General features: G+C 44.2%; 1 protein-coding gene and 1 long non-coding RNA gene across 4 annotated transcripts; one reads left to right on the forward strand and one right to left on the reverse strand.

Moving 5' to 3' along the window:
* Window positions 1-34,799: 34,799 nt before the first annotated feature.
* On the reverse strand, window positions 34,800-38,374 carry LOC109616638. The gene is made up of 3 exons (XR_002197870.3): window positions 37,937-38,374; window positions 37,505-37,612; window positions 34,800-37,145 (listed from the first exon to the last, which is right to left on the reverse strand). It is a non-coding gene; the product is annotated as an uncharacterized LOC109616638 (long non-coding RNA).
* A 133-nt stretch (window positions 38,375-38,507) lies between these two features.
* On the forward strand, window positions 38,508-212,423 carry pacrg (PARK2 co-regulated). 3 transcript variants are annotated; one of them, XM_013137609.3, is made up of 5 exons: window positions 38,508-38,707; window positions 68,453-68,587; window positions 125,718-125,889; window positions 131,234-131,383; window positions 212,051-212,423. In XM_013137609.3, exons 1-5 carry the CDS (start codon window positions 38,612-38,614, stop codon window positions 212,209-212,211), a joined length of 714 nt encoding a protein of 237 aa, XP_012993063.1. In that variant the 5' UTR covers window positions 38,508-38,611; the 3' UTR covers window positions 212,212-212,423. The 3 variants fall into 3 exon arrangements, with proteins under 3 accessions (XP_012993063.1, XP_012993065.1, XP_012993064.1); XM_013137610.4 differs by lacking the exon at window positions 38,508-38,707 and adding an exon at window positions 39,139-39,235; XM_013137611.3 differs by lacking the exon at window positions 68,453-68,587.
* The last annotated feature ends 14,416 nt before the right edge of the window (window positions 212,424-226,839 follow it).

The following is a 226,839-nucleotide window of genomic DNA, read 5'->3' on the forward strand; positions in this document are numbered from 1 at the left end:
CACTAGTATCTCCTCAGCGAGGGAACAATTACATGTGGCTCGTATTCCCAGAAGTGGGCATTGTTTGCGCATCCCTGAGCGGGACATAGAAAGTGGAGCGGGATGTGCCTGTAATATCTGTATGTGTGTGTGTGTGTGTTTGTGTATTTATAATGTGCTGATACATTTTTGTGTTTTCACAAGTGTATATGTAGATTTATTGTATACGTTTACAGTTTGGTTATATGTCATTCTCTCCGCTATCGTAATAATGTCATGGTCTATAGGCTCATACACCCCTGCTTTAGGCCAATCAGCATTCAGGCATTGAACCACTCTTTTTATAATTTACTTTATATATTATAGCCCTTGCCATGAATTGAAATAAATGGAACATTTGTTCTTGGTAGTTCACATGAATATTAGAACGTATGCATTCTGAATCTGTGTGTAGAAAAGGGATCGTTCCTCCAGTTGTTGTGGTTTTGTGTGCGCGCGTGTGCTTACCAGTGTGTGCCCTGCGTAGTCTATGCAGTCCCCAGTGGGCTGAGTTTCTCGCATCATGTTGCTGTAATCTGCGTTCCCACATGAGACACTTCAATCTGGCTTCTAATCTGCACTCTAACCAGGCTAACGAAGAACGACGGCGCCACCAAATCACGTGACGTGCCGGGATTCAGCAATCTGCTCGACATTTGCAGCCGACTTGCAGTCTCATATGACAAAGTTACCAACAAGGGCCACAGTCTCTGCCAATGTTTCTGCATGCCATCAACTGAGTCACAATATGACATTTTCTTCAGCAGATTGAGTTTTCACTTCAGAAGCAATAAAAAAATATTTATTGGGCTTCAGTCATCATACAAACATACAAGATATAGTAGCTGTGCAGATCTAATTAGTTTGACATTTGAACAACTTAAACTTTATTGTATGTCTGTATCAATAGCATACCGCAACCTCCACCCCAATACTGCCCCAACACTGCCCCAACCTCCACCCCAACACTGCCCCAAACTCCACTCCAACACTGCCCCAACCTCCACACCGACACTGCCCCAACCTCCACCCCAACACTGCCACAACACTGCCCCAACCTCCACCCCAACACTGCCACAACACTGCCACAACCTCCACCCCAACCTCAACCAATATTCTAGGAACGTTGTATGCTTTTGTTGCATTAAACCTTAACATGCATTATCTGTCAAATTAAAGGGGATTTTATATATATATATGGTGGGGAGAACAAGTATTTGATACACTGCCGATTTTGCAGGTTTTCCTACATATAAAGCATGAAAAGGTCTGTAATTTTTATCATAGGTACACTTCAACTGTGAGAGACGGAATCTAAAACAAAAATCCAGAAAATCACATTGTATGATTTTTAAATAATTAAGTTGCATTTTATTGCATGACATAAGTATTTGATCACCTACCAACCAGTAAGAATTCCGGCTCTCACAGACCTGTATTAACTGCACCGGTTTGAACTCGTTACCTGTCTAAAAGACACCTGTCCACACACTCAATCAAACAGACTCCAATCTCTCCACAATGGCCAAGACCAGAGAGCTGTGTAAGGATATCAGGGATAAAATTGTAGACCAGCACAAGGCTGGGATGGGCTACAGGACAATAGGCAAGCAGCTTGGTGAGAAGGCAACAACTGTTGGCGCAATTATTAGAAAATGGAAGAAGTTCAAGATGACGGTCAATCTCCCTCGGTCTGGGGCTCCATGCAAGATCTCACCTCGTGGAGGATCAATGATCATGAGGACGGTGAGGGATCAGTCCAGAACTACATGACAGGATCTGGTCAATGACCTGAAGAGAGCTGGGAACACAGTCTCAAAGAAAACCATTAGAAACACACTACGCCGTCATGGATTAAAATCCTGCAGTGCACGCAAGGTCCCTCTGCTCTAGCCAGCGCATGTGCAGGGCCGTCTTTAGTTTGCCAATGACCATCTGGATGATCCAGAGGAGGAATGGGAGAAGGTCATGTAGTCTGATGAGACAAAAATAGAGCTTTTTGGTCTAAACTCCACTCGCCGTGTTTGGAGGAAGAAGAAGGATGAGTACAACCCCAAGAACACCATCCCAACCTTGAAGCATGGTGGTGGAAACATCATTCTTTGGGGATGCTTTTCTGCAAAGGCGACAGGACGACTGCACCGTATTGAGGGGAGGATGGATGGGGCCATGTATCGTGAGATCTTGGCCAACAACCTCCCTCAGTAAGAGCATTGAAGATGGGTCGTGGCTGGGTCTTCCAGCATGACAACGACCCGAAACACACAGGCAGGGCTACTAAGGAGTGGCTCCGTAAGAAGCATCTCAAGGTCCTGGAGTGGCCTAGCCAGTCTCCAGACCTGAACCCAATAGAAAATCTTTGGATGGAGCTGAAAGTCTGTATTGCCCAGCGACAGCCCCGAAACCTGAAGGATCTGGAGAAGTTCTGTATGGAGGAGTGGACCAAAATCCCTGCTGCAGTGTGTGCAAACCTAGTCAAGAACTACAGGAAACGTATGATCTCTGTAATTGCAAACAAAGTTTTCTGTACCAAATATTAATTTCTGCTTTTCCGATGTATCAAATACTTATGTCATGCAATAAAATGCAAATCCACATTGTGGATCATTGTTTCTGTTGTTGTGTTTGACGGCGTTATGTGTTGCTGTGTATGTACATTCATTTTGCTGCCTAAATCAGCCCTTTCTTTTGTTGTTTGGTCGCGCTTAATATTTTGTTTATTAAAGCTGAAACGACTGCATTCCGCCTGCGCCTGGTTCTTTACCCCTGCACCCCATGACGGAATACCTACTGACACAAAAATCGGCAGTGTATCAAATACTTGTTCTCCCCACTGTATATTGTACAATAATAAAAATAACATCAGAACAATGAAATAACACATGGAATCATGTACTGTAGCAACCAAAACATTTAAACAGTTAATCAGATCAAAATACATTTCGTATTGTAGATTCTTCAAAACAGCAACCCCTTTGCCTTGATTAAGGTTTTGCACTCTTTTCGCACCAGTGTTCGGTGGGTTACTTGCAAACAAAAATCTGGATACAATCAAACACATTACGTGGGTTTCTTTTGACAGATTTGCAGACAGATTTCATGCCTACGCAATATGAGTAACTGCATAAACATGGCAGCCATTTTGGAACAGCAGAAGCTAATATCCGAGCGGTAAAGAGGTTGACGGTATATGTAATTGAAGAGATACAACCAGTGTCTCCCTTTTTTGCTGTTAAACATAAATCAGACTTTCTCTTCCTCCGATGCCACCTAGAGATGTCCCTGATACCAGGCAATAAAACCCCATTTTCATAGGTCTTGGAGAAAACACAGGCTACGATATCGTAAATTGCGACCTGAAAAGGTAATAAAGGAGTAAATAAGTGCGGAGTCCTGTGGAGGATTGACTTACAGTATAATCCTGATTTAAGGGACCTTCCTCTACTATGGTAAAGGCTACTGCTGTCTGCAGCCACAGGCAGACATACAGTTTTATTTTTTGGTGGGATGCATCACAATAATATGAAATGGATGGCCGAGCACTGGTTGGATGACAAAGTACATACGAAATGAGTGTGAGCACTTCCTTCCAAGCCTCTGGAGTTTTGACACACTACTTATTGGACTTCAATGGCAAAGCAACGGCTAGTAATGCTAACATTTCCTTGGCTAAGCAGCAGCTAGTAATGCTAACATTTCCTTGGCTAAGCAGCAGCTAAGGGCTGATCCACAGTCAACATGCTAATGCCAATGATAACATCTCAAAGGCTTAGGTCAGCAAATGCTAATGTTAGCATTTCAAAGGTTTGGCTGCAGCTAATGCTAGCACTAACATTTCCACTGCAAAGTTTTTGATAAGGTTAAATATTGGCTATTGGCAATTAGGTCCTGTCATTCTATTTCCCTTGGTTCCCTTTGTGCTACCCGCACAGTTTTCTTTTTACTGTGTGTAGCCAAATCTGGAGAATCAGACACTACAAGACATTATGGAAAATGCGTTACCAGAATGCAGACTTGTGTGTTTGTTGGTAAAAGGTCACAGGAAGACACGGACGTAGCAAAGATGTCTGTAAATATTAAAACTTTGCTACAAACTGATGGAAGGGGGAGAGCCAAGGGAACCCACAGGTAGTTGCCAGTTTTTGCTCTAAAGATGAATGCTCTAGGACACCCACAATCAGCTACAAAGGTAAAGGTAGGCACAGTATGCTGTTGCAAAATGCAGTTTATTGTTATACAAAATAAGCAATTAATAAAATACTACATAGCTTTTTTCCCACATTCAGTGGATATAAAAGTCTACACCCCCCTGATACCATACCAGGTTATTGAGATGTAAAAGAATGAGACAAAGATTAATCATGTCAGAACTGTTTCCACCTTTAATGTGACCTATAACGTGAACAATTCAATTGAAAAACAAACAAATCTTTGAGAGAAAATAAAAAATACAAATCGAAATAACCTGGTTGCATAAGTGTGCACACCCTTAAACTAATACTTTGTTGAAGCACCTTTTGATTTTGTTACAGTACTCAGACTTTTTGGGAAGGAGTTTATTAGCATGGCACATCTTGACATGGCAATATTTGCCCAATCTTCTTTGCAAAAGCGCTCCAAATCTGTCAGATTACGAGGACATCTCCTGTGCACAGCCCTCTGGCAGGGGCCATTCTAAACGTTAATATTCTTCTGGTGAAGCCATGCTTTTGTGGATTTGGATGTGTGTTTAGGGTCGTTGTCATGCTGAAAGGTGAACTTCCTCTGCATCTTCAGCTTTCTAATGGACGCCTGAAGGTTTTGTGCCAAAATTGCCTGGTATTTGGAACTGTTCATAATTCCCTCCACCCTGACTAAGGCTGAAGAAAAACAGCCCGAAAGAATGATGCTGCCACCACCATGCTTCACTGGTGGTATGGTGTTCTTTGGGTGATGTACAGTGTTGTTTTTGCGCTAAACATACCTTTTGGAATTATGGCCAAAAAGTTCAACCAAAGTTCATCAGACCATAACACATTTTCCAGTGTGCTTTTGGGGGACTTGATGTTTGTTTTTGCAAACTTCAGCCAGGCTTGGATGTTTTTCTTAGTAAGAAAAAGCTTCCGTCTTGCCACCCTACCCCATAGCCCATTCATATGAAGAATACGGGAGATTGTTGTCACATGTAACACACAGCCAGTGTCAGAAAATCCTGCAGTTTCTTTAATGTTGCTGTAGGCTTCTTAGAAGCCTCCCTGACCAGTTTTCTTCTTTTGGGGGGATGGCCTGTTCTTGGTAATATCTCTGTTATGACATATTTTCTCCACTTGATGTTGATTGTCTTCATTGTGTTCCATGGTATATCCTTTGGAACTTCTTTTGTACTCTTTTCCTGACTGATATCTTTCAACAATGAGATCCCTCTGATCCTTTGGAAGCTCTCTGCGGACCATGGCTTTTGCTCTGAGATGCAACTAAGAAAATGTCAGGAAAATCCTACTAGAACAGCTGAACTTTATTTGTGATTAATCAGAGTCACTTTAAATGATGGCAGGTGTGTAATGACTTCTATTTAACATGAGTTTGAATGTGATTGGTTAATTCTGAACAGAGCCACTTCATCATTTATAAGAGGGTGTGCACACTTATGCAACCAGGTTATTGTGAGGTTTTTATTTTTAATTCCCCCCCCCCCTATAAGATTTCAGTTTGTTTTTCAATTGAATTGTTCACATTATAGGACACATTAAAAGTGGAAAAAGGCCTGACATGATTTATCTCATTCTTTTACATCACAAAAACCTGGCATTTTAACAGAGGTGTTAAGACTTTTGTATATCTACTGTATTTTAGAAATATCTTAGTAGAAAATGCTTTTTACGCACACTAAAGACATTTTTATTGTAATCTCAAATAATTTTCCAGTATGGGGAAAACTATATCCCACAACTTCATATCGAAGTGCTACAATAATCTATGAAAAATGACACTTAAAACAATTGTTGTTTACTTTGCACTAACTGGAATTTAATAGAAAATGAATGCCTTGAACCTCAGAGGATGAGTGGAAATTAGAGAGAAATGTAGAAGTCATTGCATAACACATTGCCACAGAAGGCAGAGTATATTACATCATCATATAAAGGCAGAGAATATTACATCACAATATGAAGATCAAGGTAAAACTACCCTCACTCTCCCTCTCTCCCTCCATCCCTCCCTCCCTCCATCCCTCCCTCTCTTCTAGCTAAATTAGCCTGTCAGGTTGTGTTGACACCACACACGGCTCTACAAACTGACACAGTTGTCATGACTGGTAGACACCAGGTTTTGAGCCAGTATGACTGACAAGTCTAGCCTAGGGAAATCACGTACACACACTTTCACACAGGCCCAGACACACACACACACACACCCGTACAAACTTACACCCGTTACTATACATGCAAGTACACATGACAGACGTCTGTCTTGTACGTAATGATCTAGACATCAAAGGACCCCCCACATCCAAGACTGCAGATCAATCCTGTTCTATTCCACATCCCTCTACACACTCTCCGACTTCACCCTTTCATCTCAATGTCATTCTTTCTTTCTTTCTCTCTCTGTCCTTCCTGTCTCTCTCCTCCCTCCTACCTGTCTCTCTCCTCCCTCCTACCTGTCTCTCTCCTCCCTCCTACCTGTCTCTCTCCTCCCTCCTACCTGTCTCTCTCCTCCCTCCTACCTGTCTCTCTCCTTTCCTCTCTCCTACCTGTCTCTCTCCTCTCTCCTACCTGTCTCTCTCCTACCTGTCTCTCTCCTACCTGTCTCTCTCCTTTCCTCTCTCCTACCTGTCTCTCTCCTCCCTCCTACCTGTCTCTCTCCTCCCTCCTACCTGTCTCTCTCCTTTCCTCTCTCCTACCTGTCTCTCTCCTCTCTCCTACCTGTCTCTCTCCTTTCCTCTCTTCTACCTGTCTCTCTCCTACCTGTCTCTCTCCTTTCCTCTCTCCTACCTGTCTCTCTCCTACCTGTCTCTCTCCTTTCCTCTCTTCTACCTGTCTCTCTCCTCTCTCCTACCTGTCTCTCTCCTACCTGTCTCTCTCCTTTCCTCTCTCCTACCTGTCTCTCTCCTTTCCTCTCTCATACTTTTCTCTCTCCTACCTGTCTCTCTCCTCTCTCGTACCTGTCTCTCCTACCTGTCTCTCTCCTACCTTTCTCTCATCTATCTACTATCTGTCTCCACACACACATATACATGTATATACTGTACCTACACAATTATATATTGTGCGCACACACACACAGCTTGACGTCCTCGTAGTGGGGGGGAGGGGGGGGGTGACAGCTATCACTATGACAACCAGATGCAGTCAACAACCTGCAGTCTCAGAAACAGAAACATAATCAAAACACATACACACTTACATACTCAAAACACATACACACTCACATACTCAAAACACATACACACTCAGTTACTCAAAACATATACACGCGCACATACTCAAAACACAAACCCAAAAATATTCTAAACATACTCAAAACACAAATACAAAAACACCCTAATATACTCAAAACACAAGTACAAAGACACCCTAACATACTCAAAACACACACACACACACACACACAAGACAGATTGGCAGAATAGGGGTGAGGTAAACGACGCATTCGTCTGCCGCTCGGTCTTTCCTTCATCTACCCATCCATCACTCCAGTCAGTCATCGAGTGGTTGACGGTTCCCTGTCACTCTCATTCTTCCAGGGGAGATTTCAGAGAATCAACTGTGACAGGAAACAAACATCCAGGGTATTGGGCAAACAACCGGTGGAGATGACGAAATGAGGAGCAATGAGTGTAGTCAAAGTCATTTAGGCCGCGCCAAACCTGTGGGCAGCCTGGATGACTCTGAACCCCGGGTCTGAGGCCTGGGACATCACCACCGCTGCAAATGTGCCTGGCAGATACACCCCACAACCCCTTGTCTTCCACCCCCTTCCCCTTCCTCATCGCCCCTCCTCACCCTCCTCATTTATCCTCCGCCGGGGGGGCTCCGCTGGCACATGCGGCCGCCGTGTTTATTGGACAGTAAATGACATTTAATCAGCGGATCCCGGCGCATGCAGCGTCTCCCCGCTCGGCTGACGGATGGATGCTGACAGCGGTGGCGTGCTCGGGGTCGTTTGCATTTTCATATCTGTCTGTCTGGGGTGGGGGGGGGGGGTGGGGGGGGCTCCTCCTCCCACCCCCCTCCAACACCCCCATTAACCCCCGCAGGCCCCCCCTTCTCAACCGGCAAATTGCAGAGGGTTTGTCGCCATGCTATATCTGAGTGTACCCGCACCGGCCAATCGGTCTCTTTCCTCCATGCTGGTGGTCGGGAAGGCACACTGATTGGACACTTTAGCATCCTAGGGAGAAACGGGAGAGAGGAAAGAATTGTAGGGAAAAATGGAGGGCAAGTGAGGATGAGAATACCCATGTGGAGGGGATGCAATACCTGGACAGATGGAGGGATGGATTAAAAAGAGAGGGAACCTGAGAGACAGACGGGATGGACAGTCAGGCTGACAGAAACACTGACAGACAGACACCACAACAGACAGACAGTTAGGCTGACAGAAACACTGACAGACAGACACCACGACAGACAGACAGTTAGGCTGACAGAAACACTGACAGACAGACACCACGACAGACAGACAGGCTGACAGAAACACTGACAGACAGACACCACGACAGACAAACAGACAGGCTAACAGAAACCCTGACAAACAGACAGGTAGCCCGACAGACAGACATCACGACAGACAGGTAGGCCGACAGAAACCCCGACAGACAGACAGTTAGGCTGACAGAAACACTGACAAACAGACACCACGACAGACAGACAGACAGGCAGGCTGACAGAAACACTGACAAACAGACACCATGACAGACAGACAGACAGGCTAACAGAAACCCTGACAGACAGACATCACGACAGACAGACAGTTAGGCTGACAGAAACCCTGACAGACAGAAATCATATTTTACTTCAGCTAGCGGGAGGTCAGACAAGTCCATATTGACGCCAAAAGGGCAAAAAATAAATAATGTGCAGAAATAACCAGAGCACAATCCCAGCATTGGTTTGTGTAATGACATCATTGAAAAGCAATCTGTATCCCCTGTTCAGCTCTCAAGGTGTTTGAACAGGCAAATGCACTTAAGTGACAATGAAACGGGCGGCAGTGAAACTCCCCGGGTGTTCAATGGATGCATCCTGGGGGAGAAAAGCATCAGCATCCCAGACATCTCATTACAACAATGATCATTGTACGGGAAATAAAGGCTATGGTACTTGCTAGGTATTTCCATTAGATCCCTCATTGTTCTTTGCGAGCTTGTCGCCTTAAGATAATACTCATTTATCCCACTAGATATTTACAGAGGCAATTCGGGCCAAGTGGCTTGCCGAGGTGATGCAACAGTGGCATTATTTAAATGGAATTGGAAAGCTCAATTCACTGGTTAAATTGGTAGTTCCATCCACACTTTGGGCTTTAGCCGTTAGCGTAACTATCGTAGCACATGACATCTCCAGCCCCAGTAAAAACCCATCAGCATTTAGGGAAGTGATTTCCGTTTTACCTACAGTGTTTCCTTTAAATGAACTCTAAACCCATTTTAAAACACATGCCTTATAAACGTTAACGCAGGGTTACGGTAAAAAGCGTTTTGAAATAAGGTAATAAACACAGGGTGGTGTCTGCTCCCGATGTTCACTAGACATGTAATGGAGGGTTATACTGCATGTGCATGCATTCATTCTCTTGACGTGCCTGTTCTTTCGTTCAGCCACTGAGGACATTCACCTCGAAATAACAGCCCATCGAGGGTTAGACAGTGTGTATATATCCCTCTATGAATTATTAGATTCATGGGCATTAATAAAAAGTGTCTGGTAGCTTTGTGATATTTCCCTTTAATTTTTGGAGACCAGTCTTCATTGTTATTGTTTCTATGCCTGTAGTTGATTTCTGGAACAGTTCTTATTTTCTCGTTGAAAGTAAAGGTTCTTTCAACGGGGTGATGGATTCAGTTGAATGGACTTGCTTTCGATTCTAAAACGAATGGTATCAATAATTTTGGAGTTACAGAGACATCATTCAGAATTGAATCCTAATGTCAAATTAGTTGGTTTGAAGTGTTTTGGAGTATTTTGTAACATGCTAAGACTTTTATGTGATGACCCAGCAAAAAGTGGCATATGTAAAAAGGATATATATAAAGAAAAATGCTGTGGGGGGGTGTTTAACTTCAAGCGTAAATAGTGTGAATTTAAGGCCACATAAAAATGGGTTGGATTTTTCTTTAGACTTTCTTCCCAATTATTTCTCAAAGTCCTTCTCTTCATACTCTATCTTAACGCCTTTACCCGTCCTTTCATCTACTTTCTATTGCTCGTGTCATTTCCTCTGCTCCTGTTATTTCCTTCTCAGCTCAGTTATAACTATCTAACCAGCCTGGCGTAGGCTATTGGGGAAATGTTTGTCTAGCCCGGTTCACACTCCAGTTTCAATTACGAGCCGTTCCTCTTCCGAATGGGGCCCTCTCTTTTTTAATTAGTTTCTGGGGGACAACAACAGTGAGAACGTGAGCCTTGTTCCTGATTTATGAAGCATTTATGGGTTGAAAAAAAAGGGAAATGCCTTGCTAAATAAAACAGGCTTCCTCCACAAACGCGTTGTCAGAGAGAGAGAGAGGGGCCTGTGATTAACTTTCATTTCCTATGCCTTATTATTTGTTCCCCAAATGAATTTTTCTGACGCGCAGATAAATCTCGCCCTGCACCACCACCGATCCCACTGCCCTGGAAAAGCTCATGAGCTGTTATCGCTCTAAATTTCCCCCGCGAAGTAGCCATCTGGTTTGCTGCCACTGTGACAATATGAAAGGATGTGTGTGTGTGTGTGTGTGTGTGTGTGATGGGGGGGGGGTAACTGTGTGTACATGCCAATGTGTGTATGTGTGCCACTTACTGTGGGTACTGTATTCATGTGAGTGAGTCAGGAAAGAAGGCTGTCAAGATAACAGAGGTTTTACATACGTATTGTAACATGGAGAGACACTGGGAATTAACACAAAGCAGGTGTTTAGGGTCATGGTGTTCTTAAAACAAAAATGAGTCGTCGAAAACGGAAAATGAACTGATGTGTTGGGGTGGCGGGCGTCGTCTCTGGGACCGCCTCCATGTGGTGGTTCGGTAGGAACGAGCTCAGTTTCCGCCGCTTCCTCCTGTCCAGCTCCTTATGCTTTTACCAGTATCCTTGGCTTCTGTTCCAGAAGGTTCTATTGGGTGTGTTGATTTTCGGGAACCTGACAGGCTCCTCTGTTGGGGGCGTTGGTTCCAGAACCTGTCAGATTTCTCTATTGGGGATGTTGGTTCCAGAACCTGTCAGGTTTCTCTATTGGGGATGTTAGTTCCAGAACCTGTCAGGTTTCTCTATTGGGGATGTTGGTTCCAGAACCTGTCAGGTTTCTCTATTGGGGATGTTAGTTCCAGAACCTGTCAGGTTTCTCTATTGGGGATGTTGGTTCCAGAACCTGTCAGCTTTCTCTATTGGGGGCGTTGGTTCCAGAACCTGTCACGTTTCTCTACTGGGGATGTTGGTTCCAGAACTCAAACAAGCAAGAACCAATTCTCATCTTCAGCAATGACAAGAGGACGCAGTTTGAGCAGTTTGGGTTAGGTGTTTTGCTCAGGGTCAGATTAACATAGCTTTCACCCTGGCGGCTGGGGGTTAGAACCAGGAACATTAGTCAGATGACCCCACCGCTCGGTCATCCTGACACCCCAATATACAGTACTGTATCTAGACAGCTCATCTGAGGGAGGATGAAAGGGACCCAGAAAAGCAGCAGAGAAAGAATGAAAGACCATAACGCCGGACCCGGACCAGCAGTTTGTTTTTATTTTTTACTCTTCCCGCTAATATTTTTGTTAAAGAATTCATATTTGAAATATTAATCTTTCTGCACGGCAATGATCCAAAGCACAAAGCAAGGACAATGCTGGAGTGGCTTTGGGACAAGGCTGTGAATGTCCATGAGTGGTCCACCCAAAGCCTGGATTTGAACCCTAATTCACAACTGAAAATCACAGCTCACCGACGCGACCTATTCAATCTGACAGACCTTATGAGAATCTGCAAGGAAGAATGGGAGAAACAGCCCAAATCCAGGTGTGCAAAGCTGGTAGAGGCGTACCCAAGATGAAGCTCTGATCACTGTAATGGGCACTTACTGAATAAAGTGTCTGAATACTAGTGTACATTAAATATTATAGTTAATCAATAAACTGGGACGCTTTAAAAAAAAAATGTACTCTTTGTTATCATAAGGTGTTATACGTAGATTGATGGTAAAATACTTATTTTATAAATTATACATTTTGTTTATATGTCAAAATCTTTTTTGTATGTGGCTTGACTGCTCACTTTCATTCAAAACCCGTATCATCCGCCATTTGGCCAAAGATCAACCCAGAATTGGTTTCTGCAGCAACCCATCCTGCACCCATTCTGTCAAGGATCCCCTTGTACATATACACCATCCTGCCAGCTGATTACAAGTAAAACCCTATGCTGGTCTCTTTCATCAAACCCTATTCCTTCTAAAAAATGCCCTCATTGTGTTTAGAGTAATTTGCCATTCATTGTCTGATCCCTTGTTAATAGTGTTACATTCATTTATTTTTAATGCTTTAATTTTGTAATGTTACTCTGTGGTCTCTGAAATTGAAAGTCTCTGGCCCGGTCATCATTAAAATGTAGAATTGTCTCTCATTCAGTGGATCTAGTTAAATAAACGCTTAATAAAAATTGCTTCAGCTGCATGAATATTTACTTCCCGTTTATATTGTAATTAAATATGCTGCTTTTGTCTTGTCTTCCTTTATGTCCTTACCTAACTAAATATTTCCATTTCCTTAAATTATTTTACTTCCTAAAAAACTGGGTGTTCAAAGCAGACAGCCAAGTCACCTTAACTGTCAATCAAGGTCCCTCCTGTGGTCCACCATTTTGTTCTCCTCTCCGCATCTGTCATCATCCCATCAACAGACATGAAACATGCAGCCAGGGGGACCCCAGAGAGACAGCTCGAGGAGACCACCGCCGACACCAGAGTGTGCGCCCTGATTACGACGTAAATAAACGAGTCCTCCACTCTTGAGGGAGGTGGGGGGGGCGCTTCTCTTTCGCCCGCCTCATCCTCTCATCCGTCCATCCGTAGGCCGTCACCCTGCTCCTCATTAGAAAGTGCACTGAGGGAGTCACATCCATCTAGAGGATTCTCCTCTGACAGGCGCCATGTTGTGTTTGAATGGGACAACTGTACGTGTTCACGTGTTCCCTGGCAGCGTCTTCCTGGCCCCTCCGAGGGGGAGAGGAGCCAGAGTCTCTGACCTGCTGTTGTCCTCCACATTGTTAATTAGGCCCATTCACCAGGCAGCTGTTTATAATTACATTTATTTGGAGTGGTGAATAGCTTGGACAAAAAGAACAGACACATCAGCAAGCGAGTTGGAGCGTCACAACGAGGCACGAGGTGTTAAATACACAAAAACATAAAGAGCTCATTATTAAGGGAGACAATAAAGAGAGAGAGAGAGAGAGGGAGGGAGGGAGGGAGAGCGAAAGCTTTAAGTGCTTGGCACCATTTTGATCTTATTCCTGAAAGGACCTCACTCCCCCTGTCCTCCCCAACACACTCCCCCGTCCTCCCCACCTAACTCCCCCCTACCTCTGCACTTCACTCCCCTTTTTTTCCTCACCTTACTCCCCCTTACTCCTCACCTCACTCCCAACCTCACTCCCCACTTTCTCCCCACATCACTCCCCCGACCTTCTCAACTCACTCCCCTGTCCTCCCAACCTCACTCTATCCCTCTTTATCACTATCTTGTGCTCTCTTGTGTTTGCTTTAGAAAGATCAATTTGTAGCCTCTCTGAGCTTCTCCTCCCATGGCAGGTAGCTGGCTGCCTGCAGCTGAACCCTTGGAGAGGATTGGGGACAGATGGAACAAGCTTCCCCCAGTAGTGTTCTGGCAATTTGCCCTGACCATTGGAACCAGCTGTGGTGAGGAGACAACAGCCTCACAAACAACACACACACACACAAATGCACGCACACATAGTCACTGAAAAATGCACATAGACACACACAGTCCTGTGAATGTAGAGGATGTAATTACTGCTCAGAGCTATTTAAATACACCTAATTAAGTAAAATGCAAAGCAGATCACAAGTTGAAAGCTGTTTGCTCCCTGATGGGCCAGAAGGGGATACAAAGTCACGCTACGAAGTCATGCTACGAAGGGAAGCTACGAAGTCACGCTACGAAGGGAAGCTACGAAGTCATGCTACGAAGGGATGCTACGAAGTCACGCTACGAAGGGATGCTATGAAGTCACGCTATGAAGCCACGCTATGAAGGGATGCTACAAAGTCACGCTCCAAAGGGATGCTACAAAGTCATGCTACGAAGGGACACTACGAAGTCATGCTACGAAGTCACGCTACAAAGTCGCAGGAACAAAAGGGCACTCTGGACCTAGAAACGGCTGTTGTTGTGTCAAAGGGCAAAAGGTCAGAATCTTTCTGCACACTTTCATGTCAGTTGTGCATCCCAACATGTCCTCACTAAAGGCCAAATAATGATACAATAAGTGAGTTTCAGCAGCATGCAGGCTACAGACAGAACAGGGGAACAGCTTCAAAAGTAAATATCAAAGGGCTGCCAAGAGTCTAATTGCCATCTTTACCCATGAGGTCTATTCCCATTTGGTTCCACTTTTATTTGAAACTCAAAGTCCTATAAGAAATGGGATGTATTTCGTATCGTAAAGTTGACTCTGAAGTTAAAAGGGTTATATTTATATGAAATAAGCTACCATTTTGGTTTATTGACACCACATGGTCTCGCATGGAACATCCTTGTGAATAAACATTGAACATCTCTGCACCAGCTTCCATCGCCAGTCCAGTGGGAATGAATGGACATCACTGGTGAAAAGGTTTAACACCAGAACTGAACTACCATAGAACCAAAAGTACCACAGAAGTGTGCATTGTCTGTAGTTGTTCCCCTCCTGCTTTAGTGAGTTTTCTTTGGTGTAATGAACACAGCCTTGACCGGCAGGTCGTGTCCCCACAAGGACAGGAGGAATTAAGTGACTTAATGCTGTCCACCGCTCAGGTGGGGCAACAGCTCACGGACTCACGGACTCACGGACTGGTGAGGTAATGCTGGCTGAGTTAAATCAGATGGGCCCTTTAAGAGCTTGAAGGCCTCTCTCCTGTCTGCCTTTAATTAGCTATTGAGCGGGTCACTAACAGGAACCAAGGAGCAGGAGATTAAAAACAAAAAGCCTGACTAAAGGCTAATGGCCTCAGAATGTGATACATCCCTTTAAGCCCCGCCTAGTGTCTCCGGCCCGGGCTCGGATTCAAATCCGCCCTGGGACGGGCCAGACCCAGCGGTTGCTATGGCTTAGGTGTTCTCAGTGTACATCGTGCTGCCTGATCCGGCGCTGACAACAACGGTCGCCGCACACACAAGGTGAACACCCGCCTGGTGTGTCTGTAGGGGTTCTGTTTTTGTTGGGTTTAGGCTCTGATTTTGGTTTTGAACGTGACCTGTTCTGTTTGGTTTTGGTCCTTTGATATTGAACACAGCTTGTCGTTTTGTATTATCGTTATTACCTGTGCCTTGTTTGCCCCTGTTTAAGTTTCTCCTGCCCGTGTTTTTGTCAGTCATTGTATGGATGCCACGTGTCGCTTGCGTTGTGTTATGTGGCTGAGTTGTGCAGTAAACAGGAAGGTGTTCCTGAGCCTCTGTGCCTGTCTCCTGTGCCTGTCTCCTGGGCCTGTCTCCTGTGCCTGTCTCCTGTGCCTGTCTCCTGTGCCTTTCTCCTGTGCCTGTCTCCTGGGCCTGTCTCCTGTGCCTTTCTCCTGTGCCTGTCTCCTGGGCCTGTCTCCTGTGCCTGTCTCCTGTGCCTGTCTCCTGGGCCTGTCTCCTGGTACCTCCACTCGTGACAAGTGTTGGTGGTGAAATACATTTTTTTAATGAGAATATTTAGTTGCGTCCGCACAAAGACAACAACAAACTGATTGTATCTTTGATCCTGGTTTTATCTTCTACTTGGGCCAAATGTTCCTGGAAAGACAATAAACCCTGACAGAAAGGTAAAGGCTAGGGGTATGGTGAAAGTTTTGGTAGAACTGGTAATACTTTTACAGGTCCCCGCTATGAAGGAAGACTGAGCGTGTGCGAGTGAGAGAGAGACGGCGGGAAAACAAAGCCACAGGCAGATAATGCCTCATCATCATCATGGGTTGTCCATGAGAGGGATGGAATGTTGGCCTGATTATCAGCAGGGCACGCGGAGCCAGCTCAACCCCTGTATCACTGAGCCCTACAGGAACACCGACGCTGGCCCAGGACTGACAGGGGCCAGCATGTGGAGTACACAATACAGCCTCCAACACACTGAATGGCAGATTTGTAATGGTAGAAAATACACAGATACAGACGCTCAGACAAACAGGTTGACAGTCTGATGGACAGACACAGACAGTAAACTATGGACAAAGCCATCAATCCTGCTGTATTCATGAAAACATATGAGACGATAAAAAAGGTAATCCTTTACTATCCCTATCCCATAAAACATAACTGTAGCCACAAAACCTAACCCTAGTGACTAAATGTAACTGGACTCCAGTGCGAATTAATGGACCTCAATGGTGGACAGATTTGATACCAACGCCTAAAACTAAACCTGAATACCAAAACGCTAAACCTGAAACTAACCCCAATTCTGAGGTTCTACCTTAAACTAAGGTAGCGGACACAATCGGTAGCGGACGATCATACGCAAAATTTTTATAATTGGCATCAGCCGTCATTTTAGACTGACTGCGATTTTGTCTGAATACAGTAGGTGTCCAATGTGCCAGAATTGTTTTTTTATTTACTCAAGTCCTGTGCCATATTGTGCTATTGTTAGAATACTTTCTCTGTTGAAGTTTTGTTGAGGAAGTCTAATGCCTCATTTTCTGCATTTATATCCAAAGTACATAAGTACAGAAAAGATGAAACATTGGCTTCTGTATTCCTGCTCCCTCTCTCCAACTATCTTGCAGCTTTACCATATGTCATTTCCTTCTTGGTAACATCAGCTGTGTGATCGAGCCAAATGCACAACCTGGATTTTGTAGCAAGGGATACTGTGAAAAGGCAAATTAGCATTTTAATGTCATGTTATGACCGCGTGCATGTTCTCTGGGAGGTGATTGATCGGGTAGCATTTTAACATGGACCCGGAAAAACTGTATTACTTTGTTATTCAATAAAACAGATTTTTCAAAGACAAATTGCTTTACTTACATGCTGATGTAAATTTGTCACTTTCCTTGTGCAAACCACGTGGCGAACGGAGAGAAATGCCAACAAAAAAAATGCCAAAAGGAACGAACCACAAAGGAGGAAAAGAGTCCACGTGGGCTTTAATACTTTGTTCCAAGAGAAACATCAGTGGACAAAAAATGAGAGAGAGGGAGAAATAGAAAAGAGAGGAGAGAAGGAGAGAGGGAGAGAGAGGAGAGAGAGAGAGAAGGGAGGGAGAGAGAGAGGAGAGCAAGAGGGAATAAGGGAATAAGAACCAACAGGAAAGGGTCTGGCTGAGCGAGCAAGCTAATTAACTTGAAAAACTATAAAAATTTAAATTGCAATTTGCTACCATGGGCAAATAATTAAAGCCAGTGGAATGGTAAGGACCAAATTGAATTTGCTAAAGGAGAGGAAAAAGTATGATTTCCCACATTCGGGGTGTCAATCGCCCAGAGTGTGCTGATTCATATACATGGAGAGAGTGTGTTACAGCGAAAAGAAAGAGGGAAGTGGACCAAAAAAAAAACAGGTAGACAGAGAGGTAGGGAATGAGAGAGAGAAAAAGATGGAATGAAATGAAGAAAGAGAAGAGGGAGAGAGAGAAAGAAACAGAATGACGGGTGAGAGGGAAACAGAGTTAGAGGTGGGAGAGAAGTCTATTAATCAGGCAGTCAGCCATAATGCCTTCACATTAGATGGAGTGACAGCCAGAGACGGCAGGTTTGGGGGTGTTTTTACTGGAGACAACAGGCCAACTACAGGCAGAGACAGAACAGCCCTGACAAACCAAACACAGCCGTGAGACTAGACTACAGATGGCATTTACCAAGTTGTCAATTAAAGACGAGGTCCGGTCGAAATTAATCCCACCTCTTCCAATCTGACAAGGTACTGGTTTTGTCACACAACAGGGGACTTGGCCAATAGTGAGTCTTATTAGAGTTCAGTTATTAAGTTAACTATAGAATAATTTAGTAGATGTACTAAATGCTATGGTACATCTATTAACTATAAAAGCTACAATTAATCTATTTAGCGTCAAAACTACAGTACATCTATTTACTGTAAATGCTAGAAAATACTATATGTATTTACTATAAAAGCTACAGAACATCTATTTACTGTAAATGCTAAAATACATCTATTTACTGTAAATGCTTGAGTACATACATTTCCTACAAATGATAGAATAAATATGTTTACAGTAAAAGCTAAAGTACATCTATTTACAGTGAATTGTAATTTCTCTCATTAAATAATATTCCATGAGCAAGCAATGTGTTGGAGAGTATGTGTCAGAGAGCAGTCTGTATGTATTTTAAGTGTGTGTAAATATGTATTTGTGTGTGTGTATATTCATGTGTATGCCTGTCTGTGTACGAAGTGCCCTGTGTTTCTGAGTTTGGCCAAAGAGTTTCAGGAGTGATTAAAATGCAGCATCATTCCTCAACCCAGGCAGCCGTGGAGAGACTAAACCTGGGAGGGGTTTCACTCATTCCACTTCTATTTATTCTTTTTTTTATTTCATGTCTGCACAGCCCTGAATATTTAAGCTGTCATTGTCACAGATGGGGACATGGAGGCTGGGGACTGTGGGACTTTTATTGAACTAATAAACAATAATCACCGCCGCCGTGCACAACAGAAGTGAAAGCCTCTTTCTTAACATAATGTTAAATTCATAAACTTGACGCGTGGTGATTCCTCAACGAGGAGGCAGTCAAGGGAGTTTTGCAAGGCAGATGTGGCCTGGCATAAATTCTCATCTGCTGGGTTTATTTCCTTCCATCCTCGTCCCATCCTCCTCCATGGGACCTGGGTCCTCCGCTAACTGTAGAGGGGTTGCATGTGTTTGCCTTTAAGGACCCAAACCGAATGTCACTCAGAGAGAGAAGAAACCTCTGCATGGTCCATAGGGCTGGATTTAGCTCATATGGAGGAGTATGGCTAGACAAATTTACAAGCAACTATTAATCCTCTCCTTTCTTCCCAACAATATGTTGCAGTTTGTTATCTTTGATGAGCCGTTAAAGTTTTACCTGAGCAAAAAAAAAAAAAGAGAAAAGACTCTGTCTGGTGCTGGCATGAGTAACGGCTAGCTGTTAACAAAGCTGGAATGGGTGATAAATAGTGCCAAACTGCGCTAGGCTGACAGACCCAACAACAGATTAACAAGTGCTGGTAGATTTCTGGGGCCGTGTGGGATTCTGAGTGCTACAGTTCAGTGGTAGGGATGGGTGGGATCAGTACCATTATTTTTCACAATATATCGTTTAGATTGGACAATATACAAATACAATTTAGTGGATTTTATTTCTAGCGATTGACTAGCGGTACTTACTCCAAAACACCAGTAATTTCCCCTCATAGCTTGTTGTTCATCTTCTTTTTAATAAGCAAGTCACTTTGTTTCTTGTGACACTCAGTTGTGCCTCAATAGCAGAAACACAATGTATGGTGAGAAATCAAATCTCAGTAAAATTATAGAATCAAACATACAGAATTTTTAAACCCTCAGTAAATATTGGAGAATCGTGCTAAAGTCTAGATTGCATAGTTTATCTCAGGCCTTGTTACCTTATGATATGTTTTCTTAAATGTGGCAAAGAGTACTTGGGCCAAACGTTTTATAAACTTGAGTCCTGAATGCTGATTGGCTGAAATTAGTAGTAAATTAAACTATAAGTATTCCATGGGTATTGTATGACTTTCCACTGCTCAAAATGTGTTGGTAGCTACTTTATGAAAACTATATAACATGGCTAAGTGCCTGTTTGTTAACTTTGGGAGACCATGTTATCGCTGTAACGGTAATGTTATTCAATGCAGCACTTTCTGGACGCGGCCAGGTTTTCTTATGCAGTGTTTAGTCTACAATACTACGGAGCAATGGGCATTCTGAATCTTTATGGTTCGCTGGTTATCATCGCTCCTTTCACCTTAAAGACAGACCATCTTTTTCCCAAAGAGCCACCCGTTAAAATTGTAAAAGAAATCGCCCATGAGCCTTTAAAGACCCCCCACTGTAAAGCCTGATTTTTTTAATAGGAGCAATGCAAATTGGCCAGTGTTGCTTAAGTAGAGGAAAGATAAGGTCATTAGGAGAGTGCCCTAACATGTGTGATCTACATTTCTTTCTGGTTGGAACTGCAGTTTGGAAAAAGCAGCCTTGCTTGGCACTGATACCTAGGGGGCTGGCTTGCTGCAATATTATACTCTCCTGTATCTGTGTAGTTGAATTGGACGGATCCATAGAATAGGATGATAGATATGTAACCTTTTTATGATAATTTAAAAAAAATTCTCTCAATTGTGTAGTGTTTACTGTGGAATGTTTTTGTTTACTACACTGTTTTCTAAATTTAATACAGATTTTTATTTGCTTACACCCCACCCAAAAAGCAAGTATAGACCATAGATACAAGCAGTTTCATTTAACTGTTGAGCTCACTATCCTACAAAACATACAGATCATGGATAATTTGCATTCTTCTGTTCTTTTTGTTTTTCTAGGTTTCTCAAGGGGTGATTTCCAATGTTTGTCAAAGATTTTTAATCAAGAACAATGGAGTTACATCTGCAAAAACACTGTGTTACAATGTTCTAAATACTACAGCATTCTGCAGTGTTTTTGCATGAACGCAGCACAGTGATAACTGTTGTTAGTATACAATGGGAAAAATACAGCAGTAGATATTATTATATATAAAACAGTAACACTACAACAATTTCGTTAAGTACATTAAACAAAAAAATACAATTCTCATAGGATGGAGGTCAAATAAAGGAAGATTTACTTATAAATGTTGAACATGGACTAAAACGCACATCAAGACCATTTTAGCTGATATAAATGCCTCCTATATATGTGGATAAAAGTGATACGTGTTGGGTAATAAATGCGCTGGTTGTTTAATGGCTTGGTGCATCCAGGATAATTTTCCTCTGCATGAGTGTCGTTAACCAACTACGCCATGTGGTGCAAATATTTATGTCTGTTTTCTTTATCTTCTCCACAAACCATCATGCTTTTCTCATCTATTTCCTTTGTTTGTCAAGATTTCCAATTTGTTTCACAGAGGTTTTAAAAAATTCATTAGCATTTGAACAAAACATTGCCTCAAATTGATTTTCTTATTAATAGGTTGTTTGAGGAGATAAATTATTTTTGCACTTTGAGGCAATTAACTCATAGTAGGACAGAGCTCAGGGGAAAAAAACAACCAATGTCATACGCTCATACAGCTGAAGAGTGAAAATGTAATTTCTCTTTTTCTCTTGATATTTTTAATAATTAAGTATTTACACAGTGGAAGGTATTAATTCCTACTTGTTATTTCAGGGTTGCTATGACCATCTCTTCACCTCTCCAGTCTCTGGCATGCATCAGAGCGATGTGATTGATTAGCGTATGATAAGTGCCAAAAGCTCCATAAACGTTTACGATGCTAAATGAAGGGGAGAAATTAGCCATGCGCTAAATTAAGAATATGTGTCCAATGGATATTCTTTCAATGATAGCCAACTTCTTTAGGGTCCACAAGTTATCAGTTTTAAAAAAGGTTGCCGAATTGACTTCGGCTTAGAAATGATGTGCGGTTATACTATCAGCCACACACATTGCAGTATCAAGAGATTATTTGGCAACTGACCTTTTCTCAATTGGATTTGCCCAACACCTGTGCTCTCTCACCTTCCTCGTCTCTCTCCCCTTTTGACACAAGCAGTTAACTGAGCTAAATGAAAGTAAATGAGATTTTGGAAAAAGATATTCCTTCTCTACTTGGACGTCATCGTTCAAAATACCCGTAAGTGTCTGAACCCCAAAAGAACGGTGTGATGTGACGAAAGCAAGTGTTTTGCGCACAGGGGCGGATGACAAAGTATGATAATGGCCTGAGGCACAATTTGCCACTGTGTTTGTGTGATGGGAAAGCAAAGGTCCTCACCAACTAAAAAACAACAGATTACAATAAGACACCCCTAAAAAGACTATAGAAAGGTTTGCTAATCGGTGATTAGAGGTAGGTTTGGTCGGGGTTGGTTTATAGTTCAGCTCAAAATATCTGCTCATATCCTCAACCACGAAATAGCTTCTCATATTGTAGGGAGAATTCAGCTGAGAACTGGGTGCCACCAGATGTGCTGCATGTTTTTTCCATCCCTCGTTCGCAGAGGAATCAGAAGATCTTTTGTTTATGCTGTAGGGCACAAGTCAAGGCTCCAACCATGCAGCTGGAGGAGTGTGGTCATATGTGTGTGCCTCCCGAAACCCGGCCCAGAGGGTACCAGAGGGCACGTGTGGCGGTAGCGTCTCTGCCCTGGTCGGTCAAGTGTAGCGAACACAGGGAAGGGAGCCGTCCCTCGGGCTTGGGGGAGCATCCCAGCCCCGTCTCCTCCCCACCAGGCTGGTGAGGCGGCCCTCCCTCCCTCCCTCTCCCCACCCGGGGAAATCCAGGGAAGCTCCACTGCTCAGGGCCAGGCCCGTGGCCTTCTCCAGTAAAATATACAACACGACTCGGAAAACTAGGGGGCACCCCGCACTGTGAATACTGTGAAGTACAGAGGCGTGTCCTTTAAGTGCGTGGTGGTACAGTGGAGTGGTAAACAAACTGGTGAGTTAACTACTTATAAAACCTCAAGCTCAATAATACAGAGCCACTCTTTCGTAGGAGCACCTCGGGACCTGTCGGTGTGCCCTCTCAGAATGCTAAGAACTATCGTGATCTCCGGAAACATTAAGCCGGTGACACGTTTCTGCAGGTTCATGCTCTTTCTTCGACTTACTTTGCACAGGTATTCAGGCACTTGTCATCTCATGTCTGGAAAATCTGCAACTCACTGTTAGGAAGGCTCCCTGATTGTGCCGTCAAATCCCTACAACTCACCCAGCGCTCCGAAGCTCAACACAGTAGAAAGAAAAGTGAATCTCTCATTCAGCTAATTTTCCCACAAAAGTTGAGTAAACTACTACGAAAGATCTGTCTACTGTAAATGGACAACAGCGGACTCCAAGCAGCTCGATGAAAACTCGACGTCCAATCATGCCTCATTTAATATTGAGGGAAATATTAACAGTGGCATGGATGTGTCGTATGTCTGGCATCCGTTCTGTTAGACAGCAACGGGAGAATCACATGAAAAGCATCATGAGTGGGGGGCAGGTGGCACGTTTTTAGTGTTCCAAAGCCACGAGGGAATAGAACCCTGGGAAGCGCTGTGTCGTTATAGAAGATACTGTGCTTTGTGAGCTTCATCTGAGGAGAGGCCTCAACGATTAAAGTGAACGCCTGTTATCCTCACTCTGACTCCTCTCTCCCTGGGGAGATGTGAAGCTCTGTAAATAATCTTGGTAAAGTCTTGCTCTATTTCATTATGATAATTTATTTAGTCAAACCTTCAGACTCTGCCAGAGAAACAATGAAGTACAAAAAAAAAAAAAAAACAGATTAGAAGCAGACCACACAAAATGTGAGAATCGAATCTGAACTACTCTTTCGGAGGGAATGCTGTACATACTGTGTCAGCTTAAGCAGCACATAAATGCAGTTAAATGTCACCATTTCTTTACATATACTTCTCAGGAGACCATTTTGTTCGTAGATGTGAAGCCAGGCAGAGACATATTCTACTAACCAGATTTTCATTTTAATGCCTGGAACCATGTTGACTTGATCCTGGGGGGGGCTGCTTTCTCCAGAAGGATTGATGGACTCCATATTGGGGGCTAATGATCTCCCTCTGGCTCTGTGGAACGATAAAGCCCACCGTTCTCCGACTCCGTGACAGGCTCTCCATGGATGTCACATGGCCACCTCCATCTCATCCCCCAATAACAAACGCCCTACTCTTGGTTATCTTAGTACTTTTGTGCATTCTGTCTTCCGTTTATACCCAACAGTGTGTGCATATTTTATACACAGAAGAAAGAAATAATAGGCAGTAGTTTGTCTCCATTCCTCACTAAATTATCTTCAATTGATCTGCTCTACTAAGGAATACTGCTGAAACCTTGAGGAATGTTTAAAATTACTCAGTAGATTTGATAAGAGGGGTGACAAGATATGATTATTCGTAGGCTTTAGGAATTGAATAGGAAATATATTTTAACTGCCTGTCAGCGATTGTTCAAAGAGAACACAATGAACGCGTTCGCCCATTGTGTGCTGTTCGAAGAAATTGCAATCAACTCTCTCAATCTTCTTGCCGTTGATGTGCCAAGCTGTCACCTCACATAAAATGTAGGGACAATGGAAATTAGCAGAGTTTTTCCATTTACCAAAAGACAGAAGAATGCATGAACTGCTGTCACTTATTGCTATTGTCAAAGTTAGGCTGTGAAAGTGCGTAGTCCGTACTGAAAGCCATAGGCAGCTGTTGGCAACTGAGAGCTGCACAGTCAACTGGGAACAAAGTCGATTTGTCATACCCATCTATAATCAGGGTGAAAGATAACAGGATCTTTAATATAAATCAGATTTAGATTCTAAATTTAGCGCAAATTTGTCAGTGACGCGGATAATAAGATGACTAAGGCAACTCAATAGGAATGCCTGAAATACAGATTCCTGAATACTTTTTCACACCAGATTGGCTGCAACACATCTCCGGAAAGGGGGAACTGTAAAGGACTGTGAATCATTCCCTGCTCCGTTTGCTCACGAATGAAGCCTGGTTCATTCTGGCTGGGCGGCGACAGCCTGTCCTTGATGTAGGTGCAACAAGATAATGGCATTTTTGAGTGGCCGGAAAACCTGCTTTGTCTCACTTAAGCGTTGCGTTATTGACAAGAGGGGCATTGTCTCCATTTCTCTCGCTGGCAGCGGCATCTGTTAACAGGGGAGGTTTTCAATCCGTTTAGTGTCTAATGAATTTGACCTAGGTGGCTTTATTCTGTACTTAGTTCAGTGTCCGCTGCCTCCACTGGTTTCAAGACCAGTGTTGCTATTTTCATAAATGTATCATGTTGCCATCAGGCATATCAAGTATTGTATTTCCTTTTACCTCCATTATTGTTTTTTTCCATTACTTATATAATTGTCAGTGAAGCACGTGGCCAGCAATGTCAGGCATCTAGCTCTAGAAACAGCTCTAAAATATTTGAAGTCGCATTGTATACAAAGCTCTGATTGGCTGATAGAATGGTGTAGAGACCCACTTACTTAGATGAATAGTCATTTATCTATTTGAATCAGATCAATGTTCAGAAAAATAGTCCAAAAGTTCAATCCCATCACGAAAGGCTAGAAGGCCTTTTAGCTCTTACATAAAAGTGCATTATTGCAATTTAAATAATTTCATAGGCTCATTTCAACGCATTTCTGTCTGTCCTCATTCATTCCAAAAAATATTATCCAAAGATGCTAAAATAACTCCATGTCAACCACTTGTTTATACGTAAGTAAAGTGTATTCTGGTTCTGGTTTTCCTTGTTACATTTGTGGAACATTTCCAGACTGTGTGCTAAACACAAGTATTTTCCACCAACGCAAGGTACACAATCTGTTTTGACAACCATTTTGTCCTTTAGTAATAGTCGTCTGATTCCCTCTATTACGTCCACAAACCTCTTCCACACCTCCACACTCATAATGGAAACTAATCTCGGGCCATTTCCTTCTCTTGTGTGAAAAGCAGTTATGAAGTGTGACTCCATGGCTTACTGTCCCACCATCCTTGTATCCCTGCTGTAGCCATGCAATGGCTAATTCCCCATGTGTCCCTCAGTGTTGAGACCCAGTCTTAGCCCCTTTGTCGACTGTGTGTCAAGTAAAGCGTTGACGGGGCTGCCGGGAAAATGGGGGAATTATATGTAAAGCACTGCATAAATGCATGAATGAATAAACTATAAAGGGAATCTCTTTATGCCACAACCTCTCCCACACCAACAGCATGCCTTTGTTGTAATTTCCTCTCGCTTCCCCTCAATTGACACTAACCTATTCCCACTAGAGCATACCACCTTTGAATGGGGTGAATTTAATTTGGATTCCAGTTCATTCAGGAAGCACACTGGCATTTCATTCCAATTAATTCAATTTGGAAAATTGTGAATTTGAACTGTAATTTGGTTTACGTTTTGAGTTGACTGGATTTTAATTGGAATTCACCCCAACCCTGATTTTTTATTCGCTTGACATTTAGTGGTTCGTTCTCCCGATCCGCCAACAGCAATCTCTTTTCCTCACACACGTTCACTTTCCATTTGTCACAGACGCTCGTCATATCCTCTCTCTGCAGAGCTCTGACTGTGCTCGTTTGTGTTGAAGACGGGCCGCTAATATTGCCCACTTATCCCCACTGGTTGGGGAAATGGCATCAATGCCTCGGAGATGCAGAGGCAAAACTGCACAGACCACCCCACTGTCCCGGCTTCTCTCTCGCCAAATGTCCGATCACATTTCTTCCGATGTCTGTCTTCCCACTGAGCTCTATCTTTGCATTTTCTTGAAATCCTGCCGAGAAACAAGGACTTGTTTGTCTCAGCTAGTTGCTGCTCCCATATGTCATGTGACTCCGAAGGTCAGGATCAGGTTTTGGTGTAAGAAGGAGCTCTCATGACAGACGTTCTAATGTTGATGCATTACCACCATTTTCGTTACACTTGGCTTTACATCCTTTGTGATGTGTGAGTACTAATGGCCATGTAATCACTCTTCAATCAGAGTGCATGCAGGATTAAACATGACTTCTGACCACAGACAAGGACAGAAACACCTCACAAATTATCATTTGCAGTATGTCGAGATTGCTTTTGTGATAACACCCTCTGCAAAAGCCACTTGAAGGATGTGAAGTGTAGGAGACTGGGGTTGATTGGTGATCTTCAACCTTCGCTCTGTTGACAGAGACACTACAGCACAGAAGATGCGCCAAAACTGCTGCCAAAATGGAATCCCCAACCACACTTTTGGTAAATGTAATGGCGACGTTTGCTAGCACAGCACATTATTGGGTCTAATGGTCAAATCGAACCATCCGCATCCAATTTTCAGAGTCAAACTGGCAAAGGAGCTTTGATATAAAGATGTTTGTGACAAAAAGAAAAATGTGTCACTTTAATGTGTTTGTAGAAATGGCCTATTCAACTACTTTGGCTTGAATCCAGCTTTTGCATTTTGATAGAGAAAGTGTTAAAATAAGAGCCACTTTTTTACTTGTCTGGTAAGTGGGATGTGCTTCTCAAGTGTTCCTGGTGTCATGCAATTTGATGCATCTGTGTTTAAATGCTACTATTAGCTCACCTTCTGTCTGCACAATAAAACATGAATGAAATGGGAAAATATAGAGCAAAACTTTTCCTTTTGAAAGAAGTAGACACCAAATCATTGCATCTCCACTCTAAGATACTGCTCCTCTAACCTCTCCCCAGTACTGTACTTCGTCTACTTTTGAGCAATTTAAAGATCATCTAAAGTGTGAGTTAAAGTGTTAAAGAACACACATGTTTTCCCATAACAAAAAGTAGGTTTCTACCGAGGAACTCTGCTTGAAAATGGCAGTAATTGATGTTTGTCTCCTATGAGGCATCACAAATGGGAAAGGAGTTACACTTCCTCAAAATAGAAAAGGATAGAGAAAACTCTTGAGAAAGCTGTCATTTTCATTCCCATGAGGAGGATTTATTCAGACAAATTAGCATCTAAAGGGGATTGGTGTAAACAATTACAAAATGTGCATCTTGTTGTCTTATGTAAGCAAAGTCTGAGCTGCTACCCTGGTCTCTGATGGTCTGTGCCATAAGACAATGAAATTAGCACGGCTAATAAAAATGAATCAACAAACCCACAAATAAATAAATCAGGTAAAGTAGATCAGAACTGCAAAAACCCATTTCAGCGTCTGCAGTTCCCCTGTAAGGGGTCTGACAGCTACTCTTAGAGGACATTATAAACGTCCTTAATAACTGATGACATAATGAATAACAGGTTTAAGTACTCCTGATATTCACGGCCAACGAACAATAACAAACCAGCAAACAAACAGACAACAGACGCTGCTTTTGAGGGAGGCCCGCGGTGATGGGTCTGTTGTGAAGACCCTGCAATATGTTCCCCTCTCAGTTAAAACCGTCTGCACTCTCACACTACGATGAACCCCTGATCCCGTCTGAATAATGTTAAGAATTGGTCTTGACCCACGCAGGCTGAGCTGAGCCAGCACAAAGTAGGCTGTCCAGGTTTCATCGAGTTGAGTAGGACGCTACGCTGGAAAAGAGGGATAGAGAGAGGGAAGGCAGGTGTACACGAAAACACACACACACACACACACACACACACACACACACAGATTAAATACACTTACACCTTACACAGGCCTAACCCTTGAGAAAGGCACCACAGTTTCGTCTTTGTATCTGAACAATCACATTCAGTACCATTATGTGAACGTGTGGTGCAAATATAATGTACTGTTCAAGATGAAACGGAGACACAGAGATGGATGATTTCACATTAGTTGGGGTGAACCTGGAAGCCCCTTACCTTGGGCCTCTGCAAGGCGTCTCCAGGGCAACGCTTCCACTCCTCTACATGGGGTAATCCTCCACAGAGGACACACCACCTGAACCCAAACTGCAATCATTTGCTTTCAGGGATTAACATCTGAGTCCCGTTGGGTTTATTTTTTGCGTGAGCTGTGGGATTCTTCAAGTCATGGCTCTAAGATGAAAACGGTTTGTTTGTGAGATTTGGTCCTATTTATGTCACAAATCACTGAGCTTGGGGAAAATGCAAATTGACGCACAGAACTGTTGTAGTTTTTGAGGAAAGAAAATACTGCAAACCAACAAACTGAGATATACGTCATGCTGTGCAGATAAACAGGTTTGCTGGTTGAAACCCTGCGCTGAAATGGCCTTAAATTGTATTCTTATGCCCTTGAGCAAGGCACTTATCCCGTATTGCGGGTGTTGCTCGGGAAAGGCACTTCTGCTCATTGACTGGAATGTAACGCAGGGATGTGTTAAGTTCACTGTGCAGAGATTCTCCATTTCCGAGGTCCTGATGATTCTCTTTTTTCAGACCCACTGGGGTTGAGTGGGGTCAGGCCCAGAGGAGGCCTGAAAGTGACAAATTAGATGTGACATGAGGTATCTTTTGTACACGCCTGAGTTTCAGAACATGTTACCATTCCTTGCTCACGCACTCTCACGAAGCCATCTTTATTTCCAGCTCTATCATCGAAAGGACCCTCCTCTCATCCACCATGTTCACAGCCCACTTTTTCCCCTCAGGCCCTTCTTTTCCTGCGCCACACACTTCTTTAGTGCCTTCCTGTTGGCTCCTCTCATCCCTCGCTCCTCTCATCCCTTCGCTCTTCTCATCCCTCTCTCAAACACCTCTACCACTCGGCAGCAAAGTGCATTTACAGCTTCCCTTAGATAGGCTGTCATATATATTTCAAAGTGTTTCAAAGCATATTCAAACATCGTTGAGAGTGCCTTCTCTAAAAAGCTGGTCTTGTTTCGAATGCCTTGTTTGGAGTTATTTTTCCCTCCTGTTTTTAATGAAAATGTATTTTTGTCTTTCTTCAAGGATATTACGGAGACTAGCTTCTTGTGATATGTTCCTTTTATTGAGAGGCCTATCATTTTAGGACAAATAAAGGCATCTTTGTGAGACAATTTCGTTAAGGTCTACGCTATTTGTTGCTACTGTAGCTCAACCTGTGGTGTGGTCCACCAGTTGATGTTACAGTTTTTCCCAATTTCTAACCAGCATTGATCAATACTGAAGTCACATTGTCAAAACCCTTCACACAGTCAGTGAAACTGAAGTGTTTGTGGACCAAACTGTGAATCATTTCTCATTGCCTTCACACAAAATGCATTCAATTAACACATTCCCCATGAACTCTTTTCTCATTCAAACTCCACCACCTGCAAAACTATATATTCACAGCACATGTTTTCTAAAATGCTTACACACTGTTCCCAAAACTGTTAAAAACACATTCAAAACAGAATGATGGCAATTGTTGTGCATTTCTGCAGTAACCAGATTGAAATATATAGAAAATGTTAGCAGAAAATGTAATCAATCCAAACACAGCTGATTGCAATTTCAGCTGAAAACCTTCAGTGTTGTACACTGTACACTTTGACAAAAATTGTGAATGTGTGAAAGATCTCAAGTATCAATATATCCAGGTAAGATGTCTGTTCAATAACCAAACAGGGTATTTACACATCTACGCATAATGTAAAGTATTGTAAAACTGTGGATTTACAGTTTTTTAGAGAGTAATGGAGATGGAAGCCAGTCAAACTGCACATAAATTCATATTTGAATATACATATTGGTGTATATGTCACTTGGCAGGTAATTTGCCTATTTAGCAGACGTCACAAACATTCCATGTCATTGATATTCATGGAATATACATGTATTTCTGAGAGATTTTGATAATTGAATGGATCACTTTTCATGTGAAAAGAATGTTTAGAAGTTTTGAAGGGTATGACAGTTTCACTAAGAATCTACTCATCAGTTTTGATCAGCAAGCCATGTGCATGCAGGTATTGTGCAAGTTGTAGACAATTGTAACACGTGCAATTTGCTTGAATTAATAACAAATTCTAATCTGGTGTGAGCAAGAAACTAATTGTTCAGAGATTTGAACTCACAGTTTTTTCTGATTGCTTACAAGCATCAAACAATACAGAAGTTACAGTAACAAAACTCTTCACACAGTCAGCAAAACGGAGATGTTTGTGAACCAAACTGTTAATTATTTCTCATTGCCTTTCACACAAAATGCATTCAATGAACACATTCCGAAAAATCCATGAACTCTTTCCTCATTCAAACTCCACCACCTATAAAACTATATATTCATGTTTTCTCAAATGCTTACACACTGTTCTCAAAATGGTTGAAAACACATTCAAAACAGAATGATGGCAAGTGGTTTGCATTTCTGCAGTAACCAGATTGAAATATCAATAACATTTTTGATATTTGTTAGAAAATGTTAATTATGTTAGAATATTAAAGTCAATCCAAACACAGTTGATTGCAGTTCCAACTGAAAACCGACCCAAGTGTTGTACACTGTACCCTTTGAGAGAAACGGCGAATGTGTGAAAGAACTCAGGTATCAATATATCCAGGTAAGATGCCTGTTCAATAAACAAACAGGGTATATACACATTTACACATAATGTAAAGTACTGTAAAACTATGGATTTACTGTTTTGTTTTAGAGAGTAATGGAGATGGAAGCCAGTCAAACTGCACATAAATTCATCATTGTGGATGAAGCTGGATTCAACCAGGTAAAAACACACCGCAGGGGAAGAAATGTGATTGGACAGAGAGCCACCATGGATGTCCCAGGCCAGAGAGGAGCTAACATCACAATGTGTGCAGCACTTTCCAATGATGGTTTGCTGTTACACAAACCATTCATTGGCCTCTACAATACACAGAGGCTAGTGATTATACTATACTTGTTGATGTTTGTTTTTGTTGCAGCCCTGGAATTTGGGTAAATTAGTTTTTTGTTTGAACTTATTATTTTTCAAAAGTAAGATTTACTATATGTAAAGATGTAGAAAAAATACATAATATTCTTCAAATTGCTGCGTTTACGATTCATTCTTGTTCCATACACTTTAGTAAAGAAATTAAAGTGAGGTGTTTTTCTTATTTTATGATCAAATACTGATTTATGTGAAAAATTATTTTAAAATCCTACAAGATAAAACTTTGTCATTTATGTAATGATCCCTGTTGTTAGTGTTTTTTAGGTCAGTGTGTTATGAGTGACAGTGTGTGTTTCTGAGTGAGAATTGTTGCCAGTGTTTTGGTGGATCAAACTTGTTTTGAAAAGTTTTTTAGTGGTTTTAGTGAGTTTTGGGGATGAGATTAACATTGTTTTACAATGATGCATGTTGGTAATACCCACTGTGTGAAGAGTTGTGTTATTGTGATTTCAGTATTGACCGATGCTTGTAAGCAATTGAGAAAAACGATATTGTTCTGAAAAAAAATTCTCATTCGAGAATTGAGCCAAAATCATTGAGAAAAACTGTATTCTTATTCTATAATCAATTCATGTGAAAAATCTTTCTAAAAACGTACAAGATAAAACGTCATCATTTCTGTAAGGCTCCCCGTTGTTAGTGGGTTTAGGTCAGTGTGTAATTGTCTGATTGTGTAATTATCTGATTGTGTTATTGTCTGATTGTGTTATTGTCTGTGTAATAGTCTGATTGTGCAATTGTCTGATTGTGTAATTGTCTGATTGTGTTATTGTCTGATTGTGTTATTGTCTGTGTAATTGTCTGATTGTGTAATTGTCTGATTGTGCAATTGTCTGATTGTGCAATTGTCTGATTGTGTTATTGTCTGATTGTGTTATTGTCTGATTGTGTAATTGTCTGAGTGACAAATGTTGCCAGTGTTTTGGTTGAACAAGCTTTTTTTGAGACATGTATGAAGTGATTTGGTGGTTTTAGTGAGTTTTTGAGGTGAGATTTACTGTTTTCCCAAGATGCATGTTAGAAATGCGGACTGTGTGAAGAGTTTTGCAAAAGTGGTTTCAGTATTGATCGATGCTTGTTAGCAATTCGGGAAAACTGTAATACAGTGTGGAGGGTGTCTCCAACGATCACTAGCTGTGGACCCCCCATGGAGAGTGTCTCCAACCATCACCAGCTGTGGACCCAGCATGAAGAGTGTCTCCAACCATGACCAGCTGCGACAGACCAGCTATATGGAACATGGCAAAAAACACACGCCATGAATAATAATAGCTGGTGATGAAGATGTGAAAGAGGTTGGTGAAAAAAATACAAAATGGGGGGAGAAAAAAGTCAGGAACTCTGTGACGTTGGTCCCAATTTAGTCAACTCTGATTCCATTATGGAAATCAGTGTTTCACCTGCTTCATCTGGGCCCAGGCAGGGCATCTCAGAACACGGGGAGGTGTTAATAATATTTTACTTAAACACCATCTGTTCCCAACGCCCAAACCGAATACCAATCTGAGCTGGCCTGCTACCGGAGCAATTAACTAAGGCAAGGTGTCAGAAAAGCTGGAGAGGCGGGAACGCAGCCTCCAGCCCTGGGAGAAGAGTCGCAGATGTGATGTGAAACCTTGACTCTTTTTCATAAAAAAATACAAAAAATAAAAAAAGGTTTTCTGCTCCCCTCCTCACCCTCTGTATCCCCCCGCTGCCTTGGCAGGATCAGTGCCCTGTATCATTTTTACTTAGGGAGATTTGCTTTGAAATATATAGGCTTTATAAATGCCTGCCTCTTTTTATTTGAGTGTCGCATGCTCAAACTCGCGGCATCTGTCAGGAGAATGAGAAGCATGCTGTTTTTGCTCAAGTGAGAGCAAATTGCATTTGCCCTGCTGTACTGGCGGCTTTGTCACTATCGGGATCTTGTGCGTGTGAGTGGATGTCTGTGTGGATGTAAAAGAAATAGAGAAGGGAGACAGTGAATGAAAGGTAGTGGGGGAGGCGGGGGAGGCGGGGGAGGCGGGGGTTGAGGGTCCACAGACGTGGAAAGCAGTGAAAGTGATTCCACTACCTAAGAAAAATTCAGCAAATTTTTCTGTCTCAAACAAACAATTTACTGCCAGTTCACAGTTGAAATATGGGATTTTCAACTATGAACTGTAATAAATACAACTTTAATCTGTGTACAATTTAACAAGTGGCTTTCTACATTTCTTTAGGAAAGGGCTCTCAACATGTATTGCACTGACAGAATTCAAAATATTTGTCCTTTTAGCTCACACACACACACACACACACACACACACAGTTACATTGGTATGTCTTCACAGGTCTGTAATCTCTTTATGTAAATCTCAACTGGATGTACAAGGCCTGTAGGATGTCTTTTCAGATTGTTGCAGAGTTTTAATTAGTAAAATATAACGATACATTGTATTAAAAATACAATGCTTTTATATATATCATTGGATATGTCCTAACTCTCTGGTGTCCATTGGAATAGATCTACATTAACCTAGATCTGTCAATATTTTACCATTCTTTACAAAATTGTTCGTGCACTGTAATTCTTTTAGGGATGTGTCAGTGAACAGCAATCTGCGAGTCACGCCACATATTTCCATTGGATATATAGGTTGGGGTTATTCTGACCGGGTCACCCAAGGACATTTATATTTTTATTCCAAAGCCACTCCACTGTGGTGTGAGCTGTGTGCTTTGGGTCCTTGTCATGCTGCATGGTGAACTTCCATCACACTTTCAGCTTTCTTACAGAGGGTAGCAGGTTTTCCTTGAAGACTTTTCCGTACATTGCTCCATTCATTTTAGAATCTGTTGAGTGCTTTTTGGCATGGCATTCTATTGAAAGCTCATCGGTGCTAATAATTGCTATGCAATTCACTAACCAGCAGGAGCCTACAGAAACTGCTGAATTCATCCTGAAACCATTTGAGTCACTAAAATGTTACATAGGGGAAAGCCAATTAACTTGGTGTGTGGTTTGGAAGGTGACTGGTTACACCTGTGCTAATTAAAAGGGTATTGGAGAAATACACAATTATGATATTTTAATGTAGCATTTGTAATATATATTTTAATCTCACAATAATACAATACAACCAAAAATCCTAATTTGAAAGAATGAAACTGAGGCACTGACATGACCAAAGCGAAAATGTCAAAAAGGTCTAGGCTTTCTGTATTCACTACAGCGATTTTCTTTTTTTTTGTAATTAGTTCACGTGTCAGAGCCCAGGAAGAAGAGTTTGCAAAAGAATCCCAATAAAATGTAAATCCTCTCTGCTGCCATACAGGAAGCTGAGCAAAAAAGTGAATTTTCGAGTGTGGCCCTTTGGGTGTGAGTTTTCACAAGTTGAACCCTGTGTGACAATGACCTTATGGTAAAAGGAAGGAGGAAACCTTCAGAGGGCAGTGTGATGCTAACACCAATGACTGGCACCAGCGCAGTCAAGGAGGTCACACGTGTTAACGAATGGAAGAGGAAAAAGACGCCTGCGCTTCAACAGGCTAAAACAGACTAATAATGCGCCTCTCCAAAAAAGCTTGACGTCTAAAAGGAAAACATTTAATCAGATTGATGTTAAACTCTCAAACACCCAGGAGATGAAAGCCCATTAGAATTAACCATTTGGCAAGTCTTTTCTACTGTTTTCACATTTTTTTATGAGGTGGATCTAATTTTTCTCATGTAAATATCTGATCAGGGCTGTCATGGATCAGCAAGGCTGGTTTTTGCTCAGAGAGGAAGTGCTGTCCTCTCCTCATTAACTGGCCACAATGTGTTTCCCTATTCCACTCATGAGAATCAATGTATTGTGGCCTTCAAGGTTGAGCCTCGCAACTTTTTGTCCATATCAAGCATCCATGGTCAACTGACTGCATCAAAAGAGCTATGGACTGGTTTCATAAATGCTCCAGACAGACAGAGGGAGCCTCTAAAGTGTCAATCCAGGATCCGTTTCTCCTTTACAACCTGCCCTAACCTTGATTAATAGCACAGAAACATAACATTAATTCAGGTCTGCAGCATTGCTTGAGGGAACAAGCTAAACGAATTGTACCTCGGAAATAGAGAAACCAACCCCCTATAAAGGGTGTCTACTATTGCTTCAGGGCTAATGTTGTTTCAATTCCAGTCACTTCAGGAAGTATGCCGACATTCCACTTTCAATCCACTTAATGTTGTTTCAATTCCAGTCACTTCAGGAAGTATGCCGACATTCCACTTTTAATCCACTTCAATGCATTTCCACAAATTCTGAATTTTAAATTTGTCTCACTTACTGAAATGGTCAGAATGTAAATGGATTTGATGGCAGCCCTGTTTATAGCTCATCTCCATGACTACAGCCACACCCCCTCTCAGGACTGAGTGCGTGTGCACAGTGTCGTACAGATATTCCCTGCAACATTGATTGGTGCATAGAGATTCTATATCAGCGTCCTCCAAAGTGGCCTGGTGTCTAGACCTCAACCCACTCCCTAAAGCACACAGAGAACAATGTTACCCATACCTGTCAGTGTGTACTGCACTGAAATGACCAATCAGTGTCAATGTTTTGTTGTTCGCATACACATTATAGTAGGCTGGAAATGAATCGAAACACACGTGTCTCAAAAATGGCTCTTGAACTGAATTCTGGGGGGGGGGCATATCATCTGCAGACTGGCCTTCACAACATGCCTACTGGCCCAACACTGTTACTGTCAATCATCCTACCGGTGTCCATAATGTGACACAGCATCAAGTCTTTAGATTAGCAAGGTCCCATTTATTCGCCACATATCACCCCCTGACATTCACAAACCAATGCACCGGCTGGCCCCAGAGACCCCAGCGACAGCCTAATCGCTGACACTAACAGCAGTGTTGTGAGCATGGGTAATTGGGGAACATGTTGCAAGCGTCTTCTTTATATCCTGCTGACTTTCTCATGGGATCCTCTGAGAAGCCGGTCTCCTCCCTGGTCTCCGTTTTGTAGGTATTCAGTGAGCATTAAGCTCTAATGGTGTCATAATTGCAGCTTTTTGCACAGTGAACACTGCTAGGGCATCGAGGTGTCCTGGCAAATGAGCTGGAGATCAAATCACGAGGATGATATGGAGCTGGAGATGCTGGGGACATGCACAACCTCCTTATAAAGCCACACTGCTTGGTGCCATCATTGCTTCCTGGTGCTGGCAGTGGTGGAGGAGTTCTCTTTCACTCATCTCTCTGTGCTGTGGTTTTTCTGAGAGATCAAAACAGAAAGTGTACATGAACACATCATTAGAAAAAACAGGGAAACGATTTAGTAGAGACAGAGGCTCGTCTTTGTGGATGTCCTTGGGGTAAGTGAGGAAAATACACAGACTTGCTTGACCGGCAGACTGGAAGTCTTAAAAGAGGAAATACAAGCCTAGCAAACATCATTTCTCCCAGCTGCTGTTTGTAAGGCTAATACCATTCAATCTGAGCAGCCACCATTTCAGTTCAGCGAAACGCAAGCTTACACTCAGGTATGCTTTTAAAATCTCATCTTCCCATGTTTAATTCTCACAGGGGGAAAGAGGGCCAGCAGGCACTGATATTGACGGGGACATAACTCACCTTTCTTCTCTGCATCTCCTGTTTACAGTCTTCATGCAAGCTGCATCCTGTCCCTCTCAATGGAGGCATAAAAGTAAAATACAGGCTTTTTGAGAATTTACCTGTGAACTGAAGATTAACAGTTTGAGCAAATGGGGAAGAAAGTTCACAGATCTTAAATGGACACTGGAGAATAAAAGTGCCACATAACTAAGTTGGAATTAATCAGTATGCTCTGGTACTTTAAACAGCATTTAGGAGTCAAGAAATCTGTCAACATGCCAGTAAAGCCATCCTCAGACAAGACATTTCAACAGACAGCTCAAATGTAACAGCCGCCCACTGCTGCATTTCTGTGTTCAGTGTCTTTTAGTTCTATTTACTCTGTTTATATGTTCTGTTGCTTCAATCCATCATGTTTATTGCGTTCACCTGTGTTCTTAGTGTTCTCACCTGTGTCTCGCTTTCCCTTGATCATCCCCCTATTTACTGTCGAGTCCCCAGTTCCTGTGTCGTTCATTGATTGTCTCGTGTGATGTTCCTGTGTCCTATCGCCAAAGCATTGTATCAATGAAGTCTTTGATGAAAGAAAATGTGGAATTACCTCTGTACCTGCGTCATGCCGGCAACTCAGATATTTTTCAATTTTTCTTATTTATTTTTTACCAATTTTTTATTGAAAACATCAGAATTAAGCTGCCTTTGTAAATGTTGCCTCAGACGGGTGCCCAGCCACCCAAGGTGACTAATATACTTCAGAGAGTATATTAGTTAATATACCTCAAAGCCACAGGAACACAAGAACAAGAATTAAAGCATTTACTATTCAATACAGCAGCCGGCATTATATTTTATCATAGCTAGTACAGTATATCATGGCTATAACAACGTTAGGTTTTAAGGAGACCACCAGACGTCCATATAACCGCAGCATAAGCGTTGCGTTTCTATGGCAACATGAGTATTCCCTGCATAGAAACCAGAATGCGTCTTCAAAGTGAATCCTTAGCAACTCTAACAGAGGCACAAAGTGCAGCGAATGTCACTTGGTGAATCGATACTGAGTCACTTTCTAGTTTAGCCGTTAAACATTTGGTGTTTTTAGTTTGTGGTATTATTAACTTCCCCATGTGCACGAATATGAGAGCCCTGGACTTCACCAAAGACCGGAGGGAGCTGAAAACCGAAGGTTTTACGGTGAAGTCTACGATGAAGAACTCCGTGGTAAGTTTGTGGCATCATCAATCATGTTATTGCTTCTAGCTTCTACACAACTAAGTTTAGTTTGGTATTTAGACAGTTGGCAAAATACTCCAGCTGGGTTGTGAAATATCCTCAACAGTCAAAATATTAATTATCGTGACTTGCTATTTAGGAGATTCACACTCACAGAAACTTCATGCAGCATATAGTTTCAATACCGTATTTCAATACCTAAATGTCATACGTAATCCCCCAATGTGGGTGCATTAATTCTGCCACAGATTCAGATGGGTCCCGGGTTTGTCAAAGAAACCGAAACAGCTAGGGACCTGCAAAATATTTGTCCAATGGAAACTCTTGTAGACAAAACGTTAAAACGTTTTCTTGGGCGACTTAATACTGCATGGTAACGACAACTTTGTACGTTGTTGTTACGTACGTACACCTGACGTGCTGCGATGGTACCGGGCAGAGAAGGCCTTCCCGTTGTAAGACTGGTCCGGTTCTCGAGCATAAGCCTGCCTGTGTTGCGTGATGCAACAATATATTGTAAGTCTCTTTTCTACTGTAACGTGCGTAACAAATCTGACCTTTTGATGCATTATTCAGTTAATAAAATTAAGGTTTTGTGGCTGGGCATAAGAGACAGTTTTTTTTAGTTAGCTATGCCACAACCTTGGCTGTAACTGCTTTAGTTTTGAACCTGATTAGCTTTCACTTTGGTTTCATGTTATGGTTCAGGCAGAGAGGGGTGTTGTTGGACAAGTTGTTGATGTACATCCGGGGTTTTAGAACATAAGCGTTTTCCCCAGTACTCTTATTAGATCTTGACTAAATTATTAAATCACGTCAGGGGAATAAAAACTTAAATAATTCATATCTTAACATTACTAAAGCCCAGTGCTGTACCGGGCATATGCCTACCGGTTAGAGCATTGACCAAATAACTGAGAAGTTGCTACACCAAATCACAGAGCAGGCAACGTGGACATCTTTAGTTCTGTCATTGAACAAGACATTTAACTGTAATTGCTTCTTTAAATTGTTGTAAACAAGAGCGTCTGCTAAATTACTGAAATGTTTCATTCAAATGTTGCTAGGTAACACTGAAATTCATGAGAAGAAGCTGCCGAGGGAACAACTGATTATATAAAATCTAATTATGACGAATACTTTACAGAAGTAGGTTACTCCAATATAATCATATAGTCACTCCCACTAAGATCATGGTTGATGTAGCCGGTTTATTATATGCACTCGGTTGGATTGCTTGGGAACGAGGTTACCCATTCACATGACTCCCATGCAATTACGTTTTTGTATGTTCGTTTTGATTGGCTGAAGGGAGACGCTCCAGCCCCGACCATAAACCATCCAAATTGCTTTATAAACTAAAACCAACCTGGCTCGTAGTACAGTTTTGAAACGTCTTTTTTTCGGCTCTTTGAGGCTACTACCTACTTACCCGGATGCCATCATAAAACAAATCCTGCCACTAAAGTGGTGCCAAGAGTTTAGCTTTGTGATTGCGTTGTGCTTTGTTCTCCACTGACATGCACAGCTTTATACACAGTAACCACCCCTACGCTCCTAGCCATCAGGTAACAGTTGGTAGGATGAGTGCAGTAATGGAATCGGTGTGCAACCTCTCGCTGGCTTCCTGAAGTGACTCTCTATTCCTGTGCCATTACGTGGGCCTACGTGTGGCAGGAACTGAGGCATCCTACAGTAGCAAAATAAATGCAGATAGAAAGGGGATTATTTAGAAGTCTGGAAATTGGCAAGAGAACAGGTAGAAAAGGTGCTGGCTACATACATTTTGGTGTGTTTGTGTGTGTATGTGTGTGTCTGTGTCTTCTTAATCTTCTACAGCTAAATGTGGATAATACAGGACAGTTAAAGCACTCCAAAGATTTGATGAGATTACACTTTTTAACCAGCAATTTATGTATCTTAGATTAACTGGTCCTTTAGATTTACCTGTCCTTTATGCACCTTATATTGACCTGTCTGTTAGGCTATGTATCTGAGATGAACTACTCCTTTATATATCTCAGCTTAACCAGTCCTATATGTATCTCAGATTAACCCGTCCTTAGTGTATCTTCGATTAACCTGTCTGTTATGTATCTTCGCTCAACCAGTCTTTCATGTATCTTGGATTAACCTGTCTGTTATGTATCATAGATGAACTGGTCCCTTGATGTATTTTAAGATGCAGAAAGGGAGCTGCATCTCATTGACACTCACAGACACCGTTTCAGACTCACATTTATTTATCCAGACGTCTCTATGACTCTAATAAGCTGGCATTACAAGCCATGTCTGTCGGAGTGCTCCTTGTTTTCCATCTCTTTTTAAGCCCCGGAACCAAGGTAGTGAGGCACAGGCATCAGCCCCAATTTCCCAGGAGATGATAAACCTGGTAGAATTTGAGTTAAGGCATGGAGTGAGCCTGAATTCCCAAACCCAGTCTGGCTCCCTGAGACCACCCCTGTCCATTTGGGCCAAATCAAGATTGATTCAGGGAATGTAATAGACATCAGAGCACATCACTCCCAATTGACAGGTCCTATTGATTGGTCAGATAAACCCATCATCCCAGCCAGGAAGTAGGTTATAAAGCCGGACAATTTGACAAACCGCACTGCATGTGTTGTAACAACATTTTCTTTATTGAAAATGCCTAGAATTTTGGCCCAAAATGCCACAGTAGTTGGCCAAGCGGTTGTAGGCCCGGTCACACATGGGCCAAATTGTGAAGATATGTGAGAAATGCTAATGCCACGTGTCATATTAAGTAACCCCCTTTAAAGGCACATGTCTAGCTAATTGGCCAGATTTTTTGCATTACTGTAATGAGGTGTGAAGTTTACATTTTCGGAAATTCGCCTTTTGACACCTTGTGATATTCGTCGTTGGTGATGTCATCAGTACATTTACATTACAGTTGCAGAATACAGCCTGCACAAGCCATGGAAATGGAGTCACCTCTGTAGCCAAATGCATCTATGGTCACAAATAACCGGAAGCTCAATTATTGTCCAAGCCACAACGAACAGGCTGTTTCTTCCACTATACAGCTCAGCAGTCAACTCTACATTGTGCTCACAAGCTTATTATATACGACTACTACTATATTGAAACAATTCCATTCTATTCTGCTGCCCCAGAACATATGCCAGTTTCAGTTTGATCGCGCCAAAGTTGCCCAATCCTTTGTTGTCAGTGTCTCTCTTTTCAATTGGCATGTGGTTGGCGGCTGGTACATTAGAATACACTGAGAGCACAGTTTGTCATGCATAATAAATAAGGCCATTCTCCGATGGCTCACATATTTCTCAATTTTTTTCTTTTACATTTCCCTTAGCAGTTTCTTTTTAATAAAAGAGAGAAATCACATTTTATTGGTTATAACAAAGCATGTCACTGTCTGAAGTCTGCAGATGGAGCTTATTGTCCTGTTGCTACAGAGAATCCTGAGTGGTATTCACCCTTCCTTCTTCTGCCCGGCAATTATTCTCAAACCACTGTTTTAGTGACAGTGACAGCCTTTTCATTAGCACAATGCCTTATAGACTTATTGAATGAAATGTAGGCACGTGCCTCGTAAGAAGGCATTTTTCTGTTTCCTTTCCGGAGCTGATGCTGTATTGATGCTGCTTTTCCCTTTTCCCGGTCCATTTAGACGGTGCAGTATGGGCAATGTGTGCAGTCAAGTAGGCCAGGGTTGTTGTGGTTTGATGAGCATTGTTTTGTCGATGTCAGCAGTCCTCTCACATCGTGCTTTTACAGCCGTTCCTCTGGTCCATCCAACATTCCCATCACACTGGTTCCACACACTTTGTTTGCTTCCCATCAGAGCCAAAAGTTTACTCGCAGTAATTGCCCCAAATGTGTACACAGCACTTAAAGGGATTGTTCAGGATTTTGGCAAGCAAACCCTTTTATCTTCCTTCCCGGAGTAAAACGTCTGGATGATATTTTTATGTCTCCGTGTTTAATTAGAAGGAAGTTACCAAGTAAAGTTTGTGCCATTGCTAAATGGCACAAGATCAATGACGACGAGTGTTATATTTGAACGGCTATTATGCTAGCTGTGCAATGATTGCTCAAACGCTACATTTTGCTTTCTGAAACTGCATTTAGCTTTCTTTCCAATGGACTCAGAGATGCATTCCTCATAAATATAACGTCATATTCTACTTAGAGACATAGGCTACATTGTGAAAATACTTCTTAATTCATCTTCATTGTCAAAATCCCAAATCCTAAAGTTTTACATGAAGTAAACTAGAGGCGAACATCAGATCCTGAAAGTCAAGCAGACACTTGTCTAGTTACCCACACCACTGAAGTGGCAATCATTGCTATCACTGACACTCACCTTCACTGAAGGTCAGAAACAAATCTCCCCTCAGAAACCCTTCACAGGGGGAAAAGGCCTCATTTTAGCCCATTTTAAATTTGCAACATCTCTCAAGAGCAGTGGCAGCTGCCGAGGACCAGAATACCACTTTAGCCTAGCCTAAACCCTGAGCAAAAAACGATTACTGGTACATTTTTGAAGGGGTTGTTGGCTGATGTGTTGCAACTGCTCTTTTTCCTGTTGGTCGCTGACATATCGTTCTGCCGGGGAACCACACTGAGAGAGCAGTGATTTGTATAGCGGCAAGGCCATTTGGAGCCTTAAAACTGAATGGGCTTGAAGCATAGGCTTATTATGCTGTAAAGTATTTGGGGCCATAGAGTCAGAATCAATACCAGGACTGCACAGTCCCTTTTGTCTGTGATTCATGTTTTTGCCAGAAAATGACAAAGAAAATATTATTCTTTTGGAGGTTGTCACCTTTCGTGTGAGAGATTAAAAAGCTGTTGTTCTTTGTGTTAAAGCCTTATTTGTGACAAAAGATACCGTGGATTTGGAGGAAGAACAAAAATATCTGCACTGTATTTTGGTCTTGGCCTGTGTGGTCATGATTACATATCTGATATTCCTTTTTTGCAACTAAACCTGTGGCCTAACTTCCGTGGCTTGTTGAGAACAAAACAAATAGGATTGCTTTATCGCCCAGCTGTTTATCATCCAGCAAAACTGTTTATCATCACACACACGTGCGTACACACACCTACACACACCTCAAGCAGATAAACGCGCTTCGTAATTGCAAGGCCTCTTGTAGCACATTTCTCCTGACACATCAATAGCTGCCCCATGGATTCACTCCTCAGAGCCACACATTTGTTTCTCTGACCTTTGGTGTGGCACAGGCCAGCATATTGCTGTGGTGGGCACTGATAGAGTGCTGCACAGACCTCATTTACCGCCTCACCTCTGGGATGAGCATTTAGTTGCCATCCCCACCAGACACGTCCGCTTTGGTCCCACAGGGGAAAGAGATGTAGACTCTAAAGTTTGGACGTGACCTCCATTTTTTATTCTTCTCCTGTATCACTCCATTTAGCAGATGCCTGTCCAGGACCTAGGTTGCCTCTTGCTCCCTAATACTTCCACTCTGCTTTCACTCCCTCCGTCTGTCTGTCTCTATCTATGTCTCACCTCTCTGTCTCTATCTATGTCTCACCTCTCTGTCTCTATCTATGTCTCATCTCTCTGACTGTCCGTTTCTCACCACCTGTCTGTCTCTCCGTTTCTCACCACCTGTCCGTCCATCTCTGTGTCTCTCCTTTTCTCACCACCTCTCTGTCTCATCCCCCTGTCCTTCTTTCCCTGTCTGTCTATCCATCTCTACCTCTCTTGGCACGGCAAACACATTTCACTGACAAGGGAGCCCATAATGCTCTGCGTGATAGATAAATAGGTCCGTCCCATGAGGGTGTGGGTGATGGTGCCCGACGGATGTGGCACTCCTCACTCTGGGCCCCCGTCCACAACCCGGTCCAATCCATCATCCCCGCTGTGCCACGACGTCGGACGTCTCCTGAGCCGCTGGAGCGACAGTCTAACGCTGCGTCTCTGCGGCAACCCCCCCCCATCGGACAGACTCACCTCAGCTTATTAACGCTTGAAACAGGTGTAATCCATTCTGGTAACCGCCTGTCATGTTTGACGGTGAACTGGGTCATGGTAAGTAACGTGTTATTGGCAGTCTGTGCCGGAGGCCTGCATGCTCTTAATGCATGCTAGGCCTCTGTTGATCAATCACTCGGCCTGAAAGTCCTTGAGTGGACACTGGCTGACTTCAGTTTTTATCGCTTGCACATTTTCATTGACCTTTCTCTTCATGTTTGCCTCTTCAATTTTGAAAATGCCGCATTAAACCAGTAATTACTTGAAGAAATTGACTGGGGTTGATAGTACACACGTTTCTCTTTTCGGCCTTCATTATTTCATGGCTGTATTTTTTTTGTCTCAGGACATTGTAGCGCTAATGGACATAATCCCCAATAGCTCCTTACACATGAAATGGGCATTTCAAGCTTAATATAGCTTAGTTTCTAAAGTGCCGTGTAGATGTAATTGCATCATTGTATTGTGATACTACTTCTTTTTTTTCTCGCATTGTCAACTAAGGTGGGGTTTTGAGAATTTCAAACCTTTACACGGTAATCGTGTGTGACATTCTATCAGCTATGTGCATGTATGCGTTCTCAGAAAACAGCAAAAAAAATTACAGTGGATGAAATTACAATTTGGCACATCTGAGGATTGGCTGGCTGGCTTTGGGGCTGACCTGAATGTTTTATTGTTACCTGATGGAATGTCACATAGTTAATTTATTTTGTCTAAATAACCCAGAGTAAAGCAGGGCATGAGCATCAATTCACTAAAGCTAAATACATGACTGTCTATAGTGTGAGGTAAGCTATATACACACCTGATTCTAAAGTGGGAGTTAAGCTGAATATACACCTGATTCTATAGTGTGAGTTAAGCTAAATACACACCTGATTCTATAGTGTGAGTTAAGCTGAATATACACCTGATTCTATAGTGTGAGTTAAGCTGAATATACACCTGATTCTATAGTGTGAGTTAAGCTGAATATACACCTGATTCTATAGTGTGAGTTAAGCTGAATATACACCTGATTCTATAGTGTGAGTTAAGCTGAATATACACCTGATTCTATAGTGTGAGTTAAGCTGAATATACACCTGATTCTATAGTGTGAGTTAAGCTAAATACACACCTGATTCTATAGTGTGAGTTAAGCTGAATACACACCTGATTCTATAGTGAGTTCAGATTTTCCTTGGATATGACCTGCATAAGGTTTTGTCCCCTATGTTCAGTTAGAAAAGGCTGTAGGAGCACAGTTCTTGACTTTGCTTTAAGGCCTAGAAGCACAACACAGATTTCTAGAATACAATGTGTTTGTGAGCCAGGTCATATGGGTGGAGGAGGGGGAAAAGGCTTTGGCAAGTGATTGCTGACTTCGCTATGACCTTTCTCTCCGTGTGACTTCGATCACCTGGCAAGATGCAGCCGCTGGTAGGGATTTTTTTTTGCCTTAACCAATTCATTGTGACCTTAGTAGGTACTGTAGTCATGGCTGCTGTTGTAGGCATTGGTTTGGAGCTGACAGTCACAATGGACCTGTTAGTTATCCGTTTAACCAACCTGCTTGGATTTTAATTTGATGGCTTTAACAGAGGACATTTATAGCTGCTGGAAAACACCATTTTGTCTTGGAAGTTAATTATCTCATAAGGAAATACAGAGGACATCTACAAGCAATATCTGGCGGACAAAGACGTGGGGAATGTAGGCCTATCATTTTCAAAGGATGTCCCTCCATTCCAAGAACCACTCTCCAATAACAATTAGTGTGCAGTGTAAAAGATTAAGAATGTGAATAGGCTGGTTGTAATTGAGGATTTTCTCTATACCGATAGTAATGTCCTTGAGGCTAAGAAGCTGAGTCAGGTTTTTTTTAATTGAGTGCTCCCTTTTAGCTAAATGCTCTGCTAATAATAGCCTACATTGGAATTAGCCGAGTTTATTCACTAATTAAATCAGGGAGTTGATAAAATATTGTGTGTTCAGTATCTTATTGTACGTCCAATAAAAACATGATGTTAATATGTATTTCAGATATCTTTTTGTTGTTAATAAAAATTATATATTCAGTTAACCATTAATCCTTTAGTTGTAAGTTAAAACCAGATATTGTCTAGCCTGGGAACTTCCATATTGTTTGATTGTTAGTATTCTGAGCAAACTGCTTCAGATTGATTGGTAATGATGACTTCTCTTTGTTGATGATGGTTAGTGAAACAAAATCGATAAACCTTTGCCCACCACTCACAAGGTGACGCTAGTTATTTAAACCTATTGAGCTTAGTATTGGGTGAAATTCAATATTACTCAGGCTATTACTGGAACACTCGATTTTCTTTGTCACTTAACTGTCATTGCAAATGTTCACATTTTTCTGTTTTCCCAAATGAAAAGAAGAGAGGTTGAAATCTAAATAAAATGTGACAGAGGGTAAGGAGGTAAAGCGTCTAAGAAAACTAAATAATTGGAATGCAATTGAATCTGAATGGATATCGGCTCAGCCTTCAGAAGAACACTCGGCACAAATCAGCCATGCCCAGCAACGTCCCAACTCCCATGGGAATCAGTGGCCTTGCCAGAGGAGAAGCAGCCCACCTGAGCAATCTAATCTAAAGGGTTTAGGCATGTGTCCTATGCTGCACTCTCAGCGCTTGCATGACAGATCGCATTACTGAATACATCAACATAATGAAATCCAGGGAAATAAATGTGTCTGACAAACACTGCTGTCCTAATGCCATATGGCCCGTGACGACCTTTCTTCGTCGAGCGTTTGGAAAAGATCTTAAAATCTCAAGGCAATAATGTTGATCTGACCTTTTGAATTTGGCTGAGTTGCATTAGCCTAAAATGAATTGACCCTAATCTCTCAAGGACAAGAACCAAGTCTAAAATATTGAAAAGCAGTCTTTGTTCTACAGCTTTGTTGGTTCCTTTTGTGTTTCATGAGGGCAATGTGGTCCAGCATGTGTCGTTGTATTATTTTGTGGTTTTATTTCGTTTGGTAAGACGAGTAGGGGACATGCTGAAGTCATATAGTCATTTTTTTATTTTTATTTGACTGTTTATTTTTGCTGGTGTTTGAGTGATATATTTGTAATATACTTGAAAGCCCCCAAGAGCTTGCATGAACTCCACTGCAATTCCACAGAGGATTCTGCTCTTGACTGCCTGCCTGACAGCCAGCCGAGTTAAAATGCTCCAAGTCAAAGGTATATGTTTGAGGCAATGAGGGCAGAGGAGGAAGATCCCTGTCACATCCACTCTGTTTCAGCCACCAACTAATAACTCAATGCAGGGCGAAACACCAAACAAGTTTGCCTAACGAGAGTTTGATCAGTGCATGGCAACAGGACAGATGATGCGCTCACTCACCATGATTCCCTACTCTCCAGAACCAAATAAAGAGTTGCAATTGAAGAAGTTAAGCCTTTGGTTTCATCCCCAGACACTTCTGTGTTTGCAGGTTCAATGCTGGATACTCTTTCGTTTTTTAAAGGCTCTGTTCCTTTGATTTCAATTCATAGATTAACAGAGGCTCCTAATCCTATAAGCAAAATGCTGTGACCGAGTCTTGGCCACTTCTCATTCCCTCGTTTGTTGTAATAGTCTGCTGATGTGAATGCTTCGCTGGACTCTCAGAAAGAAAGACCTTGCTGGTTGATATTAGTTGCCTGCAGGCTGCTGAGGTCAGCTATTCAAGCACAGTAAATTGCCCCAGATTCGTCGTAGCATTTGTTTGCCCAAGAACAGCCAGAAAAGTACATCCACAAAACAGTGTGAAACCGACACTGAACTCTTGAGTGACAGAGAAATTGAGGCCACAGGGTAGGCTGACGCTGCTAATTCTTTGAGCGTGATTTATGTCTGTCAGCAGAGATTTGGGATTGAAGAGGTGGTGACAAACGCCTCCTGTTCAGTATAGTAGTAGAGAGACCTTTTATGATTGTTGTATGCACTCAGCATGGTGGTGGCGTATTTTGGGGCAGGGCTTTTCGAACAAACCTCCACCACCCTCCACAAGAAGCAGATGACTTTCCTCAGTGCATGCTTTCTGCCCTCCTCGTGTGAATAAATCAGTGCAGAGCAGGGGGAGGTTGGCCGCAAAGTGCCTGTTCTGCTTCGGCCTGGTTTGTTTGTTGATCATGCGTTTGCCTCCCGCGGCTAGCATTCTGAAACCAGCATCCCTAAAAGACCTGCAGCTCCATTTGAGATATGAGCTGAGGAGAAGTTGCCTGTTTGGAAGGCACTGGGGGGGTGTGGGGTTCTTCTTTTTCCAGAGGCTCAGTTTGGCTAATCCAGAGACTGGACTATCAGTCAGGGCATTATCCCTGTAGGGAGCCTCAGTGGCTGACCTCATTTCCATAGATCTCGCTGCCGGTTTTCTCAGCTCCAGCTGAAAGCCCTCTCGCAGATTTGTTGAGCAAACAACTTTGAAGACATTAAGCAAAATGGTACATTCCGTCTGTTGAGTTTAGCTTAAAGCGGTCTACTGACACTGCTGTGCAAAGGGTATCTCTGGTGGGGGTTACGGTATCATCCTCCTAACTAATTCATGTAAAGGTCATGTTCCTGAGAATGCCGTGCGTCTCTCTCTCTCTGCATACGGTGGGCCTCTAAGTAAATCTCCGGCTTTATCCTTTGATGAATGGCGTACTTCATGACTCAGTTCCTTAGCTAGAATAACAATATGACTGTTGTAGGTTCAGAGTATCGGATGTCCTCTGACAATAATTAGCGTAGTGTGAATTCATTCCTTTACACACGTGTTTGTGTGTGTATGTGTTTTGTGTGGCCTGTGTATTACATTAATTCGATGTGTCCTGTTTATTGTAGCAGCATCATGTCACCAGGTCTAATTCTTGGTAAATTAAGGGGATGATTCTGGTGGTGATGCCAAGGTACGTCTCTAGGCTGTAAGGATGGAGATGTGCTGCTCTCTTGTAGAGGACTCCTTGGTTTTTCTCCCCTGGGACCAGTCGGTATCTGGGTTACCTGTGACACCACGGCAGAAAGTGTGATGGAAGCTGGGGGGTGGCGGGAACACGGTGGAGAATGGATGTTGGAGAACAGATCTGTCCCTTTCTCATCTCCAGCCAAGCCTCTTGCTGAGAAATCGATGCCCTCTCCTGCCCTCCATGTGTCAGCCCCGCTTCCCTGTGAACACTTGCCTATTCCATCACCTCATATCTGTCAGCTGGCTACATCACGTCCAGATCACACTGGATGGATGGTTCCCTCCGGGCCTGACGCGCGGGGTTCATTCACCTGGCTGGCTGGCTGCCTGGCTGGGTGGGTCACAAGTATGTAAGGGAGGTGGTGGTGTGAGTGGGATACATAATGGAGACTATAGTAGTGGGTGGGGAATAAGGACACTGCTTTTTGTGTGTGAGTATAATTGGCTCAGATCTCCCCAGGCCAAGATAAAACAAGGACTGTCCCCAGCTAAAATGTTTGCTTCTGTTGACAGTGGTTACATTCAAAATGTTCCCCCTCATTTATAGACAACCAAGTTGTTTGATACTCTGATGAAATAACCAGAGACAAACAGGTCAAAAGGAGGAGTTGACAACCAGTTTCATACCTGACTCTTCTGGAACCATAACTTCACTCCCGAAGGCGTCCATGCCAAACATGGCATCACGCAACGCATGAGAATGCTGTGTAATGTTTTAGAAAATGATATATGTACTACTTGTAAAAAAATTATTTGGTATGTGGCTCAATTAAGACACAGATGTTCCGCTTCCACTTTAAGGGCTGAAAGTTGCCATGGTAATGGAGCTACAGGACTACTCGCACTGATGTCTGGGAAAAAACGAACTTGTCACTTCACACCTGAAATGTCTTCTCTAGCATGCGTTTCTAAAAATGAATTACGTTCCACGTAAACTGTAGGCTATGCGTGCTTTGTGTAATATCAGTAAAATGAATTTATAAAGCCCTTTTTACATCAGCAGTTGTCACAAAGTGCTTTTACAAAACACCCGGCCTTAAACCCCAAGGAGCAAACAACAGTAGTGCTGAATTTCAGTGGCTAGGAAAAACTCCCTAAGAAGGCAGACGTTTTGGAAGAAACGTAGAGAGGACCCAGGCTCAGAGGGGTGACCAGTCCTCTTCTGGCTGTGCCAGGTGAACATGTTAAGAGTACCTATTGTAATAATTAATAAATGCATGTGGGCTGAGTCCAGAGTCTATTTAAATGTAGTCCAGGTCGGAAGCATGGCCAGATGGACAAGGAAAGGGACAACACGGGGAGGGGGAGGTGTCAGCACAGTGGCAGCTGAAATCATCAGGCATCGTCTTGATCTGCAACGCAACCAGGAGGCCTTTGGACAGGGACAGCAATGAGTCTTTCTAGCCAGGTACTCCTCAGGTGTGGGCCAGGACCTCATGTCCTCCTAAGTTTAAAACGGCAGGAGACAGGGAACATTTAGAAAATGCATTCCTTGTATATACAAGGATTTATAATGGAGAAGGATAACTGCCCTACTCCCCCAGCACAATAATATAGCAGCGTAAGACCTTGGGGCTGAGACAGGGGGGTCCGGTGACACTGTGGCCCTATCTGGGGGAGGCCCCGGACAGGGCCCAACAGGCAGGAAATCTCTCCACCCACATTGCCAACCATCACCCAAAAGGAAAACCACCAACCTCAACCACCCTGAATGAGGTCAGAGTATTGACAGCAGAGTACAGCCTAATTGTATAAGTGCGCAACAGAGAGACGAATGGCATTGTAGGGAGGGCATCTCAGTGGCGATGAGACAGCAAGGGTAGACAGTATCAAGCCTTTCTGGTCACCTTCACGCCCATGGGCCAGACTACACTTTACAATGAATTTGGGTCAAGCTAACTAGGAAACTAACGGTGAATATACATTGAAAACACAAATGTATTAGTCTTATCTGACATCCCAAAAGAATTGTTGCAAAAAATTTGAATAAAATGCTTAAACTGTATTTAGTCATATAACTGTGTGACTGCCAGTTGCTAGAATTGGGATTTGCATCCAGCCCAAGCCAATTGCACAACCTAACACTGATGTCTAGAAGAAACCAGTTTTATGTTAGATTTTGTTGTCTCTTTTTAAAATACAGCAACTAGCTAAAAGCTCAGTTCATTTTTAATGTAATACTTCCCATTGTATTTTCAATTCATTTTTAATGTAATACTTCCCATTGTATTTTCAAAGCTATACGTTATCACTGACAACATTAAAGTAACTGTAGTGTTTACAAATTTCTACGATATGATGAACATACTTACAAAAAAGTACTTACCAGAAAAAGTGTCTAGGCTAACTGTAACATACTAAAACCAAATCTCCGCCATTAAAGGAGGTAGTTATGAAGAGTTCATCAAGGAACTGAGGAACTTGCCAAATTAAATCTTTCAGGTGTTAAAGGCTTTTCCACTGGCGCTGGGTGTTATTTTCCTTGTGTGTGTCATTAATTTGATGGCCTCGCCTGGTGTTTTAATGCCTTCAGATGTCGTCACTGATTAGAGCCGTAAAAATAAAGCGTGGCTCTGGTGCGTGTACAGCACTCTAAGAAGCCCGCTTACAGAGAGGCTCTGAGGAGGTATAGCGACACTGGTGTGCATTAGCAACCATGCGGACCCATTTAACAGGGCCTCAGGGTCATTTATTTTTAAACTGCCACTGAAGTCGTGAGTCACCGATCAATGAACGCACCTGGCTTGCTCGCCTTGTTTCAATAAAAATACTGTTACAAGGTGGACTAACCGAAAAACACAAAGGCATAGTGTGTGTAGTCTACGCATCCGAGTGGCGTTCCCTATGTGGACCGTTTCCTTCGGGTGCGTGTCGTTTGTCCAGGCCTAGTTATTCAACGTGTTTGCCTCCCTTGTTTGTCCGGTGCATTTCTCTTAGCTATGATGCAATGTGATGGATTTTGAGCAATTAAAATCTGCAGTTTTGTGGTATGAATCACCAAATGGCCCCTTTCGCCTGTGAAGCAGCAGGACCAGGCAGCTAGCGTGGCAGATAAGTGGGCCGCCCATTGGGAATGGAACAACCTCTGAGGTGTATTTACCTGCCTGCCTTTTTCCCTGTATCCCACTCTAAATGTCACCATGCTTGCTGAGGTAAACACACGATGAATTACAGGAAAAAGAGCAGAAATCTGATGATGGTACTTTTCCAGAATGTTATCCTCTCTCTGCCATCGATGAAATCTCCTTTAATCTCCTTTTGTCTTTGTGCCGAATGTTGATGCTGTGGAGTTCCTGTCTTCGCCTGTAACTTGTCATTTTTCATTATAGACAACACCTCCCACAAGTGTGTATGCCCTGGTTGGTGTGACACACTGACAATCACAAAGTGCCTTTTGGCTTAGTAGCAGGAATGCAAACTCTGCTAGCCTTCAATTTCTCTGTCGACTGAAGCATTCCACTATCATTTTCTATCTCCTAACCTTTGTCTCAGACAAAGAAGCCATCTACCGGTAATTGTCTTCACCCAATGAAATTGATTTACCGACTGATTGCACTCCAACTGACTGTCGGTTTGGTCAGAAGAAATGAATGCACAATTACTAATGGCTTCAAGTCGTTTTTACTCTGAAACTATCAATGCACGTTGACTTTGTCTCTTTGCACTTTAACAGACAGGTGGTCTAAGTGAGTAAGCAAAACCTGTGACATTATTTTTATTTAAATGACGAAGTGAAAGAAAAGACACATCCAGTTTGCCTTGACACGTCAGTTAGTTTTTGTCAGTGAATTCTTTTAAATATTGTCCGAGGCATATCTCCAGCAGGTTGAGCCGTGATGGTAATTAAAAACCAGTGAGACTGATGGCTACAGATGAAGACACAAATAGTAGAAATGCCAAAAAACGTTTTAAGGATAGAATTTATTCAAACATTTAGATTTTGTTTTTGGAAACTATTATGAAAAGAAATCTATAAATAGCAGGTAATTAGCATTGTTATAAACACTGTTTTGTTAATTTATCCTAGTCTTACAGTGTTACGTTTTCTCTTTCCAACCCTGTGATACTCTAGCAATACAAAGTTGTCATTCTTTGTGACATTAAAATTAGTTCAGGTGTTTTCTGCACCAATTATCAGTATTTAGGAAGTTTGGGTACCTGTGGATTTGCCTATTAGGAAAGTGTCATACATTAGCCTGCCTGGACTATACATTAACCAAACATTATGCTATAATTTAATCAGAAACACTGTATTCTCAGTTGTTCAGCTTACATAAATTATCCTATTATTACTATTTTTAGAACTTATTTGCCAATGACAGAGTTTTTTTTAAAGCATGAATCACTGCAGTACTGATAGGGTGAACGTCCCTATTAAAGTAAGAGAACTAAAGTTTTGTCTCCCATAAACATGTTGTGTAAGCTAATGAGGCCTTCTAATAGTTGTTTAGCAACACAGACAGTTCAGTGCCAGTGGGAAACCAATTTATCATTTTTGGAATGTGCTGCTACTTTCCAGCCAATTCTATTCCAGCAATCCTGTTCCAGCCAATCGCCTTCAGCGAGAGGGGCCTTCCTCTTTGGCTTGTTTTGTGTATGCGCATTTTACCTGGATGATAGGCCTATATATATATAGCATAAGCACGCCATAGGGAGCACAGTTTCCTTACTGTAAGAAACTGTAATGGCAGCTAGCGGCCAGGACAACAAACTGCCAATTCCTCCCTTGTCTACTACTGCATACACTACAAAAACTACAAAGAACCGAAAGACGTAGACTAGCTCTCTATTGCTAGCAACCAGGAACCCTAAGCTAACGTTAGCAAGGCTAGGAATAACATTGAACACTGAGTTAGCGCTTTTTTTGGAGCAGGCAATTTTATTTTTCATATTATTATTCAGAACTTCATTCTCTATCAGGCATTTGTGTGGAACCGCTTTGTGACCGGTGAGTAATTGCAATATGCTGTTTTTTTTGTTTTTTTTACTGAAAACATCCGACCTAGTGCAGCTTTAATCCTACATACCATATAAGCCCACTTGAAACTTCTGAGTCAAATAAAAAAAACAACATCATAGCTTTTTGCTGAGTGATGTTTCTTCCAATGAAGCTGCTTATTACATAAATTACACTTATTATTGTACGCTGTTTTGCAGATCATTAATGAGTTATCGAAGCATATGTGTGACATGTGCTTGCTGATCCCAGATAATGTAGCATAAAAACATTGTCAGAAGATTTTTGTTTTTGTGCATATTTCAACTCCTTTTTTTGGTAATTACTAATTTCTTATTAAAATTTAAGGGATTAGGGTTTAATTAAGCCTTTTGTTAGAATATTATAAATGTTTATACTTTTGGATTAAATATTGGATCAAAAATATTGTTTCTTTTTAAATCAAAATATGTGTTTAAGCATCCTAGCAAACAGACCACATGCTGCCTTAATATACACTCACCTAAAGGATTATTAGGAACACCTGTTCAATTTCTCATTAATGCAAATCATGGTTGTTGGTGCCAGACGGGCCGGTCTGAGTATTTCACAATCTGCTCCGTTACTGGGATTTTCACGCACAACCATTTCTAGGGTTTACAAAGAATGGTGTGAAAAGGGAAAAACATCCAGTATGCGGCAGTCCTGTGGGCGAAAATGCCTTGTTAATGCTAGAGGTCAGAGGAGAATGGGCCGACTGATTCAAGCTGATAGAAGAGCAACTTTGACTGAAATAACCACTGGTTACAACCGAGGTATGCAGCAAAGCATTTGTGAAGCCACAACACGCACAACCTTGAGGCGGATGGGCTACAACAGCAGAAGACCCCACCGGGTACCACTCATCTCCACTACAAATAGGAAAAAGAGGCTACAATTTGCACAAGCTCACCAAAATTGGACAGTTGAAGACTGGAAGAATGTTGCCTGGTCTGATTAATCTCAATTTCTGTTGAGACATTCAGATGGTAGAGTCAGAATTTGGCATAAACAGAATGAGAACATGGATCCATCATGCCTTGTTACCACTGTGCAGGTTAGTGGTGGTGGTGTAATGGTGTGGGTGATGTTTTCTTGGCACACTTTAGGCCCCTTAGTGCCACTTGTGCATCATTTAAATGCCACGGCCTACCTGAGCATAGTTTCTGACCATGTCCATCCCTTTATGACCACCATGTACCCATCCTTTGATGGCTACTTCCAGCAGGATAATGCACCATGTCACAAAGCTCGAATCATTTCAAATTGGTTTCTTGAACATGACAATGAGTTCACAGTACTGAAATGGCCCCCACAGTCACCAGATCTCAACCCAATAGAGCATCTTTGGGATGTGGTGGAACGGGAGCTTCATGCCCTGGATGTGCATACCACAAATCTCCATCAACTGCAAGATGCTATCCTATCAATATGGGCCAACATTTATAAAGAATGCTTCGGCACCTTGTTGAATCAATGCCACATAGAATTAAGGCAGTTCTGAAGGCTAAAACACAGTATTAGTATGGTGTTCCTAATAATCCTTTAGGTGAGTGTAGTAGCTGCATAGTATGGTGCATTGCAATGACAAATATTAGCAGGTATAGTTTACATTTTTGTGTGCAGTTTATATAAACCCGATTCCAAAAAAGTTGGGACACTGTACAAATTGTGAGTAAAAAAGGAGTGGAATAATTTACTAATCTCATAAACTTATATTTAATTCACAATAGAATATAGATAACATATCGAATGTTGAAAGTGAGACATTTTGTAATGTCATGCCAAATATTGGCTTATTTTGGATTTCATGAGAGCTACACATTCCAAAAAAGTTGGGACAGGTAGCAATAAGAGGCCGGAAAAGTTAAATGTACAGATAAGGAACAGCTGGAGGACCAATTTGCAACTTATGTCAATTGGCAGTCAGAGTGGCAGTGTCTCTCAGAAGTCAAGATGGGCAGAGGATCACCAATTCCCCCAATGCTGCGGCGAAAGATAGTGGAGCAATATCAGAAAGGAGTTTCTCAGAGAAAAATTGCCAAGAGTTTGAAGTTATCATCATCTATAGTGCATAATATCATCCAAAGATTCAGAGTATCTGGAACAATCTCTGTGCGTAAGGTTCCAGGCCGGAAAACCATACTGGATGCCCGTGATCTTCGTGCCCTCAGACGGCACTGCATCACATACAGGAATGATACTGTAATGGAAATCACAACATGGGCTCAGGAATACTTCCAGAAAACATTGTCGGTGAACACAATCCACCGTGCCATTCGCCGTTGCCGGCTAAAATTCTATAGGTCAAAAAAGAAGCCATATCTAAACAGGATCCAGAAGTGCAGGCGTTTTCTCTGGGCCAAGGATTATTTAAAATGGACTGTGGCAAAGTGGAAAAGTATTCTGTGGTTCGACTAATCAAAATTGGAAGTTCATTTTGGAAAACTGGGACGCTGTGTCATCTGGACTAAAGAGGACAAGGACAACCCAAGTTGTTATCAGCGCTCAGTTCAGATGCCTGCATCTCTGATGGTAAGGGGTTACATGAGTGCATGTGGCATGGGCAGCCTACACATCTGGAAAGGCACCATCAATGCTGACAGTTATATCCAAGTTCTAGAACAACATATGCTCCCATCCAGACGTCGTCTCTTTCAGGGAAGACCTTACATTTTCCAACATGACAATGCCAGACCACATACTGCATCAATTACAATGTCATGGCTGCATAGAAGAAGGATCCGGGTACTGAAATGGCCAGCCTGCAGTCCAGATCTTTCCCCCATAGAAAACATTTGGCGCATCATAAAGAGGAAGGTGCGACAAAGAAAACCTAAGACAGTTGAGCAACTGTATTAGACAAGAATGGGACAACATTCCTATTCATAAACTTGAGCAACTTGTCTCCTCAGTCCCCAGACGTTTGCAGACTTATAAAAAGAAGAGGGGATGCCACACAGTGGTAAACATGGCCTTGTCCCAACTTTTTTGAGATGTGTTGATGCCATGAAATTTAAAATCAACTTATTTCATCTATGTTGTATTCTGAATAAAATATTGAAATTTGAAACTTCCACATCATTGCATTCTGTTTTATTCCCAATTGTACAGTGTCCCAACTTTTTTGGAATCGGGTTTGTATTATTATACTGTTAGACAGACCATAAATGTGCATGTTATTCTTAATACATTTTTTCAATAACAATTTTACCTGGTGGGCTTAAAGGGGTCAGAAGCAAAAATGTCCTACTGTCTGAGGTAAATGAGTATAGCTAATTATTTCTCTGCATGATGTATTTATACTTTCATGTTATGTTAGTGCAACATCTGTATATTTATTTCATGAGTCGTGAGTAGAATAAAATATTCTGTCTTTTTAACCATACATTCACTGATGTTCCCTTTAAGCCCACCTGCTCCCATGAAGCCCACTCTGTGTTTCAATGGGGATTTTCTTCCTATTCACATTTTAACCATTTTCCTACCTAATTTTGACCTCATCTGGTAAATCAGGTCCATAATTCAGATAATGAATAACCATATTGAAATACCAGTCATATTGCATAGGTCAATTCATTCTGGATAGGCCTATATTCTATCCTAACATTTACAATTGTTTTTATCTTCAGGCCTGTTTTTCAGATTCGTTTTTGTTTGAGATGACTGAAACATGAAAAAATGACAGTTCATGCCCACACATGACAGAGCCATGCTGCATGTACAGGGAGGAAACAATGCAAAATCTCTCATTTCTGGCAAAAAGATATGGAGTATACAGGAAGTTGTTGAAGCAGAGAGTATAGGAGCAGCTAAGCATTGATGCAGAACAAGGACGTGATCTACCTGTCCAGAGTTTCAATTAAAGTTATTGTTTAAATGTAAATCCTGAAATTGACTCATTTAATATCTTTCTAATGTTAGTATTGAACCTGCAAACTGTTTGTTTTAGTCAGTCATTCTTCAGAAATCTTAATAAAACCGTCTTTACATTCAAGCTGTTGGCTGGACCAGAAATGTTGGCCAGATTTGAATGCCAACAGCATACCATTAGAGAGAGAGACATATTGAAGAGTAATTTCCACTATAGTTTTGATTTAGCTGTAGACAAAGAGCTTTTTAGCTACATTCAAAAGAAGACATGTTGTTAGTTAAGATTTTTCTGTGTTGACAACACCGCAAAAAGATTGGTCACACCCATTTCAAATGCAGTTTACATGCCATATGATACAGGAGTGGAGACAAAATGAAAATGGCTATTGAGAGCTAAGATATTACAGATTTGAATAGAACAAGTTTGTATTGTTAAGATTTTTTAAATATATTTGTATTTATGAACAAATCTGACGTGAGCTTATTTGGAACACCCATGGACTTAAAGGTTACATCAGGTACCCATTAAGCCCATGCCTGACTTTCAACATATTTTGACAAAGAAAACATCAGAAATTGGTATATATTAATTATTGACACTTCAAATGAGAGATTAGACTTGAATTTTAACTATAATGTTCTCACTTAAATGCAGTATATATATATATATATATATATATATATATATATATATATATATATATATATATATATATATCTCTGGAAAAACTGATTTGGTGGGCTTAATAGGTATGTTTATCCTAGGTCTTTCACAGAAATATAAGACTTTTTGGGGAAAGTTTGGAACGGAATTGCATCCATGAAAGCTGTTCATTAGTCTCTGATTTGGACTCTGCCTTTTTAGCACAACACAATGGTTAGGATCTAAATTGTAGTTATAAAACAATTTATGTCAGTACAGTTCAGTAGTGTTTGTAAGTAGATGGGCTACATCAATAATGGAATTGATAATGACTTGGTAATGGAATTGATAATGACTTGATAATGGCTTGTTTCAAATGTTTTTTATTAGATACTGCGGTATATGCATATTACCAGGCGTGTCGTCAAGGCCCCCCGCCTCTTTTGTTGCCTGCGGTGGTCTGCTGTGCAGCCTGATCTTATCAAAATAAGCTACGTTTGTCTCTCTCCGTCATCCCCTACTCTCTGACTCACCCACACGCCCCCCTCTGTCACTCACACCCGCTAAAGGAAAATGTTTCCTTTTGCACCACAGTGGATTCCAACAACCCTTCAGCCGATGGGGAGCGAGATACAGGGAAAAGAGAGAGCGGGAAAGAGTGAGAGCAAGCGAGCTGTTCTTTCCATTTCCAGGATCTCACCCAGCCGCCTCAATAAACAGGTGATGCAATGCATCCGAGTGCAGTGTCACCCTCGTTCTCCGGCAAGATGCAGGGAAATGCAATTTTACGAAAAAAAGAGAAGGAGAACGAAGCAGGAGAGATATAAAAATATAAATGAGAGTGTAGGCTCTACCTGAGCAGACAGTGAATTGACGGCCTCTCACCAAACATCCATCAGTGGCTTTCAGAGGCGTTTTGAGGCACCGGCCAGGGAGAACTGGAGGGCCGGGCAGGTTGATGGATCACCTACACGCTGCGCCGCCGTCGCCACGGTGAACTCACCCTCGGAATTGATGAGCCGCAGCTCCTGTCTCTCTCCCCCTCGGTCTCCCCGTCCCCATTCTTCTGCCCCGGTGTCAGCGGCGTGTGGACGCGCCATACTAATGGGGTTAGAGCGGGTGTCTTTGTTCCACGGGGTGACGTCTCATAAATGACAGCAGCTCAGGTCCCGTCCGCCGCCGGCCTGCTTCCGTCACCTCAGCCACGTGACTTCCCAAGCAGAGGCCCTGTGGGCTGGGGGTGGGGGTCGGGGGGGTTGCTGTTTGCCCTTCGCAGGAAAGTAAACCAATAGGCACCGGCGTCAGAGGGGAGGAAGGGATAGCTGCCAAAATGAGGAAGGGAGAGACATTACAACCTGGAGCACATCTGACCCCCGGCACCTTGTTATTTCTCCCCGACGCACCAGTGGCAGAGAACCTGACACTTCCGGTTTAATAGTGCCATCAAGATACCAGGGGCTGACACTAACGCTGGCCCGGGCCCAGTAAAAGCGTTTCGGGGCTTGTCAGTGGGCCAACCTGGCCCGTAACCTCTCAGCATGTTTTTGTGTTGTAGCTGAAAATAAAGGCTTTTCTGGGATCTGCTATTGGAAGCGATTGAAGACAACACCTGTTTATATTTTGTGGTGGCCGAGACATGTGAAACAAAGTCAGATCGGCCTCTAGGTTGAACAGGTCAAGACAAACTGTTTAAGGGTTGATCAATGCTATCTCACATTTTGTTTTAATTGGGCTAACATTTCAATAGTTGATAAACATTTAAGAATGTGTAACAAAGTTGATTTGTCTCTGTAGCTTGAAAGGTTAAAGAGATAAAATAAGATGGTTAATAATGTGAATTATGCAAATAATTGTAATTAGTATAGTATAGCAACATATTGCTTAGTTTTGTTCAAACTATAGATAGATGTATATCATGTCAATAGGCCTTCATTGTTGGAGAAAATGAGCTCCAAACCATTAGTGTGCTAGCAAGAGAAAATGTCAAAAAGTCTCAAAAGCTAGGTGGGTAATAAAAAATATGTTCTGTCAAGTAAAATATTTTTCTGTGTGCTAAAGCACATTTGGCAGTGATTACAGCTTTATGTTTTATTGAGTATACCTCTACTAGCTTTGCACATCTGGATTTTTGCATTTTCTTCAAATTTACCTTATAGATCCTCACAAGCTCTGTCAATTTAGATTATGAGCTACAATCTTCAAGTCTCCCCACAGATGTTCAATAGGGTTTAAGTCCGGGCTCTGGCTGGTGACATTCGCAGACAAAGTCCTTCAGGTGGCATGTCATATCCCTTTTACCGAGGAGTGGTTTTCCATCCAGCCTCTCTACCATGATGCAGAGATGTTTGTCTTTCTGACAGGTTTTCCCATCTCTGCAGAGAAACTCTGAAGCACAGTTAGAGTGGCCATTGGGTTGTTCTTACCTCCATGACGAAGGCCCTTCTTGCTTAGTTTGGCTGGACAGACCACTCTAGGAATAGACTTTGAGGATCCAAGCTTATTCCATTTTACAATGATGGAGCATATTGGGCTCTTTGGAAATACTTTATTACAATTTATTTTAACCTTCCTGAGATCTATGCCTCAACGCAATCTCAAAGGCCTTGGACTTCATGGGTGTTCTGTCTGACATTCATGGGACCTTGTGGGACCTTAAATGTGGGACCTTATATAGACAAATGTGTACCTAAATAAATAATGTCCAACAAATTTCTACAAACATTTCATAAAAGGACACAGGATGCATCTGAGTTCAATTTGGAGTGTCATGGCAGAGTCTGAATGCATACGTGACTTAGTTCAGTTTCACATTTTCAATAAATTGGCCCCCATTTCTGAAAACATGTTTTTGCTTTGCTATTTCAGGGTATTTTGTGCAGATTGATAGCAAAACAATATACTTAAACTATTATTATACAAGTCTGTGAAACAACAAAATCAAAATGTGGAGAAATGTTAGTGGTTTTAATAGGTTATGTAAGCTTAGTTATATCAAGTGATTTGATATTTCATCTCAATTATTTACTGTAGGTAAACAGTTTCCACAGTTCGCAACTCACCTGTGCATTAACTCTTGTTGCTGTTTGGCGTTTCAGGCTGGGATGTCTGTAAAAGCTGCTGAGGTAAAAAGGGTTGGGTGACTGTAAAAGCTCTTTTTGACAACTGCTGAGGTGAAAAGGACTTAATAAAATCCATTTGATTGATTGAATTTTGTACAGCACTTTGTTCAGCATTGGTTGTTTTTAAGTGTACTTTATAAATTAATTTTATAACTTGTGCATTGAGCAGTCAATCAGGAACTTTGTCCATTACACTGGCAGTATTGTCAATGCACTCTTCAGTCTTAAACCAGAAATGTTCTAACCTCCAGGACTTATTCAAATGAACGACTGCTATCAGGATGACATTTCAATTTTAATTTTATTTAATAATTTTATAAATTCACATATTTGTAACGGGAAGGTGTTGTGTCAACATAACTGTCTCTGCAATTTCCTTAGCCATGGAAAAGAATCACAGCAATTTTATATTTAGCTGCTGTTTTGTGCACCAATGGGCAGTTTTTCTGTTATGTTTGACAGTCAGAATAATCAGCATGCCGTGATTTGTCTGACACTGGCTAGCTAGTTGATGTCAGCAGGATTAGCTAACATAGCCGAGCCAGCGAAAGGGAACAGGGAGGCTACCTAGCACAGCTGACGAAGCTGACAATTACACGGACACAGCTGACAATGAGCTATATGTGAATAGTTGCCATTAGCTTAGCTAGCTACCTCCAAGGACGATAGATGGCATTGTCCTCTTGCCCAAACCTAATGACAACTATGTATGACCCTGCCTCAAGTTGCCTTCTCTGCCTCAGAGGCTGGGCTTGATGACTAACCCTGAGGGCAGGGTATTGTGTGTAGGTCTGTGTGTGTGTGTGTGTGTGTGTCTATTGTATGTGTGTGTTTGTGTGTGCACGTCTCTCTGCATTTTCAGCCGGTGAGGGGGTCAGATTGATATTGCAGAGCACCGCGCAGCATGGAGTTAGCATTTCAATTACCACCTCTTCGGCCTCTCACACCGTGAACATTGTGGGTGGAGGGAGAGGCAGAGCAATGGGAGGAAGATGAGTAGTAGCGGTATGAAGGAGACCGCCAAGATGCATCAAATTAAAGGAGATCTGAAGGAAAATGTGCACAGAACATGCTCTGAACATTAACAGAATTAGCAGGTGTTCCCAGAAAACGGCAAGTCAACTCCCTCCCACCTCCCATCCCAGACAGAGAGTTAACACTGAGCTGGAACGCTCACAGCTCCTTCATAATGGCTTCTGATTTCTCATAGCATTTAGATGTTTGGAGCATAGAAAGGACAGCCGCGGTTCCCATGAATCGGTCGCGGGCTCCCGGATCACATCAGGACGTCGGAAGGTAATAATCTGGAAGTGCCACGATTCCCATAACAGTCCAAACCCCCTGAGGTACAGCCCGGCCAAGCAGCGATGGAGGAGGCGGCAGGGGCGGGGGGGCCAAGGCTTTCAGAGGCGCTTTGGCTGCATTTCCGCAGTGGACCAAAAGGGAATAAAAGAGATTAGTTTTAGTTTGGAAGCAGGGGAATGGGGGTTGAGAGGGGAGTTCGCTGGAGGGTACAGTGCCAGAGGTGGAATCGACTGCGGTGTCATCACTTCTGACCATGAAAGCCACCCGGCCTAGTCAATGCAGTCTGGAGTTCATTTTCTCCGTGGCTATTTTTAGCTGATGGCACAGCAGCGCTACCTGGATGTATAGGCTTTTGTTGCTCCAGGCAGCTGGAGCGTCACTTATCTGCAAGGCTTAGGCTTCCCTTTTCCCTGTGTGACTGAGGAAATGCCGGTGGAGGGATGAAGACGGGAGGTTTTACTTTGTCACCTTGAAAAGCTCCAAATGACTGGGTGGTGAATGCATCTAGGACTCAAAGGCTTTGAGTCATACAGGGCAAAACAGTGTTTTAATGATATATTGTATGCCTAGCTGCACTACAGGACAATGTCAAATGAGGTATGCCACAGACCTACCGTTGGTCTTCTTGGGAAGAATGAACCGTAAAACATCCCAGGATATTCAGCCATACTGCATTCTCCTCTGGAAACTATGTGTGATGGGTAGCTGAATGACTTGCAACTGCCTTCATGCAGATTAATTTTGGTTGAGAACTATGCTGCAAGAATCCTCAGTGGTACCAGATAATCTGAACACATTACAGCCGTCCTCATCAATCTACACCACCGTACTGACACTGCTCCTCATCTGCGACGCTGCTCCTCATCTGCGACGCTGCTCCTCATCTGCGACGCTGCTCCTCATCTGCGACGCTGCTCCTCATCTGCGACGCTGCTCCTCATCTGCGACGCTCCTAATCGGCAACGCACCTCCTAATCGGCAACGCTCCTCATCTGCAACGCACCTCCTAATCTGCAACGCTCCTCATGTGCAACACTCCGTATTTGCAATGCCCTTCAAACATGACTTAATCTTTGACAACCTGACAGTCTAAGACCTTTGCTGCTCCCTCCTACTCCTCCTCTGTTGGCCTCCTTTTCACCCCCCAATCTGCCTCTCCTCCATGTGGGCAGAGTCTTTAACTGCTTAGCAGCCAGGCTTTGGGATTCACTTCCATTTAACATGCAGACACAGTTGAATCCTTCAAAAACTCCAAAAAAAACACCTTTTCAGGAAAGATTTTAACCCTAAGTCCACCCCCTACCCTTCTCTGTTTGCTATTATCCTCCATGCCACCCCCTAAACCCTTTACCCTTAACCTTAAACCCTTACCCCTTAACCTTAAACCCTTACCCCTTAACCTTAAACCCTTACCCCTTAACCTTAAACCCTTACCCCTTAACCTTAAACCCTTACCCCTTAACCTTAAACCCTTACCCCTTAACCTTAAACCCTTACCCCTTAACCTTAAACCCTTAACCCTTAACCTTAAATCCTTAACCCTTACCCCTTAACCTTAAACCCTTAACGGGTTCGTGTTCCTCAACCCCACCTTTTATTTGCCCTGGCGTTTTTTGTGAGTTTTGTTGTAGATAGTACTGATACTTGAACAATATGCTGGTATGACTTTGTTATAGTCAATTTCTATGTAGGTCTTTATTTTTAGAATTAACAGTTATTATTATTATTATTATTATCATTATCATCATCATCATTATTATTATTATTATTATTATTATTATTATTATTATTATTATCATCATTTATTATTATTATTATTATTATTGTAAGGTTTGATATGCTTGAGTGTCTGTAAAGGAGTCGGCCCAACCCATTTTCATCATTATTATTATTATTTTTCATTGTGCTCTGAAATGCATTGTTAGTCATGGTTATTTTGTTTGGTTACCCTCTCCTGCAGGTTTGTCAACCACTGCCTGTTACCCCAGAGTAATGTTATTAATGCTGCATTCCTTGGCGTTTTATGCCTCTGCAATCCCATGGTTCAGCACTCGCTGTGGGCCCACGGGGGCACCGTGGGGTGCCTTTTAATAGTCTCAGCTCAGTCATTACTTACTCCGGGGCTTGATAGACTACTGCTTTAACCACCCAGCACGCCACCTCTCAGAATAGGAACATCTCCCTGCAGTCGTCTTCTGTGTTTCATGCGCTGCTCTACATTGGGAAAACCACTGTCACCACCACGGTAGTCATGTCACCACGAGCCCCGCCATGCTCTAGGGTCGTCTAGATCGGAGTTCCTCAGGGGGGACCACGTTTTCGCTGTGAGAGTCTGACCGTGTTGCCATGCGCAATCTTAAACTGACCCTGCATCGCCAGGCAGAAATTAACTCCCGCAGCGACAGGACTTGTGAATTCAAATATTCGCCTGGGTTCTATAAACTTGAATGTGGGCACATTGTTCTAAACAATATTTAGTTGACAATTTCAATTTCACAATTTCAAGCACATATTGATTTTCTGCACAAAAAGTGTGGTCAAATTACTGCAGCCACGTTACATGCAGTCCTGCAACGCTGTGGTCCAGCTCTGTGGGCTTGTTACGGCATGTCTCACCAGTCTATAGTCCAACGCTGGGACATTCTTTCTCTATAGGCGGCAGTCTAAGGACTAATGACAGTGATATGTCTGCCAGTCATGTCATTGAGCCCCACAGATGGCAAGGGACTGAGCACAGGCAGAGACACAGGAACTGATTGGCAGCGCCATTCATTAGCGAAACCCGTTTTGGGCCCGTACCTGCGGACTTCCCACAGAAACGGTTGGACTATGCTGCCTGTCCCTGCTACATTGTCAAATGGTTTGCAGACGTTATCCCAGTCAGGGATGTAATAAGAGGCCAGTTCTTTCATCCGCATTCTTACTTTGTGTCAGATCTCATTGATTTAAAACCGCCACAATAACTAGTAGTAGATTGATGCACCAGATAGAACCCACAGGAATGTAACACGGTAAAACATTGCCGCTGGCAGGCCCTCGGGCTACCAGTCCGACAGGCTGTGTTTAGCCAGCCCTGAGTGGGGGGAGCAACGCAGAAGTGTCTCAGCGAATTATCCGTGTATGAAGGGACCAGCTATAACCTTCCATGCTGGATGTGAGAAACGGAACTGTCACATTTTTGCCGGACCGCGTAAGCGGAGCCGACCAAGCAGAGCGAATGTCACTGACTGATTGACTGAGTGAGTGGCTGACTGACTGAGTGGCTGACTGACTGACTGACTGACTGACTGAGTGGCTGACTGACTGACTGACTGAGTGGCTGACTGACTGAGTGGCTGACTGACTGACTGACTGAGTGGCTGACTGACTGACTGACTGACTGACTGAGTGGCTGACTGACTGACTGACTGACTGACTGAGTGGCTGACTGACTGACTGAGTGAGTGGCTGACTGACTGAGTGGCTGACTGACTGACTGACTGACTGAGTGGCTGACTGACTGACTGACTGAGTGGCTGACTGACTGAGTGGCTGACTGACTGACTGACTGAGTGGCTGACTGACTGACTGACTGAGTGGCTGACTACCCATTGTTAAATAGCGTAGTAGTTCGTGACCCTGTCTTCCCGACAGGACACCGGAGGAGTGTCCGACCAGGGACAAAACAAATTAGGATTAGCTGAGGATCAACTAAAACTTGACTAGTGACAAGCTTCAGTAGCTACATATAGTAAGTAAAACAGCTTATGGTTAAGTTGCAATGGACGAACTGCAACTGACATCTAACATCATAAATCGGTTGAAGTGTTGGACTGTAGGAAGAGCGGTTTAGAGTGAATCTCTCCCAACTAATAGGCTTGATAGAACTTTGTGAAGAAATATGTTAACTAAATGAATAACTAACATCAAAAATATATAATGCTGATGAAAATGTTTAAGTAGTATAGACATGTTTCCCACCACCAATGTTCTTAGAGTTGCACACAGATTATAAGGATGTTCCCCTACTCTGTGCTACCGTGTGGCTTAGCGGCCAGGGCAGTGGTCTCTACACACACTGAGTTCACCAGCCGAGTCAATGCTAATGCTGCAATATTTTTGCCGGACCGAGTGCAGTTTATGTTTATGTTGTAACCGACTTGTCAAACGTCATAAATCGCTTGAAGTGTTGGACTGCGTGTCTTGAAACGCTGCTCTCTCACTCAGGAAGAGCAGGTTAGAGTGGGGGAAACGAAACATATTGCTCTTTCTCAACTAATCCTCTTGATGCTCTTTCTTGTTTTTCCGTTCTGTCTCTGTCACTGTCCCCATCTTTCTCTCTCTCTCTCTCTCTCTCTCTCTCTCTCTCTCTCTCTCTCTCTCTCTCTCTCTCTCTCTCTCTCTCTCTCTCTCTCTCTCTCTCTCTCTCTCTCTCTCTCTCTCTCTCTTTTTTTTATTTCTCTCTCCTCCCGCTCTTTCTTGCTCTTTATCTCTTTCACTCTCTTTCTTTGTCTCTCTCTTTATTTCTCAATTCAGTTTCTATTTAGAAGGCTTTATTGACATGGGAGTCATTTGTTTACACAGTCAAAGCAAGTGGAAAATATGAAATATGTAATAAATAATGAAAGTGAAAAAACAAAAATACAGAAATCTGAAATCAACATTACATACATATTGTGCGAGTAGTCATGAGAGTAGCTGGGTTTTGGAATGTAATTAGATAATTGTTGTGTTTACAACTGTTGTTTGTTTACCTTCCTGGTTGACCTTTCCTCCAGGTCACAGGTCTTGCTGCTGTGATAAGCGAGCTTGTTGATGTATGATTGGGGGGGAAATATATCCCAGCATGCAGTTTGTTGGGATCTGATGGCTCATGGTGTCTCTCACAAGGTGGTGGGACCTCCAGCGGCGGGGGCCTTCCGGGAGAGGCCAGCGAAGCCTACCGCATTCCGCAAGTTCTACGAGAGAGGAGACTTCCCCATTGCTCTGGAGCACGACACCAAGGGCAACCGTATTGCATGGAAGGTAGGATACCACAAAGCGCATTAACGCAGTCAGTTCATGTTCACCATATGGGCACGATTTGGACCTGTGCTGTGGCTTCACTGTAGAGGATCTACAGACCTACAGCGGGACACCGTGTGGTGATACTGCAACCCGCTGTCATGTACAACACGTCACCAGTGAACCCCAGCCGAGGGGTTAGAGACCCCCCCCGTTTAGTGTAGCCTCACAGCCCTGTCAGGCATTCCACCACTTTTTAACCACCACACTTAAAGACATTTTGAAACAAGAGCAAGGCTAAATGAATCAAAGCAAATAGGCCTTTTCTTCCCATGCACTCTATCAAAGAGAGAGGCGACACTCTGCTCTGTCTCCGGGTAAAAACATTGTGAAAGGGTTAGAAACATCTGCATGAATTATTAATGTGCATCGTTCAAATGAGTTATGTGTGGTGGTGGTGTGCTTTTACCCAAATAATGGCTTTCTTTGTGTTGTTTCCAGCCAAAGAGGAATTGGTGTATGAAATTGTTGCTGTAATATCTGATGCATCTGTTATGCTTATTGATTTCATCTGCACATGTCTTACTGAGTTGCTGTAATTCTCCTTGTCGGGCGTTTTCGCTGCTCCCCACTGCGAGTGTTTGTGTGTGGGGTTGATCTCTCATAGGGATGACATGTGTCTAAAGCACACTGCAGTCAAGCTATTCAAGCATGTCTTTGTGTTATAAACAAGCGTGTGATCCGTACCTCCGTTTCGGTAGAATAATTTTTCTTTCCGGGGGCGGGGTTTGCCTCCAGTGTGTCCTCTCCTTTTTAAAACCACTCTGAACAGAGTAGCCTCCCGGCAGTTGGCTCTTGGATGCGGGTGTAGCAGGAGTCTGGTCTCTGATTGGAGAGAGGAGTGTAGGGGCCGCTGTGTGTTTTCACTGAGCAGCCCTCAGGGCAGATGTTCCAGACCAGGACTGGATCAATCTTGGCTGGAGACTTGAAACTAGTATGAAAAAAATTGCGAACGGGGAAGAAAATATACATCTTTTTTTTTTATTTAGTTTTGGTCTAAAGTGTACGAGCTGAGTGTGTTCGCAGCTGTATGCGTATGTGTGTGTGTTCGCCTGAGTTCAAGAGTTCACAGTTGCCACCCCCACAGTGATGGGCTGTGCGTGAGTAAGACGGAGGGAGCAGCTGATTGGCTGGTGTGGTCACAGCGGCCATGCCGTACTCCAGTGGACCATGTAATTGCCATTAACAGTTTAGTTAACAAAAAGAGTCCATCGATTCGACATCAGTGGTTGCACACAGGTGTCCTATTTTGGCTGGTGTTTCTGTCCCAGTCGTCCGCTACAGGAATGCCTCCCTTCTCGTTGCTCTGGTTCTCTGCTCCGGTAACCCCCTCTTCCTGCAGCAGGGAGCAGTAGAACATGGCTCTGCCTCCCCTCAGCTCCTTCCCTCCACCCTATTATCACACTGCCGAACGGTGGGGGAGGGTGGGAAATACCAGCTCTGGCCTGATCCGGTACTCCGTTTGCCAAAAAACAAAGCACAATGGAAGTTCAGAGGATGGAAGTGGGGATTACTGTAATGTCTCAAATGGCCCCAACTCCTTCTGATATACTGTAGTTATCAGCAAGGGATCGGATTTGTGTCATCCTGCCAGGTGGGATGTTTGCTTCTGAGCTGGAGACCGAGAGGGACATAGACTGTGTGTGTGTGTGTGTGTGTGTGTGTTTGTGTTTGTGTGCCACGTGGCATGCAAGCACCCGAGTGTTTGAAAATTTCAACTTGTGTGTGTACGTGTGTGTGTGTGTGTGTGTGTGTGTACGTGTGTGTGTGTGTGTGTGTGTGTGTGTGTGTACGTGTGTGTGTGTGTGTGTGTGTGTGTGTAGGTACTCGAGAGAACACTAGGCATTCTAAATATCAAGGGCACATTCAGAACATCAAGGTTGTTTTCGAGCAGGTAATTTGGCTCTCTGGCTTTCCTCTACAGCGGTAAAAGCCCAGTTCTGTAATGTGGCTTGGGCAGGTAGGAGCTTCTCACGTATGAGGAACATGTGCTGCAGACAGATAAGGGGCGAAGTGGGAGTTTCAATCTCCCTGTGTGTCCAGCCCCCTGTCATGACGGAGGTTGGACGCCAAAGGCCTGGGAGTCCGGTTCCTTTAGGTCCTGCACGGCTGAGAGCCAGAGAGACTGATTCACCGGGGCCCTGCAATGAAGAAACATGGCAGCTGTTTGGCTCTGGGTTATAATGGATGAGATGAGAGGTCTGTTTCCCCAGTCAGCAGATTAGCCTAGCGTTAGCCAACATGACCAACGCCCTACGCTCTTCAGCTGCAGCCAGACGGGCTGGGACTGAGCCTGCAGCCAACACCGCCCCCTACACATTATATATTTTACCTGTCCTGTCTGCTTGGTCTTCGGCCTGCGTCTTTCTGCTGTCTCCATGTTGGGACTCTTGTTTAAGTTGTCCTTTCCCACTTCTGTGGGTTTCTCTTTTCTATCTCCTTTCCAATTTCTACTTCCCCTTCTTCTCCTCTTGCCTCTTGGCTGTATTCACTTTTGTTATGTTATCTAGTCAAGGGGCTGGGGGGGGCATGTTATAAGAATGTCAATACAAACCAGATTCCTGCTCTGAAAATGCCCCAGCGTGGGGAGGCAGGAGAGAAACGGGGGACGAGGACAATCAATTAATCTGGTCAAGCGCTTTAGGAAATGGAGAGCAAGCACTCCTAGGGGACGGAAATCCATCTCCTTGGGATGATTGAATTACGCACAGAGTGAATGAGGAGGAGGGAGAGAGAGTGGGAGGGGGCGGCTGAGCGAGGGAATGAGGAGGAAGGAGAGAGAGTGGGAGGGGGCGGCTGAGCGAGGGAATGAGGAGGAAGGAGAGAGAGTGGGAGGGAGGGGGCGGCTGAGCGAGGGAATGAGGAGGAAGGAGAGAGAGTGGGAGGGAGGGGGCGGCTGAGCGAGAGAATGCGTGTGGAGACTGATTGAATGAGCGTGGGTCTGTGTGTGTGTTCACGTGCACACGTGTGTTTGTGGCATAATTAATAAAGAGGGGTGAGGTAATTCCAGACACCTACGAAATATGTTTTTTGAAAAAAAATTCATTAACTTCAATTGACATTTTTCTGCGTTCTACCTTGTGGCTCATGGCAGTCTCTGTTGACAGCTATATTGCATGGCCACTGTACATCATGTTTGTTTAAGAGTTAATTCAGGGACTGGTGCTGTCCTTTCCTATTTGTCATTTATTACTTGTTCAATACAATATGTTAGGGGATAAACAGAGTGCTGCGATGGAGTGGATTTTCATCGACAGACCCTGTTTCAGTAATGAATTCATTGTTTCTTAACTAAATTGGAGATATTCCATAGTGTAGCTTGAACATAATAGAGATTTTGGCATGGAACCTCAGGTTTTCTATCATTTTTCTAGGGTCTGGGCCAGGATATTTTAAATAGTGGCCAAGGTGAGCCCAAGCCAATTGTGTCACAAAAAGCAATAGAAATTGTCTTGAACTGTGTTTTAGAACTTTGAAAAGCTCAGTTTCAGCGGAGCAGAGTTTCAGAAGCAACATGTTAATCTTAGATACATGTGGCATTGAATATTCATAAAGTATTCATGAGCATTAATTATGACATGGAAATATAGTGCATTTGAGACTTGCTTTTGACATGGTTGGATCCAGGCAACTATCAACAAGTTCACTGTAAAGAAATAGAGGAAGGAAATACATGTGAGAGATTCTAACAAGGGCCATTTTCCATTTACAAATACTAAAACTATTTATTGAAGCTTTTATCTGTTAGTTATAATAATTAGTTGACAGGTTGTGCTTGGTTGGGTGCTTGGCTGGGGCTGCATTTGCATCCCATCACAACCCAAAATATTAGTTAGGTGTTTTGGTGACCATTATTTTATTCTGAAAGCACAGTGCAGTCAAAAACAGATGCATCTGTTTTCTTAACTCATCTGTTTCCATACTCGTTAGCAGTGGCGTCGATAGGCCTGGGCGTCCGGGGCTATAGCTCCTTTATCAATTGTAAGATTTTCTTTTTTAAGTTTCAGAGGGTACCTGCTGTGTGATTGTAACCGGTCTATAGGCTCTAAACCATCAAGCATTTAAGGGCTAAAGCAGTCTGAGGTTAAAAGAAAACATGTGTTGGAGATATTTTTGAATGAAATAAGCACATGCCATTAGGCACATGGCAAATATTTAATAATAATAATGTCAAGAAGGAGGTCACCTGTATGGCAAAATCAAACAGGACATGGTATGCATTGTAACTGTTGCCTGATGTGGCGCTGCCTGCCTTCTCCCTCCCTGGCGCTCCACCCCGACCGTGTACTAACCGCCCGTGTGCTGACCGCCCGTGTGCTGACCGCCCGTGTACTAACCGCCCGTGTACTAACCGCCGACATAATGGCAGCAACACAGCCCAAGGACACACCTGCTTCAAATCATCATGTTGTGTATATGTATGCCTGGTTTTCTCCTGCACCTAACAGATTGTGTCCTCGCGTTGTGCGACCGTGTGGTGAAGTTCATTTCAGAAAATACTACAAAGAGAAAGCGACTCATACTTAGGTGCAGGCAATTTACTTAGTTTTACGTCATGCATGTATCACTCACCTGTGACCCCAGCGATCTCTGACACCTTCCACTTAGAAGGATATCTGTATGAAGCCTGTGCGTATGTACTGATCCGCTGTCAGATGTGTTTCTGGTTTGTAGTATTCAAACGCTGCGTTCGCCTGTGTTGCATTCCATCTTGTTTGAGTATACACTACAATTTGTGATATTTAAAGGGCTGAGAGAATAGCCGTAATGAACCAGTCAATCTGTTTCCGCCAGATTAGAGAACAAGAAACCAGGCAAACCTAGTTCAGCCGGCCCAAAACTTTTGTCATGCATTAACATCACACAAGTTTGAATATTTCTTAGAAGCCATTAAGCGTTGTGTTAAACTGAGTAACGTTTCTTAAGTTGACCTCCACCACATGGCATCAATGAGGTGTATGGCTTTTGCCACTGGTCATTTTAACAGCTTATTAGCCATTCGTGAATGACATAGATACATCTATCAATATAGGTGACGATAACTTACTTTTTTTGTCAAGTAAAAAGATGAGCGAATCGTGTAGCCAGCGACGCGTTTGTCTATCCTGAACAAATTCTAATATCCACCAGAACGGTTTTACTTTAGGCTTCCCATTACGTAGCTACATAGGGTTGTAGCCGGTTAAGTTTTTGTCTGTTCTAAAACCTCAGGCATAATGCGTTTTAGACTTTAACGGGAAACGAATGCAGGACCTGTTGTTCTGGAGCCTGCGTCTCTAACCACTGCTCTATTTAACAAAGGTCAGTCATTTAGTGACATTCGCTCTTCTAGGTCAGATCCGTTTACACGGTCCGGTAAAAATCAGAGGTGCTTTTGGAATGACCTAGACATGACATTTCTTTTCCACCAATAATAACATTGCAACGTTAGAACGAGAAAGGCAATTATGCTAATACCCATGTAAAGTATGCTTTTGATTGAGCAAAACAGAAACCCTTAATAGCTCCCTTTCCAAAATCCTATTATTTCGTCTAGTTTTTGTCAACCAAAATGAAAAATATTTTTCGTTATTGTTTTTTCCGGATGTATTTTACCAGTTATCGTCTCGTCGACTGCAACGGAAAAATATAATTTCAACGAATTTCTTCGTCAACATTTTTTTTAATAAAACTAACTCGGGTGCAGTACAATGACGAAGGTAAGAGTACAGTCTACAAGCACTGCTTTGCCACTTTTGGCTACTGGAGTGGAAACTCTTCAAAAATGATGACGTCATTCGTACCGAAACCAAACCGTTTACCTTGACCCACAAACTGCTGTACGTACCAAACCGTTTACCTTGACCCACAAACTGCTGTACGTACCAAACCGTTTACCTTGACCCACAAACTGCTGTACGTACCAAACCGTGGACCCACTCGACCACTCGATCCCTAGTGCCCTGCGTTCCGTTTCTATGTTCTGTGTGTTTCAGTTCTAGTTTTCCCATTTCTATGTACAGCCTCGTTATTGCTTTCACCTGTGTCTCGTTTACCCCTTGATTAGTCCCTGTTCAAGTTCCTCCTGTCCCAGTGTGTCTTGTCGTTCATTGTTGAATGTTATGGTTGTTGTTTTCAGAGCTTTATGTCAGGTTGAGTTATTGGAATTGAAGACTTGTTTGTTTCTAAACATCTGCTCCTGTGTCCTGCTATCGTGGCAACTGTGGGCTTCTGGCACCAAGACCATTAGTCTCTCTAAAGTGTAATACAGTAGCTTACAATTGTAAGGTTTGTCTTGACAACATACAAAATCATCAGCAGGAACCTGACAACATACAAAATCATCAGCAGGAACCTGACTTTCTCAGCGGAATGTCATTATTAAAACTCTCTCTAACACTGTTCTGAAATGCTTTGTTATCACAGTAAGGTAAAGACAACGTCTGTAGAACCCCAGTCGTTTGATCTACAAATGAGTATGTTTCATAATCGGAAAGTATGGAGTCTAGGAGAAAAGATGGTGTTACTGGGACTCTAGTCTGGGAATGTATTCTTACTGTAATTCACAAGGTTGGAATTGATGGGATTTGGGTGTTTTTCCAAAGTTCTCTTCTTACAAAACCGAGTGAAAAGACTGACAGTTGTAGCTACAAAACAAATAATATCTCATCCCTGATACGAATAATACCACAGTTGGACTCAATGAGCTCTCTTTATCAAAGAAGTGTGGTTTTACTCTGTGTGGCAAACACCTACATCTAAGCCAAGAACATTTACCTTAATATAGACGAAGGGCACTATGGGGCTCCTTTTGTGCCAGAACAATGTAATGTAGGTTAAAGTGGTAATTTGTGTCTGAAACACACTTTAAAATGTACAAAGAAGCTGAGATCAATGTTTTATGTAGACGTATCTCACAAAAGTGAGTACACCCCTCACATTTTTGTAAATATTTGATTATATCTTTTCATGTGACAACACCGAAGAAATGACACTTTGCTACAATGTAAAGTAGTGAGTGTACAGCTTGTATAATAGTGGTTCTATTTACCATGTAAAATCTGCCAGAAATGTGTCAATAAAAAGCCACTATATTACATTTGCTTTTACAAGCATCATCCATCCAACTTGAGCAACCTTGAGCAAAGCTAATATTTGTCTCCAAAAAGGCCCTTTTGGTGAACAACCTGTAGAAAATCTTCAAAGAATCTGTTAAAACCACTTCAACAATGTGTAAGAAGCTGGTACGTACTAATCCCTTAAGATGGTGATGCAGAGAAATACGTACCCCCTAAACACTTTAGAGATGAAGATGCTGATAAATACTTCCCCCCTAAACACTTATAGGTTGTGATGCAGATAAATACTTACCCCCTAAACACTTATAGGTTGTGATGCAGATAAATACTTACCCCCTAAACACTTATAGGTTGTGATGCAGAGAAATACGTACCCCCTAAACACTTTAGAGATGAAGATGCTAATAAATACTTCCCCCCTAAACACTTATAGGTTGTGATGCAGATAAATACTTACCCCCTAAACACTTATAGGTTGTGATGCAGATAAATACTTACCCCCTAAACACTTATAGGTTGTGATGCAGATAAATACTTACCCCCTAAACCCTTTGTAGATGTTGTTGATCCCTAAACACTAATAGTTGGTGATGCAGAGAAATACTTACCCCCTAAACACTTATGGGTTGTGATGCAGATAAATACTTACCCCCTAAACCCTTTGTAGATGTTGTTGATCCCTTAACACTAATAGTTGGTGATGCAGAGAAGTACTTACCCCCTAAACACTTTATAGGTAGTGATTCAGAGAAATACCCCTTAACACTAATAGTTGGTGACGCAGAGAAGTACTTAACCCCTAAACACTTATAAGTGGTGATGAAGAGAACTACTTAACCCCTAATCATTTATAGCTGGTGATGCAGAGAAAAACATACCCCTAAAAACTTTATAGGTGGTGATGCAGAGAAATATTTACCCCCTAAACACAAATACGTGGTGATGCAGAGAAATATTTACCCCCTGATTACTTTATAGGTGGTGATGCAGAGAAATATTTACCCCCTGATCACTTTATAAGTGGTGATGCAGAGAAATATTTACCCCCTGATCACTTTATAGGTGGTGATGCAGAGAAATATTTACCCCCTGATCACTTTATAGGTGGTGATGCAGAGAAATATTTACCCCCTGATCACTTTATAGGTGGTGATGCAGAGAAATACTTACCCCCTAAACACAAATACGTGGTGATGCAGAGAAAGATCTAGCAGATATGTGTGGGTGTTCAATACATACAGTTGTGCTCAAAAGATTGCATACCCTTGGAGAATTGGTAATATATGTACAATATGTAAAGAAAACATGAGTGAGCAGGCAAAACACGTCTTTTATTTCTTATGGGATTCACATAAGAAATAACAGAATGGCACAATCATAAAACAAAATGTCAACATTTTTTTTTTTCACTGACGCCTCTTCAAAAGTCTGCGTACCCTTAGTTCTTAATTGTGTATTGCCCCCTTTAGCATCAATGACAGCATACAGTCTTTTGTAATAGTTGTCTATGAGGCCCCGAATTCTTGCAGGCGGTATAGCTGCCCATTTGTCTTGGCAAACTGCCTCCAGGTCATGCAAAGTATTTGGTTGTCTTGCATGAACTGCACGTTTGAGATCTCCCCAGAGTGGTTCAATGATATTAAGTTCAGGAAACAGTGATGGCCACTCTAGAACCTTTACCTTTTTCTGCTGTAACCACTGGAGGGTCAACTTGGCCTTGTGCTTAGGGTCATTGTCGTGTTGGACAGTCCAAGAGCGTCCCATGCGCAGCTTTAGTGCAGAAGAATGCAAATTGTCTGCCAGTATTTTCTGATAACATGTTGCATTCATCTTACCATACATTTTCTAAAGATTCCCAGTGCTTTTTGAGCTCACACACCCCCGAAACATCAGTGAGCCACCACCATGCTTCACAGTGGGGATGGTATTCTGTTCACTATAGGCCTTGTTGACCCCTCTCCAAACATAGCGCTAATGGTTTTGACCATAAAGCTCTATTTTGGTCTTGTCACTCCAAATTACAGTGTGCCCGAAGCTGTGAGGCATGTCAAGGTGTTGTCGGCCATATTGTAACTGGGCTTTATTGTGGCATTGGCGCAGTAAAGGCTTCCTTCTGGCAACTCCACCATGCAGGTCATTTTTGTTCAAGAATTGTCGTATTGTGCTCCTTGAAACAACCACACCATCTTTTTCCAGAGAAGCCTGTATTTCTCCTGAGGTTACCTGTGGGTTTTTCTTTGTATCTCGAACAATTCTTCTGGCAGTTTTGGCTGAAATCTTTCTTTTTCTACTTGACCTTGGCTTGGTATCAAGAGATCCCAGAATTTTCCACTTTTTAATAAGTGATTGAATAGTACTGACTGGCATTTGCCTGGCTTTTAGTATCTTTTTATATCCTTTTCCATGTTTATGAAGTTGCATTACCTTGTTACGCAGGTCTTTTGACATTTGTGTATCCACATGAGAGCCAACAAACTCATTGACTATTCATACACAGACACTAATTGCAATTTAAAAAGCCACAGGTGTGGGAAATTCACATTTAATTACAATTTTCACCTGTGTGTGTCACCTTGTGTGTCTGTAAACATTCAAGGGTATCTTAACTCTTGATCAGGGCCATTTGGGTGATTTCTGTTATCATTATGATTTAAAAAGGTGCCAAACAATGACCCAGCAACACGCCAGTGGCCCACCAGCGGCCCACTAGATTTTTGGCGCTGCGGCTGTCGAGCGTTTCTGCAAAAAGTCCGGCGGCAGCCGCTTTTTTTCTATAGCGCGTCGTAGTTGGGCCGCTGGTGGGCCGCTTTCATGACAATGTCTTCTAACAATACCCTGATCAGCGGCTAACCAGCGGCCCGACGGCGACTAGCCGTTTTTATGCAATTCGCTATAGCGCCATCTACGGACACGGCGGTGTTTAAACACAGTAAAGAACTGTCCCCCATGAAGCATTAAAGTCGAGGCTATAGACGAGTTGAGCTGGTACAATGCAGTGGAAAATGGCCATTATTTCGGGAAAATATTATGGTAAGCAATGGCGAGATGTGTTTACTGTACATGTCTACACACAAGTCCTTTACACAAGCAATAGTCAAATAGTCAAAGTCTATTTTATTTATAAACTACCAATGATGACCAAATTCTGTACACTAAGATTTAACAATTTATTAAAATAAATCAAATAATCAGTACAAGAAGTGTCTCTGCTGGAAAAAAATGGCAACACAGATACAGCAGACTAAAGCGCACACCCTCTTTTCGGCAGCTAGCCGCCAGCGTAACGCAGTCGGGCCGCTGTTGGAAAGCCGCCTGAGATGCAAATTAGCTTATGCAAATTGAGATCAGGAGATAAGGGGCAAAAGTTGGTGGCCCGCTGGCTGTACGACATTATAGCCGGCAGCGGCGCGCCAGCGATTGCTCACTGGGTATGTGATAAAAAATGGCTTCATGTGATCACGATTCTTAAAATAAAATACATTTATTTGCATGATCAGTCATATTTTCAAAATCAATGTCAAAATGTCACAATTTCTGCCAGTGTATGCAGACTTATGAGCATGACTATATGTAAGCAACATATTTCCATTTTTATTCGCCTTACAAATATTTCCCAAAATAAAGCAAATGTCACCTTTTATTGGTGTATCTGTGTCAAAATAAAATATTAAACTGTACAGAATTTCAATGTACCATTTCTACTTCAGTTGTTTGGGAGAATTGGTCAGGGGTTGGCAAAGCAAAATTATCCATGTTATGACTGCCTTAGTTGCACATTTTTAACCTAGCGATTCTCTTGCTTAGTTTAAGGAACACATTTTATGTAAATTATATCTATTCTTGCAGATAATAGCTCATGATCTATTACAACATAGTATACTCTATTTTACCCAAATGTACATAAATAATTAATCAGAACACTAATGTCTACTGCTCATGAGGAAGACTCACTGTACAGTGAAAGACTCACCATACACTCACGTGAAAGCAACCGTTCAGTGAATGTTAATTTGAAGTTAATTATAATGAGTCCATGTCAATTTTTAAATCAGGTAATGTTTGGTCGTAGATCACCACACAACATCTTTTGTTTTTGTTTTGTAATTTCATGTGAATTTCTCTAGCCCTTTAATTGTGGGTCTGCAGAATTGTGAAAGGAGGTTAGGCTGTTTTTACATTTGAGTCCATACTACGAAGAAGAAGCAGGACCACTACTGGGGAACAATCAAAATATATGCTTTAAAACTGCAAAATCAGCTAGTTTTCTGTTATTCTAGCTGCAGAAGTTGATGTGGTTGTTTTTGCTGTATTTAGCTAGCTGTAAAAGAAGAGAAGTGATCATTTACAACAAACGATTGGGTCCACAGACATGTACCAAAACAATCTGGGTGGCGTGATCTGAAAGTCAAGTTATAAACTGGATATTTTATCAGTAATTAACTGGTTGTTTAAATGCAATTACAATGTAATTACAAAGTAATTTAATGACAGTAAAGCAGACGTCTTTTCGTGGAGTAGTTAACCGAAATTCACTGTGGTTTGTTTCATTTTCTGCTTCTACTATTCATTCCGCATAACTCGGTGAAGACTTATTGGTTATTTGAATCTCTCTTATCTTGATTTTGTAGAACTTAGGTCCAAAGGTGCCGCGGACACACAGGTCTAACGACGCCCTTGCCTAGGTCCAGATAAAACCAATATTCTGTAAGGGCCAGTACTTGCTGTTTGGAAACACTTGAACCATATAATACTTTACCTTCTCAGATTGTGCACGATTTGTGTGTATCAGATAAAACAGGGATAACAGGAGTAACCATGTACATTCGCTGTCTGAGTTCTGTCTACTCCGTGGGGATAGTTTTGGGTTCGTAAAGAAGAAATGAAACACAATAAGAGTGAGAAGAGAGGGAATAATGTACTGCATGAACATGCCCCTTGAGACGAAGGACATGGATAATAACTGGAAAAGCATGAGACGATATACCAAGGAAAGAGAAGTCTTCAAAATAACTGAACAGCAGCATCAAGGCTTGCTGCCTGTGCACCCCCCCCCTCCTTTTCCCTCCCTGCCTGCCTGTCTCTCACCCTGCCTGTCTCTCTCTCTGTCTGTCTCCCTTCCTCCCTGTCTCCTGGCCTTCCCAGGGGGTTTGATGTGTTGGTGACACACTGTGAAGCTGGAATGGCGTCCGCCTAGCTGTCAGGTTATTTGAGAAGCGTCGGTGGGACACACATGGAGATATGAGGCCTGCAGGGGAACAACCACCTGGCACCCCTCAGCGTCTCATAGCCCCCTCAACATGATGCCGACTGGTTGTTATGCTTCCACCATCCTGGCAAAATTAGCCAATTGCAGAAATAGTTTTAGCAGAAATACAGGGGTTGCTGTGGAAGCTTTCTTGTCATAATGAGGACTAAAAGGTGGAGACCCCCTGAAATGAGCAATGAATCTTCTCTGTACCCCTGTATTAGCCCTCGTGTTTGTAGGCATTAGCAGCATCCCCCCCAAACCTCAACTGCCCCTTAAAGAAACATGCCAGGACTAGCATTGACATGCTTCCATGCAGGCTGGGAACGTAGAAGCTGAGACCGGAGTGCTTCTTGGTCTCTGGAATGCCAGTTGGGTGAAGGCAGGGCTGTACCGGGATTCCCATTCTAAACCCTGCATCCCTGAGCCCAGCTTCAACACACACAGCTGCTTGCCCCATGCGGACAGTGACACTCACACCCTCTTCTGCCCTCAGCGGGGATAGAGGGGCTCTATGTTCACATAAAGACACAAACAGAGAGGGAGGGCTTGAGGGGGGGGTGGGGGGGGGTGCTCGGCAGGGGGAGGACGAGAGACGCAGAGGAAGGATAGGGAGGGACCGGCCCTGTCTGCCAAGGCCACAAATCTTGTGCCTGAATGCGGGCCGGGTGCTGTCGCGGCTCCCCTGAATGAGCCAGAGATCTATTGATTGGCGTTTGTGTTGCTCGTGGGCTCCGGATCCAAATGGAGCCTTTAATTAACTAAATGGACCGGTGCAGCTGCGAGCGTGGTGCTCACCGGCATAGGGAATGAGCCGGGTTAAACTCTGCAGACCTCCCCTGCTATCAGTCAGGACGAATGGGACAGGCCTTGGGGGGGGGGAGGGGGTGGGGGGGGTTCTTCAGTCCTCTGCACCGTATGTCCTCCACCGCCCGTCCCATTTTCTTATCGCCGACCGGACCCCTGGCTGTCACTCACGTACTCACCCCCGGGAGGTGGACACGCACTAAGAGCTCTGCTCCGCCGGCGCTATCACTCCCTCCTCGCGTAGCACTCTCATTCCTGTCCACTTATCCCTTCTGTCAAAGGTTAATTGGTTTGGAAATGATTCGATTCTTTCAGGACGTTAATGCTGTTATCGTGCTTTTGTTATAAAAAAAAAAAAAAGCCAGAAAGAAAAACTACCCCACACGCGCACTTAAGCCTAATTTAAAATAAAGAAAAATAGTCAAATGAAATCCAATTTAATCTACTTTGACTGCCTTTTTTTGGCCCAGCCTTGTCTCCACAAGTCTTTTCTTTAAATTATGACAGAATTTCATTACCTTGAAAGCTTTTACTCTGCCGCCCACGACCCCCCCCCCACCCCCATCTTCCCTCCCTCCTTCCAGTACGGTGAATGGATAGACGGGCCTAATGTCTTTCTCGTAACCTCAAGGTCGCCATATTTGGATCTGCAGAAGTGCTCAAGGGTCCCTGTGATTAATGCACTGTACAAAGTGCCTTGGAATTATGCAGTGGCTGATGGCTGCACAGAACGCACGCGCGCACACACACACACACACACACACACACACACACACACACACGTGCACACACAACAAACACACACACACACACACACACACACACTGCAGATAGAGGTGCCCCTGTCAGTGGCCTCGTTGTGGATCATGGGAGAGGCATTCATATTCAAATCGAGTTACCCAGAGGCTGTCTGTCTCTTCCCACTGTCCCCACGCTCCGTCCCCAAGGAGCTTTTACGCTTGGTTATGTTCATTATGTCACATCTTTGCTTACCTTGCCTTTTGTACTTCTACTCTTTCCTTCAATCTAGCTGCTTACATATAGACCTTGAAGCAGACCTCACTCTCTCTCTGGCAACGTGGGTCTCTGAGATGTTCCTGTAGATAGGACTCAGGTCTGCATTTACCCATTTGACTTTTCAGTCAACTGGTAGGATTTTCTTATGTCCCTAGAAAGTTAATTTGGTTTCCTTTGAATGTCAAAGAGGAAAACCTGGGGTGTTAAGTTAATTCACAATCATCGACCAAACAACCACTGTGTCCTAATCGCTGCAGTCTTGATGCTTTCTTGTGCAAACACAGCTGCCCTGACTGATAAAATGGAAATGATTCATATATTCGTGTTGCCAGGCTACCCAAACTCCTTGCTCATGCCAAATGCTATGCCACGCCCACAGACGTTTGTTCCTTCTCCACAAGGGGTCTGTATCTAATCAGAATCCCTGGTTGGCACCAGTGACAGATTGTTCCCAGAACCCAATGAGCTGGGCCAGGGCCAGAATTTAGAAAAATCGGCATTCAGCTTTAACACTAGTTAGCAAAGATCCAATCGTTGCAGGATGAATATTTTCATCAATGTGCGATAGTTCTGTACATCCGTGTCAGTGTAGACATATTGGACCCACTTGATTTGACCTCTATACTGAAAACATCTGTGGAGCCCATGTGGGATTCATGAGCTTTTGTTTTGTTAGTTGATTCTTCAGATTTGATCAGTGCTCCATTGAAACAACAATGATTATTTCGAAATGGCTTGAAGTTACTTTTTATTGTTGTGTTTTTAGTAGACCCCATCACTATTTTACTGTAATGGAATGTCATTAATGCATTTAAATGTATAGGCCTTGGAAAGACCATCTGCTAAATAAATGCATAAAGGCTTTAGACAGTGTATGTAAAGGCTTTAGACAATGTATGTAAAGGCTTTAGACAATGTATGTAAAGGCTTTAGACAATGTATGTAAAGGCTTTAGACAATGTATGTAAAAGCTTTAGACAATGTATGTAAAGGCTTAAGACATGAACCTTCCAGAATGCGTCAGTAGTTTTTTCCTTCCCAGCCCACAGTAATGACAACATTTGTAGTAGACTGATGGACTTGTCATTACTAAAATTGTATTCAACCCAGAGACACCATAAATTAGTTTATCTACTTGTTTTACCCTTTTCTCAGGACAATGAAGTGTACAAGTCTGTGACAAAAGTATTTTGCATAAATTGTTGGGTCAATTGAGTTGAGTACTGACCAGGGTTTTCCAAAACAAGTTACAATCTCATTAGATTTACTTCTGTTACTGTCCTGTTCTAGGTCATCAAGTTGTTGAAATAGCATTTCCAACATTCACTTGACCCCCCACCCCCTTTTTTTCTTTTTTACCTAAACCAGCCCACCTCATTCAATTAATCAGCTAATCATCAAGCCTTTAATTAATTAAATCAGGATAATCATTTCTGGGTTAAAACTGCAATGGGAAAGGTCAGGGGGGGCGGGGGGGTTTGGAAAACGAAATTTCAAACCCCAACCTGATGAACTAGAACAGGACAGTTACAGAAGTAAATCTAATGAGATTACAAGCTTGTTTTTAAGTAATGTTTTTATTTTTAAATTGAATAGCAAAAACTGTATTGCTGTGGTTGTCATTTAAGCCCATGTTAATTTATGCAAATGTTGATTGCTTATAATTCACAATGCTTATAATTTGACAAGCAGTCAGTTGGGCCAGGCTGAACTTATATTATATTTTATAATATTTATTTGGTGTTGACAGCTAAAAAGGTGTAGGAGGAGATTTGTGTACGCATTTCCAAACGTTCCCCGTGTTAGTTTGTGGACCTTTTTTCTCCATTGAAGTCCAGGCTGTCACGATTCATTGAGTAACTAGAAATAATTCCATTACAAAACTCCTCAAGAATTTACTGCCTCAAGGCTTGTATTCATCATGGCAGTGAAGCCTGAGAATTTTCAGGAAGGTTTCTATTCGTCATGGCAGTGAAGCCTGAGAATGTTCAGGAAGGTTTCTATTTATCACGACATTGAAGCCGGAGAAAGTTGAGGAAGGTTCCTGTTAATCAAGACATTGAAGCCAGAGAATGTTCAGGAAGGTTTCTATTTATCACGACATTGAAGCCGGAGAAAGTTGAGGAAGGTTCCTGTTAATCACGATATTGAAGCCTGAGAACTTTGAGGAAGGTTTCTATTTATAATGACATTGAAGCCAGAGAACATTTAAGGCAGGGCACGAAATTGAATCTTCGTGCCCACTGTGGCTGGTGGATGACCAAATTTGACCGGACACTCAATATTTTTACACATTTGACACATTTTCACCTCAAAATAAATCATAAATGACAGAAAACAAACACACAGATGTGTTTCAAAATCTTAAAACAACATGTATTGAACATGCATTTCAAAGAACATGACAATTTTTTTTTATATATGGTATATATATTACTAGTCAGTTCCCATAATACATTAATTCGTCGGCTGTTTGTCCGATGAATGTTGACAAAAGTGTGAAAATTACATTTGCTCCGTTTGTTGTATACTAGCCAATCCCGCAACTTTTCGGTGTCATTCTTTAGCCACTTTTCAGAAAATAAACATTTCTTGCTTTGACAGGGTTAGTTTCCTTTGGCCGATGTTACTTTTACCGCTGCTGGCCTTTTCAACACAGCAATATGCCACCACATTTAGCTGTCAAGCTAGCTAGAAAGAAAGCCAAAGGTTTATCTCTGCCCGTATGTAACTATAATCACTCACTGCAACACCACATGTTTTGCAATGCTTTTGCCTATGCTTTTGTCAACCAACCAAGTGATGCTCTCATGATAGTTAGGTCCGGAAATATTTGCACACTGACACAATTTTCATAATTTTGGCTCTGTACAACACCACAATGGATTTGAAATGAAATAACTGAGATGCAGTTCAAGTGCTGACTTTCAGTTTTAGTTCAAGGGGTTGAGCAAAAATATCGTATGAAACATTTAGGAATTGCACCCATTTTCATATACAGTCCCCTTATTTCAGGGGCTCAAATGTAATTGGACAAATTAACAGAATCATAACTAAAATGTATATATTTAATACTTTGTAGAGAATCCTTTGCAGGCAATGACTACTTGAAGTCTGGAACGCATGGACATCACCAAACGCTACATTTCCTCCTTTATGATGCTTTGCCAGGTCTTTACTGCAACAGTCTTCATTGTTGTTTGTTCATGGATCTTTTTGTCTTAAGTTTTGTCTTCAGCAAGTAAAATGCATGCTCAATCGGGTTGAGATCAGGTGATTGACTCAGCCATTGCAGAATATTCCAGAACCCTTAAATTTGCAGTCTCTTAATTTTAACCCTTCTCTTCCTCACTCAAAACCCTCCTTTAATTTTTTTTTTGGAAAGGAAAGAAAAAGGCACAGTGGTCTCTTAATTTTTTTTGGAGCTGTATATAGCTTGGCCATTCTGTTTCTCTTTGGGATCATTGTCCCGTTACCAGATTCAGTTAAGGTTCATCTTTTTGACATGTTCTCCTCAAGAATTCTCTGGTACAATATGGTACAATATAAACACATGGTGCATGGCATTGTGGCCAAACAACTCCACATTCTACTAATCTCTCCAGATCAAATTGTTCCGTTAGTTTTGGTCTTTATCCAGGTTTTGTCTGGCCAAATTTTAGTCATTTCTCGATATTATCTTTGGAGCGAAGAGGCTTCTTTCTTCCTGACCTCCCATGTTGGCCAAGTTTGTAGAGTGTCTTTCTGACAGTTGAAAGTCCTCTAGATCCTTTGCTGTTACTCCGGTGTTCTTGGAGATGTCTATGAGCATCTTTCAGGCTGATCTTGTGCTGAATTTGGAGAAACAACCTGTTCTATATTGATTGCCAGCTGTCTGGAATTTTCTCCATTTGTAGATGATCCATCTGAGCTGATGTACATCCAATTGCTTGGAAATGCCTTTGTAACCCCTCCCAGAATCATGGGCATCAACAGTCTTTCTTCTGAGGGCCTTGGATAGGTCTTTTCATCTCAGCATGTGTGCTTTTCATACCCATATGGTGAAGACACCAAACCAGACCCAGCTTAAGGCTTTTTAAACAAAGTCTGCAAGTGACTTTCTAATGGTTTTCTCATAATTCGCACCTGTTTTGTTACCTGTTTCAAATGTTAGCCACTTTATGAGATGGTAATGGTAGAGGTATACTAAATATTTTCACATGAGGTAATTGCATTTTCCTTTTTTTAATTTGCATAAATAGTTTTAAAGCTACATAATTTGTCTGCACATAAAACTAAGTATTTACTATTTATCATTGTCTCACAATCTGGTTTTGGGTGATCTTAGAATGACCAAGCTGGACTCGTCCATTATGGAATGTGTTCCCTCTTAGATGGTTATATGACAAGCTGTCATGTAAAATACACTTCTGAAAAGGTTAAGAAGTTAAATGTTAGAATGGGTTTATTTTATAGAAACAAGTCATGCCTGTTATCCCAACATAGAAGTTAAGTTGTGCTAGTCACTTTTATGTTGGTGTTAGGTTCTGGTGCTGTGATATAGTGAGCATGCATGCTTCCAATTCAGTATTGAAACCTCTGGATTTAGTCTATTATGCAGCTCTGCACTTTATTACTGGTGCCAACCTTAGTACACATCACTGTCACTTATACCCTTCGATTGGCTGGGAGTCCCTGTCTTCTAGAAGGACCAGACACTGGTGGATATTTGTGAATAGGGCTGTCTTGCCTATCTCAACACAAAAATTCATTGGAAAAACAGCAGTTATCTGAAGTGCTCACAAGTCTTGCTAGTTCCAGAGATAGTGAGGGCTTACTCAGAGTTTGGAACAACTACTTTCAACTACCAATCCCCATATTATTGGAAAACCTTGCAGAATGAAATGAAGTTAGAAACATCAGTGCTTATAAAGCAGTTCTGAAACCAAACATTTTCACTGTGATTGCCTTTTTTTTTCTGGTGTTTCATTGTTTTCTTTGTTATACGTAACACTGGGCTTAACTGTAAAAGAGACATTGATCTCAGGTTGAATTCCATCTTTAAAGAATGGTTACAAAAGAGGCGTTGAATTGGGATACCTTCAGCAATGAATGTGCTTGAAATGTAGCTAAAATATTTATGTGTCCAAATATGTCAAAAAATAAAGGAAGTGGTTTAGGGATGCTATGCCTGTCGTCACTGCTAGTTGGTTGAGAGGATTGCAGTGATGCAGTGACTAAACTACAGTGGTTCCTTGGGTGATGCCAGTGTTTCTGCTCTAGCCAGTCGGCTTCGCTGTGGATGTTTACTGACAGATGTGTCAATGGGTAATCTGCTTCGGTGTTCGACCAGCACACCTCACATGGCCCCAGCATTTCCTTATCTCTCCCTTGTTTCCAGGCTGTCAGAGATAAGAACATATAAGGGGAGGGGGTGGGAGGAAAGGTATAAGGGGGATGAGTGAGGGAAAGAAAGAGAGAGGGGGAAAATAAATGTTTGAGAAGAAAAAACAATTGACGGATAAACTGGCGATCAACTGAGGCAGATGTGGCAGAGAGGAAGCGCCAGAGAGAGGAAGGCTGCGTGCCGGCTTGGCTGGTAGCAGAGAGGATGAGCCGGAGAGAGGAAGGCTGCAGGCCTGACTTGGCTGGTGCATCTTCCCCTCCCTGAAATGTTTGTGATGGATGGATCATGCGGCTGTCAGGGTGTCACCTTGCCACTGTCTTGTTTCACGTTAGTGACAAAGGAGCTTGGTGGGCCTACAACATGTGAACACTAATCAGGACATGACAGCCCTGCACCAGGAAGACAGCCTATGAGTGGAATATAACAGTGGTTGAAAATGTCTTTCCGTGATCGGATGTGCAAGTAATGCCCTCCATCTCTTCTGATCCATACTACAAATCATCTTGTCTATTACTTGTGACAAAGACTTTTTACAGATTAATATGTTTTTTTTGGTGAAGATATTTACATAGTTTGTGTAGTTCCTTTCTATGGAGCTCCAAGTCCTATAAACCGCTAAGGAGCTAGATACAAGCATGTCTCTGCATTGTGAAGGCGCGACCACAAACCCGAAATCATACTCTGTTTATTTTGTGTATGCTGTAGTGTATGCTTGAAAAGACCTGCTATTCTCACAGGGTAAATATAATGACACCAAATATTTAGTTTGTTCTGTGAGCGCCTCAAGTGATAGAAATACCAATAGCTTGAGCGCTACGGACTTGAAACAGCAATACAGATGTCTTGTCAAGAACCCCTACTTCTCAAACTATCAAGACTGCATCATAACACTGTTTTTGGCAGTGTGGCTGGTAAGACTAATACTGACCTGACCACGCGCCGACTAAATGGATCATCTGAGCGGCACTGTTGCTCCCAATTCACAATTGCATGTGCATTTTAAAGGTCATGTTTCTGAGAGCCTGTCTAGGCACACTTGTTGAGAACCACTGGAGTAGGAGCCCTGGCTGCAGAAGGAGGAAGATAGGAGATAAATTAAAAGGACTTTGTGAAGATGGTAAATCACGGAGGAACGCTGGTTGGGTGCGTCTGTGCCTCTAACCTTGATATCACTCTGGTCTGACCCGACACTATTGGAAAATCTGACATATTACAAGACTTGAGTTTCAGCTCACAGGGATAACCTTTAGAGGTGATGGGGGTGTCTTCGTCAGCGCATAGCAGGCAGGTCAGGAGAAATGCTGAGATGGTAGATTTTCTCTCTTTCTCCTGCTCCTCCCCTCAAATCGGAATATCAGCCTTTTTCTTACTGCTCTCACCCATTGATGCCTCCCCCTCCTCTCACCCATTGATGCCTCCCCCTCCTCTCACCCATTGATGCCTCCCCCTCCTCTCACCCATTGATGCCTCCCCCTCCTCGACGGAGAGACTCCCACAGCACTGGTTGAGCTACTTCAAGCGGAAGCAGAGCAAGACTCCTCCTGTAACCGAGTCAGTGGTTTGTTTGGGGTGTTTGGGGGGGGGGGGGGGGGGATCAAAGGAACAATGAATCTGAGGGAAGTTATTTGGATAATTTTTTTTAAGAATGAGATGATTAGGTGTTCTTTTGAACGCACGAGCGGCTAGTGTTTCTGTGACCCTTTGGTCTCTTGAGGACCTGTCTCAATTATCCTAATGAGGGAGAGCGGCAGGCTGTTTCCTGCCTAGAACACAGCGGGAGTTCTGACCTGCCAGGCACTACAGGAGAGCAGTATATGGGGGAGGGGGTTACGGAGGGCTTACCAGGTTAAATGGAGTAGCTTACGGACCAACACAAAGTGCCTTCCTGTCGCGGAAGACCTCTTCTCATCTGGCCTGTCAGAGAAGCCAGTTAACCCCCGACTGCCCTGGACACTGGTCTCCAAGCTACCATTTAGCCTCAATATAGACCAGGCCATGCTGTGAACGTCAATGTCACCATATCACTCTATTTTTGCCAGATGTGCCTGGGATAAAGACAATTTGAATTGTGCCGTTTTGGATTATTGAGTAAGTCTGTAACAAATGTCTTCTAAACTGTGTGATACAGTCAGACACAGTGAGACCAGCTGGCAATATTGAGAACTCTGATTTTGAGTTTTTATTGTCACTATAGAATTAAAAATGTTAAGTTAAAATGTTTCAGTTCTTTCTGTGGGACACAAGTGAAGACCAGCAAATAGCCAAGCTATTGTTATCATACTGCTGAAAGCAAGAAAGTCAAGGTCAAATAATGGCCACCGATTTAGAGTGGTTGGATTTAGAGTGGTTCCTTGGATTTAGAGTTGTTGGGGTTTTTTTGGGCACAAAGACGCAGTCCACACTTGTCTTCCACAGACACGTGACAAAGCTTTTGTCATTTGCCTCTGTTGGCACGACATTAGCATGGCGGCACAGTCATCTTACCATCCTAGTGTTACCCAGCACAACATTAGCATGAAGGCACTGTCATCTCCCAGTCCTAGTGTTACCCAGCATGACATTAGCATAGGGGCACTGTCATCTCCCCATCCTAGTGTTACCCAGAACGACATTATCATGGGGGCACTGTCATCTCCCAGTCCTAGTGTTACCCAGCATGACATTAGCATAGGGGCACTGTCATCTCCCAGTCCTAGTGTTACCCAGAACGACATTAGCATGGTGGGGCACTGTCATCTCCCAGTCCTAGTGTTACCCAGAACGACATTATTATGGGGGCACTGTCATCTCCCAATCCTAGTTTTACCCAGAATGACATTAGGATGGAGGCACTGTCATCTCCCAGTCCTAGTGTTACCCAGCATGACATTAGCATGGTGGGGCACTGTCATCTCCCAGTCCTAGTGTTACCCAACATGACATTAGGATGGAGGCACTGTCATCTCCCAGTCCTAGTGTTACCCAGCATGACATTAGCATGGAGGCATGGGGCAACTCAATACCTCTGAGCTCAGAGTCCTACTTGTTTCCCCCGGGAGAGGAAAGCCTGTCATTGTGTAAACTGGTTTAGTACCACACATCTGCAGTTAATCCTTTTTATTTGTACAATACTGTATTTGTTCATGTTTGCCGTACAGTTTAGCCTGTGTGTCCTAATGCTATGCCACTGCGTGTGTTATGACGTGTATCCTAATGCTATGCCACTGCTTGTGTTATGACGTGTAACCTATTCTGTGAAGTGGTGTCAGTTGTTATTCTCCAGGCTGGATTCTTTGCTATTGATTTCTTTCAGGATCTGCAGCCAACCATAATTTGTTGTTCAACTTTCATTTTGGTCCCTGTATTTCTTGCTGCTAGACAGGATATGTTTAAGGTTGGGGGAGGGTAACCCTTTACTTACAACCATGTCCCCTTTCATTTTCAATTGCTATACAACATCTGAAATTTGCCATTGGTTTATTCAAAGAGTGAAATCCCCACATGACCCTCAGAACTGTTTGCCCCCCCCCAAGACCCTCCGAACGGTTTGATTGAAAAGCGTCAGTGCCCCCCCCCCCAGCTTCCTCCACCCTTTCCCCTCCACACTCTCCATCATACATGAGGAAGGACTTCCATTTGGACAGCCTTAATGGCCTTTCCTAATGGCTCTTTGTCTTAGATGTTATTTATGACAGAATTCATTTCAATCCGTCAGTCTGGGACCCATCCCGGCCCGGGAAACAGAAGTCTCCAAAGTCCGTGATGGGGCTGTTTGGTTCCTCCTCCTTTTGTGGAAGAAAAAGAAAATAATCGGCAGGGATGATTTTTCTTATTGGCAATAAGTTGAAGTCAAATTGCAATGCAGTGGGCACAGCGGCGCTGCGTGTGGAAATGTCAACAGGCCAGAGTGCAGCATCTCTCCCCGTCAGCTCTGATGGAAGAACAACGGCCAGCTAGCTGCCATTCGTCTTCCTGAGTGAGTTTTCTAATAACCGTAATGGCTGCGGCGATAAATTACCACAGGCCTGTCAGCACAACACGCTGCTGCATTTAAATCTAACAAAAGATTCTCCCTTTTACTGGCTTTTTATTTTTAAACTTCACCCATTTCTCCAAGGACCACTTGAGTTGATGGTGGCAGTGGCGAGCGAGTCACTGACTGCAGGGCTAAGGTATATCACCTCCCTAAGTGGGCGGAAAAGCCTTGGCTACTCCATTCTCTGACACTTAGGCAAAATATTTTACAGCTTCCTGTCAAAGGTCCATACAGAGGCCGTATCATTGCAAGCTGTTGTCGGTATTATGCATTAACATCTAGTGTTTATTACCTGGCCTTAAGAGCTCTCACTTTGGTGAAGTGGGAAGTTGAGGGTGACAGGTGAACAGAAGGCCTTTTTACAACTGATGCTGTCACATGTACCCGTTGGTTTGGGTCTTTGTGGAGGTGACGGTGTTTCCTCTGTGATATGAGCCTGCTCCGTGATTGCCGCGGTGGGGCGTGATCTGTTCTAGCGACCCTGCAGGTGGTCAGTTGTTGGAGTGGTGCCATTCCACCATTTATCAGACCGGGTGTCGTTTCCCAGGCGTCTGTCCCCCTCTGTACCCAGAGGCAGGCAGAAGGGATGAGGGTTTTAACATGGCCTGGGAGCTCAACTCACACCCACCTGGCCAATTCCATTTGGTGTCCATACATTCTTCCAGACGTATTTCCTCACCCAGCTGGGTCCTGGTGTTTATTAGCAGGCTGGTGTCATGGGGTATGCAGGGTAGTGAGCTTCGAGTCGTGGGACTGCGTGTTTAAATGCAGCCTGCCTGAAAGCCTTGCCCCCGAGCAGGCTCATGCCTCATAATCCTTTCATTTGTAAGTTTGGGCCGTGTGGGTCACCATGGCCCTTGGACACAACTCCTTTGACCTCCCTTCTGGTTGTATTATCAGGACAACTTCTTGTTAATTAGCATACCAGGTAATTAAGTTCAAAATAAAATATAATGATGGAATAGCTAAGATCCAGCTACGTATTAGAGAACTTTGACCTAGAGGGCCACATTACAGCAACAGAGATTGCCGTGGCACCGTCTACAAGTTTCAAGCTGTGGATGGAAATGGGTTAGTGGGGCCTCCCCCGGGTAGGGCCACAGTGTCACCAGACCCCCCGTCTCAGTTCCAAGGTGTTACGCTGCTATATTATTGTGCTGGGGGATATGAGGAATGCACTTCTAACTTTTCTCAGTTTCCTCCAGTTTTAAATTTTAGGAGGAGATGAGGTCCTGGTCCACACCTGTGGATTACCTGGTTTGGGGGGCCCGTTGCTGTCCTTGACCACCCGGTCATATTTCTGACCTAGTCTAAAATCAAATAGCCTCTGGATTTAGCCCAGAGAAGTGTATTAATTATTCCAATTGGACTCTTAATATCTCACCCGGCACAGCCAGAAGAGGACTGGTCACCCCTCTGAGCCTGGGTCCTCTCTAGGTTTCTTCCTAAAATTCGGCCTTCTTAGGGAGTTTTTCCTAGCCACTGAAATTCAACACTACTGTTTTTTGCTCCATGGGGTTTAAGGCCGGGTGTCTCTGTAAAGCACTTTTTACAACTGCTGTTGTAAAAAGGGCTTTATAAATAAATTTGATTGATTGATAGTCAGGCTTTCCTGGGCAATAAAGCACACCAAATCCTTTGCCATATTATAAAAGCATACAGAGAGGTAGACCTCCTCTAATGTTTTATTTCAAAGGGATTTTCTTTTATTCCAAGTTAATTTCACACTTCTCCCTAAAAATAACAAAGGTAAACTAGCTAATACTTTTGGAAAAGACAAGCACATTGGCCTATGCCTCAATGTTCTGAATATAAATACCAATTTAATCATTGTTTTTATTTAACCAGGTATTTCACCAGATTTAGACAGATCGGTCTAATTGAGTTGAAGCAAACTGATAATCTAATGGAAGCAACATACATAAATCACTTATTTATTGCAAGCTGACTACAAGCACAACAGTTAATTTCATGATACCATAAAACTGGTTAAATCCTGATTTGTTGATCTCCAATATATTAGCCTATAGCCTAATGCTGAAAACACAGGCCGTTGTAAAACCTTTTCACTGTATAGGTGTATATAAACCTTTGTATACGTGCAACTCAGAGTGTGTGTGTATATGTGCGAGTGAGTGAGTGCGCGCCTGCTTAGCACAGATACATCATGCCATGCCACAGACTCTGTGCAAGCTGTCTGGCCAAGCAAATTATATTTTATTATTATAAAAAAAGATAATGCCTTCATTTTGTGTTGGCTATAATACCCATGCATTTAGTTATTTAGGCTATATAAAGTGGTGGTTGGTTATGATAAATTAATGGGTTCGATGGGTTCGACAAGCACCACTGATGCATCCAAAAATGATTAAACACCCATTTTGACTGTAGAACTGTCCGTCTACTTCAGGACTAGACACACTAAACTGTTTGGATAAGCACAGGCATCCAATCATTCATTCAATTAGCCTAACAGGTACCCTTGATTCGGCAGACCGAGCCCAAACAACTTGATGGACTGGGGTCGAGTGCGGCTGCGGTTCTTACAGGAGCCAGAGAGAATCACACAGAATGCCAAGGAGTGCGGGTGGATGCGCACTGAAGAACCATGGAATGAAGAACTCCTTCGCCTTTGCGGTCCAGTGTGAAAACCCATGAGCCTCAGATGTCTGTCTGAGCCCCGTTCGCTACATGAAACACCGCAGTGAGGGCCTGCTGGGTGGAGACTGACTGGAGTACAACTCTGCTGCTGAGACACAGCTCACCCCGTTTTACGGGAACTAATTATTTCTCAATCGAAAGGGCGCACCTGATACTTGCCCCTTCGAAATGTGAAACGGGAGACACACAGCTGTGAAAGTGGGGCTTTAAGATCGGCGTGGCTTTGAGTCTCCAGCACAGTGGAAGTAGATCACAAATTGCCAGTCTTTTGTAGCTGTGTTTTGGTGCGATGTGAGGGGTTGATGGAGGCGGGCTGCACGTAAAGGAGTGCAGCTGCTTCGCTTTTCTTCCTCACAGGCACAAGGGCCTCCATTCAGAAGAGCCAAAAGGTGTTGCTTTTCACGTTCTCAAACGGAGTCACTTGAGTGTGCCTGGAGCATACAACATGACAGGGCCAGGTGTTGTCGATATCTAATAACACACAACAAGGCATCGTTTTGTCGCGCCACCGCTGAACGAGAATGAAACGAGACCCGAATGAACGTTTTTTTTGTCTTACCTCCTTCTCACTCTGCAGGAACGCATCTTTCACTCACCCCACTTGAAAATGTTGAATAGCAAGTAGAGAGAAGGACATGTAGCTCTGAAAAGAGCTGAAATTATCTGTCTGTGTGCGTCTGGAAAAGGCAGTGTTGCTAGGTGCAAATTGTAGCCTCTTTTTCCTATTTGTAGTGTAGTTATTTTTTAGATTAGTTGCCATGTTCTCTCTGTTTTTTTTTGTTTTGTTCCTCCACCAGATGTTGAAGTCAGAAAACTGTTGTGAAAGAGGTTGTTATTTAATCAAAGCCAAGACTGTAAGCAAACCCAACCTGTTTGATCCCTTATTCTGAATGGTAGTTGGCGCTGGCAGCTAGTGGCCCTGGAACTGTTTAAAGATGCGTCGCAGACGGCGCCTGGATCAATGAGTCACGGCAATGAAGTGGCACATCGATTATCCCGATGAAAGGCCCCCCACAGGTTGGGTCTGTATAATGAGGGTAACCTTCCAAAGCATCTCTTCTGTCTCATTGGCTGGTTCTCCTCAAGGCCCCCAGGGACCACAGTGTTACACATGCCACTTCCCCCTGGAGCCTGGACCTCAGCTTGGACAGTGCCGACTGCAGTCGAGATCTTCACACCTTTTCCCTGTCAATTGACCGATGTCTCTCTGTCCTGGGCATCGTACGTTCGGACATCAAGGTGTCCTTTGGGTTTTCTCTCCACTAAGGATGTCTTCTTAGCTGTAGGAACAGTCCTCTCTTCCTTCTCCACATTGACTGTGAGGTGGCTAGTGATCTTCTGCTGTCTGCTGACCTTGCAGTTTCCTGCGCGGTTCTTTAACTAAACTTCTTCATACGTTAGAACTGATTTCAACTTTATTTCCCATCTGGAATGACACTAATTCAGTTGCATTGGGGTAAACAGCAATTAGCCTAATGCTTATCAATGAAATCCAGACTCCCTTCAGTTCGGCCTCTCGTGGGGCTTTCCAGACGAATTTGCGCATACCAAGCGCAGCCTAGGTTTTTAGTAACTGATTAGACCTCTGAAAGCGGTTTGCTGGAGACGGCATGGCGTTGGCTGAGCTATCTCCCCCTTTGAGGGCTGTGGAAAAGTCTCCGGGGTACAGGGAGCTCTGAGTGCACCTCTGTCAAGGGAATTTCTCTGTGCCGCAATGATTTATTTGTCCTCTCTCAGGCCCCTGAGGGATGGATGGAGCCCTCACCAGTGGCACACACACACACACACACACACACACACACACACACACACACACACACACACTTTAAATACTTTACATGAACCTATAATTCAAAAGGATTTCAGGTATTTTCAAGGTCTCTGTATGCAAGGCCTCCTAGGGGTATAGAAACCACCTCCTTCGCACAGTGAAGCAGTACCTCGCTAGCTGTTTCACTCTTGGCTTATGCAGGCCTGCAATTTGAAGGCCACATGCTGTCAGGCTGTGAACATGGTCCAGACTCTCCACTATCAGTATTTCCTGTTAGCCCTGATAGGTAACCAGTGCTGGGATCATACTTATGCAGCTTGTTGGCAAAGGCCTGTTGCACAAAGCGGTCGGATGAACAGCCTGCTTCCAGAATTAGCACCTCAGCGCTGGTTTTTAATCTCACTTATAATTTCTGACTGCACAGTGCAGGAGTATTCTCGGCAAATATCAACCCAACTGTAACCTCTAGAAAAACCCACTGGCGGCAGTCAACGCAGTGTTAAACGCTGCCACGCCAGTGCATTCAGGAGCGAGTGCCTCTCCTCCTCAGCCTTTCCCCACTGCTTTGCCTCCCAAGGGCAAGGAGGCCCTCGCCCCATGCTGCCATTTATCACCACAGGAGCAATTACAACAGACGTTTCATTGTCAGAGAATGTCAGACAATTCACCTTCTCTTTTATCTCTCCTACCTGCTCTCTCCCTTCATTCCACTCTGTCTCCCACCTCTCTATTTTCTGTCTCCCCCCCATCTACTTCTATCCTGCCTCCTCTCCCCTCTCTCTGCTCCTCTCTGGGATTACGTCAGTTGCTCTCCTCTTCGGCAGTCCTCACAAGGAGCTCGATTACAGGTCAGCCTCCCATTAGCCCTGTCCCATCGCTTAGATTATAGCACACAGGCCGCACACTGTATTATATCTCATTTATTTTTACAATGAAATCCTTTTCCCTGAGAAAAGCCAAGGAAAATTGCCTCTGATATCTAACCCTGTGCTTTAATGAAGCCTTTCAGTGTGGCACTGGAGTGAGGGGGAAGTGAGTGGCCCAGTCTCCAGTGCAGTTTGATCACGCAGACAGCTCGCAGAGCAGGAGGATTTAAATGCCAAATGTGGATGAGATCTCTAATGCTCTGCCCATTGTGTTTGTGTAGTTACTGTTGTTGTGTAGTTACTGTTGTGAGTCAGTGTAGCTGCTGGAAAACCAGTGTATTTCTTAGTGTTGGTTGTTATTTTTCTTCAGTTTTCACTGTGGGAAATTTGAAGTTCACATTTCAGTGAGATGGCTCTAGAAAGGTGAATCATGGCAGACATTTTAATGGGACTGGTCTACACCATCACGCCATGCCAACTGGCCACATGTTTCAAAGCACAGAACGTCAAAAAAAAAAATGCTTTGAAGTGTATATTGTGTATTGGTGTTTATGGTGAGTACTTTGAGTTAGTGAGTGTTGTGAGTTGGTGTGTGTTGTGAGTTGGTGTTTGTTGTGAGTGTTGTGAGTTGGTGTGTTGCCATATGTTTTACCAACTCCATTCATTGCGAATGGGATGAGACATAGGATATACACTCACCTAAAGGATTATTAGGAACACCATACTAATACTGTGTTTGACCCCCTTTCGCCTTCAGAACTGCCTTAATTCTAGGTGGCATTGATTCAACAAGGTGCTGAAAGCATTCTTTAGAATTGTTGGCCCATATTGATAGGATAGCATCTTGCAGTTGATGGAGATTTGTGGGATGCACATCCAGGGCACGAAGCTCCCGTTCCACCACATCCCAAAGATGCTCTATTGGGTTGAGATCTGGTGACTGTGGGGGCCATTTCAGTACAGTGAACTCATTGTCATGTTCAAGAAACCAATTTGAAATGATTCGAGCTTTGTGACATGGTGCATTATCCTGCTAGAAGTAGCCATCAGAGGATGGGTACATGGTGGTCATAAAGGGATGGACATGGTCAGAAACAATCCTCAGGTAGGCCGTGGCATTTAAACGATGCCCAATTGGCACTAAGGGGCCTAAAGTGTGCCAAGAAAACATCCCCCACACCATTACACCACCACCACCAGCCTGCACAGTGGTAACAAGGCATGATGAATCCATGTTCTCATTCTGTTTACGCCAAATTCTGACTCTACCATCTGAATGTCTCAACAGAAATTGAGACTCATCAGACCAGGCAACATTCTTCCAGTCTTCAACTGTCCAATTTTGGTGAGCTCGTGCAAATTGTAGCCTCTTTTTCCTTTTTGTAGTGGAGATGAGTGGTACCCGGTGGGGTCTTCTGCTGTTGTAGCCCATCCGCCTCAAGGTTGTGCGTGTTGTGGCTTCACAAATGCTTTGCTGCATACCTCGGTTGTAACGAGTGGTTATTTCAGTCAAAGTTGCTCTTCTATCAGCTTGAATCAGTCAGCCTATTCTCCTCTGACCTCTAGCATTAACAAGGCATTTTCATCCACAGGACCATTCTTGTAAACCCTAGAAATGGTTGTGCGTGAAAATCCCAGTAACTGAGCAGATTGTGAAATACTCAACTGTCATGTGATTGGTTGATTAGATAATTGCATTAATGAGAAATTGAACAGGTGTTCCTAATAATCCTTTAGGTGAGTGTATGTCAGTGCCCCACTGGCCACCAGGGATCCAAATGATAAGCATGTCAGTGTTGGTTCAGGCCTTGCATTTCCCATTCAAAAAACAAATATAACTAGAAGCCTGACATTGCTAATTATTAATTAAGCCTATTGAATTAACATGTGACACACTGAGTGAGGCGTTCAGCTTTGATCTAACTTTAGGCTACTAAATGAGCACCTTGAAATTGTCCTAACAGCAATTAATGAGAGTTGGCCGTTTTAGTGCAAGCAACTGATCTTAATTATATCTTAATGAGTGCCCTTCTTGGAGCTCAAGTGCCAGAGTAGGTTTCCGTGCTTATAAAACATGGTCGCTACACCTCTACCTGTTCTCACAGTCAGTCATTTTGCTAGTCCATGGCTCAGCTGCTTTTACATGTCTCCAGTGGTCATGACCTTCCAAAACGTTGTTACTAGCTTGTGACAAGATGGCCTAACCAGGGTTAGGGTTTGGGGTTAGTGTCCGAAAGGTTCCTGGTTCTAATGCCCCAACCACCATGGTCAAAGACGTGCTGTTCTGTCTTTTAGCAACACAGATAACCCTAATTGCCCCGCATCTCCCCACTAACATTTCTTCCAGGTTGTACTGTAGCTGTAAATAATAATTTGTTTTTAATTAACTCACCTGGTTAAATTATGGGTGAAAATAAATTGAGAAATATACGGGACCATTCCACCCACTGTGTGTTTTATGAATTAGTGTGTTTTATGAATTAGTGTGTTTTATGAATTAGTGTGTTTTATGAATTAGTGTGTTTTATGAATTAGCGTGTTTTATGAGTTAGCGTGTTTTATGAGTTAGCGTGTTTTATGAGTTAGCGTGTTTTATGAGTTAGCGTGTTTTATGAGTTAGCGTGTTTTATGAGTTTGTGTCTGTTATGAATTTGTGTCTGTTATGAGTTTGTGCGTGTTGTATTTGTGTGTGTTGTTTGTGTGTTATGAGTTAGTCTTCGTTGTGTTTGTGTGTGTTGTATTAGTGTGTTGTGTTCGTGTGTGTTATGACTTAGTCTGTGTTGTGTTTGTGCGTGTCGTGCTAGTGTGTGTTGTGTTCGTGCGTGTCGTGCTAGTGTGTGTTGTGTTTGTGCGTGTCGTGCTAGTGTGTGTTGTGTTTGTGTGTGTTATGAGTTAGTCTGTGTTGTGTTTGTGCGCGTCGTGCTAGTGTGTGTTGTGTTTGTGCGCGTCGTGCTAGTGTGTGTTGTGTTTGTCCGTGTCCTGCTAGTGTGTGTTGTGTTTGTCCGTGTCCTGCTAGTGTGTGTTGTGTTTGTGCGTGTCGTGCTAGTGTGTGCTGTGTTGTGTGTACATTGGTTAGTGTGGATGTGTTTGCATTTGAGGAGTGTGGTGAAGTAAAGGTTGTTGTCATGACTCACTTGACATTCCTAGCTGACTAATGGAGGATGGGTGGGGTCTCAGACACACTGAGCACCAAGGCAAAGCGTACTGCCAGATAGCCCAGACCTTGTTGAAAGGTCATCATCAGCCCTCACTTTCCTCCTAAGCCCAAGAAGCCTGGGAAAATGGAGGTTAGGCTGGGGATTCATCCAAACCGCGGAGAGCTTTGTGAAATACTTTTGACTCGGCTTTAACAGTGTATTTTCCTTTCAGTTGCGAAATGTTATAGCTGTTGCGGAATGGACAGGCTGATCATAAAGAGTTGACCGCTTTGAACCAGAACCTCATTGCTCAGCAGCAGCCTGATCTCCCATGGTGCAATGCTGAGCTCCCCCACATCAAATGAGCTGTGATATCGCTGTCACGCTTTACCATTGTCTAAATTGTAATGACATTTAAAAGTGCACAGCTCCATGCATGCCTCAGAGGTTAATGTGTCCCTCTGTGGACTGACCCAGTGAGAGCCGGGTCCCAGCGGGCCGGACCGCAGAGCACCGCTGGGCTTTACTGGGCTTTGCAACATCTAGAGGCCATGCCTGAGGGCTCCTCAGCCAGCTCTGTTATGTCCCTGACAGCCTCCACTCTACTGGGCTCTGCTCGTATTGGCCTGCAGCAACCAGCAGGAGACTCTCATCTCGGCAGCGCCAGATGAGACAAAGGTTCAGCCAGGCCATCCACACACTCACAGAGAGGAGACAGGTCAAGATTCAACATGTCAAGGGTAAACAAGTTGGCTTCATCGAGCTGTGGTTGTTACAAGTTTCTGTACACCTTTAGGGTTAGGGTTCTGAGGAAATCAGCACCCACCTGTCAATGTGATTGAATGAATTCCTTGGACAGAATGTTGACATGCAGTGGACTGAAGGAACTGCTGAAAAGTCCCTGATTTTGGGCTTGCAGCAATTGATATTCTTTGGTGAATAAGTGTTTTTGTTGTTCTTGGAGATTGCATTTTTTTCTTTTTTCTTACTCCCATCTTCAGATATTGGAACTGAAATACACATTTAACTAAATCAAATAATTCTGAGCATAATTTGATCCCTGAAAGGAATCTTGTAAAAAAAAAAAGAAAAAAATAGCATTACTTTGAATGACTAAACAGATGCTCCTTAAAATGAGACTAGGTTGTTCGTCTTTGATGTATGGTCAACTCTGGGAGGGGGCAGGCTTTCGAATATAAATGTATTCTGCAAAATTTAAATCATTTAGTGTGTTTTTACTTTTAAGTGCATCTCCAATAATAACAAATCACGAGGATTAGTGAATCCCATTAGTTGAATTGGCTCTGCGGGGCCCACTGCTTGGACCCGGAGTCCCGTGCAACTGGAGGAGTGGGGCCATACATCAGGGACACAGCCACGGGGATACCAACAACGGCTCATTTGATTGGCCGTCTGGGGCAGATGGACTGAGGCACAGACTGATGAGTGTCAGGGTTTTCGCTTTCAGCAGCACCTTTCTTCCCCACACGTGACCAGTATGTCTACAGGAGGCCTGTGAAGGGGTCTTACAATGGGTGTTTGTTGTCCTCCTTCACGCTCCATGTGTCTCTGTCTCCACTGTCCGCCGCTATCTCACCTCCTTCCTCCCCGTTAACCCCCTTTCTGTTTTCAATCCAGTGCTCTTATTGCCCGGATGAATGCGGACCGGTCCACCTCCACCTTTGTGAAGCCGTGTAGTCCTAAGACCCATTACATGGAATAGCCAGAGCTTTCATGAGCACAAGAGGGAGACAAGTGGTGAAACGGTGCCAATTATGGGCCAGAAGCCTCGGTCGGCTGACGCCGGCCTGTGTCTGCAGGTGGGATGTTGGCGGGCTCGGCACTGTGATGGGAGAGGCGGAGAGAGGTGGAAGGCTTCCCTCAGTCCACTTTTTCAATTACAGTTGGAAGAATTTATATGGAAATGACTGCGGGGTCTGGTGCTAGCAGATGGGCATAGCTACAGTTCCCTCCACTAATATTGGCACCCTTGGTAAAAATTCGCGAAAAGGGCCATGAAAAAAATGCCTTTGCGGTTTGTCCTCTTGATCTTTCATTCAAAATATTAACAAAAATCTAACCTGTAATTAAAGTTAAAACATTTAATAAAATAAAGATTTTAAGTTTTTCTCCAATGTATTTCCCAAGACAAGGGCGCTCAGTCTTCTCCTATAATAAGTAATGAGGTTGGCGACCACATGACAAGGGATCTGGGACCATCCCTCTATACAGGGTCTCTCCAGATCCTTCAGATTCCCAGATCCACGCTTGTGGACTCTCCTTTTCAGCTCATACCACAGGTTTTCTATGTTGTGGTGCATGTTTTAGAGAAATATTTTTAATTTTACTAATATTTTAGGTTTGAATTGTGTGTGTAATTGTAATGAAAGACCAAAAGGACAAACAGACTTTTTCTTCCAGTTTACTCATATTTACCAAGGGTGCCAATATTAACGGAGGTCAAATATTTCAGTTTGTTTTTCTATTGAATTGCTCACGTTATAGGTCACATTAAAGGTGGAAAAGGATCTGACATGATTTATCTTTGTCTCATTCTTTTCCATCACGAAAACCTGGCATTTTAACAGGGGTGTGTAGACTTTTATATCCACTGCGTTTATATTCATAGATGTCAGTTCAGAGTAATCCAGATCAAAGACCGTGTTAGCAGTAAACTGGCCCACGTTCCTAAAGCATTATTAATGCTAGAATAATCTAGAAACTTGCAATTGATGGTGACACATGTCCTGCTCACAATCTTGTAGCTCTTTGAAATGTTCTTTATTGTTTCTGCGTCTTTATGATGTGTGATCCTTGGTAGACTAAGCAAGGTGGTGATAATGCTAGTTGACAGTACTGGAGGGAAATGCTGTTTTGCAGCCGATTTCTGACTCTACGGACCAACCACTCCTTAAGTAGCTTTAACCACATCCTGGTTAATTATCTCGATAATAAACAAGCCGGGTTTGGCCGTAAAAATATTTCCCAAGATTCTGAGATGGGATGTTAATCAGCAAACGGATTCTCCAACCTTTCTGAGATGGGATGTTAATCAGCAAACGGATTCTCCAACCTTTCTGAGATGGGATGTTAATCAGCAAACGGATTCTCCAACCTTTCTGAGATGGGATGTTAATCAGCAAACGGATTCTCCAACCTTTCTCCTCCATGTCAAGTAGAACCCTTGACCCTGCCCAAGCCGGTCACCATATCCATGTAATCCTGCCTTAATGGACTGTGTTGTGCTACTCTGTCATCTTCACGCCTGATTGCCGGCGTTATGAAGTGGACTCCTCAGGTTCGGCCCTGAGAACACAGCTGCCTGCTCTTGACCTCTGATAGTCTTTGCATTGTTTCAGTCCGAGAGCCATTGGTGAGCACAATTAAGGACAGTCTGGACCTAGATGTGTTTTCCCAGCCAGTTAAGTGGCTGGGCGAACACTTTAGCTGAACTCTCTGGATAAGCCTGTTCAGTGCCAGGGTGGGCACCTCTGGAAACACTCTGAGCTTTATGTAGCGTAGAGTTTCCAAGGAGGGGAGCACTGTAAGCCGATGTGAAGATAACCAGACGTGACAGATAAATCCTCTCAGAGAACTATAGCAATTTGGCTCATATTTGCATCAGGCCTTGCACTGTTTGCTGCTCCTGAGGACTTTTTTCTGTATTTATTTATTTAGTCATAAAATGGTCAATATCTTTGGTTGTCTTCCACCCGCCCTCAACCAACTCTCATAAGCGCGGCCTAGACATCCATGCATCGATAAATACTGCTCCCCTGTGGAGTATCTAAACAAAGAATACCTCTGAGACAGGGTCACGGACATAATCATAGGCAACTGTCACTGGCATCTCCTTGGCATTGTTAAGCAGCAGAAAAGAGCAGCAGAATTTAATCAAGGCCGGACCGAATGTACAAGAGGAAAACAGAAAAGAAGAGCAGTTAACAAAGTAGCGTTGACCCAGTTGAAAATGAAGATTTACCTTTGGGCACGGCGTGGAGCTACCAAGCTGCCACTCTCGGACAACCATGGTTAGTCCCGGCCTGCCAATCTGGTGCCCGTGTGTTGCGCTCCTTCGGGCTCCCTGGCAGGGCCTCTCTCTGGCAGAGATGCTAATTAAAAATGGGAGAACTTAAAGCAGAATCACAGGCCTGAATCCTCCCTCTATTCTTGGCTCCCCCCACCACATGCTCTCAGTGTTCTCCTTCATCCATCCCTGCTCCATCCGCCATCCTGGCTCGCCAAGGCCGCCTGCTACTGGAACATGTGTTAACCCCTGGGGGTTTCAGGACAATTATTTAGCCTGTTCCTTTTGTTTTTCACGTACATGTTTATTTAATTGACATTCTGTGTTGTGTAATTCCATTAGTGTTTGGAAAGGTCAGTGTCATAGGGGAATGGCCTTTGGCAGTCCGAGGTGGGAGGCAGTACTCAACTCTCGCTTGAAACACTCAAATAAAACACACATGGTTGGATAGTCAGGGTTGTGGAATCAGCTGAAAAACGCAAAGAAAGAAACACTCAGAAACAATATATCAGGAACACAACGATGTTAACCCTTTAGAGTGTATCCAGGTCATATTTGTGTTCATAATTAGCCTTTTAAAGAAGGTACTAAACGCTGGATGACTTGCTCTGAACAGTGTCCTATCACTTGATTTCTTGCAATTAGCCAATGTATTGTGCATTTGAATGAGTCATCGAGTCCATTTCTGTTTGAAGAATGGAAGCAATTTGTGGTTGGTTTATTTGTGGCCACAAGCATTTCATTGCTGGATTATGGCAATGCCAATGTGGAAGTGGGAGGCTCCACCGCCTTTCTTCTCTCAGGTCTCTCGACAAAGGACAAAAGGCACATTAGGCCTACTTCTTTTATCCAGAGGGATGTTTTAGTCAGAATTACCAGTCAATTTTCAAGTGTTTAAAATTTAAACTCAAATAAAGTGCAGTACATCAAAGCCGCTGCATTCGATTAAATAATAAATGAAGGCAATCAGATCAGCATGTGTAATGACATTGGCTGGCCGCGAGGCTCCTGGGTTGGGGCTCTTCAGGCCCTCGGCCTGGTTATTAAAGCCTGTCCAGGAGATGGACTAGAAGACAGTACTGCATAGAGTTATGTGGTAAAACCATATGCTTTGTGGCACATTTTCTCCTTTGCTGTAAATGGCCCTTCGACTGTAAGGCAATTTAATAAATCATTATTTTGTAACTAGTTACGCAGTTTTGTTTTGTGTTTACTGAAGTATGTAGCATTTGAAGTTGGCAAAACACTTTCAATTGAATTTCTCAACTTGTCATGTTCATTTAACTAGAAATGACTATGTTGGTATCCTAACCAAGAAAAGCTGTGCAATTAGATACTAAGTAATTATTGACAGCACCTACGCAATTGTTAAATAGACATTTCATATTAAAATGTATTTGTTCATAGCGTTCAATGCTTCACATGTCTCAAAGCAGACAAATGATAACACAGAAAACAAAATAAAAATCTCAGTGATGGAATATCGATTAGCAATTAACGTTGCATACTATACTGTGCTGTATAGAGAAAAAATATTATAATTGTGTAATTTTAAAGATGTGTTACTAGCAATAGTTTCAAGCCGATGGCCCGTGCTAAATGTGAGCCAGCTGGTTAGTCTAGCTAATTTTGATTACACATTTGACCAGAACAGAGATGGCAAAAAGATACTAAAGAAGACCTTCACATCTCGTGAGATAGCGTCAGTTATTTGCAGGCTTATATACAACCTTTGTATGCTGCTTTTAGCTATATCTCTGGTGGTTGACACAAAGCAGACGATTGCTATCAGCTGTATGCAAGCCATCTAGTCAGGAGCTAATTTTAAAACAAATAGCAAGGAATTTCTCTAATCTCAAATAAAATTTGTTAACAAGTGCCAGCCAGAGGCTGCACACTGTTTGTGATTTTAATGATTCAGTGTTTCCCAATTTATAAAAACTAAAAGAAGAAATAAAACACTAAGAATAAGTAGCCTAGACATATAGTATAAACGAACAGGTCAGAAACAAATTATAATTTAGTTGAAATTGTATAGATGAGTAATTGCTATGCCATTAGCCTGGAATTTTGCTATTCACTTGGCCTTGCCTGTTTACTCATGACGCGTTCCATTTCAGACATTATGTTCATGTCATGCCTGTAGCTGAATCGTTTCTACTGACGTCTGAATGAGGCTGTTTACTGTATCAGGGTGGATGCAGGGGAGTACAGGTTTACTGGATCAGGGTGGATGCAGGGGAGTACAGCTTTACAGTTTCAGGGTGGATGCAGGGGAGTACAGGTTTACAGTAGCAGGGTGGATGCAGGGGAGTACAGGTTTACTGTATCAGGGTGGATGCAGGGGAGTACAGGTTTACTGTATCAGGGTGGATGCAGGGGAGTACAGGTTTACAGTAGCAGGGTGGATGCAGGGGAGTACAGGTTTACAGTAGCAGGGTGGATGCAGGGGAGTACAGGTTTACTGTATCAGGGTGGATGCAGGGGAGTACAGGTTTACTGTATCAGGGTGGATGCAGGGGAGTACAGGTTTACAGTAGCAGGGTGGATGCAGGGGAGTACAGGTTTACAGTAGCAGGGTGGATGCAGGGGAGTACAGGTTTACAGTAGCAGGGTGGATGCAGGGGAGTACAGGTTTACTGTATCAGGGTGGATGCAGGGGAGTACAGGTTTACAGTAGCAGGGTGGATGCAGGGGAGTACAGGTTTACTGGATCAGGGTGGATGCAGGGGAGTACAGGTTTACTGTATCAGGGTGGATGCAGGGGAGTACAGGTTTACAGTAGCAGGGTGGATGCAGGGGAGTACAGGTTTACTGTATCAGGGTGGATGCAGGGGAGTACAGGTTTACAGTAGCAGGGTGGATGCAGGGGAGTACAGGTTTACAGTAGCAGGGTGGATGCAGGGGAGTACAGGTTTACTGGATCAGGGTGGATGCAGGGGAGTACAGGTTTACTGGATCAGGGTGGATGCAGGGGAGTACAGGTTTACAGTAGCAGGGTGGATGCAGGGGAGTACAGGTTTACTGTATCAGGGTGGATGCAGGGGAGTACAGGTTTACAGTAGCAGGGTGGATGCAGGGGAGTACAGGTTTACAGTAGCAGGGTGGATGCAGGGGAGTACAGGTTTACTGGATCAGGGTGGATGCAGGGGAGTACAGGTTTACAGTATCAGGGTGGATGCAGGGGAGTACAGGTTTACAGTATCAGGGTGGATGCAGGGGAGTACAGGTTTACAGTATCAGGGTGGATGCAGGGGAGTACAGGTTTACAGTATCAGGGTGGATGCAGGGGAGTACAGGTTTACAGTATCAGGGTGGATGCAGGGGAGTACAGGTTTACTGGATCAGGGTGGATGCAGGGGAGTACAGGTTTACTGTATCAGGGTGGATGCAGGGGAGTACAGGTTTACTGTATCAGGGTGGATGCAGGGGAGTACAGGTTTACAGTAGCAGGGTGGATGCAGGGGAGTACAGGTTTACAGTAGCAGGGTGGATGCAGGGGAGTACAGGTTTACAGTAGCAGGGTGGATGCAGGGGAGTACAGGTTTACAGTTGCAGGGTGGATGCAGGGGAGTACAGGTTTACTGTATCAGGGTGGATGCAGGGGAGTACAGGTTTACAGTATCAGGGTGGATGCAGGGGAGTACAGGTTTACTGTATCAGGGTGAGACTTTTCTTTAACTTTTGTGATTCTATAGTTTTCTAGTTTGGTTATTTTCTGGTCTATCACATGGGGCTTACATACTGTAGCAATTGCTCTCTCCTTATCCTTCCTGATCTAGTTTTGCGTTTTGCTACCTCCATGTGCTAGCCAACGGTACCCTGACTGCTCTTACGTACCTGGATGACATCCTGAGACCCAACGTCAGACCTTACACTGGTGCAGTTAGACCCAAAGTCAGACCTTACACTGGTGCAGTTAGACCCAACATCAGACCTTACACTGGTGCAGTTAGACCCAAAGTCAGACCTTACACTGGTGCAGTTAGACCCAAAGTCAGACCTTACACTGGTGCAGTTAGACCCAAAGTCAGACCTTACACTGGTGCAGTTAGACCCAAAGTCAGACCTTACACTGGTGCAGTTAGACCCAAAGTCAGACCTTACACTGGTGCAGTTAGACCCAAAGTCAGACCTTACACTGGTGCAGTTAGACCCAACATCAGACCTTACACTGGGCCCTGGGTACCTCTTGGTGCAGGACAATGCCCGGCCTCGTGGCCTGAGTATGTAGGCAGTTCCTGGATGACGAAGACCCAATGTGTGATTTTGGTGTTCCCTTAATTTTGAGTAGTGTATAGATGTGCAATGCAGCCATACATGCACAACTCAGAATAAATAAAATCATTAAAATAATGTTACGATTATCAAAAGGGCTGTAGGCATGTCAAAACAATGTAATTATATAGAACTTCTACAGTTTTTCTTTTTGATCAGTCCACCCCCCGATAACAGTCTGTCTTCTCTGGAATTTACCAGAATTGCCGGATGGCCAATGCGCCCAAGGCTTCAAAGCAGGGACAGACCACCACTGACACTGCTCCTATAGGCTCCTATTCAGAGACATACCACCACTGACCCTGCTCCTCTGGTCTCCTATTCAGGGACAGACCGCCACTGTCCCTACTCATCTGGTCTCCTATCCAGGGACAGACCGCCACTGTCCTTACTCATCTGGTCTCCTATCCAGGGACAGACCGCCACTGTCCTTACTCATCTGGTCTCCTATCCAGGGACAGACCGCCACTGTCCTTACTCATCTGGTCTCCTATCCAGGGACAGACCGCCACTGTCCCTACTCATCAGGTCTCCTATCCAGGGACAGACCGCCACTGTCCTTACTCATCTGGTCTCCTATCCAGGGACAGACCGCCACTGTCCCTACTCATCTGGTCTCCTATCCAGGGACAGACCGCCACTGTCCTTACTCATCTGGTCTCCTATCCAGGGACAGACCGCCACTGTCCCTACTCATCTGGTCTCCTATCCAGGGACAGACCGCCACTGTCCTTACTCATCTGGTCTCCTATCCAGGGACAGACCGCCACTGTCCCTACTCATCTGGTCTCCTATCCAGGGACAGACCGCCACTGTCCTTACTCATCTGGTCTCCTATCCAGGGACAGACCGCCACTGTCCCTACTCATCTGGTCTCCTATCCAGGGACAGACCGCCACTGTCCTTACTCATCTGGTCTCCTATCCAGGGACAGACCGCCACTGTCCTTACTCATCTGGTATCCTATCCAGGGACAGACCGCCACTGTCCCTACTCATCTGGTCTCCTATCCAGGGACAGACCGCCACTGTCCTTACTCATCTGGTCTCCTATCCAGGGACAGACAGACCGCCACTGTCCCTACTCATCTGGTATCCTATCCAGGGACAGACCGCCACTGTCCTTACTCATCTGGTCTCCTATCCAGGGACAGACCGCCACTGTCCCTACTCATCTGGTCTCCTATCCAGGGACAGACAGACCGCCACTGTCCCTACTCATCTGGTCTCCTATCCCTACTTAGCTTCCACTGCAAACAAGCAGTGGGATGCAGTGCGCCATGCTTCTGGAAGTGTTTGGAAGAAAAACGTTTTAAAGCAGCATCGCTGCAAGGCCCCACCGGCACATTGATGTAATACGTACACTGCATGTGATTAACAATGCTTTTCAGTATCACACAACACCCCAAAACCTACAAAAAGGTCAGATGAGGTTGCCTTTTGGACGAGCCAACAGAAAGAATGGCTAAAACCCCTGAAGACCTTTAAAGGAGCAGCGGTTGTTCAGACGGTTGTTCAGGCAAAAATAAGATACTGACTGTGCTGTGCTGAGGAACGCGTGCTCTTCTTTACACGTGAGTGTTCTCTGCTAGTACAAATTACACCCGGAGACGTCGTTTGCTTTCTCTATGGTGGTAAGCTGTGTGTTTTTACTCCCTTTTCAGTTTCTGTCTGGCTTTTTGTCTCCCATCTTTCCTCTCTCTGCGGATGCCACTGATTATGGCTAATTATGGTGATAAATGACACTGCTGAGGGTACTCAATCAGGATTTCAGAAGGACTTTTTTCTGTCCTCTTTATTGTGGCAGAGCCATAGCTGCAAGGAGCTCATGGAAACACTCCTCTCAACAGTATGTCCCATATAGAACCAGTGATGGAGCCACTCGAGGCCTTTAGGAGAAGGAAGTGATTCAGAGATTTGTGCATGTATCTGAACGTCAACCATCTTTTTTGTTTGTTCTGAAATCCTTACCCTGAATCAAATGCCTTTTGACTGAATAGGTGCTTCTATGAAACAGAAAAGAAAAAGAAAACTAGCTATAAAATAAACCAAATATATTTAGGTTGTGAAATGAGGGCTTTTCATGACACCAGACTTGTATGTGTACTGTAACATTCAACTTGGGAATAGGTACCTCAGCCCAAACCCCCTCCTTACTTCATTTGTTTCGATTAATATCTGGACTAAAGCTGGGTTTAATAAGCCGTGCAATTAGAAGAGCGGTGTTATTGAATTTATGAGTGTGCCAGGAATACAGAATCCAAAGTTACAAACAACTCATAAATCACATCTATATTCTATATGCTGAATTTGTTGAATATTTTAAATATATATAAACAAAAATGTAAATACAAAGGGAGAGAGAGTGTGAAAGAAAATTGCCTGAGATTCAATATGCTCTCCAATTATCATGTGTAATAGTCTGTAAAATCCTAATATCTATTCAGCCATTTGGAAAGGCACAAGAAATGGCCTGGCCACTTAGCCTAGTTTCTCTGTCCCTTTTCTGCAGATGACAGACTGCCCTGTCTGGCAAACAGAAATAAATAATATAAGTAATATTTCATTCAAAGACCGCCGTGTGCCCTCATTTTTTCTTATTAACGGACTTTTCCCCCCTTCTTCATCTTTCCAATTTCTCCAAAACCATTGGTGATTACCTCCAGGGGACTGCCGGCACCCCCCACTCTGCCTGCCACGGGAGCTTGAGTCATCACCGCGGTTGAACCTTGACGTTCATTATGTTGCCGTTTCCAGAATGGAATTTCCTTTTCACTTCTGTCGTCATTATGCCTTTGTCATTATCGTCATCATCATCATCATCATCATCATCGTCAAGAGAGTGTATCTTTGAATAGGTCTTCAACCCAACAACCTCTGGAGAGCAACACGTCTTGTAGTGTATTCATTATTAATGCACTGTGGATGGATGGATGGATAGCTGTGGATGGGTGGGTGGATGGATGAGTGGGTGGATGGATAGCTGTGGATGGGTGGGTGGATGGATGAGTGGGTGGATGGATAGCTGTGGATGGGTGGGTGGATGGATGAGTAGGTGGATGGATAGCTGTGGGTGGATGGGTGGATGGATGGGTGGGTGAGTGGATGGGTGGATGGGTGGGTGGATGGATAGCTGTGGGTGGGTGGATGGATAGCTGTGGATGGGTGGGTGGGTGAGTGGATGGGTGGGTCGGTGGGTGGATGGATAGCTGTGGGTGGGTGGATGGATAGCTGTGGATGGGTGGGTGGGTGAGTGGATGGGTGGGTCGGTGGGTGGATGGATAGCTGTGGATGGGTTCAAATGGTGTACTTGTTTTGTGCTGGGAAGTACGGCTGACTGATAAACTTTGGACTGCTTTTTGTTTCATGGGATACCACAGCAACCGCCAGCATATCAGACCCAACAGTGTCAGGAGCCGTTGAGCGGACATCTGCTGGCTGCCAATCACGGCCTGGCTCGTCTCATCACGGCCCGACCCAAGATGCACTGAGGGGGAGGTTAAGGAGCCTGGGCCAAGACCTCATACTCCTCTTACATGCCCTGGCTCTCTCCTCCGCTTCCAGCACTGCTGGGAAAAAAGAAGATAGGAGTCAGAGGAGGAGGACTATGAATCAGAAGTGCTGTCTGTAGAAAAGACCATGGTGCACACACACTCTACCAGACAGGGCTGTGTTGTTCTGCCTCTTCGCTTTCTCTTCCTTTCTCCTGAGTGTAGAACAGAAATGTTTCTAGTGTGTGTGTGAGTGCGTGCATGCGTGCATGTGTGTTTGTGTGTGTGAGTGCGTGCATGTGTGTGTGTGTGTGTGTGTGTATGTGTGCGTGTGTGTGTGCGTGCATGTGTGTGTGTGTGTGTGTGCGGGCAAGTGTGTGTGCATGCATGTGTGTGCGTGTGTGTGTGTGTCTGTGCGTGCATGTGTGCGTACGTGCAGGGGGGGGTTACAATAAGAGGAATAATAATAATAGTAGTTTATTTATTAGAAACAAAGTTGAAAAGGAAAATTTAGTCAGAAAGTAAAAGAGGTAGCACGATCAAGTCAGGGAGAAGACAGGAAGAAAGAGGGGGAGAGAGATAGGAGAGAGACAGGGAGGAGCTAGAGACAGGAAACAGAAGGCGGGCTTAGTGAAAGGATTCATGGCGTGTGGCGGAGGTGTTGTAGAGCACAGGGACCTGGCTGTTTGTACCTGCAGCTTTTTCAATAAACCTGTCAGAGGCAGACTCGTCTTCATCACGGCCGCTTGCTGAGTCGACCGACGGTACCTGTCAAACCTCCCCCAACTTGTGCCGGCAACAAAAACTCCCCTTCCCTCAACAGGCTTTAAAAACCAGACGAGGACAGCTTCCCTTCCCCATGCTGGGTGAACATAAGGCCCACAGAGTTTACAACAGCCATCACCTTTGCTTTGCCAGTTGATTGAGCAGACGATGTCCCTGTGGCTCAGATGTCATTTAACCTGTTTGGTTGTTAGTTATTGACGAGTAGAAGTCAGAGATTGGTCAGCAGTGATGAAATTGGTATATATAGAACTACACTATAAACAAGTAAATTATATCCTATTGTAATTTCTGGTTAAATATCTTCACTATGGAAATGGATGCCTACTGTATGTGGAATGGTGTTTTTCCTGCACTCATTTCATCATGACAGCAGTAGTGTTTGTGATAATGTGGGCTGTTCAGCTTCTGGTCATTTTCCTTTGACTTTCTTAAGGCTCCTGGAAGGGTTTACTGTGCATCATTCTCAGTCTGAGCTTTCAATGTCTTCACCAGCTCTGACACAGTCTGGCACTCGCCACTCCTGAATGTCAAATCCACTGTTGTTTATCGCCCTCATCTTCATAAAGAAAATACAAAAATAAACAATTATGATATTTTCCCAGCGATGAAGAAGGGGGAAATTGTTCAGTTGATGTCCGGGGAAAAATGTCCCCAACATCTTGCACAGTGTCACATTTGAAAAGAGCAGCAAGCGCACTGCCAGACTTCCCTGTCCTGCACCAGACTGATAAGCAGTGACATATTTCCTCCATGTGGGTCATAGAGTTGGCGCAGCTCTGTAATTACATCTGGTGAAGTGTTCTTCTTCACACTCGCCTTGGTAGTGTGCGTGTGTGTGCGTGTGCGCGCGCGTGTGTGTGTGTGTGTGTGTGTGCGTGTGTGTGTGTGCGCGTGTGCGTGTATATGTATGTGTACATAAAGTATGTTTTCATTTAGTGAACTCAGTCGACTACCCCAAAACATATTACTGGTTGGTGAAAAAAGGTATATTTTGTATAGTTATTTGAGAAAGCTTTTTCTCAGATGAGGACAATCATGTCGGCAGAACATCCATAGCTGAGATTATATTTTGTTCAGTATTATGGTCTGACATTGACAAGCTCAGACTGATCCAGCTCAGAGCTTTTGTTCACGAGAGCCTTGCTTAAACAACTGTTGGAGAGACCTTGTATTTTCCTGTTGCACTGAGACCTGGCGTTTCATGAATGTCTACGGAATGGCTTGTATAAGCCCAGAGTTCGTAATTGCAGTAGAAAATATTTTAAGAAAACTTTGTTGAAATCCTCCGTGGGCAAGATGCCACCAATCTGTGTCAATCAATCTATTTCATTCATCTAGTACAAGCGTAACTTCTTGGAAGTTTTGCAAGCAACCACACCAACATTCACTGCTTATCAACCTGATTAATGTCTGGGAAGGGATTCCAGTCGAATCAGGTACTAATATAGAACAATCAGAACGGTCCAATTCCTTCTGCTTGAGTGATTCATGATTATTTTGTAATGATGCCTTTTGAGTCATGAGTCTTTGAACAACCATTCAGATCTCTTTTCAATGAAGCGTGGGCAGCGCTTGATCTTCTTTGACATTTCAAAAGGCATATTTCCTTCACAACTTGAACTTCCCTGGTCAGATTTTGCACATTCCATTGGTGTCACATACATAGTAGCTGAGGTTATTACAGGTGTAGTGTACATCTTGTTTCGGTACTGTAACAATGCAGACAATTAAATAAAGCGAGTAACACCAAAAGTAGCTTTGCAGTAGGTCAAAAGTTCATTGTTTAGCACCCGTATTGAAAATGTCCATGGGACAGAGGCATGAATACATGTACTGTATGAATGCCTTTGGGTGAATCTATATTGTGTGTGTGTGTGTGTGTGTGTGTGTGTATGTTAAGTGTGAGTAAATGTGAGCTGTGTGTATCCCTGGAGTGTGTTTGTGACTGTGCCATGAGTGGCGATGTAGCGTTCTGCTATGAGAGTCTGACAGTATGCACATGCTAGCTATGTGATGATTGGGGTGGGGGGATTTGGGATTAATAACTGTCTCCCATGAAAGAGGGTGATGTTTGGCTTCATAATAACGGATATGGTAAGACTAGGCTCGTGACCTACTTCTTTAAAGGCTCTTAAGTAGTGAATACATTTAACCAGTTGAGCTGATGTTGAGGATGACGAGGCCATGTTTGATTGGTTCACCGTAGATCCTCGTCTGAGAGGATCAATATCCAGTGATCACAACAGAGGTACTACCACTGTCTTTGCTGTGGGCTTGAGAAATCAGCCTTGGGAAACTACGCCCTACTTATTTCCAAACTTCTGGTTCTCCAGATGTTCTGTCCCTGTCACTAATTGGTTTGAGAGGAACATAGGATCAATTTCCCACCTCTTATATCTTTTATTCATATTAAAATGGTAACGGTAAATAGATGGTCTCTAAACGCCTTGTTGTTTTGTATTTGTCTTCCCCGCAATCGCTCTTCATTTCTATCCCTCCCGTTTTCCACTTCTTTCCGCCCCTTTACAACTGTATCTGTGGCTCCACCTCTTTCCGCCTCTTTCCAACTGTATCTGTGGCTCCACCTCTTTCCGCCCCTTTCCAACTGTATCTGTGGCTCCACCTCTTTCCGCCCCTTTCCAACTGTATCTGTGGCTCCACCTCTTTCCGCCCCTTTCCAACTGTATCTGTGGCTCCATCTCTTTCCGCCTCTTTCCAACTGTATCTGTGGCTCCACCTCTTTCCGCCCCTTTCCAACTGTATCTGTGGCTCCACCTCTTTCCGCCCCTTTCCAACTGTATCTGTGGCTCCACCTCTTTCCGCCCCTTTCCAACTGTATCTGTGGCTCCATCTCTTTCCGCCCCTTTCCAACTGTATCTGTGGCTCCACCTCTTTCCGCCCCTTTCCAACTGTATCTGTGGCTCCACCTCTTTCCGCCCCTTTCCAACTGTATCTGTGGCTCCATCTCTTTCCGCCCCTTTCCAACTGTATCTGTGGCTCCATCTCTTTCCGCCCCTTTCCAACTGTATCTGTGGCTCCACCTCTTTCCGCCCCTTTCCAAATGTATCTGTTGCTCCACCTCTTTCCGCCCCTTTCCAACTGTATCTCTGTATCCCTCACTCTGTCCCTCTCCGTCTGGCTCCACCTCTCTGGCTCCACCACTCTGTCTCCATCTCTCTGTCTCCACCTCTCTTGCTCCATCTCTCTGGCTCTCCATTTGTCCTCCCTCTGTGTGTCTGCAGGTCTGCTGGGTAGCCTTCTCCATTCGGGCTGGTCTCTTTGATCTGTGGTCCAGGGGATGAGTGGGATCCTCTGGCAGAACAAGAACATCCCATTATGGGCTTGGACACAGTCTGTTTGGCCGGGCCCTACCTCGCTGTCGGTCTCCCACCCAAACCCCCTGAGAAAAGACTGCCTGTTAATAAATGCTTTGAAGGAAAGCGTAGGCTACTTTTGGTCTCATCCATCCACTGTTAGATGAACACACTAATTACGTATCTCTGGATAAAAGTGTCTGCTAACTGACTAACATGTGACGCTGCGAAAGTGTGTGTCCTCTTCCCGAAACCGTCTGACAGAGTTACTCGGACGGCATATTCAACTGGATATTTCAAACTGGCTGAACATCTATCTTTGGTCTGTTGTTCTGGCCCCAACGCCAGATCAATGGGGCTCATCTATCAAGCACAAGTTGAGAATGAGCGTATTTGTTAGAACGTTTTGTGAAATTCTCTACACGGCGTGAGACGGTGAAGACCGATTCATCAACATGGTGTTAGGCAGTAATGCACCAGTTATGGTACGGGCTTGTGGATGAAGAAGCTGGCTGTGTCTCAAAATTAACCTCTTTCCTGATCATTTTACAGTACGCACACACACATCCCACAGATACACAAACATACACACATACACACACGTATGCACGCATTCACACACACACACACACACACACACACTCACAAACAGTAAGTGATGGATGGTCCCTTCCATTTTAAACGGTTCGAATGCCTGCTGCCCTGGGGACTCTTATATGTGGAAGTACTTTGAAGTGTCCACATTTAATTCATCTCTAAGATGAACGAGTGGGAGCCAGAGAGGTTGCCTGCGAGCAGCCCATCTGAGACACAAGTAGAAGCAAATATAGCAGTGGTGTATAACCGTCTCAGTTGGGGTTCTCTTGCAGCACACCAGCTCAGATAGGAATCTGTGGCATCAATCAAGGCCTCGATCCAAATTGATCCACCGATTTTGCTGATTTGTGCAGAAGGCTGACTGGCTCCTCTACTGATTGATTGAAGTTTGCCCTGCTGCCTTAACTGTCTGTCATCCCCTTAACCGTCTGTCATCCTACTTAGAGTCTGTCATCCCCTTTATGGTCATCATTCTAAAGGTCTGTCTCCCTTTTTCCCTCTACCTCTGTCTTCCCCTCTCTCTCTATCTCTCCTCCTCCTCTTCTTCTCTCAATTCAATTCAAAAGGCTTTATTGACAATGGAAACAAACATTTACATTGCCAAAGCAGGTACAAAAACAATGAACACAATCGAATTAACCGATCTCTCGGTCTCTCCTTCTCTCTCTTTCTGTACCTCTCCCTCTCCCTCCCTTTCTCTGTTGGTCAGTTCAGGTGGTTTGTTGCCAGGTATTGTGTTACTATATACGATGCCACAGAGTTTTTCTCTGGACTCCAAGGATGCTCTCACAGAGTTCTGCATGTAGGCTTTCAACTGAGTGTTTGTCCCATTTGTCAAATTCTTGTTTTGTTAACAGCATTTTGGTCAATTCATAGATATAGATGTTTAATAGGCTTGAGCTTCTTTTGTTCCCTTGTTTCACTCCTCATCCACCACCTCTTACACATACTTTTCCTCCTCATCCACCACCTCTTACACATACTCTTCCTCCTCGTCCACCACCTCTGACACATACTCTTCCTCCTCATCCACCACCTCTGACACATACTCTTCCTCCTCGTCCACCACCTCTGACACATACTCTTCCTCCTCGTCCACCACCTCTGACACATACTCTTCCTCCTCGTCCACCACCTCTGACACATACTCTTCCTCCTCATCCACCACCTCTTACACATACTCTTCCTCCTCGTCCACCACCTCTGACACATACTCTTCCTCCTCATCCACCACCTCCGACACATACTCTTCCTCCTCGTCCACCACCTCCGACACATACTCTTCCTCCTCATCCACCACCTCTTACACATACTCTTCCTCCTCGTCCACCACCTCTGACACATACTCTTCCTCCTCATCCACCACCTCCGACACATACTCTTCCTCCTCGTCCACCACCTCCGACACATACTCTTCCTCCTCGTCCACCACCTCCGACACATACTCTTCCTCCTCGTCCACCACCTCCGACACATACTCTTCCTCCTCGTCCACCACCTCCGACACATACTCTTCCTCCTCGTCCACCACCTCCGACACATACTCTTCCTCCTCGTCCACCACCTCCGACACATACTCTTCCTCCTCGTCCACCACCTCCGACACATACTCTTCCTCCTCGTCCACCACCTCCGACACATACTCTTCCTCCTCGTCCACCACCTCGACACATACTCTTCCTCCTCGTCCACCACCTCTGACACATACTCTTCCTCCTCATCCACCACCTCTGACACATACTCTTCCTCCTCATCCACCACCTCTGACACATACTCTTCCTCCTCGTCCACCACCTCTGACGCATACTCTTCCTCTTCGATGGCAGTTGCGTTGTAGTTGTTTAACTTTTGCAGCCCGTCTTTACCATTTTGCAACAAAAGTACATTACAGTGCGAAATTTTATTTAGTAAGTTACAATGTGTTTAGAGTTTTGCAAACAGAGTGAATGCAATTTACAAATGGTGTCTTACTACCTGCATTTGTTTTAGGTTTTGCCAAAAGAGTGACTGATTAGACAAATTGGTTTAGGCAACTGAGAATTTGGTTCAGAGAATGGGGTTTAGTATTTTAGCAATTCAGAAAAACTGTAATAGCATCATATGTTTTTCCACCCACACCACTTTCAATTAATTAGAGTAAAATGTGTTAATGCCGCATTGAATCAAATGCTTTTTGAAAATCTATGAAGCAGGAGACAATCTGTCTGTCCTATTGCTTTCTTCCTCGCATTCTCTGTCTGTCCCTCTATCTCTCATCTTTTTCCTCTCTGTCTCCATCTCTCTTTGTCTCTCCCTCTCTCCCTGTCTCCCTCTCTCCCACTTTCTCCTTATCTGTCTCCGTCTCCTTGTTTTTGTCCCTCTGCTTTATCATGTTTCTCATTTTCTCTTTGTCTGAGTGTTACTCTGGTCTAGTTCTGACTCAGTACCAGGACTTCCTAACACTCACACAACCACCCCACATACTGCTCGATCTGGGCTTTAAATAGCAGCATCACCTTTAAACTGGAACAGGTTCCAGGGAGTGTCCACCCCTCTCATCACACACAAACACACACACACACACACACCGTCCCTGTGGAGATCAGTTAAATAATGGGCTCTTGGTGCATCTCTCTGTGTTCAGTAACAGAGGAGACCCTCAGTGTGTCTCTCTGTGTTCAGTAACAGAGGAGACCCCCAGTGTATCTCTCTGTGTTCAGTAACAGAGGAGACCCTCAGTGTATCTCTCTGTGTTCAGTAACAGAGGAGACCCTCAGTGTGTCTCTGTGTTCAGTAACAGAGGAGACCCCCAGTGTGTCTCTCTGTGTTCAGTAACAGAGGAGACCCCCAGTGTGTCTCTCTGTGTTCAGTAACAGAGGAGACCCTCAGTGTGTCTCTCTGTGTTCAGTAACAGAGGAGACCCTCCGTGTGTCTCTCTGTGTTCAGTAACAGAGGAGTCGTATGAAGACAGGGCTCAAAGGGAGACCTCGTGTATGTAGCTATCCCTCAGGACATGAAACCCTGTCAGCTGTTTGTTATGGTACTGTGCAGGGGCATAACCTGTATGCCTCTACTTCAGAGGACAATAGGGCAGGGAGAGGGAAGGCGGAGGAGGGAGGTGAGGCGGATGGAGAGAGATCGGGAGGTGGAGGGAAGGAGGAAGTTGGATGTAAGAGAGAGGTGTCGATTGTTCTGTGCGTCTGTGCTGTGAAGGAACTTTCTGGTAATTTGAAAGCAAGAGGGAGATGGAGAGGGACACCCACACTCACAGAAAGACGAGAGGGGAGAGAGGATGCACTACACTATGCAAAGTTTCCGCCTCCATAAGCATTCTGTTCAGCAGCTCGTAGCTGTGCTAACGGTCGCACAATTTGTACAGTAATAAGAACACTGTCTAATGGGGTCGGCCTTTCAATTACGATGGCTAATGATTAGTGGGCCAAGCCATAATAGTCAAGTCTGCCTTTAAATCCCCAGCATGCCTTCGGGATCGTGTGTACACATCAACACATAGTGTGCGTGCGTGCGTGCGTGTTATGCCCATCCCAGTTACAGGGTGTATACTGTCCTGTCTTACTCTACTTTCTTGAATGAACCTGCGTGCCAGTCTGAATGCCAATGTAAATACTGTGTGTTCCCGCGGAAGCCATCGGCTGCACCGGACCACAGTGGCCACCAAACGCCATGTCGCTAGCCAGGATCCCACCCCACTGTCTTAATGTCCACGCCCACTGCCTCCCACCACACGCCATGTCGCTCGCCAGAATCCCGCCCCACGGGCTTAATGTCCACGCCCACTGCCTCCCACCAAACGCCATGTCGCTAGCCAGGATCCCACCCCACTGTCTTAATGTCCATGCCCACTGCCTCCCACCAAACGCCATGTCGCTAGCCAGGATCCCACCCCACTGTCTTAATGTCCATGCCCACTGCCTCCCACCAAACGCCATGTCACTCGCCAGGATCCCGCCCCACGGGCTTAATGTCCTGTGTATTGTGGTTGATAGAGCATGGCGTTTGCAAGGGCTGGGTGGCGGGGTCGATTCTCACAAAGGGCCAGTGTGAAAGTGTGTCTCTGGGTGATAGCCTCTGCTAAATGACTACAGTATAAATGTTGAAATTAAAGGGTTGTGGAGGTTGACCCAATCAGTGGCTAGTTTTCTCTCAACTGAGGAGGGGTCTGCCACACCTGAACCAGAGCCAGTCACTGTCTCAAACTGGGCCCCCATACAGGGGGGCAAAGAAGTATTTAGTCAGCCACCAATTGTGCATGTTCTCCCAATTAAAAAGATGAGAGAGGCCTGTAATGTTCATCACAGGTGCACTTGAGGTACACAACAAGAATTTATTTCTCCAGAAAATCACATTGTAGGATTAGAATTTATTGGTAAATTATGGTGGAAAATAAGTATTTGGTCAATAACAAAAGGTAATCTCAATACTTTGTTATATACCCTTTGTTGGCAATGACAGAGGTCAAACGTTTTCTGTATGTCTTCACAAGGTTTTCACACACTGTTGCTGGTATTTTGCCCCACTGTACATCCAGTCTGGTCTCAGATGATTCTGGTGTGGTCAGTCCATCCAGATTCTTACACCTGGGGTTTGACTGTCAAGTTGTCAGTTAGTGAAAGCCAAAGAAGTTGAACTCATTGTTCACGGCCAGGAGAATTTTCTCCAGTTGAGGGTTGACTAGCTATTTCCATCACACAAGGGGAGCGCCCCCCCCCCCCCCCACAAATTTCAGGCAATGCTCCAGACCCACATCCCGACCTAGGCTTCAATCTGCCCCTCTGGGCTGTTAGCTGTCCTGTCCCTACGGGAAGGTAGCTCTCCATCTGCCCCGTCAAAATGACTGTCTGTCCTCGCACCCTGATTTTGGCACCAGCTTCCCCTCAAGGCTGTGGTAGCAGAATCATCTGAAACTCCACCTAAAATAACTCTACAGCCAACCCCTTCTGTTGCCCTTAAAGTAACGCCTACTATCTTTATTAATTTCACTGTCTTCTTTACGGCATTGACCTTTCGGGATAGGTCCTTGAGTGAAATGTATTTACTACTGAGGTGTGTGGTTGTTCCACCAGCTGCCTTTTAACGTATGTCATGTTGGATAAATTACTGAAATGTAAAGTTTGTAGAGCACTGCGCATTTCCTGTCTTTCACTTCCAGTCCAGACCACATCAAAAAGTAATTTGTTAGAGAGTGTGCCTTTGATATCACGCTGGTCTCTGGAGGAGATCTGAAGGTCATGGGCATATCTCTGTTCGGGTTTGGTGGCTCTGTATGGGAGCTGAAGCACACTGGCAAAGCCATTTCAGACACTCGTTGTGAGCCAGGTTGAAGTTAGCAGCTCTCCATGGTCTGCCTGTTTTTCTGCCAACCCTGAGTTGGTTTGGTTTATTCAGCTGTTTCCCACAGATAACTTGGAGAATGGAGGCTTTGAACATTTAAGATATAATGTGTACATCAAATATAAAATAATCTGTACATAAGGTACTTGTATGTTGTGCCTTTCATAGTGCCTACATAGGGCTTTCATAGTGCCTACATAGGGCTTTCATAGTGCCCACATAGGGCTTTCATAGTGCCCACATAGGGCTTTCATAGTGCCCACATAGGGCTTTCATAGTGCCCACATAGGGCTTTCATAGTGCCCACATAGGGCTTTCATAGTGCCCACATAGGGCTTTCATAGTGCCTTCATAGGGCTTTCATAGTGCCTTCATAGGGCTTTCATAGTGCCTACATAAGGCTTTCATAGTGCCTACATGGGGCCTGGTTGAATTGCATAGTGACTATTGCTGTAATTCAGGCATTCTTAGTCAGGTGGTTAATGAGGAAGCTCTCTGATAACTGCTTAGCCTCTGTGTCTCTGCCTCTGTCTCCCTGCTGACCAGAGGAGACGTGCAGGGCTTTCTTTGTCACGGCCCGGTTAATTGCTGCTCTACGATGTCTCTTACGCTCGTGTCTCATCGACTCAAGGCTCCGTGGGGAAACTCTGGAGGCACCCAAAGACAAACAAACCTGAAGGGCCCGATCGATTAAAGAGGATGTGAGCTTTACTGGGGCTAGCCAGAGCCTCCGTTGATTAAGAATCTCACAGGTGTGTGTGTGCGCGAGAGAGTTATTCTCCTGCTCTTACTGTTCTCCAGTGGTGTCTTTAGCTGTCCCTTCTCCTCTAGTTCTCCTGCCTGCCTCTTTGCATGAAACTGCAGAACGGTTTCTTCCCTCAGCAGTGGCCATTTCTCCAACATCGACTACTTGTTGTAGATTTTGTGTATTCTGTCCCTGTATGTCATCTAACACCAGCAGGGCCCCTGAGCCACATACAATTCTGGGTGTTAATGACCTAAGCGAATAAAAGTCTTTCACATTCTGGTGTTTACTGACGTTCATTGTTGATTAGAACAGCATTTCAGGACCCTAAAGCTCCTTGACTTGTGTGGTGTTTTTGTCCATTAATTGGTTTGCCACAGAAAATGCTTCTGGTGGCCAAGTTTATCCGTCTATAGGTTCATTAGCATACTTTAGTGGAAGAAATTGTTGTGTGCGTGGGTTTTCAAAAGTCATCTTTTATCTTATTTATCACACATGCGTAGCACACAGCGCCTGGTGTAGCAGAACATCAATCACCTGTTGGATGGACAGCAGGAGAGCTTAGCTCTTCAAACAGATGGTTGTGGCTGGTAGTGAAACATGTTCTTTCATAAGCACAGTCATTGCGCTGCAATTCGATATGCAATCACGTGCTATAAACAGAGATTTGATGGCCACGATTAAAAAAGGGGATGATTTTATTCAACTTGTGAAATGCCCGTCTGCCATTCACCATTCTAGCCCACAGACAAAGGTAGTCAGGATATCATCATTCTAGCCCACAGACAATGGTAGCCAGGATATCAGTGGGTCTTCCACCGCTCTGCAATGAGCTGAAGGCAGTAGTCTGGGCATTTTATAAAAACTGCTTTTATGAGGCACATCTTTACCTTGCTTTCCATGTAGCCTGACCAGAATCAGACCACAAAACATGACTTCAGTAAGATGTCCTATGTATAATTATTTTACAGATTTATTCATATTGTACAGTATTACAGGTACTAAATCTATGCCGTTATTAATGTAGGTTCAGTAAGTCCAAATGGATAATAGCAGCAACTTGTTTTTCTGCAATTTAAAATGTCTACTGTGTCCTCTATAGGTCTTCTGTATGTCCTCTCTTTGTCCTCTGTATGTCTTGTACATGTCTTCTGTGTGTCCTCTGTATGTCTTCTGTATGTCATGTGTATGTTTTCTGAATATCTTCTTTATGTCTATGTCTTCTGTATCGCCTTTGTTTTCTGTATGTGCTCTGTATGTCTTCTGTATGTCCTGTGTATGTTTTCTGAATATCTTCTTTATGTCTATGTCTTCTGTATGCAACGCGTAGTCTTTGTGCCTGTGTCACATTGGCAGGGTTAGTAATCTGTATGGAGTGTTAGAGTGTAACCCCCCCGCCTCGTCTTCCCTCCGTCTGACTCAGAATGATGATCTTGACCAAGCTGGAAAAGGTCAAGGTTAGCCACCACATTGTCTCAAAGCAATCAGCTCTGTATGCTGTCTGTCTTTCTGTCTGTCTGTCTGTCTGTCACAATATGTGCTCCCTCTCACACCCCCACACCCCCGTTTACCCACAAGAGTTGTATCAGTGGGTTCACCTTCTTTGAAGTCACACTTCCAACAGGGGGCTTTGAGGGCTGGGGACATCAATGCAACCCTGGGCCACATGGCGATGACATTTCGGGGGCAGTGTGCCCCAGCGTGGTGCCTCAGAGAAGGGGTCGGAGGGGTTCAGCTGTCCTTTAAGACCCTTGTCTGCTCCAGGGCCGTGGGTGGTTTGTCTCTGCTCTACACACCATCGGTTTTCATTACATGAAAGAGGATCCTCCGTCCCCTCAGCCAACAATAGAGCCACCACAGACGCTCTACAATCTAATCAAACACCACCTTCTGTGGGCACGCACGCAACTTTGTGAAGGGGGACCCAGGGGTGCCCCTGTCGCCTGGCGTTTCCTGTCAAGTTTACCGTGACCACAACCGCTCTCTTTCCGGTTGATGGTGACACCAGTCGCTGTGACGCTCCGCCCACCCTGAGGCACTGTGACCTAAACCATAATGAACGCATGCAATCCACACAGGCTCAGTGGTGAGCTGACATCCTGTCTTCATGTTGTCCCAGGCTGTGCAGCTGTTTTGTGAGAGTGTAGGGCTAAATGGTGTTAGCAACAGGTGCTAATGTGTCAGCCTACAGGATAGCACATGTCGTGGCGTCATCATCTCCATAACAGCTGTCCCCCTGTCTTCAGCTGTGGCTGCTATTATACAATTCTTCTCAAGCCAGGCCTAGCAGGAAGAGGCTTGCCCCTGGATATTGTGTGAATCCACGGACAACGCAAATGGGCACAAGATTAGGGAGTCTAGGCTAGATGAAGAAAGACAAGGATAGATGAGGAAAGACTAGATGAGGTAAAACTAGGCTAGATGATGAGAAAGATCCCCTGAGATTGCTTCCCTCATTTTCCATTGCTTGTGTGTGTGTGTGCTTGTGTGCGCGCATACGTAAGTGCCTTTGCTTGTTCCTAGAGGGCAATTTATGACTGTGTGTGTGTGTGTTCCTCAGGTGGAAATTGAGAAGATGAACTACCACTACTACCTGCCGCTGTTCTTTGATGGACTGTGTGAGACGGTGCATCCCTACGAGTTCTTCGCCCGTCAGGGTGTCCACGACATGCTGGAGCATGGAAACGCCAAGATCCTGCCCATCGTACCCCAGCTCATTATTCCCATCAAGAGTGAGTGGCCAATCGCCGTGGAAACATCCCAGGAGCCGCGTGGTAACGCAAGTCAACACAAACAGTATTAATCTCCTAAGATCCCGTAGTCTGCGAGCCACATGGCCTGGACAAGTCCCGAATGAACTTACTGACGACCCTTTTTAGTTGCCAGCCACACAGTGAAGACAGCATTCCGTAGCCCCAGATATGCCCTGTCATTGTCTTTCCACCGTATCAGTCCATTAGGTGTCCTGATTTGGCGGTTTTGTGGGTGAGGGCCGTCAAGGGCAAAGTACTGTACTGATGACTGCAAGCCCACGCTACATCTGAATGGTCCTGGATCTTTGAGTCGGGCAGGAATGCACCTCATTGGTTTGCCATTAAATCACAGTCAGTTGGCAGGCCTTGGGCCAGAAGGGTGAGAGGCCCCTGGCAAAAATAGACAACAGCGTGGAGACGGAATTAATGCAGACAGGCTTCTTAGGTGTTGTTTATTGAGAGGGCGCTATAGACTGTGTGTAGACGCACTCACAAAGACAACTTAACACACACACACACACACTAACGTAACACTTTGTTTTACACTGAAGCCAACTGAGTGTACGTTTCAAAGTGGAGCTCTTAAGTGGAGTCCAGTAAGTGAGTTCGAGCAGTTCGCTGTGTGTGTGTGTGTGTGTGTGTGTGTGCTCAGTGTTCCAGCACCTGCTGAGGCAGGAGGGTGGAACGGCCAACATGAGGCAAGGCCGCCGGAGACATGGAGACATGCTGACAGACTGACCCTGGCAATGGAAAACCACACCAACACACACACATGCTGTCTCACACACACACACACACTCACAGACACACACACTCTCACATACAGACACACACACACACACGTCTGTTGCTGTTTCTCTGTGTGTGCCTGTGTTTGTGTTTTTGTTTATCTATAATTGTTTCTTGCTGTTCACTTGGCCATTACATTGTTTTTACTCATATTCCCGTCTATCAATACATTTGCATAGTTTCTTTAATGCCAATTGATTTCATCTTAGAAAGTCTGATTGCAGTCTGGTCATGCGTTCAGCTGTTTCCAAACACTCTGAAACCACATAGCTGTATATCGACATCATTTTCAGACATGATTTGTCAGCCTACATCTATTGACAAATCTTAAATGTTAGGGTGTATTGAATGGAAATAAAAATATGTCGTTGATGATTATAGTTCCAATGTTTCGTCTTCAGGATTTCTCCTTGAAGGTACTGGACTTAATACTTTGTAGGTCTGTATACTCCTATAAACACATGCGCGCACACGTGCACACCCACCCATGTATCCATTAAGTCCTCTCACGCATACTGACTACCTCATATAATAGCTAGCTACTCCTGCTATGAATTCCCAACCCTGAGCTCCGTTCTTCTGCCTTCCAGGGCTGGAACCCAAAGGTGAGCGGCTTGCTCCTTACCAAAACACACCTACTGTAGCTACCGTAATGGAATTTTAAATGGCCCTCTCGTTATTAGCTTCTTGGTTTATTAAAATCAGTCCCGTTTCGGCCGGCCGTGCGCCAAACCCTCTGGCCCCCCGTCTCTGTGGCAGATTAATTACTCTTCAGTGGAACTCCAAGGAAGGAAGGAATAATTTGCAGACTGCGCTCTGAAAGGCAGAAAGTTTCTCCCTGACTGACGTTCATACAGAACGCTCAGTCTGGCTGCCGGGCTGTTATCTGAACGACGTGGTTGGACTCTTTGTGACGATGACTCTGGGCAGCCTGATGGGAATAAGCAATGTGGGTCGCCACTCGACGACTTTCCTTTTGGCCGGGCCGGATGCCAACCCCTGTCGCAGGCTATATTAGGCTAGAACCATTGAGGAACTGTTGCTGCGTTGTGTTTCATTCAGAGGTGGGGGTTTTAGTCCTTCAACCAAGGGCATGGGGGAGGGGATCTGTCTCCCCCAATGTTGGAAGCAGGTTCATTGCCCCCCTTCAATAATGACAAAGAGCAGTTTGTGAAAAATGTGACATTTTTCAGTCCTACACCCCTGCTTTCAAGTCTACTTCAACTACTTTTTGCTAAAAAAAAATTTTAACAAAGAACAAATTCCCAGCCAGGTCTTAACAAATTGTCAACATTTTTGTTCTCTCTTGAAAACCAAAATTAAACTTTCATTACCAAAAGATCCCTGGCTTAGACCAAATGAATCTGAAAAGTATATTTCTGTTAAAACAAACATTATTGACTAAAATCCTCAAAATGTCACCCACCTGTGACATTTGGGGGAGATGAGAATGCAATGTATTTTTTTGGGAGGCAGAATATATAATGGATGATTACTTCATTCGCAACCAATGTTACGAGGATTGTAACATTAATACATCCGACTCAGATTCTCTCAGCTCCCTCTTTGGAGAGGCAAGTCTCAATTATTCAATGAATTATTGAACAGTCGCACGGTCCAAATGTCACAGCTATGGAAAATAGTTTGCGCTCATGGTAATTAGAATTTTATTGTTTGTTATGTGCATTAGAAGTCGCTGTCAGACCAGATTCAACCTTATCGCTGAGATTGGTCGTAAGATAGTGTTCTCCTTGTGCGAGGGAACCTAGTGAGATGCCCTACACTGGATACCCTCATCCAGCGTTGTCTGCCACACACACACACCTTTAACGGCAAGGTACTGTCCAAATCCCCACAAGAACAGACAAGAGGACGTCCTTTCTCTCACGCCTGTCAGTCGGGGCGCCTGAATAACTGACACCACTGACTGCATGGAGGGTGTGTGACGGAATGCTGGCTGCGTGTGTGTTATTGACACAGCCCCTCTCCAGAACGGTGTCTCCCCGGTCATGTCAGCCTGGCTGGGCTCTCGGTGCGCGGTGGTCGGGCCCCAGGAGGAGGGCTGAGGGGAGGTGTGTGTGACAGCCACTCTGCCCACGCACACAAGCTGTTTTAACACTCAGGCCGCAGGTGAAGTCACACGCCGCTCCTTCTGTACTCAAACTGTCACGCCACCCGTTTTATGGCTGCTGCTGCCGTTTCTGCATGACGGTTTAGTCATTTGGCGCAACGTTCTTATTCAGAGTGAGTTACAGTTGGAGCGTTTCCCCTCACTCCCCGTTTCTCCTCCTACCCATGTCTCCCCCCACCCGGGTCTCTTGCTCATGCTCTGCCTCCCTCACTCTCCCCCCTCTTTCTCTCACCCACCAGTCTTTTTTCTCTCCATCTCTCTCCTCAGCTCTTTCCTGCCCCTTCTGTCTTTCGCTCCCCTCCTCTCTTTTTCTCTCTCCGTTGCCCCTCTAATGCCTCTTAACATCGTTTCTTTTTCTGCTAATGTGTGTGCTTTTCCAGCTACACACGTTCATAATTCAAACAGGGTTTTGCACGAATGGTTAAAACTCCTCCTAGTCATGTTAATGGCAGCATCCACTCAAGGGGACTAAGAATGATTGGGGCCATCTTAACCGCTGCAGGGGCTTTGCAGAAAAACCTCATGGTTAGATTGGGATTAGCATGCTTTAAAAAGGCAGTCTGCAGTTGCAACATCAATTAGAACTTTAAATCAGTTGTATATACCCATTAATTATTTTAATTATTGGTATATACCCATTGATTCATTAAATCAGTTGTATATACCCATTGATTCATTAAATCAGTTGTATATACCCATTCATTCTTTAAATTAGTGGTATATACCCATTGATTAATTAAATCAGTTGTATATACCCATTGATTCTTTTAATCAGTTGTTGTATACCCATTGATTCTTTAAATTAGTGGTATATACCCATTGATTAATTAAATCAGTTGTATATACCCATTAATTCTTTAAACTAGTGGTATATACCCATTGATTAATTAAATCAGTTGTTGTATACCCATTGATTCTTTAAGTCAAGTGAATATACCTGTTGATTCTTTAAATCAGTTGTATTTACCCATTGATTCATTAAATCAGTTGTATATACCCATTGATTCTTTAAATCAGTTGTATATACCCATTGATTATTTAAATCAGTTGTTGTATATACCCATTGATTATTTAAATCAATTGAATATACCTGTTGATTCTTTAAATCAGTTGTATATACCCATTGATTCTTTAAATCAGTTGTATATACCCATTGATTATTTAAATCAGTTGTTGTATATACCCATTGATTATTTAAATCAATTGAATATACCTGTTGATTCTTTAAATCAGTTGTATATACCCATTGATTACTTTAAAGCTACACATCGTTACTGTAATTGATAACCAATGAAATAGTACTTTGTCTTTTCCCGATGCCTTGTTCTTTATTTCCAAGCTAATTAACCTCCAGAAGTCCCAGAATGCATGTTTAATTGAGATACATTTATACATTTGAGCTGATGATGGCTGATTTTGTCAGGTTGCCTTTTCAGGACACTGTTTGTTACAATAGAGGAGTGCTTCATGAGTCATAATTAGGTGTCTGTATTTCTGTCCCGGAGACAGCCAGTTATTCCACTAGTGAGGTGCTTTGAGAGCCAGGTGAAGGACAACAGAGACACATCGTTGGGGCTCTGTGGAACTCTGTTATTTGGCAGGTTTCACCTCCCTCCAGGATGGAGGGACCATAGGGAAGGAGGCCAAACAGGTGTAAGGTTCACCTGAGGGGCGGCCTCACGCACCTGTCATCCAACTCACCTGCCCACTAACGCCCACACGCACACTCATACACACAGGCACACACACATACACACACGCATAAACACACGCACACTCATACACAGGACTATTTGAGACACATGTTCAGATATTTTGACTAGAACTGTACACCCACACTACTGGCAATCGTTGGTTGCTAGTCACTATTGTTTCCCTCTCGTTCTCTCGTCTCCGTCTCTGTACTTTTCGGTCTCTCTTTTGTTCCCTACCTCAACGGGAGACGGAGTGCAGCTGTCGGCCAAATTGGTCCGTGATTGGTTCTCACTTCCTGTCATCCTAGAGCCTTTTTCAAATCTCTGATGGCAACCAGCCATTTCGGGTCCCAGCCCACTACCACAAGACTTTCCATAATATTTTCTGTATGTATTTGATTAAAAGAAAATTCACAATCCATGTGTGTTCATGTGCTTGTGTTTAGTACAGGTATCACTCACCAGCAAGATGGTCACTTGGTGTTTAGTTTGTATGATGTAAGGGCTGAATGTCTTCTCCAATCAAATTCTTCCCAAGGAAAGGAAAACCCTTTATCCTGTATCCACTCCATGGCAACAAAATCATTTGAAGAGCCTTCACTGCTCAAAAAAATGTGACAGGGGAAAGGCGGCCATATTGAATGTACCCAGTTACCGCTGCTCATAACTAGATGGTAATTAATGGCACCCTGTCTGTCTCCGCCCACAGATGCTCTGAACACCCGGAGCCGACAGGTGATCTGCACCACCCTGAAGGTGATACAACACCTGGTGGTATCTGGAGACATGGTGGGAGAGGCCCTGGTTCCCTACTACAGACAGATCCTGCCCATCCTCAACATCTTCAAGAACATGAACAGTGAGTCAGCTACTAGATGGATAGATAGATAGATAGATAGATAGATAGATAGATAGATAGATAGATAGTGCAGTATACTGTATGTTTGAGGCCATAGTGTTCATGGTTTTTGTAGTATTGTTGGTTTGTGTCTGAATGACAGCTGGCATTGAGTCGAGGATGTAGGGTGTTCTATTAGACACAGTTGGCTGGCTGGAGGCTGATTGAGAACTGGTCCAGTTGTGGTTGAGGACTAATCCAGGTGTGGTTGAGGACTAATCCAGGTGTGGTTGAGGACTAATCCAGGTGTGGTTGAGGACTAGTCCAGGTGCGGTTGAGGACTAGTCCAGGTGCGGTTGAGGACTAGTCCAGGTGCGGTTGAGGAGTAGTCCATGTGCGGTTGAGGACTAGTCCAGGTGCGGTTGAGGACTAGTCCAGGTGGGTTTTATGATGAATTGCAGGTCCCAGCAAAGCTGCCCCCAGCGCAGTATAAGAATGCTCCTGCCCTTCCGTCTTTAGAAATTGCGGTCTTGACGATAGAAAGCTATCACTAATAACACATCAGTGTGTGTGTATGTGTGCGAGTGTCTGATTCAGTGCATCATTTAACACCATATAAAAGCCTTTTTTTGTCCCCAAAAAAATCCCCAGAATGACCATTTCCCATTTGCGTCAATCCTTTTAACTCAACGACTCCCTTTCCATCAATGAGCCTAAACATGGCGTCTCCAGATTGGCTTCTGATAGGCAGTGCCCTTTGTGTGGCGTTGTCAAGCCTCAAGACGTCGAGACAGCCCTATTCACAGCCAGACAGCCAGAGACAGACAGACAGCCCGGCGCACAACATCACACAAAACAGAATTCATTTACCAATGTCAGTGGAATGTGAAGGTAGTGGCATTGTGAATCAATCACTGAAACACAGGGCTTAAACACCGGTCGGAACACAGAGCTTTAGTCTCCTAATCAATATCCAATTTGAATCTCTTGTCTCTTTCATTTGGTTACATTATCTTGTTGCCATTTCATCATTGAGAGGGCAGGCAAAAAAGGAGAGTTGGTAAGAAAGAAAGACCAACTCCGACTAAGAAATAAATATTGAAAGACTGAAAGAATGACAAGGGAAGAAATAATGAGAGACAGAAGAAAGACGGAAATAATGATAGATGGAGAGACAATGAAAGAATAATTGAAAGACTGACAGCAAGAAAAAATACAAATAAAAAAATTATTAAAATAAATAAATAAATAGAAAGGACAAAAGGGAGAACCGAAAAGCTTGGGTTATTAGTGCCAGAGCCTTATGCAGATCTCCACTGTAAATGAGCTGTCAAATCAATCCGTGAACACTTTTGGATCTGGTGTGTCTCAGTCACAGCAGTTAGGCCAGCGAGACCAAACAGGAATAGTTTATCTCTGCCTGATAGCTGCCCTGCCTAGACTGGTTGTGGCTTCGGTTTGGTCTGACATTCATTATTCGAGCCACGACACAGCCATATCACGAGCCTTGCGGTTTGCTGCACCTCCTGCATGCTTGGTTGGCTGGTCCAGGTTGGGTCCAGGTTGGGTCCGGGTGGGTCTGGCTGGGTTAGGTTGGGTCCGGGTGGGTCCGGCTGGGTCCGGTTGGGTCTGGTTGGGTCCGGGTGGGTCTGGCTGGGTCCGGGTGGGTCTGGCTGGGTCCGGGTGGGTCTGGCTGGGTCTGGTTGGGTCCGGGTGGGTCCGGCTAGGTCTGGTTGGGTCCGGGTGGGTCTGGCTGGGTCAGGTTGGGTCCGGGTGGGTCTGGTTGGGTCAGACAAGGCTAATGTTGTTGGTCACACATGTATACAGCATCAGACAAGGGTAATGTTGTAGGTCACACATTTACACAGCATCAGTCAAGGGTAATGTTGTAGGTCACACATTTACACAGCATCAGTCAAGGGTAATGTTGTAGGTCACACATTTATACAGCATCAGTCAAGGGTAATGTTGTAGGTCACACATTTATACAGCATCAGACAAGGGTAATGTTGTAGGTCACACATTTATACAACATCAGACAAGGGTAATGTTGTAGGTCACACATTTATACAGCATCAGTCAAGGGTAATGTTGTAGGTCACACTAGAAAGTTCAACACCATTTGACTAGGTATCTTTTTTATTTGCTAAATCTGAGTCTATTTGTGTGGGGATTGTTCTTGAGAGGGGGAATTCTCGCTTGCTTATTCAACAAATGAGGAGAAACGGTTCAAACAATAAACAAAGCAATATTACTTTTTGGAATCCAGGCCCAAGGGTTTTTGGTATAAAGGTCCTAATGTGTAGTGATTCCAGGCTATGGGGAAGCACCTTAACGCTTGGGTTTGCTGTGGGGTCACTGTGGGTTTAAATGAGAGGTTCACTTTGGGGTTTTCTGTGGGGTCACTGTGGGGTTCACTGTGGGGTTCATTACAGGGTTCACTGTGGGGTTCATTACAGGGTTCACTGTGGGGGGCCTTAACCGAGAGTCAGGACCAGTGTTGGGGGTAAAGCGTTACAGTAGTCAGACTACTTTTTAAATGTAGTGAGTAACGTAACGCGTTAGTTACTTAAGTAATCCCTTCCAAGTAAATGTTTCTAATAAATAACGAGCTACTCATTTTCCCTCAGTGCAACCAATGTAGCTTTACGTAGAGTTCATTTTGTCCAGGAACAAGTGGCAACACAGGACGCAAAGATGGCAGCACCAGCTCTTCCAGATAAAGCTCCCATTCATTACAAATCGATGTGTAGCGTCGACAAGCGATTCGTGCAGCAGAAGGCTGAGCTGCGGGATTCGGGCTCGGGAAGCAGTTTACTATTTTGACTACATCATTACCCTTGCCTATTACCAATCACTGGGGTGTTATGTTCTGCTGGAATCTCTTGCCTGTTGGACAACCAAAGTTCAATCCCAAATAATCCTCTGTTGTGTATGTGTGTAAAACCAAATTTGATCGCAAATGAACATCTAAATACATTTTCTGTTTCTAAACTCAATCATTCTGAATAATTTAAAAAGTGATTTAGCAGTTATTCACCTCTGAATGAAGTCCTGAAACATTAACGGACTATGCACATTATTGCAAAGAGATTTCAAATTGCAATGTGCCTAACATTTTCTTTTTTGAGAAGGTATGTTTATCAGTGTACAAGACTGCAGCTGTTTTTTTTTTTTGTTCTTCCTTGTTCACTGCAATGGATCTATCTAGTATTGAAATCTGTACATAGAGGCGGTTGAATCAGCTAGGCCTGAAAATGTGGAGGCACAAAATAATTAATTGATTTAAGAGATCCTTGATTAAAGAACTAAATGCAAATATTGTTTCTCATTATGGTATATGATTACTTGAGGTAATGGGTTTGGTCAGTCTAGTTGTATAGTGATTAATGATAGATAATGTAATATCCTGGTGACTGACACTATGCAACACCTGACTACATAATTATACAACATCCCATTAAATCTGTGCCTTCTGGCCAGAAGTGACCAACACATCAATATAGAATCAAAGGACTTATCTTAAAGTAATGGTTGAGTAACTGAACACCTTGGTGTTAAAACATTAGCTACTTTTTAAAAGTTACGTTCCCCAACTCTGGCCGGGACACAAACTGGCCTCCACTTTTAGGAAATACACTCATGTGGTGGTACAGTTCTTTATTCCTTGTCACTGTCTCAGCACTCCAAGCAAAGTCTCAATTGGAAGTAGATTACTCTCCCTCTGTACACTCTAGGATGATTTTGCCCATTGCTTTCACATTACATGTGTGCTGTCATCTTTCCCCTGGTCCCGCTCTGGGGCAGCGGAGCGGTTTTATTTGGGGATTCATCAACGTCTGTTAATTATCCAACGCGTCATATGCCTAATTCAACCGTTCCTAACAAAACTGCAACACTCCTCAAGACAGGGGCCACATCAATCACACACAAAAAACACCAGGCAAAAAGGACAGCTTTTTCCTTCAGTCTGCCGTTTACTGGTGACCTCTCTCCAACACTCCCACACCATAACCCCCCCGTCCCCCCTCTTACCTCACCCCTGCCACAACAGAGCCCAGTGTCTGCAGCTGGAGTCTGGACAGAGCGACCGTGGGGGTTGTGGGACAGGGATGGGGGTGGTGGGTGTGGGCTATGGACGGCTCCATGAAAGGACGTGTTGTGTTCTCTGCGTGCAGCTGGTAGCCGACTATACCACCGCCAGCCACCGACTCCTCCGTCCCTGGCTCCTCTCCGACTCCTCTGTCCCTGGCTCCTCTCCGACTTCTCCGTCCCTGGCTCCTCTCTGTGTCACATCACACTGTCCCCTTTATCTGCGCTGCCAGCCCACCGGGCACATGTCACTGCTCTGTGTGGGCGCCCATTGCCAGCTAACACAGCAGGGTTCTGTGCCCCTCCATCCCTCCCCATCCCCAATCTCACACTTCAAAGGACACATCTTCTATAGGCTTTGTGGGGGAACAGTCAGTCATCTCTAGGCTCTGTGGTGGAACAGTCAGTCATCTCTAGGCTCTGTGGTGGAACAGTCAGTCATCTCTAGGCTCTGAGGGGGAACAGTCAGTCATCTCTAGGCTCTGAGGGGGAACAGTCAGTCATCTCTAGGCTCTGAGGGGGAACAGTCAGTCATCTCTAGGCTCTGATGGGGAACAGTCAGTCATCTCTAGGCTCTGTGGGGGAACAGTCAGTCATCTCTAGGCTCTGTGGGGGAACAGTCAGTCATCTCTAGGCTCTGTGGGGGAACAATCAGTCATCTCTAGGCTCTGTGGGGGAACAGTCAGTCATCTCTAGGCTCTGTGGGGGAACAGTCAGTCATCTCTAGGCTCTGTGGGGGAACAGTCAGTCATCTCTAGGCTCTGTGGGGGAACAGTCAGTCATCTCTAGGCTCTGAGGGGGAACAGTCAGTCATCTCTAGGCTCTGTGGGGGAACAGTCAGTCATCTCTAGGCTCTGTGGTGGAACAGTCATATAATGGTCAGGGGTGGTGATGGGAATAAGGTGTAATTCTATGATCTTGGGAGTGTTCTTACCACTGACCCCAACCTGACCCCAATACCTTCACCTTAGTCGTATCCCTTTCATTACAACATTATGCCTTACTGTCAGTGTTTTGAAGGCCAGGGTGGTATTGGGGTAATAACAGAGATCTCGTTATGACTTTTTGATCATCCAGCTACCAGGTCTCCCTATCGAACTAATAGAAATGTGCATGGTATTGACTTGTGGCTGGGAGAGTGGCCCGGGGGGTGATTGTGGCCCGGGGGGGGTGATTGTGGCCCGGGGGGGGTGATTGTGGCCCGGGGGGGGGTGAGTGTGGCCCGGGGGGGGGTGAGTGTGGCCCGGGGGGTGAGTGTGGCCCGGGGGGTGAGTGTGGCCCGGGGGGGGTGAGTGTGGCCCGGGGGGGGTGAGTGTGGCCCGGGGGGGGTGATTGTGGCCCGGGGGGGGTGATTGTGGCCCGGGGGGGGTGATTGTGGCCCGGGGGGGGGTGAGTGTGGCCCAGTGGGAGAGTGGCCCGGGGGGTGAGTGTGGCCTGGTGGGAGGTGAGTGTGGCCATAGGGGGAATACTCTACACCCATATGAAAGATAAAATGTCTCCTCATTTTTTTTACCAGGGTTTATTGCTTGTAAAATGACAGGAGGGACATTTTAATTCGAATTTCATGGTTGTTTTGTTATTTGAAAGTGGAACATGAATTGCCTCATTCAAGTCCGGAAGTTGATGGGTTTATTTTTCCCCTCACCACTCTGTGGAATCGCCCTCACAGTTTCTTAAGCTGCACATCCGTGGAGGGCCCCCGAGCAGGTTGGCAGGAGCGAAGGGCTGGTTTGGGATTCACTGAGCAATGCTTCAAAGGGAACTTATCAATGATGAGTTATTAAGGCAGAGATGATGCATTATAATACTGCTGGAGTCCTTTGTCTCCTGAATCAGCTATCGCAGTGTTCGCTTTGCTTTGATTAAGTGTGTTTGTGTGTGCGGGTGTGTGTGTATGCACGAGGGTTTAGGATAGTGCAGAAAATCACAGATGCAATTTGCACGGCTCTCTTGTTTGCTTGCTGTGATGAATCTCATCCCTAATGGGTTGCAACAACATTCCTTATGAGGGAGCGACACAGTCTGTCATCCAGCAAATTCATCCTCTGCTCACTGGAAGGAACAGTCTCTTCAGGTACGCCAGCTATTTAGGTTTCTTTCACTTAGTCAGGAGAGAGTTATTTTTTGCAAGTGCACTTTTCTTTTGAAGTGACATGTTTTTTGTTCCTGCCTTTATTCGTTCACCTTGTGTTGTGGACAAAGAGCCATTCACAGGTGAACCCTGATGTAGTTCGTCTGACGCATTCACACAGACTCTCTGGGCCCCTGTGACCTGGCGGATATAGCAGCCCTGACACCTCACGTCCCTGATAAGCCAATGGAATGGAGCCTCGAGCAGTCATCTGTGTTTTAAAGGTTTCTCAACACAGGAGCACTGATTAGGAATCAGGTGACCTCTTTCTATGTGATGTTATTTATTAACACATCCTGAGAGAAGCAGACAGAGGGGTTGTTGTGAACACAGGGTCTTCACCGTTCAATCCAGCAGGTAAGGACTAAGGACACGTTGAATGGGTGGGGTACCTGGCTTCTCCATTCTGGTATTCTTACCCGTGTGTTGTTCAGTAGGACTTTGTGACCCTTTTCAGTAGGGTGTTAGTACCTTGTCTGCCATTCGTCACTGTCACCCCATTTCTGATCCAGTTCATTGGCTCTCCTTTATCTTCCGTTGTGGAATTTGGCCAGCGACGATGATGCCCCGGACAACACTCGACACATTCTTGAATACTTACACACACACACACACACACACACACACACACACACATATATATTTTCAGTGTACAACCCCCAGCCCCTTTTCTTTATCTGGCTTTCTGTCTGACTCTCTGTCTCCTTATGGCCAGGCAGGCTGAGGTGTTTTCTTCTTTGGCCACTCAGTCTTCCTCTGTGGGGTTGGAGGCCTGGACTGGGGGAGGCTCCATTACACCCCCACTCTGAGATGGAGCAGTTAGGAGCCGACCCTATGACCTGTCTGCCTCCTGCCAGGGGACAGATTTGGAATATGGCGGTGTGTGTGTGTACGTGTACGTGTACGTGTGTGTACGTGTGTGTACGTGTGCGAAAACAGTAATAGTTTGAACCTGCTGTGGCAGTGATTTTCTTTTTCTCCTATTTTTTCATTCCAGTATTGCAGCACAGAAAATATGTATTTAGTGTTTTAAGCTATTAAAAAACTGACATTGGGTGTTTTAGTGTTTTTTCAGCTGGCCTAGCCAGTGTTAGGTTTTCATTTAGATAACTCTACACAGTGGTTTTGTTTTTCTCCTCTGTTAATCCAGCGATATGTCTCATATTGGAGTGCTCCTGTGGGTCCCTCCCTGTTTATAAACCCTTTATTTAATGACCATCTCCTACTGCTGCTGTTCTTAATGGAGACACCATGGAGCCTTTGACAGCACTGTGGCGTAGGAAGGGTCCGCCTCTCACACACGCACACGTACGCACACACACCCACCCACACACACACACACACACACACACACACTGTATCCCTGGTCATCCATCATCCTTCACAGACCGAAAGCTTCTTGTCTCCAACAAACACACATCTAACTCATCTAAATGGGGAAATCAAACCCTTAAAAAGCATATTTTTACAAATCCCAACCCTAACCTATCCCTAACTCTCCTCCTAAACCACATTTTAAGGTTGGTTTAACTACAGTTTTTGGGAAATGTTTGTCCTTGTTTATACCGAAACACCTGTTCACACACCCCTGTCTTTCCCAGCAGTACCCCTCAACACTGGGAGATGTCAGGCATTCACAGCCTCTCCCCTCGATGTTAATAAAACACACAGCTTCTGTGAGAGAGAAGCAACCGCCCACAGCATGCTTCACAGCACATAATGACTTTATCCTCTTCTCCCATGTAAGAAAGACAGTGGGATATATAGAAATATATGTATATATATTAATGGGATTTCCCCTCTGGACATGCCTACTGCCTCTGTTCATTTCTATTGTCAGCAGGACGGGGCCGGCCAACCAATCAGAGCACAGATACTGGCCCCTGGGCCTCCAGCCGTGCTGTGACTCCAATTTAAAGGTCACCTGATAAGGAGTGTGACTCCTGCATAATCTGGACTGCTGCCTCCCAGTTCAGTCAGTCACTGCCTCTACGCCATGCTCCCTCCCTCCCACCCTCCCTCCCTCTCTCTCTCTCTCTCTCTCTCTCTCTCAATTCAGTTCAGCTTTATTAGCATGACGGTTATTACAACCGTATTGCCAAAGCTAGGGGTACAATAACAACAGGAGACTACACAGTAGCAGCACCATTCAAGGTGACATCAAGAACAACAATAACCTGCAATTCTCAGAAATATTCAGCAATAACAAAATGCTCAGAGTGAACAACAACCGCTGCAAATAAACAAATGACCGTCGTTACGATCGTATTGCTGAAGCTAGAGGGACACCAACAACAGACAACCCCACGGTAACAACACTGAGAACACAAATGACCGTGGTCATCTGCAAGACGTAGCAACAACACAAACATAGAGGTGAACAGTAACAATAAAAGTGAAACTACATAAATAATAAATAAAATGAAACCGGTTATCCCTTTATGTTGCGGCTCTCCTAGGAAGCGTCCAGGGGGGCTGTGTGTCCCTCCCCCAAGAGCCCCGGCATCTTTTCCTCATCGGACTGCGTGGTGAAGGATGGCACTAGTGGTTCGAATTTAGTAAAGAAATTCTGTCTGGTTTTTGTGTCATATTGGCAGTGTAATAGAAAGTGCATCTCTCTCTCTCTCTCTCTCTTTCTCTCTAGTGCTCTCCATCCTTTGCTCTCTCTCTCTCTCTTTCTCTCTCTAGTGCTCTCTTTCTCTCTCTCTTTCTCTCTAATGCTCTCCATCCCTTGCTCTCTGTCTCTCTTTTTCTGTCTCTCTAGTGCTCTCTTTCACTCTCTCTCTCTCTCTCTTTCTCTCTAATGTTCTCCATCCCTTGCTCTCTCTCTGTTTCCTATTCTTAGTAACATAAGTATTTATTCCTCTCTGTCAATCTGCCCACATCTTGTGTTGTGGATTACTGATCGTCCTTTGGCTTTCGTTTGCCTTTAATCCTTTTCATTTGTGTCCAGTTTGAGCCCTGTGTCTGCTTATGGTCAGTAGCCGTTTGAACTCCTCGAGGTCCTCTCAGTGTCAGCTAATTATCTAACTGGTTTGGGGTCAGAAGGCTAATCACCCTTTAGCACTCCTAAATAACTTTTGGTAACCACAGGCGGTGGTCTCAAAATTATTTCTCCAACTTAGCTAGGATAGTGTTGGGCTTTCAGTTTCTTGCTCCCTTCTAATCCAGAGAAGAAGTCAATTACCTAATTGGATGAGTTATGACAAGACCTCCTCATTCATTCAAATCTCAATGTGATTAGCAAACTCTGTAATTGATGCATTTGAGGGAATTTTCCAACGATTGGTGAGGATTGTAAAGGCTCCGGGGGTCTTCGTGTTTAACACAGTTATTGAGTCCTAGAAATTAGACAGTACCGGAGAGGGCAATGAATAATATACACTGGCAACATTTTTTCTTTCTCCTGAAGGAAAGTGAGTCATTTCTGCTTCTTTTAATAGAATGTTAGAGGCACCATGACCAAGCTTGTTTCAGCCTCCCGGTGATACAGTCTAGCCCTGGGAGAGAAGGAGCTGTGTGTGTCTGTGTGTGTGTGTGTGTGTACACTTTGCTCATGTGTATGCATCCAATTTGTTTGTGTGCTAGCCTGTGATTGTGTGTTCTAGCCTGTGATTGTGTGTGCTAGCCTGTGATTGTGTGTACTAGCCTGTGATTGTGTGTGCTAGCCTGTGAGAGTGTGTTAGCCTGTGAGAGTATGTTAGCCTGTGAGAGTATGTTAGCCTGTGAGAGTGTGTTAGCCTGTGAGAGTGTGTTAGCCTGTGAGAGTGTGTTAGCCTGCGAGAGTGTGTTAGCCTGCGAGAGTATGTTAGCCTGCGAGAGTATGTTAGCCTGCGAGAGTATGTTAGCCTGCGAGAGTGTGTTAGCCTGCGAGAGTGTGTTAGCCTGCGAGAGTGTGTTAGCCTGCGAGAGTGTGTTAGCCTGCGAGAGTGTGTTAGCCTGCGAGAGTGTGTTAGCCTGTGAGAGTGTGTTAGCCTGCGAGAGTATGTTAGCCTGCGAGAGTGTGTTAGCCTGCGAGAGTGTGTTAGCCTGCGAGAGTGTGTTAGCCTGCGAGAGTGTGTTAGCCTGCGATAGTATGTTAGCCTGTGAGAGTGTGTTAGCCTGTGAGAGTGTGTTAGCCTGTGAGAGTGTGTTAGCCTGTGAGAGTGTGTTAGCCTGTGAGAGTGTGTTAGCCTGGCATAGAGCACCAATGTTGCCTATCACAATGTGATCAAATGTGTCCTTTATGTGGTGTCCCATTACACAGTGGTTCAACAAGTAATGGGAATACAGCCGGCTTGCTCCCAGTGCTCCATCGCCTTCCTTTATTTACAACTTAAAACATATTAATAAACCTGTTTACAATCAGACAGTGTGTTTCCATCCTGCAAGGTTCTCCGTCAGAGCAGGGAGCTCCACGACATTGTGACATTCCCACATTCCCTCAGACACACTGGGCTTCTGTGCAGCTGTTTGTCCAGCCTTATTTGTATCAGCATGCTATAGGCATTGCCCACACTCCACGCCCACCACAGTTAGTACACACAAACACATACACACATACACATGGATACACACACACACAGAGATATTCGCAGGCACGGGTTTGTGTTTCTGTCTTTGTGGGGGCTGTGATCCCAGAAAATCCAGAGTCATAATTCCCACACAAACTAGCGGCACAACAGGAAAAGTAACTCTTTATTCCGCCATTTATTTCTCCCATAGGTATTTTTTGGATCCTCTTCAAATAAGGTCTATGTTTCGTGTGGGGTTACGCTACCTCACGTTTTGATAGCTGTGTAAATGTCTGTATAGGTTGTGTTTTTTCTCATTGACTATAACTCTCCCTTGCCATAACCCTAACCTTAACCAGCAATCTATTAACCTAACCTAGCCTTAAATTGCAATCTATTAACCTAACCTAGCCTAACCTTAACCCGCAATCTATTAATCTAACCTAGCCTTAACCTGCAATCTATTAACCTAACCTAGCCTAACCTTAACCAGCAATCTATTAACCTAACCTAGCCTTAACCTGCAATCTATTAATCTAACCTAGCATAACCTTAACCCGCAATCTATTAACCTAACCTAGCCTTAACCTGCAATCTATGAACCTAACCTAGCCTAACCTTAACCCGCAATATATTAACCTAACCTAGCCTAACCTTAACCAGCAATCTATTAACCTAACCTAGCCTAACCTTAACCCGCAATCTATTAACCTAACCTAGCCTTAACCTGCAATCTATTAACCTAACCTAGCCTAACCTTAACCCGCAATATATTAACCTAACCTAGCCTAACCTTAACCAGCAATCTATTAACCTAACCTAGCCTAACCTTAACCAGCAATCTATTAACCTAACCTAGCCTAACCTTAACCCGCAATCTATTAATTCTAACCTAGCCTAACCTTAACCAGCAATCTATTAACCTAACCTAGCCTAACCTTAACCAGCAATCTATTAACCTAACCTAGCCTAACCTTAACCAGCAATCTATTAACCTAACCTAGCCTAACCTTAACCAGCAATATATTAACCTAACCAAGCCTAACTTTAACCAGCAATCTATTAACCTAACCTAGCCTAACTTTAACCAGCAATCTATTTGTGGACACAGTCCTGACCCCACTAGACCCCATCGCCTTCCAGTCCTCTTTCACCCGCTGGCCACTTTCCTGGCCACATTGTCCGGTGTGTCGGACGTTATCACTGCCCTGTCTGTCGTCGTCTTAGTGGGGGGTGTCTATCAGCCTGTGTGTGTGTCGGTCTTCCCTTCCATGTCTGGTCCTTTCCAGAAGACACCTGTCAGCCACAGAAGCAACCTTATCCACAGCCTGTCAGGGGAGAGACCCCAGACACCTCTCACATGGTGGGGGTCACACGGTGGAGGCCACTGGCAGTCTTTTCCGTTCCTTCTGGGATCCGCTAGACCCCACAGAACCACCGGTTCCCTTGCACAGCCCTCTGCATCACTGCCGCACCTTCCTCTTTCTCCCACTGCTCTATGGACACGTTCCAAAACCCCCGTTTACCCCTCCGCTGTCCCCCCGCCCATGGCTGCTTTCTCTCCCCCTACATTCCTCTCTTTTGCCCCCCTCTTCTCTGTGACCAGTGAAAGGGGATCCACTGGAGCAGATGTTGCTATATTGTGTTACTCAGCTAACAAGCAAGCGTAGACTGTAGTTAGTGTGTCTCCAGAGCTTTATTGTGTTAGCTAGTGTAGTGTAGTTTAGCGACGTGTACAAAGGGTCTTGAGCATATTGTTAGCCAGCGTAGTGTAACGTAGCCAGGTTTAGGGTGTTTCGGGGACAGTCCTGTGATGATCTGTGCTCTTCCACCTGCAGCAGCTGAGCAACAGAAGCCCCAGGAGGGCTCAAGTCCAGGCCAGCTGAGAAGCCTGCAGATTTTACACCGGAGTACATCTCCTTGATGCTGCTCAAACACAGAGCAGGGTAGAACTTGACACACATTCACACAAAACACAAAAGCACTCTGTCTGTCCACCATCCACACAGGAACGGCAGGAGGGGAGTAGCGGGAGGACGAGAGGGAGGCAGATGTGAAGAGCGAGAGATATCGTGTCGTGGAAGAGGAGTGAAATAAGTGCAGAAAAAGAAACTGACACAAAAAAAAATAGATACTGAGAGAGATCGAGAGAAAAGAGCGAGGGGAAAGAAGTATAATCTCTAGATGTTTGTGTGTGGGGGGGTGTTTGCATTGCTGAGTCACTTTGTTCTCAGGTTGTGCTGTTTGACAGAGAGTGGCAATGAGCCATGTGTGTAGTTTGGAGTGTCAGTATCTCCTGTGTGTGCTCCTGCTCATTACTTCAACAAAGACAGTGTGTGTGTGTGTGTGCGCATTGAGTGTGTTGTGTGCGCATTGAGTGTGTTGTGTGCGCATTGAGTGTGTTGTGTGTGCATTGAGTGTGTTGTGTGTGCGCGTGTGTTGTGTGTGCACATGTGTTGTGTGTGTGCGTGTGCGTCTGTGTGTGTTGTGTGTGCGTCTGTGTGTGTTGTGTGTGCACATGTGTGTGCGTGTGTTTGTGTGTGTGTGTGTATATGTGTGTGTGTGTGTGTGTGCAGGTTGTGAAGTGGCAGGGACTTTCAGGGATGGTGTCTCAGCAGTGCAGTGTGTCATGTTTTCACTGCACAAACACCATCAGAAATCACAGCGCGGCGTCTCCCGTCCACTTATGTCTGCCGTCAAAGATTGCCGGCACAAGCATGCCCAATCAAACACACGGACACAAACACGCTAAGCCACACAAACACGCTAAGCCACAGAAAAACACTAACACACACGTTGTGTCTCCCTGTCAGGGGCGAGAGGGTTGCCAACAAAAGCACGTCAAAATGTCCTTCATCTTACATGACTGTGTCAATGGGAAGGGTGTCATTTCACAACCGACTGGAATGGATCAGCTTTCTGCTGTGTTCTGGTTCTTACATTATGAGACATTCTAATGTGGTTTGGTTTCGATAGACTCATGATTGATGCTTAATGATTCAGACCCCAAAAAAAAACAGAGGTGTCAACATTGGTGTCAACATTGGTTACATGAAATGGTCCTTGGTGCAAACAAGGTATTGCCTAAGTATGTTTGTGGATATACCTCAGATATACCTCAGTCTGTTTGTGGTTATACCTCAGTATGTTTGTGGATATACCTCAGCATGTTTGTGGATATACCTCAGCATGTTTGTGGATATACCTCAGATATACCTCAGTCTGTTTGTGGTTATACCTCAGTATGTTTGTGGATATACCTCAGCATGTTTGTGGATATACCTCAGCATGTTTGTGGATATACCTCAGATATACCTCAGTATGTTTGTGGATATACCTCAGTATGTTTGTGGATATACCTCAGTCTGTTTGTGGATATACCTCAGTCTGTTTGTGGATATACCTCAGTCTGTTTGTTCTGGGTTATTTTCCCCTGCCTGGTAATGGATGGCAGAAGGGCCTTCATTCTACATGTCTTCTCACATGGTCCCTGTAATTAACTGACAAGTTGACAGTTCATCTCTACCTTGCATCTCTCTGTCTCTGCCTCTCCTTTTATCTCACTCTTTCTGTCCTCCATCGACCTTTCCTCATCTCTTGCTTCCCCTCCCTCTCTCAGTTTATACCCCCTCCCCATCCTGTCCTCTCCCTGCTGTCTCTCCCCCTCCCCTTCCTGTCCTCTCCCCCTTCTCTCTCTCTCTCCATCACCTGTCTTCTGCCATGCGTCTCCAGTCCTTCCCTATTCTCTGTTTCTAGTCTCATTTCTCTCTTGTCATAAAGCATAGCTACTGGCTCCTAGATCCTCTTGTGTGGGCCAGCCTGGCCCCTGCTGCTGAATAATGCAGACCAGTCCACTAGCTAACTCCTCTAAGTCTTGTAACGCTCTGACCTCCGCCTGGCGCGTACGTCAGGGACATTTTACCCAGGCTCCCCGGCTCTCATTGCAGCGTCACCACTCACCACCTATCAAATATTTAACCAGAACCACAGAGATCCCTTTTGTGCGTTCCTGTGGTGGAGGCTGAGGAGCGCTGGAGTGTTCTGCTCTCCTGCTCCACTGACTCCTCATCAGCAGAAGCACGGAGGGAGGAGGTGGAGGGAGCCTGAAACATTTAGGTTCCTGTGTGTCCCTCCGTGGCATTGTCAAACACGCTCCAATCTGGAGACCGGAAGCTGAAGAGAAGGCTGGCTCCTGTCATCTGAGGTGTAGGGGGGTTGCAGTGTGGACATATTTGGAGACGCTGTAGAACGGAAAGCACAAGAAAAAGGGGTTTGAGGATGACTTGAATTATTACTCTGGATCCTGTAAGTGGGTGGGGATTGGCTTCGCTGAACAAAAATGTGCTCCAATTCTCTTATAATTATTCTGTTTCTGGCAACGTCGAAGACTCATGTTCCATCTCCCTTTGACCTTTTAGAAATGCCTGAGAGGATAACGGAGAGATGACACACACACTTGGACAGTATCAGAGTTGTATCAGTGGTCGATAAGCTTGTAATCCAGTGAGTGTCTACGTATGTGTGTGTGTGTGTGTCTGTGTGTGTATGTGTTGTTTTATATAGAGGGATCTCCTGTGTAATAACAGCTCTATTCCTTCCATGCTATTCTGGGACAGCAAAAGGTCATCAGCCAAGCCCACCTCAAAGAGAGAGCGGAAAGAGGTGTGAGCGAATGTGATGTGGGGGTGGATTTGCCTTGCTTTACAGTCTGATGTTGTTTAAGCGATACGTGGCATTTCATAGGTTTTTGTTATCAATGTTTGTATTGCCTGGATGTTATGGGAATGTCTAAAGTAAAATGTAGGTTAGTATGATGCTTGTATTGGATTAGATCCAACTCTTTCTCTTTCCCTCCCCCACTCCCTCATGCTGTCTCTCACTCCCTCATGCTGTCTCTCACTCCCTCATGCTGTCTCTCCCTCCTTCATGCTGTCTCTCCCTCCTTCATGCTGTCTCTCCCTCCTTCATGCTGTCTCTCCCTCCTTCATGCTGTCTCTCCCTCCCTCATGCTGTCTCTCCCTCCCTCATGGTGTCTCTCCCTCCCTCATGCTGTCTCTCCCTCCCTCATGCTGTCTCTCCCTCCCTCATGCTGTCTCTCCCTCCCTCATGCTGTCTCTCACTCCTTCATGCTGTCTCTCACTCCTTCATGCTGTCTCTCCCTCCCTCATGCTGTCTCTCCCTCCCTCATGCTGTCTCTCACTCCTTCATGCTGTCTCTCACTCCTTCATGCTGTCTCTCCCTCCCTCATGCTGTCTCTCACTCCTTCATGTGTCTATTCATTTATGTCTATTCATTTATCTCTCGCTCACTCTCTTCTGTCAAATGAAGGAAACCAGGAGTGTTGCATCAGACTGCAAAGGATGAAATACAGTCTCCCCTCTCTTATCCCACTGGCTCCCATATGTGAAGAGGTTTGTGCTCACGTGGATCTTTGCAGGGACGGGGGGCATTTGACTAGGATGAAACACAGAACCTGACCGAGACAGAACTGCCTGACCTTTCCTCCTGTAGCTGTAGGCTGTAAAAAGGGCCTAAGAAGCAGTGTCTGTCTGGCTGTCTGGCTGTCTGTCTGTGTGTGTGTGTGTGTGTGTGTGTGTGTGTGTGTGTGTGTGTGTGTGTGTGTGTGTGTGTGTGTGTGTGTGTGTGTGTGTGTGTGTGTAGTGTCTCAGCAACAATCGTCATTTTCCTGGTTGACGTGAAAACCATGCTTCTTCGTTTTGGGTGCTAATGCTGCTTTCGAGATGAAGAATCTCAAGTCCTTTTCACCGCGCTGCCGAAGTGGACACATCTCAGACTTCGGTTACTGGACCTCAAGGAATAATGTTGTACGCACAGAGCCGTATTCAAGGAATAATGTTGTACGCACAGAGCCGTAATGAGTGAGACCCATCAGGAGCCAACAGGCTTATTGATTACCTGCAAAGAGCAGTCAATAGAGGCCCGCTGCAATCCATAGCTAATGCTAAGCTCAACCAGGTATTGCAGGTCGCAAGGCTGCAACGTTATTCATTTAGCAGACGCTCTGATCCAGACTCACTTACTGGAGCGGCTGAGGGTTAAGTGCCTTGCCGAACGAGACATTGGCAGCTCGTCAGCTTGTGGGTCGCTGTTTTAACGCCAGGCTATCTGCTATCAACACGCTGAATAAGCAACAGTCAAGGAACTACGTACATGCTTACAAACAGATCAGTCAGCGGAGAGAGCACAGTTCAAAACCAAACGTTGACCACACACACACACGCACACACGCACATACACACGGACATACACATACCACACACGCACACGCACATTCATACACACACACACACGGACATACACGCACGCACGCACGCACGCACACACACACACGGACATACACATATCACACACGCACACGCACATTCATACACACACACGCACGCACATACACAACACTAGTCACTGGGATTGAATGGATGCAAGTACCCCCACTGTCAACAAAGACCAGACAGTGAACAGAGTGCAAATCGTGCTTTGTGCGTCTCTTGTGAATACACACTCACCCACGTGCTAGAGATGGCAACAGACTCCATTGACTGACAACCTAACGCCAAACACTTCTCCCTCACCCCAAGCAGGCATTTTAAAAGTAGGTTGCCAAGAGTACATTTGACCACTTATTGGCCTGTAGGTTGATTTTAATACTTCAGTGCAAGAGGGGGAAAACATTGGGATTCAGACCTTCAGTGGCGGGCAGAAGTTATGAAAACAAATAAAGGCCCCCTCATTAGTTGTACATACTTTCCATGGTGGTAGATTCTTTGCGAGTGGTCTGGAGTGTGCATTATCAGTATTATCATCATATGTGATGAAACCTACCCACCCCTGATTTAGTGGAAAGTATTTCTGTGTGTACGTTACTAATAGTCGTCTAATATCTTTTTATGGGACGGCGTACAGAACATGGTTTCAGCGATATGCCCCCCGGCTGTTGAGAGTTGCCATTTTCAAATGACCGATTCCAGGAGTTGTTGGGGAAGTACAGCCTAGGACCCTTTTCTCTTATCATTTCAGCCAGTGAGCTAGCTGGAGTATAAATGCATTGTCTAACTCGAAACTGTTAATCTGCCACAGAGAAAAAAGGTATGTGCTCTGATGGGTGTTTATCGACTTCGTTGAAAGATTTGGGGGTTCATTTAGCCTGCTGTGTGCTCTCATTCGGACAAACAGACTGGCAAATAACTCAATTGAATCTTGTAAATTATGTCAAGCTGTGGTCATTTGCCTGATCATAAAACCCAGCTCGGTACCAAAACATAGAAAGGAATGTGCACATCCTCTCATAGGAATGAAAATGCATTTTCACAGAATCATTGGTAATATAAGACAATCGAATCTGCAACTTCAGCGTTTTGCATTTGAGTCATTTGGCAGATGCTTTTATCCACAGTGACTTGCAGTAATTGTATTCGTTTTAAAAGAACCAGGTGTAACAGCAACAAAGTTTAGTAGTAAGAGCATTAAAGTCAATTAATTAGTTATCAGTAAAGGTCAGTGCTGAAAAGAAAACCATGCAAATTGTGAACATAAAACAGTTTACAAAAGACAACAGACAGGTAGTGGCAGTGGATCTATTTGATGTTCTCGACGAAGAGCCTGGGTAGGGGAGTAGGGTTTGAGCATTGCCTGAGGTTAGGGGGGAGAAGCTCCTCTTGTTGCTCTGTTAGCGAGAACCACAGCCCTGAAGTGGATTGGAGCCTCAGCTGGAAGCCAGTCTAGAGTGTGAGGAAGCAGGTTGCCATGGGGGAACTTGGGAAGGTTTATCCCCAGCTGGGGAGCTGCATTCTAAATGAGTTGCAGTGGTTGGGTCGAAAGTCCGCCGGGATCCAGCCAGAGCTGAGCAAAGACTTGATAATGGAGGTGAGAAATATGGGAGAAGGTCTCCTGAGATGGTCTGGAAAAGGGAGGAGGGGATTGGGTCGGGAGGGCATGATGTCAGGCCTCAAGAAGGGATTGGAAGTACACTAGGTCATTCTGAAGTTTGGTTATCCTCCATCTTCACTCAGCGGACCAAAGCCCACTGAGCTCACAGTGAGTCACCTAACAATGGAGCAGGAGGGGATGGCCTCTTGGATGGGAGGAAAGGGGACAGTGAGATCATAGGACTTGGATAGCGAGGTGAGTGGGGTGGAAGAGGCAGACTGGAGATAGAAGGGAGAAGGATTTAGGCGATGGGAGAGATGGTAGGATTGAGGAGGAGAGGGCAGTTGGGGGGAGAGACTGAGTGGGTGGGGTTGATTGTGTGGGGGGTGGGGGGAGAACGAAACAAAGAAGGGTTCAGAATACTGGTGCAGTGCAGTGTTGAGATAAGTTGACAGACAGCATCTAGTCAAGATTAGATTGAGTGCAGTGTTTGATTTGTGGGTTGACAAGGAGAGGGTGAGGTCAAAATAAGAAAGGGGTAAAAGAAGAATTTGACTCAGGAAATGACTGAAAGGCAGATGTTGGAAAGTTGAAGTCACCCAGTAATGAATGATGAGCCGTCATCTGGGAATGAACTAATCAGCATATCAAGATCATTAAGGAAGTCACCAAGAGCGCCTGGAGGACGACAGATGACAACAATGTTAAGCTTGAATGTAAAGGTCACACTGACAGCATGGAATTCAAAAGAGGAAACGGGTAGGTGAGCTGGAGGGAAGAGAGAGAGTCTCCAATTTGAAGAAACAAGTGGTCCTGTGCCGGGACTGCGGCAACCAGATGCTCTTGGTCTATGGAGAAAACATATAGTCAGATGAAAAGAGAGCAGTCAGAGTAGCAGTGTAATCTTGGGAAATCCATGTTTCTGTCAGGGCCAGGGATGCCAGAGCCTGGAAGGCAGCTGAGATAAATTCCGCCCTGTTGACTGCAGATGGACAGTTCCAAACACTGACAGACAGACAGCAGGTATTCCACATGGGTTTTCCTGGCTGGAAACACGTTTAGAAAGGTTCCTGCCATGGGATTGGGGGTGACTGTAGAAATGAGGAAGAGACAGGTGGACAGGGATGGGACGGAGACACATTTCACAAAACGGAACAACAGATTAGTATGACTGATTGGGTATCTTCCTCTCTTACCTTCCACATATAACTCCACAGAACAACTCCACAGAACTGTCTTGGTTTCGGTGACAGCCTTTGTTGAAGGCGACAGCACTGCCGCTAGACAAAATGCTGCTTCAAGCTGCAGAATAACCCTAAATACTCACACCAATTGAACACAGCCAAGGGAGAGCCAAACCGCACCCCTACTGGCAGGGAATTAACACAGCAAACACTACCAGAATCAAAGCAAGCAACTGCTACACAACTTTACAGATTAACTGGCCCATTGAGAGCCAACTAAGCTTCAAAGAGGAAAAGACACTTAAATTCGTCTGAGTACAGTAGATCAGCCAAGCTCCAATGAAGCACATATATATTATACTTTAACAAAAAATGATGGCTGTCCTACGTGAATCATAGTTTCTTCATGAAAATGTTGTTCCTTGAGTGCATCTTTTCTGTTGTGAAAATAGGAGGGTTAGTTAGTTGGCTGTCATTTGCATCTTTTGCAAGCAAGAAATAGGTCCATCGCCAACGCTAGCGATAAATACACACATATATACACACACATTACCCGAGGCAGGATGGTTTGCTGCACTGACTCCAGTGTGGCGCAGGAACAGTCATCGGTTACCAGTGACAGTGTGATCCCACTTCACTGACTTGCTCATCTGCTCGGCTGCACCACAACACTGGGGAAGACAATGAGCCCACCATGCCGCCAGCCCACGTAGCCTTCTAACCGAACATCATTAGCACTGAGGGTTATGCCACATGTATCACCGAGCAAACACATGAGTTAACGCGCCTAACAAATCACTTTGGCATTTCATTGTCGCCGTGCAATTTCCCCTCGTACCACGAGGACGCGGCGCTGGACTTGTGTGATTGGTCGACGTGCTGGGCTTGACACATCATCACGTCACGCAACCTGGCTTTCTCCAGGACTTCTAAATGATGTCAACTTTCTGTCAGCATGCCAGACACACACACACACACCGACCCCAGATGGCAGACTGAAGCACACCTTTTTTTTTTCATACCGTGAGCCATATGTTCTGCAGGTGTGTTACTGTCTAGAGTCATAGAGGTCAAACGCTGAAAATGTTGACCACGCCTCCCTACCATCCAGATACACGGTACAGAAAATGTTCCACAGCACTCCTGGGGGTCCCCTGAGCCCCTGGAGGGCCCCTGGAGGTCCCCTGGAGAGCCCCTGGACAGCCCCTGGAGGTCCCCTGGAGAGCCCCTGGAGGCAGCGAGGCCCAGCTCATCTCCAGTGATCCATCCATGTGGGGCGCAGCTAACCAGCCCTGTCACAGGGCTCAGTTCATTTCAATGCAAATACGACCTTCTTTGACGAGTGCCTGCAAACTGCGTCTGTTTGTGCTTCAGGTCTGGAGAAAAGTCACATTCGTGTGTTAATTTTTTTGTTTCTTATTGTGAATGTTAAAAACACATGAACAAACCTAAATGCACTGGGAAGTCTTAGGACACACGCTAATGCTATTGGTTCTAGGGTTCTATTTCCGGAACCAGGAATGAAGAGGTGTGGCGCTGGCGCTGGCTCCATAGGGCTGGGTTGAATAGGTACCTTAAAGGTGTTGAAGCTTGACACCACCACTGCCAGTCAGAGACCGAAAACAAGCGGTTGTTACAGGGATATATATAGTAAACATGAGTGTCACCAGCATTATCTGTGGTTTTGTGATGGACATCCATTATGGACCCATGTAGCACACAGGAAGTTTCCCCAAAACAGGACCTGAGTTCAGGGCTGACTTCATGCAGGTGGCTGGCTTGTATAATTAAATGGACGGAGTTAAATGTCCACCGACTGTTGGTGTTTTATTAAAGCTTCAAAGCCAAACCTTTTATCAACCATCTTGAAAAGGCTACTTGCCGATTGCATTGCATCTCCTCAAGGAAGGATAGTCGCATTTGGGCAGTTTTCATTGCTGAGGTTGCTTGTCTGGACCAAGTGAAGTCTTGAATTCTGAGACTCTCTCCACTTCAGCTCCATCGATGTGTATGGGGCATGACCCCCCCCACCCCCCCCACCCCCCCACCGTTCCCTGAAATCCACGATCATCTCTTTAGTCTTGCAGACGTTGAGAGAGAGGTTGTTGTCCTGGCACCATGTAGCCAGGTTCTTTACCTCCTTTTTGTAAACGGTCTCATCGTTTTCGAAGATGAGACCCAGGATGGTTGTGTCGTCCGCGAATTTGAGGATTATGTTGGAGCTGTGTGTGGCCACGCAGTCATGCATGAACAGGGAGTATGGCTGAATGCCCATGTTCAACTCTAACGTTCCGCAATTATTTTAAATCCGAACAGCCGGACAACTGTTTTGTTCGTTTTTTTCTTGTAGTTTCCTGGTAGAAAGGAAATTCGAGTCAATTACCAAAATTTTTGTTGGCAGCTTGTGAATAGCTAGTTCATGTTGCACAGCATGGATGAATAGCCTAAAGCTGTAGCTAACTGATCTGTTGCTTTTGTCTTCCGTGAAAGTCATAACATTGTCAGACAGATTTAAAAACTATTTCTATTATCTATTGGGCCAGTTATTTTTTTTTCCTCTTGTCAACCCCAGATTAATTTATATGGTTTTGGCTACGTTTAGAATTGTTTATATTGTTTTAATTCTAGAGATTTGGTCAGACATTCATATTGATGATTGTTTAAATATTGTGAAGGGTTGGGGAGCCACCTAACAAAAAAAAAAGTGCGACTGGTGGGACTGAATTCCAAATTCTTAAAGAAATAATAACAAGGACATAAACTTAAGTCCATACTAAAACATCAGCCACTCAGCAGATATGCCCAAAGGCTTAACAGTTATAACTGAGAAAATAGAATGAAAGGAAATAGACCTTAAAACACTGTGGGATCTGGGGTGCAGCCTTGGTGTTGTCTCTCATGTGTATTTCTCTGGGTACAGCAGTCTCCAACAGGTTTAGTTGTCCAACTCAAATGTTCAACCTGGCCTGGTTTTTTGGGTAAAGACAAGCACAATTAGTGGAAAAACAAGCATCGGATTGTGCTCTACTCACCGTGTGGTACAGGGGTAGTCCACAGGGTCCCAAAGCGCCCTGCTGGGGTTGTCCACAGGGTCCCAGGGCCACCAGGCTGGGGTTGTCCGCAGGGTCCCAGGGCCACCAGGCTGGGGTTGTCCACAGGGTCCCAGGGCCACCAAGCTGGGGTTGTCCGCAGGGTCCCAGGGCCACCAGGCTGGGGTTGTCCGCAGGGTCCCAGGGCCACCAGGCTGGGGTTGTCCACAGGGTCCCAGGGCCACCAGGCTGGGGTTGTCCTCAGGGTCCCAGGGCCACCAGGCTGGGGTTGTCCGCAGGGTCCCAGGGCCACCAGGCTGGGGTTGTCCATCTTTATATTTATTATACCATTCTATTATATATTTATTATATATATCTCTCATCTATTATATATTCATATCTAGTACATATTTCTCTATTATATCTTTGTATGGATTATATACTGTTATACGTGTAATATCTTTATTTCCATAATATCTTTATATCTGTTATATGTTTATACCTATACATCTTAATAATGAGACCCTGATCAAGCCTACAATTAAAAATGAGAGATCACTCATTAGGAATACCTGAAGCTTTCACAATATGCGTGTGTGCGAGTGTCTGTGTGCTTTTCAAGAACATTGATGAGAATTATCCTACTTATAACTGGGAACATTAGTGGCTGTATGTTACAGGAATCGAGGTTGTTTTGGAAAACTTTGATGCAGGTTATTTTGCATTATCTTGTATTCCGTCCCTTACAGTCAAATCATAGAATGCCTATAACTCAAGAGGAAAATAACAAAATGCAGACAAACGTTTTGCAAATGCATGTTTGTTTCTCTCATTTCCAAATCTAGTCATGATATAATGCGCTTCATGTGTGGTTTTCTGTGTATTATATATTGCATGTCACAAGGAGATACTAGCGGGAATGTAATAGATTGTTCAACTGCTCTTTGTACTGAAAGGATAAACCCATTGCACCTCAGTCTACCCAATTAAGTCAGTCCGTTATTAACGATTAATTAAAAACGCCACTCTCACTATAAATAGCACTGGACAAGCAATGGTGGACATGAAATTGACCCAAATACATCAATATGAGTTTTACTTTCATCTGCACTTTTCAAAAGAACCCAATCACTGGACCAATTTTTATTTTACATTAATCCACAATTACTTATAATGTATTGTTGACAAAGGCCTGTGTGTGTGTGTCTCTCAGTAGATACAAGTCAGCTGAAGTTGACTGATTGAGAACTAGATGAAACAGAAACAGAATAGGTTGAATGTTGTGACACCATCCTGACAGACCAACATTTGGTAGTCCAGCTGAATGACTGATGATCCATGCCTCAAAAGGCAATTTGAAAAAGCAACAGCAATCAGAATTTTTTCTCCATATGTTTGTCGCGGACAGCATTCTCTCACCTGGAATTGAAACATAACACAGATGTGTGGCATGTAGTATTACGCCGAGTCAACCAACTCCTCTGGGAACTACATTTCACATCCACTGCCTTTTTTTCTCAAACCTGAAACATTTTGGGAGGAGATATGAAGAAAATAAAATCACAGAACATGGCTATGTTATAAATGCCAGGGGTTAATGTCGGAGGTTTATCTTATTTCCTCTCGGCCCTGGCAAACCTTTTTAGGTCTGTAACCAACAAATAAGGATTTAGGACAAAGGCCTGGCAATTAGTTTGCTGCTCCCTCACTGGAATTGGAGCCAGAGAGAGTAATATTATCCTGGGTAGACTCTAGCTCCAAAAGGCTGGAGCACTTGGTGGAGCAGAGGTAGAAAACACAGGCCCAGCGTTCAGTCCAGACCTTCCTGAGAGAGGAGAATGTATGGCCCGCAAAGCACATGTGCTTCCGTTTGACATGATGGAAAATAAAACAGACTTTCACATGCCAAATCTGAATGTGAATGAGAGACGACGAGATTGTTTTGTTACCGTCCTGCAGCTGAAACCGATGGATAAGGAACCCTCTGTAAACCAAAGACTGTTTGGGTTGTCCTGTGGGTTCTGTGGGCCTCTGCCGTGAATTATGGTGGAACCATTCTCGGAGATCAAAGTGCTGACGTTCCTGAGGCACACAGAAGCACCAGCATCCCCTCCAATGTGCACATCCTTTATCCCCCCCCCCCCCGAGAAGGTTCTGGATGAACACGACTCCAGAAAGTCAGCAAATGTGTCCCATCGGCAACAGCAACCAAAACAGGCAAACTAGAGTAAACGGCATCCCACCGTAGCTGCTGTACCTTGATGGCGTGTCGGTGTGACAGACATCATTGAGGGAGGAAGGTGGCACGAGGTTAATTAAGCTCTCCCAACCCCGGCCTGACCTTTTCTGCGTTAGCGAAGATCATTTTAGCTGAGTTTTTTGGACATTTTTAAATGAAAGCCTTTAAATAATTTATCTAACTTATTTCCCAGAAGGCCCTTCATTAGCGATTGGCCGTGACATTCTCCCCGCGCTGCCTCATATCCTTGTAAGAATATCATTGTCGATTTCGCTCCACTACTTTGTCTTTGGACATTGGCTACATTAAAGATTAAGGAAGGCCCTGCTGGTTGGCTACATAGACCTACATGGCTGGGAAATAATGGAGGTCCTCACTTGAGACCAGTCTCGCCTGTACCGAAATGGGAACTGGATCTCATTTAATCTCCTGACATAATGACAAATCCAGGCAGAGGAAAAAAAAACAAGACAGGGGAACAGGGCGAATTGATTAGTCAGCAACTCATTATTTCGGTTGTTATAGAAGGGAACTATGGTTACATCCAAATTGCTAAATGCACAACAGCAACAGAAAACCGGGAAAGAACTGCCATTTGGTTGCAAATGCTGAGCTGATCCATGGGACATTCAAGATCAAATTAAATTGTACTTGTTACATGCTTCATTAGCAACAAGCGTAGGCTAACAGTGATATTCTTGCTTGAGGGGAAAATGTGAAAAGTAAAGCAGAGTAGCACTGTGTATATAAAATGACATTTTGGAAAACAGTAATGTGAGGATCATATAAAGAGTGATACAAATAACAATAGCGAATCCCGGCATAATTCTACAATGATACAATCCAGCATGGCTACACACTCCACTTATGTATGTGGAAGGGAAGCAGCGGATTGGTAATGTCCCAGCGACATATATGATGTGCGGATGTGTGTTTGCGTGTGCGCACACAACACCCTGTTGTGCGGATGTGTGTGTGAGTAATGGTGTTGGCAGGAGCTGGGAGGAGCAACAGGCTGAATCTGTATGCTCCTGTCAACTCAACTTATCTCCGCAGGAGCTGGGACTCATAATATTGACTCCTGTTTCATGGTTGCTTGATTGTGATGAAGAAGGATTTGCCCTGTAAATTATTCAGCAGGGCATTAGTGTGGCGGCCTGTGTGGACGGACTAGATTGCAGGGAAGCCCGATTACCGATTCACCAGCCAGGGGAGATGTTCCTTATCCCCCTGCATTGGGAGGACACATTCTCCTTGAGTCGTCAGACATGACCCACCAGAAATGCTGGACCGATGTTATTCCATCAAGTATTCATAGGCTCCTTTTGCCGACTGTTGTTGACACCTTGTTATCCGATACAGTCGAGCTGTTAGTCAGGCGACGTCGTCTCCATATCCTCTCAGCTCAGTCGGTTAAGTCTGGCCAGTCCTTCGTCATGACTGCTGGAGGAATCTCCATTGATCGCTGATCGTGTTCATTGATCAAGAGGCATTTTTCTATTGTGCCGCGTGATTTGATGGGAAGTCATGGCCGCGTCGCTCCTCATCCTGGTACTGTTCACAGCTCGAGCAGCTTGAATGGTAAATGGAGGAAAATGAGTCGTCTGTTTTTAGTTTTAAGAACTTGACCCATTACTTGTGGAAGTTATGCATGTTTTTCCACACCACCACTGTCATGGAACGGAGTGAATAGGGAATTGACTTTGGTCCATGTGTCCTGTCTAATCTTTCCCATCTACTATTAGATGTTGACTGGGCTTTAAAAGCAGCTGTGGATTCAGATTCCTCCGTGCCAGGACCAGGTGGTAGATATAGACAGGCACACTATGAATATTTCACTAAGATCATTACTCAAGAAGCCTTTTCACACTTGTACCAAATCTATTCCTGCAGTGTAGCTCACTTTTCTCTTCCTCCGTCTTTTCTCTTCTCTCTTCGCTCACACGCTGTGCAAAGTTCTTGGGAACTGGTGTCCGTTCAACATTTTCCTTGTGTGAGGGATGAGTTGAAGAGGAAGCTGGGCCGGCCAGGCACAGTGGAGGTTTCCTGTTGTCCGTCAGCTTGTCAGATGGACGCTGCGAGAGATAATTGTGAGGGACTGCTTCATTCACTCTCAGGATTCAGGCCTGTGTCTTGCCCTGGGCTCCCCTGCCGGTGCGTCTGTTTGGCTGTCTGTGTCTTTCTGCCTGCTTGTGTCTTTCTGTCTGCCTGTGTCTTTCTGCCTGCCTGTGTCTTTCTGCCTGCCTGTGTCTTTCTGTCTGCCTGTGTCTTTCTGTCTGCCTGTGTCTTTCTGTCTGCCTGTGTCTTTCTGTCTGCCTATTTCTTTCTGCCTGCCTGTGTTTTTCTGCCTGCCTGTGTCTTTCTGCCTGCCTGTATCTTTCTGCCTGCCTTTGTCTTTCTGCCTCCCTGTGTCTTTCTGTCTGCCTGGGTCTTTCTGCCTGCCCGGGGGGGATGTGATTGAGTTCCAGAGACATGTCAGCCACAGTCAACAGGGAGATTCATCTAGTGCAAACATTGTGTGTGTGAATGTCTCTGTGTGTGTGTAAGTGAGGTTGTGTGTGTGTGTAAGTGAGGTTGTGTGTGTACGTGCGCATGTAGACTGTTGCACTGACTCCTTTTAGTGTGTGGGGTCAGAGGTCAGGCCAGTAGTATGATAGAGTATAATCAGCCTTAAACTATAACGTGGTAAAGACATGAACTCAGAATGGCTGCTAACAGCAGTACGTTCAAGCAGCTAATGAGCTTTGAAATTAATCCCACTTACTAAACCACGGACAAGAGCTTGTTTAATGCACCCAAGAACACAATGCCAGTTACTGTAAGCTTCTCTATCGGGGCCACATAAACCTCATGGTAGAAAATACAAATCCCAGAATTCTAGTCTTCACTATTTCACTGTGGGTTTTTCTATAAATTCCTATTTTAGCAGGACTCTTTTTTGGGTGTTTTGCTCGTAACATGCGGGCTCTCAAGTGCCGGGTCCTCTGTGCACGTTCCCCACCGGTTTTGGTGAAGATCAGAAGATGCCAGTGGAAGATGTTCCATTTTCGTTCCTGGCAGCAGAGCAGGACACACACACACACACACACACAGACACAGACACAGACACAGACACAGACACAGACACAGGAGTGTATCAGTAACCAATTGGATTTGAATCAGTTTGGATAACAGAGCAAAACAGATGGAGGGATTCTATCCTCCAAGGCAGAATACAGGAAATGGATTTAAACCGTACTGCCCCTCCTCTTTACCCTGTTTTCCCATAACCCATTTCCTCTCTAGTGTTCCATCACATAACTTCCACACACCCAGTGCCATTTGTTTCATTCCTTTTCCATTCTTCACTTATCCCTATTTTATTTTTTATTTCTTTTACCAAACTGTTTTATTCAGATCGGGCCACCGGGTTGAGAGAAAAACACAGAAGAAATTCAGTGCAAAGATGGCCGACAAGAGCCATTACCGTAATGAAGTGGAGTCCTGTTGGAGCAGCTGTCACAATGCATAATCGATGTGTCCCGCTGGCCTCGCTACTTCCCCATAACTAATTGTCCAGATACTGTATTTCACAGCAGATATCGCTTTTCAATATCTACCAATGAACTGAGCGCTTAAACTGAGTTTTGCGCTGGCTCATAACCAAAACACGCCTTGTTGTTCTTGCGGTAAGACATAACTGTATCTTTTCCGTGACTCTACCTCCTTCTTTGTTTGTTTGCATGAATGATCCACTTGTTGATTCCACTCTTTGTCTAATATGCCTGTTCCTCAAGAGACTAGGTCAGTCATATTCCCCCTCAGGCCACTTTTCCGTTTCCACATTACATCTAGTTAGTTACATATCACCACAGCTGCTTTTACTCTGTTCATTAATAATGAATATTTGTCAAGCGACTATGTAAAGCCTCCTAATCCTTTTTCACAAGAAGAGAGAAACGTTTGTTGGGAGTATGTTTGTTTTTAATGAATCTTGCAGTATCATCAAAATGCACAATGTGCTTTTGTAATGTGTGTGTTTGTCTGCAAGACTTTACAGCAAATTTTCACACAAGTAGGATCCTGAAGGAGTAAGCTGCTTTTGACCTGATAAGCTCATTAAAATTCTGCGCTAATTACCAAAGGCCCTGTTTGGCTGTAACGAGACGAGAGGAATAGTATCACAGCCTGGTGGCGAGAGGGGGAGAGAGGGAGAGGAGGAGAGAGTGTGAGGATGTAGGATGAGGAAGAGAGGGAGGACAGAGAATGAGGAGAGGAGGAAGGTGAGGACGGTGGATGAAGGAGAAGGGGGAGAGAGAGAGAAATGGAAAATGAGTGTGCGTGCAAAGGGAGGAGACATGATGGCAAGTAGAAGGAGCGTGGGTGAGGGGGAGAGGAAGAGGGGGAGAAGGATTGTGGGTGAGGGGGAGAGGAAGAGGGGGAGAAGGAGCGTGGGTGAGGGTGAGAGGAAGAGGGGGAGAAGGAGCGTGGGTGAGGGTGAGAGGAAGAGGGGCAGAAGGAGCGTGGGTGAGGGTGAAACCAGTACGGGGGGGAGTAGAGGGGGCGAGATGGTAAATTAGCCTGCCCGCCTGAAAGCCTTTCTCTGCCTTGTCCAGGCTAAACTGAGGGCAACAGGGAGTGTCAGAATCTCCGTGGCAACCAATCCCTCAGCTTCCCGCCTGCAGACACACACACACTCACACACACACACACACACTCTAACTCAAACACACAGAAACTGGGCAACCCATCATATCCACGCTGTCGTTTGCTGAGGTGGCCCCTGAAAATGCATCTCAGGCCGTCTGACAGTCACTCACTGGAAAAACTGGCATTGCTTTTCTCTTCTCTTTCTTTCCAGCTCCTTCACGACTGGGTTGTCATGGCTCAGAGCACATTGAATAGTGTCTCCTTGGTCCATGCCTTTGCAGTCTTTCATTGTTTAAGATGTTTTGGGTCGCGTTGTCTCTTTAGAGTGCTTTCTGCATCGTGTCCTGCAGTCAACAGTCTCCATTTTGGAGCATCTCAGACCAAATATACAGAGGACTGTGGCCAGACACAGACACAGTTAGCGCCATATGTGGCATGGTCAACAGCTCGGCTGTTTGCGCCACACTCTAAAGGTCATGCCAGGCTCTGATGCATCCTTTTAAAGTGGTCTCGATTGTGCAGTTGGCCAACTGTACGAGCATCTAGGAGTCACTTGCAAGTCTTTTCAGCGTGCTGAGGGGCTCTGTTCACCCCTGACTGGGTGTGGGTGGAGCTTGTTAGTCCTGTTGGTCACGTGGACACTGGACTAACCACTCCCCCTCAGCCCTGTCGCTGTGGATGGAGCATTTCTGCTGGTCAGAAGATGAAGACCTGCGCAGCTGTCTCGCTGAATGAAAGACATAGGCCCAGTTCGACATGGGCAGTCAGTTCAGCAACACGTTATGATGCAGCGCAGCAGCCTTCGCCTCTGTGGGAACTCTGTGTCGCGCCAATCTGGCCGGGTCAATATGAACCATCCGCCTGACACTGCCAGAAGTGGAGCGCCTTTATAAACCACAGCAGAACTCCAGGCAGGATGTGAATGCTCCAGGCTGCAATCCTTAAGCAGACTTTGGTTTGGGAGGGAAGCCCCAAAGGCCTTCCTTGTGGAGCCGTTGTCAGGTCTGTGTGTGTGTGTGTGTGTGTGTGTGTGTGTGAGTGTGTGCCTGCGTCTGTTTGATATCTTTGTCCCAGGCTTTGTGTTGCCCCTGGGTAGCAGCTGGTGGGCACGACTGCAGGACAGAGAGGAGGGAGAGATGAGTGGCCTGGCAGGGCTTCCTACCCTGGGACCCACAGCCACGGGTTCACGCCTCCGTTTGGCTCGTGGTTTGGTTCCGGTGCCTGGCACTCTGTGTTGCTGTGTGAACCAGGTCCCATGGTTCCCTATCGGCAGGGCCCTTTAGGACTTCAGGGCCCTGTAGGTGAGAGGGGCCATTGAGTTGTGCGCCTAAGCGTGTGTGTGTGTGTGTGCCTAAGCGTTTTTTTGTGTGTGTGTGTGTGTGTGTGTGTGTGTCTCTCTCTAAGCTTGCGCGTCCTTGGAAGCGGCAGCGAGGTGTCCTGGCAGGCGAAGGACAGCCACATCCTCTGGGATGCCACTTAATTGGGCTCCTGTCAACATTTGGCTGTCTTTCACTTCATCCCTCTCTTTCTCTCCCTCTCTTTGGCTCCACTGTAATCCCTCCCTCACGATCTTCTCTGCAGAGGGCATGGCGCGGGGGATCGATCCACCCGGCCTCTCTTATTTATTCTCTCAAACACGCTTCACACGCTGACATTTCCCCGAGAGGGCCGAGCCATGTGGTCAGGCCTACTGTCTAGTAGTGGATGAACACAGGCTCACACACACATACACACAAACACACATACACACACGTACACACACAAACACACACACACACTGCTGCATGCATGTTGACACACACACACACACACGCACTGGTGCATGCATGTACACACACACACAAACACACACACTGTTGCATGCATGTACACACACATATACACACTGCTGCATGCATGTACACACACATATACACACACACACACACACATGCTCACATTTGCCCAAAGTCACAGGCCCAAATGCTTGCTTGTTGCTTGTTAGTACAGTACATAAAAAACAAAACAAGCACACATTAAACCACACATTCACACATGATGTAATGTAGGAATATATCTGTGCATATGTGTAATAATAGAATGATAATGATTATTATTGTATTTAATATATGTGCATACAATAAACCTACATTTGTGACCCATATATACGTATGTAAATTAATAGACAAAATCTATTGAGTAATGTCTGACTCCAAAGATAAAACTTTATGAGTATCTGCTTCTAATATTAAACAATGTTATTAAGAAAATATTTAAGGCAGTATTATTTCATATCTTTTTAAATACACAGATTACTTTAGGGCATACAATTTTAAAGGCAGTTATTGACCATCTTGACAGTGATTGAAAATAAAGCGTGATTTTGGCATACAATCAAGAATAGGGTAAAGAGAAAAATAGCCTTTAACCAATTAGATAATCTTTAAAAACGTAGGTTTAAGGATGATTTAAGAAGGCTCTGTCTTGTTAATGTTGAGCTTGATGTGGTGGCCGACATCCAATCAGAGATCTTATAAAGCATGTGGTTTGAATCCTAAATGCTGACTGGTGAATAGCTGTGGTATATAAGACTTTATGCCACGGGTTTGACTTTTCCTCACTTTTTATTGCTGAGATTACATTGGTAACCGGCTTATAAGCGAAAACATGGAATCTCTGGGGTTTGAGATGAAGTGCATCCAAACCTCTGACTGGTACTGTGTGTGTGTGTGTGTGTTTATATATATACAGTATATATATATATATATATATATATATATATATTAAGGGACCACTGCACCTTATTCTTTCCTTTCCTAAAAAGTTGAAGAGGAAGTGAGGAACAGAAATGTTCAATTTACAGTGGTCTCTTAATTTTTATATATATATATATACACACACAGACAAGAACAAATAAATGTGTTCTTTTGTGTGTATATACACACAAGAACAAATAAATTACCACCATGTACAAGGGAAATATACATAATCATTAAATTAAACATTGTACAGAAAGACGTAGACAAAGAGATTTGATGATTCAGCAGGAGTAGCAGATGGCAGCTCAGTTTGTTTTTGAAAGAGTGAGTTATGATGCAAGTAAACCCTTAAGGAGCATGTGACCTTGAGGGAGACCTGAATACTCCCAGAACCCACCCACCCAGACCAGAACCCACCCACCCAGACCAGAACCCACCCAGGCTTTATCTCAGCAGTCTGAGACCCTGGGTCTTATTTACGCCACGTAGCTGAGGCGCCTGCTTGATGCGATTGACGAGATATTTATTATGAGTGCATTTCTCATCCATGGGAGAGGGCCCCTGCCATCAATCTGCAGGCCTCTGTCAGCAGGCTGCCATCCTCCCAGGCTGCTATTTATGACTCTCTTTTGACCACCGAGCAGCTTCCAATTTACACGCCGTCGCAAATCACACCCAACTATGGCACACAGGCGTCAGAAGTGTCCGGGCCATGAGAGTGCGAGACACAGGCGATGTTGTAAAGAACCAGGGTGTAGAAGGAGACCTGCAGAGAGGGAGACGTTTTATCTGGAACTTTTATCTTCAGTAAATTCTGCAGGTTCAGGCTCCCTCAAATCACATCCTTCTTAATGGTTTCGTTCATGTGCTGCAGAGAAAACCAGTCTTTGTCCAAGTCTTTGCTTTTGAATTTGGTCCTCTTTTACTTGAAAACAGGGACCTGTACATACATCTCACTGCATGTAGGTCGGGATTTCAGTGTCCCAGATCATCTCTCTCCAAACATTCTCGGCTTGCAACAAGTCTGGAGTGATTGGGATATACATTTTTTCTCTGACAATTGCAAATTGAAAAAATATCAGTAAGGTTTGAGACCTAACTACAGTACTATTGCAGGAACCACATTGGTTGTAAATTATATTCCTAAAGCTTTGGACGTGAAATTCAGTTTTATAGCGCTATGTATTGATGTAGTTTATGATTCTGTTTTTATAACAACAAAATGACCTACCTTTGGTTTCACAATAATCTCTGCGATAAATCCCAGGCTAATATAACAGAACAATGAGTTGCTTTTCACAAAGGAGTTCCACCAGGTTCAATTTTAGGTTCTTTAATGTTCACTCAGTATATGAATAATATGTTTATTATTCAATGCAGATGACACTGTACTCTCCAATCTCTGGCTCAAGCATTTGTACACCTGCATTCTGATTTAACTACTATGAAATTATCTTATAGACCTTAAGCTGGTTCTAAATGCAAGTTGAACTATAGTATATGCTATTCTCATGGCGTTTAATTACTGGTGCAAAGTTCACTTCAGTCTTCTGGGATTCCCTGACATTCAGACTGGTCAAACGTTGGTTAATGTTTGTATACAAGGCTGTACTGCACATAGCCGAGGGAAGGATTAGTTGTACCCCCCCCCCCCCATGCATCTGTGCACAGATAAATTAATGCTACCCATGCATCTGTGTAATTTGTGTAATTTTTCGCGAGACGAAAACGTTGATGTGATACGTCCGTTCGTTAGCGTGACACAGGTCACAAACCGTCCGACTGTTCAGGATCTGTTGTACATCGTCCAGCACTCGGCCATCGTCCATCTATTCCTGATCTGTTGTACATCGTCCAGCACTGAGCCATCGTCCGTCCATTCCAGATCTGTTGTACCTCGTCCAGCACCTGGCCATCGTCCGTCCATTCCAGATCTGTTGTACATCGTCCAGCCCTCGGCCATCGTCCATCCATTCCAGATCTGTTGTACATTGTCCAGCACCTGGCCATCGTCCGTCCATTCCAGATCTGTTGTACATCGTCCAGCCCTCGGCCATCGTCCATCCATTCCAGATCTGTTGTACATTGTCCAGCACTCGGCCATCGTCTGTCCATTCCAGATCTGTTGTACATCCTCCAGTACTCGGCCAGCGTCCGTCCATCCATTCCAGATCTGTTGTACATTGTCCAGCACTCGGCCATCGTCCATCCATTCCAGATCTGTTGTACATCGTCCAGCACTCGGCCATCATCCGTCCATTCCAGATCTGTTGTACATTGTCCGGTCCTCAGCCATCGTCAGCTCCTCCTGATCAAAACATCTTCACGCTGCTACAGTACTGCAGAAACATCCACATTACCTCAAAAATAAACTGGAAAACTGGCACTTATCAAACTCGCTGTCAGGACTGGCTAGTCATTGAGATTCCCAGGTGTACTCAGAGGCTGGATAAAGTGCTTTTGCCTATTACACACACCACTCATGATATACTCAGAAGCTTGAGGTTCTGGTGCCCTTAAGGTAATGAATACATTTCCTTCTAAATTACTTTTTATTGTTCATTGTGATTTTCTATTATATTTTCAATTGTATTTCACTCATTTTAGGAATTCCACATTTGTATGTTTTCATGTTTTTATTTTTCATGATTGCGGCAATACTGGGTGCAACTGCCTAGTTTTCCTTTTTTAAATGAAAGAATGTATATATTTTTTCATAGCTTAACTACTGTGTACACTCTGCTGTAGGGCCACAGAGAAATGACAATCTGAACGTTGACAAAAAAAACCTGTAGTTCTCATTCTTCCCCTGAACACAGTATTTTTACCGCTAAGCATAAATTATCACGTCAGGGTGAGAGTGCAGAATCCTGTCTGCTCGTTGTTTTTCTTTTTCATCCTTTTCTTGACTTTTCTATTTATATAAGCCACGCCTCTGAAAGTGATGAAATCGCTCCCATCCCACCTAACTTTGTTTGGAATTGGCTAGGAGCAAAGTGACAGGGCATTCTCAAGGGTTGCTCCTAGGATCTGGAACTCTCTCCCCAAAACCATCCGTGACTCTGGGACTGTCCCCATTTTCCAGCAACGCCTCAAAACTCATCTGTTCAAAATCACCTACCCCTAGCCATACCCAATTCCATTCTCTCAATCCTCTTTGTTTTCTCACTGAAATGTGGCTGTGTTCAAAATTAACCGATCACATTCAAACTCATGTTAAATAGAAGTCATTACACACCTGCCATCATGATTATTCACAAATAAAGTTCAGCTGTTCTTCTAGGATTTTCCTGACATTTTCTTAGTTGCATCTCAGAGCAAAAGCCATAGTCCACAGAGAGCTTCCAAAGCATCAGAGGGATCTCATTGTTGAAAGATATCAGTCAGGAGAAGGGTACAAAACAATTTCCAAAGCATTAGATATACCATGGAACACCGTGAACACAGTCATCATCAAGTGGAGAAAATATGGCACAACAGAGACACTACTGGACGTCCCTCCAAAATTTATGAAAAGAAAAAAACGACGAGAAGAAAACTGGTCAGGGAGGCTTCCAAGAGGCTTACAGCAACATTAAAGGAACTGCAGGAATTTCTGACACTGGCTGTGTGCTACATGTGACAACAATCTCCCGTATTGTTCATATGAATGGGCTATGGGGTAGGGTGGCAAGACCGAAGCCTTTTCTTACAAAGAAAAACATCCAAGCCCGGCTGAAGTTTGCAAAAACAAACATCAAGTTTACCAAAAGCAGGTGGGACAATGTGTTATGGTCTTGAAATATCAATTTGATTTGCCTTGAGCCCTAAGCTCAACTCTTTCCAATCATAATCAATTATTATATCATACATACCCCCTGTCTTCACTTCATTAAGTCAGTGGAAAGTGACACCATGAGTGAATGCAGAACAATGACAAATACAGCCACAGGAGGCGCCATCCTGAACTGCGCTGGCCATCTTTTCAGGATGGACATGAAAAATGGAGAACTGGTAGTAGGGATGGATCTATAATCCATTCGATAAGTAGTTGCATCCTGTATATTCATCAAAACAAAGTGAACATGTTAAAAAACAAGAACATTCACTAATACCATCAAAGACATCAATGTGCAACAGGGTTGCTTGTGCAAAGGAATTATAAACCATATAACCTATTTACAAATTTGTTCTAACATAGCTAAACAGCTCTCAAATTTGACTTTACCACAGTACCACCACGCTGGGGTTTTTCACTCCTACATTTTAGTTGCGTAGCTTATCCCCTAGGGGGCCAAACAATTTAGTTAGGCATGTGCCAAGAAACTACAGGATGTTATAAATGCATGCTAGCCAATTTCCAAGACCTGTGTTGCAACCACCAGGGCAATTGATTTAGCATAGCTACAGCACACAAATGTTGCATTTTGACAGGACAATGGCCACACTACTTCATGGCATACAAACAGTGTCTTGATGACCCTCCTAAATGTAGGGAATTCACAAACTTGTTCTATCAGCAAAAATGGGGGATGGCTTTAGGTCTCTACCCTTCAGTTGGTTTCAAAATCATACATTTCAACATTAAAGCTATTAAAAGGAAAATATATTTAGCTTTTACTTAATGTTTGTTTATCCCAAAACTGAATATGCTTGTGTTGGTAAAATTAGCACAGATGAGACCAGTCTGAACACTTTAATTTAACCCTTAGGAAAAGGCTACTCTGATGTAATGGGAAGGTTGGTAGGGGCCATCCCAGGTGGGTCTGCCCGACTTCCTGAAGCCCTGAGCTCCACCTATTTATGGTGAGCCATTAAAAAGCCCAACTATTTTGTTTAAAGTTTATGAAATAAAAAAATCTGACATGGTCCTCAGACTATCCTTTCAATTTTGCCGACATTGTTCGTTAACTGAATATTTAGATTTAGTGTCCAACCCATCTAATATTTTTGCTGTTTGTAAAACTGTGCTTAAAAATGTACACAACAACTCAACATTAGGGTGGAAATTAAGAAACTCTTAAGAATGGCAATGTAGACAGAAAACAGATGTATGACGTCACTAAAATCAAGGTACAATAAGTAATCCAAAGGAAACTCAATGTAGGCCTTAAACACTGTTACATCAATACTCTATTCGTTCATTAGTCAATTTACCATTTTAGAATTTAAACTCCATTAAAAAGTATCAGGCGTCTGATTTAAAACAAGTATTATCCCAGTTATCGTTGGTAAATACAAATAAGAGAAACTATATTATTTAACCAAACTCAGTTCAGCATTTAAAATACAACATCTAATATTACTGTGGGGAGTAAACTCGTTTTGGCTGTTTTTCCCTCTTTTATAGGCTATGACTATATTGGATTAAAATTCAGTCCTCATGGAACACAGCGTGTCTCCTTAACGTTAAAGACTATCACCATGTGGATTCTTCTTTCTGCCACTTATACAATATAAAAGGAGAGAGAAACACAATATTTTAACCTTTTGTAAGACAACCATGAGACTATTTTACCAGATTAGAAAATCATTGTACCAATTTCCAACTCATCACTAGGTTTCAGACGTACCCACTTGTGCTAGCGAACAGCTCAGCACGCATCAGACGGTACCACATGGTGGGCCTTGGTTAAGGCCTACCCACATTGTTGTGAGACCCCCTTTGAGGCCTTATGGTTTTAAACATTATCATCAATGCAATAAATACTTTTGATTCAAAATTACATAGTGAACATGACAAAGCACAACAAAAAAGGTTATTTCTTGAATACCTGTTAAAACATTATTATAGTATAATAATAGGCTATTTAGAATGCCTATTATTGCTATATACCATCAAAGTGCTTTTCAAACTACATGTAATATTCAATTAAATAAGCTTGACTATTACCGAGGAAGGTGATCAGGTTTCCTTGATAAGTTCCAGCTTCATTTAATGGTTAGGTACGATACATTTTAGGAAATAAACATTTAAGAACTCAATCAATGATTATGAAAGCTCACGTCAGTTCCTAGTATCGTCCATGATTCCAGGATCCCATAAGAGAGACTCCATCTTGAGACTACTGTCGGTCGGCCAGGTGATCAAACAGAATGAATCTTCGTCCATTATGATTGTCTCCTTTGTCTCCTTTCCCGCCTTTCGACTGTTGTCCTTTCTCTGCCATCTTAACTTTCCTTTGTCTTTCTCTCTTCGTATGTACCACACTGTCCATCTGTCCATATACAACTTCCTCTGAATCCATCTTGTTTAGCCGGAACATTTAGTTTTCTTTCTGTCCATTTTGACTCCAGGCATCGTTGTTAATGATCCTTTTCGTTCTTGATGGTGTCCTATTCGCATCATGCCAGAGGCATTATATTTAACTTGTACAAGTCACTTTAGAATCGCCTAAAGCAATTAGCATTGTCAACGAAATACAGTTCAGCGCTTCTCCAATTAATCCATCCCTGATTTTATTTTTGGCCTAGTCAGGGACTAACCAGGTCTTCTCTAAAAAGTATCCACCCCTAGAGATATTTTACACAATGTAACTCGTGGCCCAGTCAGGGAGTAATATGGTCTTCTCTCCAATTTATCCACCCCTAGAGATATTTTTGCATGATTGCAATTCGTGGCCTAGTCAGGGAATAACTAGGTCTCCTATCACTACCTGTGCTTTTGTATTACTCAATTTGTTCGTTAAATGATGTGGATTTCAGACTCACCAACCATTCAGCTGTTCATGAGAAACAGGAACAAAGATCGACTCCCTTGCGGGTGCAGCCAGCTTCGTCTCAGGATCTCCAGAAAAACTGTAGTTTTTCATAGAATAGAAATCTCCGACCATACGGCTCACAGCACCAAAGTGTTAGAAATCAGTGTTTAGGTAAAGTGGTCAAATAATGTAGAACCCGTATCAAATCGAGGGAGAATTTCGCTCAAGTTTATTGGAAAATTGCAGCACAGATGACATTCGGTGAATGTTCCATTATCTTCTCACTGTAAGGAGAGTTGCCAGCTAGCCTATACATTAAAGGTGTTTCTACCAAGCAAAAATCAGGTTTCCAAGACACCCCCATGCCAAATGGTCAATGTGAACATTCCTGTGGTTATCAGAGCGCAACTTACAGAGAGATAATCTAAACAGAGAGGTTTCTGTTGTTCTCATTATCTAGGCACATTCACTTCCAATGAAACATAACTTCATATTGTAATTGGTAATGCTCAGATTCCATAGTCTGATGAAACCAAGGTTGAACTTTTTGGCCATAATTCCAAAAGGTATGGTTGGCGCAAAAACAACACAGCACATCACCCAAAGAACACCATACCCACAGTGAAGCATGGTGGTGGCAGCATCATGCTTTGGGGCTGAAATCCTGCAGCACTTGCAACGTCCCCCTGCTCAAGAAAGCACATGTACAGGCCCGTCTGAAGTTTGCCAATGAACATCTGAATGATTCAGAGGAGAACTTGGTGAAAGTGTTACGGTCTTGTGAGACCAAAATCGAGCTCTTTGACATCAACTCAACTCGCCGTGTTTGGAGGAGGAGGAATGTTGCCAATGACCCCAAGAACACCATCCCTACCGTCAAACATGGAAGTGGAAACATTATGTGTTGGGGGTGTTTTTCTGCTAAGGGGACAGGACAACTTCACCACATCAAAGGGACGATGGACAGGGCCATGTACTGTCAAATCTTGGGCTAGAACCTCCTTCCCCCAGCCAGGGCATTGAAAATGGGTCGTGGATTGGTATTCCAGCATGACAATGACCCAAAACACACAGCCAAGGCAACAAAGGAGTGGCTCAAGAAGAAGCACATTAAGGTCCTGGAGTGGCCTAGCCAGTCTCCAGACCTTAATCCTAAAGAAAATCTGTAGAAGGAGCTGAAGGTTCGAGTTGCCAAACTGGAGAAGATCTGCAAAGAGGAATGGGACAAAATCCCTCCTGAGATGTGTGCAAACCTGGTGGACAATTACAAGAAACATCTGACCTCTGATTGCCAACAAGCGTTTTGCCACCAAGTACTAAGTCATGTTTTGCAGAGGGGTCGAATACTTATTTCACTCATTAAAATGCAAATACATTTATAAAATGTTTGACATTATTTTTGTTGTTGTTGTTCTGTCTCTCACTGTTCAAATAAACCTACCATTAAAATTATAGACTGATAATTTCTATGTCAGTGGGCAAATGTACAAAATCAGCAGGGGATCAAATACTTTTTCCTATACATACACCGTGAGCTCTAGAATTATTGGCATCCTAAATAAATATCAACAAAAAAAAAGGCAGTGAGAAATTGTCAATCGTTGTTCCTCAGCTTGTTCTTATAATCAAAAACTTCACATGACTCTAACCTTCCATTAAGTGGAAATTGTTCAAAGCAAAAATAAACATTATTTTTTTGTTCAAAAACATGCATTCCACAGTTGGCACCCCTGCACCTTCCTTTTGCCAAGAAAACAAATCTGAGTCATCTCATATAATTTTTTAAGAGATGGGAGAATAAATAGGAGGGGACTTGAGACCATCCCTTGGCCCTGGCTTGTGTACTCTCATCTTCAATTCGCTCCACAGGTTTCTGCTGAGAAACTGGTCACGAGACTGTGATGACCCCTTACCTTTTTTTCTGCATGACCTTGGATGTTTAGCCATTGAAACGTAGAACATGGTTCCAATTGTGTTTTGCAAATTACAGCTGTTTTTGTTTGTACCTACATTGTTCATATTCCCCATCTTACTCTTTTTTTATTTCTGCTAGTTTACATTGTTATGTACACTCACCTAAACTATTATTAGGAACATCATACTAATACTGTGTTTGACCCCCTTTCGCCTTCAGAACTGCCTTAATTCTACGTGGCATTGATTCAACAAGGTGCTGAAAGCATTCTTTAGAAATGTTGGCCCATATTGATAGGATAGCATCTTGCAGTTGATGGAGATTTGTGGGATGCAAATCCAGGGCACGAAGCTCCCGTTCCACCACATCCCAAAGATGCTCTATTGGGTTGAGATCTGGTGACTGTGGGGGCCATTTCAGTACAGTGAACTCATTGTCATGTTCAAGAAACCAATTTGAAATGATTCGAGCTTTGTGACATGGTGCATTATCCTGCTGGAAGTAGCCATCAGAGGATGGGTACATGGTGGTCATAAAGGAATGGACATGGTCAGAAACAATGCTCAGGTAGGCCGTGGCATTTAAACGATGCCCAAGTGGCACTAAGGGGCCTTAAGTGTGCCAAGAAAACATCCCCCACACCATTACACCACCACCACCAGCCTGCACATTGGTAACAAGGCATGATGGATCCATGTTCTCATTCTGTTTACGCCAAATTCTGACTCTACCATCTGAATGTCTCAACAGAAATCGAGACTCATCAGACCAGGCAACATTCTTCCAGTCTTCAGCTGTCCAATTTTGGTGAGCTTTTGCAAATTGTATCCTCTTTTTCCTATTTGTAGTGGAGATGAGTGGTACCCGGTGGGGTCTTCTGCTGTTGTAGCCCATCCGCCTCAAGGTTGTGCGTGTTGTGGCTTCACAAATGCTTTGCTGCATACCTCGGTTGTAACGAGTGGTTATTTCAGTCAAAGTTGCTCTTCTATCAGCTTGAATCAGTCGGCCCATTCTCCTCTTACCTCTAGCATCAACAAGGCATTTTCGCCCACAGGACTGTCGCATACTGGATGTTTTTCCCTTTTGACACCATTCTTTGTAAACCCTAGAAATGGTTGTGCATGAAAATCCCAGTAACTGAGCAGATTGTGAAATATTCAGACCGGCCCGTCTGGCACCAACAACCATGCCACGCTCAAAATTGCTTAAATCACCATTCTTTCCCATTCTGACATTCAGTTTGGAGTTCAGGAGATTGTCTTGACCAGGACCACACCACTAAATGCATTGAAGCAACTGCCATGTGATTGGTTGATTAGATAATTGCATTAATGAGAAATTTAACAGGTGTTCCTAATAATCCTTTAGGTGAGTGTATATGTATGTATACTAGCCCCTAATGACAATGGAGGCAAGTACTGAAGATCAGGGCACACTCCCAAATCACACCCTATTCCATATGTAGGAGCCACAAATGCATTTGTCACTAGTAGTGTAGTAAACGGAGGACCCAGACCCAGTTTCCTGTACCAAGCCTCTTGTATAATGGTAGGGTAATCTATTCTCTTTAGGAGAGGAGCTAGTTTTCCTCCAGGGCTGTTGTGCTTTGATGAAGCACTCACTTACCAGAGGGAAGAGTTTGTCAAGGGAAGAAAAATGTGGTCCAGGTCATCTAAGAAACAGGACCTGAAATGATGGTTGCATCTGACTGTCTTCCTGCAGACACTCTGTGTGTTTGTGGCTGCTGCAGCTCTACAAAGACAAGCCTAATGCATTCACATCCACACGTTCGCTTTCACACAGTTTCACTCAGACACGCATGCACACACACGTACATTTTAAGGCTCCTACTTCCATGTGACACCACATCAACATGCATGCCTGCATACTAACGAAACCATTTCGGCTACATCAAAGTACATGCAAAGGATAAACAGGAATATGAACTCGCGTGCAAGCACTCTTTTCACACACCCACACAGATCCCGACACTTGCTAAGGCTTAGGCAGGTGCAAACCTACATCTCACTTTACTGCAAGCCAGGTCATATCTGCCTGTCCTTCCTGCGTGCAGCCAGGCAGAACTGCAGTGTATGAATGTACTGTGCCATTCACTGACGTCAGTTGGTGTCACTTCTCCTCAAGTCTTACGTCACACCTATTTATTAATTATTATAATTATAATCTTAATATGTTCACCTGGCACAGCCAGAAGAGGACTGGTCACCCCTCTGAGCCTGGATCCTCTAGGTTTCTTCCTAAATTTTGGCATTCTTAGGGAGTTTTTCCTAGCCACTGAAATTCAACACTACTGTTGTTTGCTCCTTGGGGTTTAAGGCCAGGTGTTTTGTAAAAGCACTTTGTGACATCTGCTGATGTAAAAAGGGCTTTATAAATAAATGTGATTGATTGACATCAGTTGGTGTTACTTCTTCCCAAGTATTACGTCTTCTCAACACTTGTGCCTTAACCAACCTCACTTGTAGGATGTGGAACAAGAAATTTGATGTTAGGCAATTTGTATTTTTTTACTTTATCACTACAATCTATTTCATTTGCAAATCACCTGAATATCTAGCTAGTAAAGTAACAGTGATTTTATAATTTGTGTCATAAACAATAAGACAACCGTGGCTACATTCAGCAACATGTGACTGAATTAGCTATTTTGCCATCTAGTGTTAGCTAGCTCACACAGGTATCAACGTTAATACCTACCGTAGTTGGCTCCAGGGCTGTTGCCAAGAAACCTGAGCCCCCTGAAAAGATAAATGTGGGGGCCCCCTCATATATAGACAAACGGTACATTATTATCATCATTGGGCCCTGCCAATCCATGGGCCCCAAGAATCATCGCCACCTTTTCCCATGTTAGCTAAGGCTTTGGCTATCTCAACTGATCAGCTTACTTAGCTTTCCTTAAGTTATAGCCCCAAAATTTCAAAGGGATGTTGCCCTAAATTAGGGCAGCAGAACATTGAAGGTAACCTAAAGTTGTTATTCTTCTTTGTGTAGATTCATATATAGACTATATAATGTAGCTCATGAAAAGATGTTTGGAAAATGAGGCTGGTCAAGTTGCTGTGCCGACACATCCCTCTGTTCAGGCTCACATCCCTTTTTTCAGGCCCACATCCATCTGTTCAGGCCCACATTCCACTGTTCAGGCCCACATCCCTCTGTTCAGGCCCAGATCCTTCTCTTGCTTGTTAACACTCTCTGTCCTGGTGTGAAAGGCCATACGGTTCCAAGCCCTTTCCATCAATTCTATTTCTATAGACAATGGTTTTATTTACTGTACTCTCCTGAACAAAGGGAACAAGTCCTGAATGTGTTCTGAGAGAGATCACAGCCAGATGAAAACAGAAAACCTGTCTGCCCTGAGAAGGAGAATGTGAGGAAGAAAGAGTAATAAAGAAAGCCAGAGGGAAACAAGATTGTGTGTCGCAAGATTAGAGACATATGGATTGTCAGAGTGCAGAGAGCTGAAGCTTGACCTCTTGAAAGACAGCAGCCAGAGACGATTTGGAGGGTTGAGCAAACTCAGTGCGAGCACACACACACACACACACACACACACACACACACACCGAGGGGTGATTGGGAGGATAAGGCTTACTAAGAAACCATACACAAAATGCATGATTATGGGAGAGGTTGTCATTTCTTTAGTCTGTGAAGTAAAAAGAAAACAACATGGGGCAAGTGGTAAACCAGTTAGATCCTATACCAACTTGTACATGAAATCACAAAAAGACCCGGAATCTTTGTGATCCCATACAGTAGACTGCCCAAACCTGTACCTGGAAAGCTAGTGCCCACCTACCCTAGTTTATCACATCTTATTCTAAAAAGTAGCTAAACTAAAAACTATTAGTCACGACTTGGGTTGGAGAAAAAAATTAATCAAACGATTGCAAGTTACTGAATTAAGTTTCAGTTTAAAAATAACAAATTATAAGCTGAAATTAGTGGAACTAATTACCACAAAATGTAATTTACTAAATGAAGGTAATTATTAAAAAAATATATATGTTTGATCATTGTAAAATTGTCCATCTGGTATAACCTATATGTTTGACATACATTATTGTTGATACTGCAAAGTCTTATAGGGTCAGAAGAGATTCAGAGCAAAACACTCAAAGGGAGTTGGTCCTGGTCCCGGTCAGACAAATTAAATTAAACTTAACTACGACCCCATCAATGTACACTCACCAAAAGGATTATTAGGAACACCTGTTCAATTTCTCATTAATGCAATTATCTAATCAACCATTCACATGGCAGTTGCTTCAATGCATTTAGGGGTGTGGTACTGGTCAAGACAATCTCCTGAACTCCAAACTGAATGTCAGAATGGGAAAGAAAGGTGAATTAAGCAATTTTGAGCGTGGTATGGTTGTTGGTGCCAGACGGGCCGGTCTGAGTATTTCACAATCTGCTCAGTTACTGGGATTTTCACGCACAACCATGGGCTACAACAGCAGAAGACCCCACCGGGTACCACTCATCTCCACTACAAATAGGAAAAGAGGCTACAATTTGCACGAGCTCACCAAAATTGGACAGCTGAAGACTGGAAGAATGTTGCCTGGTCTGATTAGTCTCGATTTCTGTTGAGACAATCAGATGGTAGAGTCAGAATTTGGCGTAAACAGAATGAGAACATGGATCCATCATGCCTTGTTACCACTGTGCAGGTGGGTGGTGGTGGTGTAATGGTGTGGGGGATGTTTTCTCGGCACACTTAAGGCCCCTTAGTGCCAATTGGGCATTGTTTAAATGCCACGGCCTACCTGAGTATTGTTTCTGACCATGTCCATTACTTTATGACCACCATGTACCCATCCTCTGATGGCTACTTCCAGCAGGATAATGCACCATGTCACAAAGCTCGAATCATTTCAAATTGGTTTCTTGAACATGACAATGAGTTCACTGTACTGAAAAGTCACCAGATCTTTACCCAATAGAGCATCTTTGGGATATGGTGGAACGGGAGCTTCGTGCCCTGGATGTGCATCCCACAAATCTCCATCAACTGCAAGATGCTATCCTATCAAAATGGGCCAACATTTCTAAAGAATGCTTTCAGAACCTTGTTGAATCAATGCCACATAGAATTAAGGCAGTTCTGAAGGCGAAAGGGGGTCAAACACAGTATTAGTATGGTGTTCCTAATTATCCTTTAGGTGAGTGTAAATCCTTACTCTAACCTTAACCCTAACACTAACGTTAACTCTAACCTTAACTCTAAACCTTAACCCTAGCCCTAATTCTAATCAAGTTATAAGATCTACTGTAAATGTATCACCTTTATACATTATGCAACATTTTCTGAGACACGTCGAAACACACTAGAGAAGCTAGATTATTTTGATGTGGGAACTTTCCACCTTCCACAGTCGCGTGCAACACATTCAAAAGAGCCAAGTCACTGGTGTCTCAACTGTGTCCAGTGTGAGTGTGAACACACATCGCTTGATTTCCCCTCGATTGACACGCTCAGTCCTGCGTAGTATGTCTCTAACGATATGAAAATTATTATGCAAACTAAGACAAGTCTATCAAGTGTTTTATTCTCTCTGACTCATAATGTAAATAAGCCCCTTTGTCCCTGTGCCGAAAATACTATTTTAATCATGAGTCCTCACAATGTAGGACCCGTTTTACAATTTTTGTGGGGATTTATAGGTATTTATAGGTATACAATATAAGTATTGTAAAAAATGGACAAAAACACACAGAGGCATACACAGACACGCATATAGAGGCACACACAGATACACACACACACACACACAGATACACACACACAGATACACACACACACACAGATACACACACACACACAGATACACACACACTTTAATTAGCCACATCACAGTCGCCTGAACCTCCGAGCAATCGATCCCTCTCCTCTGCCTCAGGGCCCGTCAGAAGACACACACCTGTGGGGGTCCGCCCCTCGGCTCCATCCCCTGAAGTCAGTCAGATTCTTTCCACATGAACTGACTTTAGACATGATTGGATAAAAACTGAATTGACTGTCAGAACTACCCATCCTACTTCCATTGAACTGTTGCTGTGCGTGGATTTCTTTTCTAGAGACTTGTTTTATTTTTGTGTTGCGGTACCTGAGGATGAACTGGGCATCTGGTGATTTGATATTTTACCAAGGCCTGCTCTGAGAGGTGTGATGAATAGGCATATCTGGTTGACGATGGTGCGCAGGAAGGGGAGGAAGTATGTGAGACGTGAGAGCCAGTTTATACACAAAACTGGAGCATTTCCTCTGCGGATATCTTTCTGCATTTGAACTTTTCAATGGGCCCAGTCAAAAGCTATTGGCCACTGTTTAAATGTCAGTGGCTTGCAGCAGCCAACATCTGCACAGTCTTCCTCCCACCACTCAAACCCTCCCCGACTCTTTGTTGTTTCTGTTCTCTTTCCTCTCTCCTCCTCTCTAGCTTTTCCCTCTCAATCCTTTTATTATTATTATGTCTGGAAGCCTTGGCCTCTGTCATAGCCTGCAGGATAATAACCAAACAGAGGCTATTATGGCTAAGGCTCTCTTCCTCTCCCTCTCTCTCAGTCCCTCTCTCTCCCTCTGTCCATATCTGTCATCCCTCTACTCCATTCCTCCTTCCCTCCATTCTTCCTTCCCTCCTTCCCTCCATCTCCCCACCAAGGCACTGCCTTTCTCTCCTCTGATTGCCTCTGAAGATTCAGTCCCAAGCACCATAATGATTACCTCCCCCCCTGTGTTGCTAAGCTGCATGTCATTATACCATCTGAGCCTACTAGCCTCACCTTCTGATTGATTGCTAGGAGACGCCCAGGTAATTGGACAATTCTGAAGTTATTTTTATTTCTTCCTGTGAACCGTCTTTTCATTTCCCAAGGAATTATCATCAAGACAAGATGTATTTATTTGTGTTGACATGATCAAATTAATTCAGAAGACCAGAGGGATATGAAAGGAAGAATGAACAAAGAAAAACTAATCCGAGGGATGTTTGTTGGCTAACTTTGATTAGCCCTTTTAGGCAGTCAGACAGTCAGACAGATGGAGCGTAGCAGCCGCTGTGCAGCTGAAGAGACAGGAGCTGGGGAGAGTATTAAACACAAACTGCCCAGAGGTGAGGTCATAAAATGGCCGCTTTATTGGGCCGGGCACAACAGACCAGTTCTTGCTGCAGGGCAGCCCAGCGTTTTGTTCCGTCCAATAAGACACTGGCTTTATCGTTCTTTCTTCTTCCCTGACCTGTTTTTTACTCCACACGCTGGAATGTTGAGATATGGACTCCGCCCCTCCAGTACATACCAACTCTCCCCTCTCCTTCATTCGCTCGTTGAACAAATTGATTTGGCTCTTGATTATTCACAGTTCATAGACTATTTTGCCCAATGTTCCATTGCCCCTTCCGCCCCCCTGTTCTCCATGCCTCTAAACCCCCCTTGATCCACTCTGATCCAGGGACATATTTTAGCTCGATGACTCCCACAGCTCCATCTCTGCAGACTGGAACATGTTTCACGGCCAGAGCTGGGATCTCCCCCAGATCCTATGAAATGTGCAGGGCCTCTGTTGTCCGCTGGGACTGAAACTGCACGGGTGTGGAATAATAAGGAAGAGGAGCGAGGGATGAAGAGAGAGGGAGAGAGATGAAATGAGGAGTGATAGAGAGATATACAGGTGATGTATCTTCATTTAAACCTCTTTAACACAGCAGAGTCATAATTCTGAGGAAACAGGTAGTGTGAATTGTTGTTTGAATTAATAGTCATGAAAACTTGTCAGGGCAAGTCAGGTCTGGTCTTTTGAAACAATACATTTTAAAAGAGTTTTTGAATCTCAAATATGCTTAGCCTTTCCTGCATTAAATCTGTCTACAACAAGATGACGAAATGAAGACACAATGTCTGTAGAGAGAGAGGGACAGAAAGCATTCATTAAAGGGCTCTTTCCTTTGCTCGTCTTCAGGCCATGGGTATAGACAGAGTTCTTCTGCAGCCCTGGCTGCCCCTCCTGGACCTCTCACAGGCACCAGCCATAAAATATAGATTTGGGAGGGAATTCTCATCACTGGGAGTTTCATTCTGCCAACTTTGATTGCTCTGAGACCTGAACAGAAGTGGGACAAATTGTTTTAATGAACACTATTATTGAGTGCATCCCTCGTCACACACACTTCCTCGACAACCCAGAACTCAGCCAAAGAAACTGAAGGGGGATCTCGACTAGCTAGCGTGTGTGTTGTATTCATTGCGCCCTGGCGTGTACATCACACCCAGCACAACATGCATTGGCACCCGTAAAAGCCCTGTGGCTCTGGAAACGGGAGCTAGCTCGACACGCTAATCAGGTTAGTGGTGTGACCGTGGAAACAGTGGCACCGTATGACAGTCACAGGGCATCAGCGCTAGCATCTAGCATCGCCACTCCCAGGCCCTAATCCGGTTTCCCCCTCATGCCTTGGTCCTCCACCAGGGGTCTGCATCCTGCGGAGCCCTTCTGCTGCGGGGGTTGTATGATCGGAGTGAACCCGTGGGGATTGTGTGAACCCGTGGGGATCGGTGTGATCCCGTGGGGATCGGTGTGAACCCGTGGGGATCGGTGTGATCCCGTGGGGATCGGTGTGAACCCGTGGGGATCGGTGTGAACCCGTGGGGATCGGTGTGAACCCGTGGGGATCGGAGTGAACCCGTGGGGATCGGTGTGAACCCGTGGGGATCGGAGTGAACCCGTGGGGATCGGAGTGAACCCGTGGGGATCGGAGTGAACCCGTGGGGATCGGTGTGAACCCGTGGGGATCGGTGTGAACCCGTGGGGATCAGCAGCTGGCTAAACTGAGAGGCAGATTACAATGTTTCGTGTCAGTCACACACACACAGACACTCACACAGACAGGACAGAGATACTCACAGAAACACACACACTTTGGAACACTCTCATGGCTCCCTTCATCCTGCCGTAGCTGGTTGGTATGCACCTGTAGACAAAGGTAAAGGTTGTAGTTCAAATAAACCTTTGTGACACCTGCAGTCCAGCGTTGCTGGCAGAAATGTCCAGGAGTTGATTGAGTGAGCAGGTCTTCTGGGAGCTGGTCCTTCAGTGTGGTCAGAGTGGGGTTGAGTGAAACAGACAGAGGTGAGACTTGCCTGGTAGCTGGATGGAGAGATGGAACTGAACTAGAGGCTGGACAAGTGCTGTGGACACACACACACACACACACACATCAATACACACAAGACATCCGTAAGCGTACCAACGCAACCACATACACACACACTCTGTCTTTCTCTATGACACAATTTCTCTCATTGCCGGCGTGCAGATTGAATGTGTTGCAAGTTAGTGCAGCACAGCGAGAGAGAGAGATCCCAGCATGGTGTGTCAGTGTGCTGTCTGTTGGAGGCCCTGGGGGTAACACAGAGGCCATTCCCGCATCAGGACAACCACCACTGATCTCATTCTTCCCTGACACACTCGCCTGATGAGAACATCTGGGGGAATCAAGCTTCTTTTAACGCTCTTTCTACTGGCGGGTTCTCGAGGTGATTCCCAACATTCCGGGGGCTTGGACATACATCCTATTTTTACGGGGAACTGGGGAACCTTGCCACTGCGGCAGGAAGGTGTAGGATAGATAGACAGAGGGAGAAAGAGATGGACAGAAATGCAACAGGTCACAAATCTTGCTGCTGGCAGGGCAGCTCAGTTCCCACTGAATGTTTTGGGAGGATCACTAGTGACGGCTCTATATCAAGTCCATGCTTATTGGGTCTGTTGAGTCAAGGTTTTTCTTAATCCGCCCGCGTTAGTTAGAATCAGAAGTGTTTACACATACTCAGACTGTGTTGTAATAAGGCTGATGCATCTTCCACTGGGTTCTCTCTGTTAAGGGCAAGGTGGCATTTCAGTTTCCTAGTTGTTTTGGTTGCTTCTTTGCGGTGTGTCAAGTGGGTTTGGGTTGAGTGGTTCTGGGACTCTGTGGGGTCTCTTTGTTCTCATGTACAGAGACCCAAAACCAGCTGGCACTGTTGCTTTTCATCTCTTTCTCTTGCGCTTCCTGTCTCCCAGCCTGTACGCCACCAGTTGGACGACGCCGTGAATTAAATGTGAGAAAGGTAGGAGAAGGAAAACCATTAATTTATTTCCTGCAGAGGACCTAGTGATTTGGCTCAATTAATTTTCTTTAAAAAAAACATCACTAACATAAATGCCCAGTCTGTATTGCACTTATTACTATTAAGCCTGTGCATCATTGCTCATTACTACAGGTTCATCAAAGCAACGAGGTCCTTATCCTGACATGAAAGGTTTATGTTCTCGTCGAAGCTGATCAGTGTTCTTGCGTAGCTGGGTTGGTAGTTTAGTTTGTAGTTAAGGTCAGTGGTATTCATGCTTTCAGAAGGCCTACTAATACCAACACGTCAGGAACGGATTGGAGGGTAATAAATGGACCTCTCGGATTCCCTGTCTACCACGATGTCGGAAGAAAACGTGCATGCTGAAGGCATTGGTGACCACATATCCGGCTATAAACGGTTACCAGGAAAACATTACCAAATTCTTTTCAGAAACAATCCCAGGATTCCTGTCTAGAAGGGATATATTTCTCTCTTTCTCTTTCACTCTCCTTGTGATGGAATCTCCCCATTCCTCCATCTTTCTCTTTCTTGTCTTAACCCCTCTCCCTCTCCTCCATCCTTCTAGGCAGTTAGTGTCAGACCACACAGTACAGCCTCCCTCCATCCTCAATGAATCACCACCAACAGGTGCTTCAGTCTCTGTCCTCTAGCTACGGCCGTATCAGCAGCACTTCTCTAACACCTCTTCCCCCCGTCCCTCCATCCCTCCAGCTCTTGCCCTAGTTTGTCAGCCAAGCAAAACCAACGCTGTCTCCAGTCCCATCACTCATCTTCCTCCATCCCTATCCCCCAGCCCCATCACACTGCGGGCACAGACAAATAGAATCACTGTGGATGATACACAACACCCGCAAAATATTTCCAAATTAATAGCCCTGTCGAGCTCGAGCGAAGGGCTAATAGCCGCAATTTCTTTGGCATCCCACGGGTTGGAGGGAGGGGGGACGTGTCTGGACGAATCCCGTGGGGGCAGCATGTACCACAGGCCACTAATGGGAAGAGCATTTAGGCCATGCCAACAGACGCATTCTCAACAGAGCATTGTGTGTGTGTGTGTGTGTCTGTGTGTGTGTGTGTGTGTCTTGGGCTATTTACTGATACAGCTCCTGTTGTACCAGTTTCCTGTCTGGTGTTGCTGCCTTCATTCCCTGTAGTTTGACGGTGGTCTGTCATCAGGCTCGTTTGATCAAAGCCACCGCTGTGCTGGCTTTTAATTCCAACATGTCATTGGTGGTTCGGTGTCTGCCTGGATTTGGTAGAGAGTGTGTTGATTTACAGGCAGGCGCCTAAGAATGTATTGCTGTCTCCGACACACACTCCATAAATATTATCCCCACCATACCTGGTGTATCAGTATTATCTCTACCATACCTGGTGTATCAGTATTATCTCTACCATACCTGGTGTATCACTATTATCTCTACCATACCTGGTGTATCAGTATTATCTCTACCATACCTGGTGTATCAGTATTATCTCTACCATACCTGGTGTATCAGTATTATCTCTACCATACCTGGTGTATCAGTATTATCTCTACCATACCTGGTGTATCACTATTATCTCTACCATACCTGGTGTATCAGTATTATCTCTACCATACCTGGTGTATCAGTATTATCTCTACCATACCTGGTATATCAGTATTATCTCTACCATACCTGGTGTATCAGTATTATCTCTACCATACCTGGTGTATCAGTATTATCTCTACCATACCTGGTGTATCACTATTATCTCTACCATACCTGGTGTATCAGTATTATCTCTACCATACCTGGTGTATCAGTATTATCTCTACCATACCTGGTGTATCAGTATTATCTCTACCATACCTGGTGTATCAGTATTATCTCTACCATACCTGGTGTATCAGTATTATCTCTACCATACCTGGTGTATCAGTATTATCTCTACCATACCTGGTGTATCACTATTATCTCTACCATACCTGGTGTATCAGTATTATCTCTACCATACCTGGTGTATCAGTATTATCTCTACCATACCTGGTGTATCAGTATTATCTCTACCATACCAGGTGTATCAGTATTATCTCTACCATACCTGGTGTATCAGTATTATCTCTACCATACCTGGTGTATCAGGGCATCTGCTAACCAAATCACAAATCCTTTTTAGACTACAACAACTGTTGTTACAACAATTTATTTTAAATAACATTTACATAGAAAACAACGTTGTATTCACACCAGCAACAAGAAACCAACTGTTCCAGAGGCACACAGTAAGGAACAACACGTGTGGATGATGCTTTGGCCTGACCCCTGACCTGACCCCTTTAATCTGGAAGCTGTGTAAACTCACTGACAATGTTTATCTGGTAACTAACACTGCACTTTCCGTCTGACCTTTGCTGTTGCTGGTGATAGTAGATTTCTTTCGTTGCCAGTGTGAGATGTTTTCAGTTGCTTCCCAATGATAAAATGATTCTGATTTGGTTTATGTAGCTGGAAGGACTTACATAAGCAGACTTATGTACACCTTGATCGAGACATCATCTTTACACCTCAGCATCCACACTGATCAAATGTCCCACGTTAGCTCAGAAGGTGAAGTGAGACATTGACATTTTCAGCCGTTTACACAAGAAATGTCTTTTTATCACTGACACAAATCTGGTCTAGTTAATCTATTGTAGTGTAAAAACGCTCTAAATGTTCTGTATGTGTGAGTGGCACCAGAGTGGACAGAAGACACACTGCATTGGAGCTGGTCTGGTGTTTGTTCTGGCGTGTTCACCCATCCTCAGCCCTTTGTGGAACAGCCAGACAGTAGACAGACAAGACAAGACCAGAGAGGGAATGGAGAGAGAGACTAGGTGCAGGAAAAATTTGACAGCGCCAAAATAGATGGTTGAGAATAGTGTGAATTTCCATGTGTGTGTGTCTGTCTGTGTATATATGAGAGATTGTAGGGTTCATGATAGCCAGGTTGACATGTGCTTCCACATTTCCCTGAGAGGAAAATAGAAACATCAGCCGACAGACACTGTCCTGCCTGTTGTGTGAGGAAGCACGCAAATCCCAAGTAACCACATGACAGATATCTAATCCAACTTCTAGAACAAAACAATCTCACTATAATCATCAACCATAGAAGAGAAAATATGCCTGTGTCTTGTTGCTAATCCGTTATTAGCAGACAACGCTGAGAGCACAATGGGCTCCACGCAAACACACACTCACACGCGCACACACACACGTACACACACACACACATCCACGCAGTCACAGTACCAGATCCAAGGTGCCCCTCTTGGCAAATGACAAGGTTTGGCTAATTATCCCAGGGGAGATATTAAGAAAGATTGTGTCTCCCTCATCTCTGCCTCAGCCTCCACCTCATGACTCTGACTATGTAAATACCACACTTAAACACTTGCCTTGTATAAAGCTCCCATGCTCAATAAACCCTGCTGGAGAGAGAGTCGCTCCCTATTAAACTGGCCTGTTTGTGGAGCTACACTCTGTAGTCCCAAAGACGGCCCTCTGTCCTCGTTAAATAGAGCCCTTCACTGTCTTACTGGGAGCAATTACTGGAAGGTAACAATGTCTGATGTTTCTGGCACATCCAGGCTGTCAGAATAGAAAAGGTGTCACAGTAAGCTCACTAGAGACTATTCTGAGGGCATTTTGGTGTTCTGGCTATGCTAGGCCCACTAGAGACTATTCTGAGGAGAGTTTGGTGTTGTGGCTATGCTAGGCCCACTGGAGACTATTCTGAGGAGAGTTTGGTGTTGTGGCTATGCTAGGCCCACTGGAGACTATTCTGAGGAGAGTTTGGTGTTGTGGCTATGCTAGGCCCACTGGAGACTATTCTGAGGAGAGTTTGGTGTTGTGGCTATGCTAGGCCCACTGGAGACTATTCTGAGGAGAGTTTGGTGTTGTGGCTGTGGACTGCCTGAACAAACTCCATGCACCTTTGGAGAGTGAGACTCGGGTCCTTTTCTCTTGGACCCTGCAGGGGTCTGTCCGTGGTCAGCACCAGCCTACAGCGACAGGGAGCTCTTCGTAATGCACTCTGGCTCTCTGCGGTCCGCTGGTCCAGCTGCCAGTGTCCAGCCACAGTTATTTTAATCACACCAATGACCAGCTGGTGATTTACAAGCCGCTGCCTTGCCGGGTCCACTTCAGCCAATCATATTAAAGAGATAAATAACCAGACCAGTAAAAGTGCTCGGGGGAACGGGCTAGAACCCTAACGACGGGGGGGTGGGGGGGGCAGGGTTGTGGAGCGGGGGGGGGGGGTGGCGGGGTGGCGGCTGTCTGAGTGATGTTATAGCCGGTAGTGATGTCATCTCGTTCATCTCGGAGCACTTCATTACACTAATGGAAAGGCTGGAGCGCGTGCCTCCTCATATGCATGGGAGCCGAGCACCTTTATGAAGGCTAAAGTGGTTCCATTTGGGAATTCATTAGCCAGGCACACCGCCCCCACATCTGTACCACCGCACTGCACCAAAACACCAGGCATAGTGAGAGGTTCAGCCGTCTGGACTCCGTGACCCAGGCCAAAGGCATCAAGAATATCCCAGCACCGTCTGCAAAACTGGCTGGTCGGTCTGGGTCAGAAATGGCCAAAGCAGAACTGACTGCACGTTCTGAAGGGAGGTTTTGTGTTCTGCGAGACCAGCTCAACCTTCTTTAGGCCTTTTGTGATCGTCTTCATGTGATTAAAGGAGTGGTGTGGACTGGCATTGGGTTCCTGTGTTCGCTTCGATGTGAGCTTGGTCTTCTCACATCTGAGTATTTACTTAATCATACCCAGGCCCTTACTATTTGTCTGTATCTCTTATATTTTCTCTCTCTGGGCATTTGTGGCTTTTCCAGAGGGATTTCACTGATTCCATTACTACGTCTGTTGGCTGTCTTCCTCGTTCCGACTGCCTTCCTCGTTCCGACCGCCCTGCCCGGCCCCATCTTTCCTTTCACTTGTCCTATTATTGTCAGTGGGGCTTGACCTGTGCAGCTGCCACCCATGACCAGCCTACCAATGTGCCTAGAAACACATGACCTGGCTGAGTTAGCTCCAGGAGCCTACCTTGGCGTGTTGACTGGAGGAATCCACAGGCGCTAAAGCGCAAATACTTCCTGTTTGCGCAGTTCCAGAGCTCAAAACCTAAACTCCTGATGTATTTTTCATTAGATTCCCGAAGCTCAAGGAAACTGAAATCTCAACTATGCTACAAGCAAACAACGAAAACCACATTTTTATTTTTGAACGTCTTCAACATATGCTCACTATTCCATTAAGAAGTGTAAATGAGGTTTTCTGCTACCCAGGCGCTAGTGTCTTCGCATATGGCACACCTGTTCTGAGTGCAAAGGTACAGTATCCCAAGCTGTTTGCTGTATGCATTTTAATTCCTCTGCTATTAGCTGCGCCTTGTGAAGGTCGCCACCCGCTGTGTGCATAAAAATAGTTTTTATTTATTATTTATGACAGCTGCTAATGTGACGTCTTTGTAGCACAGCTCCCGTTATAGTTTGTCAGACGAATGGTGATTTCTCTCCCGGTGTAGTAGTGAAACACACATGCACGCACCCACACACACACACACACACACTGTGATGTCTTTATGATATGACTAGAGAGGGTGTTAACAAGTGAAGGTGGTGCAGCAGTGAGATATGTGTTTCATCAAACACTGAGTGAAACTGCTGTCACCCCTGGGCTCTTCCATCTGTCTTTAACATGGTCCCAACCATCAGTGGTTGACTGGGGAATGGTTCTGGTGATACCACCCTGGTAGACAGGCTAGTAGATACCACCCTGGTAGACAGGCTAGTAGATACCACCCTGGTAGACACCCTGCATAGGGCAATGTCCCCTTCACTGTCCCATCCAAAGTTATGTCCACCCTACATAGGGCAATGTCCCCTGGACTGATCTTCAGACCATTTCCAGCAGCACTGATGCTCAGGAATCTCACACCATCTTCCCCAGAAACAGTTTTATCTGCTTCTTCTTTCATCTTCAAGGGCTTCCAGCCATGGAACTCCGGCCATTCCATGCTGAAAATACAGTAAATATGTATATACTGTATAATAAAATGTGAAATATAAAGAATTGGCCACATAGTATATGTTCAAACAAATGTATGGATATAAATAGTGTGTGCAAAAGAATGAAGGGAACACTTACAGCACACATCGGGTCTCGACGAAGGAATTATACTAAAGATCTTTACTGTATGCTGTGTAATTCGTTGAGAACAAAATGACATATCAACGGCAGTTGTCCAGAGTGCCTGTATGTGTTTGGGCATGCTCCTGATGAGCCTGCGGATGGTGTCCTGGGGGATCTCCTCCCAGACCTGGATCAGGGCATCAGTGAGCTCCTGGACAGTCTGTGGTGCTACTTAGCGGTGTCGGATGCACCGATACATAACATCCCAGAGGTTCTCAATTGGATTCAGGTCTGGGGAACATGAGGGACAGTCAATGGCATCAATGCTTTCCTGCTCCAGGAACTGCATAACGCTGGGCTGTGAGCACAGGTCCCACAAGAGGATGTCGGGCCCTCGAGCCCCCTCATGGAGTCTGACAGTCTCTGACAGTTTGGGCTGAAACATGTACATCAGTAGCCTGCTGGAGGTCATTTTGTACCAGCTCCTCCAGGATGGCAGGCTACTGGACTGGTGTATAGAACCGGTGTTTAGGACTGGTGTATAGAACCAGTGTTTTTGACCTCCAGCAGGCTACTGTTCTGGCAGTTCTGGCAGTGCTCCTCCTGTTCCTCCTCACACAAAGGTGCAGATACTGGTCCTGCTGCTGTGTTGATGCTCTTCTACGGCCCAGTCCAGATCTCCTCATGTAACGGCTCGTCTCCTGGTATCTCCTCCAGGCTCTTGAGACTGTACTGGGAGACACTGCAAACCTTTTTGCGAAGGTACATATGGATGTGCCATCCTGGAGGAGCTGGACTACCTGTGCAACCTGAATGGGCTGCAGGTACCACCTCATGCTACCAGTAGTGACCAGGACACTAGCAAAACGCAAAACTAGAGAAGAATCAGTCAGGAAAGATTCTGGACAGATTGATATCCCTGAAGTTTAATTGACTTGGTGCTGTACTGTAATGATTACGTGTTACCTGAATTTTTTTGAGCAGTGTATGTTTTTTTGGCTAATGTTTATGTTTAACCTGTGCTAGTAAATAGTAAATAGCATCAACACATTTTGTTGAAGTATTTCTTATATGGTATCCAGCATACATTTCCTTCATCATGTTATTCTGTGTGAGCCTGCAGAATGAATGAGTCATTGTTACGTGGCCTTTTGCCCTGGCAGCAACGATGTGAATGTACATAACAAACGAATGAATATACATAATGAATAAATGAATATAAGCCTACACAAAAGCACATACCCTGTGACAGTCCTGTCCCCAGTCACAACCACTGACACTTTCAGTCTCCCAGATGGTGCTAACAATTGGAGAGTGAATACGAACCTTATCGTTTTTTAAATCTTTCAATAAAACCCCATTGACTGAAATGCTGCCTCCCCCACAGAAGAGATGTGTCTGTGTGACGGGCGGCGTTTCCAATGGAGCCTCACTCCCTCCGCAGGGTGTGTGCTTTTCACACGCATCTGTGCTCCATAAAGGTGATGAGGTGGCGTTTGGGACGCGGCGGTGAAGGTCTCAGTCCATTAGTCACATTGGGCCTCAACAAGGCAATGTGATACACTCCTCTACTGCCATTCACTAACACTTCTGCTCGCTATGAAATTGCAGCTTACCTTTTTGTGTTTTCAAACTCCACCCTTCTTGTCATTTTGACTCTGGTCAGATTTAAGAAAGGCATGTTTTCAATGTTTTTGTACATTGATGCAACTTTTGGCTTTTTCATCTCAGTGAATTGTCGTGGATAATTCTAGAGACAGATCATTTGCATGAGACAGTGCCAAGAGGCTGTTGCATGAGTTCGACAAGGCCCATGCGTGTTGCATGAGTTTGACAATGCCCATGCATGTTGCATGAGTTCGACAAGGCCCATGCGTGTTGCATGAGTTTGACAATGCCCATGCGTGTTGCATGAGTTTGACAATGCCCATGCGTGTTGCATGAGTTCGACAATGCCCATGCGTGTTGCATGAGTTCGACAATGCCCATGCGTGTTGCATGAGTTTGACAATGCCCATGCGTGTTGCATGAGTTTGACAATGCCCATGCGTGTTGCATGAGTTCGACAATGCCCATGCGTGTTGCATGAGTTCGACAATGCCCATGCGTGTTGCATGAGTTCGACAATGCCCATGCGTGTTGCATGAGTTCGACAATGCCCATGCGTGTTGCATGAGTTCGACAATGCCCATGCGTGTTGCATGAGTTCGACAATGCCCATGCGTGTTGCATGAGTTTGACAATGCCCATGCGTGTTGCATGAGTTTGACAATGCCCATGCGTGTTGCATGAGTTCGACAATGCCCATGCGTGTTGCATGAGTTCGACAATGCCCATGCGTGTTGCATGAGTTCGACAATGCCCATGCGTGTTGCATGAGTTCAACAATGCCCATGCGTGTTGCATGAGTTCGACAATGCCCATGCGTGTTGCATGAGTTCAACAATGCCCATGCATGTTGCATTAGCCCTTCTAGTAGAATGTGCCCCTGTTCCTGTCACTCACAACACATTTATGAACACACACACACAGACTAAGTTCTTCTGCAGGGGTTGATAGGCAAAGCTCAGAGGCCGTAACTCTTACTAAGCACACAAAGGGCATCTGTCTTTGCCTCAACATCCCCAGTTCAGTTTCACACCAGACTATTTTCCAGACAAAAGCCCTCTGGCCACTGGCAGCATCTTCACTTCCTCCCTAAGTCTTTCTCTGGTCTCCCCTTCTCCCCTCTCCCCCACTCTCCTTCTCCCCTCTCCCCAACTCTCCTCTCCCCCATTCTCCTCTCCCCCTCTCTCCTTCTCCCCTCTCTCCTTCTCCCCTCTCCCCCTCTCTCCTTCTCCCCTCTCTCCTTCTCCCCTCTCCCCCTCTCTCCTTCTCCCCTCTCTCCTTCTCCCCTCTCCCCCTCACTCCTTCTCCCCTCTCTCCTTCTCCCCTGTCCCCCTCTCTCTTCTCCCCCTTCTCCTCTTCCTCCTGATGGATTCCGGGGACTGCAAAATAATAAAATAAAAGTTAAACATACCAACACGTTAACATTTACTAATTTCCTAGAGGTTTATGAAGAGGTAATGAGCCCCTGTCTGTCTGTCTGTGGGAATACATCTGAATGCCTGTCTGTCTGTCTGTGTGAATGTGTCTTCGCGGCCTCGCTCACTCCCTGCAAAGGTTTAGTTAAGAAAGCTCTACCATTACAACCAAAAATATCCATTCATTCATGCCTCCAGACATAATCTATCATATTCTTAACTTCAATCTCCTGCATTCATTCTATCTGGGGGTCTGCTTCTCTGTTCAATGTTTTGTCTTAATATAAATAGTTTTCTGACACGCTTATGAATAGTTCTGATCAGCTACAGCTAAATGACTTTTAGCCTCAATGACTGTGTCTGTGAGTGAATGAGTGTGTGTGTGAGTGAATGAGTGTGTCTGTGAGTGAATGAGTGTGTGTGTGAGTGAATGAGTGTGTGTGTGAGTGAATGAGTGTGTGTGTGAGTGAATGAGTGTGTGTGTGCCCTCGTTTGTGCTCCTATACAAGTCTGTTTGACTGTGTGCGTTTCAAAGTGCCGCCAGGCTTTGTTTGTTCTTCGTCATCAGCGCTGTGCGAGGTGGTGGTCTGTCTGTCCCTTGTGGGGATCGATCTTCTCCCCCCAGCTCAATGCTAACCTTGAGGTAATGAGACCATATCTGAGGGCGTTGACTCAGACCTGACAGCCCTGACACTCTCCAACTAGCTACTGGAGACAAGGAGAAGGAAGGAGAGAGCGAGAGAGAGAGAGAGAGAGGGAGGGAGGGAGCTTTTCTCAGTAGTAGGCCTAGTCTCTTTAAGTCAGACACTGAGAGTGGAAGAGAGGGAGAGAGACAGAGTGAGAGTGTCGGAGAGGGAAAGAGGCAAGAGATGAGGGAGAGGGGGAGATTGGAGAGGGAGTTGTGAGAGGAAGAGAGTCAGACCACATATATAAAAGTGACTGGTGCAATATTTGAAGTCATAATCCCACTGTATTGTCTTGTTTTCTGTCTTCCATTCTTACTTTTCCCTTTCACTCTTCATTTTTTAAAATTCATTCCTCTTATCACCAGAGACTACAGATGCACTATAGCTATTCATTCATTTCTCTCCCGTTTCCTTTTGGGATCTTCAATTTGTTAGCCAGTGGCGAGGCAGAGTCATATTTAACTTTGCACAAGTGCAGTTTTTCATAGAAAGGATAGCTAAGCCTGGAAGTTTCCTGAGTGTGTGTTTCTAGGGCTTGCTTTCCAAATGTCACCCCTTCCTCTTTGTATTGCACTATAAAGGGAATATGGTGCTAAGGGAATAGAGAGCCATTTGGAACCCCCGCTATATTAAAGCAGGTTTATTTAGGACTCAGCAGCTTTTGGCTCATGGAGGCTCTCGGCTGTAGAACGAGGCGCCGCCGATATGAATGACCTGCTTGGACTGGCTGCAATAAGGCCTCGTCTGCAGTTTCCCCCAGCAGATTGAAGAGCTGGGCGTACATGGAGCCACAACCACATTAGGAGTAGTTGCTCCTCATTCAGGAAGTCTGTCCATCCAGGTCCTATACACCAGTCCTAAACACCGGTTCTATACACAGGTCCTAAACACCGGTTCTATACACCAGTCCAATACACCATTCCTAAACACTGGTTCTATACACCAGTCCTAAACACCGGTTCTATACACCAGTCCTAAACTCTGGTTCTATATACCAGTCCTAAACTCTGGTTCTATACACCAGTCCTAAACTCTGGTTCTATACACCAGTCCTAAACTCTGGTTCTATACACCAGTCCTAAACTCTGGTTCTATACACCAGTCCTAAACTCTGGTTCTATACACTGGTCCTAAACACTGGATCTATAAACAGGTCCTAAACACAGGTTCTATACACCGGCCCTAAACACTGGATCTATAAACAGGTCCTAAACACCGGTTCTATACACTGGTTCCATACACGATTCTATACACCGGTTCTATACACCGGTTCTATACACCGGTCCTGTACACCGGTTCTATACATCGTCTGAGGAACCCCTGAGAGGAGCTGCTTTAAAGCCCTGATTAACGGCTCATTGTGAGCTCCCTCTGTTTCATCTCCCAACCGCCTGTCCTCTAGTTTCCCTCCAGACCCCGGCTGGTCAAGCCATGAATGAACCAACCCGGCTGCCAGGAAAGTCCGGGAATTATTTGCTTTTCTTATGTCTTCCTCTTTTCCTGCTTCACTTGGCACTCTTTGAGACAGTAAAGTGCTATAAAAGATTAATCAATTATTATTAGCTGGGAGTGGGTCTGACAGTGCGGGAAACATTTGCCGCGTGCTTCTGCCTTTTTATTCTTTCTTTCTCCTTACCGCCTGTCTGTCTGATGTTTCACCAGAGACGGACTGGCTCATTAATCACTGCCACACGGCACATCCACGCTATTTCAATGGGCCACACCCCCAGACATGCACATGCTAGACCTGTGTTCGTAGGATGATCAACATGTGTGTGCACGGATGTCGTGCGTATCACGTATGCACAAAGTCACAGGTGTCAGTCACCCACGACTAACCATGTTCACACCAATCCCTGGCTACCCCTTGTTACCCTGGATCTAAGGACGCCGTCGCGGCCGTCTCCCAGGAGTCACCCTGATATCTTGGCAGTGCCCTTCTTTTGACCAGGAAGTGTAGTCCAACCAGGATGCAACTGAGGAAGGTTTGGAACTGTGGAGGAAAGCTGTCATCAGTCGACCCCTAATTGGGACAATAAAGGGGGTGTTATTAGCAGCTTTGAGACTAACCCTCAGATATGTGGGGGAAGATGGGGTTGCTCTCTGTCCAGCAAAGTTGCTTCACTTAAGCCATATTGCTTTTGGTCATGGCAATCGGCTGACATCTAATTGAAAAATAAATGAGCACATGGTTTTGAGAGTCCCTACGGCAACAACATGCCAACTGTTGCTAATAAACACCCTCATGCAGACCACTTTGGTGATCTCTAGCCTAGTTATAGGAGTTTTAATCAATCACAAATAGATCTGGCAACGTATACGTCTGTTTGTGTGTAGTCACCCACCCTACCATGGTTGCCAGACCTGTGGTGATTAATTACTGTCCATGAAGAGGAGTTGGCTAAAGCAGAAACAGAACGTTTGGCCTGTTTTCTTTCCAGCGCATAGCCACATAGCCTGTGTTTTAGGACGGAGCTATTTGATTGCCTGCACCGTTCTTTTCTCAAACTACTCTCTGTGTGTGTTGCAGGTCATGGCTAAATGACTTCACCCCTCCCCAGTGTAATGTCTGTCTGTCTGTCTGTCTGTCTGTCTGTCTGTGTGTGTGTGTGTGTTTGTCCACTGGTGTGCGAGTTCCCATCTGGCCTCCTGTGAGTCTGCCTGGGTGTGTTTGACTGGAATAAAAGTGTACTGTTATTGATTGCAAACAAAGGCTGAGGTGGATAGGCAGTAATGCAGGAGGGGGCTCACACCGGGGGGGGGGGGGGGGACACACAGCTGTGCCATCAGTCTCAGAGGTAAGGGGAAAATGGGGTGCAGTGGGGATGAAATAGAGGGGCGCTTTAGGAATGTCACCCCCCCCCCTCACTCACACACACTTGCAGTATGTTGCTGCTCCTGGTTAATGACTCTACCTCTCCCATGTGTGACCATGTGTGTGTGTGTCTGTGTTTGTGTGTCTGTCTGTGAGTGTGTATGTGTGTGACCGTGTGTGTGTGTATCTGTGTGTGTCTGTCTGTGAGTGTGTATGTGTGTGAGTGTGTATGTGTGTGATTGTGTGTGTGTGTGTGTGAGTGTGTGTGTGTGAGTGTGTATGTGTGTGAGTGTGTATGTGTGTGATTGTGTGTGTGTGTGTGTGTGTGTGTGAGTGTGTGTGTGTGTGTGTGAGTGTGTATGTGTATGCATCGTGTGTGTTTTCGGTGTGGGAGGCAGCATAACACCAGAACTCTAATTAAAAGGGCCTCACAGTTGGGTGCCAGTCAGGACCACATGAGCCTCTCTGTTCCTCTCTGGTGTGAAGAGACCACAGGGAGGGGGGCGACCATTTCTCACAAATTTACCTCAGAATACAACGTTCGCCTCAATGGACAGGGTTTGGACAGGGCCGAAAACATGACATTTGACATGCCTTTTGGATACCTTTCAGTCAGCAAAAAATATTTACACAGCCGCCTTTCAGACAGCCCCTATTCACACCAACAGTTATTTGTGAAAAATTAAAACAAGACAATTAAAAAATGAATGTAGTCACACTTTTCTAGTCACGTTTGCAGTGGGAATGTGCCGCGCCAACATAACTCGGCTATAGACACTACAGATATCTGTGAGGCAGCTTGCCCAAGCCAAGTATAATTATTCTTATACCAAGTTGATGCGTATTGTTCACCAACAAGTTTTTGTGAGGCTAACTATTCATCAGCTTAGCTGGCTAACATCCGCTAAGTTAAAGGAGCTTTTATATTTGCTGCTAACCAGTGAAACACACATAAAATGTAACATGTTCCTTTACTAGCTAGTTACTGTTGCTGAGTAACTTGCTAGGTAGCATGAGTTACAAAGCAACCGCCTCTTGCCAGATTTCGTCAGCTACTGCCAACTGAGTGTGATCAAAAGCTATTGCAGAGGAAAGATTTTGACAGAATCATTTTTGATAACATTCTTATAATTTTACCTGTAAGAAACAAGCTAGCAAGTCAGAAGAAGTAGAGTTAGTTAACTAGCCAATATAGCTTGTTCACTTCTGTCAATAACAACACATATTCTGAATATGTCCACTGACCTCTTACGTCATGTTATGTAGAGTAATATCGGCTCACGCAACTGAAATACACAACAATGCCACAGTATTTACACTTCAGTGTCCTTTTTACCACAAATGGTGACTGCCGACAATTACAATGCAAATATCACAAGTTTTGTTTATTTAAATTTACCAATGGTTGTATGAATAAGAGGTTTACCCTTTTTATACAAATCAGTGGGTAACAGACAGGTTCGTATGCGAGGGGGTGTTAAGCCATGGTGCTGTTTGCAGTTCTAAACAGAGAAATGTAAAAAAATTGAGGTGTTAACAATGCACCTGCAAAACATTCACACAGACCTATTACTTGTACTCAGCTTACAGGGACTGTGAAAATGCAGAAAGTGTGACTGTTTAGGTGGCTTTTATTTTTCAAGGTTATTCTCCCAAAGGTGGAGGATAAAGCTGGTATAGAGATGTGGTTGTGGCTAATTAGTAGGATTATGGTTTGTGTGTGAAGAAAACACACACACGCACAGTTACAACACACACACACACAAACACACACACAGACACAGTTAAAAAACACAGCCACACGCATTTCCCCAGTAAGACATTATTAGGGCAATGATATATTAGCAAGCGGCCGTGCGCTGTGAAGCGCTGCCTCTATTCATTGTCAATGAGAGGAAAGCAGAGAAGGAGTGAGACGGGCAGCGAACTGCTGAGTGGACCCTGTGGGGATGCAGTCAGGAGACACGTCATCGTTTTCCAAATCGCCAAAAATGATCGACCCGTGTCATCCAGTCATGTGGGCTGCTGTCGGTGTCTTTCTGGAATGTTTTCTGTGTTGTAAAACCAAACGTTGAGTCCCAAATACACCACCAACCTATTATTCTGTGTTTAATCCCAAATTCGACTCCTAGCTACCCCTTGAGAGCTGTGTTAGCAACAAATGATAACGGAGGGCACTCCAGGGAAGTGTATTGAGCTGACAGGCTTGTTTGCGATTAGATTAGAATCAACTTTATTGTCAATCAACAGGTATAGTACAACGAAAATGCAGTTAGCATCTAACCAGAAGTGCAAATAGAGGAGGGCATAAAATGTACAAGTACTAAGTATAATGTATGTACAAGTGAGATAAATAGTTGTGCGGGAACAACAATTCTCAATGTCAATGTCATGTCAAAGGAGTCGGGTAGCATGTGCAAATGAAATTCAGGGATAGCAGCAATGAGGTTCTTGAGGTAGATGTGTATGTAAACATTGAAAATGCAAGTACCGTGGCAGTTCTAAATGTGCAATGAAAGCAATTTTGAGGTGCAAGTCGGCATGTGCAAATTAAATAAAGGAATTGCAACAATGATATGTAACTGAAAACTTCCTTATCAAACTTTCAGTCCAGTAGTACAAAGGGTGGATATGGTTAGTGATGGGTCACAGAGTTCAGCAGGGTTACCGCAGATGGAAAGAAAGTGTTCCTGAGCCTGCTGGTGCGAGAACGGGAGAGACCTGTACCTCCTGCCACAGATTGTGGCATGGATGTGAAGGGTCACTGGTGATGCTCCGCGCCCTGCGCAGTCACCCCTTGTGCTGGAGGATGGCTGGGAGCTGGGTACCAGTGATGTGCTGGAGGTCTATGATGGCTGGGAGCTGGGTACCAGTGATGTGCTGGGCAGTTTTCACCACCCGTTGCAGGGCCTTCCAGTCGGCTACGGAGCAACTGCCAAACCATGCTGTGGCGCAGTTAGTCAGAATGCTCTCGATTGTGCAGCGGTAGTTCACAAGGATCTTGGAAGACAGGAGGGCCTTCTTCAGCCTCTTCAAGAAGAATAGGCGCTGCTGTGCCTCTTTGACCAGGGCTGAGGTATTGAGGGACCAGGAGAGGTCCTCTGAGATGTGGACACCCAGGAATTTGAAGCTGGACACGCTCCACCTTGGTGCCATCGTTGAGAACTGGGGTGAGACTGCAGCCTTTAGATTTTATCCACAATGAGCTCCTGGTTTTCTCTGCATTGAGAGCCAGGTTGTTGTCAGCGCACCATGCCGCCAGGCACTCTTCCCTGTAGGACTTGTCATTGTCACTGATCAGGCCTTATCACCATGGTGTCGTCTGCAAACTTAACAATGGTTTTGGAAGCTGTGTACAAGAACTCAGTCGTGAGTGAAGAGGGAGTACAGGAGGGGGCTCAGCACGCAGCCTTGTGGAACACCAGTGTTCAGGATCAAAGGTGGAATAGGTGTCTAACCTGACAGACTGGGGTTCATGGGACAACACTTTATTTCTATAAATCAATGTTCTGTAGTCCGCGTTGAGTTAATTTTTTGGGGAGAAGTGCAAAGATACCCTTATAGGCTGCATAGAATTGGGTGGCAGGAACAGAACCTTTGGGACGCATGTTACCTTTCAGGTTGTGTCGCTCTGCTTTATCCACTCTTTCGTTTGTGGTGCGAATGTGCCTTGCCTCCATCATTAGCATTGATCCAATGTCCCCATTGGAGAAAGCTAGAAGGTTCCAGAACCTTTTGGAGGCAGCCGGCAGAGCCAGCCCCACCCCTGCACAGCTGTTTTTTGGGACCTCCTCTGGGTGGGAGAGCATAGCCATGCCGATGCTGCTCTGCTCCAACAGCATGAGAGTCGGGGAATTAAAACAAACTTCTTCAGTTATGATTTTCCTGTTTCACCTATTGGCCTTAATGAAACACCCACCAAGACCCTAAACATTTCTCCTGTGTCCGTTCCATGCGTCTCTCCCCGTTACACTTTTTACAACCATCCCAATGTGATACTTCTACTCTATGTAAAGCTATTCCTATGTCAATATGTGATTCCTTATGAAAATTAGGTAAATACTCTCCATCCAGAAATGAGTGGGAAGACATTTCCGTTATCTCAAGGTATTTGTAATGTTGCCTTTTGTGAACTTTAGACTATAGCAAATAAAAAACTAATTACATGTTCTGTTTCTAAACGTGATTTTGTAGGAATTATATATCTCTGAGTTGTTAGAGACCTCTGACTGATTTGTAAAACCATAATGGATTGCAATTCGTTAACTTATTTACCGGAGCTTTCATGTGCCAACAGGCCCTGAAGCATGTCATTCAGAGCCGGGGCATCTCATCTCAGTGGTCTGCTCCCTAATGTACCATGGTCCTTAGAGCCGGGTTATACAGGCCCCAATGGCTCCCTCCCACCTGTCTCCTCCCTCCTGTCTCCTCCCTCCTGTCTCCTCCCTCCTGTCTCCTCCCTCCTGTGTCCTCCCTCCTGTCTCCTCCCTCCTGTGTCCTACCTCCTGTCTCCTCCCTCCTGTCTCCTCCCTCCTGCCTTCTCCTTCCTGCCTAACCCCATCGTAGTGGGAATGGAATCCAGATGTGATAAGCAATATTAGGGGGACGTGATGGGGGTCCCTCCCCAGCCACAGAGGGTGTGATGGGAACACCATCCACTGTCCCTCCCAAGCCACGGGGGGTGTGATGGGGAACACCTTCCCCTGTCCCTCCCCAGCCACAGGGGGTGTGATGGGAACACCTTCCCCTGTCCCTCCCCAGCCACAGGGGGTATGATGGGGAACATATGGCCCTGCATGGTTCAGGAGCAGGACTGTATGCCAACATACACTGTTGCTGGTTTTCTGCAGAAGTTATTATGTGGGATGAAACCTGATATGTCCTGATAAACATACCTAAAGCCACCTTTCCCCTGCTCCCAGTAACACTGAGCTCCCCAGGCCTGAGGCACATGAACCCAAACAACCTCAAAGCCCAAACAAGCCCCCCACGTCAACCGCCTTATCTACACACACACACACACACACACACACACACACACACACACACACACACACACACACACACACACTGTGTTAGTTAGTTACTGAGAATGAAATGACATGTTAACAAGCTGCTGTGTTAGTAAGCCCTGTGGCCAGTCAGAGTCCATTTCTAGCATCGTCCCTCCTAACATAATTTGACACAGTGGCCCGGGGATTTGACCCGGGATTTGAAAGTACTTCCGTTTTATTACATCACTGTGATAATCCCTACGGTGTCCTTTATTTTTTACATATACTTAATACCGGGGTCAACTATAAAAGAGACCTCCGTCTCAGCTTGATTTCCCTATTCAAATAAAGGTTAAAGCAGTTAAAACGTGTTTCTCTGAAGGTGCTGACGGACTGTGCCAGGTGTCAGAACCGGGCTAAAGCATGACCGACACCCCAGCTTCAACTGATCTGTGTGTGAGAGAAAACAAAAGTCAGTTGTTCTCGGCACTCATTACAAAACAGCCACTTCCTGTTGCTCCGCGACACCGCAGGAGACCGGATATTTATACAACCGCTGGGCATGCCAGCGCCGGGTCTGTCCTGTGGCATTACGCAGGGTGTGGGAAGACTCCCAGAACCCACCCAGACCAGAACCCCCCCAGAATCCACCCACCCAGACCAGAACCCACCCAGGCTTTATCTCAGCAGTCTGAGACCCTGGGTCTTATTTACGACACGTAGCTGAGGCGCCTGCTTGATGCGATTGACGAGATATTTATTATGAGTGCATTTCTCATCCATGGGAGAGGGCCCCTGCCATCAATCTGCAGGCCTCTGTCAGCAGGCTGCCATCCTCCCAGGCTGCTATTTATGACTCTCTTTTGACCAGCGAGCAGCGGACTTTAACTCTGTAAATTTTTACAACACCGTACATGAATAGTAATATAACACTTCAAATGTCTTTATCCTTTTGAAATAGTTGTGTTTGTAATCTTCTTACCCAGAGACCAGGGTGGCAAACTAGGAAAGAAACTCAGTGTTACTTCCACCATCCCACCACCCCACCATCCCACCATCCCTCCACCCCACCATCCCTCCATCCCTCCACTTCTCCATCCCTCCACCCCACCATCCCTCCACTTCTCCATCCCTCCACCCCACCATCCCTAAATCCCACCATCCACCATCCCTCCACCCCACCATCCACTATCCCTCCATCCCACCATCCCTCCATCCCTAAATCCCTCCATCCCACCATCCCTCCACCCCACCATCCCTCCATCCCTCCACCTCTCCATCCCTCCACCTCTCCATCCCTCCACCTCTCCATCCCTAAATCCCTCCACCTCTCCATCCCTCCACCTCTCCATCCCTCCACCTCTCCATCCCTCCACCTCTGCACCCCACCATCCCTCCATCCATCCCTCCACCCCACCATCCCTCCACCTCTCCATCTCTCCACCCCTCCACCACTCCATCCCTCCACCTCTCCATCCCTCCACTTCTCCATCCCTCCATCCCTCTCTCTGTCCAACCTCACCCCACTCCACGTCTCCACCCCCACACAGACTCTGTTATCTAACAACTAGCCGATTGACATGAAAGACAGAAATAAAAGGACACATTTTCTTTATGCCTCTTTTTCTGTCTGATTTCTTAAAATGTTACTCCTCCTGAAATCCTAACCAGACTGGTGGTGTGTCGCAAATGTCATCCCTGTACCTGTGAAGGGCACTACTTCTGACGGCCTGTTTAGGGTAGGGTCCCATTGTAGACCCAGGCCGTGTGGTCATGGCGATGTGTATCGACCGGCCTCTCCTTCAAAGCGTTACCAAGCCAACTCCCTTCTCTTTTTCCCATTCTTTCATTTTATATTAGTTTTGTTTTTAAATATTTTTTGTCTGTCCAGCGTTATGGATATTGCTACCAGGGGTGGGGGGTTAGCTGAAGGACAAGCACAAAGAGCTTTTAACACCCCTCCCCTCCTGGCCCTCCCTAAACACACTCTCTTTTTACCTCTTTAAATATTGAGAATCGTTGCAAATTCCTTCTTCGGCTTTCTTCTTTGATGCCACATGCCTCAGAAGGCCCTTGTGGCGGCAGTGGCCGCATTCCAAACGCTTCCCTGTTACCTTCATAGGACACTTCTGTTGCAGTGTCGTCTGAGGTAGCATTGGGAACAAAATTGGACCATGGCTGAAATATACATGAACCACAGTCGTCGTGTTGCAATCTTTCCTTTTTTACCCAGAATCCCTTGCGTCTGTGCCAGGGGATGGCCTCCCCTGTTCCCTCACTGTGGTACTCAGCCTGCCCCCCACTCCATGTCAGCTGGAAAATGTCTCCACTAATGGGGGGTCCCTCTCTGAGCCTCAGCCCACCAGTGCGCCCACAAGCCTCCACATACATGCAACACAGACAGACAGAATATGGATGTATATTTTAGGAAAGAATCTTAGCAAAATATGGTTGATTATTTACACAGTTAGATTTTTTGACTGACAACGTTGATAACAAATTCTCAGAAACTGAGATATTATTTCATAAGTTTATAAAATCATACAAGACTCCTTTTTCATAGTTTCCTACAGGTATTTGATCAAACCATTTGGCCCTTTAGCTCCTCGGCTGTCACTGGTCTGTCAAAGGGCAATGCTTTGAGACGTGTAAAGGAGAGTCTGTCTTCTAACTCCAGGTGGATGTCAATGCCAGACATTTCAGATTGGCCTGGACATCAGGTGGACAAGGTCCTACTAGATACGACGCAATACATTGTTGCCACTGTACACTGATGTTCTCTCTCGTTTACAAGGACATTTCTTGCTTCTGTCTTTTAATTGCTCCATTGCCTGCATGTTTTTTTTCTCCACTGCTATGAAAGGCTCAGGCAGTAGCATGTTGTGTGGCTGCATTTAAGAAGAGACATAAATGTTAGTTGAAATGCAGAAGAAGGCCTAGAACGTGAAACATTTTCAATTAGAGTGTTGGTGAAGATTAATGCTGTCATTAACATGGGCCACGTTTCTTTCCCATTTGTAGATTGTAGAGTGTTAATTCTGTTAATTATTTAATATTGTTGACAATATCCTTCCATACAAACATAAACAGACACACACACACAAACACACACACGAGCAGATGTCCATTCCTTTACCACTCTGGTAGCTTTTAGAAGCACATCATTTTCTTCCTGCTTCATTGCTCCCACATTTCTCAAATCCAGTGTTGCATCAAACTGAGCACTTGTTTACATTACGAGAAGGAATAAGACGCTGTACGTACTTGTCTTAGTTTACATAATTCCCTAGCGTTTGAATGTATAACGGCATGTTGGAGACATACTATGCAGGATTGTGAGTGTCAGTCACGTGGAAAATCCAGTTATATGCTTGTATCCTGCACAGAATCTCGACACAGTTTGTGCATCCGGGGTGGAACAATTGAAAATGTTGTGCTTTTTTTTACATCTGTGAAACAGTGAGCGCTATTAACATGAAATAGTTTGGCAGCTTCTGAACTAGAGCTTGGTGATAGCTGACTAATTAAATCAGGTGTGTGGTGATAGCTGACCAATTAAATCAGGTATGTGGTGATAGCTGACCAATTGAATGAAGTGTGTGGTAATAGCTGACCAATTGAATCAGGTGTGTGGTGATAGCTGACCAATTAAATCAGGTGTGTGGTGATAGCTGACCAATTGAATGAAGTGTGTGTTAATAGTTGACCAATTGAATCAGGTGTGTGGTGATAGCTGACCAATTGAATGAAATGTGTGTGGTAATAGTTGACCAATTGAATCAGGTGCGTGGTGATAGCTGACCAATTGAATCAGGTGTGTGGTGATAGCTGACCAATTGAATCAGGTATGTGCTGATGGTTTACCAATTAAATCAGGTGCGTTTGATGGTTCACCAATTGAATCAGGTGTGTGGTGATATATGACCAATTGAATCAGGTGTGGTCATATATGACCAATTGAATCAGGTGCATGGTGATATATGACCAATTGAATCAGGCGTGGTCATATATGACCAATTGAATCAGGTGCATGGTGTGTCCACACATTCTCCAAAACCCTGACTCTAAAGCCTAACCCCGAATACCTAAACCTAATCACAATTCTAACACTAATCTCAGTTGTAAGTTTTACCCTAAACCCAAGCCCTGGCCTGGGTACAGTCTTTCTTCTAGTGAGGACAGGCTGAAACCCCTGTGGGGCTGCTTTGCTGAATCTCACTATTTTTGTGAGGACTTGTGGTTAGGCCAGGATCCTACATGCACACATGACAACACACACACAGACAGGGTTATTTTCACTCTGCTTTTATTCCCAAAGGCGTTTGTACGGTCAATGGAGTTGAACCCTATGGAGCATAGGGGATTTGCAACTTGTTTTTTTGTCAAAATGAAGGGGCGTCCTGTAATACTTACAGCCTAGTCAAATACTATTGGCTGTCCAGTACTATTGGCCGTCCATCAACAGCTCAAGTTTCTGCCGGACTTTGGCAAGAGCCATTTCCTGCATAGCCAGTCTTTTCCATCCTCTTTGGTTAAGTTGAATAGCGTGGATAGAGACAAAAAGGCAGACATTTTTCCGGGTTGGACCGGCAAACGTCCTCTCTACCGGCTGGAGTTCAGCCTCGGAAAAAGGAGCCTATGTAGGTCAGGAAGATGGGCTGGATACTGTACCGCAAATCACGTCGGTAGCATCACTCTCACTACAAAACTGTCTTAAACATGTATCAAGGAGGGACTTTGTAAAAGGAGGAGGAGTTGTAACTGTAACCTTCAGAGGAACACAGTGGACATGGAGTGGAGTCAGCCGTCTACAGGGAGCTGAGCGGCCGACAGTTATTGCTTAACGGGTTCCTTTTTATGTGACTCGCCCCCTTTGTGTTTTAATGAGCAGCCAGCAGAGATGGTGAGGAAAGAGAAAGAGTGGAGGGGGAAAGGAAGAATGAAAGAGGGGAAGACAGGGAGTGAAAAAAGGCTTTACAGAGCTTCTCTACAGTCCTAATTGGGTTTGTGAGCAAGGGGCGCGAGGGGTCCTTCTTGAAGTGGATGGAATAACAGGCAGGTAGGCTTCCTCTCTTCCTTCCCCCTTTCTGTCTCTGTCTTTGTAGGTAGAGTGCCTATCTGTTTCACTCTCTAGTGTGAAGTCATATGCTCCCATGATATGTCTGTATACATGTCCTGAATCACAAGTCGCTCTTCTCTACTGCATGACTGTGGGGCTGTTAGGTACCAACAGCGCTTGATTTGGGATAAAACAAGTGCAGGAACTGACAAATCGCACATTACACTATGTTCATCAAAATGTATGTGTAAATGAGGCTTGTTCCAAGTAGCCCATGCTGTTTGGCTAAAATTAGAAGGGCCGGTATGCTGTTCCAGACTGTTCCGGCCCAAGTTAAGCACTGGGTCTCTTATTTCTCTGTCTTTTCATTTTAGTTAGTATTTGATATTGTCCAAATTAGTCTTAGATTCTCTTCACACTGTAACATTTTGATTGCCATTAGCAATATTTTTATGTGCAAGATTAGCATGGTCTGTGCAAACATTTCTTTAATGTAAAGTTCTGAACTAATAAAAATCTGAATTGTTGCATCTGACAGACATCCCCCATCGATCACTGCAGAGAAAATATATTGAAGAAACGCTTTGTTTGCCTTTATAAACTAACAGTACATACATTAGGGAAGCACCGGTATTTCGGCCAGCCATCTGTATTGCTTAATATTTACTTGCCCGATATTTCAGACCGATTGTGCTTTAAGTTTCTACTGCATTGATTTTACGTGGCACATGACAGAACAAGAAAAAAATGTATTCCTGTCTTTAACTTTTGTTAGACACATGAATTGTGTTTTCTTGGTATATACAGTGACTATAGAAATTCTCCACCCCTTTAAAAATGTTCACCTTTTCTTGCTATACAGACTGAAATGTAGAGGCTAACTTATGTTGTAGCTGGGTAATCAAACCCATTTCCCAATTATTTCAGCAGATTGTGTTTTTTGTATTTCACAACAAATCGTGTCATTACACAAATAGCCTTTTGATGTTAGTGTCAGTGATGCCACAGTTGTTTTCTGTACTAAAACGTGAAGTGCCAGTTTTAGCACAGCAGTTTGTCTTTTCAGACTATGCCACAGGCATAATGCTTCTCACTGCGTGAGTCATCTGGAAGATTTTGTATGGAGAGCGTATTCTGGAAGATGTATGGAGAGCATATTCTGAAAGATGTTGTATGGAGAGCGTATTCAGGAAGATGTATGGAGAGCTTATTCAGGAAGATGTAGTATGGAGAGCGTATTCAGGAAGATGTAGTATAGAGAGTGTATTCAGGAAGATGTAGTATGGAGAGCGTATTCAGGAAGATGTAGTATGGAGAACGTATTATGGAAGATGTAGTATGGAGAGCATATTTAGGAAGATCTAGTATGAAGAGCGTATTCTGAAAGATGTAGTATGGAGAGCGTATTCAGGAAGATGTAGTATGGGGAGCGTATTCAGGAAGATATAGTATGGAGAGCGTATTCAGGAAGATATAGTATGGAGAGCGTATTCAGGAAGCTATAGTATGGAGAGCGTATTCAGGAAGATATAGTATGGAGAACGTATTCTGGAAGATGTAGCATGGAGTGTATTCATGACTGCACATGCTGCACAGACATTGGCAAGTGATTCCATTTGCCCCGTTTGATCGATGCCTTCCATAGCTTCATGCTCTACAGACAAACTAATAGACCTTTATCGGAGATCGGAAATAATGCAACACAACCTCATCAACTATGACTCTTACCAAATTAACATGACATTACAAAAGGTAAAAGGTGTTACATCGAATTTGAATGTAATGGGCATAGAGAAAATATATTTTGGGATGTGACAACAATCATGGAAAACTGCCCGAAATCTAGAAATTCTGTTTGAGAACAATTGGGTTAACTCCTCAATAATGATGAATAATGAACTTATACTACAAGATACACTATTATGTTTCAGCACATTTTCCATAGCAAATATTGAACACTCTCCAGTCCAAATGTATTACCAGAATTTTCCAATTTACCATTCTATTGTTCACGCAAAACACAAGGTGTTGTTGATATCTCACAACTGAGTGAGACAGTTGCTATCTTGGTTAAGTACCTTAGAAACCAGGAACTTCAAATAGCTTTGTCGATATATCTTTACGTAAAAAAATTAAGTAAAACCCTTAAATTGAAAAAAGGATATACAGGTGCTGGTCATAAAATTTGAATATCATCAAAAAGTTGATTTATTTCAGTAATTCCATTCAAAAAGTGAAACTTGTATATTATGTTCATTCATTACACACAGATTGATATATTTCAAATGTTTATTTCTTTTAATTGTGATTATTATAACTGACAACTAATGAAAGTCCCAAATTCAGCATCTCTGAAAATTAGAATATCACTTAAGACCAATACAAAACAAGGATTTTTAGAAATGTTGGCCAACTGAAAAGTATGAACATGAAAAGTATGAGCATGTACAGCACTCAATACTTAGTTGGGGCTCCTTTTGCCTGAATTACTGCAGCAATGCGGCGTGGCATGGAGTCGATCAGTCTGTGGCACTGCTCAGGTGTTATGAGAGCCCAGGTTGCTCTGATAGTGGCCTTCAGCTCTTCTGCATTGTTGGGTCTGGCGTATCGTTTCTTCCTCTTCACAATACCCCATAGATTTTCTATAGGGTTAAGGTCAGGCGAGTTTGCTGGCCAATTAAGAACAGGGATACCATGGTCCTTAAACCAGGTACTTGTAGCTTTGCCACTGTGTGCAGGTGCCAAGTCCTGTTGGAAAATGAAATCTGCATCTCCATAAAGTTGGTCAGCATCAGGAAGCATGAAGTGCTCTAAAACTTCCTGGTAAATGGCTGCGTTGACCTTGGACCTCAGAAAACACAGTGGACCAACACCAGCAGATGACATGGCACCCCAAACCATCACTGACTATGGAAACTTTACACTGGACTTCAAGCAACGTGGATTCTGTGCCTCTCCTCTCTTCCTCCAGACTCTGGGACCTTGATTTCCAAAGGAAATGCAAAATTTACTTTCATCAGAGAACATAACTCTGCAGCAGTCCAGTCCTTTTTGTCTTTAGCCCAGACAAGACTCTTCTGACGCTGTGTCTTGTTCAGGAGTGGCTTGACACAAGGAATGAGACAGCTGAAACCCAAAAAAGTATTGCGTATGTCTGAGCGTGGTGGTTCTTGAATCACTGACTCCAGCTGCAGTCCACTCTTTGTGTATCTCCCCCACATTTTTGAATGGGTTTTGTTTCACAATCCTCTCCAGGGTGCGGTTATCCCTATTGCTTGTACACTTTGTTCTACCAAATCTTTTCCTTCCCTTCGCCTCTCTATTAATGTGCTTGGACACAGAGCTCTGTGAACAGCCAGCCTCTTTAGCTATGACCTTTTGTGTCTTGCACTCCTTGTGCAAGGTGTTAATGGTCGTCTTTTGGACAGCTGTCAAGTCAGCAGTCTTCCCCATGATTGTGTTGCCTACAGAACTCGACTGAGGGACCATTTAAAGGCCTTTGCAGGTGTTTTGGGTTAATTAGCTGATTAGAGTGTGGCACCAGGTGTCTTCAATATTGAACCTTTTCACAATATTCTAATTATCTGTCCTTGTGTAGGGTCTTTTTTGGGATGGGAGTGGATAAGATTGACACAAATAATTTTAAGATTACATTGCCATATAATTTGCCTACAACCAGCTAGCATCATCTAAGTGAATGTGTCTGTCTGTTTAATTCCATCCTGGGAAAAGCCCTACATTTTGGGGTTTAAGGAGACAGTGGTCCTCTGTAAAGATTTGTGTGTTTGTGTGAACATGTTTTACTATATAAATGGGGACAAGAATGTCACTATAGTAGTTAAACCAGGTTAATGTGATTAATAGGGATGTTTTTTAAAAGCTAATTTTTCTGTTTCATTTTAGGGTTACTAATCTTAGTAAAAATAAGATTTTTTTGTGGAACACACTTGAATGTCCCTATTTATATTGCAAAGAAGGAAATTAGTGTGTGTGTGTGTGTGTGTGTGTGTATGTAGGTTTGGACCTTTTTTATTTCACAAAAGGTTTACTAATGGAAACATTTTCCTGTCCAAATGTTTTGCCAAATGTGTTAGGTTAAGAGCAAAAGTTAACATTGAGATTAGGTTTAGTTGAGATTAAGGTTAGGGTTGGGGTTAGGATTAGTAAAAATGTTTTATGACCAATCAACTTTGATGTCATGTAGATAAATAAGTGTGTTATCCCACTCCATATTCATGCCAGGAAAAGAAATCCATCAAAACTATGAAATACCTTAAATGTTTCTCTCCACCATCAATGGGAGCTCTGCTTCTAAATCTAAATCTCGAGTACAAAAAGGCTGGATCTGATTATAATGTTTGCAGAGTCATGAGGAAGGCGTTTTTTTTGCCTTGGGTGCAGGAAATGTAGAAGATTTTTCTTTAATGTAGTTTTCTAATTGACTGAAACAACAATCAACAAGAGAGGCAGAAAAAGGTAACATTGTTGCTGTGAGCCGACAGGTAACCACAGGAACCACAGGTTGTTTTCCCCTGAGGTGGGAGGAGCTGATAAGTTCTATTTAATAACAATTAGGAGAATGTGTCAGGGTCTCTCACACACACACACACAGTTCCTCCCACTTAGGGAGTTATATGGCTCTGCTCTATGGACCTCAAATAAAAATAAAAATAAACTGACCTCAACTAAACACTTGGTGTGTGAATACTGGAGGCTGGAGGTTAGTAAGGCTGTCACTCTGCTGTTGGCTCCTGTTTCACCCACTAGACACAGAAACAGAGAGAAGCAGAAAGACAGAGACAGAGAGAGGCAGAAAGACAGAGGCAAAGAGAGGCAGAAAGACAGAGGCAAAGAGAGGCAGAAAGACAGAGGCAGAGAGAGACAGAAAGACAGAGACAGAGAGAGGCATAAAGAAAGAGACAGAGAGAGGCAGAAAGACAGAGACAGAGAGAGGCAGAAAGACAGAGGCAGAGAGAGGCAGGAAGACAGAGACAGAGAGAGGCAGAAAGACAGAGGCAGAGAGAGAGCAGACATGGTCTATAAAATGAGGTGGAACAGAGTGGCGCTCCAGCCAGGTGTACGACCACACTACAGACTCAGATCTCCCTCAAATCATACAGACCCACAGAGAATTTGAAAGGAAATCAAATATTGACAAACTCATGTATCTGTTAGGTGAAATACTGAGATGTGCAATCACAGCAGGAAGCCCCGTTTCCAATGGAAAAGGATGACCAGTCAAACATTGTGAATCTAACCAGAATCTATCTAATTTGTTCTCCCTGTTCTCTCTGTATGTTTACCACTGTACATATGTAGCTTATTATATAACACTGCATTTTACTGTAGTATTGGTATTTTTAATTAATTTGTGATTACAATGTTGTTATTTGTTACATGTTTTTTCCTTACCTTGCTTTGGCAATGTAAATAAAATCGTTTCCAAAGGCCATGACGCTCTTTAAATAGAAATTGAAAGAAAGAGTATGCACGTGAAAGAGTGAGCCAGAGAGAGAGAGTGTGTGTGTGTGTGTGTGTGTGTGTGTGGTGGTGGAGGTGGGGATAGTGAAAGGTAGAGAGAGAGTGTGTGGGGGTTAGAGACAGAGAGAGAAAGTGTGTGTGTATATGGGGGGTAGTGAGAGTGTGTGGGGGGGTAGTGAAGGAGTGAGAGTGAGTGAGTATGTGGCGGGGTAGTGAAGGAGTGATAGTGAGTGAGTGTGTGGTGGGGTAGTGAAGGAGTGAGAGTGAGTGAGTGTGTGGCGGGTTAGTGAAGGAGTGTGAGTGAGTGTGTGGCAGGGTAGTGAAGGAGTGAGAGTGAGTGAGTGTGTGGCGGGGTAGTGAAGGAGTGAGAGTGAGTGAGTGTGTGGCAGGTTAGTGAAGGAGTGAGAGTGAGTGAGTGTGTGGGGGGGGAGTGAAGGAGTGAGAGTGAGTGTGTGTGTGGGGGGGGAGTGAAGGAGTGAGAGAGAGTGAGTGAGTGTGTGGCGGGGTAGTGAAGGAGTGAGAGTGAGTGAGTGAGTGTGTGGCAGGGTAGTGAAGGAGTGAGAGTGAGTGAGTGTGTGGTGGGGTAGTGAAGGAGTGAGAGTGAGTGAGTGTGTGGCGGGTTAGTGAAGGAGTGAGAGTGAGTGAGTGTGTGGCAGGTTAGTGAAGGAGTGAGAGTGAGTGAGTGTGTGGGGGGGAGTGAAGGAGTGAGAGTGAGTGAGTGTGTGGTGGGGTAGTGAAGGAGTGAGAGAGAGTGAGTGAGTGTGTGGCGGGGTAGTGAAGGAGTGAGAGTGAGTGAGTGAGTGTGTGGCAGGGTAGTGAAGGAGTGAGAGTGAGTGTGTGGTGGGGTAGTGAAGGAGTGAGAGTGAGTGAGTGTGTGGGGGGTAGTGAAGGAATGAGAGTGAGTGAGTGTGTGGGGGGTAGTGAAGGAGTGAGAGTGAGTGAGTGTGTGGGGGGGAGTGAAGGAGTGAGAGTGAGTGTGTGGGGGGGGAGTGAAGGAGTGAGAGCAGTAGGGGGAAGAAGCAGAGATGATAGGGGTATAAATTCATTTGTCAGCATTGTGTTTGATATCAATCAGAAACATCCCATTAGCCACAGCACCAGATTTAGTGGCCTAATGGAATGTATTTCTGTTCCCCTCTCAGAGGTCGGCTTGCTGCTGTGACAACATCCCTACTGTTAAGCATTACTCTTCCTCTCAGCCCTAACACACGCTGTGTGTGTGTGTGTGTGTGTGTGTGTGGGTTCGGTGCATGGATCTTAGACCATGTCCTCACTAACACCTCCTCCCTGTCTGCTTCCCAGTCAACTCGGGTGACGGCATCGACTACAGCCAGCAGAAGAGGGAGAACATCGGAGACCTGATCCAGGAGACACTGGAGGTCTTTGAGCGCTACGGTGGCGAGAACGCCTTCATCAACATTAAATACATGGTGCCCACCTACGAGTCCTGCATGCTCAACTGACCGAAACCTGACACTAGTGACTAACCCGTCCCTCGACTCCCAACCTCAACCAACCCCCTCTCTAAACTACCTCTGTGAACCATTAAATTCCACACCAAGTCACTAGTGTTGTTTTTTAACTGCGGTTTATTTCTAAAACTGTCACATTCTTCTCTGTCTCTTTTCTTGTACAAGAGGAAAAGAGAACTCCCTCATTAAATGCGATGTTGTCAGATCTGTCTCGTCATTGTTTTCCTACAACTCTGTCACTGTTTTTAATGGCTTTCTATTTGGTGTGTAGACTGGAAAGTATATAACGTACTGTCTTTGTTACTAGCTCTAACTAATGCGTTGCATCGTATTGACTTGCCTGACAGTCATTCCATGTACCATTGGTCCTGCCGACACCTCTGAAACACCTTTTAATATCAGCTGCTGAAACAGACATTGCACTGCTGGAACCTTGGAGACATCTCAAAGGATTACAAAAATCACCCAAAAAAGGCAACAAGTTTTCCTCCCATTTAAACAGGACCACCAGGTGGGTAATGGTCCAGAAGCCGTGCTAGTCTGGACCAGGTTGTGTAACAGTTGAATACCTCCTTCTGAATCTCCCAGCAACACGTAACACCACTAATAACCATGTTGATGTGTCAGAGGCAGTAGTCTCCCACAGCTGCCCTTCCTCCTGGGCTGAAACGTGCCTGAGCAGGAAATGCCCAGTGGAATGAGAGCCAGTAGCATTCCTGGGTGCTGCTCAGTCGTTGCCACAGAGCTTGATAACCTGCTCTGGTGCATTTGAACCACGTCCCAAAACCACACAATGTGTGCAGGCTTTGCTATTCTAGTGGGGACAGAAAAATAAGCAAAGATCATAAAACAAGGAAGGTTTTATCTTGCTTTTAGCTTTATTGAGCTATAGTGTAAAAGTTACAATTTGGTTTACAAAGGGTTAGAAATAGGTTTTGCCATGATTCTTTTTACTTTTTTTCATGAAAACATTGTTATCCACCAAAACCTAGTTTGCTAGGGTAGCCATTGTATAGATGACACACCTACTACTGTAAAATCCCCACTACATCCCCACTACTGCATAGGTCACCCCCACTACTGTAACGACCCTGCTACTGCAACAACCCCACTACTGTAACGACCCTGCTACTGTAACATCCCCACTACTGTAACGACCCTGCTACTATAACATCCCCAGTACTGTAGCATCCCTGCTACTGTAACAGCCCTGCTACTCTAACACCCCTACTACTGTAACATCCATTACTGTAACAACCCCACTATTGTTAAAGCCATTCTGCCAGAGCTTACTGAGTAACACACATTGGGTATCGCAACATATTCACACTGAAGTGATTGGTGGCGTGCTTCTCCAATGGAAGGTTTGCAACAGTTAGGATTTTATTATGTTTACATTATAACATTGTTTATTGCCAACGCAGATCTCACAAACAGTCTTGTTAATCTCAGTGAAACTCATGCCGTAAATAGGCCTGAAGGCTAGCCTAGAGAGTCCAGTAGTTAATTAGATTCTCAGTCAGAGCTTGCAGGCACAATAAGAGCCTCTCCCTGACAACAACGGCTGAATTAGTCAGACTGGTGCTCAAATCACACAACTCCGACCCACCAGAGAACGACACTCTAATTGATTTCTGACACTCACAAGGACCCACGCCCTCTCATTGTAACGTCCACTGCACAGAGAACATGTGACGCTTGGAAAATACAGTCCTGTGTGGGTGGGATGGGGGGATTGGGGGGGGGGTCCTTTGTCTCCTAGAAACGTTGTCAGCTGTTTTGAAATGAAAGAAATATCGATAAAACAAAAAGGGTTTTCATTCAGAGACAACTTCATAACGTTGCTCCACTCATACTGTCCAGATGCTTGATCAGTCTCAGCCAACGGTTTATTTGTTGTTGATGCTGATTTACTCCAGAACTGTGTGTCTCTATCATTCCATGGTTTAAAATGGAAAGTATCCCTTTCTATAAGAGCATGTTCTGTTTGCGGCTGGATCAATCCACTCCACACCCTGCAGCCCAGGGCTACAACTTAAAAACGGATTATTGCTCGTGTTTTCCTGCCTGTCTCTGGATCAATCTACTATGGACACCTTGAAGCTCAGTGCTACGATCTATGGAGGTCTATCCATGGTTGTCTAGTTTCACCAGGCTTTTCCCGGGATGAAAGTAATGAGGAGCGTGAAGAGGGGTTTTCTAGTGGTTAGAGCATTAGGCCAGTAACTGAAAGGCAGCTTTTTTGAATACCCTAACCGAGGAGGTTGGAAATATCTATTTTTTCGCCCTTGAGCTCGGTATCTAACCCAAATTGCTTATTTCAGTTATTCTGGAAAAGAGCATCTGCTAAATGAAATAGCAGTACATGTATCATTTCATACCCCTTTATTTTTCTCCTTATCATTATTATTATTAATGTCACTACTACTACTACTACTACTACTACTACTACTACTACTACTACTACTATTACTACTGTCTTTAATTCAGGATGTGAGAATTTATTGACATAAATACTGCCATAAAAATCTGCCATATCATTATGACCACTGACAGGTGAAGTGAATAACACTGATAATCTCGTTATCATGGCACCTGTCAGTGGGTGGGATATATTAGGCAGCTGATATGTTAGAAGCAAGAAAAATGGGCAAGTGTAAGGATCTGAGCGACTTTGACAAGGGCCAAATTGTGATGGCTAGACGACTGGGACCGAGCATCTCCAAAACTGCAGCCCTTGTGGGGTGTTCTCGGTCTGCAGTGGGGTGTTCTCGGTCAAAAGTGGTCCAAGGAAGGAAAAGCAGTGACAGGGTCATGGGCGGCCAAGGCTCACTGATGCACGTGGGGAGTAAAGGCTGGCCCATGTGGTCCGATCCAACAGACAAGCTACTGTAGCTCGAAATGCTGAAAAAGTGAATGCTGGTACTGATAGAATGGTGTCAGAACACACAGTGCATCACACTTTGTTGCGTATGGGGCTACATAGCCGCAGACCAGTCAGGGTGAACATGCTGACCCCTGTGACCACTGCTGTAAGAGCCTACAATGGACACGTGAGCATCAGAACTGGACCACGGAGCAATGGAAGAAGGTGGTCTGGTCTGATGAATCACGTTTTCTTCAACATCACGTGGATGTCGGGTGTGTGTGCGTCACTTGCCTGGAGAACTCATGGCACCAGGATGCACTATGGGAAGGAGGCAAGCCGGCGGAGGAAGTGTGATGCTTTGGTGGTGAACGTTATGCTGCCTGCAACATCATCCAGCATGACCGGTTTGGCGGTGAGTCAGTGATGGTCTGGGGAGGCATATCCTTGGAGGGTCACACAGACCTCCACATGCTAGCTAACGGTATCCTGACTGCTGTTACATACTGGGTTGAAATCCTCAGACCCATCGCCAGACCTTACGCTGGTGCAGTGGATAAGTGGCTAGGTTCCTCCTGGTGCAGGACAACGCCCGGCCTCATATGGCCAGAGTATGTAGGCAGTTCCTGGACGACGAAGGCATTGTTACCATTGACTGGCCTTCATGTTCCCCAGACCTGAATCCAATTGAGAACCTCTGGGACGTTACGTATCAGTGCATCCGATTATCTTCATAAGTTTGTTACACTCTGTTACACTCTGGTCTGCTCTCTCTTTTTCCATTTCCACTGCAGGCTTTCTCTGTATCATTCTGTCTAACACTTTCTATACTGTATCTTCCCTGCCTAGTAAAGTAATGCATACACATCTTACAAAAAACACAGAGCATAATCATGTAAATATGGTATTAATAATTTTCTCCTAATTAATAAGGTAATTTAGATTCGAGAAAATACATCATTTTATTCAGACTTTCACCAGACTAGATAGTCACCTACTACTAATGTCACTGCTCCCCCTTACTCTTTTGCTGCAACTGATTAAAATATTTCAACAAACAAATCTTAAGAGATATCACATCGAAAACTATCCATTTACGCGGCACTTTACGTTGGATGAACAACTAGCTGACATGGTATAAAAAATACTGTTAGCTAGCAAAATTCGCTTTGCCTATAGTATTTGTTTATCAATATAACCTGGGATACAATTGTGGCAGCAATATTGATCGCTACATATATTACTTTAACTGAAAAGTAAGCTAATTAACGTGGTCAGCAAACATCTGGTACCTTCAACATGTGTTCCTCTGGTGATCTCTCCCTTCTATATAGGCATACACTGGCGGTTCCTCACAGGGAGAACTACAGCGATTTTTCGAACGCGGTGAGGACGTCTATGTATTTCGTACCGCTGGTCTACATAGAGCACATCGGTGGCTCCGGATACTATGACAGTGCGATCTGTGTTTGCATAAAATCGCATGCATAAAATAGCACTGACAGATATTGACAAATTATTAGTCATTTGTCGAAAAACAACGTTTTGATTATTTAACGGGTTTTTTTCTTGGCGTAGCTGGAAATATTTTGTCGTGGCGCAAAACGGAATCACTTATATGTACAACCTTATTACCTCACACATTTTGCCTTGTTTAGAGCTTTGTTTCTCACCCAGAAACAAAACAGACAGACAAATACTTAGGGACAGACCGACAGCCACTGAGAGACATATGAACACTGAGATAAAGTCAGACTGTGAAATACTCACAAGCCACTGGGAGAAGAACAACCTGCTTCGAAGGGGGGCTGTGTCTCACTCAGGCTAATTTAGTAGGTAGGTAAAACTACACAAGCGGAAATTGGCTTTGGCCTTCAGCAGGGCTGATCTATAACGAACACACACAACCCCTCGTATCAGACCCAAGCAACGTATTGTCCCTCCACATCCACGCATTGGCCCAAAGCGACAGAGCGGATGCTGCCGTGGCAGGGGAGTGTGAACTGTGAAACAGCCGCGAAAGGACGGCAAATAATGCGTCATTTGGCCTCATCTGAGGCGCCTCACCAGACTGCGTCAGATTTGCCTCAGACCAGCTCACCAGCGCGAAGACCCAGGGCGAAATGAAATTAGGTGAATGTGGGGGTTTTTGCTCCTGGAAAGGAAATGGTTCGTAAAACACCTTAAAAGAGCACCATTCATTTTGGAGACTTCTGCTGATCGTATCCTAATTGTCTTCCTGAAGTGCTTTTTCTTTCTCTATTTGTTGCCCTGTGAGCTACTAGAAAAAAGTTGAAGTGGTTTTAGATTGTTTAAAGCAACTGATAGAATCTGGTTTCTGTAAACTGATTCTTTCATTAATCCTGATGATTCTGATGTTGTTTAATTCATCATTGATTGTGAAATATATGGCCATTAGGTCTATAGGAAGATGTATATTGATCAACATACTTAATGTTTTGCAATATTTGACCATTCCTTCAGGTTTTTCCTGATATCCCAGCTGTGTGCAGAGAAGATTAAAGAGATTCTCTGGCTTTATCAAATAGCCCAAGTTCCACATCCATGGGAGGATGTTTCTGATCCTGTTTGTGCTGTTGAAGGGTTCCTCTGATGTTTGTGTTATAGAGCTGTGTGAGATAGAGAGGACATTTAGATCTGATCTGGTTTGACACACTTCAGTATTTCTGATTTGCGAAGCACACAGGTTGAACACATATATGGAGAGACTTCAGGACAAGACAATGTAAGGATCTGTCCATTATGCAAAACCAAAGTAGCCTTTCCATTACGTTCTAATGTAACAGTCCTCAAGACCTATTCGATTTCGCCTCACAGTTGACAGACTGGCCCTGGGCCTCTTCTGTCCACACCAGCCAGTCTTAGTTCCAAGAACAAATAGGAGACCAAAAACCAATATTCCCATAACTTCCAATGAAACATATGCTAGCTGAAGTGAAATATGGTTGTTTCTAAAGGGGTAAAGTAGTCCTCCCTGATCCTTAACCAGGCCTAATCGTTTTCCCTATACAGCCGTGTGAGGCCCGGAACTCTCAACCCTGACCCCAGGCGTTCCTGGGTGTAGCAATCACTCTGGGGTTATTTTTAGCCTTGGCCAGCGTTTCCCTCGACAGATGCCCCCTCAGCCCACAGAGAGATGATCACCCCCCATATAACTGGGCCGGCTAACGCCACAGCTATGCTAGCTCTTCTGTTAACTCAACCTGCCATTAGCTTTCTAGCCACTCTCCTTCACCGAGCTTCACCCGGTGTGTCCTTGCACCGTCTTCATCTGGCCATGTCACCGCAGTGGCAGGTGAACAAAGGCTTTGGTAACAGTAAGCCCACAAAGAGCGCTAGAGAGCAGACAAAGGCCCACTTGGTTGCTGTGAACCAATTGGGAGTGTGTTTGAAATAGTGTGAGAGAAGGATGGACCTTGATATGGAAAGACAATACCAAAGGAATAAGGAAGTACAGAACGGATGATATAGAGCAAGAGAGAGAGTGTGTGTGTGTGTGTGTGTGGTCACAGGTATAAAGACAGTTGCCAGGAGGACTCCAGGAGAGAGAGAAATGGATAAGGAGAGAATAAGTGGCTAGAGCAAGATGGATGAAGGGACAGGGGCTGTTGTAGCACCTGGCTGCCAGGGAGTGAGCTGTCTAGTCAAGCCCCAGATTTAAGAACGAAGAACAAGACTTCAGGCTGTGCCTGGGCAGAGCCTCGCACTCACTCAGCCAGACGTAGAAATGAACTAAGGGAAGTAACAACGGGACCTTTTTCCCAACAATGACATAGTTACATCATCCGGACAGTGGCAAACAAAACTCATTGTGACGTGCCAGTGTCCATCTTTTTTTCCCCTCTTGCTTGGTCTTTTCTGTTTCTGTCCACATCATGTCTTCGCATCCTTTCTTGACAACGTCAACCATCACACATTTTTCTGTTGTGGCATTGTGCTTACAAACGGTATCCCGCATTGGCCACTGGCTGGTGTTAAAGTGATTCCAGACAGTCGGCCTACTGGACAACCCACTGGCTGGTGTTAAAGTGATTCCTACTGGACAACCCACTGGCTGGTGTTAAAGTGATTCCTACTGGACAACCCACTGGCTGGTGTTAAAGTGATTCCAGACAGTCGGCCTACTGGACAACCCACTGGCTGGTGTTAAAGTGATTCCTACTGGACAACCCACTGGCTGGTGTTAAAGTGATTCCTACTGGACAACCCACTGGCTGGTGTTAAAGTGATTCCTACTGGACAACCCACTGGCTGGTGTTAAAGTGATTCCTACTGGACAACCCACTGGCTGGTGTTAAAGTGATTCCTACTGGACAACCCACTGGCTGGTGTTAAAGTGATTCCTACTAGACAACCCACTGGCTGGTGTTAAAGTGATTCCTACTGGACAACCCACTGGCCTCCTTGCTCTCAGCAGTTTAATACACGGTTCCTCTCAGTGAACTGTTATGAGCAACAATGAAAGAAGGGGAGGGCAGCAGAAATGAAATAAACGCTCCACTGGGGATCATTCGTCTTGTTCATGTCTGTTTGGCGGCGGACACGCTTCACAGTGATCACGTGTCCACGGGTTTCTTCGCAGGCACTGTAGATCATCTATTTATCTGCAGCTCCAAAGCACCAGGTGTCAGTTCTGAGGTTTAATTCAAGACTTAGATGAAGGGGGGAACTTAAAAAGGGATGTTTTCAAATGTCATTATCTGACTGTAACATTAATGAGCTGTCTACAGACATGGCAGTCCAAAGTACAGGGTCGGTCCTTTAAGATGAGGATTAACATTCAGATGATTTGGATTATTTGTTCTGAAGCAACTGCAGTTATTTGTTTTCTTTCATTGAAATATCGAAATGATGCGTTGTGATCAGAATATTAAGAATGCATGTGGACAGTGATGATTGAAAATGTTAACCAAACATACAGTGGTTAACGTTCCAGTGCGTTTGAGCCCATCTCTGTATTGTGATAATGATTATTTATTTTTATTAGAAAATTGCTAGACATCACACTTTCTAACTCCTTTCTGAGATTAATGTAATAACCTTTGGGACATCTGTATTAAGGCATTATATTATTTGATTTTGGTGCTAAATGTCTACCTTCTAGTTTTGAATGATTATTTTGACAAAACAGTTTATAAACCAGATTTCACATTTAATTATTATGTCACCAAATAAGGTGAAGGAAAATGACATTTTACATTTGTGTGCACATTTACAGTAGATTTACAATGTTAGATTTCTTGGGAAAATGTAATGCATTACATTGTGTAAGGATTGCAGAAGTGAGATTTTTTCATCAATTCAAAATAACCCAAAAACCTACTGATCATGCCCTGTACTCCAATGGTACCATCTGCACGTTCTATTCTTGTGGTGTCCAGATATCCACTTGCTGTAATTCCACAATCATTTTCTCAGAACCAATGTATTTGATTATTAAAAAGTGTTTTAAACTTGGGAAAGATCCTTCTCAGAAATGGGCCACTGTTTTAAAATGCTATATATTGGAGAATGGGGATTCACTTGTTAATCTGGACTTTAGAAAAAAAATCTGCATTGAAAAGTCAGACAATAAGACCCTTCACATTTTGAGTGGAAGATGTAATTATAAAATGTGTATTCAATTTATGAATCTACAAATGATCTTAGCAATAAAGCGCTTTCCAAAAGCTCTTTATAAATCTTTCCAATTTTTTGATACAATGCAGTAAACAGACAGCTGTGTCATGTCATCCACTCACCTACACCCAACTCACAATCATCCAACCCAACAACACTCAACTCACATTCATCCACCCAACTACACCCAACTTACATCATCCACCCAACCATTCCCAACTCACATCATCCACCCTACTATGTCCAACTCGCATAATCCATCCAGCTTCAACCAACTCACATCATCCACCCAACTGTACCCAACTCACATCATCCACCCAACTATGTCCAACTCACATAATCCACCCAACTATCCTAAACTAAAATTATCCACCCAACTATACCCAATTTACATAATCCATCCAACTATACCCAATGTACATCATCCATCCACCTATATCGAACTCACATCATCCACCTTACTATATCTAATTCAAATAATGCACCCAACTGTACCCAACTCACATCATCCACCCAACTACATTAAACTTACATCATCCATCCAACTATACCCAACTCACATCATCCACCCAACTATACTCAACTCACATCATCCACTCAACTACAGTAGCTGTTCTAAATAGAGATGGGATGTATCATTGTTTTTCTGTAAGCCTCACCACTGAAGAACAGTGTTTATGTAGATCACATGAAGCTTCACCACAGGATCCATCATCCTTCTCTTAGGTTGGGTGTGGTCATTGAAGAGGCTAACACTATGGCTACCCTCTTCCTGCCCCTCATCCGCAGTTCTTATCAGTCATAAACACTTGCCTTCCTCTTTTTCCTCTTCCTATTACATATATATTCACACACACACACACACACAGATGAAAGACACTCTTTAATGTCTGCTATGGGTTCAACTTGCTCTGTTTTCCACTCACAGCAGGATTTCCTTCTCTATATTTAGCACTCGTAGACTGTTTCTTGTAGTCGGTCCCCAGTCTTTCAGATTGACTCGCGGTTTGCTAATGTTTGGTGTTCCCCCCCGCTGACAGATGAATAGGAGGCAGGCTTGGGATGTGCTCTCCATCAGAGGTGACTGCAGCTGTCCCACCCCCCCCCCCCCCCCCCCCCCGTGACAACTGCCACACATGCCTCTGTTAGAACAAGGAAAGGCACCGTACCATGTTAACCTTCAGCTGTGGTGTCAGTCCATCAACCATCTGAAGGCTTTTGTACAATGACACTTGTTTTATTCACAGTAAATCCTCTTGACCTAACTTTATTTACAGTATATCCTGTTGCATGGTGGCAAACACAACATTCTTTCAACATCAAGAAAATAATGACTGAATACAGTTGATTAGCGGGGGGTGGGCTCGCCCTACAAAACGCACCATTTAACAAGTAAACAAATACATTTCAAAGGTGATATTATTAACTATACAATACTGAAAAAGATACAGTAGCACTGTGAATGAAAAGTAATCAGCAAACACGGACGGAAGTGCTACAAGTTCAGCCGTATATGCGTGTGTATTGAGAATGGAGGGAGGTTTACCCTATAGGGTGCTGTAGCACCAGGACTAAAACCGAGTCAGGCTACTGACGATTAGTAGAAAGGACTTGGGTGGCAGCAGTTGAGAAGCGTGTACATTGGCAAGGCTTCATACGCTGTGAACGTGTAAGAGGATGGATACTGAGAGGCCCCGGGTTGTGCGGCCCTTGACTCCGCCTTCGTCGGGCTTCGGGCAGATGTCCTGAATGGGTGAGAGCTCAACTACCCACCGTAGGGCCGTATGGCAGAGTGTGGAACGGTTCCCGTGCCAGGCTGTGATGCAGCCGGTCAGGATGCTCTCGACGGTGCCGCGGACGTTTTTGGAGATGACCCAAGACAACATGCCAAATATCTCAGGTTGCCCGGGGAGGACAGCAGATGTTATGAAATGTATCAAAATGCTTGTTTTTAAGCCACCTTACAATGCAGTTGATCAAGTGTAGTCCTTTATAAATGAATGATGTGATATTTACCCTATCTTTCGCTAATTTTGTCCTGTCAAATGTTCGACCATGGCATTGTCCCGTCATTCCAGTCCAAGCACCAACCGGAGGCGAACGTATTGTCCTGCCGCCAAACATGGCAGATCCTGCCGGCTCCGGACCTATCACCAGTATTCGTTTGGAGTTCAGCGAGAACTGGCATCCCTGTCCAACATGGAATTCAGTTAAAGTTAGAGTTAGTGATCTTCAAAAAAATTGGTGTGCATTTATAATGTGTGTGTGTGTTGAGTGAGTGTGTGTGCGTGCATGTGTGTGTTACAGAGTACAGGGCAGATAGACCTCTGCAGCCCGCGGCTCAGCTGGTTGAGGTTCATGATGATCTTTGAGGCCTTTCAGTGTCCCCATATTGGAGTAAAAGCCCTTTATGTGCCCCTTGATGTGTTGGGCTGACCCCAACCCTTGAAGAACCGTACCACCGTTAAGATTACATGTGGTCAGAACCACAACAACAACAACAACTGTAAACAACACAAATAGTCCTCGGCTTTGCCCGTCTGTGTCCTGCAACCAGGCTGTCTGGTGGCACACCAAAGACAGATGAGTAGAGGCAGTCCAGGGGTTTGATTAGTGGGTTGAATTGGTGTCGGGGGGGGGGGGGGGCACCATATTCATCATGTGATATCTGTCGCGGGCGTGCTGACTGGATTAGTCTTAATCCACCACTACCAGCACCTCCCAGATGGATGGACAGAAGGAGTCGCTCGACTCTAAGCCTTCTCATACACCTCCTCCAGACCTGTAGAGAACGGAGGAATACTAGGAGTGTCTTTCTCCTCAACACACACACACACACACACACTCTTCATAATCTCCAGCACTCAGAGGTCTCCTGGGGTTCATAGAGATGTGTTTATGTGGATTATACCTTTGAAACAATGTGCTTACCTCTCTCCTTTCTGTTTCAACCCTCTCTCCCTCTCTCCCTTCTGTTTCAACCCTCTCTCCCTCTCTCCCTCTCTCCCTCTCTCCCTCTCTCCCTTCTGTTTCAACCCTCTCTCCCTCTTTCTTTCCTGTTTCAACAGTCTCTCCCTCTCTCCTTTCTGTTTCAAACCTCTTTCCCCTCTCTCCCTCTTTCCTTCCTGTTTCAACAGTCTCTCCCTCTCTCCCTTCTGTTTCAACCCTCTCTCCCTCTCTCTCCTGGATTTGACTGTAATTGACCCAGATTCAGACAGCATGTCTGCCTGTAGTTGCCCTGTAGTAGCACAATAGAAATCCTCACACAGAACACACATTGCCTTTTGTTCTGTTTCTATGTTTGTTATTAGGGCTATCAGACCTCATCGCCACCACGACAGTGACAGAAAACATTCTCATTGCATTATCTCAACAGAGACAGAAAACATTCTCACAACGTTATCTCAACATGACAGGAAACACCCCCCCCCCCCCGACAGGAACCGTGACCCCATCAGTGACCTTTGGTCTCTAGTTTCCCGTTTGGATCCAAGGGAAGTCTCCCCAAATGCATCCTCCTGAGAAGGGGCTAAAGGCGTATTCCTGAAATAATCTGGAGCGCTCTTAATTGGATTAATTGTTGAAAGGAGGTTGTGTTATTAAAAAATGACTGAAACACGAGGGTTATAGAGTGTAGTGGGGGGGGGATTAACAGTCTCTCAGCCTTACACCAGCATGCAGCCATGACATCCACGCGCGCACACACACACATACACACATACACACACAAATCTTGCTCTTTCTCTCTCTTTCACACACACACGAAAAGCATGTGACCCAATGCAGAAACAGAGCGAGGCGCAAGGTACAAATTATGGTGCGCGCCAATGAAGATAAGAACTAAACCCATTTTCAAAGCTTGAAATAAATGCCAGATCTTTTTGATGCCAGAGATCTGTGACTCTTCTCCATCTTATATTCAAAGAAGGAAGGGAGTAGAAAAAGGGGAACATAAAGCAAACACCATGAACAATTTATCTCAGAGCCTGGTTTCTTTTCCCTTCTTCCTCATTTTTTTCTTCTCTGCCCAGTTTTATCTCTCCTTGAAGTAGAAAGAACCCTGATTTAGTTATCTATCATTTAAAAAAAAAAAAAAAAAGAGGAATCCAGATATTTGTGATGTGTTTTCACCGCCGGTGCTGTCTCTACTTCAACCGCAGTGCTTTGGTAGATGGAAGGAAGAGGGCACATTTGGACCATATCATCCCCTGTCTGTAGAAATGTCTTACAATCTGTAATGTGTTTAAGATATTTCTACTCAGCTTACTGTAGCTAAATGTAGTAGCTTAACATGAAAGACAGACCTCACCAGAGTGGCGGAGGGTGAAACGCCAACATAAAATTCCAATTGCAATTGTGAACTGACGTACATTGTACTGATGAGCCACCGTTGCACATCTTCCCTCCCGCTTTGAACAACGCTGGCGTGAGACGTGTTCTTCCCGTTGATGTCTTGAGGAAGTTGTGTTCACTGAGACAAACCAGCAAAGTCTTGAAGTGTGTCAATGAGGGCTGATGCATGACGGCTGATCCAGAGGTCATTGTGCCACTGGTTATTATTCATACGCCAAAGCAGAGGGGCTACTTTCACAAAAGCAAAGAGACTAGTGAGCTAATTGAATAGCCAAGGTCAAAATACCAAAGGGCACGTTTTTAGATTTTGTTGGGCCCCACACAGGCGACAGCTGCCAAAATGATAACATGAGAGGGTTTTGTTTCAATTAGACAATTAGAGAGCAGCCCATGATGAGCAGTTCGTTGTGTGGTCTATTGATCATCTTCATTGAGTTCATCTTTAGTAGATGTGTAAAGGTCAAGGACAGAGGAGCCTTAATAGTCTAGGCCTTTACTGATTATTGTCACATTGATTAGTTCATCCACAGATGACCTTGGGAGGTCTTCTCATCAACTGTCTGAGATTTAAACATTGTGTTGGGTGGCTATTTTGGTCAAGCAACTGGCTGCACAACTGTTGGTCACGGGCAGACTGTGACCATTTAGAAAAAATACGCATACATACTATATGAAAATGCCAAAACAACAAATGCTTTTTAGATTTTTCAAACTATGCACATGAATCGTGCCACAAACTCGTTAAGTGAAAAGGAAAATAGGTAATTTACATCAGACATTCCCCCCCCGGAGACCAAACTGGCACTGTTAGGCCCTAAAAGTCAATGTCAATCCCTAAAATCACTGTTAATACCTAAAGTCCCAGTTAGCGGAATGAGTGCGAGAGCAGGTTTGGAATCAGGCTCATGAATAATCCAGTGGGTCCAGGGGAAGGACGATGCGATTGGTCAGCTCGGTGTTTGGGCAAACATTAATCTAGTAGAGGCTGTCTCGCCTCTTCGTGCTCTAGTAACTCCTCATGGAGACTTGGGCGCCTGTCAGCTCGACTGAGGCGGAAGGCCAGATAGGAAGCCACGTGAAGCTTTCTTGATCAGGTGTTGCTGGGATTAAACGGATGGAAGACGCGTGCCCAGGGGCTGTGGCAACGTACGTCACATTCCTCCGTTTTCCCACGGATGAGGCTTCTACAGGAGGGCCTGCAGTACAGCTACATGCCGTTGACAACCTCATCAGGGGTTGCTGACACTACATCAGGGTGTGCAGCCCGGCACAGCGTCTTCCTGGGGTTTTGACGGAGAGTGGGTTCCTTCCGTCAAGTATGCCCTGTGATCTAGACTCTCTGGCTGTGTATGCACTGTGAATACATTTTTTGAATTATTTTAATTTCAATTATACATTTTAATAATTATTTTAATTTTAAAACTACCTACTTTCATTTTCAGGCGTCAATTGTGGCACGATTTATGCATATTGTTTTAAGAGATACATTTATTTTTCATTATAGTTTTGCAATTTGATTTTAGTGTGTAAGCATGTGATTCCCTTTATTGGCATGCATAGCCTTCCATTATTAAACAATAAGAAAATTTAACTATATTTGAGAAGATAATTGCTTGAAATAAGTGAAATAACCTGCCAATGGAACAAGACAAACTTAATATTCTTGATATTCAAGGTATATTTTCTAAAACCAAACGAAATTACCTAATACACTTAGCTTGTTTTCCTTATTTTAAGGATGGTTAGATTTTTAATCTGAA

This window comes from Esox lucius, chromosome 15, assembly GCF_011004845.1.
Source record: "Esox lucius isolate fEsoLuc1 chromosome 15, fEsoLuc1.pri, whole genome shotgun sequence".
NCBI lineage: Eukaryota > Metazoa > Chordata > Actinopteri > Esociformes > Esocidae > Esox > Esox lucius.

Excerpts from the sequence above, each read along its gene's own strand:
- pacrg (XM_013137609.3), top strand. The coding sequence starts at position 38,612 with ATGTGCACGAATATGAGAGCCCTGGACTTCACCAAAGACCGGAGGGAG. Across the intron at positions 125,890-131,233 it reads GCTCATTATTCCCATCAAGA|ATGCTCTGAACACCCGGAGC; the intron begins GTGAGTGGCCAA and ends CTCCGCCCACAG. Across the intron at positions 131,384-212,050 it reads CATCTTCAAGAACATGAACA|TCAACTCGGGTGACGGCATC; the intron begins GTGAGTCAGCTA and ends TCTGCTTCCCAG.